Below are 288,358 nucleotides of genomic sequence, written 5' to 3' on the forward strand. Positions count from 1 at the left end.
ACAGATTATTTCTTGGGAAAAGATTTGTAACAAGTGATTGTTGAAGATCACTATCAACAAGATCCCAGAGAAATCAGCCAACAGTAAGAAATCAATCACCATTACATAGCAAAACGGCACAAAACAAATATGTAGTTTGGGTCAGTTCCTGGCAGAGAGAAAGCAGAAAAAGAGTTCCTGAATGAAAAACCAAACAGCAATATGGCCTGAACTTCAGCTAAAGAAGCCAAGAAAGGGCAGCTGAAAATGTAGCTTACTGAGAGGCAGGTAGCTGAGTTTTTTAGCATGAAACTCTCTGGTAACCTGGGAGGCATTATGTAAATGCAAACAGTGACTCAACCTTCAAGGACATTCCAGGCACAGGACAAGTTACACAATGTTACAGGCAAAGCTAGTAACTTTATGGTTGCGATATATAAAACACATCCTGATCAACACTACAGTCCAAAATTTAAGTAAATACCTATTTTTTTTTAATTAGGAACAAAACTCTATCATACATAAATATTTTCATTTGTTAAAATTATGCATAATCTCTGTGGATCTTTGAAGTGCCTGAAAGTGCCACAGAGATTTAGAAAGTGAAGCTAAGATTAAGTGACCCATCTAGGACTATATGCACAGGAAAAGGCACTGGAACCTAGGTTCCTTGGTACCATACTCAATCATTAGTGTTTTATTTTTAAAAATTCATTAAATATTAAACAATTATAAGGCACTAGTTACAAGATTCCTGCCAGAAAGGTTTGCAGTTTATAATGAAAACTTCTTATCAAAGTTTCTAATTTTATATGCTTTCAGAATAATTAAAATATTCAGGGCTGCCTGTCCTGCTCAGTCCACAGAGCATGCAACTCTTGATCTCCTGGTTGTAAATTCAAGCCCCAGGTTGGGGTAGAGATTACCTAAAAATAAAATCTAAAAAAAAATTATATATATATATATATTCAATATATATTGAATATATATATATATAGAAACATTTTTGAATCTGCAGAATAAATTCAACTCACTGACTAGGGTGGTCTATTCCAGTTTAAATAAAAAAAAACTACTATATATATATATATTCAAATGAAGGCATCTATAAGACCATAAGACACTTGCAATTAGAATCCATTAAGCTCACTTGATGGATAGCATTAAATAAAATGTAAAATTAGAAAAATGCCAATGGATAGGAGTTTGAATGCAGAATCTCTTTTAGAGTCCCAAAGGTCATTTATTTTGCCAAAAGACCTCTCTGCGTAATTGTATACTTATGGAAAGTTACACCATATAACAATGTCCGACATAATAGTTTTCTCTCTCTCTCTCTTTTTTTTTTAAGATTTTATTATTCATGAAAAAGAGATGGAGCAAGAGCAGAGAGAGAGAGAGAGAGAGAGAGAGAGGAGGGAGAAGCAGACTCCCTGCTGAGCAAGGAGCCCTACATGGGGTCCTCTAGGATCATGGCCTGAGCTGAAGGCAGATGCTTATCCCACTGAGCCACCTAAGAGTCTCTCTCTCTTTTTTCTATTTTTTTGTGAAAGGAGACTATATTTGCATTCTCCACAATTCTATGGGAAGCTTCCACAGAAGATATTCCCAAAGTAGACAACATGGGTATACTTAAGACATAAATTTACAGGCAGTGGAAATATTTCTTTCATATTTTGCACATTCTATGAAATCAGGTCAGAGCAATCATATTCTCGGCTGCTAGCCAGCCACAATCTCAGCCACTGTATGCTGCCACTGGATGGCAGGTAGGTACATGGTTCTTTTCACTCAGGGGAATATTTGGGTATTTGGCCTTTTGCTTTTACTTAAAATCAATCTATTGTGTGTAGTTTACACACACACACACACACACACACACACACACAGAGTCTACTTTGGTCTCACAGTCTTGCCATGAAAAGGCCATTAAATATCAATTTTGAGTTGTGAAGTATCTATTTTTAGCCTTGACATAAGAACACATTATACACATTATAGTATTCTCTTAAACTCACTGTTTCATTGGGTCTTTATTCCATTACGATTTATTTTATTTTTTTTAAGTTTTTTTTTTAATTTTTTATTTATTTATGATAGTCACACACAGAGAGAGAGAGAGAGAGAGGCAGAGACACAGGCAGAGGGAGAAGCAGGCTCCATGCACTGGGAGCCCGATGTGGGATTCGATCCCGGGTTCCAGGATCACGCCCTGGGCCAAAGGCAGGTGCCAAACCGTTGAGCCACCCAGGGATCCCTCCATTACGATTTATAGTCTTAGTAAGTAACTCACGTATTGGTCAGAATAAGTTAGGTTATGTTCTCATAACAAATAATGCCCAAAATATCAGTGGCTTAACACAATAATGGTTTCTTGCTCAACAAAGTTCAGTGCAAGTCAAGGAATCCTTCTTTATCTCTTAATGACTCTGTTTTATAGCTATTCCATCTAAAACATGAGACTGAGAAAGGCAAAAATGGAGGAACCACACGGGTTCTTAACTTTTTTGCCCAGAAATGATATATGTCACTTGCATCTATACTTGTTAGAACTAGTCACATGGCCCCAATATAACTATAAGAGAAGCTAGGAAATGTCTTGTCATGCAGATCATGGATAGTGTGAGCATCAGCAGCCTCCACCGTATATCTGTTCCTTAAAATCACACGATCGATCATTTCTTTCCTCTAGTTGGCAAACATTATTACCTTGTATCTGCAAGAATTTGTGCCAGATACTGGAAGACTGCAAAGATGAATAAAATGTCTTCTCTGCCCTCCAACAACCTAATAGATCAGGGTGACAGAAAAAAAATATTTTTGTAAAGCAGAAAGAAAATGTCCCAAATAGAAGCATACACCATGTTCTATGAAAAGGAACACGGAGGAAGATGGAATTAATTCTTATTGAAGGAATCCTTGAAGTGCTAGAGAGGTGATGACATATTTGCGGGACCTTGAAGGAAAAACAAGGCTCAGCCAAGTTTGATACGGAAAAGAGAAAATAGGGAATGCAAAAAGTCAGCAATATGTGAGAAGATATGGCATGGCTGAGGAATGAAGAACCTGAGGGTTCACAGCTGAGGGTAGAGAACCTAGAATTTGAGGCTGTGGGTAGACAGTGGAAGACATTTGAGCTTTATTAGTTTATACACTATTTATGTTTTTACTAGTTTACTTATTTGTGGAAAATGGGTTGCTAGTATATTGAGCATATTGCTATTCTTTGTTTCTCCACTGTTATTTCATCTTATGAATAGAAATTCAGGCCAACAAAATTAACCAAAAACATTTCAAGTTCTGATCCTGTAGTTTGCCTTTTCCCTAAATTGTTTTCTCTTCTCAGCTTCTGGATAATATTAAGACTATAAGTCATAGGATAAATTGACTGGATTTATTCCCACCTAATTCTCCTTTCAGCTTCCTTTCTAATACAATCAAATATTTATGTAGCATGACTAGCCATAGCAATAAGGCAATTTAAAGATGAATCCTCAAATACTAACACTGGGGTAGTAGGTAAATTGGATCCAGAGACTTAAAAGGAAACTACAGTTATGATTCATGCATGCTAGTTAGTGACGTTTAGGAATCTGACAATGAGTTAAATAGACCAAGAACATGGGTCTGTAAAAACAAGCAAACAAACAAATACAGAAAAAAAAAGAGAGAGAGAGAGAGAGAGAAAAAAAAAAAAAAAAACCAAAAAGAAAGTAGAGAATAGGGTCAAAATTCAGGAAAGTTTTGGTCTTCTTTCTCTTCTTTGAAAGGAAATGAGTCATGAATGAGCAGGAAAAATGTCAATAGCAAACAGTCAAGAACATGACCTGGAGATGTATCTTACTTAGTGTTTTCTTTTCAAACTTTAACATTATTTTTTCTTATGAAAATGAAGTGTCTACAGTCACTGTTAGACATTCTATTACTCTCGCATGCCTATTATATTTTAAATAAATGTCATTTTACACATTTTTAGTCCAAGAAAAGCTAGTCCTTTCTGGAATTTTCTGCCTTAGTTCCTTAGTTTCCAACATCACTCCCTCTGTAAAATGTCTCCCAAACTCCCAAACTTCCAAGCTCCCTCTGTAAACTGCCTAATAATAGGCAATATTTATTCACTCATATTGTCTACCATCTACTACACATATATCATCTCACCTAAATCTTACGACAGCAATAATGGGTTGATATTGCTTCTATTTTGTAGCTACAGAAACTGCGATTCCAGTTTTGTAATAAGCCCACAAACCAGCTGTGGCCGAAGCAAGGCAATGTGAATTTAGCTAACTGACTTAATTTGTGAAGGGGGGCAGATAATGCCACCCCCAAATATGCCACTTTGGCACAGTGATTATTTTGAATTAAAGTTACTTGGGAAACAGCCAGTGCCAGGAGGACACTCTGAGCACCCCCCCCACCCCTCCCCAGCCCCGCCTTTGTCCCCCTGAAAAGAGGAAGTAAATCTCCCATGTTAAGTTACCCTCCCAGTACCAGGAGGCAGAGAGACCCCTTATCCCCAGACACAGAGAATTCAGGGCTGAGAAGAAGGTATAAACAAACCTTGTCTGTTTCGGTCACTTTTTTGAGTCCCATATTTTTATGGGCTCCTAGATTTTTCTCCTGTTAATCTGCTTTATGTCAGTGTACTTGTTAGGCCAGCCAAAGAACATAGAAGGGAAGAAGAAAAAAGTTTTCCTCCACTATACTTGTCTATTTCCAAATTCGTAAAATGTGAGAAATCCTAGTATTCATCTAATAGGCTTATTGTATCAATTGAAGTAACCCATGAAAGTGCTTAGTTAGGGCAGGGCTTGACGATGAAACGCGCTTAACAAATCAGTGTAATTATTGCTGTTCCTTTTCTTGCCATTTGTTTCCTGTCCCTTTGGCTTCAAAGCTTCAGTTATTTCAACCAAGTTATCTTGGCCTCTCATAAATGATTTCAGTTCTAGAATAAATAAGAAAAGCTCCCAGGAAGTTATTTTAAGACCTAGGATTAACGTAACTTTTTCACTTTTCAGGAGCAGAAATGTGGGTGTAGGTGAGGGTCTGCTGAGTCGCCAGAAACAGGGCAATAGGAATTCTCAAGCCCGCTTGAAGCCCGCTTGCTTTAAAGGTTCCTCTCTGTGCGAGCAGGACTTCAGCTGTGAAGACACTTAAGGAACCTGATCTCTGGTGTCACCAAACGTTCAGTCCCAGCCCTTCCTCTTTCCGGCTGCCCCAAGGAACGTGTTCTGGACGGTGGAGGGAGGAAAAAGAGGGCAGAAGAGACCAGACCGACGGTTGTGGAATTGGCGCGAGCCCGGGCACCACTCGTGGACAGACACGGACTCGCCCTTGGCGGAGTGAAGGAATTTGGGAAACTACAAATGCGAGGGACAGTGTACGAGGGGCTTTCCTTCGCGTCCTTCCTGGCTCGGGGTCTTCGTGCACTGGCTTTTGTGCCCCGCGCCCCACGGGGTGAGGCTGAGGTTTCCCTTAGGTGTCTTGGTGGGGGGGCCTCATCCCCAGCACTGCCGCTCCGTCCCGCGCCCGGGAGCACCTCGGTCCCAACGGCGGCCCCAGGACACCTCCACGGCCCCGGGATGGGATCTCCGACCCCCGCCCCCCCGCGCATCCCTGCGCTTCCTCCCGCGCATCCCTCGCCCCCCCCCTCCGCCCCCCCCAGCGCATCCCTCGCCCCCCACCCCCCGCGCAGCCCCCTCCACTCCGCGACCCCCCCGCGCCCCTCCCCCTCCCCCCGCCGCGTCCCCTCCCCCCGCGCATCCCTCGCCCCCCCGCGCGCCCCGCGCATCCCTCGCCCCCACCCTCCGCCCCCCAGTGCGCCCCCCCGCGCCCCCCGCCCCGCTCCCGGGCTCCCCGCCTAGCTCGCTGCCGCCCCCAGCTCCGCCCCGGAGTCCCCGCGCCCCGGGGCCCGCGCTCGCGGGGGGACAGCCGCGGGGAGCATGCTCAGTCGGCCCCGAGTCACGGGGCGGGGCTCCCCCTCCCCCTCCCCCTCCCCCGCGCGCTCCCGGGCACCCACTGGGGCGCTCTCGGGCCGCGCCTCCCTCCGCCCTGCCCCCCCGCCCGGGCCGCGGGGGAGGACGAGTCTAGGGACATAAATAAATAAATAATTCCATTCACGCGGCGGCGGCGCGGCGAGCCGGGGTGCGGGACGGCGGGTGAAGTAAGTGCCCCGGGCGCAGGGAGGGGAGGGGAGGGGAGGGGAGAGGAGGAGGGGGGGAGGGGGGAGGGGGGAGCGGGGAGGGGGGGCGGGGGCGCGCCTCCGCGGGGCCGCACGCGTGGGTCAGGGCAGCGCCCCGGGGCCCCGCGGAGGCACAGCCCCCCCCTCCCCCGGCGGCCGCGGGAGGGCGCGCAGGGCAGGGGCGCGCAGGGGAGGGCGCCGAGGGCCCCGGGCGGGAAGGGGGGGACGCGGCCCCGCGGCTCCCGGGCGGGTCCCCGACGGGCGGGTCCCGTGCGGGCCGGGGCAGCCCCGGGCGGCGGGGCGGGGCGGGGGGAGCGGCCACGGGGCGGCGGCGGCGCGGTCCCCTCCGGCTGCAGAGCGGGGCGCGGGGGGCCTGCGTGGGGCGGAGGGAGCGCGGCCGCCGCCTGAGGCCGCCCCCGGCCCCCCCCCCCCCCCCCCCCCCGGCCAGAGGGGCTGCACACGGCCTCGGCGGGGGCGGCCGGGGCGGGCCGCTGTGCGGGGACTGCGGGGTTTGGGGTCCACTGCGGGGATGTGGAAGTCGCACACGCGCGCACGCGCACGCCGAGGAGGGGAGCCGCGGCTTCCCCGCAGGTGACTCCACCAGGAGCAGAAGCGCCCAGTGGGTTGGGTCCAGGGGGGCCGCTGGTGTTTGCAGGAGAGCTCGAGCCTACGTCCTCGCCCCCTTTCCCGGTCCAAAAAGAGGCGCGTGGAGCCGTAGGAGAGTGAGCCCCGGTGGGGGCAGAGCCTGGGGGAGCCCGGCGGGGACGCGGGACGCCCTTCCCCGGCGCCGCTGACTGGGCCGCACGCAGGTGAGCGCGGAAGCGCTGCAGACCTGGGGTGAACCCCGGGAGCCTCCTGCTCCAAGCGTGCGTTTCCAGGGAGAGGCGCTGAGACCCAGAGCCGGAGGGGGCTTGCAGACAGTGGAAGAGGGAGCCAAGAGGTCAACAAGGTGACCCCTCTTGGCTCCTCGTAAAGCGGTCGCAGCTCCTCTGTGTGCTTCTGCACACTGCCCTGGAAGCAATCTAAGCGGGCAGGCAACGTAGTGATTCGGTGAAAGGGAAAGATTATTACCTTAAGCAACTCGGTGTGTTGTGTAACAACTCATAAAGTCAGAGGCGGTTGGGGCTTTTTTTTTTCCCCCAAAACTCACATCAGCAGTTTGCAATTACATACTGCTTTTCCCCCCAGGGAGTGTTTTAATAATGGTAAGTGATCTGGAGTTTTAACGTTGGTTTCCCAACCTTCAAGTTCTTGAATCCAGCCTCTTGAATGCTCAGCCTCTTTCTGGAGACGCATGGACTCTTTTATGATATCTGGCTTACGCTTTCAGCCGGGCGCCCTCCTGAAGGGAAAAGGGCAGACTGACCTATAGAAATATCTTTTATCCAGAGTCATATTCCTGGATCATGAGTCTGGAATAAAAGGAGACTCTTGCATTTACTTTTACGTCTCTCTTCATTCACTATACTTTTTTTTTTTTTTTTTTTTGAGACGTTCAGAGTTAGACACAGACTTCAAGGTCAATTTCGTACTTTTGTAAGGTTAAGTAATTATTTAACAATCTCCTCCTCGGTTTTTCTTATCCCTACAATGTGGTTGGTGCTACCTACCCTAAAGTGCTATTATGAGGAATAACATATAGAGAAAACAGCTAAAATATAGACCAGCAATTTTTGAACCCCTTGCACCATTCCAGACACTGCGCTGTGGTTATCAAGATGGATGAGGCTGGCATTGCGCTCTCAAAAAATTCACATGTGGCCATCCCGGTTAATCTTCCTCCTATACTTTTGTTGTTGTCAGATAGATGTGTTTTTCATTTTTCAAAAAAATTAAAAGTTTTTATTTAAATTCCAGTTACTTAATGTACAGTGTAATATTAATTTCAGGTGTATAATATAGTGGTTCTACACTTTGATACAACACCCGGTGCTCATCACAATATCCTATTAGCTTTTTACCAATTTCCTTCTCAATGGAGGAAAGGAGACATATACCCTACTAACTTGAAAGGGATTTTGCTGTTGTAAGAAATAAGAACTACTAAAAGGCAATTTCAGAAGGGCACCCCACCTCAGAAACTGGTGTGTGCAGCCCATTATTTTGCCTATTGAGTACAGATAGGAAATGGAGGGTTTTCTTCTTGCCTTGGGGGAAAGACACTCTTTCTTTGGAAATTATCCTTACCAATGACTTGATTTCCATTTCTTTGGAAGAAGAGGCTGGCCTGCAATTTCTATACTTTGGACAGAGTACAATCCACCTACTCTGAGAAGCCCAAGAGTATACTATTGTAGTATCTCTGTAATGGTTACCAAGTTCTCTGCATTGTGCTCCTACTTTCTGTAAGTCTGTTGGTTTAGGCACAAAGAGTTAACTTGTTCAGGTTGCACAGCTGGAGGCCCAGGTCTCTGGGACAAAGGAGGGAAGAGGGTAAAAGCAGGACCTCTGTAGCCTGGTCAGTCTGGGTTTTCATCTTGGCTCTGCCATTTACTAGCTAGGACAAATTTCTAAACCTCTCTAGGTCTTGATTTCTTCATGTGTGAAGACTTCTCAAAAACTTTCTTCATGTACAAAAAGAGGATAATTCAATTTCACATAATGGGAGTAAAGATCAAATGAGATAATACCCGTGAAACGCTGCTTAGCACTGTGCCAACCACGTGCATTATGGCAGCTAGAGGCACATATTAAATATGTGGCCTTGAGGCTCTTAGGTTCTTATAAGGATGACTGGTTTATTCTTCTTAATAGATATTTGAGAACCCTTAGAAGTGCCGTGTTTCCCATTAGACGGCCTACTGGAGTTGGATTGTGTCATAAACTGTTACACAGACTCTCATTGTCTGAGGTCATTTTGGTTTGTCACAGGCTTTCTCAAAACTGGATCAAAGTGATTAGGAAACGTATTGAGAAACAACTGTACACCAAGTCTCAGTCAGAAACAGACCTTAAAAAAAAATTTAAAGAGAAAGCGTTGTTTTCTCAATTGGTCCCCAAAATGGTGATCCCTGGGATCTAGTCTGCCTATTTGGGGGAATCTAATCGTTTACAATCATAATGTGAGAGAATAGCCTAATATGGACGATTGTCTAGAGAAAAAACAAAACATTTACCCTATATACATGGCAGCTAGTAAACAAGAAGGGGTATGAGCATTTATGTATAAAATAATCAAGAAGACTGGGGAAAGAATTAACCACAAGTTACACAAGTTGAACTTGACTATAATAAAACTAGTCCAGCTTGCACTGGACTGAGTGGTAATTGGGTGCACCAGAGACGTTTTCAGCATATTCATAAATATCAGTGTTAACAGTGATGCCAGTATTTTTGAAAACATTTTCTTGTCCGAATACAAAAATCTCTTGCAAATGTTTTCATTAATATTCATTGAAATCCCAAATGAGTTCGTGAAAATCTTGCAGGGCGTTTGAGTGACAGCTAGGCAATGCTGGCATAAAGATACTTGTGTTAAAACTTTTGTGCAATTAGGATAGCCTTATAAAAATTGACATGCGCGATTCAATTATCTAAACTGATAATTTGTGGTAATATTTAGCTTTAAAACAGCAATTTTTCGATTAGAAATATTTGGTTCAAATGGTAAACACAAAAATATTTGTTTAGAAAAATGAAGATCTGCATAAAGTGTTGGTAGTTTTTAGAAAATTCTCTTGTGTCACTAAGACTGTTTCCTTACCTAATAACACGATAAATGTGTTCTTATTAATCATCTGTACCCCTAAACAGATTCTGATTAGAGCTAATATGCAGGTGAATTATAAATTATAAGAAGAAGCTGCCCTGCCAAGTAATTTACTTGCAGACCACTTTCTTTTGGAACTAGATTAGATAAGAATAAACAGCAAAACTAAAAGGCATGAATTTACTTGAGCAGTTTCTAAGGGATGAACTGTAAAAGTGGTACTTGCCTTATTTTAAATCTGATTCTCCGAAATTTCAGAATCCAAAGTTCTATTGGCTCTTCTCAACTATGCAAAAGGTGTATTCAGTGATAAACAGCGTCATGTGACGTGTGACAGTGTTTCCCAACAGGTGATACTGTTGGCATTTTGGCAGGACACCTCTTTGTGTGGGAATGCCTCTTTCACTGCAGGACATTTAGCGTCTATGACCTCTGTCCTCCATATGCTGATAGCTTCCCCTCAGTCATGGTGATTACCGAAAATGCCTCTGATGTTTAAATATACCTCCTGGAAGAATGGAATCAGATGTGGCTGAAAACTATTGGCCAGTAGGATCAAATTGAGAATTTCTGAGAAAATTATCCTTGAAATCAGAGTATCTCCAAAAGCATCTTCTGCTTTTTCTTCAAAAGACAAGCTCATGTGAAAATACCTGGATTTGAAGGAATAAGTTCTTTTTTGTAAGGTATAGTAAGTATAATCCTTTAGTAATCAGGTTATCCTAGGTTCCAAACTCTCATTTGTTTTAACCTGTCAGGCTTTGGCAATATTGGCACCTGTTGCTTCTTAAACTCCTGTTTTGGCTTCCAGGCACTCCTTGTTCTTCCTCTTACTTCTCTGACTGCTTATTTGCAGCTCCTTCTTTCCTTCTGCTTTTATCTCCTCCTCAGTTTTTCTTTTGTGTATATTCTGTTGATTGACAAAGCTCATCCTGTGTGACCTCTGCTTTCTCTTTGGTAGGAATAACTCCGATGTCATTATCTTCAGCCTTGACCTTCACTAAGCTTCGAGCTGACCTTCCCAAGTGCCTGCTGGACAGCTCCCCTTCCCTGTGCTGCTGACACCTTCAGCAACATCCTCTGGACTCTCTGTCTCCCTTCTTTCCTTTGCTCCTACTGCTGTTATTGATATTAGCATTCTAGTTTAGAAGGTTAGAGACTTCCCTCCTGGTCTTGCATCTCCAAGTCAGTTGCTGAGATCTGAAAATTGTACAACCAAAATACTTCTTTCATACTTTGCTCTTTTCTGATGTTGCCACAGAGATTGGGCACCTTTGACGTACTCCCTAGAATCATGTCAGTCTGTTAGTGGCTCTTCTCACCTCTAGCCTCTTGCTCTATTACTTAATTTTGTCGCTTGCCACGAGATAGTCTTATGGAAGTACACCTCCCTCTCTGATATGTTCCTAATACTTTAATGACTTCCATTTCCTGGTTCTAAGGACTAGCATTTCAGTCCTTATAATTCCCAAAAAACTTTTCTGGGCTCATCTCCCACCATCATCATACTGGAGTCCAATTGAACTGTGCTTTCTGGCTCATTTATCTGCATTCCTTTTCCTGCCACCATACCTTTGGGCATGTTGTTTTTTCATCTTAAAATGCTCTAACTTCCCACTATTTCCGTTTCTACTTTAATCTCCTCTTCATAACTGAACTTACACACTGTATTGAAATTTCCTTTGATGCCCCTAGATAAGTAGAAAAAAAACTTTTGTAAAATTTTAGTAATGTTACATTTGTAATCTGTCTTACTCGTTTTAAACATTTTGTTATAATTGCATTTGTATAAGTCTTTAGCTTCTCTATAGAGTACAGAGTTCCGGATGCCAGGTGTAATTATCTGTACTTACATATCTTTTAGCACTTTGGTGGAGTACAGAGTTGCAAAGAATTTAGAGGACATCTGTTTCCTCCTGTTCCCTTTCATTTTTATGTACTTTAGCATCTTTAATAAACAACTGTCTATTGTTTAAGTGTACATACCGAGGCAGTCTATTCTTTTAAGGCATTTCCAATTATGACAATGTTCTTGCTTCTACCTAGAATTCTTACTTGACGTTGAGGCCACACTATATTTGTTTCTTTGACACACACACACACACACACACACACACACACAGAGAGAGAGAGAGCAAAGCAGGGGGAGGGGCAGGCAGAGGGAGTGGGGGAGGGAGAAGCAGGCTTCCTGCTGAGCAGGGAGCTGACATGGGGCTACCATCCCAGGACTCTGGGATCATGACCTGAGTAGAAGGCAGACACTTGACTGACTGAGCCACCCAGGTGCCCCAGTGCCTTTTCATTTTTATTGACTGCCTATACATATGTGGTGATAGCTTATATGTCTTATATCTTCTCTATAAATTTAACATATTCAGTCTTTCTACCTGCTGTTTTTATAACCTGGTTAGGGCCACTGTATTTTTGGAGGCATTCAAGTTTAGAAAAGTCTGCATAAGAAATTGGTGAGTTGTTACCTCAAATCAACCTCGGGAACTAGCATAAGTTGTGCTTATGATTTTCAGAGGCAGAAGCAAGAACCGATTCAGGTCAAGTTAGTCTTGCTAAATAAGCTAAATTAAGCTTTGTTTGTATGACTAAACTGGTTTTGTCCACTCGGGAATTTTCAAGGCTGATCTCTGTTTGTTTTTTATTTTAATAATACTATTTAATTGCCTTCTTTGTGTCTGATTTTTATATATAATATCTCTAATTCTTAATATTACCATGTAAGATAGATTATATTCATTTACAGATAGAATAAAGACTCAGCAAAATAAGGCTGCCCATTAGGGAACCCCAAGAGTCAGAGCCTCAGTAGATGTTTTAATGCAGGTAAGATGCTAATGGCAACTAAATCTTGCTCCCATGTCTTAAATTATTTCAAATCAGTAAATAATTAGCATTGTTGTATGAAGTACTCTACATGGAGAGCTTACCTTATACAAGGTATCATTCCTGACACCCAGAGGAGACTGTAATTTCAGAGACATTCTCAATGGGTGTAGTAGGTAGGAGTATAATCCAGAGTGGAATTGTCAAAATAAACAGTAGAGAGCACTGATAGTCTGCAACAGAGGTTGACAAACTGTAGCCCTTGGGCCATATCCAGCCTGCTGCCTATTTTTGTTAATGAAGTTTTCCTGGAATAAAACTACACCCATTTGTTTTTGCATTCTCGGTGGCCAATTAATTTCCTACTGCTGGATAGAGTTGACTAAGCCCATAAAACCTAAAATATTTACTATCTAGCACTTTGAGGAAAATATATTTGTTGATCCCTGCATTAGGATTTCAGAAGAGTGAGACTTTACTATGTAATAGAGGAATCAAAAAGGACTTTAATGAATGAAGTGGAATTTGTTTTAGAGCTCAAAGTATAGTCTTTTAAGTGAAATGAGATGGTGAATGTAGGTGCCACAAAACTCAAAAGCAAAAGCAAACACATGGACAAATGTAAAAATCCACTGAACAAGGATCATAGCATTGTATATAATCCGTGTAATATTATAACAATTTGTGAGTGTACCTTTTGTAAGTATTCATCTAGAACAATGATTCTTAAACTTAATGAGACGTTTGAACCAATTGGTGAATTATTTATTTATTTATTAATATTTTATCCATTCATTTGAGAGAAAGAGAGAGGAGGAGCAGAGGAGGAGGAGTAGAGAGTGGAGGGGCAGAAGCAGAGGGGGAGGGGACTCCATGCTAAACAGGGAGCCCAATGAGAGACTCTATCCCAGGACCCCTAAATCATGACCTCCTCTAAAGCCAAGAATTAGGTGCTTAACTGACTCAGTCATCCAGAGACCCCCAATTGGTGATTTATTTAAAGATATATATATATTTTTTTTTTCTCAGTAATCTGTAATACTAAAGTATAGTCCATATGGAAAAATTACTGATCCAGAATATTATTCACTTGATCAAAGTGATTATTTCCTGTAGAGGACAGAAAAGTTTTTTTTTTCTCACAAGTTATCTCAATCTTCACAAAGTACGTGTGTGCTACACATGTGTTAATTTTTTTTGCTAATCACTATAGTAAAAAAATACTGCATATTGAGAACACAACTAAGTGCCACCACTGTGTCAAGAGCATTTTGTACCTTATGTAATTAAAAACTTAGAATAGCCTTAGATGTTGTTGTTCTCATTCTACAGAAGAGAATACTAAGGATCAGATAGTTTAAGACAGTAAGCTAGTAAATAGACTACCATGATTCAATATGATCAAGAAATTGACTTTTTTTAAAAGGGAACTTTTGGAGATGGGACATAGATAGGAATGGACTTCAATAATTTTTTTTAAATGAGCTTGCCAATTTGTTCTGTTGTGTGACTGAATTCTGTTAAAAGAATTGTGCTGTATTTTTGTAAAAGTTGAGTCTGCTTTCACTACAAATGCATCTGCAAATTTTTATCAAAAATACAGATGTTTTAAAAAAAATACTGATGTTTTATTGACCCAGAACTTTCTATATCCTCTGTTTTGTTACTTTCTGTCTATAATTCTGTCTCTCTTTTTCTTTCTTAATGTTTGATTGTTGATAATGTCTTTTTTCCCCCCTCTTTTTTCTGTAGTATCCCTTACTAATATACATCTAGGTCCCATTTGCTTATTCTGTGGTGTCTTCAGTGTAGCAATAAAGTGCTTCAATGCATTTTCCTAAAGCAATGGCCTCTTTGAAAGGAAAAATAAAGCATCAGTGCAACTTAATACCAGTGTTTTCTTGTTTTTGTTTTTGTTTTCCTGAACTTAGAAAGCAGCAGATACTGCAGAAATATTTCCATATCGCTATATGACAAAATAATAAGTAGATAGGCAAAGGTGAATGATTCAGAAGAAGCTGCAGGGAGTATATGAAAATGTAAATCTATCCCTCATGGGCCACATTAACATCTCTGTGGAGAGTAATCTGGCCACTTGTGCCATGGAAAGAACATTAATTACACCTAGTAATGGCCTGCTACAGGATTCTCAGATACCAGTTCTCAGCTCACTAAAAATTGTTGCCTTTTTTATCATTAATTTTCTAAGTAATAAATGCTATTAATTTAAGAAAAAAGCTGCTTCAGTGAAGAGACATGCAAATTTTTTCTATTTTATTTTTATCAATGACATAGGCTTGTTACTCTATCTCAGTAAGATACCTGGGCCTATTATTTACATTTGTTTTCAGATGTTCAGTAAAAAGGGGGGAAGAGACTTCTGTAGATATATCGCCAATCAAAAATAAAATCTTATTTTATTTATTTATTAAATATTTTTATTTGTTTATTTGAGAGAACAAGAGAGAGCACAAGCCCAGGAGTTGTGTGTGTGGCGGTGGGTGGGGGTGGGGGGGGGTAGGGAGAGGGAGAAGCAGACTCTCTGCTGAGTAGGTAGCTCGGCCCAGGACCCTGGGATCATGACCTGAGCAAAAGCAGACGCTTAACTGACTGAGCCGCCCAGGCATCCCAAAAATAAAATCGTATTTTAAATGCTTAGAAACTTAATTACTGTTCATTGGGATACTTAACTATTTTTGATAAAGATTATTATGCATATTTGGTCTATAACTTTCATTTGATAGTGAATGTTCCATACAGCTTTTTTAGTCTATAAGCTATTTAAATTATTTCACATTTTATTAGGCCTTTTATGTTACTAGCTTTTGTTTCGTAGCAGTAATACCTAATGTCTCTTCAGCTATACGTTCAGATATTGAATGGTGGTCTGTAAAATCTAAATTTAAAATTGTAATTTTTAAAGTATTCTCTTGTGTCCTAAGGGTTTTCAAAAGGTGTTCTTCACTCAGATTTTTGAAATTGGAAAAGGGGAGAAAGAAGGCAAATAGCACACTCAGTGCTGGTTGCGTGCCAGCGAGAAGGCATGGGGGTTTTACATGCATTACCTCATGTAGTCCTGAAAGTCATTACTTGACAACCTTAACAGCCCTGTGATGTGTACATCATTCTCACTAATTTAGGATGGAAATGAAGCATGCATGTTAGCTAACAAAAATCCATGTTTGTCCTTCTCTTCCATGTAGTCTTCCCAGGTAGAGTAGAATCTTCCATCCCTGGGTGGCTCAAGCGGTTGAGCATCTAATTTTTGCCTCAGGTCATGATCCCAGAGTCCTGGGATCGAGTCCCACATTGGACTCCCCTCGGGGAGCCTGCTCCTCCCTCTGCCTGCATCTCTGCCTCTGTCTCTGTGTCTCTCGTGAATAAATAAATAAAAGTCTTAAAAAAGAAAAGATTTTTCTGTCCCTGAACACATATTTTCTAGAAAGCAAAAATATAGGGAAGATAAAAGACAAATATTTATAAAAGATAAATATTTAGGATTCTGTCCTTTTAAATTGTGCTAATTAAAAAATATTTTTAAATATCAAAATCATACATGGAAGCCTTCCCCAAAAAAGCAAAAAAAGATAAAGTTAAGACGACAAGAAAAATGTTGACAAAATTTTATTTTGCCTCTCTTCCAAATTGTCGTAGCGTGTTCAGGCTGCTATAACAAACACCACAGACTGAATAGCTTAAAAGCAACAGAAATCTATTTCTCACAGTTCTGGAACTGGAAGCTGACTCCAGGCTGCAGACTTCTGGTTGTATCCTCACATGAAAGGGAGAGATGCAGGAGCTCTGACTGACTGAGCCACCCAGGCATCCCAAGAATATCTACTTTTGAAAACAAAGTTTGATTCTCTAATGAAATAAAGTTAAAGAATCATGGCACTTTGATCATCGTATATTATTCTGATGCCCTTTAGTAACATAGCACATCAAAACCACTTCTTTTGAAATCATTAATGACTTGGTTACAAAAGATGGTCCTTTTCAGAGGCCACAACAGTCCATGTAGAATTTTTTCTCACCCCAACAGACTATATGGGGATATCATATTTGTTTAATTCAGGATTAATAGGTTAACTCAAATCTCTAATTCTACTTTTGTGGAAGAAGCCCTATGCACACAGGAATACCTGATTTGCATAACTTCTCTTTGTTTGGATTATTGTCCTTAGACTCTTGGTTTTAGAAAACTACGTATTAAATACTACAGATTGTCTAAAAATAGATGGTCTGTGCTCTTAATCTGTCCATAAAAATATTCAGTTAACAATGGAGCATTTCCTAGTTTACCTATTAACACTCTCCTATAAAATAGTATTCAGTAAGTGTTAATAATACCTGATAATGTTCCAATACCTTCTTGGTTGGATATTTTTTTGGAGTCAGGAAGGGATACTGTGATTCCAATGCACAAATTATATTCTCTTGTCATCTATAAAGAAAAGTCCCACTAACACGAATGAGCATTAGACACAATAAAACTTTGATAAAAAAAGAAGGTAATAATACCAGCAAAGTTATCAGTTGTTCTTTTTTTTTTTAAGATTTTATTTATTCATGAGAGACACAGAAGAGTGAAAGGCAGAGACACAGGCAGAGGGAGAAGCAGGCTCCATGCAGGGAGCCCGACGTGGGACTTGATCCCAGGTCTCCAGGATCATGCCCTGGAACTAAAGGCAAGCGCTAAACCGCTGAGCCACCCAGGCTGCCCGTTATCAGTTGTTCTTACATTTGGTGACTCTTCTTGTTCTTGGAGTATCTTAGATGGTTTTGCCATTGCCCCAGAAATCTGTCTTTGGCTTGTTGCTGAAAGTCTCCCCAGCAACATAAAGATACTTAGATAGCTGACACTTGGGTTTTTTGGACTTTACCTTGCTCATTAGATGTCGATTTATCCTGTGAACTCTAACGTGCCAGAGTGTAAAAAGATGAACCTGTTGGAGCTTGCTTGTTGCCTCATCTTGGACCCTGGCCTGTTTCCTGCTCCATGACTTGAGTCTGTTGGATCTTGGCATTGACTTTGGCCAGGACCTGGTGACTGTTCCCTGAAATGCCCTTCAGTTTAACTGGAAGGGGAAACTACAAATGATAGTCATGGGAACCTAACAGTTGCCAAAAGCCAGACTGAGAAAGGAAAGTGTCATGGACAGGCAACAGCGTGATGCCTAAAGAGACTGGCTTTTAGCTTTACTACCCTGTGACTGTGACCTTTAAGTATAAATACATAGCATGGGGATTTCATTGTATAGTATCCTACCTGTCATATAACGGAAGAGTTAGAGTGCTTATTAAAGTATGTCTCAAGGTATGAAGCATCCTGATAGTACTTGAACAATATTATTTTATGGAAGTTCTCTCTTTTGCTTCAGACCAAAGTATTTTATTATTTAGTTTGAACAAAACTTAAAAATATTAGACACCACCAACAATCATTTGTCAGAATTGAGATATTCTGGGTAGACCACTAAAAGTGTCTAAATGTGTGCTTAAAATCTCTATAAGTAGGCTTGTAGTTTATCTTGAATTTATTTTAAATTTTGATGGCTGTTTTAGGTTTTAATAAAAAATTTTGAGTTACTTTCCACAAATATATAAAAGAAATATTCTGAATTTATTTTTAAGCTACCTGTTTTGGGTTTCATTGTGTAAAAAGAACTCCATCATTTTCTTAAGACTCTGCTTGATTCTGTTTCTTAATTATTCGATTGTCTCAACTATTTGTAAGGGTAAAAAAAAAAAAAAAACACTGTTCAGTAGAATGAGCGAGGGGAACTGAGTCACTTTTATTCTGGAAAAAAGTATCATCCATGAATATAAAGGAATTTCATCATTTCCAGAATAAGCTCATTGTATGAGGAGAGCTTAGGAGCATGTTATTTATTTACACAATTCCCCTGACATTCATTATTTAAAAGGTAACTTAACTTTGTCTCTACTATTTTACTTAATAGTCTGTTTTCTAGCATCATTACCCAGTTAAAAGTCATATTCTGTCTGAGAATTTGCTTTAACATGAGCGAGATTTTGTAGAATTTAATATGGTATGTGTTTTGGCACTAATGCATTCTTTGGAGAGGTGGCTGGCTAACTTTATAAATAATTAATCTAGATTTTTTCTAATGCATAATATTCTGCATTAATATGTAGTGTGAGGAGGAAATCACTTCTATTTTTTGAGCATTATTATTAGATCCATTTCACCATGAAGTATGGAATCCAAAAATGTAATCTGCATATATTGTTGCTCTATTCTGCAAGTTTCTACTCATGTGAATGTATTACTTAAATTAGTGTACCTTCCTAAGATTTATAAAGGCAGAATGGTTTCTTATTAAACATGTGCCCCCTTCCCGTCCATCATTGTTAATATACTCATAAAATTCTACTTGGCTTTGGACAGGCACTAGGCTCTAATCTATAGTCTATGCAGGCAATGCCTTAAATTCAAAATTTTCCAAACTTACTTGATTACAGATGCCACTTTTGAACAGAATTTCCTAGCATTGTAATTTAATGGAGCACCATTTAGGAAACATTGCCTTGAGGCAAGACCTTTGTGTTTAAGACAAAATAGATTTTTGAAAGAATTATTTATAAAGCCCTGCATGTGCCTGAAGAGTAACTAAATTCTGGATTTCATTGTCACAGTTCTAAACATGTGACATATTCCTAGGTGTCTTACAAAGCATAGCAAATTAGGTAGCCACCGTCCCTGTTTTCATAAGAAAATGACAAACATCAAGGTTATATGGGTTACTAAGATTTTAATATGCGTATGTTAAACAACAATAAAAGGCAAAATGGTAAATGGAATTATTAAGGTGGGGAATTAATTGTTGAGACCTGGGGTCTGTCCTAATACACTCATAACAATTTATTTTTATTTTTTTATTATTTTTTTTTATGATAGTCATACAGAGAGAGAGAGAGGCAGAGACACAGGCAGAGGGAGAAGCAGGCTCCATACACCGGGAGCCTGACGTGGGATTCGATCCCGGGTCTCCAGGATCGCGCCCTGGGCCAAAGGCAGGCGCCAAACCTCTGCGCCACCCAGGGATCCCCACTCATAACAATTTAAATCTAACTCATGAATTAAATGAACAATTCCCATGTGAGAATGGGAATTATCTTGTTTATTATTCATCCAGTCACTCTGCCTTTCCAAAACTTGGGGTTTTAGTCATTAGAAAAAGCATCTATTTTACTGACATCTTGTTCTCCTTGTTTCTGTGGATTGCCACATCATACATAGAGGCATTCTAAAATTTTGAACTCCTTTACAGGTAAAAGCTTTTAATTACTGAAATATAGCTTTATTGTACGATGATTGTCCAAATTTTGTGTAATCCTGAGGGTTTTTTTTTGTTTTGTTTTGTTTTGCCTTAGGGGGTAAAGACACCAAGTGTGTATTGCAGGAATACTAAGAAAAAAAATTGAAACCATTCCTAGTTATCTGTAACTCAAATTATTTTTTCTTTTATAGTGTTTTGTAGCTTGTAGCCACATCGCTGACTTACTTAATATCTGCTGAATAGACTCAGCATCCCTCAATTACTCTTCTCATCACATTCTAAAGCTTTATTCCTACCTCACACTCAAACTTTTATTAAACCACATAGCTAACCAACATAAGTTGTTATATGGTTATAGATTTTAAAATATGGATGCTTAGTATTTTTTGCTAATTATCTTTGCATATAATATCATTCCATTCTTTCTAGTGTGAAAGAGACCAATGTACCAAAAAATATTGTTGTACTAAATAATGGGGCTAAAAGATGAGTAAAAATCACCTGCATTCAAGAAACACAAGAGCACGTTTCCTGAATTTTGACTAATATTTGTCAGTCTACTAAAACAGCACACTGGACTTTTCTTTCCATACTTCCTACACTCTTTAAAGTAATGAAAATTAAGACTATGCAAAGCCAATCCTTTTAAAGTAGAATGTTGCCTCCCAAGTCCAAAATGCATAGCAATTATCAGTCTTCATTGCTCAACACACACACTAAATGGTGTTGATTTTCCCTTCTTGATAGTGGTTCTGGTCATAAGGTTCACAAAGATATTAAGGTCAAGAAATTCCGAAGAGAAATGGTGACTTTTGATCACTCGTACCGCTGTCCCCTTCCTTCCCACAACTCACTTTTTTCTTGATTTTGTGGAAATCACCCCTCTATATTGAATTTTTGGTGACATAAATGGTATCTTTGATAGTAGAAATTATATTTTACTTGGAAACTGGCTACACTTTCTATGTAGAATTTTATGTTGATATAATTTTGTGATTTTTCTATCCTTATATTTTCCAATTTACAATACCTGAACACTTCCATGTATCCATTTTATTTCTCAACCACACTAAAAGTTCTGTATGTCAGATGTATCTAAAGTGAACATTTAAGCTTTTTGGGTGAGCTTTCACTTTAACATAAAGGTTTTACCAAATATTTTCTATTGAGATGGACTTTTAGCCTTTGCCAAATAGGATTTACAAGGTTTGTACCCTGTCCCTTTTTAGATTTATAGGGTAAACAAAGGAAAATTTAAATTCTAGATTTGCATTGAATGTTTTGAATTTAGTATCATGCATTTCACACAACGTCTATATAAATTAAATCATGCACTCAAAGAAACTTAGTAGTTGTTTAGCTCAGTATTTCACCCGGTGTAGTATTATCTACTGAATCCACAAAAAGTGATTACCCAACTTCGCTTAAAAGGTTTGCAGGCATACAGTGACCTCACCAACTTACAAACAGCTTATAGGTTTCTTAGCCAACTTCGTTTGTTAGTAAGTTTAGCTTGAGTGAAAAACTTCCTATGAACTGTGTTCTTCACATTTTCCTTAATTCCTAGGAATTGGCAATATTCATACCAGAAAGCAGCCAGAGGGAAGAATGGCACATATGCCCCAAACAAGCAGCTATAATAATGTTGTCACAATGACTTACATTTACTTAGTGCTTAGCGTCTTGGGCAGTATCCTAAATACTTCATGTGCTATCTTGTTTAATCCATACACATAACATAGGTACCATTATTACTTTTTTTTTTCCAGAAAGGAACAAAGGCACTGAGACATTAAGTGACTCACAAAACTTCACAGAGCTAGTAAATAATACAGATAATGTTTAGGCGTAGAAACTCCAGATTCTACTTTTTTAATACTTAGATCATATTCTTAGCATCTGAACTAACTCCTCAGGGCCCTAGAAAGACAGAGGGCAGGCAACTCCCTAACAACAAGTTCTGCAGTTGAGTTTTGCGTCAATACCGTTTTTGGTTTTGTTTTTGTTTTTTCTCCTCTTCTCCTTAAGCTATACCAAGTGGGTTTTGGTTTCTTGCAGCCATGGATCCCTGCCCTTTTTTTTTTTTTTTAAAGATTTAATTTATTTATTCATGGGAGACACACCCAGAGAGAGAGAGAGAGAGAGAGAGAGAGAGAGACAGAGACACAGGCAGAGAGAGAAGCAGGCTCCATGCAGGGAGCCGGACATGGGACTCGATCTGGGGTCCCCAGGATCATAACCGGGGCTGAAGGCAGGTGCTAAACCGCTGAGCCACCTGGGCTGCCCAGGATCCCTGCCTTTGAAAAAGGTTTGATGAGTCATGCTCTTCTCAGTTTTGACCGCATAAAGGACCCTGAGTGTTACAGGTTCATAGTTGAGATTCCAGATGCAACACAAAATATACCCATTTGGAAAGTATCTATGCTTCATATAAAAACCTTTTCCTCTGAAAACATCCAAGTTATCACTGAATTTGTAATCAAGGATGTTTATGAAAAAATTGTATATGGAGATATCACAGTATGGTCTGCATTAGAATTAGTATTAAGGAGGCAGGCCTCAACCAAGTGGTCTTACCTATGAGAGGTTGAGAATGCAGTTTTTGGCATGTGGTGCTCAAGCAGGTATAACATTTCTCAGCATTTTCCTTAGCCTGGAAAATCAGTGACTAAGGCTCTTGTCATCAGTTCCTGGTCTTGGTTTTGCAAAAAGAATGATGTCTGTATTTACACCTCTGTGACAAAAGGATAGAATTAGGGTTCTGTGTCTCCTTTGGAAGGAACAGAACAAGGAAATTGGCAAGAGAAAATGAATAAGAATCTGTGTAGCAGAGGAGGAGTAGGAGGCACGCATTTGTGAGGAAGAGAAGTCAAGAGTACAATAAGAATACACCGCAAAAGAGAACCATATGGAACCATTAATCAGAAATATAAGATCATGCACAAAAATGTACCCCCTCCAAATCTTATGGCTTCTTGTCTACTTTCCTTAGCTGTGCAAAGTCGGCCCACTGATTGTACTTACAGGCCAGCTCAAACATCTGGTTTGACAGGCCAGTCGGAATAGAGGCAGAGTATGTAACTGAGCAGCCTCTGCCTAGGGTGGTAGGAGGTAGGAGGCTAAGCTAGAGTTGGGTGCCCCATTACTGAATTAGAGGGATTAGCCTCTAGCAGTGTTTCTCAACAGCAAGTCTGATTTAAGAATTGGTGTGGGGATCCCTGGGTGGCTCAGTGGTTTAGCGCCTGCCTTCAGCCCGGGGTGTGATCCTGGAGTCCCAGGATCGAGTCCCACGTCGGGCTCCCTGCATGGAGCCTGCTTCTCCCTCTGTCTCTGTCTCTGACTCTCTCTCTTTCATGAATGAATAAATAAAATATTAAAAAAAAAAAAGTTGGTGTACTGTGGTCGACCAGTGTTCTCTCAAGTCTCATTTCTCTCTCTCTCTCTCTCTCTCTCTTTATAATGCAGCTTACATGCCTGCATTCCAAGCCTGATATTCCCAGCCTCATTTTCCTTTGCCGTTAGGGCTATGCCTGTCTCCACGCACTGATTTTTGGTCCTAGAATTCTCTGGCTTCCCCCCAGACTTGCATGAGAACTGGGGCACGGCCCTGTTCCTTAGAGTCTCTTTCTCTGGGGAGAGGAGACCTTGAACCTCAGCTCTGGATCTAGCCCGCATAGACTTCAGGCTATCACCCATCATGCGCTCTCCGTCCATTGGGTCAGGATCCTGATTCATGCTATGGTCTCTTCCCAATTATTACTAGTGATTGTCATATGTCGTCTAATGATCACTCCACCTTGAATGTCCCATTCTTTCCGCAGCCGTCTAACACTGTTCAACTTGTACCAGAATTGCCAAACTACTCATTGATTTCCTCTCATTCTTAGATTACAAAGACCTTGAGAGGTGAGAGGTGAAATCATGTCATAGTCTCCTGAAATCCACACGAAGTATTTCCATTGTTTATTTCTTTCTGACAAATTAAAAAGTCTACTTGTAGAATCATTGGCTCATACTCACACTGACCTGAGTGGGATCAAATTACCATGTATAAGTATTTGGCACTTCATGACAGTAATAGTTAAAATTATTTTGAAGATTTTTATTTTTTTTAGTATGCCAGAATAGAAGGTCAAAAATCCTCTAATGCTTCTCTTAGAATTTGGTTAAAATTAAGATTTAGTGCAAACTATGCCATTTGGATGTGTGGTGTGAGTGTAGTTTTTTTTTTTTTTTAATTTTATTAATTTATTCACGAGAGACACACACACACACAGAGAGAGAGGGAATGAGAGAGAGAGAGGCTGAGGGAGAAGCAGGCTCCATGCAGGGAGCCCGACGTGGTACTCGACCCAGGGTCTCCAGGATCAGGCCCTGGGCTGAAGGTGGCGCTAAACTGCTGAGCCATCCCGGCTGCCTGTGAGTGTAGTTTTGTTTCAGATTTTAAGGTATGTAAACATCAACTTTTAAAATTCATGTTATTTTAAAAAAATAGTAATAAAAATAAATAAAATTCATGTTTTTGGGATGCCTGGGTGGCTCAGTGGTTGAGCGTCTGCCTTTGGCCCAGGCCTGATCCTGGAGACTGGGGATGGTGTCCCGCATCAGGCTCCCTGCAAGGAGCCTGCTTCTCCCTCTGTGTGTGTTTCTACTTCTCTCTCTCTCTGTGTCTCATGAATAAATAAATAAAATCTTAAAAAATAAAATAAAATTCACTTTATTAAAATCTGAAAATATTTTTCCATATAGTTGTGATTTTTTTTTTTTATCCCGTGTGTGTGTTTTGGCAGGGGTGGGGAGGTTGTGAGGGGGTGATAAGTAAGTGGCTGGTGTGTTGAATACTTATTCATGTTAATTCAGGATTGGAAATTTGCTTTGCTTTGAGGAAACTATGCATTTCAATCATATTTTCAGTATTTCCTCATATGTTTATAACAATCTACTTTCTCCATTCCACCCTCCAACCACACACACATTTGTATTCTCTATTTCTTCTGATTGGAGTAAATATGAAATTAATGCCATAGTCATATCACCAATTTTACACCCAGAGTGAGTAGGGGGTGTGAATATGCTTTCCGAATACTTTTGTGTGTTCAGAATAAAGTAAAATTGTTAAAGGAGCTAGAAAACTATCTTTTAATTAAGGATAAGCTAACATTGGAAGTATCTATTTAACTACACATCAAACATGATTATCGGCCCACTTCTATGTTGCTGGGCTGCTGTCTAAACCAGTATAACCTCCCTCCCAGGCCAAAAAATAGGTGTTGTTTCCCTCCTTACTCTTGTTGGTTTAAAATGGGGCATGCAAATTTGTCAAACATTTTAGTCCATTTATATTGATAAAATAAGACTGTAATTATCATTTTCTGTCATCAAATAAAGTATCTGATAAGTCTTTTGTCCCTTTTTCTATAGGTGTATTTTTCTTTTTATTGCTAGATAGGTTTTTATATATCCTGAAAATTTTGTATGGACATATTATAAATACCTTGCTTCAGACAGAGGCTTTCTTTTTCATCTTTTATATAGTGTCTTTTGGTACATTCTGAATTTTAATAGCTGAATGTACGATTATTTCCACTTTTTGTTTTAATTTTTTATTTCTTCCTTAATACATCTTTCTCAACCCTAAAGTCATAAAGACAATATCCTAAATGTCTCTCAGCACTGTCCAGCAGACTTTTCTACACTGAGGAAATATTTTTTTTAAGATTTTATTTATTTATTCATGAGAGGCACAGAGAGAGAGAGAGAGAGACAGAGAGACAGAGAGACAGAGAGACAGAGACACAGGCAGAGGGAGAAAAAGGCTCCATGCAGGGAGCCCGAAATGGGACTCGATCCTGGGTCTCCAGGATCACACCCTGGGTCTAAGGCAGGTGCTCAACCGCTGAGCCACCCAGGTGTCCCCGGAGGAAATATTTTTTATCTGGCACTGTCCACTATGTGGCTGTCACTAGCACCTGAGATGTGGCTAGTGTGACTAAGGAACTAAATTCTTAAATTTCATTGTAAGCAATTTAAGCTTACATTTAAATAGACTCATGTAGCTATTACATTGGGTAGCTCGGTTGCAGCTTTATCTTCTCCTAAATGATGATTCACATACAGTTCATTTTTTCCATGGTGTGAGGGGAAAATCTCGTGTCATATTTTCCCGTGTGGATGACCAGTGCTTTTCCCTACTCATTGATAATGCCAGGTTTGGAATAAAAAAATGAATTGTGTGTGTGTGTGTGTGAGAGAGAGAGAGTGAGAGAGAGAGAATATATTTATTTCCTGGCTTTCTATTCTATTTCTTGGTGAATTCATCTATCCTGGCACTAGCACCTCTCGTTCACGATACCTGTAAAATAATATTGATATTAGTAAATATTGATATTTAGTAATATTGATAATTAGTAATATTGATATTTAGTAAAGCACATCCCCCTCCATTTGTTCTGGTTTGGGACTGACTTTGCCAGACCAGGTCTTAGATCTTTCAATACATTTTAGACTGAGGTTTCAAGTAAAACAATGGGATTTTCATTGTATCTGAATCAGCACATCAGTTTAGCAGTTTTACGCCGTTAAGGCCTTCAATTCATGAGTATGGTTCAGCTATTCGTTTAGGTCTTCCTACCTGTCTTGCATTTTAAAAAATTGTCCCTGAGAAGAGTTTTCCTTATTTTGTTATATTTTTATTCTTGTATGATATTTTATCTGTCAAACTGACTAAATTATCTAATTAATTCTAGTGTTTTATTTGCAGATTTTGCATCCTGTGCAGATACATATTTCTGTAGTCTGTGTATAAAAAGAATTTTGATTCTGAGCCCCCCTTATACACAATTTCTTTTTCTTGTGTGTTACTATTTTGCCTACAACTCAATAAAACATTGTATAGATCTGATAGTAGCAAGCATTCTTGTCGTCTTGTCTTTTACAGTGATAATTAATTCTGATGTTACAGATTTTTATTTGTTTCGTTTTTTGTCATTTTTTATAGATTTTATTCATCAGATTAAGGAATCCTTCTGTTTTTAGTTTGGTAGTGTTTTCAGATGACTTTAGGATTTTTCCTGGATTCTATTAATTCTATAATTGTTTTTTAAATATTTATGTGTGTATGAATGTATGTTTTGGCCTGCAAGTTTGTGACCTGCTCTCATTACTCATGTGAATTTTAAATTATTTGTTAATAATACAGTGAAAGCCAGTGAACCCACTAAACAATTCAAGAATTAGAATATTATTAGAAATTGAAACTTAGCTGTGTTCACCTTCCTAACCTCCTTCTTTGCTCCTCATTCTGTACCCTCCTGACTCTTCTCAGGGTCAATCACTATTACAAATTTTATATTTATTATTCATTTACCTTCATTTGGTTTTGTTTGGCTTTAATAATAAGTTACCTATGGGCAGAAGTGTTTGATTGTTCAGTTCTTGTACAATTCATCATGGTTTCTTACACATTTACTCCTTTCCTTTTTAAAGCATATTTAATATATATTTTCTATTTGATAATTTTGTTATCTAGTGTCTTTGTGAACCTGATTCTCCATCTGTAGTTTCTCCTGGTTCTTGTGTAATGACACCTTATAAATAACCATTACTTGGATCTTTGTCATGTGGGAATTTGAAGTTTGGGCTAAGCTGGGTTCCCTGTTGAGAGAAGTTGCATATCCTTTTGCCAGGGCTTAGCACATTACCCAGCACTGTTAACTGTTTTTAGATGTTTGAACTACCTTGATAATATGAAATGGGTTGCAAAGCCATGTTGGGAGTGACTGCTGGTCATGAATCCTCAGGTGATTTTTTTGTCGTTGTTCCCCTGCACTAGTGCCAAGTTTAGAGGCAGACTGGTTGTTTAGCAGGGGCCAGCTGTGTGTGTGTGTGTGTGTGTGTGTGTGTGTGTGTGTGTGTGTGGACTGTTGCAAACTTGTTTTGGTACAATGACGGTATAGTTCTATTGGATTACAGGAGGGCATATCACCTTTTGGACTTTCCATCTCTGGCTGGCTTTGGGAGCTGTGATCTATTGCAAGCACCCTTTAGGCTGGGAAACCTAAAGTCCACGTCTGCCCAGTTTATCAAATGTCCCAAGAGGAAACCCGAATAAAGTATGTTTATACATACTGGTTTCCCCTTTCAGTTAGCTTTATTTTCTGGACATTTCTAGCCATCTATTTTACCTATTTTATGTGCAATTTTTAATTGCTTCCCATGGAGGGATTTTTTTTATGTTACAAAGTGCAGAGACTTGCGCAAATTAACTCAAGTAATAAACTCAGTAATTGGAAATACAGAGGGATTTCTCAGAGCCTAATTTCAGGAAGTATAGTCAGATCTTGCTGGAATGGTAATGCAGGGCTGATTTTCCCCCGTGGTCTACCCATTTTGCATTTTGTTGCAAGGCTAAATGACCTTATGCTTCTTGTGTCTAACACAGTTCAACTGACTCAGTCTTTGCATGTGGTTCTTCAAATTCTTTAGATAGAAAATAAAATGGTCTTAGCTTAACCTATAGGTAGTAGTAAGATAGCATACTATTACAAGACAGTATACCATAGTGGTTAGATTTCAGGTTCTGCAGCTGGAGTGGCTAGATTTGAATCTCAGCTCCAAACCCTGCTAACATTGTAATAATCTTAGGACACTTTCCTAATGATTCTGTGCCGTAGTTTTTTTTCATTCATAAAGGGGGATGATAATGCCAGTAACTGCCACATGATTGTGGTGAGGAATAAATGAGTTACTACCTGTGAAAAGTAATAAGAGAGATGCCTTGTGTATGGGAGCTACTGGCCAAATATTCATTATTTCTTTCCCGTCATTGGTGCAACCCCTGGTCCAATTAGCTGTGACCGAGGGTTGAAATCATGTGGTACAAGCCTGTCTACCCAGGTATGTTTCATCATCACCATCAAGAAGCCAATTGAAAAAAGGAGGGGGAATAGCAAACTTATCTTTTATAAACATATTTTATTTATTTATTCATGAGAGGCACAGAGAGGCAGAGACACAGGCAGAGGGAGAAGCAGGCTCCATGCAGGGAGGCCAGTATAGGACTCGATCCCGGGACCCCCGGATCACGACCTGAGCCAAAGGCAGATGCTCAACCGCTGAGCCACCCAGGTGCACCAATAGCAAATATATCTAATTTAGACTGGTGAATTAGAAACAAAACAACTTGTCAGTTTGGGGAAAATTTTTTTAATGTAATTTTCTTTACATAAAAATATGCTTGAGGGATCCCTGGGTGGCGCAGCGGTTTAGCGCCTGCCTTTGGCCCAGGGCGCGATCCTAGAGACACGGGATCAAATCCCACATCGGGCTCCCGGTGCATGGAGCCTGCTTCTCCCTCTGCCTGTGTCTCTGCCTCTCTCTCTCCCCCTCTCTCTGTGACTATCATAAGTAAATAAAAAAATAAAAAAAATTTAAAAATATTCTTGAATGATAATATTGTTACCTAAAAAGATATTTTTCTTACAATTTTATATTGACTGATGTATATTATGTATAACATTTCACAGCTGATATTTTTCTAATTTCAGTTTATCATACATTTAGTGACAGTGGTATTTCTTATTTTGCCTCTGGACTTTCAGGCTCACAGCTGATGAAAACTTGGCCAGTCTGAGTAACAGGGAAAACAAATATTGTTTGGTAAGAACTAAAAGGGTATATAGATCGTAACCCGGACAGTTTTAATTTCTTTGCCACTGAGTAAAATAGATTTAACTTTCCATCTGAATATATATCATGTGGAAGTTCAACGTGTACCAACAAGAGACTTTGTTCTTGTTTATAAATATTACTTAATATAGTTTTTTCCTACTCTCAAGAACATAGAAGTTGTTTAAAGTACTCGACCTTTAAATGCAGAGTGTATAAATTAATTCATGTTATTACTTCAGTTTCACAGCTGAGTTGCCTTGTAAATAAAACTTTTCCCTCATTAGAAATGAAGCCAATCTTGCAGTTCCCTGTAGGTCTCATATCACTTACACCATGCTATGCTTCATATGTTGACCTGGCACCCAAGAGAGTTTATGCACAATTGGTGAATTAAACCAGAAATAATTTCTTATGGCATTGTGTCATAACCTCAACGATGAAAAAAAATCCATTAATTTCTTTTGCATTTAATTAGAAAAATTTAAATGAATCCTTTCAGAAGTACATAAAATTTGATAGGTCCCCATTTAGATTTCTTGTGCAGTGAAAAGCACATATCCTTTTCTTATGTAAATTGTGTAATCATGCAATTATCTATGTGTGTGTGTGTATATACTAGTCTTTTTATTTTTATTTATTTTGTCATATTTGATGTTTGTCATTAATTTTGCTAGAGAGAAACTTTAGCCCCCGAGGAAGGATTTTTTTACCTTTTAAGTTATGACATATTTTTGCCCACAATGCTTCAGAGGAAGTAAGATTAAATATGAGGACTCTCTCTGGATAAATCCATTATCTTTACTTAGACCTTGCGTTTTTTGTTTTTGTTTTTGTTTTTTAATATATATATATATATATATATATATATATATATATATATATGCATCTGACAGTCTCCCTTCCTATCTTTGTCTCCCTCATAGACTCCACTGTTTTTTTTAAAGAATATTCTAAGATTTTTTTTTAATTTTTAAGTTTATTTATGATAGTCACACACAGAGGGAGAGAGAGGCAGAGACATAGGCAGAGGGAGAAGCAGGCTCCATGCACTGGGAGCCCGACGTGGGACTCGATCCCGGGTCTCCAGGATCATGCCCTGGGCCAAAGGCAGGCGCCAAACTGCTGTGCCACCCAGGGATCCCTCCACTATTTTTTTAATCACCCAACACTATTTATTTCTGAAATATCTGCTTTTTTCTTTCCTAATTCATTTTTTTTTTCAGTGACACACCTGTCTTCAGAATTTCAGCTCTGCCTTTCTGAGGGCTATTTTCCAGTCTACAAATCTTGCCCTAATTGACCTCTTTTGATTCAGTCCTGCATGGCCATTGCCTCTGTGCTGTTCTACTTATTGCTGTGCTTCCACCCATTAATATCCATCCTATCTTGTGCATTGGAAACACAAGGTCATTCTTGACAGTTTTTAAAAATATTTTATTTATTTATTCATGAGACACACAGAGAGAGAGGCAGAGACCCAGGCAGAGGGAGTAGCAGGCTCCTTGCAGGGAGCCCGATGTGGGACTCGATCCCGGGTCTCCAGGATCGCGCCCTGGGCTGAAGGTGGCACTAAACCTCTGGACCACCCTATTCTTGACAATTCTAACCATCTACATCCAAATTTCCATCAAACCCCTAAGACTCAATACCCTTCTTTTCTCTTTTGTAATTCTCCACATTACCCTCAAAGCAATTGTACCAAAAAACAAAACAAATTATATCTCTCCCATGCTTAAACATTGACCCTCCATTTACTGTTGTAACCCCAAACTTTCCTTGTCAAGCTCTGTCCTACATTTACAGTCTTCATTCATGCCCTTTCTGATCATAAATCCAAAGATTCAGGGCCTTTCAAGAACTATGACTTTGAGTATCTACTCTTTATATCTGAAATGACCTAGCAAACCTTTTCCTGCTTATCTTTCATGACTGCATTCAATTGTCACTTCCTCCACAAAGTTATGCCAGAACCCCATAGGAAGCCTTTATGGCTTTCATAGGAACTTAATCTATCCCTATTGTAGCTTTCAAATGCATTATAGTCTGGTGTGTGTGTGTGTGTGTGTGTGTGTGTGTGTGTTTTAATCTAACACTTAGCTGAGGGCCTTCCATATGGTAGGTCCTCAATTACTGACTAAATAAATGAATCAATTAAGTAATGTCTCACCAGCACTCAGATTAAAATTTTCCATTCTTAAAGACAGAAATAATTTGTTTTGGGGGGGTGCCTAGGTGACTCAGTTGATTAAGTGTCTGCCTCTTTATTTCAGCTTGAGTCATGATCCCAGGGTTGTGAAATTGGGCCTCATGTTGGGCTCTGTGCTGGGTGTGGAGCCTGCTTAAGATTCTCTCTTTCCCTTTCACTCTGCCCTTTCACCTCTCCCCCTCCCCCACCCATGAGCTCTGTCTCTCTCTTAAATAAGAAAGGATTTCTTTTTATTTATTTATTTTTTAAGATAGGAATAATTTCTTAAGACTACATTGATTCTCAAAAGACTGCTCTCTGTTTTCATTTCTATGACTTAGAGGTCAGTTTGTTTGTTAGTCAATCTATCTACCTATTCACCTACCTTAGTTAGTTGCATTATTGTAACAAAATCTTATAAACTGGTGGCTTCACAGACATTTATTTCTGCCAGTTCTGGAGATTGGGAAGTCCAAGGTCAAAATGCTGGTGCCTGGTAAGAGCCCTTTTCCTGGCTTCCAGAGAGCCATCTTCTTGCTGTGTCCTTACATGGTGGGACAGAGAGACAGAAACAAAGAGAGAGAGAGAAGTCTCTGGTCTCTTCTAAGGATACTAATCCCATCATGGACCCCCCACCATCCTACCCCCATGATCTCATCTAAACCAAATTACCTCCCAAAGGCTCCACCTTATAATATCGTCATAATGAGGATTATAGCTTTAACATATGAATTTGGGAAGGGGTCATATTTCGTCTATAACATTCTTCATCTGACTATCTGTTGGTTGCCCATTTTGCCATATGCAATGATAGAATAATACTTGGACAATCCAGTTTTCTCAAATGATAATAATCAAATTTTCTATCTAGAAGCTATGCACCTGAGTATTAAAATGATATGCCCTTCTCATATTTGTTTAAAATACAGTATTATGACCAATGTCCTTATTGTACATTAAATTATAAAAAATTAATTACTCATAAATAATAAAAATAGATTTCTGAGCAACTTTTTTTTCAAAGTTTATTTATTTATTTTAAATAATCTCTGCCTTTGATGTGGGGCTTGAACTCACAGAGTTCATATTCCACTGAGCCAGCCAGATGCCCTTGTTTTATGAGCAACTTTTAAATGGAAGTGGTTGATGATATTTATATCATTGCCATAAAAACCTCCCTCTACAAAGCATTTCAGAATGTGTGCCTATGTAGAGTTTCTTAAACTTCACATTTTATTGTCATTTCCCAAATATGTTATACAACTTTCTGCATGTAGACTTTTGATTTCTCAATTTAGTGTATTTTCTTTTACAGTGTCTACCTATCTATATTAAGCCTGCCCTTCAGGGGCAGCTTAACTTCTTCCCTTTTCAATCATGCATATCCCTGTGACCCCAGCGAAAATAATCTATTTCCCCTTTTGAGTTTTCCTAACATTTACTGATTGAATAATATTTAGAACTCATCGTATATTAATTGCTTTATAGAATGTTTACACATTTCATGTAAACTTTCTGAAGAAAAACATTTACATCTTTTTATGCCATATGGGAGGCATTAAAGTGCCTTCTACACAGTAGGTCCAAATCAACAGTTGTTGAAACAAGGAACAAAGGAGTGTGAACTGGATTGACCTTGTGGGAATAGTCATGCTTCTTGATTCTCCTTTGCTCTCTGTATGCTCCACTGAAAGCCCAGCAGAATGGTGGTTTCCTGTTGTCACTTTCCTGGATATGCATTTCCTCTTGGGAAGCTCTAGTCCTTCCTTGACCTTGAACATTATTCTAGCTTAATATCAAGCTGCATATATTGATTCACTAGTGGAACATGCTTAAAATATGAGCAGATTGTCTGCCTTTCATAGGTTAGAATGTGATCCAGAACATTTTGCAGATGGTGGTAGTTTGACATAGTTGGAAGATCATGCTTTAGAAGCACTGTTTACCAGTGGCACGAAACCTGGCAACTTGCTAAAACCTCTTTGAGGCTCTTTCCTCATTTGCAAAAGGTGGGTGGTAAAACTGCTCTTAGCAGGGTTGTTGCAAGTACTGAATGAGACACACATGGAAATTACTTGACTCATACTGGGTACTCAAAACAAGTCAGCTGTTTTTTTCCATGGATAAACAATTAAAATGATTCTTACTTAGTGCAGAATCAAATAGCACCATGAGAAAGTCTAACATAGTGGCCCTATGACCTCACAGTTTGGAAGTTATCATGTCAATGGAATACATCTGCATTTAATCCTTAGTATAATTATTATTTCACAGTGTCTATTTCATAATAAACTTGTAAGATCAGAGTTGAGTCTTTCCTGGTACTGGTTAAAAGTTATGCCAGTTCTCTGATAGGAAGATAAAATGATTAAAGTCATTGGTTTCATGGTATCCCCTGGAGGAAGGCCTTGAGTTTCCTTTCTGTCAAAATATATATTTAGACACATATAGTACATTTGTTTCAAGGACGGATAGCCAAAAATTTTGACTGTATGGCATTCTATATTGTATTTGTTTTCAGTGGGAGATATTTATAGTTACATATTAACTACTTAGCTAGTCATAGCTTATTTTTGGTTAAAAGTCAAAAATAATGTTTCAGAATAGGTCAAGGTGAGGTAGGGATTGATTCAATGTGCTTTCAAACTGCATCAATTTGGCTTCCTAAGGAGTTTGACCTACTACAAAAGCTATTCCTTTTACTAGGAATGGAGTTGATTTTCTTACTGAATTTGGGCTCAGAGCTCAAGCAAAAACAGAGTTCTTATGCTGCTAGAATAGGCCTGTGGGAAGGAATGAAGTTCCATTCTGGGCATTTGTTTGTAGCAAAATGTCGTATCAGTTACCTGCTAAAGACAAACCAGAGGCTGAAGGGAAAATAAATGTCAAGAAAACCTGGTCTGTGCCCATAAGGTGGTTAAATTACTGTGTGTGCATTTGCATGCATGTGGGGGGTGGGGGGTGGGAAGGGTTCAATAAGCAAATAAGTGACTGTAGTGCAATATAAGACGAGAGAGAGAGAGAGAGAGAGAGAGAGAGAGAGAGACCGACCCACGAGAGAGAAACAAATTGGAAAAGGCAGGGGTCACATCTTGTTGGAAAAGGTGTGTTGGCATCGGGGCGTTTCAACCAGATTGGGTGAGTTAGAGCAGCAGATGGAAGACTAGGGCCTGGGCGCAAAGGCTGAGAAGGGCACAAATGATTTAATTTAATTGTAGACATGAATGGGAGTAAAGTGAATTAAAGCTAAATACTAGAATTTGTTATTATTTCACTTTTAGGCACATTTAACAAAATGTGATTTTTAAATTTGTAACTTTAACTGGAAAAGGGAGAGAATCAATTTTCCAACTCTGATTTTCTTTAGGTTCTTTAAACCAAACTCAGCACTGTTGATATCCTAGACTAGATAATTTCTTTTATGGGGGATGTTTAGAAGCATCCCTGGCCTCTACTTAGGGCTGGGCCACAATATTTAAGGAAGCATTCATTCTTGGGGTCATGAAAGTTTAATCTTGTGCTTGCATGACCCTAAGAATGGGTGAGTGCTTCCTGAAATGTTGAGCCCTAAGCACCTTCCTGGACTCACCATAGCCTAGGACTGCCTCACCCCCTTGAAGCCAGTAGCACCTTCCCAGTTGTAGTAGCCAGATATGTCTCTGAACAATGCCAGATGTCCCCTGGGGAACCAGATTGCCGTCCAGTGAAGAACCACTGAAATCTAACTGGAATAACTCAGCATATTTCTTTTTCATTTGTAAGATATCCAAAAGAGCAGCCAGCCATGTGATCTCTTTTTGTACTCACGGGTGCCAACGGCAACTAAAGGCAGGTGTATTTTGGGTAGCATATGAGTGGCTGAAACACACTTGGTACTCAAGGTAGCAATGCAGGTGTATGTTGGGCTGTGCAAGCATTTGTAGGGAGAGCTATGGAAAGAAACTGCTAGAGGTGCCTGGGTGGCTCAGTTGGTTAAGTGTTTACCTTTGGTTCCTGTCCTGATCCCAGGGTCCTGGGATGGAGCCTGAAGGTGGGCTTCTTGCTCAGCAGGGAGTCTATTTCTCCCTCTCCCTCTCTTCCTACGCCCACCCCTGCTCATGCTCTCTCTTTCTCTCAAATAATATATAATTTTTAAAAAAGATTTTATTTATTTATTCATGAGAGACACAGAAAGAGAGGCAGAGACCCAGGCAGAGGGAGAAGGAGGCCTCATGCAGGGAGCCCGATGTGGGACTCGATCCCAGGTCTCCAGGATCATGCCCTGGGCTAAAGGCAGACGCTGAACCACTGAGCCACCCAGGCATCCCCTTTTCTTTCTTTTCTTTTCTTTTCTTTTCTTTTCTTTTCTTTTCTTTTCTTTTCTTTTCTTTTCTTTTTTCTTTTCTTTTCTTTTCTTTTCTTTTCTTTCTTTCTGCAGGGACAGGGCTTACCAGTAAGTTCCATTGAGGAAAGGATGGAATTCAGTTAAAAGGCTGTCCCTTGCCTATTGTGTTTTCCTGCATTCTAGTGCCACTATTGCACTGAGAAGGAAAGTACCCCTTAGAACTCTTCCTCTAGCTAGTGTTAGTGAAAATTGTGTTGTGCCACCAGAGTTTTTTTTCTGAAGCCTGAGGCTAGAATATTGTCTCACCAGTATTTATTATTGTCATGGAGCCATTAGCTTTTGCCATTAGAAACTATACTTATACTAAAGGTGTTACAGCTCGATGTATGTGCTCCAAATTCTCATTACATGCTGCTGACCTTTCCCTATAAATCTCAGCTTGGAGTTATCAGCTTTCTACTTGTTGGTCCTAATTGGAAAGTTCTCTGCTATATCCAGGTACAAAATGTACTATCAAGAGCTTGAATTTCTGCCCCTTATTAACATTGCCTTTGTGACTTATTTCCTCAATTCTCTTTCCATTGGCAATCCAGCTGAAACAAATTCCTTAGTTTTATATACAAATTGAGCGTATGGTGGAGCACATTACAAATCATGCAATGCAACAAATGATAGAGCACAGTCTAATACTTTTACCATTAGAGAATATTAAAATGTCCTTTACTAGTTAATTACTTGCATGCCATTCTTTTTACTTACTAATCTAGAAATAAATTCATGAATTTTTCAGCAGTCAGCTTACAGTTCGAAAATCCACCCCCCCCCCCAAAAAAAAAGAAAATCCAAGCATCAGGTATACACTAGCATATTTCATGAAGGGTTTCCAGGGAGTTGTTTTATAATTTCATGAAACCTACTTACATTTTAGATGGATTCTAATTTGGCAAGATTTGTGTAATCCAAAGGTGGTAGAGAGAGAATGTTTGTGACTTGATTTGTCTGGTCATGAGAAAAAATATTTCCCTGAGAGAATCCTTCATATTTTCCATTCAAGTCATTCGTTTAAGCTGGTGGGTTTCCCAGTGGTTTACTACCGCCTTCCTCTGATAAGGTAGGATCCTCTATATTGTTCTTAGAAAACTCTTAAACACTCAAACACCTCTGTTACAGGTTTTTTGTGTATATTGATAATGATATGCGAGAAATCAGTATTACAAAGATCCACCTTAAGTGTAAACTTAGAAGCCTTTATGTGTTCAGTATAGATTTAAATACGTAAACATATTACTTTGAAATAATTGTGTAGGATAATCTGGATGTGAGTTTTGTTCTTCTTAGGCTTTTATTTATTTATTTTCTGTTAAAAACAGATTCAGCAGTTTGAATAAATGAACTCAAACTTCATGAGCTCATGAGATAAAATGACCGAAACTATATGGGTTCTAAATTAAGACCTATGTTGAATTATAGGGATTGTGGGCAAATTCACCTGGAGACAGCATACAATAGGTATGTTGAAAGATAAACCAAGGCACACGAACAATTTTAAGAGTTTATTTGAGCAAAAATCTATTGAAATTGGGCAGCACCAAACTGCAAGTGGTTAGGATCACTCTACCCACTGGAATGTGGGGAGAGACTTTTATAGAGAAAAAGTGGAAGCAAAGTAAGGAAATTTTTGACTGGCTGGAGCTTAAAGCGTAATTGATTCTTTGTGACTGGTTGTCTACATAGTGTTTTGATTTTGCAACCCTGAGGCGTCTACAGGCTGAGATTTCAGTTGGCCTATGTAGGCCACCATGGCATCAGAGCCGCCTCAGTCCAGTCGTCTCCTTCCTTAATTAATTTAACAAATAGTAGTACATATTTAAGGATATATATTATGAAACTGATTGCATGAATTTAAGATCAGAGATTCAGCTTTTGTATAGCACCAGACACAATGTGTTAATTTAAATTTTATTCTCTATACTCAGAGAATTATTTTTCAAATAGTTTGTAGATTATGAGAAAATAATTCCTGATTTCAAATAATTTACAAAATTGTTTCTATTTCCAATATGGGTCCATACCAGTCAAGTACCACTGACCTCTTGATTCATTTTTTCATAGAGAAAATTGAGATTGTACGAATGGTTAAGAATAGTCAGCTTCAACCCTTTCAATATTAAGGAAGAACTATCAACCAAGTCACACTATTCAATTGTAAATCTAGTTTTTTCTGGTTTAGCAGAAATTCTCTTCCTTTGTTTTCTCCTTCCTCTTTCTGTTTTAACATTTGCCTATAAATAGAAATGTAAAACGGTTGTAGCCTTTTTAAAGTTGCCTTTATTTTCCAGTGTGCATTTCTTCTTTTATAGAATTCTAGATGGAGGAAGAATTTTTAAAATTAAGCTTTTAACAATACTCTTTTATCTATCCTGTTGTCCATTCCAATATGTTAACCCTTTTATTGAAAAAAAAAGTAATAATGTTGTATGTCATATAGGTACTCAGCTGTCTACAAGTAATATCAGTTTATTCTCTCAGTGACCTATGAGGTATTACCATTTTAAAGATGAAGACATTTTCAGGGGTTAACTAAATTTTCCAGGTTCACATGTTCATTAGTGGTTGATTGAAGAAAAAAAACAGATCCTGACTCTTAATTTTTAAATAGTCTACAATTCTTGATATCTTAGAATTAAGCATTTATTGAATCTTTACACCAGTCCATCAAGTATAAATACCAAAATCTTCCATGATAATGGTCTAGAAAAATTATTTTTTACAGTTTTCTAAAAGTGTGGACCAGAATATCTGATAGTTCTTTTTTTTAAAATATCTGATAGTTCTGTTTGCTTATAGTTAATACAGGAAAGAGAATACTTACCACTTATAATAATATCAACTTATAAGAACAGTGTAGGTGTTTTCATCTGTCCTGATGGGTTATTACTATTTTTTTTACCTTTTCTATTAATAACTGGTTTGCACTATACCGTGGTTATTGACATGTTTGAATTAGAAAAATTAACTATTTCAGCATCAAATACTGATTTAATAGCTTGCAATCCTGTCTGGATTTTAATCTATCATTGAGAAGTATCAATTTGGTAATACATACCTGAGCAAACTTGATAACCCTTCTGGTTCATGGGCTTTGACCTTAAAGCCTTAAATATATGTTGATTTTTTTCCCCCAGAGTTTCTTAGCAATTCCAAGACTTGATGCAGGAGTTGCAAGCTAATTTTTTCATAATGATCTTGTAGTTCTTACCATCATTCTTTGGCTCTATTATTCCCTATTCTGAAAATTAGTTTTTAGTTTGTTCTTTCAATTTTTGTATGATACAAAACAGTGTTATTGTGCCACTGTTTTGTCTCTTACATGGTTTCTACAGATGTTACTGTTTGTAAGCAATAAAGCAAACACTAAACAACCTAAAAGTAAAACACAAAGCTCTTTGTGGTAGTGAGGGAGTTGAAACCATGCTGTATGACCAAAGTGATGTAGCAAAAGGCAGTATTATCAATAAGGAAGAGCAGCCATTTTCACTGTATTGTTCTCTTCATAGGCTTATGATTCACATCTCTACTAAGAGCAACATCAACAGCCTACTGACTTATGTTTCAGCCTTGTGCCAAATTTAAGTGCTTGTAAGGAAACCCAGGAATATTGTTAGAAACATAGGAGACATTGGACTTATATTTTTTTGACATTGGACTTCTATATTAAATAAGCAGACCAAAATGACATTTGTGATTTATTCTTTGTCTTTAATATTTAACTTTTTGGGGTAATTTTATGATTTCCACTATACATTTGATTTAACTTTTGGTGCATGTCTCTTTTTGTCATTTGAAATGAAATCTTACATGAACTCTGCATTCTGACAGAAAAAGTACTTTAGAATTTTATTTTTCTAAACATTGTGATCATTATTTTTGTTTGCTACAAGAAATTAAATAACTGAGATTCTGAAAAAAGAATGTAGTGCTTTCTCTAAAATAATCTGGGATTCTATCTACCCAAATAACACCAAGGATCCAAGCCACCATTGGCTACTAAAGCTATTTATCATGCCAAGGGCTTGCAATTTTGTAGGATTTTTTTCAATGATATATATATATATATATATATATATATATATATATATTTTACCATTTTATTGACAGATATGATGAAAGTCACTGGTAGCCCCTATTAAAAACAAGTGCTCACAAAAAAAGAAACAAGAGAAACAAAACAAAACAAAATGTTGCCATGTATTAACAATTAAAAATACCCAGCTTTCATCTTGATAATCTAATAAAGAGCCTAATATTCTAAATGTCTTTTCCAAATTTTTTTTAAATTTAAAAAGGGATTATTTTGGTGCTCAAAGTTCACTCAGGAACTTTTAAACTAATGTAGTATCAATTTTTTGAGAGGAACTGCATGTATGAAAAGTGACCTGTATGGGCAAACTGAGAAGTCTAACATGGTTTCTGGTTGAATAAAACATGGAGGGCAACATCTGTACAGAAGTTCTTTGTTTAGTGTATGTATATATACACACACACAACATATATACATACAGCTTATTTGAAACAATTTTCTTTTTAAAGATTTTATTTATTTATTCATGAGAGACACAGATAGAGCGAGAGGCAGAGACACAGGCAGAGGGAGAAGCAGGCTCCATGCAGGGAGCCTGACATGGGACTCAATCCCATGACTCCAGGATCCCACCCTGAGCCAAAGGCAGATGCTCAACTGCTGAGCCCCCCCTGGCATCCCATGAAACAGTTTTCTATAAAATCTGTAAGCTTGACTTTCTCTGTCTATAAATTGGAGGTGTGATAGCTGCCATTGTAATGAGAACTACATGAAACATCCAAAATATTTACCTAAAAAAAAAAAATTACCTAGGTAAATCGGTATCCTACCCTCGTCTCCTCCATCACAGAGGCCTTCCCTAGTCAACGAGCTAAGGGAGTCATTTCCCTTATGCCTTATATCTGTGATTCTTTTTTACTTTACTTCATATAAAGTCTTTTTAATTTTTGTTTGTGTCCCCTACAAAGGCAGAGACATTGTGTATTCATTTGCCAAATTCTCTTGAGTTAGTCTAATACATAATATGCATTCACTCATTCAAAAATATTTCCTAGAACTTACTTTTATTGAGATAAGAAAGCGTGATGAAAATTGAAGGCCTTGCCCTGATGGGACATAAAACCATATGTTGTATCAATAAGTAAATTTATTTTATGATGGGTTCAAACTTATTTTATAATTGTGCAATAGTTTCTAAGGCTATTATTATGCGTGTATGAGAATGGGAATAAAATTAGTCCTTTTTTTTTGTCAAAATGTTTTTATAACATTTTTACTTTTACATTTTAGTGTGCCTGTTCCTGATTTGGAGACAATCACTGAACATTAAGTATCACAGTTCCTTACTTTCTCCATTTGTGAAAAGAGGGAGCCAATTCCCAAGCTTTTCAATAACCTTGGGCTTAATGAACCATTATCCATTGTGCCTGCCAGTGTGTGTCAGTTTCCCTTTATAGAAAACCTTTGTGGTCTCCCCTAGATATCATTAATAGGGAAGTTTAGAATTTGTGCTTGGTAGGGAAATGTATAGTGATGCTAATACTTCACCATTTTGAAATATATTGCTATATTCATATGACCTGAAACACCGAATAAAATATAAGAAAACAAATGTTTCCGAATATTGCCTTACATGGTGTTAGAGAAAATGTTTGAATTTACAGATTAAAAGAAAAATCATAATGTTAATTCCTCTTAAACACAATCTAAAACAAACCCTTGCCTACTCATTTTTATGCTGGAGATATCTTTGTAAACTGATGTAACTAAAGAATTTCCAAGTAAATTTGTTGTGTTAGCATTTACTATATGACTAGAAAATCATTTGTTTATGATCTTAAGCGAGTTTAGAGTTTAGAGTAGTGCTTCATACTGGCCCTCAGGCCTGGAATGCCACTACCCTTGTCCTGTTAGCCCATCATTTCCTCTTTTATCTTCTAAGAACCAGTGCTTTCTAGGATTCTGTCCCTGTACATCACTTACTTACTCCAGGCTGGTTAGATACTCCTTCTCTGTTTTCATAAAGCCATGCACGTAGTTAATTCACTTACCACATTTTTCAAAACTATTTCTAAGTTTGCATTCCATAATTAGATTGTGAGCTCTTTGATACTAGAGACCATACTGTGCTCCTCTTTATAACTCTGTAGTATCTGGCATATAGATTGTGCTAGTCCGTTTGTGCTGCTATATCAAAATTCCACAGACTGGGAAGCTTATAAACAACAGGCATTTATTTCTCACAGTTCTGGAGGCTGGAAGTCTGAGACCAGGGTGCCAGCATGGTCAGATGAAGGCCCTCTACTGGGTCATGGATTTTGTGTTGTATCTTCAAATGGTAGGAAAGACAATTTAGCTCTAGAGCCTCTTTTAAGGCACTAATCTCATTCCTAGTTACCTCTCAAAGGCCACACCTTCTAATACCATTAACTTAGGCATTGGGTTCTCAACATATGAACTTTGGGGAACACAAACATTCAGACCAGAGTATAGGTAGTACTCAGTATATGTCCACGAATGAACAAATAAATATTAAGGCTTTAGATTGGACATGATTCTTCATGCAGGGAAAGAGCCTGAAAGAAGGTACAGTCCAGAAGGGAGAACACAATTTAGGGAAGATTTGCTTTTTCCACTATGATAATGTTTGAAATTTTGGAATATAGGGCAATAATGAAATGAAAGTTGATTGAGAAAAAACATGTGAAAGAGGCCAGAGAATTGAACTAGCCATGAAGTAAGATTGTGGTTAGGGAGACTAATTGAGATAGATTCCAAATAGTTGTGAAGGATTTGGAATTAGTGTACAGAATAACAAATGATGAAATTTAATTGAAAGTAGCTTATTTAAACCGCTTATGATAATTTGGAAAATAGGCATGAAGGTGTTGGGAAATTCCTTTTAGTGCCATAAATTATTGATGAATTATCACTGCCAACATATGCTCAAAAGAGATTTATTTTGTCGATTTTAAAAGGCCTTGGGATAATTTATATTAATATAATTCAGTTAAAAGCTATATGAAATATTAATAAGTGATATTACCTACCTCATTAGGAACTTTCTCTGTGCCATGGACTGTGCTGCATACTTTTATATGCGTTATTTTTAACACTTATTCCAAGGGAATTGTTCACATTTTACAGTTGTTTAATACAATACCATGCAAAACAGAGGGTTAAAGAGTTCAATCTACTTGCATTTATCACACAACCACTAAATACTAGATCTGGTATTAAATCCATCCTATTAAATTGAAAGTCTGTTCTTTGTTACAGGATACTGCACTATGTCCCAACAAGCTCTAAAATAGGTATATACTTTCAGCATGAGTTCAGAGTGACAAACATAAATGTGTATAAATTTAGTTATCCCTTATATGGTCACCATTCATTCATTCATTCATTCATCAAACACTTATTGGTTGGTCCTCTGGGCACTGTACTAGGTAACTCATATGCAACTCTTCCACATGCCCTTGTGGAATTTATAGTGAAAGAGAATGGCATTAGAAATACAAATAACTGTATAACAACAATTTTGATAAAGGCTATGAAGAAAAATATAGAGCCCTTTATTAAGTAGATTACAGAGCAGGATTCTCCTGTACTTACTTTCCTGTGGGCAAATGTAATTAGATTTACAATATAGCTTACTGTAACCCAAGAAGGTGCTTAAAATAGCTTTAGATAAGTTGTACCGCACCAGTGTAATCAAGCTGAACAGTTTGAAAACATCAGCCTTCCAGCAGCCCTTCTGTAGCAAAAAGGGAATTTTGGTGAATTGAACAAAATTGTATTATACTAACGGGTTTTGAAAATTTACTAAATGTCAAATCTGTATTCCAGTGTTGGAAGGTGACTTTGAAACTGTCTTAACAATGACCTACATCTGTTCACAAAAGCATAAATATCCATGAAGATGATTAGTACATTGACCTTAGAAAGTAGTATCTATTCTGTTGCAACTCTGAGCATGTGGGTTTTGTACTAAAATATTGAGAGTATTCCATTAGCTTGAATATTTGGCCTCAAATATTGCTAACATTTGGCATAAAATCTAAATAGCAGCAAAGCCAGGAGAATTTATGTCAAATATAACTTAATAAAGCTGAATGGCTGAAATAAAACAGTTAGACAACCAAAAACAAAATGCAAACAAAGCAAAGCAAAACAATGTGAAAAGTTGCCAGATGTTAATAACAAGCCAGGCCTGTCTTTATTGCAGTTCAAGGTTATAAAAACCTTAAATTTCAGTTTCAGAAGTTACCTTAGGGCTGTATTGTAGTGTTATTATAACTAACTGGTATTTAAGGAATTTGTGAAAATTGCAGAAAAATAAAAATCGGTGACCTCTGTTTATTTGATTTTGATTTTCTCTCCAACAAACGTGTGTTGTAGCTTGACTTCTTTTCCTGCTTTCCCCTTTCAACTCGCTTCATAAACAGATGGAAAACTGGTAATTTCTTGACAGTTGGAGATATTTTTGTAATTATCTGTAAATTTGAAAGGCTTAAGACTCTATTTCATAGCTGTCAGGGAGCAGTTGAAATGCTTTTCATGAAACAAGTGTAAATGTATGTGAAAGATAGAAGTTAAGCAAGAAACCCAGTATCAAAATTGAAAGTCATTATCATCCCTCAACTCTAGATGTTGTGTGGCTTTCTTGTTATCACCTTTCCTGGGAGGTTTTTTTTTTTTTTTTTCTTTCCTGCCAATACTTCTGGTTATCTTCTCCCTCATGGCTTTCTGGTGTACCACTCTCACAGAGGAGGCACTCTTAAATTGGTTCTTGAGGGATAAATAGGAGTTTTCCTAACAAGAGTCAGAAGGTTCCTCAATAGGCATTGATACCAACTAAGGTAGTAAAGACACTAATGTGTGAAATAATATGGGAATGAGCTGGAAACTGAAATGAATTCAGTGTTAGAGTATCCAGTGCAAGGGAAGAAATGGCATTACAGGAGATTAGAGAGGGGTTAGATCAGATGGCAAAACCATCAAAGGTGAAGAAGAAATAAATGACCACCTGTCAGCTGAGGGCATGTGGGGATGAGTGAAGAACTGATAGACACACAGAAATGTGTAGAGGCAAGAACAAGACTTTGTGAGACTTTATGCCTGGTCTGATGGCCACCGTTTTCTCTAAGAATAAGAAGCCAGATGGACCACAGGTGATGACTGCAGGTGGCTGGGGAACTTGAGAAGAGGGGAGGGTGTATAGAGCTACAATGAAAAGGAAAGGGAAATGCCAGCTGCTGTGAGGAAAGGTTACTGGAGAGGCATTGAGGAGCTTGCTGAAATTGAAATGTGTAGTGGCTTCATTCTACACAGGTAATTTTTTTTCCCCAGTTCTACTCAGCACTATACTCGCAGGGCCCATTCTGAGTTTGGAATTTTCAAGCTCATTGTTGGAGGAAGACAATGGCGTGGTGATGTTAATATTTATTGAGTACTTATAATGTGCTAGGAATTATATTTAGCATGTTAAATATGATGCCATATTTATTCCTTTCTTTCCTATGAGGCATAAGTGTTTATTCTCATTTTTAAAAAACAAACTGAGGATCCAGTTAAGTAACTTTCCCAAGATATTTTATCAATAAATAGCAGAACTGGGATTTGAATGAAGATCAGCATGGCAGCTAGACAGAGATGAAATGGAGGTTAGAAAAGGACTAATAATTTGGGAGAAGATGTCAGAAAATATAAAGGATTGGTAGAAATAACATTTTTAAGGTTGCATGGAAGATAGGAAACTAATCGAGAAGTTAGAATTTCAATGTTTCAGACTCCAGTGGTAGAGGCATTCGGCTTGGCCATTAGGCTTAAGTTGAAAATGAGTTACTAAAAGGAGAGTGGGAGTGGAGGTCATGAATTCTGTGGAGAAGATATCGATCATAGTGCATGGGTATTGATTATGGATATTGATTATGGTGGAACTTGGGAGTGAAAAGAAATGGGTTTTGAGGAAATGACCTGAAAGCAGAGGAGTCCTAGTATTCATGTTGATAAAGCTTGGTGAAAGGAACTTAATTGAAGAAAGATTTCCTTATATGAGTTAAAAAAGAAATGAAAGCCACAAAAGAAAGCTACAAAGCAGAACAAGGATTATGCTGAGCCTGTGTTCTGGATTTGATGATATGGATATGTATTCCAGGGTACTACATGTGAGTCAGGGCTTTAAAAGGATGTATGGAGACAACACAATGTCTGTGTTAGGAATGAGAAAGTTTGTTTATTAAAAAATGGGAGAAAAAAAAAAGAGACTCAAGAAGATATGGTGGAAAATGTTAGGAAGGATATCAAGAGGGTGTGGTAGGATGGAGAGCATAAACATAATAGGAAAAAAATACCTAGCCCTGTGAATTGAGATTGAGAAAGAGGATTAGTGATTAGAGAAACAGTTCATTTAGAGCTTGAGAGTGATGGAGAGCAGAGGCACCAGTGGAATTTGTAAATGGAACTTTAATATAAAGGTGTTTTGCTATTTTGATTCCAAGTAGCGCCATGACTTGATGTCAACCATATTAACGTTTGAACGGAGTGGGGGGTGGTGCTGTCTAAAGTTCTCTAGGTACTGGCCTCATACCTTGTTGGTCAGTTCAATGAAGATTTAGATAAAATTGATTGGATTTATATTTTTGGTTTTATCATCTTGCTTAATAGCATTTTACCTGAAAAATCCTAAATATGATACTAGTACATATTTTGTAGACACATTTTTCTGATATCTCACTTGCTCAAAGCATTACACTGTTATTGATTTAATATTTAGTGTTTAGGGATGCCTGGGTGGATCAGTGGTTGAGTATCTGCCTTTGGCTCAGGGTGCAATTCTGGAGTTCCGGGATCGAGTCCCACATCGGGCTCCCTGCATGGAGCCTGCTTCTCCCTCTGCCTGTGTCTCTGCCTCTCTCTCTCTGTGCCTCTCATGAATAAATAAATAAAATCTTTAAAAAATAATATTTAGTGTTTAGAACTTATATGTCATCTTTTGATTATTAGAACAGATTCCTAATAAATGATATTCATTTTCATTGCCATATTTAAAAACGACATAGTTTTACCTTAGTACTTTGGTGACTATAATACAAATTAAGAATTTTATTTTATTTTTTAATTTAAATTCAACTTGCAAATTAAGAATTTTAAATTGGCTCAACCTATACATTTCCTTGTTCTATGATGCATGAAAAAGAAAGGTGGGGTATATGAAATAAAACAGCTATGATATTGTCATGTGAATTTTCTCATAAAATTCATCAAAGTTTAGCACTGGAAGTATTTTTACACACCATGTAGTTTGACCATGGCTCGGTAACTGATGCAAACATTCAGGATCATTCAACTTCTAACTTTATGGTAATTTTGGAAAGAGAGGGTGAACAAGTTTGAGGTTGGAATATCGGCTCCTGCTCCTAAAATTGTGTAACCCTGAAAGCATGGCTTCTCTAAGCCGAGTGTTTCCTGTTCTGTAAAATGGGGATGTATTATCACAGAGTAATTGAGAGGATTGGAGCAGTCCATTTAACTTTTAGATACCCCTATCAGAGGTTATATTTACAGGGAACAAAAATCTCTCTCTGTGTAGTTCTCTAGCCCATTTGCTGCAATCCAGCTTCCTGGAATACCATTGGGAAGCTGAAAATTATTTTTTTTTGAAAATTATTTTAAAACTAAGTTTCACACTTAGTCATTTCTGATGTTTGTGAAACAGCCTGAGTTTGACAGCTTAGGAATAATGGTTTATTTCCCCCAGAGATAACTACTGAATATTCAATTTAGGCCAGGCAAGACCGTGTGGGAATCCCCAGGCCAACATCGGTCACCAGAGAAGTCCCATGTGTCCCAGGTACAGTCTACTCAATGTCCCTGCTATGCTCATGTGCTGGCTGGGAGCAGCCAGTGGGAAGTGAGGACTCTACAAATCCAGCAATGGATTTCAGAGCTCAGCCGCTTGGGACCTTGGTCAACTACACTTCCTCTAGTTGGAGGCTCTCAGGTACATTCTTAAGGGGACCCTACCATATTTGTCCACCCTACTTGTATGTAAAAACAGTATTGCTAAAGGCCCTGGTGGAACTTTGCTTCATAGAATGAGAGATAAATGTAAATTTGTCTGTAGGGGAGACAGCAACAAAACAGCTAATAGAAGTTCCTATATATTTCTCTTCACATTTCCCATACAAGCCCCTCCCACAGCCACCCCCATCTGCATCGTAGAAATAAACGTGGTGACACAACAACAAAAACACTATCCTTAAGATCTGCTTCTGCAATGTGTCTTGGATTTGTCCCTCCTCATGGTTAACTTTCAGTACAATGCTAAAGAAATTATATTTGTTTTCAATACCAGTATATTTAGTATATTTTCTTTCATGTCTGACTTCCTCATTTAGAAGGGAAGAGGATTTATATCTCCCTAACAAAGATACGTGAATGAGATTAGTGCGTTCACATTTTTTGTTAAAGTTCTGCAATAAAAAACCTTTCGTTTTAATGTTTTCTCACTCCGTGTTCATCCTGAGATGGTGTAAGTCATTTCCTTAGATTCCACTCATATAATTTTATTATACTTGTTTAGAGATTTTAGATGATACTGCTGATTAAGGTGTGCAATAGAATGTCTTGAAGTTGGCCATGAAAATGGCTGCATGTAGTAGCTGTGAGTACTGTTTCTGCAGTTTCAAGTGACAAGGCTTGGGAGACTGTGTCTCCTATGACTTTCAAAGATCACCTGTGGTGGTTGTGTAAGCTTGAAACAGTGGATTTGTTTTGGGATATCTTAGAGTATGACGTGGTGCCACATGCCAGTCATTGAAGCAAAAGGAATGTTACTCGTTAGCTTTGCCATAATGTCCTCACTGTTCTCCAACCGTGGGTCTGTCAGCCACCTATCAGCTGATGTGGTTTTACATTTTTGCCTTGATCAAGAATAGCTTACTTTACATTCTCCTTTAAGTGTTTGCCATTTGCTTCCAAAACAAACATATTTTCTTGGCTTTTGAGGAAAAGAAGGGAGAAGGAGATTTAAAGGAAAATAATAGAAGAGTTTTCAGTTATTTTTGGTTTTATTACTAACGCTAACTACTATCATAAAGTATGGAGTTAGGATTAAAGGACAAATGAATAATTCATTCGAAGAACTTTTTCTTAAGCCCTAATGAATGCTGAATGTTTGTAAAACATAAATAGATGATGCTCATAAATTTGGGAGAAAACTCTTTCCTAGGAGAAGAGGATTACATGCTCTTTCTTCTAAAAGTTTGGGTATGTGTGTTAATAGTAATAGTGTTAAATATTACTTTTAGCTTTACTGTGTTTTCCAAAAACAGTTTCTTATTTTTGGAGGAATTCTTGTCTATTTTTTTGTGAAATATATCGATAAAATTACCTATTTCAGCTAATATACTTTTTCATTTTTATCACTCTAGATAATAACCAACCATGTGTAAACATGAGTAACATTTCCCTCCACGACATCATACAGTGAGCCCCTTTAATAAACACCTTTATAAAAATATATTTTATTTATGTCTTAATTAAAATTTTTCCACAAGTTAGAAAAGATCATGAACCTTGGGTAATTCATTTTAATTGCAATGAAAATTTCTGTCAATTAATTATGAGATGACCATATACCAGACCTAGAACTTTATGACACCATGGAGTATTAAAATACCAATATTGAAATAGCTACTGGTTCTTCCTAAAAGGTATGGCCATTTGAATCACCGAAGTAATGGCCTCTGAAATTACAGAATTAAAAATAACAAATTTTTTCCTGTTAATTGAATGAGAGATTGGACATTAACATAACCTTCTAAAGGCTTAGAGATTCCTGTGGGTTTTTTTTTTTCTGTTGTTTTCTTTGCTTCCTCTTATTTGTGTTGATTTTCAGCATAATGGATCAAGAAGTTTCTCTTCGCTTCTAGACATGAAGTACATCTAAGCTTTTGGTATTGGTTTTATATTTGGGGACTGTAAAATAAGTTTTTTTTTTTTCAATTAATAAAAGTCATTGTAAAACTTAATCTGTGACGTAGACTTGCATGTTTCAGAAGATCTCATATCATAACTTGTATACCAGGTGAAGATTACTCAGGTCAAAAGGCATGCCAAAACAAATAGAAAATGTTTTATTTCATTTTAACTCCCACTCTTAAAAAAAAAAAAAAAAAGATGGATAGAATCATGTAGCTTTCCAATTAGTCCTTTTGTGTCAGTTGCTTGTGTCAATTGGCCATTTAAGTTTAATAGTAAAAGACTGGTTAAGGATAACAGTGCATCGTAAAACCTTCAGAAGGAAAGGAAAATGTTTTGTGGACCATTTGTGTGTGTGTGTGTGTGTGTGTGGCAGTTTTAAATTATTAGTTTTTAAAATCAGTCCTTTGGGGCACCTAGCTGGCTCAGTCAGTAGAGCATGTGACTCTTAATCTCAGGGTCATGAGTTCAAGCCCCACGTTGGGCTTGAAGCCTACTTAAAATAATAATAAAATAAAATAAAACATTAAAAAAAATAAAATCTGTACTTTTTAATGGAAACAACTTGACCAAAAATCTGTCACAGAATTTTGTGGTTTTTTTTGCATATCAGCCACAAACACTTACCTTTTAAGGTTTGTTTCTTTAAAAAAAAAAAAAAAGATGCACATTAAAGCAAATGAGAAAACTTACTGCCCTATTTTTATATAACAAAATACTATAAATTAAAATTAACTCTATGTTCTAAAATTTAGGGTGAAATCAGAGAATTTCTAAGCTCACATTCTTTGGTGGACCATAACGCTGAGATTGTGACCTGAGCCAAAATCAAGAATCTGATGCTCAACCGACTGAGCCAGCCAGGCACTGCTAACGTATACATTGTTTTCTAGGTTTATAGTTGAGCTACACAGAGAAGAAAAAAAATTATGAGTGACATTATCTTATCCCATGTGGGAATCAAAATATGAGAGAAGTTTCTTTTTAGGCAAAGGATAAGGAATGTAATTATGTAGACAAAAGGAGATTGTAGCAAGCAAATAGTACCCGTATATCATTGCATCTCTAAATAAAATTAATTCAGAATTATATAGTTCAGTGGTAGTCACTGAAGCCAGAAAGAAAATTGTCATAGGATGTTATGTCCTTAGATATGTTAACTTTATCGTATAAACTTACTTATTGTGATATGATAATGCTAGTAATTTTTAAAAATGTATTCCGATATTGATTCTAAATGCAAATGAATTTAATTGTCACTGCAAGGACATTCTTTGCAAGTAGAATTGACAAATTTCCATGTGTTATTTACTAAAGGAGACAATTATATGTTCCTAGTCTGCCTAGTATAGTCTTGGAACTTAACACAATAAGCAGATTGACTGCCAGTCTCGAATTCCTTCCATTTGAGACTGTAATGTCATAGTTCTCTGGTCAAATTAGGTGACAGTATGACACTGGGCTATTCAAATGACACTGTATTTCCTCCATTCTTTCCTCTTAGTCTTTGCTCCTGTGAAACATATTTAAATAACCTTTAAAACTTTTGAAGGTGTTCTTGGTTTATTGTTAGAGCTTAGCAATCTTCCTCCTGCTTTAATTTTTTAAATGAGTAAATTTAATGTAAATAGAGTTTTTATGTATTTATGTAATAATTTCAAAGGAGAGCTTTTTAAGACTCCTAACTCTGGGAAACGAACTAGGGGTGGTGGAAGGGGATGAGGGCGGGGGGTGGGGTGAATGGGTGACGGGCACTGAGGGGGGCACTTGACAGGATGAGCACTGGGTGTTATTCTGTATGTTGGCAAATTGAACACCAATAAAAAATAAATTTATTATAAAAAAAAGGAGAGCTTTATAAACAGACTTGTACAGGTACTTACACATTACCCTACCAAAAGTGGAGGAACAAAGTCTCCTAAGAGTTAAAAACAGGTCATTGTTTTGAAGGCCCAACTACATTGGACTGAAGGGAATCTCTTTGATGTCCTTGCAGCAACTCCCCAGCACTTTGGGAAATAGGACTTAAGGCAGAAAATGTGAAGGCAGGCACCGGGGTACGATGGAGGATTTGTGGTGAAGTGATGTGATTGAATTAAACATGCCCATGTCTAATGAGGGTCTCTCAATACAACCCTGGAGATTTAGACAAGGCAAAGACCAGTTCCAGCCAGAGCAATAGACTGCTCCATGCCAAGTCTTTCAGACATGGACTTGGATACCTTTTTTGTTTTATTTTTAAACATGCATCTCAATATTTAGATGGTTATTCTCAGTTTCTTTTAGGGTTCACTCTTCAGAGGTGATGCTTCCCTGTGAAAACGTAGGGGAATCTTGGAAACCAAAGGACTCCGGGACTCTGTGCCAACAGAACTGTGTTATGAGCACCCTCAGTGTGTCTAGTGAGGCCAAGTCATGCTGCCTGTGGAAATGATTGATCTTAACGTGAATGGGAATATTGACTTGGCTGGTGTTTCAGTCTGTTTTTAAAAATTGAATGGATTTTAAAGTTGGCGCTAACAGCCTTCAGTCCTTCTATGATTCCATATCCTGTGTGATCTCAGTCAAGAGATTAGGCTTCAGTTTCTCCGTGTATAAAAAAGAACTGGATATAAACACTTCCTTCATCAGAAGTCTATTTTTTTAAAAGATTTTACTTATTTATTCATGAGACACAGAGAGAGAGAGAGAGAGAGAGAGAGAGAGAAGCAGAGACACAGGCAGAGGGAGAAGCAGGCTCCATGCAGGGAGCCCATGTGGGACTCGATCCCGGGTCTCCAGGATCATGCCCTGCGCTGAAGACAGTTGCTAAACCGCTGAGCCAGCCAGGCATCCCAGAAGTCTATTTTAAAGGTAATAAATGATAAATTTCAAAAATAAGAAATATGTTATTATTATGAATACGAATGCGAATGCTGGTTTTATTTTATTTTATTTTATTTTTTATTTAAATTTTTTTTTTTAATTTTTATTTATTTATGATAGTCACAGAGAGAGAGAGAGAGGCAGAGACACAGGCAGAGGGAGAAACAGGCTCCATGCACCAGGAGCCCGACGTGGGATTCGATCCCGGGTCTCCAGGATCGCGCCCTGGGTCAAAGGCAGGCGCCAAACCGCTGTGCCACCCAGGGATCCCTGAATGCTGGTTTTAAAAGAAATGTGGAGACTATAGGTGATGCAGTTTTTCTAATGTTTTTTGGTGAGGTTTGGTGGGGTCCGGAGCCAATGGCCAAGAAAGAATTCTTGTGATGTCTTTGGTGCAAAATAGTGCTTTAATTAAGGCACAGGGCAGGACCTGTGGGCAGAAAGAGCTGCTGCTGCCCTGGGATTATGAGGAGTAACTGATTATATATGTGGAGATTGGGGGAAGTAAAGATAAGGGAAGTTCCAAAAGGATTTTCACATGCTTAAGAAGACTCACAGGATCCTGGAGGCCTTGCTGTTGTCAGGCCAAGGTGGTTTTTCTCTCCAGCAAGGCATTCCCATGGAGACAGGTGGGAGCTTCCCGAAGGAAGGAACGTTATTCTCTACCTGCCTCAAGTATTTGTCAGTGGGCTGCCGGTTATAAGGACATTTAATTTTATCTACATTTCCTTCTGCTTTTGTTCCCCACGTCATAGGTACATACTTTTTAAATTTATTTTTGGCACCCTTTAAAAAGTAACTATAATTTGAACAAAAATATTAATTTTTTATATTTATATTTGTATAAGGCTTTCTTTCAAAGGGTTTCCCCTTGCATTTCCTTCTGAATTTTAGGATCAGCTTGTCAAATTCTGTCAAAAAAAAATGCAGTATGAGATTTCATATGAAATGTTGAATCTGTTGATCAACATTAGATTTTTAAATCCAGAAACATAGAGACTTCCATTTATTTAGTTGTCTTCAAGTTTTTTTTTTTTTTATTAATTTTTATTGGTGTTCAATTTACCAACATACAGAAAAATACCCAGTGCTCATCCCGTCAAGTGTCCCCCTCAGTGCCCGTCACCCATTCCCCTCCAACACCCGCCCTCCTCCCCTTCCACCACCCCTAGTTCGTTTCCCCGAGTTAGGAGTCTTTATGTTCTGTCTCCCTTCCGGATATTTCCCAACATTTCTTTTCCCTTCCTTTATATTCCCTTTCACTATTATTCATATTCCCCAAATGAATGAGAACATACACTGTTTGTCCTTCTCCGATTGACTTACTTCACTCAGCATAATACCCTCCAGTTCCATCCACGTTGAAGCAAATGGTGGGTATTTGTCATTTCTAATGGCTGAGGAATATTCCATTGTATACATAAACCACATCTTCTTTATCCATCATCTTTCGATGGACACCGAGGCTCCTTCCACAGTTTGGCTATTGTGGCCATTGCTGCTAGAAACATCGGGGTGCAGGTGTCTCGACGTTTCATTGCATCTGAATCTTTGGGGTAAATCCCCAACAGTGCAATTGCTGGGTCGTAGGGCAGGTCTATTTTTAACTCTTTGAGGAACCTCCACACAGTTTTCCAGAGTGGCTGCACCAGTTCACATTCCCACCAACAGTGTAAGAGTGTCTTCAAGTTTTTAATACTGTTTTATAGTTTTCAGTGTAGAAGTCTTGCATTTTTTTGTTAAATTTAATCTTAAGTACTTTATCATTTTGATGCTATTATATATGGAATCATTTTCTTAATTTCACTTTCAGATTGTTCATTGCTAATGTTCTGACATATAATCGAGTTTGTGCAATGATTTTGAATCTTATGACATTGATGAACTTGGTTGTTGGTTTAATTTTGTAGTCTCCAAGGATTTTCTTTATATAAGATTCTGTCATTTACAGTAGGTAAAATTTTACTTCTTTTCCATCTGAATGCCTTTCAATTCATTTTCTTGCTTAATTGTCTTGGCTAGAACCTCTAGTTTAATGTTGAATACATGTACTTAGACTAGACATGGTTTCTGATCTTAAGAAAACGTTCAGTCTTTCATTAAGTATAATGTCAGTGCTAGATTTTTTTGTATCTTTTATAGGATTGGATAAGTTCCATGTACCTTTAGTTTGTTGAGTATTTTTATTATGAAAGGATTTTTGGATCTTGTGCTAATTTTTTCTGTGACTACTAAAATGATGGATTTTTTTTTAAAGATTTATTTATTTATTTATTTATTTATTTACTTATTTATTTATTATTTATGATAGATACACATAGAGGGGAGGGGCAGAGACACAGGAGGAGGGAGAAACAGGCTCTATGCCGGGAGCCGACGTGGGACTTGATCCTGCCAGGATTGTCCCCTGAGCCCAAGGCAGGCGCCAAACCACTGAACCACCCACGGACCCCCTAAAGTGATGTTTTATCATCATTGATTCTATTTACTTGTTGTGCTGCAATGACTTATTTTTGTGTTGAAATAACCTTGCACTCTTAGAATAAATCCTACTACGCTATGGTTATACTACTTTGTGTATATGGCTGGATTCAGTTTGCTATTATTTCTGCTTAGGATTTTTCTGTCTATTTTCATTAAAAAATTGTTCTGCACATTTTTCCTTTATAATGGCTTTATATGGATTTAATATAAAGGCTAGTCTCATACAATGTATTGAGAAGAATTCCTTCTTCTTCTACTTTCTGGAAATGTTTGTAAAAATTTATATTATTTCTATTCTAAATATCTGGAAGAATTAGCCCAAATAGCCATTTGAGCCTTTTTTTTTTCACAGAATGTTCATTTATTTTTAAATTACTAGTTCAATATTTTTACTTCTTGCAAGTCTGTTAATATTCCCTATTTCTTCTTGAGTCACATCCTGTAATTTGTGTCTTGGTAGGAATTTGTCCATTTCATATAGGTTATCTATGTTCTTGCCATACCATTGTTCATAGTATAGGATATGCTATTTTTTTAATTTATTTAAGGTCAGTAGCACTGTATTGTCTTTCATTCTTGTTATTAGAAATTTAAAAGCCTCTCTTTTTCTTGCTAAAATCAATTTTTTTCAAAGAATCAACTTTTGTGTTTAACTTTATTATTTTTCTGGGTTTTTACAATTTATTTTCTCTCTAGTCATTATTATTTCCTCTATTCTGCAGATTTGCATTGAGTTTACTTTTTGTTTTATAGCTTTTTAAAATGAAAGGTTGGATCATTGATTTGAGGTTTTTTTTCTTTCTAAAACAGGTTTTTTTCAGTTATAAATTTCCCCCTAAGCACCATTCCAGCTGTACTCCTTAAGTTTTGTATGCTGTTTCTTTTTTTTATTACTTCAAAGAGAAATAAAGTTCCCGTTGAAATTTGTTCTTTGACTAACTGGTTATTTAGGAAAGTTTTAAATTCCATATTTTAACTAATTTACAAATTTCTTTATCATTTTATAATTCCATTCCATTGGAATCATAGAACATATTTGTATGATCACAATCCTTTTTAATTTAGTAAAGCTTGTTTTACGGCTTAATATACTGTCAATCCTTGAGAGTATCCATGCACAGTTGAGAAGAATGTATGTTCTGCTGGGGGGATTGGCTCCTTTGATTTGTTACTTTCTGTCCCATACTAAGTATCTTATCTTTGAGATAGCTTATAATACATCATATGGTTCCTTTGGGATGCATGATTTACTAAGAGAACTGGCTGTCTCTGACTGCCCCTTATGAAGTACACAGATTATGGATCCTGAGACTATGAGTTCAAATCCTGGCCCTGATTCCTAACTAATTATAAGCTAAGCATCACTTTTTTTTCATCTGTGAAATGAAAAGTGTAAAAAGCATATTTTTCATAGGGTCTCTGTAAAAATTAACTGTGCTCATTTATGTTAAGTACTTAGAAAGGTACTTGGCACACAGTACAGGCTGTCTAAGTATTAGCTGCTATCATTATTATTACTTTTATGTCTTCAATATTTTTTTAAGATTTTATTTATTTATTCATGAGAGACAGAGAGAGAGAGAGAGAGAGGCAGAGACACAGGCAGAGGGAGAAGCAGGCTTCCTGCAATGAGCCTGATGTGGGACTCGATCCTGGATCCCAGGATCATGCCCTGAGCCGAAGGCAGATACTCAAATGCTGAGCCACCCAGGCGTCCCTTATTCTTTCAATATTGTACTCACTAGAATCATACTTTATTTTCAGATACAGTCAGGAGAGTGTCCAAAACTTTTGGGTGAATGCCTGTGGTGTAGAGGCATTTTAATGCAACTAAATTCTGTCAACTTCATTATTTGCTATTTAATGTAATTTTAAAAATCTCTTGTACTTTTAAATAACTCTCTTCCTTGTCTGTTCTCATTATCACTAGCATGTGGATGGAGCAAATTTTGCATAGTCTATAATAATTCACTTGATTTAATTCATCTGTATTTCAATTTTACCTGTCATATTGTTAAGTCTTTGGGTTTGTTTGGATGTCACTGTTCAAGCATGCACATTTCTTGGTCCTAGGAAAAGTATGCAGCACCCTGTAAAAAGAGATCCTAGATCTAAAAAAAAAAAAGTACTTTGCAAGTGAGAAACAAGTCTGAATGTTGAATTTGCAAAGACATTCTGCTAAGAGAGGAGCTAGGAAGTAGATGGATAGAAATTGCTGTTTCTGTCAATGTGATATTCTCTATGCCTGGCTGTGGTGTGGTGGGGCTCCTTTAGGCCTGATAGCATATGTTAGGTCAGCCTTTTGACTTTGGCCATAGTAGCCAAATATTCCAAGGCACAATATATTCAGCCAAATGTGTCATGCACCTCTGAATGTCAGTAGATAAATGATGTCTGTTCAAGGCTTTCCTACTACTGTGAGGAAGAACCAGTGACCCCTGAAATAGTAGAGTCCTAGTGGTGGAGTTAGGCTGGATATAAGATCTCCTTACTCCTTCTGGCCACCTATACACAAAGGCCAGTAGGAAAATGCATTGTTCTTATGGAATAACTGGTCTTTGCTTGTTTTTTTTTTGTGTGTGTGTGTTTTTTTTTTATTGTGTGTGTGTTTTTGTTTTGTTTTGTTCTGTTATTAATACTCCCCAAGTTTTCTCTAGCAATTGGATACCTAAAAACTATAATCACAGGTGAATTTAGTATGTCATTTAGAAATATTCACTGGGAATCGCATTGTGTGCTTTTAGTTAAATAATATTTCTATTTTTCCTCAAATACATTTGACATCTTAGTGTTACCCTTTAGTTAGTTCCTTTAACTTCTATTTTACAGGCCTCATTCCTCTCAAATGTCACCAAATGGCATCTCATTTGCCTGGCTGCAGCCAAAAATCACAAAAAATTAGGAGGGCTTTCGCCAAGGCACATAACTGTGTTGAAGTAGGTAGATTATTGTGTTGGCCTCTTCAGAGAAACTTGAACACTGAACCTACGAAGGGTATTGCTCTTTCTTGCTTCTACTTTACTGTGATCCAGCAGTTGACAGAGGGTGGCAGAAAAAAAAAAAAAACAAATTATTTGAACAAAATAGTCACTGGAATGAATGAGTCCATGGAAGATTTCAAGTAAATTATGTACCAAATACTCTGTATGGAGGTAAACTGAGCATCCCGGACAATATTCTCCCCATGAGACATTCCACTAAGTCCCTCACTGTGTCCTCATTTCTTCTACACAAACTATGGATTCTGTGGGTTGATGTTAGTGGTGATGATCAATAATTAGGCTTTTCTGTCAGGCAAAATTGGCCAGATTTATATATTTTTGGCAGTGTCTTAAACCTAGGGAAAATTTTAAATTAAGTATTTAATCTTCTCCATTCATGTTATGGTCCAGAAATAATAAATTGAGAGTTCCTGTTATAAGCACATCAGCCACATTTTCTAATGTATCCATGGAAAATCTGGTTAATAATGAATCTGTTGGTTTCAGATACAGGATAACATTTCTTTCTTTTTTTTAAATTATTTATTTGAAAGAGAAACAGAGAGAGTGAGAGAGAGCATGAGTATGGGGAGAGGGAGAAGCAGGCTCCCTGTGGAGCAGGAAGCCTGACATGGGCCTCCATCCCAGGACCCTGGGATCATGACCTGGACCAAAGGCAGACACTTGACCAACTGAGCCACCCAGGCAACCCCAGGGAAACATTTTTGTGATATTGTTCTGATTATCAAATCCTACCATTTCTTAACAGCTTTCTGATGTTATGGCAGATGCCTTGAGTAGGCCATTTTACGATTTTGGTTCTTACCTTTAGTGTATGTGAATGTATGAGTTAAATTATACAAAATGAGTTAAATTATATAAAAACTACAGTCTAAGACAACTCTAATAATACTTTATATCTTTATTTTAGCTTTAATAATTCAGACTTGTTAACTGTATATTAATCTGTCTTCCATCATGGAAGAGTGACTATTTGAGAAGAGAGGACTGTTTTATTTATCTTGGCATCCCTACTATTCATAATATAATGGCTTTTGTATGGTAGCTACTCACCAAATGTTGGTTAAATTAATAGATACAAGGGAAAAATAGATTCAGCTAGTCCTTTCAACTCATCTATTTGATTCTTAAAAATGATGCCAAACTGGAAAATATGGTTTGGATATGTCATCAAATGGGGTTTCTAATTGAACTTATTTCCAAGACTTGGGCTTTTCCTGTAGGAAAGCTCTGTAGGAACAGAGCTTGCTCTAGTAAAATTATCACATGGTAGAGACTAAACCAGAATGTACCTCCACTGTAGGAAGGTGCATATGGAAAAGAGAGAGCCTAGAAATATCTGTACTAAGCTTGCTTAGTTTTTTTTTCCTTCGTCTAAATTCAGCAATCACATGGGACATGAAGTGTTATTTTACCAGAAGTGTCTCCATAAGGAAATATGAAACCAGTAGGTAGGTGAGAAGCCTGAGACTCAGAGAGGTTGGGTAATTTGTTCAAGGTAGGAAGTAGAGTGTATGTCTAAACCCAAACTTTCTAATACTAAATGAAACATTAAAAAAAAATAATCCTTTAAAATAGTGTGAAGAAGGACTGCAAGGAGCTATGCTGCACCATAGTAGGAAATAGAAATAGCTGGTTCCCAAGAGGGATCAAATCTAGTGAGTAGGCTAGGACCTGTCTCAGCCAAAGGCAAAGAAGGTCCCTGTACTCTGTCTGTCTGCTGCTCAGAGGGATACCAGAAAAGTCAAGTCCACACAGGGAAATCAGAGGAATAAAAAAATTGAAGTCATATGATTTTTATTAAGTCCTAGGGGATGGATATAACTCCTATAAACTGCCTTTACCATGTGACTTTACATTACGTTTTTTTTTTTTTCCAGTTCTCTTGTGGTGTAGAGTTGACATAGAACGTTGTATAAGGTGTACAAGTGCTGATTTGATACAGGTATATATTGTGAAGTTATTACCACAATGAGGTTGATTAACATGCCTTATATGTAATTATCATTCTCTTCTTGTTGTTATGGTGAGAACAATGAAAGCTCTATTCTTCTAGCAACTTTAAAGTATACAATATGGTATTGTTAACTATAGTCACCATGTTGTCTTCAGATCCCCAAAATGTATTCATCTTATAACTGAAAGTTTGTACCTTTTGACCAACATCTCCTCATTTACCCCACCTCTTAGCCCTCCACCATTCTACTGTCTCTATGAGTTCAGTGTTTTTAGATTGATTCTACATGTACATGAGATCATACCTATTTGTCTTTTTCTGTTTTACTCACTTCATTTAGGATAATGCCCTCAAGGTCTATCAATCTTTTTTTTTAAGACTAATATTCCAGTGTGTGTGTGTGTGTGTGTGTGTGTGCATGTGCACACACATGCATATCACATTTTCTTTTTCCATCCTTCCGTTGATGGACACTTATGTTGGTTCCATACTTTGGCTATCATGAATAATGCTGCAGTGAACTTAATATTAATAGCATAGATGTCTCTTCAGGATAATGATATTTTCAGGTATATGTATGCATGGAAATGGGACTGGTGGATCACATGGTAGTTCTATTTTTAATTTTTGAGGAACCCTTATAATGTTTTCCACAGTGGCTGCACCAATTTACATTCCCACCAGCAGTGCACTGGGGTTCCCTTTTCTCCATATCCTTTCCAGCTTTCATTTCTGGTCTTTTTGGTCATAGTCATTCTGCTTTTCTTGTTTATATCCCATTGCATCAACATTTGAAGGTTTTATATTTCCATTTACAATAATTAAAGAGGCACTTGGCTGACTCAGTCAGTGGAGCATGCGACTCTTGATCTCAGGATTCTGAGTTTGAACCCCACACCTGGTGTAGAGATAATGTAAAATTCTTTTAAAAATGAAATAAAATAAAAAATTTTAAAGCTTTTTTATAATTAAAGAATAAACTTACTTTGAAGTGTGGAAAAATCTCATACCTAGTGAGATATGACTGGGCCAGTAGATGAAATGTTGCCTTAAACTCCCCATTTTTTCATATCTTGTTAATGTCTAATATCTTTGTAGTGCCTTTAAAACCAGGAGGATTAATGGCTTCTAATTTACTAATGGCGGTGAAAAGCCAAAGCACATTAAAACACTACTGTTAGCATTTTTGGCTATAGCAATAGATGGAAAGTACACATTGATCATATGATTTTATAACTTGTCCCCTTGTATTCGTGTGTGTGTGTGTGTGTGTGTGTGTGTGCATATAGAGGACTCTGGTGTGTCAGTGTTGGGAAGGGGTGGCAGGTAGTTGCTGACCAGCTTTGACTAAGAATGTGCTACTGTCTGAACCTATATGAGCTGTATAATTTAAAGATACTGAGGCTTTGCTCAAATAGAGAGATAGGATGCTGAGATAACAATTGGAAAGCTACCAAATTTATTGGAATTAAATGATGTTTGTGGGAAAAAAGAAAAGGAGATAGATTTGAGTCCTTGTGGCAGAGAAAGGGAGAGAGTAGTGCTGACTCTGAGACTTTGAGCTGAGTCATGAGCAGGATGCCCATATACTTAATGGAAAACTGTGAGGCCCCAGTGCATTCTGAGGGTGATGGCAGAGAGCTGAGTGCAATCAAAGGTTCTGGGCTCAGAAGACATTTTTCCTTTCTTTCTTTCTTTTTTTTTCAGATTTTTAAAGTGCTCTCTCAGAACATGTTTCCTAAATTGGCTGAATATGGTAAAAAAAATTTTTTTAAAAGATTTTATTTATTTATTCATGAGAGACAGAGACACAGGCAGAGGGAGAAGCAGGCTCCCTGCAGGGAACCTGATGCAGGACTCAATCCCAGGACCTCGGGATCACACCCTGAGCTGAAGGCAGACGCTCAACCCCTGAGCCACCCAGGTGCCCCATATGGTAGGATATCCTATTGACTGGATAACAGACAAAGAAGGAAGGGTCTTAAGTATTTCCATATACATAAATCACTCTCCAATAATTCTGTTCAACCAGTGGGTCACTGTCATCAGCAAAAAGGGGGGAATCTGTTGAAATGGATGAATACTTGTATATTTTGTGTTTAGGACTGCATTGGCTCCCGTTGTATTTTCCTGTGGCAGGAAACCTTAAAGGAATCATTGAAACCTTAAAGGAATTATTCTGTGAAAGCAAATTTAACTGAAGACTTTTTCCCTTTTCTGCTTATCAAGGTTTAAAAAAAATTCCTTTTTACATTGTAACTCTGAGGGATCATTAACTGAGGATTGTTTCTTCTGTATTCTTTTTATTTCCATTATAGTTCTGGAATTCAGAAAAATGATAGGATCATAATCAGTTGTGCAGAATGAGTGTTCAGATTATGATACTCTTTCCCAGGAAAAGAATAAGATAAAAAGTTTTATTGGGATGAGAAAAGCAGTTCATTGGAAGATTCCTATCATGTTTGGGAGGCATTTGGGTTTTTTCTCTTTTTTTTTTTCTTTGCCTCTGACTAGTTCCCTGCTTTTCTCACCCTAAGTATATACCTGAACTTTCTGCTCTTTCTTGCACATTTTATTCAGATGACAAACTTTGGCTTTCCACATTAATTCAGTTTTCACTCCTTAGTCATAATACACAAAACATCAAAATCTCACAAGGGAAATGTACAAATGCTGCTTGGAACTTGGGAATAATGCTATAAACAAATTCATTGCCAAGAACTTATTGTCATGTTTCAAACGCAGAATTAATAACCTATTCCAAGAGCACACATGCTATTCATCAAGGTTTTCCCCTGAGACTATATTCCCTCTCTTTACTGTCCCCACATTATTGAAGAATTCTAGAAACTAGAATTTAAAGAAGTCTCACATTACCATATTTTTTAAATTGCTCTTGAGAATTTGTAACCTTGGCAAAGGTTAGTCACCTTCAGCCCTTTTTCTCCCCAGGGCTTGTGATGAACAAGTCTGTTTTGCACGTGGCTTTTCTATTCTCAAAGGTTTGTGTAGCAAACATGACTGTCAGTATTTATCTCACATCCCACAGAATTTAGTTGTTCAACTTTAATAACATGATTTCTCTGTGATTTCACTAAGATACATTTCTCGTTTGAAAAAAAAGCCAACTTGTTGAATGTTTTACTGTGATTACATAGGTGTCCAAAGTTGCACGTTAAAGACAGTTAGTTATATTTGCCATTTTTTCTACTTCAGCAAATGCTAATTTTAAATTAGGTAATTTTTTGACTTTTTTGGTAGATCTGCTAAAAGTGCATATTTAAGATGATAAAATAATTTGGTGGGAGAAATATCTTATATGAAGAAAAATAAATTCTACATTGAAAAAGCAAATATTTATAATTAAGAGCTCTCTAAATTTTTCTGATGGACTTTCTTAACAGACCATGGGTTCTATCCCTTGAATAGTAATTTTTCAAGGATTTAATATTGTGATAACAATAAGCCAAATCATGTAAAATAAGTACAAAATATATTGTACAGCCTCCTCCCAACTCTAATCTTTATGGGCCTTATGTTAAGTTACTTTCTTGATGACATAATTTTTACATATCAAACTTAGATATGTGTCTGTAATTCTCATTTTGTTTAGCTGTAGAACTTTTATAATAATACTAGTGGAAAATATAAATTATACATTTGAGAGCTTTTCAAACGTAGCATTCTCGATATAATTAATAGCATGCTTTACTTAATAAAGTTGATAATTATTTCTTTGTGTAAAATTGAGTCTTATTATCATATTTGTAATATATTAAAGCAGTTGATAAAGCACATGACTTTATTGAAATTTTACTCTTCCATTTTTTGAAAATGAATCTACTTTGAGGTATATCTGCAGAGTACAAAATGAAGTTATTAATTGATTAATTATCTATATCATGTCAGGTAATTTTTACCCCACGTAAATATAATTGAACATTTGTTAGCTACTAAACACTGTGCTGTTCTGGAACAGAGGTATTTGAAGATTGTCTGTAAAGATGTTCTCTGCTTTTGATTATCGTATATACTACATAAATATGAAATCCATAGTACAATATGTTCTGTGTATTTCAGCTTCAGTGTATGTCTAATTTTGCATTAGGCAAAATTTCTTAACTATTTTATTTTATTTTTTGAACTTAGTTTTAATAAAGGAGACAGAATAATTGCATGCCGTATTATGTATATAGGCATTTACTTTATTTCATTAAATAAATTAGTGGAAATGTCCAGAGATTATTTATGTTATTATTTGGTTATTGTAACCAGTATATGCATTTAGAAATGCAGCCCTTTAAAATGTTTGGGGGACACCTGGGTGGCTCGAGTAAACATCCCACTTCTGATCTTAGCTCAAGTCTTGATCTCAGCTCAGATCTTGATCTCAGGGTTTTGAGTTAGGGCTCTGTGTTGGGCTCCACACTAGGTGTGGATTCTACTTAAAATTAAATAAATAGGTAAACAAACAAACAAATAAATAAAATATTTGAGCAGCATATTTTACAGCTAGCTATCACTTAATGCTTGGGTATAAATAATAACATCTTTTATGTGAGGAATCAAATTCCCCTCACCCACTGACCATGGGTAGGATGGCCTGCTGTTCACTGGAGAGGAACAGGGATTTGAATCCAAACTAGAATTGGAATCCAGTACCCAATATTTATCAGACAAATGACCTTACATATGAGTAATCAAAACTATGAGCTTCAGTGTCCTCATTAGCATGTATCATAATGTCTATATTTTATGGCTTAGAGAAAGAGGTCATGGATATAAAATGTTTGGTAAAATAATACCTAGCATATGAGAAACACCCAGTAAATGATAGCTCTTCATTTCTCCAAAGGTTAGTGTAATTTCTTCAAATCAGAGATGGTGACACTGACTCACTATCAGAATAACTGTCACACTCATATGCTAGGACCCTTTCTGATAGAGGACATGCATTTACAGAATGGCTGGTCAATACGGAATATGATTTATGATTAAACAACAAAAGGAAGCTAACTGCTTGAGAAATTCAACACATGACCTTGGCCTCCTTTTTTTTTTTTTTCAGAGATTTCATTTATTTGAGAGAGAATGCACATGCGTGCGTGTGCACAAGTGAGAGCACATGAGAGGGAATTGGAGGGGAGGGGTAGAGGGACAAGCAGACTCCCCACCGAGCAGGGAGCCTCATGGAGGGCTTCCCCTGAGGCTCATCCGGCACTTGATCCTGGGACTCCATCTCAGGACCCCAGGATCATCACCTGATCTCAAGGCAGACACTTAGCCAGCTGAGCCACCCAGGTGCTCCTGACCTTGGCCTCTTTATTATTGTTCATACCTTACTGAATTATCTAGTCCTAGACTCAGTGAAGAGTCACTGGCACATTAATTTATATATTATAGGACTTTTGCATTGTTTTCTATACACAATTTGAAATCACGTGGTGGTAAATACACTTGAAAATGTGGTATATCAGCTCAGAGAAAAAGAATTAGAAGATTAAATTTAGCAGTTCAAATTGACAGAAATGGTTGCTTTCTGTGAGCTGGGATATGATCGAAGCCAAGTTAACTTTACTGTGAAAGTCTGAACTCATTGTGCCTGTCAAAGCAAGTTCTTCCAGAAAATAGAGGGCTACCTTTCCCCTATTTGAGAGAAGAGAGAGGAAAGGGAAAAGCAAAGAGTCTCTTGAGGTATGTTTGCAAGATTGCTTCTGGCTAAAAGTTAATGATCAGTTGCCTCTGTTCTCAGCTCTGAGCCCTGCGAGAAGTAGAAAACTTCTGTTCTCCATCCAGGTAACTTTTAAAAAATACAAATTGTACCCATGTTAGGCTATTCTTTAGATTATAGACGTGGGCTTTTTTTTTTTCATTAATATCAGCTGATTTCATGTTCTAAGCTTAAGGAAAACAATGAAAAGAACCTATAAATATTGACTAGCCTTTTCTAAAGATTTTGCTTTTGAGTTGTATAGAGTTAAGGCTAATGAGGTATTCTGTGCTTGCTTTCGATGGAAATAGGATTTAAATGTTTTTCTAAAACTGACTTGTCATTCTTAAGCCTCTTGGCTAGAAAGATATATTAATCATAATTACTTAAAATTATAAAGCATGCCAAGTCTTCATTAGTAAGGAAAATTTTAATGTTTGCTTAACACTGACGTTTTGAAAATAACACAATCTTTAATCACTAAAATTTAATTTTTATTTGATGTTATATAACAATGTCAAAAATAAGTGATTTTCTCATTTTAAATCATGTTTTATAAATTTCTGTGTGTACTTCACTGGAAAAATTGTAAAAATAAATTAATTTTTCATGAGGCTTAGGTAATTTCTTCCCAAAATGTTAGGGATTGTATTATGACAAGATAAGAAGTTATTGACAGTTACATTGCAGGTGATACTATCTGTATAGTTTAGACGTGATTAAAGACATCACTTACTAAATTTTACAGTTTTCAAAGCTGGTTTCTAAAAATAAAAATATCTATACATTTATAAGGTGATCATATTCTGCATTGTATTCCCAGGATAAAGAGAGGGATTGTTTAAGCCAGTAGAGCTGCAAATTAGAAGAATTTATGTAGAGAGTCCTGTTTTTTTCTAGAGCGTCTGGACATTGTTATCTTAATTTAGCAAGCATCCAAGGTCAAGAAAACTGGTTTTAGAGGTTGTATTGGGACTCAAGTGATAAAGACGAGTAAATATTAAAAGCTAAGTTTTATTGTGATGGTTTTTCATTTATATTTCTTTTGAATTACAATTAAATGTCAGTCAGTGATCGGTGATTTTGCAATTGGAATTTGGAGCTAGCAGGCATCTAGGAGAACATCACATTATGTGCAAGGACCAGAGTCCGGAGAGGGAAAGTAACAACAGCTATTGGGAGACCTGGGACTAACACCAAAGTCTTCATTTACTGGAGGACAATAGAGTTAATGGTTATTAGCGTTCCTACTGTTTTTTGAATGGGAAATCATATTTTATGTCTTAATACATTTTTATGTGGAAGTATAGCTAAATAAGCACTGGCATTTAAGGTGTAATTCTCTGGTGATATTTTCTAGATTGACCCTTGACATTGCTAAAATTTGTGTGTCCGTTTATTCTCATGTATATAGTCCTGTTCTTCTCTCCGTATATGGACTTGCTTAGGTACATTTAAATTCTCAAGGTTAAAGAAGAAGAGTGTTGCCAGTACTCAGTTTGATATGCATTAAAACCATGCTGACACGTTCATAATTTATAACTTAACGTTTAAGTGGCTGTAGTTTCACTAATTACAGAAATGTAAAAATGAGTAAAATAAAGATATGCATATAAATAGGAACTATATTCATTTAAGTTTTGAAATAATCTGCATGCTCTGCAGAGATAAAACAATTATTTGGCTTACGAGGATTTTAAAATTTAAGTTTGAGACCCTGACAATTAAGACAGTGGTTTTTTAAAGTGGAGTATGTATAGATTTCTTTTTTTTTTTTTAAGAATTTATTTTTTTTAATTTTTTTTATTATTTATTTATGTAGTCATACAGAGAGAGAGAGAGAGAGAGAGAGAGAGGCAGAGACATAGGCAGAGGGAGAAGCAAGCTCCATGCACCGGGAGCCTGATGTGGGATTCGATCCCGGGTCTCCAGGATCGCGCCCTGGGCCAAAGGCAGGAGCCAAACCGCTGCGCCACCCAGGGATCCCTATGTATAGATTTCTTATCACGTTTTTAGTAGACTCTTCTATTCAACTTTTATTATGAGATGTGCCGATATTCAGAATCAGGCTTGCACATATTAATATGTAGGCGCTATTCTAATTCACTGTGTCCATTGGATATTCACCTACTTCTCAGTTTTCCTTTGGGAATATGCAAATCAGGTTACCATCAAAAAGTCTCTGTTCCTTTAGCCCATTATCTGATGTGCTCCATGAATTGCTGAAAAGTCTATTAAATTCCTTCTGCAGTTGCCTACCTACCTACACACACACACACGCACACGCACACACACACAGATCTATCTAAAAGATAAACAGAGAATACCAAGCTCCCAATGCTGTAGAGGGTAGGTGTTGGAACTCTTAGCTCAAAGGCTCAGCATCACAGGTAACTTGCTTTGCAAATTGTGTATAAGTCACATAACCTATAAGAGGCTCTGTTAAGTGAGTTATAAATGGGCTTTATAACAATAATAATAATAACGCTTCCTTCGCTTGTTTAGTATGAGAATCAGGCGAACTTACATAAAACTTTACTTGGTAGACTATAAACCCTTATTGAGCTCTTCCTAGGGCTGTCATTACTACAAACTACGTGGCTAAAAACAACAGAAACTTAATCTCTATCAGCTCTAGAGATCTGAAGTCTGAAACGAGAGCTTTGTGTCCTCTGTACTTTCTTGGAAGCTTCAAAAGGAAAGGGTCCTTCCTTTCCTCTTCTATCTTCTGACAGCCCCACCCAGGCTGTGAGAACGTGACTCCAATCCATGCCTCAGTCTTCACATGGCTTTCGGTCTGTATTTCTGTATCTTATCTGTTCGTCTTCTTATAAGGACACCTGTCATGCTGGATTAGGAGCCATCCTACTCCAGCATAACCTTAACTACGTATTTATTGGCCCTATTTCCAAATATAAGGAAATAGGCTATTGGAGGTGAGGACTTAAATGTACTTTTTTTTTTTTTTTTTTTTTTTTAGGGACACAGTTCAACCTCTGACCCTCTCCAAAGTCATGTCCTTCCCATGTAAAAAATACGTTCTCCCAATCCATTCCCAGTGTCCTCCAAAGTGTAAACCATTGTAGCCTCACCTCTAAGTCCAAATTCTATCTAAATAAAAACAAAACAAAACAAAACAAAAAACAAGTTCTATTTAAATCGGTTAAAGGGTGTGACTTGGGGTATAGACCCTCAGGGGCAAGGTTCCTCTCCAGTTGTGGACCTGTGAAGCCCAGAAAGCAAGTCATCTGCTTCCAAGATAAAACAGTAGGACAGACATAGAATAGATATTCCCCCTCAAAAAGGAAGAAATTTGAAGGGAAAAAAAAAAGGGTCACTGGTCTAAAGCAAATTTGCAACTTAGCAGAACAAGTTCCCTTGGGTTTTAAGGCTTGAGAACAATTCTCTGTGACTCCGTGCTGTGTCCTCTGCATCAGTCAGAGCTCTACAATGAAGCAACACTGAGAGATTAGTTTTAAGGACTTGGTTTATGCAGTTACAGGGGCTGGCAGATCTGAAATCCGCAGAGAGGCTAGCAGGCTGGAGATTCACGTAAGAGCTGATGTTTTGGTCTTGAGTCCAGAATTCGTAGGGCCTGCCAGGAGGCTAGAGACTCAGGCAGAATTCTTTCTTCTTTGGGAAACTTCAGTTTTCACTCTTAAGGCCTTCTGGTGATTGGATGAGGCTCACCCTTGTGAAGGGCAATTTTCTTCACTTCAAGTCAATTGGTCATAAATGTGAATTACTTCTATAAAATACCTGTGCAGCGGTTATCGAGGCTATCGGCCGACCCAACAGCTGGCACCGTAGCCAGGCCAAGTGGATGCATGGTATTGGCCATCGCAGACAGGAGGTAGAGGAGAAAGCATATGGAGAAGCACCTGTTTTTTGTTTTTTTTTCTCAGTGTTTTCTTTTTTCTTTTTTATCCCCCAGATAAAAGTTGATTGGGGATTTGGAGATTTTCTAGGGAAACTAGTATTTCTACTTTTTATCTTTTGCCTCTCCATTCCTTCTTTAATGACTTATTTTCAGAGTGGTATAGGCTGCTTAGAAGTTCTTGGAGACACGAATCCATATATAGTGCATGTATCCCCTCTCCCACTTAACCCGAGAGTTCTGTTAAAATAACCTGGCATCATAACTCTTCTCTGTATATCTGGGTATGGGTTACAGTGTACCTCGACTCTGCTTCGTGCCGAACTTGTCAGGCAAGTTTCTTCTCTGATTCCTCCTCTTTTTCTACTGGAATATAAGTTGTGTAAGGGCAGGAGTTTTAGTCCGTTTTGTTGATTGCTTATCCGCAGTGCCTAGAATGGTGCCAAGCACACAGTATGTGCATAATATAGTTACTAGTACTTAAGGACTCATGATTCATGGATGCAGAGGGAGACCCATGCTTTTCTCCCTTCCCTTCTTCACTTACCTGTTCCCTGTAATAATGGACTTGCTGAATTTAGGGTTATTCTTTTTTTTTTAATTTTTATTTATTTATGATAGTCACAGAGAGAGAGAGAGAGAGGCAGAGACACAGGCGGAGGGAGAAGCAGGCTCCATGCACCGGGAGCCTGATGTGGGATTCGATCCCGGGTCTCCAGGATCGCGCCCTGGGCCAAAGGCAGGCGCCAAACCGCTGCGCCACCCAGGGATAAGGGTTATTCTTATTATTAGTTTTATACTTTATATATACACACACATATATATGTGCTTCTATATATAATATTTCATAAAGTTTTATGAGTTATCAGACTTCATATATTGGCATCATACTGATTAATCCTTTTGCCATATGCTTTATTTGAGCTGGCTCAAACATATAGTTTAGCTGTGTATATATTAATTCTGTATATTCCATTTTAACTCTGTATATTCCATTCCATGAATATACATATTTTTTCAGGTTTTTATTTAAATTCCAGTTAGTTAATATACAGTGTAATACTAGTCTCAGGTGTAGAAGTTCATGATTCATCACTTATATACAACACCCAATGCTCATCACAAGGGCCCTCCTAAATCCCTGCTACTCATTTAACCTTTTCCCCCACCCACCTCTCCTCTGGTAACCATCAATTTGTTCTCTGTAGTTAAGAGTCTTTTTTTTTTTTTTTTTTACCCCTATGTTCATCTGTTTTGTTTTGTTAATTCCACATATGGGTGAAATCCTATGGTATGTGTCTTTCTGTGACTTATTTCGCTGAGTGTAATATTCTTTAGCTCCAATCGCATTGTTGCAAATGGCAAGATTTGATTCTTTTCTTTTATGTCGGAGTAACATTCATTGTGTGTGTGTGTATGTGTGTGTATATATATATTATATATATACATATTATATATATTAAATGTATATGTGTATAATTATATGTGTATAATATATATATAATATTATATATATATACCATCTCTTTTTTATCCATTCATCAGTCATGGACACTTGGGCTGTTTCCATAATTTGGCTATTGTGGGTAATGCTGCTGTAAACATTGGGGTGCATGTGTCCCTTTGAATTAGTGTTTTTGTATCCTTTGGGTAAATACCTCGTAGTGCAATTGCTGGATCATAGAATGGTCCTATTTTTAACTTTTTGAGGAACCTCCATACTGTTCTCCAGAGTGGCTGCACCAGTTTGCATTCCCACCAACAGTGCAGAGAGTTCCCCTTTCTCCACATCCTCACCAAAATCTGTTATTTCCTGTGCTGTTAATTTTAGCCATTCTGACAGGTGTGAGGTGATCTCATTGTAGTTTTGATTTGTATTTCCCTGAGGATGAGTGATGTTGAGCATCTTTTCATGTGTTTGTTAGCCATCTGTGTCTTCTTTGGGAAAATATCTATTTATGTCTTCTGCCTATTTTTAAACGGATTTTTAATTTTTGAGGTGTTCAGCGTGATATGTTCTTTATAGATTTTGACTACTAACACTTTATCACAAATGCCATTTGCAAATCTCTTCTCCCATCCAGTAGGTTGCCTTTTAGTTTTGTTGATTGTTTCTTTTGCTGTGCAGAAGCTTTTTATCCTGATGAAGTCCCAATAGTTTATTTTTGCTTTTGTTTCCCTTGCCTCCAGAGACATGTCTAGTAGGAAGTTGCTATGGCTGAGGTCAAAGAGGTTTCTGCCTGTGTTCCCCTCTAGGATTTTGATGGTTTCCTGGTTCACATTTAAGTTTTCATCCATTTTGAATCGATTTTTGTATATGGTGTAAGAAAGTGGTCCAGTTTTATTCTGCATGTTGCTACCTAGTTTTCCCAATACCATTTGTGGAAGAAACTATCTTTATTCCATTGGATATTCTTTCTTGCTTTGTCGAAGATCAATTGACCATATAGTTGTGGGTCCCTTTCTGAGTTTTCTGTTCTGTTCCATTGATCTGTGCATCTGTTTTTGTGTCAGTACCACACTGTCTTGGTCAGTACAGCTTTGTAATATAACTTGCAAGTTTGGAATTGTGAGGCCTCCAGCTTTGCTTTTCTTTTTCAAGATTGTTATGGCTACGTGGAGTCTTTTGTGGTTCCATACAAATTGTAGAATTCTTCGTTTTAGTTCTGTGAAAAATGCTTTTGGCATTTTTATATGGATTGCATTAAATGTATAGATTGCTTTGGGTAATATAGACATTTTAACAAGAATGTACATACGTTAGTTATCTAATCTTTTATTGATGTACATTTGAATTGTTTCCAATTTTTTAAAACTCTTATTTCCATGTAGCTACAAACATTCTTTACTTGTCTTCTTGTGCACAAATGGGTACATAGGAGAGGAATTAATGATTATAAGATATGCATCGCTTCAAAAATCAGTTTTCAAACTGTAAGAGAGTTCTCACTCCTCCACATCCTGTGGTTGTGTGAAATCATAGAAATCTAGACATAAGCCGTGGACTAGCTTCATTTGATTTTTGTTGCAAAGTTCTGCCTGTGTCTCTTTGGCTTCAGTGTAAAAAAATATTGCCCCAGGTGGTGATGGGCAACGGTTTTATTTTTGTTTCTTCCATTCAGGAGGAATTGAGGGAGTGGAAGACAGGCCTAGACTGGCACCTGGCTTGCATCAGTTGGTGAGTCTCATCTCTGATCTTGCATGGAACACTTGTTCAAGTCCTCCCTCTACTACACAGAACATGAACTTTTGCTTCATTGACTGCTTCTGGCTCCAGATTCCAGCAGACTTATTATTATTTTTTGGCTTTTTACTGTCTGTTTTAGGTTTTAATTTTTTGTATATTTTTTATTGGAGTTCGATTTGCCAATATATAGCATAACACCCAGTGCTCATCCCACCAAGTGCCCCCCTCAGTGCCCATCACCACATCACCCCAGCCCCCCGCCCACCTCCCCTTCTACTACCCCTTGTTCATTTCCCAGAGTTAGGAGCCTCTCATATTCTGTTTCCCTCTCTGATACTTCCCACTCATTTTCTCTCCTTTCCCCTTTATTCCCTTTCACTAATTTTTATATTTCCCATATGAATGAGACCATATAATGTTTGTCCTTCTCGATTGACTGACTTCACTTAGCATAATACCCTCCTCCAGTTCCATCCACATTGAAACAAATGGTGAGTATTCATCGTTTCTAATGGCTGAGGAATATTCCATTGCATAGACCACATCTTCTCTATCTATTCATCTGTCAGTGGACACCGAGGCTCCTTCCACAGTTGGCTACTGTGGACATTGCTGCTATAAACACTGGGGTGTAGGTGTCTCAGTCTTTCACTGCATCTTTGGGGTAAATCCTCAACAGTGCAGTTGCTGGGTCATACAGTAGCTCTATTTTTAATTCTTTGAGAAACCTTCACACAGTTTTTAAGACTGGCCAGCAGACTCATGTTTCACCACACTGTGCTTGTAGTCAGTGGAGATGTTTATTATTGTTACTATTATTATTACCATTACCATTACCATTTAGTTTAGTTATTTATTTTGGTTTTCTCTTTTCAGATATATTTTTCATCATCATGTGCTTGCAGCAGAGAGCTTATATCCAAATGCAAATTTGCAGGAACACCTTTCTTTTTAAAGCTTCAATTTTAATTCCAGTTAATTAACATACAGTGTAATATTAGTTTCCATAGTAGAACTTGGTGATTCATCACTTACATACAACACCTAGTGCTCATCACCAGTGCCCTCCTCAATCTTCATCACCTATTTAACCTTTCCCCCCAGAAGACCTCTCCTCTATAGAAATATCTTGATCTATTAGCTGACTTTTGACTAAAGTTGGATAGCAAACAATCAAGGCTGAAGTGGCTGGCAGTTCTGTATCACCTATTGCAATAGGATAGATCTGCTTTATATTCTAATTGTGTGAGACAATGGAAAAATGACATTAGTATGTAAAATCATAGCTTTACTTGTATTCTTACCTGGAGGAAGGGATGTTCCATCTCTATACCAATATGGTTCTGCAAGAGTACTTTACAGTAGTCCAAGAACTTTAATTCAAATGCAATTTTGGATCTAGTCAGCTATTTGAACCAAAGCTTTAATAAAGCTGCAGAATTCTGGACTCTAAAGTATAAAAGAGTTGATCCTGACTTTTTGTAGTCAGGAAGTTTCTATCACCTCTATCATAAAATAACTTACAAGGCTCTTAAAAAATTTAGAATTTGGAGTGATGTAATAAGCATGTCAGGATGATTTTTCTACATCACAGTGTCACGTATAATGAAGCTAACCTGTTGGATAGAATATTTAGCATTTTATATCTGGATGTAGAAGAATATCTACCAAAAATGATGAGTTAGGTTTAGCAAAATTAATACTGAGCTATTCTTTTTGACAGTAGTTGGCAAATAGATTCAGTTGTTTCTTTAGGCTACTTCTGAAATATTCTAGTAAGACCATGTCATCAACATGGAATAAATATGGAAGATAAGAATTCCAGGATGTTGAACAAAATTAAAGCTAATTCAGTACAGTGATGCACTGTTTCTTATGGACTAGACAAGTTGCCAGTGAATATGGGGTTTTTATTGTCTACTGATAGTCCTTTGTAATTTTTAGCAGGAAGGCATTTTATATTAATATTTATTTAATACATTTTTCTCCTTAATGTAGGTTAAAATCATGGAAATAGTAAATAACTGTCTAATATAGCCTAGAAGGACGTAAGTCAGCAACAATGAAAAAATCATAGCATCCATTTCTTATAACACTGAATTTAATATTGGAAACACTTTATAAAGATGAAACTGTGTTTTTCATTATGTCTATTACTTCTTCCAAGTGACTTTAGTCTCTGTTGGACTTTGCTCTGACATTTTCTGGGGCATCCTTGGCTAACTATCAGAAAGAGGGAGCCAGATTTACCAGTTCTCCAGGTGTACTAGCATCTCTCTTACCAAAAACTTGTACAAAATATTCTTTATTTTTTTTTTCTTTTTACTTTTTTCTTTTGAAACAGGCTCTATGCCCAACATGGGGCTTGAATTTGCAACCCTGAGATCAAGACTTGTCTGCTCTACTGACTATGCCAGCCAGGCACCCCCAAAATATTCTTTTTGGATTATTTTTCTCTTTTCTTTTCACTTAAGTACTCATGTTCACCAATAAAGACTCAAGAAAAATACATTTATAATCTCCTCAGGCTGATTTGATTATACTTCCTAATACAATGGCTATTAGCCATTTATTACCATAGACTTTTTTCCCAACTAGAGTTTGATTACAACTTAATGCCGTGAGTCTTAGAATGGACTGAATTAACATACCTCTTTTGTATTGAGGTGTATAATGTTTATGTAACATATTTGGGACAATTGAGGAAATAGTCACTCAAGTCATTTCTGTATTTGCTGGTTCAGATCATTGCAGTTGAAAAAAGCTACCACAAGAGTATTGTAATTTGCCACCTTTTCTTGTTGATGTCTCCCAAAGAATTACATACTTTGTGAATGCATGAGCTGTGTCTTGCCCCATTGTTGTGCCTCTAATTTTAGTCTATTGAACTCTTTCCTTGTAGGAGTTGTTGATAAATATTTGTGAATCAAATGCTAGACTAAAGGAAGCTTCTTTTGGCAGAACTCTGGTAGTAGAACTGTTTAAGGTGATCATTAATGAATATCACAGTGTCCAAGGAGGAATATGTGGGCCTAAGTCACAATACTAAGTTAATATTTGAAAGGCCCAATGAGGTGTGGAGAGTGGTGGTAATCTGTGATTATAATTGCCTCAGAGAGTGGTGAGACTAATCCTCAGCTCTAAGGTCATTTTACTCATGACCGAGCTAGTCTGGATCAGCAAGAACAATGATGGAACAAAGCCACATGTTCCTTTGTAGCAACAGGCCAGCTTGGGTTGGGTAGTGATGGCAGGGCTCCCAAGAGAGGTTATCAAATGCACAAATGGCTTTTAAATACCCACTTGTTTCTTATTTGCTATTATTGCTTCGGCCAGTGTTACAGACTGAATGTTTGGGTCTCCACCCCAAATCCGTTGAAGTCCTACCCCTCAATGTAATGGTATTTGGAGATGGGGCCTTTGGGAGGTAACTAGGTTAGGAGAGTAGGGGCAAGGTCTGATGGAATTGTTGCCCTAGTGTGAAGACACACCACAAAGCTTGGTATCTCTCTGTCTGCACATGTGCATTAAGAAAAAGCCATGTGAGCCCGCAGAAGGTGGCTTTCTGCGCGTCAGGAAAAAGGTTTTCACCAGAATGCAACCATGCTGGCACTTTGATCTTGGACGTCCAGCCTCCAGAGTGTGAAAAAACTACTTTCTGCTGTGTAAGCCCCCCAGTCTATGGTATTTTGTTAGGATAGCCTGCACCGACTACTACACGCACAGTAAGTCACATGGCCAGGTCCAAAGTAAATATGAAAGAGAACTATTTTGAGAGGTAGATGCAGGGAGGGGAATAACTTCTAGGCAGTTTTGCATTATTACCATTTTTGCATCATGGTATTTAAATAAATATGATGCATGATATAATAAAATTTAGGTAGGTATCATGAACTAATGAATTATGCTTCTTTGGATATAAAACATTTTTTTTTAAACTCCAAAAGCTAACCTTTAAAAAAAATGATTTGGAATCAGATATACTGATATTATTTGGTGCTTATATGTCATGCACTTACTTATTAAGAGTACTTCAGGACTATTGTGTGTTTTACTAGTTTTGCAGGCTGCCTCATATTTGCCAATGGATATGTATATGAGACCAAATGACAGTGCAGGCTACATATTCATTAAATCCACCTTCACATAATCTGTTCAAAATTTAACATTTCTATTATTTCATTGCCAATTGACCTTGAGGCAAATTGTCAAGAAATTTATGAGGGTAACAGCATGAATATGTGTTCTCAAGTGTCTCTTGGGTAAAATATGACTCATGGCTTTCTTGCTTCTGAAATGAGTAAGCCTCAAACCTGAAGTTGACAGCAGAGTCATTGTACAGATTGATGTTCTCAATGACTAACGTTTGACGGAGTTTGCTTCTGATTTATTACGCTTCTAGTAAAAAACAATTTACCTCACTTTTTGGTATTTTGACTATGTGCTTTCACTAATTGGGTAAAAAAATTCGATTTCTTTTATATTGAGGACTTGTGCATTTTGAATAAACTAATCATTTTAAATTAAAACTTTATTTTTAAAATGTATAGTTGCAGTGTGTTTCTAAGTATGCTGACATGGTCCTGCTCTTTTCTTTTTTGATGTCAAGTAGCTCCTGATACATTTTTTTTTTAATTTGTGCCTAACAATAAGCTTAATGCTTATATCAAAATCCATTTACTAATTATTGGATTTTTGTTACAATTATCTATTTGAGCACAGCAAATGTACTTGAAAAACAATCATACACAATTAGGTACAGCCCTCACTAATGGAGCTTATAATTTCTGGAAAACAGAAAACTAAGAAATCACTTTTCTCTTTCTTCTCAGGAGTACTTTCAACTATTATAACATTATAAATTTATTTTTTTAAAGAATTAAAGTATGTCACCTTGAAAAGGAAACAAAATGCAGGAAATAGAGGGAAAGAAAATAATATACAATTCCTTCCTACAGTATTTTCACCTACCAAGAAGATAAAATAACATTACTATTATTATGTGTTTTATCTATCACAAAAACATATTTGATAAATACAAAATGTTTTAAGTAACACATACATAAATTAGAATGCATATTAATATAACAAATATCCAGAAACCTACCATTCAACTGAAGAATTTATTAGAAACATCCCTTGAAATGACTGTTCCTCTCCTCTTTCATCCCTAACCTGCTCCCAAAGGAAGGAACTGTTGTCCTAATTTTTTTTTTTAAGAGAGAGAGAGAGAAAGGGGGGGAGAGAATCTTAAGCAGACTCCACACCCAATGTGGAGCCTGAGGTGGGGGTCCATCTCGCGACCTTGAGATCACAACCTGAGCCAAAATGAGGAGTGGACCACTTAACTGCTTAGTCCTTTGAGCCATCCGGGCACCTCAGAGGTAGCTGTCATTCTAAACTCTGTATTGATCCACTGCTTTTGTGTGTGTGTTTCTCAGCTTTACTGAAGTATAATATTGTATAAATGTAAAATATATGATGTGATGGTTTGATACATTTACATATGGTAAAATGATTACCACCCTAGGGGTAGTTTACACTTCCATCACCTTATATAGTTACTGTTTTTATTTTGTATTTAAGAGAGTATTTAAGATCTATTCTCTTAGTAACTCTGAAGTATGTAATGAAGTTTTGCCAACTATAGTCACTGTGCTATATATTAGGTCCTCAGAACTTACTCACTTAGCACTAGATGTTAGTACTCTTAGGTAACGTCTCCCCAGTTCCGCCACTCCTCAACCTTTAGCAGCCACTATTCTATTCTCCGTGTCTATGAGTTCAATATTTTTAGATTCTACATATGTGATATCATACAGTGTCTCTTTTTCTGTCTGATTTATTCCATTTACCATAATGCCCTCAAAGTCCATCCATGTTGTCATAAATGGTAGACTTTCCTTCTTTTTTAATGACTAAATAGTATTCCATTGCATGTATGTGTATATTTTTTTGTGTGTGTGTACATATTGTATATGAAAATCTCACATTTTCTTTATCGATTCAAATACTTAGAACATTTCAACAGTTTGTTTCCATGTCCCGGCTACTGTGAATAATGCTGCAATGCACATGAGGATGCAGATACGTCCTTGAGATAGTGATTTTATTTCCTTTGGATATATACCCATAATTGGTACTACTGAATCTTAGAATAATTCTATTTTTAATTTTTTGAGGAATCTCCTTCCTCTTTCCCATAGTGACTTTATTAATTTAAATTCTTACCAAGAGTGCATAAGTGTCCTTTTCTCTGCATCTTTGCTAACATTTGTTATCATTTGTCTTGTTAATAATGGGCTTCTTATATCTTGGCTATTATAAATAATTCTTCAATAAACATAAAGGTGAATATATCCTCTGAATTACTGTTTTTTGTTTGTTTCCTTTGGGTAAATACCCACTAGTAGAATTACTGGATCCTATGGTGATTCTATCTTTAATTTTTTGAGGAACCTCTATACTCTTTCCATCATGGCTATACCAGTGTGCATTCCTGCCAACAGTGCAGGAAGGTTTTTTTTCTTTATATTCTCCCAAAACTTGTTTCTTTTGCTTTTCATTTTAGCCACCGTGACAGGTGTAAGGTGGTATTTCATTGTGGTTTTGGTTTGCATTTCCCTGTTGATTAATGATGGTGAACGTCTTTTCGTGTGTCTATTGGCAATCTATAAGCACCTTTATGTGTATTGCACCATTATTTACAATAGCCAAGATACGGAAGCAACCAAGTGTTCATCCATAGATGAATAGATAAAGATACACACACACACACACACACACACACACAAACACACACTGGAATATTACTTAGAAAAAAAAAAAAGAATGAGATCCTGCCATTTGCAACTACATGGATGGACCTAGAGAGTATAATGCTAAGTGAAATAAGTCAGTCAGAGAAAGGCAAGTACCTTATGATTTGACTCGTATGTGGAATTTAAGAAAAAACAAATGAACAAAGGAAAAAGAGACAAAAAACAGACTTAAAAACAGAGGAAAAGGGGATCCCTGGGTGGCTCAGTGGTTTAGCACCTGCCTTTGGCCTGGGGCGCGATTCTGGAGTCCCGGGATCAAGTCCTGCGTCGGGCTCCTGGCATGGAGCCTGCTTCTCTCTCTCTCTCTCTCTCTCTCTCTCTCTCTCTCTCTCTCTCTCTATCATGAATAAATAAATTTAAAAAATCTTAAAAAAAAAACAGAGGAAAAATTGGCAACTGCAAGAGGGGAGAATGGGGGGGATAGATGAAACATAAAGGGGATTAAGAGTACACTTATCTTAATGAGCTCTGAGTAGAGAATTGTTGAATCATTATCACCTAAAACTAATATAACACTGTATGTTGATTATACTTCAATTTTAAAAAACCTTCTAAAAAATAATAAAGATAATAGCCCTTCTAACAGGTGTGAGGTGGTATCTCATTGTGGTTTTGTTTTGTGTTACCATGATGATTAGTGATGGTGAGCATCTTTTCATATACCTTTGGACCATTTGTATGCCTTACTGGTAAAAATATCTGTTTAGGTTTTTTGCAAACTTTTTGATTGGATTTTTTTATTGCTTTTGAGCTTTATGAGTTCCTTATTTACAAGATATTAACCCCTTATCAGATAGATGGTTTGCAAGTATTTTCTCCAATTCCATAGGTTGTCTTTTTATTTTATTGATTTCATTGTTTGGTATAGTCCTACTTTGTAATTTTATTTTTGTTTCTTATGTTTTTCTGTCATATCCCAAAAAATCTCTGTGAGGACCAATGTCAAGGAGTGTTTCTCCCATGTTTTCTTCTAAGAGCTTTAGGATTTCATTCTTACACTTAAATTTTTAATCCATTTCAAGTTACTTTTTGTGCGTGGCATAAGATGAGGGTCAATTTCATTCTTTTGCATTTGATTATCCAAATTTCCCAACACTATTTATTGAAAAGACTATCTTTTTTCCATCATTAAACTTTTGGGTTTATTTCTGGGTTCCTGACTCTGTTAAATTGATCTAGGTATCTATTTTTATGATAATACCATAATATTCTTTTTTTTAAAGATTTTTAATTTATTTATTCATGACACACACACACACACACACACACACACACACACACACAGAGGTAGAGACACAGGCATAGGGAGAAGCAGGCTCCATGCAGGGAGCCCGATGCGGGACTCGATCCCAGGACTCCAGGATCACACCCTGGGCCAAAGGCAGGTGCTAAACCACTGAGCCACCCAGGGATCCCCCAATACCATAATATTCTGATTATGGTAGCTTTGTAATATAGTTTGAAATCAGGAGGTATGATGCCTTCAGCTTAGTTCTGTTTTCTCAAGATTGCTTTGGGTATTCAGGGTCTTTCGTGGTTCCATATGAATTTTAGGATTGTAATTTTCTATTTATGTAATAAATACCATTGGTATCTTGATAGGTATTGCAGTGATCTTTAGGTTATTTGGGGTAATATGGAAACTTTAAAATTATTAATTCTTGTAATCTATGTACCACAGATAATTTTTTCATTTATTTCTGTCTTCAATTATTTAATCGAAGTCTTATAGTTTTTAGTGTACTGATTTTTTCATCTCCTTGGTTGCATTTACTCCTAAGTATTTTATTGTTTTGATGCTATTGTAAATGGGATTTTGTTCTTTATTTTTCAGATAGCTTATTGGTAATATATACAAATGCAGCTTGAGTTGTGTGTATTAATTTGTTGATTAATTTAACAGGTTTTTGATGAATTATTTAGGATTTTGCATGAATAAATTCATATCATGTGCAAACAGAAATAGTTTTACTTCTTTTTTCTCATATGGATGCATTTTATTTATTTATTTATTTATTTATTTATTTATTTATTTATTTATGTAGCCTGATAGCTCTGGCCAGGACTTCCAGTACTGTTGAATAGAAGTTGTGAGAGTGAATACACTTGTACTGCTCCTGATCTTATAGGAAAAGCTCTTAGTTTCCCCTGTTGAGTATGATGTTAGCTCTGGGCTTGTCATATATGACCTTTATTATGCTGAAGTACATTCCTTCTATATCTAATTTCTTGAGAGTTTTTATCATGCAAAGATGTTGAATTTTGTTAAATGCTTTTTCTACATCTATTGAGATGATCATATGATTTTTATCTATCATTCTATTTATGTGGTGTATCACATTTATCGATCTATGCATATTGAACTGTCTTTGCATTCTAGGGATAAATCTCACTTGATCATGGTGTGTGATGATTTTAATGTGCTGTTGCATTTGTTTGCTAATGTTTTGTTGAGAATATTTGCATCTATGTTCATCAGGGAATTTGGCCTTTAATTTTATTTTCTTATAGTGTCCTTATTTTATTTCGGTATCAGGGTGATGCTGGTCTCAGAATAAGTTTGAGAGTATTCCCCCCTTTTTTTTCAATATTTTGGAAGCATTGGGAAGGATTGGCATTAATTATTTTTTAAATATTTGTTAGAATATTTAAATATTAAATAATCTGGTCCTGGCTTTTCTTTGTTGAGAGGTTTTTGATTACTGATTCAATAATCTTACTTGTTATTAGTCTGTTCAGATTTTCTCTTTCCTTGAGTTTCAGTCTAGTAGATGGTATGTTTCTAGGAATGTATCTATTTCTTCTAGGTTATCCAATTTGTTGGTATATAGTTTTTCATAGTGGTCTCTTATGATCCTTTGTATTTCCTTGGTATCAATGGTAACGTTTCCTCTTTCATTTCTGATCTAATTTATTTGACTGTTCTTTTTTAGTCTAGCTGAAGATTTGTCAATTTTGTTTATCTTTTCAGATAAACCAGCCCTTAGTTTCATTGACTTTTCAAATTTTTTTCTGGTCTTTATTTAACTTATTTCTGCTCTAATCTTTGTTATTTCTTACCTTATGCTAAGTTTGGGCTTATTTTGTTCTTTTTTATAGTTTCTTGAGGTTCAAAGTTAGTTTGTTTATTTCTTTTCTCTTAATATTTCTTTTCTCTTAATATAATGATTTATCACTGTAAACTTCCCTTGTAGAATTACTTTTGTTACTTCCCATAAGTTTTGCCATGTTGTGTTTCCATTTGCTTTGTTTCAAGATAATTTTGATTTCTTCTTTGACTGGTTATTCAGGAGTATATTGTTTAATTTGCACATGGGTGAATTTTCCAGGTTTTTTTTTCAGTTATTGATTTCTAGTTTAATTCCATTATGGTGGAAATGATACTTGGTATGATTTAAATCCTAAGTTTGCTTGTATTTCCTTTGTGACCTAATGTATGGTATACCCTAGTGAATGTTCTGTGTGCAGTTGAGAAGAATGTACATTCTGTTGCCATCGGATGGAATGCTCTGTATATACTGTTTGGTCTATTGGAATAAAGTATATTTCAAGTCCAGTGTTTCCTGATTGATTTTCTGTGAGGATATTCTATCCATTGTTGAAAGTTGTGTATTTAAATCCCCTAATATTATTGTACTGTTGTCTTTTTTTTCTTTTCAGATTTGTTAGCATTTGCTGACTACAGTTAGGTGCTCCATTTTTGTCTGCATAGATATTTACAATTGTTATATCCTATTGATGAATTGAGCCTTTTACCATTATATAATGACTTTTTCTTTGTCTCTGCTTAGAGTCTTTGACTTAAAGTCTATTTTAAGTGCTTTAAACATAGCACCCTAATTTATTTTATTTTTGTTTGTATGGAAATTTAATTTCAATTGCATGTAAGAACTCTACTTTTTACTTCCCTTCGCATATTTTATGTTTTTGATGTCATAATTTACTTTTTAAATATTGTATATCCATTAAATTACTATGGTTATTGCTATTTTTAATAAATTTGTCCTCCAGTTTCCATGGCTACTGCTTTCTCGTGTCTTTTCTAGATTACTGCAATAGAATTTAGCTACTTTGTTAAACCATTTATTCAAACATTTTCTTCTCTATACTATCTGTAGGATTATTTTCTAAAATGCAAACTAACTAAATCATTCCCTTGCTCTAAAAACAGAATGTAAATTCCAAAACTCTAAGATATAGACTATATGCCCTTTCACCTCATTTTTCTCTAACATCATCATGATGTCATGCTGTCTCTTATTTCTAGGACATACTAACTAATGTATTTTCTTGTCATCTGTTACCACTCCTAATCCCACCTTGTCCCAATCCAACCCAAGAGTGGATCTCATTCATATTTCAAGACTCAGTGCACTCAGGTCATTGTGACTTCAAATACCCTTGAGTAGTTGAGATATTTCCTTAACTCATCACCATGTTGTCTTGGTTTTTCTTGTCTTTCTCCATAGAAATCTGAATTTACCTATTTAATGATGTTTATCATACTATGTTGTAATCATCAACTTCATAATTTACCTCCTACACTGAGTTAGTTCATAGGTCAGAGACAATATTTTGTGTGTTAGTCATCTTTATATTTCTAATGTCTGGCATAAAATGAGATAGCAGTAAATGCTGAGTGGATGAATGAATGAACACTGGAAATAAGATATGAAAACACAATGTTCTATCTTGATTTTGTCATAAGGGCAGAATTAGATCAAAGGAAGAGGCTTTTAAGGCCTAAGAATAAGAACTCAAGATAGAAATTCATCTCCACTTTATCATTCAGAGAGAGGCAAGATCTGTAATTGAAGATCAGCACAGTTAATACTCTGTAAGCTGTAGAACTTACCCGCATTTATCATTTTTACTATCCCTATATGTTTCTCCACAGTGATGGTTCATAATAACCTGAAAAAGAAGGGAGTTTTCTGCCTAACTTTAAGACCATCAAGAAAAGAAAGCTTTAGGGAAACTATGCCACTTTGCAGCCAGGTTGCAAGAGCAGAACTTAGAAAGGACAGAGAGGCAACAGACAAAAGATTAGAAAACAGGTTGAGTCTCTCTGGGACCATAGCCAAGAAAGAATTAAGTAGGGGGTAAGTGGAAAGCTGCTCTAATCCTTAGAGTTTCCAAGAGCCCTGGAGCTCAGTGTTACAGAAAATGAGGGACATTTTCCAATAAAATGTTTTCCAGATAGTGATTAACCAGATTTGAAAGACAACTTGAACTTCATAGGGATTATATCTAGTCTTATTTCTCTTAGACTGAGGATGAATTATCTTGATTGCTATTATGTTTTGAATTGAGAGGAAGTCAGGGAGAGAAGGTTCTTCAGCTTCTACTCTTTAGAAGTAAGTGAAACAAAAATGCCTCCGCATTTTCCTTTCCCTGGATACTTTATTTGCAAAATCTTTTTTTTGTTTACCCCACCCCTGAATGATGAATTTCTATCATAATACCCTGTTTATTTTCTTTGTATAAGATATCAATATGTAATTACCTCGTTCATATTTATAACTTTCTTTTGACCCCTCTCCTCCACTGAATTATACGTCCATGGGTAGGAATTCATTTGGCTCAGCAGTATAGCCACTGCACTTCGTACATAGTAGGCTTTCAATTGATATTTGTTGAATATTAACTGAATAGGCAATTTGATATTAATAATCCTAGTTCTTCTGACTCTTCATGCTTGGCTTTTTTACCAGGACCTTGAATCCTCTGAAAAGTCTTCCACCAGATATATTTCTGGGAATCACATGAAGTCAGAAAGAGATCAAATGAACTGTCCACTACTGTTTCTTACTATTGTTAATGCTGTCAGTGTAAACAACAGCAGCAACAAAAACAAAATATTGCCTATGGAAAGACCTGATCTTCTGATGCTCCAAAAGTAATTGATTACCTAGGACCTGAGGCTGTGATGCAGGCAGTAATGGCAAAAATACTCCCTATACAAATCTATACCAAACTTTATCTTCTGAATCTTAAATCATCAGTGTCTACAAAGCTTCAAGGTCTTTGAGGAAAACAGTATCTTTAGCCTCTGTCCATAAACTCTCCATCCTTTAGAATTCACAGACTGGACAGCATGGGTACCATGCTATCCATCTTGTCTACTGTTTTATTTTACTCTCTCATGAACTCTCCTCAGGCCTCCCTGCACTCTTCTCTCAGCCTGTAGTTATATAGGATGACAAAAGAAGAACAACAACGATGAAACAACATTTTCAATGCATGCAAATAGATTCCTAGAGTCATCTTCAGTTCACTAGCCCTCTGGGCATAGTTTGGAACCTCCATTTTACTTGTAACAGAACAATTCTCTGTATAAACCACTGTTCTCCTTTAAATCTAGAAGCTCATTGCAAACATTTTCTTAAAAATAGAACTGCTTCAAAAATTGTAGAAAAAATGTTGATAACATTTTTTCCTAACCAAATTAGCTGCTGTAATAATCTCCCTGTTTATCAAGAGATGCATACTTATTAGAGAAAGGTGTAAGCATGGTGGGGAATGAAAGAGGGATGAAGAGTGGTCCTCATTTTGCAGCCCCTTTTAAGATCAAGTATTAATGAATGCAATATTTCAAATAGTGATTCAACCTATGGTATTCTCATATTTGGATGGGAATCTGTTACCAGTTCCTTTGAGAGAGTCAGCTCTAGGCACAGGTGGCATTAGTGGCATTCAGGTAATTTTTTTGAAGGTCTCTGAAAAACATGGCTTAGTCAATCAGAACTCCTCTCAAGATAGGGCTAGATTCAAAGGTATATTTATTTCCATCACTTAGAGGGACCAGCTTAAAGCCAGATAGTCCTGAGGCTCCACAAATCCCTTGTTGCAGCTTTATTCCCCAAGGTCCTTGGTAATGAATTTTACGTGTTTGATCCCAAAGGACACGGGGGAAAGTGGAAATTCTAAGTAGTTTGAGTGGAATTTGACTGGCTTTGAGAAAGTTTTCTGTGAGACCAAAATTTACCTATTATCATTTAGTGCTGTGTGAATAGTATACTTCATTTACTGAAATAAATTTAGCTATGTAAACTAAATCTATTGAGTAAATTTTGTCACTATCTGCAGACAATGAATCTAGCCCCAATGTCTATTTTAGGATTGTATGAGCAACAAACGCCACGTTAAGATTATTATGTTATTGCTAAGTACATAAATTTCTTCATTCTAAAGGCTAGAAGAAGCAAAGCACTATAAAAATAGTGTCAAGTTTTATATATCCTGGAATGAAGTTATTTACTGAATCTGAGGTTACAGTGGTAGATACTCTAGAGATTATAAATATGATTTATTCATGGTTCATGGTCTCAAGATACTTACAGTCCAGGATGGGAGATAGACATGAGATTTTCAAAAATAAAATATGGTATGCTATAATCAAATAGATTTGAGAATTTAGAGAAGGTAGATATTCCTTTCTCATAAATTATTAGAAGGACTTTCATGATTTTATTTAAAAGGCATCATTTATTTGTGCGGAAGGATGGGTGTTATTTCTTCATGTGACAATGTAGGAGGGTTGGCAAATGAAGGGATGGTAGATTTCCTGGGGGAAAAAAAACACTTTCTATACTAAAAATAGTCTGGGAGCTTTGTGTCCTGTAACTAAAGCAAATTGAAATACATATTAACATAGTGAAGACTTTGAGAAACTGTGAAATAAATCCACCATTCAGCAGAGAATTCTTCAAATCTACTTGATTATTTATATCCATGTAATGTCTGTAAACATCCTGTGGGACAGGTGTTTCCTGATAGAATATTATGCAATTTAAGACAGAGAATGGTAAAAATGAGCAAGACAAATTTTGCAATGCCTTGAATTTAAGACTCTGCAGTGCCATTGAAGTCTGAGTGATAGAGTAACCCAATCTGAAGATACTGTTCGGAGATTAGTCCTACTGGGTGCGGTGAGGCTGGCTGTGTGGAGAGGTATGGGAGGCAAGCATAGGATACTGAAGATGAGACAGTCCATTAGGGGATAATGTGAGATGAACAGGGATGTGAACCATGGTGGTCAAAAGAGAAATGGAAAGAAAGATGCATTCAAGAGCTATTTTTTTTTTAAATTTTTTTTATTTATTTATGATAGTCACAGAGAGAGAGAGAGAGGCAGAGACACAGGCAGAGGGAGAAGCAGGCTCCATGCACCGGGAGCCCGATGTGGGATTCGATCCCGGGTCTCCAGGATCGCGCCCTGGGCCAAAGGCAGGCGCCAAACCGCTGCGCCACCCAGGGATCCCGCATTCAAGAGCTATTAAAGAAAATTATGTATGCAGAAGAAAGGACTTGTTCAGGATAGGAACTGACTGTAATTACCATTAACAGACGTAGGGGAATTTTACATTTCAGTGAGCTATCCTTCTGAAAATGTGTAGGAAGCAGTAAGAAATAATTATAAATTAGGGGGCGCCTGGGTGGCTCAGTTAGTTAAGTGTCTGCCTTCAACTCAGGTCAAGATCCCAGGGTACTGGGGTGGAGCCCTGTGTTGGGCTCCCTGCTCACTGGGGAGTCTGCTTCTCCCTTTTCCTTTGCCCCATCCCTGCTCATGCACACTCTCTCCCCCCCCCCCCCTCTCTCTCTCTCTCTTTCTGTCAAATAGATAAAATCTTAAAAAAAAAAACAAACAAGAATTATAACTTAGAAAAAGCAATGCTATAAGGGATAGAGAATTGGGACACACTACCAATAAAAATGGTAACTGTATTATAGAGGTAGATAATAATGGAGAGTAAGTAAAGGGAAGAGAGAATCAGCAATATAGCCCTTTATGAGAACGCACATATGTTGGATATGAAGAGGAAAACTAGCCATAGAAGGAGATATAGTGAAGTAGTGAAGTCTCAAGTACAAAGTACAATGAAATATTGTTAAAAACCATAGAACATATGAAATGAGCCACAATGGTTTTGGAGATTAGGAAGTCATGGCTCATTTTCAAGAGAAAATTAACTCAGTGAAACTTGCTAGTGAAAAGTTCGAAGCAAGGAATTATGAGTAGGTGGTGAGAAAGTAGAGTTATAAAGAAAGATGGCCCTTTCATGAAGTTTTGAAGTGAAGATGAGAGAAATATAACCATGGCATGGGAAAAACAACAACAACAACAACAACAACAACAACACTGGAGAGGTCATGCTTTCCTATTCTTCTTAGGCTTTGGGAGATAAACACATTTTATGGGCCAGAGGAAAGAACCAGAAAAAAAACAATATATTAAAAATTGAAAATAAAGTGTGAAAATTATTGGAGCCAAATCTCTTAGAAAGGCGTAGACTTCATTAACAATGATGAGTTAAGGAATCAGCATGAGATGAAAGAAGGCTGTGTTTTTGTTCTGCACACAGAACAGGAAGAGAAGGTTTGTAATAGTGGTAAAAGGTAGGTAATCCCCCCCCCCTTTTTTTTTTGGTAATCCCCTTTTTGCCCTTCCCAGGTTTGTAAAGATCTCATGAAAAATGATTGCAGCTCGCAGCTCCCACCCCCGCTCCTTGTCCTACTGTCAGTCAGATTGGCATGTGTGGGGCTGGCAAACAAGAAGTGGAAAAAAGCTTAGGGCTCTCTGGTGAAGCAGGAAGAAATGTGAAGGAAGTGAGAGCTCTTCCCTGGCCCAGCAAAGTCAGAACAAATAGGAGCAAATCGCCTGGAACAGAATGGAACCCAGGCAGGCAGGACAATCTCTGGCCTGAGAGAATGGCTGGATGCCAGGATCTAGGAGAGGAGGGTGAGCTGGAAGCCAAACTAATACAATGATTACAATGTAGAGAAATTAAATTAGGAATAAATTATTTGGAATTATCTATATCTTCCCTGGCCAGGTATCTGCGAAACCTGAGAGAGGAAATCCTCCAGGCTTTTAGGAGAAAACTAAGGAAGGAGAAACAGATGCCAAGTGCAAAGACAAAAAGGGTTCTAATAATTTCATTATTTCTAACTTGGTGTGGGGGCAAGTGTGTCACCTATCCTCAGAGGACTGCATCTGCTTGTTTCTGTGCTTCTGTGGGATTCGCAGTCTTGACGAGCACTGTAAGGAGGAGAAAGGGAATGAGCCAGTTTTCCTTTCTCTGCATTGGGGGATGATGCTTCTTTCTGGTGACCTTCCAGAAGTGACAAGCAGGATCGAACCAATTGATTTATTTTCAGCGGCTCCTGTAGCTCTCATCGAGGTTATATTTAACTTTGGGTTCATTTTTGTTCCAGTCAGCTCCCACTTCATTATCAGGGTGCAGTGCAGATCACATAACAACGTCAGATGCTACATAGGAAGGCTTGAGATTGGGAATTCTGTGGAGCTTCCCAGTGGGGCTTCCTTAGAGAAGATCTTCATAGTGAATCTTGAGAATGTCATAAAACAGGATGAAAGTAATCACTTTCGGCCCTGCCTCCTCTTTCAGTGAGGTTTTATTGATATCCTGTAAGAAATGACTCCAGTTAATGGTCCCCACCGATGTCAGTGTCATATAATTTATATAGAAGTTGGACAAGAGGAATACCTTTTGGTGTTTGTAAACAGTCGATTCTTATGCATTATTTATGATATCTTTAGCGACTATTTAAAATTCTATTGAACATGTTATTTTTACTGAACAAAATATGATGACATGATTTCCATTTGGTAGTTGTATACTATAATTTTTTAGGATATATAAATTGGGCCAATATGGGAATTAAAAATATATAGTGTATGAGTTGAAATATCATAGTTCTTTAAAACACTTTGAAGATCTTTTAATGTGAAAGGTGCTGCTTTCATTCGTAGGAAAATATCTTCATGTGATTTATTTACAACATTGAGCCAAATTGTCCCGATTTTACGGGAACATGGAAATATGCTCCACTATTTTAATCTTGATAATGAGAAACCATTCAAACATATACCAGGCTCTCTGAGGATCTTATGTAATAATTTTTATAGAAACTGAATAAAATTCTCAGCTCATTTCAGGAACTAACACTTGGCCTTTAGGAGCCTCTTGCATTTAAGAATGTTGCCCAGTCCCCTTACATAATGGAATTCGTTCGGAGGATTCTTTCAAAAGAACTTTTCTCATTCAGCCCGTAGTTTTTAGAATCTTGGGAAACTTGCTCAAATAATGTCTATCTCTTCATTACTTATTTTTGAATGACAGTAGCATTTTTTCAGAGAAGGAAAGAAATCTGTATTTCGGAAGCTAAGAAAGTCCATAAAATGGTACTATTTTAGTGTCATAGAATCAAATAGAAGCTGAAAGAGACCTGAGAGAACGCCTAATCCTGCTGTCTTTTTACAAATAAGGAAATTAAGAGCCAGTGTGAATGTCACTTGCTCAAAGGGTGACGATACTTTAGTGACATTTATTGAGATATATGTATTTGAATTTTCCAGTGTTATATCTCTGTATGTCACATAAAGCAAGATACAGAGTATATGAGTCATTTTAATCACTTGGTCATTTTACATGTCCAACAGACACTATTCCTTTCCATACAGGCTCAGTACATTTTAGAAATATAACCCTTAAAATATTTTTTTTAATTATTTGATTCTAGTTAGTGTAAATAAGAACACTCTGAGTTCTTTGTGAGATCTGCCTCTCTAAATACACTTAATTATAGACAATTTAAGTTTACTAGACCTCCAGGGACTGCACTATTCATTTCTTCACCCCTGTTCCCAACTGCTTCTTAAACTGAAAGAATTTGCTGGTGTTCGACTTAACCCTGTAAGAGATTTTAAGAAAAAAGTACTAAGGCTACACCCTTGGTTAGGTCTTTCCTTGCTTTTGTGACTTTTTGATTCAGTTTTTGCACTGAGACAGTGTGTTCATTTGAGAATCTTTTTATCAGGCTGAAGGTGGGGAAAATGTGTCTTACAATCCTGCAAGTCCCTCTAATACATGGGCTGTCCCTTCTTCCACTTCATCCCTGCTTGCAAGCAGATCAGATCTTTTAAGACCTCATTGCCTCTTCTAGTGCTTTTAAATATTGCTAATTAAAACCTATTCTTTCTACCAGCATTCTTTATCCATATCTCTTGTCTCAAAACCCCAACTGCTTTGTGTGCATTTTCCACCTTCCAAGATATCACAGACAAATAGTTTTATCAAATATTTCCTCCCTGCCTAACATAAGTTGTCATTTTTCTAATTTCTTCTAAGAGTCCTCTTGACCATCTGTCCATCCCTGAAGCCAATGCCACACATTTTAGGATTTTGTTTTACATACACCACCTCAGATTTTGTTGTTCTATCAAACAGCTCTAATATCTTAAGGCTTACAATAGACATCATTTTTTATTCATACTACTTGGATATATGGGTCAATTATAGCTCTAGTTGGCTCTTGGGTGACCTTCAAAACATATTCTCATTTTCAGGGATCTAGGGATCTGTTTTCATATTAAAATGTAAGGATTATAGGTATAGAGTCAAAACATTCAAATATATTTTAAGGTGACTCAGATTTGGTCCAAACTTGATTGATTTATATCCCATTGACAAAGCATGTCCTAAGTTAGTGGGAAGGGAATATATTTTGTCTGCAGAGAAGCATAGCAAAGATGGGTAGACTAGGACAGAAAATTATGCATAAAAATAAAATTGTCAATTGAATTCATTCATAAATATATAGTAGAAGAAGCATCTGACCTTTATAGGTTCCTGAGAGTTCCACAGCCCTTCCTTTCTAAATTTTATAATCCTGACTACTGATACTATTTTTCTAAATCCACTGGATGGTAATTTTCTGTGGGATCTAGCTATTGTTTCCTCTTCCTATTTTGGCAATTATCAACCAATTGAATGTCTCCTGAAGTCTCTGCGGGGAAGTACATAGCTGAAATGGGCAAGCTCAACCTAGGCAAGTGACTATAAGCAACGTAAGGATTGAAACAGGTCAAATATAGCAGGGGGGAGAAAGAGCAGTGATATGAACACTGCCAGTAGTTCCTGATTGCAGAGTAACACCAAGACAGTAGGAAGTGTACAGTCCTTAAGTCTATGAGAGCCTGGTCCTAGGGTGAAACCAATGCTGCAGATAGACTCAAAACCAGACACTCAACAGTATTGAATTTCCAATTTCATTATCTGCAAAATGGAGACTATAGCTCCTAAACAGAATAGAAAAAATACATGTCAAAGTGTCAGGTGTCTTAATCAGTGACTTAAGAGGTAGCAGTAAATGTTATTTATATGGGTAATTGGTAATCAGCAAATGTAATTCATATCTAAATCAATGCATGGAGACCATCTCTGGGTATCTTCTTTACAAGTTATAGAAAAGCTTCCTAATTTCACTTAGGTATAACTAAAAACAAAACAATATAAAATAAGATAAAAGGACACAAAAATGGAGGTAAGATCTTTAAAAATATAGCTTGTAATTTCACTGTATTACTTACTATAATCATATTTGGATTGGTTGTAGACGAGTTAAAATTAGCCTGTTTTTTAAAGCAGACATAAACCTCAAAATTAGGGCAAATAATTAAATGTATAAGATTAAGCTAACATATTTTATATATTAAGATATTATAATAATAGTTACTTCAAATTAGTATAATTAAAATATATATATATATATATATATATATATATATATATTTTCCTACAAACTTCACCTTAAGACTATGACCTATGTATTTTTTTTCTTTGTATTTTTTTTTTTTAGTAGGCTCCATGGCCAGCATGGAGCCCAACGAGGGCTTGGACTCACAACCCTGAAACCAAAACCTGAACTGTGACGAAGAGTCAGATGCTTAACCTACTGAACCACTCAGGCACCTGTCTGTGTTTTTTTTTCTTTCTTTTAATGCATCTCTTTTGTCAGATATTTTGAATTTTACATCATACACATACATATCACCATATTTTCACTGAACGTTATATCATAAATATTTCTCATGTTATTACACAATTTTCATAATTATCATTTAATGTATGTGTAACAGTCTATCAACTGAATGACAGTAATACGTTCATCCACTTCCCAAGTTTGGGCATTAGGTTGTCTTTCGTTTCCCCATGCTCTAAACGTGATTACTCAAGGGAGACAGAGGGCAGGGCTTATAGCATCATCAGACTATGCTGATAAGACATTGGGTAACAAAGATGTATGTCATAGATGGACACAGATATGTTCAGGATACTAAAAAGAGCAATGTTTCTTAGGGACTTTCAGCCACCTGGTGGGCAGAGGAATCAGTAGACCAGGGGAGCTTATCTCGGTGAATTGGAAGACCCTGTTACTTCATGCCTCTGGCCTGAAGGTTGATTCACCTTGCTTTGGTACTATTTCTTTATCCTGCCCCCAGTGGTATTGTATTTTAAAGACACTTCTAGGGGATTTTAGCATATTTTTGAATCTCATAGTTGGTATCAGGAGATCTTAATGGATTTTTTTCTTTACTTGATTTTTTAAAAAATGGGCTTCTTAATAGAAAAGTAAGAAAGATATTCTCTGGCCCTGTAATCTTCCTTGAAAAATCCAGCAATTTTTTTAAACACCCCTTCCCTAATGCCAGTTAACTACCTTCTTTTCAAATTGAGCAAAGAAAGAAACACCAGAAAATCGTTGAAGACGAAATGGAAATGCAAAATGAAAGCTATAATTACATTTATTCCAGGTTGACCAGAGAATGTCACTGAATATGAAAGGTGAGAAAGATAATATGAATGCCTTTCCAGCTGTGCTCCAAGGAATTCTAAACATCTTAAGAGGAATCTTAGGGACCATTTCATGGAAGGAGTCAGGGAATTATAATAGCGATGGAGGATCTTTATGACTGACTACCCACTCTTCCCCCCCTAGTAAACCAGAGTAGCGGGTTTGGGTACTAGGATTCTGAATAAGACTTTGTTTCTAGAAAGGATTCTATGGCTTTAAAACCTGTTGAGGGAAAGGGTGTAGAGAGTAAAACCACACTGATCTATTGCCATCGTCCTTACCTACAGAGCCATACATATTTTATGGTTCTAGGATAGAAGAGTAGACTACACATGCTAATAGGTAAAATACTATTAAAATACTAAATAGGTAAGTTTTTCTCTAGACATGAAAATATATTTACAAGTTTGGACTGATTCCTCTTATCTAAACAAACTAGATTGCATACTGTTAATGCTATTAGATAAATAATTCTAATAATTACTAGAGCTTTATCGAATGTTTAATTGATCACCACATTTGTTCGATAGTCACTGTTAAAATTCTCATTTTACAGTAGCAGAAACTAAGAAATTAAATACATCTTGAATGTAGTGGGATAGAGGTTTGCATTCAGAGAGTTTTGACTTCAAACACAAGGGTGTTTAACTTCTTTTTTTTTCTGTATGGCACAGCTGTATGCTAATTCATAAGCAATAAAAATTCTTATTTCCAAGACACTCATTTCTCTTTCACCTTTGAGGATATTTATTGAACACCTACCAAGTTCTGAGAATAAAATCAAATAAGATAGAGTTTATCCTGGAGAATAGGGGATGGTGCCAAGGAACTGTGATATATATGTTATGTGACATACATATTTTGGAATATTATGCACAGGGAGTTAGGATTGGGATTATAGTCAGACACAGATAAGGGAGCTGATATCTATCTATACCTTAAATTATAGACAGGAGTTAGTCAGATAGAGGAAGAGAGTGGTGAAATAGTGGAATAAATAGCAAATGTGCTGTGCAGTGGTGGGACATAATGATGGCTCAAGAACTACAGATAGTTCACTACAATAATTACAACCAACTCTTGCAGGTGTGTTAGAGAAAGAGTCTGACCAGCAATTTTCAAACATTCAAAATCACCCGAGGGATTTACTGAATGTAGCTTGCTGGGTCTCACTCACAAAGTTTTCATCCAGCAGATCTGAGTTAGTGCTTTAGAATTTAGTTGTCTAACAAGTTACTATGTAATGCGTATGCTATTCAACCAGGAGCCACACCATGAGAATTACTAGGTAAGATCCATAAACAGAGGCCAATTTCTTTTTACTGTAGTATGGTTAAAATTTGGCTAACAGGAAAAAAGCATTAGAAACAAAAGGACATGAACAGTCTATATGTAACACAAACAGAACCATCTGCTACAACTCACAACCAAATTAATATATAAGGAAATATATATTTGCATACTAAAGTTTTGTGTTTGGCGGTTTTTGTAAAGATTAATAGAAAGCTAAGATACACTCATTATATAATATTTAAACATTTTCAAAAATATATGAATTACACATCACCCTTTTCCAAAGTCACCAGCTACTAACAGCTTCTCACATGTATGTAGAAGACTGGCTTGTGGACGCATGGCTTCCATTTTCATATCTGTGCCTCCTCTCTGTGTTTTTTTGTGCATCTGTCTTTATTTTCTTTCATGTTTTTAAATTTTTTTTATTGGAGTTCAGTTTGCCAACATATAGCATAACATCCAGTGCTCATCCTGCCAAGTGCTCCCCTCAGTGCCTGTCACCCAGTCACCCCAACCACCCCCCGCCCACTTCCCCTTCCACCACCCCTTGTTTGTTTCCCAGAGTTAGAAATCTCTCATGTTTTGTCACCCTCACTGATATTTTCACTCATTTTCTCTCCTTTCCCTTTTATTCCCTTTCACTAATTTTTATATTCCCCAAATGAATGAGACCATATGATGTTTGTCCTTCTCTGATTGACTTATTTCACTCAGCATAATCCCCTCCAGTTCCATCCACATTGAAGCAAATGGTGGGTATTCGTCTCTTCTGATGGCTGAGGAATATTCCATTGTATACATAGACCACAGCTGCTTTATCCACCATCTTTCGATGGACACCGAGGCTCCTTCCACAGTTTGGCTATTGTGGACATTGCTGCTATAGACATCGGGGGGCAGGTGTCCTGGCATTTCACTGCATCTGCATCTTTGGGGTAAATCCCCAGCAGTGCAATTGCTGGGTCATAGGGCAGGTCTATTTTTAACTCTTTGAGGAACCTCCACACAGTTTTCCAGAGTGGCTGCACCAGTTCACATTCCCAGCAACAGTGCAGGAGGGTTCCCCTTTCTCCACATCCTCTCCAACATGTGTTGTTTCCAGTCTTGTTAATTTTCCCCATTCTCATTGGTGTGAGGTGGGATCTCATTGTGGTTTTGATTTGTATTTCCCTGATGGCAAGTGATGCGGAGCATTTTCTCATGTGCTTGTTGGCCATGTCTGTGTCTTCCTCTGTGAGATTTCTGTTCATGTCTTTTGCCCATTTCATGATTGGATTGTTTGTTTCTTTGGTGTTGAGTTTAATAAGTTCTTTATAGATCTTGGATACTAACCTTTTATCTGATGTGCCATTTGCAAATATCTTCTCCCATTCTGTAGGTTGTGTGTGTCTGTCTTTAAACCGTCTTTTCCTCTCTCTTATAAACTATCTGTGATTGCCTTTAGGGACCACCTGGATAGTTTAGGATCAAGCTCCTCTTTCAAGATCCTTAACTCAGTCACATATTTTGCTAGAAGCCTTAGTCTGTTGGGGCTGCTGTAGCAAAATACCATAGGCTGTGTGGCTTTCTGGAGGCTGGGAAGCCCAAGATTAAGGTGCCAGCAGATTCTGTGTCTGGTGAGAACCAGCATCCCGATTCATAAATGGCCGTCTTTTTGTGCCCTCTCATGGCAGAAAGGGTGAAAGAAATCTCATGGGCCTCTTTCATAAGGACATTGATCTCACTCATGACCTAATTACCTCCAACAGGCCGCATCTCCAAATATCATATTGGGATTAGGTTAGGTGAATTTGGGGAGGATATAGCATAGACTCAAAAGTCTACTGTCTCATCTAAATATTAAAATCAAATATAGGTGTGACTCAAGGTATGAATCATCCGGAGGCAAATCTTCTCCAGCTATGAACCTGTGAAATCTTCCAAAATATAATGGCGAGACAGATGTAGGATAGATATTCCCATTCCAAAAGGGAAAAATTGGAAAAAAGAAAGAAGGGATTCCAAGTAAATCCAAAACCCAGTATTAAGTCTTCAGAGCAAACAACATTAAATCTTAAGGATCAAGAATAATCTTTTTTTCACTAGATTCTCTGCCTTCTGGACCCACTGAAGCTATGATCTCATTTTTGCCGCTCTCACAGGTCAGAGTGAACACTCTCTGTTCCCGCACACAGCCCGTTGCCCAGGGCTCCTTTGTACATCACCCTCACTAGGGCTCCCTGTCGTAGCCCTATCCCTGTAGTAGTATTTCGCCTGGGCTCTGCCCCAGTAGGATGGCGTTCTATATCCATGACTCTCCTTACTAGGATCCTGATGCTGCGACTCTTTCAGGCATCTTCTGGAATCTAGGTGGAGGCAGCCATGCTCCCATGGCTCTTGCATTCTGCACACTGACAAAGATGGTAGAGGAGTATGGAAACCACCAAAGTTTACCTCCTGTGTCCTCTAGAACTGCACCAGGGGCAGCCAATGAGCTCAGTTCTGGAGTGCAGAGAGCAGAGCCCATGATGTGAGGTAGCACTGGGCAGCATGTCCCAAGGTCTCACTTACGTGAAACCACCTTCGGGCAGCCCCACCTTTGAAACCACTCTGCACTGTGGACCTGCGATGGAAAGGGCTGCCCTGATGATTTCTGAATAGTTTTTGAGGAGACTCTTCCTTTGTCTTCAACAGTAGCACATGCTCCTATTGAGGTGGCTGTCTAATTTTATCAAAGTGTTTTGCCCACACTTTTAGTATTCTCTTCTGACCACAGTTTCTCATTCTCTTCAGTATGGATAGGCTGAGAGTTCTCCAAATCTTAAATTCTGCCTCCTTTCTGATTAACAGTTCTGCCTTTAAATCATTTCTTTCTTCTGGCATTTTACTATAAAAAGGAATTTTACTATAAAAAGGCCACTCCTTCAACACTTAGAAATAACTTCAGCTAAATATCCGATTTCATCACTCACAAGTCCTACAGTAGAGCTAGAAGATGAACACAGTTCTTAGCCACTTTATGGCAAGGGTCACCATTGCCTCATTGTCTAATAATAGCATGTGCCTGATTTCCATCAGACCTCATCAGAATCGCCTTTACCTCCCATATTTCCAGCTTCTCCCCACTACCCAGTTCCAAAGCCACTTTCACGTTTTTAGGTGTTTGTTATGACAGCATCCCACTCCCAGTATCAATTTTTTATCTTAGTCTGATAGGGTTGCTATAACAAAATAACATACACTAGGTGGCTTATAAATAACAGAAATTCATTTCTTACAGTTGTGGAGGCTGGGAAGTCTAAGTTCAAGGTGCCAGCAGATTCAGTGTCTGGTGAGGAACCTTTCCTGGTGCACAAACAGCCATTCTTCACTGTGTCTTCACTTGGCAGGGGGAGCAACCTTGCTCCCTGGGGCCTGATTTATAAGGGCACTAATCTTATTTATGAGGGCTTCATCCCACTGACCTAACTGCCTTCTAAAGGTCCTACCTTCAAATACCATCAGAGCTGGGGATTGGGTATCAACATATGAATTTTGAGGGAATGTGAACACTCAGTTTCTGCAACCATATAAGATATATTGCAGGTTCTAAGGATTAGGACATGGACATATCTTATTCAGGGCCACTACTCACCCACTGCAACTGTTTTTACACAATTCTTAAAGCATAGTATTAGAAATCAAGAATTGGTTGGTGTGGGATGTCCATTTCCAATTCCTTATAAATAATTATGTGCTGACTTGTATTATTTTTTTAAAATTTGCCCATTATCAAAACATCCTTAGTTAATTTGACTTTTATTATCAATTAGCATTCTCAGAGTCCTTTTAACTACAGCAGTGGTTTACATCTAAAAATAGGTTTTGTGTTACTGACATTTTGTGGGCCATGCACTATTGATATGTCTCTTGTCTAGTTGTCAAAGTAAATCAGTCTATAGGATTTAAAAGATGGTCCATCTGGAAGAGTAAAAGAACCTCTCTGGAATAGATTCCAATTTTAATTCAATTACCTGTTGGAAAAGAGAATTGGTTCAGTTTAATTCCTGTTGGAGGATTGGGCGAGTTGTCATGTAAACTTAAACATTGCACGTTAATTTGACACTATCTTTTTGTATAAGAAAAAGCACATAGAAATCTTAAAGACTAGTTCATTATTCTTTAAGGAACATAGTAATTCCTTTAGGTGAAAACACAGCCACTTTATAGGTAGGATGTGAAGAACAAGTCATGCTTTATCTATAGGCTATCTAGATTAATTTATAGTGAAGTCAATAGCCTCCTAACATCCATTGATTTAATTTGGGACTTAGACTGCTGAGTACATTATTTCTGGACTGTGTTTTGAAACGTAGACTTCTGGATGGCATAGACTATTGATAAGGGTTCATAAAATCGATTCATCCTGATTTAGATTTGGGTAGTTGAAGAAATATTCACAAAGTATATAAAGGAAATTCTGATATTCTGTACAACTAAATGAAAAAGGACTTTAAATGTAACACTAGAGTTTAACCATTGATCATCACTGATAGTTTTATTGTTTCTTTGTCCTACGTCTTCCTTTCAGATAACCCATATCTCTAGAAGGCAAGGCAGGGTTTGGGGCTTCAGCACATCCAACCACATATTTTTTTTTTTTTAAAACACTTGAAATAGACAAATGTTTTTAGTAGTTATTAAGCCACCTTTTTGTCAATGACAATGGTATATTGTAGTCTATATACTCAAAAACATTATAGACAGGGTAGATGTAAATAAGCTGAAATAATGATGAATTTCTAAAGACTTTTTGAAGGATAGTTGAGGTTTAGAATTACAAACATCAAATATTTGAATTCCAGTTGACAAGACAGGCAAGGATAATGTGCAAGAATATAAATTTGGAAATTCACCATTGAAAATAAAACTGAAGAAGTATATTTGTGAGCAGAAAGAGCAGCCTCTGAGGTGCTGTGTCAAAGTAGAATCAGTAACAATACGCCTAACAAAAATACTAGTCTTGATACAAATTTAGTCACTTATTGGACATTGCACTTTGGAAAAATCACTTTGTACCTTTGATTCTTTATGCCCCTATCTCTAAATGTGACTAAAAAAACTACTTCTTCATTCATGGGATTATGATAATTAATTGAATTTTTGGAAAAAAGTTAAGCATTTTTTTTTCATGCAACCTGTTATAAGTAAAAGTCATCATGAAACAAGTGGCGTATATGTTAACTGCTAAGAAACCAAATTAGCTGAGAGCCTAGTCCAACTTCTAGCTATAGTAATTAACACAGCTTTTGTAGGGGCGAATAAACTTTGTGCCTCCTTGGACTTTAGAACGCAATCTCCAAAATAGTTGTGTTCCCAAATTAAATGAAAGTCTTCCCATATTCTGAGGAATTGTTGATCTCGGGGTGCCTGGGTGGCTCAGTTTTCTAAACATCTGCCTTCAGCTCAGGTCATGATCTTGGGGCCTGGGATTGAGCACCATGTTGGGCTCCTTGCTCATTGGAGAGGCTGCTTCTCCCTCTCCCTCTTGCTCCCCCTCCCCCATTCATGTTCTCTCTCTCTCTCAAATAAAAATCTTAAAAAAAAAAAAAGATTGTTGATCTCCTGTTTTTTTAGTGTGACACATAATTCTAAAGGACTGCTTTTCATTTTTAAAGCTAAAGACTAATATATGGATCATATGAATATATTTGCATAAGCATGTATTAAAACAGGATACTTTAATAGATGTAGAGAAGAGGATGTAAAATAGATTAATATAACTACCAAACAGGAAGTTATAGCTTCCTGGATCTTTTGCCAATTTGTTGAAAAAAGCCATGGATATGGGTTGATCTTTCTGTAAGAAAATAGGCTAGCAGTTAGGTTAAAGCACTGAAAGGTTTGTAGAAATGTCGGAGAGCATTTAGAATGTGGACTTGTCAAGATCTCTTGTTGTGGCCTCCATGCTGACCTCCATAAAGCATGATGATAATTAAGCATAGACTGAAAGGTCAGAGCCCAATTTTCAGAAATGCCTCAGGCTTTCCTCTGAGGCTTTGCCCTGAACTCAGGGCAGCTGTCTCTGCCAGAGGAAACTGACAGAAATGTATTTCTTCAAAATATGAAAAGGGTTTTCTGCATTTGAGTGGGCTGGTAGTAAGATGAGGCTGCCAACTCTGAAGTTACCAAGGCTCCTGGTAAGACCAGAATAGATGTTTCTTCTCACGCTGTTACCCCAGACCTTTTAACGTAAACTCTTTATTCCGAGCAGAAGTTAAAACTTTAATTTCAGGGGCACCTGGGCAGCTCAGTTGGTTAAATGTCCGACAGTTGATCTCAGGGTCCTGGGATGGAGCCCTGAGGCAGGCTCTGCACTCAGCAGAGAGTCTGCTTGAGATTTTCTCCCTTTGCCCACCCCCCTGCTCATACTCTCTCTCTCTCTAAAATAAATGAATAAAATATTTTTAAAGAAACTTTAATTCAGCCTTCTCCATTTCTCAGATTTTATTCATGACTTTATAGTTCCCTGACTAATCTTCATTCTATTCCCCACCCTCAGTTTCTCACTGACTTGGCAGCTGGATCATAGGCTTTCCTCATCCTCTCATACAAATCTCATTTGGCCTGGTGGCTCTGTTGCTCTCCTTCCACACTTTAGGAAACATGGCCCTGCACGCGAAGCAGGCAACTGGTTATTTAATTCAAAGAGTTGACTTTTTGTCAACTTTAATTTAGGCAAAGGAATGTCCAACCTCAACAAATTAAACTCTGAGTACTAGCTTCTATATATTCAGCACAAGATTACGTTGAAATAAAAGTATTTGATGTATTATGGAATTTTAGCCTATTGGTCTGTCACCCAGATCTGATTAGGAAGTTTTGATTCTAAATCAGAGGATCCCTAAATACTTTTAGTCCTTTTCATGATCAATCTAATTGTGAGACATATATGTTACTGATAATATTTCCAATAATTCTCTTTTAAACTTTGTTTCCATTGTCAATGGATAATATCTTTAAATGAATTTTAGAGTAAATTATCTAAATGAGTATAGGAAATTGAATGCCAGCAAGTGAATGCCAATAAATTTCCTTCTCATAATGGTAGATATGCAATCTAATGTTATTTTTTTTAAAAAACCTATTTCTTCATTTTATACTTATAATTTTTTTCTCATGCATATATGTTTGATCATTTTGTTCATACATTAAGAGTTCTATCAATGGATTGACAAAGAAATTTTGCTAATTATTAAAATATGGTCACAATATCCTGGGATGAATAAAAACTAGCAGCTCTAATGAAGCTTATGGAACTCAATTATACATGTAACCTTTGGTGTTTTTCATTTCTTTAGGTAATTGAGAATCTGCTCTACCTCTCTCCCTTGGCATTTTCTTCACATACCACTTCAAGGAATAGTGACTAGGCTCGAAAGTTCCACAGATAATCCAAAAAAATCTGTTCAAGTTGGCATCTATCAACAGGTAAAATTACACTTTTAATTCCTGTTTGTCTTGATTATTTCCATAAACAAAAGGAAAAAGACATAACAGCTATGAGTTGTGAAGAATATTAGACTTGTGCACAGAAAGATAACATGAGACCAGTGAGTATGTATGAATTGGATCTTGATCAACCCAAGAGTTGTTTAATAATGAACAGATGGTAATCTTGGAAGTGTAATTTTTCCAAGGTTAATTGGTTAGGGTCCACTCCATAATGATTTAGGTAAGAGATCATAAGATACCAATTTATGTGGAAAAAAACTAAATAGCTAAGAGATAAGTAAGTAAATTGGTATGAATAGTGACTCTAAGCCTGGAGTATGCAATTATAATTAAAATCAAGCAAATATGCTGAAAACACATACAAAAATCACATACAGAGATAAACTGGTGAAAAACTAACAATACAAAAAAGAAGGAGGATTATGGAGAAAAAATAGCTCAATCATATAATCTTCTTTTTTAAGGCCCTTCAGTTTTCTATGAGCATAGATTCCTGTCTATACAATAGAAATCACAACATCAACCTAGCTCATTAGTAAATTTCACTACTCATATTTATAACATGATTGGGATATTAGTAAATTTCAATATTAATATTGATATAATAATATTTAAATAATGTATTTAAGATTATTTAGAAATGTGGTTTTGAAGTGACTGAAAAACAAATCATCCAGTTGTATTTCTAAGTGTTTACAATAGTAGATGTGATAAAAGTTACAGTAGTTTAAACTCATGAAATAATAATGAAAGACAAGTTCTTTTATGCAAACAGGAAAATTGCAGAGAACTGCTCTATTTTAAGTTTCATTTTTATTATTTACCTATATGAATTTTTGAAATCAAGTCCTTTCAATAACTATGGACCAATTAGAAAAGTTTAATGTACAGAATATTTCCATCTAAAAAGTACATATAGATCACTGAAAATATGCTTGATATAATTTGACAGTAAACAAAAATTAAACCCATCTCTGTTTTTTCAGAAATATCTGTTTAGTCTTTTGGAGGGTTTTCCAAAAACATGTGGCAAAAATAGTTTTTATTAACTTACCCCCAATATTTTTTAAGGATTTTATTTATTTATTTATTCATGACAGACACACACACACAGAGAGAGAGAGAGAGAGAGGCAGAGACATAGGCAGAGGGAGAAGCAGGCTCCATGCAGGGAGCCTGACGTGGGACTCGATCCTGGGACCCCAGGATCACACCCTGGGCTGAAGGCGGTGCTAAACCGCTGCGCCACCAGGGCTGCCCTACTTCCAATATTATTTTACCAATAGAAAATGGTTTCATTTTCCTCTACATTTCAAGTGGAACATGTTCACAAATAAAATGAGAGTAGTAAGATATTGAGAAATGTTGACAATACAGCTAAGAGCTAGGCAAATAGCATTATTCAACAAAGAAACAATGATGTTAGGGAACCAGATGTTTTTAATTTAACTTCAGTTATGTGAATCTATATGTGATCATTTCTTCCACAGGAGAGTATGTAGTGCTCTATACCGTAAAGCTAGCATAAGTGTTCCTAGGCACATCCAAAGAGAAAGTCCTGTCTTTTAACAAACAATAACATACCACCTATTCGTTTATCACTTTTAGTGATTTTATCACTATGAAAAGTGTATAAAATATATCATTCATTAAATAATAAGTAGCACCATTTTGAGAAGTGTAGCAAAATTAATTCATTAAAGCCATATAATTCCTAATGCTACAAGTCTAGAAAATAGGTCCACGCTGAAATATTTTTAAGTATTCTCAATTATTAAAAGTAGAAAAGTTCTAAAATGCTTCTAATAATCTAATATTTCTAAAAATTAAAAAAACCTACTATTTAATTTTTTTTTTTTTTAAATTTTTATTTATTTATGATAGTCACAGAGAGAGAGAGAGAGAGGCAGAGACACAGGCGGAGGGAGAAGCAGGCGGAGGGAGAAGCAGGCTCCATGCACCGGGAGCCTGATATGGGATTCGATCCCGGGTCTCCAGGATCGCGCCCTGGGCCAAAGGCAGGCGCCAAACCGCTGCGCCACCCAGGGATCCCTATTTAATTCTTTAAAATCAATCGGATTTAATACATGGTCCTCTTTAACCTTTGTAAAGAAAATCTTAAATTTTTTGAATTAAGAAAGTATTCTGTTTTTAAGTAATGACAGCTCCATTTTTATTACGCTTAGAATTCAGATTGAGATAGCTTTTATTTTTAGGTTGGTACTTTAGTACGGATTTGAATTCTTTGAGTAATTTTTGAGTAGTTTTTATTTCCATAAACAAATTAAATACTCTCAATGTTTAGCCCATAACAGAATTACATATCTCAATCCACTTTTTTTGTTAATTTTCGAATATAAGAGTATTAAAATTATTCATGAGAAACGGGATCCCTGGGTGGCGCAGCGGTTTGGCGCCTGCCTTTGGCCCGGGGCGCGATCCTGGAGACCCGGGATCGAGTCCCACGTCGGGCTCCCGGTGCATGGAGCCTGCTTCTCCCTCTGCCTGTGTCTCTGCCTCTCTCTCTATCTCTCTGTGACTATCATAAATAAATAAAAATTAAAAATATATTTATAAAATAAAATAAAATAAAATAAAATAAAATTATTCATGAGAAATTATATACTTATAACCAGAAAATGCTATTTTGGTGACTGACTATCAAGAGTAATATCTGAAAATGGAAATACAGTTTAAACTGTTGTTTCATTTTTTTTTAATAGGTTACTTGAATTTCAGAGAGAGGAGCAGAAATGCCACCACCAGTAGGTGCCCCACTACATCCACCTCCTGATGGAGGCTGGGGCTGGGTGGTAGTTGCAGCGTCTTTTATCTCCATTGGATTTTCATACGCATTCCCCAAAGCTGTCACAGTGTTCTTCAAAGAAATTCAGCAAATATTCAACACTTCCTACAGTGAAATAGCCTGGATATCATCCATTATGCTGGCTGTTATGTATGCAGGAGGTAAGGTTTCTGGGAATAAATGGAATTCTAGATTAAGAAAACAATCCTTCCATGCCAGTGTTTTACATGTAACGTCTCCGTATGTTAAAGCTCTGTTTTTGTATTATAGTCACTTAAAACCAACCAAAAATATAATTCCAAATGAATTTTTAATAATTTTATTGACTCAGCAGCATCTTGAGCTATTCACTTCATTCTTTAGTATTACTAAATGAATGAATGAATGAATGAATGAGGATTTCTCTGAACAAAATAACATTTATTTAACTTATGGTTACCTTAATGTTTAACGTTTACTTTACTTAAATTATGGAATTTCCAAGGGAGGCATGATTCGCTTTAATCTGGCATAAAGTCTATACCATAGTGTTAGCATCATTTCCTACCATTGTTACGGTTGGTAGAAATGCTTTCTTCTAATTGAGAAAGAAACTCCAGTTGCTGAATCTGTAAGCCTATGAAGTACTTTCACCTTCAGCTGCAAAAATGGATGTACATTTTAGATCCATTCAGTTCTTGTGATGAAAATAAATCCTTATCTCTGTAGTACTCATTAAATATGACATTTTCAAAAAACATTTACTTATTTTGAGAGTTAGGGGGAGGCAAGAGGTAAAGGAAGATGGAAAGGGAGAGAGAATGTCCATCCGACTCTTCGCTGAGGCAGAGCCTGACATGGGGCTCCATCCCACAACTGAGATCATGACCTGAGCCAAAGTCAGGAGTTGGACACTTAACTGACTGAGCCACCCAGGCACCCCTAAATATGATATTTTAAAATGTAAATGGTCGCCTGACAATTATCTTGTTACATTCGATGTTCAAATGAGGGTAAGATTCATGTGGGTTAACAAATCAAAGAACCATATCACTTCTGAATGTTTAAAGAAATGGGATTATAGTGCATTATTATGTCACTTATTTTCCTTAAATCCATCTCAACAGCAGACCCGTTGGTCTCTACATTTTTTAAGTCATTATCTAAAATATTTTGGTTTTAGAATTTTCATTTTTCAACTGGATATTTGACTTTAGGAGACAGATGTAGACTCAGAATATAAGCACTGAAAGAAATCCTACAAATCACTTAGCACAATTTCTTACCTTATAGTTGAGGGTAATATGGCTCGTAGTGACATGGATATACCATTAGCAATGATATCCAATATTTGTTAGTATTTACTTTCAGCTAAGGCCTCTCTAAATGCTATCTCTATGTGTCACATGATTTAATCCTCTTAGCAATGTGTGAGATAAGTATTATTTTCTCTCCATTCTATAACAGGAAATAGAGACATAAAATAGTTTCCCAAGACCAACATCTCATTAGCGGCAGATAGAAATTAAGACTCCAAACACTGAGTCACTGAGCTCTTCTGCCTTACTCATATCTTCCTCTTTACCTCTAGAAAGTGATAGAGCCAGATCTAGGCCAGGCCTTCTACTGACATGATTCAGGCGCTACCCCTACCAAGGTCATTTGTCAATGACATAATAATTTTTCTATAGGATATTGTCTCTTTATTGTACTACCAAGGTGAAAATTTGATCCTCTGATGATCCTCTTTGTGTGTGCATACGCATGTGAGTGCATATTGGTATGTGTTTTCCACTTTGTATGTGTCAGTGATTTTACATTAATCCAATATGTCTCGGGACGCCTGGGTGGCTCAGTGGTTGAGCACCTGCCTTCTGCTCAGGGCGTGATCCCGGGGTCCCAGGATCGAGTCCCACATCGGGCTCCCCATGGGAAGTCTGCCTCTCCCTCTGTCTGTGTCTCTGCCTCTCTCTCTCTCTCATGAATAAATAAATAAAATTTTAAAAATCCAGTATGTCTCCCTTACCTTTTTAGTTAGGTTAAATTGCTGCATTTTTTTCACTACCAAAAGTTATCTTTAAAATGCTATTTTAGTGTATCAGTGAAAAATTCTGTTTCTAAAACACTGAATATCTCCTTGGACAGTTGCTTTAAGGATTCTGTGTTATTTCTGATGACTATAGAAACAATAGACACTAAGTACCTAGTTTTGTTCCTTTATTGCAGGGATTATATGTTTTTTAATAGTGTCCTGAGCTCCAAAATATGCTAATGTTAAGATACATAGTTTTCCCCCATTCTTTTTTTTTTTTTTTTTTTTTTTTTTATGTATGATAGTCACAGAGAGAGAGAGAGAGAGGCAGAGACACAGGTAGAGGGAGAAGCAGGCTCCATGCACGGGAGCCCGATGTGGGATTCGATCCCGGGTCTCCAGGATCGCGCCCTGGGCCAAAGGCAGGCGCTAAACCGCTGCGCCACCCAGGGATCCCATTTTCCCCCATTCTTAAATACAATTGAAACAGATTACTCTAGTGAATTAATAAAAGTCTACTGAATTTGAACTATACAGTCATAGTTTTATATTGAATAGGTAGTTGACTAACTCATAAGCAAGACAGAAATTTGTATAACTTTTTTGTTAAGGCAAGTCTTGACTTTATTAGTTTTAAGCAAATAACCTCAAAGCCCCAGTACCTCAAAGGAATACAAGTTTACTTATTGCTCAAGCAATGTTTCATCTCGTTCCTAAGCCGCCACCTGAAACTTTGTGGTGTTTCCAAAATCTGCTCTGCTTGGCTACACAGAACATGAACACAAACAGCATGGAAGATCATGTGGGATTTCACAGAGAGGCAGAGATACAGGCAGAGGGAGAAGGAGGCTCCCTGCAGGGAGCCCAATGTGGGACTTGATCCCAGGACCCGAGGTCACACCCTGAGCCGAAGGGAGATGCCTAACCATCTGAGCCTACAAAAGAGGGGCACCTTGGTCCTCATTTAAGTGTCTGACTCTTGATTTCAGCTGAGGTCATGATCCCAGGGTCATAAAATGGAGCCCTGCATTGGGCTCCACACTCAGTTCAGAGTCTGCTTATCTTTTTCCCCCTGCTTCTTCCCTCTGTTTGTGTGTGTGTGCGTGCTCTCTCAATAAATAAATAAAAAGCACAAGAGAGAACTCTTTTGAAGCTCATTAAAAAAAACAATAGTTTGGGGTGCCTGTGTGGTTCAGTTGGTTAGACATCTAACTCTTGATTAGGTCTTGATATCAAGGTCATGAGTTCAAGGCCTGTGTTGGGCTCCATGCTAGGATGGAACCTACTTAAAAAAAAAGAAAAAAAAAAAGGTAGTTTGGTTAAGTAAGTAGTTATCAGTTCCGGGGGGAAAATACCTTAAAATGTTTAGGATAATAATAATAAAAAAAAAAAATGTTTAGGATAATAGATGAAAAAAATCTGTCTTTATTAACAATCGATGGGGATTTTCTGGTTGTTTCAAGAAAACAAATGCTAAATACATGAAAAATATTTAGTATGCAGTAATTGATGATGATAATATCTAGATGAGATCTACCAAGTAGTTGGAATATTGCTTAGCATCCTTAGTCATCAGAACTAAGACATTTTATCATTATTGCCCATGGAGAAAAATCAGTAATTGCAGAAATTCTGCTGCACTGTGGTCTTTCCCTTGAAAGTGGAAAAGTAATCCCAGGTGCATGGCCTGTAGGGTAAGAATGTTATTACTTGCCATTTCCACTGGCTAAGGGATAACTCATTACACCTTACATGGTTTATTGCAAATAATATCTGTCTTACCTTGATAATTGTTTTCAATCTTTTAACAAGAAATCACTGGTACATTTAAAACTATAATCTCAATATGAAAACAGTCCCCCTTATGTGGAGGCAGATAATTTTTTTTCAGAAACATAATAACTATTTAGAGCAAAAAAAATCTGATAGTTTCAATTAATCCAAGACTCAGATATCGGTCCTGTTACCAAAGTGGTAGTATGTTTTCAAGTAAGGTCCATAGAGTTTCTGCTTCTAAATCGTGTCTCTTATTAAAAATGCAGAGTTTTAGGTTTTCTCCCAAATCCCTTTTTAGCAGAATTTCTGTTGGTGTAGTCCAGAAACTTGCATTTCAACAAGCATGCCTGAAAAACACTTCATGTCCAACATACGGATTCACTGTTGTAGAAGAAGATCAATAATTGATTTAAAAATATTTAAATTATCCTTTAATATTTGAAAGATCTCTATTTATACAGACCTTTTAGGTTGATGATTATAAAATAAATTCATAGACCACAAGGTGAAAAGCCATATAGTTTAGTGTGAAGTTTAATGAGGCTCTCTACCAAGTAACTGAAATACTCTGTTCAACATAATGCTAATTACGTTAGCCTAGAGAACATCTAAGATCTGACACACTCATTAGGGCTTAGCACGCAACCTATTAATCACTGTGGTGGGGTCACTGGGTAAGGTGGAGTGTGTTCTGAGGCCTGGCCTGTGATGTCAGGACTGGAGTCTCTTGTAGTAATTAGTTGGCATCTGAGCCTCGGTAGCAAGGTATTATCTTCCCTTTTGATGTCTGAATTAAAAATGAAACTAATAAAGGTATGCAGGAAGGATGGAAAAGAATGCAAATTATGTTTATCCCTTACTTCATCTGCAGAATAATGACATTAAATTACAGCAACCCATCTGGTCATCCATATGGTCTCCTGGAGTTCTACCGAATTTCAGCAAATAGGTCAAGCACAGTGGTCACTCCATTAATAAAACACTAAGTAGAGGTAGAAAACATATTACAAATTAAACTTTCCAGGTTGTTTAGATGGATATAGGGATTTATTTTATAAACAGTGATTATTCAGGATTATCTTTCAGTACAATGTTTGTCTTTGTTACTCTATCAAAAAATAATGTGAACATTCTTAGCTACACAATTACTGAATACAGATTTGGGGCTGCCAATCTCTGTGAGGACCTCATGTTATTTTTCTGGTAATATCTGCTATGACTTGGAAGAAACAGCCATTCTGGAGGGTAGAGTTGGCTTTGTCTCCATGGTAACATACTCTTCTGTTTTATGTGAGTGGGGACTGCCAGTTGTATTAAGGGAAGGGTGATGGTTTTATGAAGGAATACTTTACACAGGGGGCCAAGCATCAGACCACTCAGCCTTTGTTACTGGAGGCCAAGAAGCAAAAGGTTTCAGGCACGAGACGTTGGTGGGCATAATATATAATGTGTATTTTTCTATTCTTTTTTTAAGTCTAAGCTCACTATATTATTTTGCTTTGTGCTCTAAATATTTTGCAGAATGAAGGAGCCTATTACAGTAATTCATATAGTGCTGTCTCTTAGCAGCAGCCAAAAAAATAATAATAAAAGAAGTTCGTTCCATTCCTGTGATTGAGATCTACATAGGGCTTTCACCTTAGCTTTATAAAGCCTCAAAAGTACACTTGGATAGTCCTATGCAAGCAAGCAGGCTGGGCACCTTTTATACCTACGCTATGATAGATTTTTTTAAAATCCATGAATGCAGATATTGCTAAAGTTTTCCTAGGAAATAAGGTATAGTGTGGCAGAAATCATTTTGCTCACTGTGTATTCACGTGCTCTTATATATTTTCCAACTTTCCTACACTCAGATTCAGACCAAGTGATTAGTTCTGACCAATGAAAAGAGAATAGAAGGATAGATAGTATCCCTGGACAGCTGAACAAAATAGTCCCAGCAGGTGTGCATCTTCCTTTTTCCTTTCCTGGCAAGCGTCTTGTTACATATGACATAGCTACAAGGGGATGATCCTTGGCCCACTGCATAGTTTGAAGAATTAAAGAACAAATCTTTTTTAAGTTTCTGTAGTTTGTGGTACAGGAAAACCTAGATTATACTGATTGATACAGACATGAAGGCTTAGATTGTTGTGTAATTACAATATAAATTATGTAAATGTAAGTGTGGACTAGAACAGACTATGGGATGTCTTCAGTCATTTAGCTTGTGCCATGAGAAGGATTATACATGGGCTACTTCAGAGCTCTGGCGGAGGAGAGGAAGCCTTCTAGGGTCTCAGATGAAAAGAGGATCTGAACGTGGCACTCAACACTGCCAGTGTTCCGGGGAATAAAAGTGAGAGACAGACACTTGCACATTAGGGCATAGAAATCAGGATCAAGGGCAGCTGGGGTGGCCCAGCAGTTTAGCACCACTTTCAGCCCAGGGCCTGATCCTGGAGACCCTGGATCGAGACCCACGTCGGGCTCCTTGCATGGAGCCTGCTTCTCCATCTGCCTGTGTCTCTGCCTCTCTCTCTCTCTCTCTGTCTCTAAAAAATAAAATCTTAAAAAAAAAAAAAAAGGAAAGAAAGAAATCGGGATCAAATCATGCCTGTGGAGCTCTCTATGATTAGATGTCTCTTTGTCCCTTCTGAGACAAGGAATGGAAAGAGGCCTGGATCAAGGGCAAATCTTGAGTATGTTCAGTCCTAACCATTCAAGAGATACTGTCCCTACAGAAAGCTGTTGATTCAAATAATATTGTATTATTGCTAAATTTTATTTTCGGCAGAAGAAACATATAAGAAACTTTCAGTCCTTTTCGTTATGTGTTCTTTAGACAGTGACTGTTTCGCTTACCGATGTATAAAAAGAACTTATGTATTCATTTATGTCCTGGTAAGAATATCTTTCCTGATTTTGGACTTCATTTCCTCTAAAATATGTTGTTGTATTATGACATATTTTATGCAGATGTATTTTGGTTGCAAATGACAGAAACCTGATTCAACCCCCTAAGGTCTAAAGGAAAATGTTCCCATGTACAAATGAGAAGCGACGCGTAAGTACCAGGGCCTTCCAGGTCAACCGGCTCTGGTGATTTCTGTCACATTGCTCTGTCTCCTCTCTCCTCTGCTTCTTACAATGAGGCACTGACAGAGGAAGGATGATTACTAGCATCTCCATCCCAAATTTGACACAAGACTCTTCCCTAAGTTAGAATCCGACAAATGCTAGGGAAGATTGCTAGGATCTGGCCTACTAGGCATCAGCTCCTGCAGGCAATGGATGAATGAGGGCGAACATTGGCAGCCTGGCTGGAACTTTATATTTGGGATAGGAAAGGAGTGGCTTCCTGATAGAAGGACGACATTGTTCCCAGAAGACGGAAGGTTTGTGAAGAGGTAAACAATCAGTGCTCATGACTATACTATTTTTAAGGTAGACTAATGATTTCTTAAGAATAAAACCATGAGTAGCTTTCCATTTGGATAATTTCTTTATAGCCCAGTAACTGGTTAGGTAATATGTCAAAATGCATATTCTGTATTTAGAAACTCGATCGCCTAACGGAATGTAATACTTAGTAGTTATCTAGAGCACTTGCTTGCATAGTGGGCCCCTTGAGTGGAGCTTAGATGTGGAAAGTCCTGGGATCTCACGGGGGTTTATTAATGGTTTAATAGTCCAGTTAGAGGCAGAGGAGCATTGTCATGAAAATCACGAGCTCCAAAATATATAAAATGTGAACTTTGTGACTTTGTGGTTTGGGCCACCAGTTTGACCTTGGATCTTTAGTTTCTCCTTCTGTAAAATCATAGAAAAAAATATGTGTATGTATATATGATATCTTACTGCTCAGAGCCATTGTTGTGAATAAATGATTACGATGTATGTAAAGTACCGAGATTCATGCTTAGGGATTTTTTTATGTTCCATTCATGGTCGTTTTGTCTTTTGTTGTTAGTAGTCTTGATATTAGCCATTATAGTGTTATATAATGAAACCACAGGTTAAGTACAAGGAAGATAGTTTAATTAGAACAACCTATACTAGTAAGATTTTTAAACCGAGGGTAAGGTAAAAAATAAACAGGTCAATAATCAGTTCTAAAAAAAAAATTCCATGGTGTTTACTCATATTTGCTGTGGCATTTTGCTATGCCTCCTACTATTCAGGTAGTGGAGTGGACATTTGTCATTCTTTTGGGCTATCATGTACCCTTGAAATCCTTCCTGTGTTAAGGGGATTCCCAACTTCATGATTTCCTGCCCCCCCCCCCCACTCCCAGTAAAAAGCAAGAAAGTCACTTTCTCAGAGTTCCTTGCATCCAGGGCACCCAACCTGCATCAACCTACTATAGTAAGGCTAAGTGATTCAGAAACTACTGATGTGAAGGAACAGATGCCTCAAGGAATACATTCAGGTGAGGTGGTTGATCCAGATCTGGATCCATGATCCAGAAGCAGCACAAAAGTTGTGTAACTGTTGGAAGTCACTGGGATTAGTAGTATAGGCTGTAGACCAAGTGGCCAAGTGGTCTACAGCAGTGATGTACCTACTCGAGCAATCAGTTTTACAATGTGATTTGGACAGTGCTGTGGAATGAATAGTGTCTCCCCACCAATTCTCAAATTCAAATGCTGTATTTGAATATAGGGCTTTTAGGAGAAATTAAGGTTGAATGAGGTCATGGGGTGAGGTCCTATTCCATTAGGATTGGTGGCTTTATAAGAAGAGGAAGGGAGGTAGAGCTCTCTGCATTTTCATACACCCAAAGCAAAGGCAATAGGAATACACAGCAAGAAGGGGGCCAGTCTCATCAGAAATCACATTGGCCAGCACTTTGGCCTTGGACTTCCAGCCTCCAGAACTCTGAGACATAATTTTTTTGTTGTGATGGCACAAGCTGACTAGTATAGGCAGCTTCAGACTTTTTTTTTCCCCTTAATGTTCTGTGAGTTACTGTAGTCCTTACTGAATGTGTTCTTTAGGAAGTATGGCTATGGGACTCCTGGGTGGCTCAGCGGTTGAGCACCTGCCTTTGGCTCAGGATGTGATCCTAGAGTTCAAAGATCGAGTCCCACATCGGGCTTCTGCATGGAGCCTGCTTCTCCTCCCTCTGCATAGGACCCTGCCTCTCTCTGTGTCTCTCATGAATAAATAAATAAAATCTAAAAAATAAGGAAGTATGGGTATGTGATAGATATATGTGAGGTTAAGATCCTAAAAGTTCCTAGTGAGTTCTAGCATGACATACTTTCTTGAGCTGCATTGATTAATTTGAAGACTATTTCTGTGAATATTTATTTCAATACAAGGAACCGTTCTATGCCCTCTCAAACAGCATTTATATTAGGATTGAGAATATGCAACAGGTTTTTTCCAATTAATTATTTTAAAAGGACCTTATAAAAACAGTAATTAAATTTCATTTTTTCACATGCTGTGACTTAAGTTTGATGGATTATGTCAGATGATTTGAAATGCAATTTGATTACTTCTTTCTCCTCCCTCATCCTTCCTCCCTCATCCTTCCTTCCTTCCTTCCTTCCTCTTTCCTTCTTCTTATGTCAGTAGTAACTTTGGCAGAGTAATTGCACTATTCCAGAGAGATCTTTAAATGATTAATCTAGATGGCTGTTCTTGTGTAAATATTTGCTCAGCTAGTTAGAAGACGATATGCACATATGGGGTTCATAGATCTAACCTTACCATGAGGCCCCTGGCTGTGACAAACTCTGGCTCAGCACAATTAGTGCGCAAGTATTTGTTTGTGATCATCAAAGGTGGGGGTATGTGGGTAATCCAGTGTCATAACTGGTGAGAAAATCATATAATTTCATCCATTTATTTATTCTGACCATGAACTTTATTTATTTACACTGAGCATGAACAATGCACATGAAAAATGTACAAAGTACTGGCTTGGCACAGGAGTGTCACACCGAGCCATCAGACACAGGCTATACTTACAGGGTAATGAATTTTATTTATTTAATTCAGCTTTCAAATATATGAGTAGGAAAGCACAGGAGTTGCCATTAAACTATAGAGAAAACTATATAGATCTCATAAGTGCATGGTCAGGAAATGTTTTTGAGCTGAACTTGAAGAATGAGGATGCAGCCTTAATGAAAGGAAGGGGAAGTACTGGAAGCAGAGCTAATAGTATAAGTGAAAGCCTTAAAGGGGGAAAGGTTATACAGAGCTCTAGGAGCCCAAAGGCAGTGAAGGTGATTGAGATATATGATGAAAAGATGGAGAGAAGTGTAGTTGATGGCCTAAAATCCACTGAAATTTTCCTGGGTGACTTATTTTGTGTCCATGCAGATGCAAAAGGAGAGAATCAGATGATGGCCATCTATGATACCAATATCACAACTCTGGGCACTCACCCTGTTTTTGTTCTATTTTAGGATCATAATTCTGAATGTATTAAAATGCAGTGGATTTTCTTTACTCACATTAGTTATGTTTTATGAAATTGCTGCAGACGGCAATTCAACCAGTAAATATTGAACCCTTGCTCCTAGGGAAAATACAAGGTTAGGTTCCTATGAGCCCCTAGTCATATTTTCATCAACTGATCAATATATAACCTTGTTTTGTGTGTGTTTCTCCTCAGAAACATCTTATTTAATAGTTGACCCATTAACACTGAACTCACACCAACAACGGTGACACTGCCTGAAAGCTTATATATAACATATATATTTTCTCCATAAGGCACAGCACAGTACTAGCCTATACTTAAACCACGAGGCTGTAAGACCATTTTTAAACAGTAAAATCATCAATAAAAAAGTACAAAAATGTGGAAAACGTGGCACTAAATAGGGAAAAGAACACTTGTTTACAGTATAAGAATGGAAATAAGGCAGTATCACCTTGCTTGACCTTGGGAACGTGCATGGCAGGAGGTTCCAGTTTTTCCCCACTTTGTACATCTCTGTGAATGACTGTGAAAGCACTAAATTTTAGTGAGTAGGCAAGTTCACCTCAATACGGAATCTGGAGATAAGGAGGGTCCATCCTACCTGTAGACTTTTTCTGATAGAATTGCTATTCCCCATGCTGTATAAAATGATTTGGAGTTACCCAATGTTTTCCTTACAGTTGTTTTATTTATATTAACATTTATATACATACACATTGATTATAACCCTGGATCTTACCAAAGCTCTCCTAACGGAATACAACTTTCTCAAGCAATTAAAACAAAAATAATTACACCTAGAATCACTATAATCAATAGACGGTGCTTAAATCTAAAGCTTTGGAGAACTGCTATGGAAGCTTTGATAGATTTTTGAAGACTGCTGCTAAGATGGTGCTCCATAGCCTTGAATGGTTCTGATTAGAACGTGTTCTGCAAACTTTGGGAATGTTTGAGGATTATAGCATTTTCTTGGTTCACATTGTTCTTTGGCTTCACCAATTCATGCAGTGATGGGATTAGAGATTCATTCAAGGGACCAAATGGAAGCAACCTATGTATTTTCTCAGCACCCCAGGAATGAGTGTGAACTCTGGGAAAGCTGAAAAGGAATAAGCTCAGAAAAATAGAACTCTGATTTATTTCAGATTTATCCATTTATTTCCGAGCATAACTAAAATATAATCTGTAAACAAGAAAATGAATGAAATCTAGATGATTAATAAAGGGGAATAAAGGGGGAAATGTATATTAGTGATTTGGAATTTCTTTTAAATTTTCCAAACTACCACCAGGTGATCTAATGTTCATAACCATGACTTCACATCTATATAGAAAGAATAAGAATCCTCTAGGTACTCAAAGCATTTGAAGTATCCTTTTAACATTAATTAATATCCTATTAATTAGGAGAAAATTCAGAGAGTAAATTTAAAAATACTGGAGATTTTAGCTCAGCTGGTATAAACTCTCAGGATACTAGTGGGAAGATGAAATGGTTTGCACTGTGGAAATGATAATTATGAAATCCATGTGGCAAGAACAGACAATTGGCTATTTGACTTTTGGGCAAGAACTGAGCTACAGAAACATTGAAACAGAGGTCTGTCTCAATGGTACAGATTTCTATCATCCTCCAAAGAGTAGGCATTAATCTAGAGATTGAGAAACTTTTCAAAGCGTCTCTGTATTCTATGCCCTTGTTGTCTGGGACAAACTTTTTTTCCTCTATCAGAAATATGCAAAGGGTTGAATTTTAATAACCTCACTTAGAGTGCTCTTGAACCCATAGAAGCTGTCATTACCCTTCCAGATGTTTCTTGGGTAAGAGAAGTGTTTCACAGTTAGTTTAAAATATATGTAAAATATCTATGCAGAATTAATTTTTCCTTTTCAGATAGAGAAAAATAAGTTTGAGGAATTGACTCCAATAAAATTAATGATCATCCTTTCTTGTGAAAACTTCTTCACACAAGAAATAATATTAAGCCCCTTTATGTTGTGCAAAAATATTACTTGGAGGTATTCCCGAAATCAAGCATGATGTGTTTTAGAAGCTGGATAAAACTTTCCAAGGGCAGCATAACCTCTGCTCCTTAAAGCTGTCTCCCATATTAGTTCAAACACAACTGAACTAGAAGCTGGAGGCAATTTTTGAGTGCTTGTGAAACTACATCCCTGACGCAACAGCCTGCGTCATTCTATTGACATTCCAAAATAAGTCTGTGGGAGAAAAAAGAAAGACAGTTTTATTCACTTCATATTTTAAATTCATATTTGTGACCTCTTATTTTGTCTTTTTTGACTAATTCTATTCTCTTAGATTTAATGAATGAAATGTCAGTTAATGTTGAGTAATTATTAGACATAGGTATTTTTTTCCCTCTCTACTTGTGAAGAATCAAAATAGAAAACAGAAAGTATTTCTGTTTATTTTATGTTTTCTGTTTTCTGTTAATACTTTCTGTTTTCTCTATGTTCAGCACTCATTCATTCTCCCTGGAGGTCAGTAGTAACAGCAGAAAAACATGTCTCACAAAGAATCTGAATTTCTGTTTGGTTTCACACAATACATTTTTGTTGCTTTACCTAGGTCATAAATATTTCTTTATCATCAAATGATATAATAGGCCTCAAGTAAGTTAGCTAAACATTTGGGTTTTAGCTTTGCCTGCAATCATAATTATTCATGAGCTTCCATCTGTAACTGTTAATGTTCTTTTCTTTAAGAGAAAGAGAGAGCATGGGGGCGAGAGGGAGAGCATGGTGCAAAGAGAATCTTGAGCAGACTCCACACCCAGTGAGGAGCCCCGTGCAGGGCTCAGTCTCAGGGCCCTGAGATCATGATCTGAGCTGAAATCAAGAGTTGGATGGATGTTCAATGGACTGAGTCACTCAGATACTCCTGTTCATGTTTTTTCCAAACAGGTGTTCCTTTTTCTACTGGTAGTCTGTTTCATTTATTCTTTTGTAGTGCATAATCATTGATTAAATGAAGAATCTAGATGCTTTGATGTTCTAAAACATACCAAAAACTTTTAGAGATGAATAATTGATTTTTTCTTTACTAAATTCTTAAACAAAAGAAATCTTTTTATACCTTTTTTTTTTTTTTTTTCTCCCCTAAGAGGTAGTATAACATAGTGGAATAGTGGTTTAGGGCATGGACTTGAATTTGGCTGTGTTCAGATTCCAGTGTTGCCACTCACTAGCTGAGTAGCTCTGGCAAGTTACTTACTTCTCAGCTTCAGTTCCTTATAAATAAAAAATCCATGCTGCTTTTCATGAATATATTTCCAAACTCTCTATTGATTAGTTTCATCTCACCTAATTATACACAATAAGGAAGAACAACTATGATATCTTCCCATCTAAACCTGTATGTGTGTTAAGGTAATATTCTAGCATTGAACTTATTTGAGCAATTTTGAAAATTCAAAATTATCCAAAGATCTGGACAGCATTTCTGATGTGGAAACCAGGAAAAATGGATTAAGGAGGAAAGAAAGTCTCATGTGATAATGCCACCTTTGCCTTAGATGTCAACCTACAAAAAATTACAAAAATCGGGGAAAAAAGATCCTTTTTTCTATTGCTTTGACCACATTTGCCTATCTTTTTTTCTAAATTAGAAAATTTAGACAATTTTTCATTGTCTAAATTAGATGATCTAACCCTTAGACCAGGTTTATGTTCTAAGTCTCTTTCCCCTCCCCTTTTGTCTATTTTAACGCAGTAGCCTGAGAAAAGCTATCTGATGTGAGAATACATGAGTTGCAGATTCCATCATAACAATGAAGCCATTGTGCTTTGTCACCTTTTGCTGTGAATGGCTGTGTATTGTGTTTGAACAGATTTTAACACAGCGTATACACACAATGAGCACCATACAAATAACATAATGCAGCCAGAGAGAAAATTTGAAACAGAGAAACAAAATGATCAGAAACGCGTATTTGTGAGTTTATATTTGTTTTTGAAATGGAAAATACTCTTCTATCAAGACAGACAAATCAGATTTTATCTTTACACGGTGGAAATACCAAGTCTAAGAAGAGATATAATAAAACAATATGAAGTTTTGAAGGGTATGGATTATGTGAATAGATGTGTTAACTAAATTCTACAATATTGGAATTGTAGTAAGAAAGAAGGAAACGTAGGGACCAAGAGAAGACTGAAAAAGATAATTTTTATTATATGAAGGAATGTTGATCCAATAGAATTTATGATCCCAATAAAAAATGAATTAGACCAAATTTTTAACAGAATCAAAGTTTAGATAAATTCAGAAATGATAAATCTACATATAAATGGAAATAAAGTTATTTAATATATATTCGTAACCCATACTTACTGAGGTTGTTGAATTGTGAATTTACTAAGAATAAGATAGCATGTGGATCTTTCAAGGAGATATTAGAAATGGAACTCATACCTTGGACTGTCTGGTTTTAAAGCTCATATTTCTTTTAACTTTTTTCCCCCTGTTTTAGTGTTTTAAGAATTCTTACCACTATACCTCATAATTTTCCTTCTTAATCTCACCTGTTTACATCTGGACCTATCTGCCTCCCTTTCTCTCCTGTACTGTCTACGTCCCAGCTGAAGCCACCCTCTTGCCTCTCATCTGCTGCAAGATAGTCCTACAGATGAAATTTGCTTCTCGCTCCTTCATTAGCCATAGTTCCTCTTAAACAGGATCATTCCTGTAGCATATAAACATGATATTTTATCTTCCAAATTGGAAAAAAAAAACAAAACAAGAAAAATAAAAAACATTCTCTGGACCCATATTCCCCACCAGCCACCATCCTACTTATTTCCTTCCCTTTAGGCAAAACTTCTTGAAAGCATTGCTATATTTAGTATCTCTGATTTCCCTCTTTTCAGTCTCTTTGCCCCATTCCGATTAGATATTTCTCCCACCACTCATCTGAAATTGCTGCTTTCAAGATCTCCCATGACTGCTGTGGGATGTTTAGTCATTTCTTGGTTCCCATAATACTGACCTCTCAGCAGCATTTGGCATGGTAGCTGCTCACTTTCTCTACCATCAAACACTTTCTTAATTTTACTTGTAAAAGACCACACTCATTTTTTCTTCTGATGCTATTAACCAAGCCTTCTCTGTGTTTGTTTCCAGTGTTTTTTTTTTTTTTCCATAAACTTTCAGCATTGACATGATAGGCTCTTGGATTTCTGTATGTATTTGCTCCATAGATGACTTGTACTTCTGTATGACTGTAGTGATTATAAGTTGATGCCTTTCAAATTTAGGACCAGATCTCCAGTCCTAATCCCCTGAACTCTAGACCTGCATATAAATATTCTTTCAGCATTTCCACTCAAATGCTTAATAGATATCTCTAACTTAACCTGTCTCAAATTGATCTCCTGAAATTCTCCCTCAAAGCTATTGATCAGACCACAAACATAGGAATGTTTCTTGATTACTCTCCATCTCTCTCTCTCTCTCATTCTCAGAATTCTGATTAGCGCATCTTTTGGTTCTGCCTTCTAAATAAATACAAAATTTGATCACTCTTCATTATGTCTGCTGCCATTACTTGGTTCAAGACACTATTATTTGTAGTCTAGATTACTACTGTAGCCTGTTAGTTGGTGTCCCTGTTTCTGTATATAGCTGCCAGTGAAATCCTCTTGTAACCTAAGTCCAATCTTTTCTTTCCTCTTTACAAACATATCTGAGGCTTCTCAGAATGTCAGCTGTCCCCCATTACTTCCCTGACCCTATTCTTGCTCGCTCTCGTGTCACTTTATCGCCCACCTACTATTTCTAAATATCCCAGTCATGCTTTCATCTCAGGGGCTTCTACTTATTCTTCCCTTTAATGGATGATATTTCCTTGAATTTATAAATGACTACACTCATGCCTCCACTTCTTTCAGGTCTCTACTCAAAATTCACATCCAAGAGAGGTCTTGTAGAGCTAGCTTGTCTAAAATTTCAGCATCATATCCACCCAGTTCTATCCTCTTTCCTTGCATTATTTTTCCCATCTGTTGTATTTTTATCATTATCCATTATTTAGTTTTTACCATAATGCTTCTGCCCTATAGAACTTTCTGTGATGGTAGAAATGTCTGTAAATCTGATTGTCCAGTAAATGTTATCCACTTTCATGTGTGGTTATTGAACCCTTCAAGTTAGTTTGAGAAAGGAACTACATTTTTACTTATTTTTGTTTAATTTAAATTTTAAAAGCCTCAGTTGGCTAATGGCTACCATATATACCATATAGGGCACTGCAGGTTCAGAAGGTAAATTTTCAACCCCACGCTGGAATATAAATCCCATGAGACCATGGACTTTTAGATCCTCAATGGGTAGATAAGCCTTGGCACATAAATAATAAGTGTTTGATGTATAAAAGGTAGGAACAAATAGATCATTATCAAAACTATTGTAACAATCATAAAATAAGCCATGAAAAACTGGGTCTTGTTCCTGGATATGCTATTCAATAATGGCTTGATATTTCAAGAGTCACTTTTTCAGAACCTAAATTCCTTCACTGAGATTTTTTTTCTTTAATTTGATAAACATGCGTTGAGCTCCGCCTATGGTAGATATTGATGTCCAAAGACAAAAAAGATATAGCCCCTACAAGTTTTGTCCAGTTGGGAAGAAAAAGAAGTGAAAAATTTTATTTTTTTTATTTTTTTAATTTTTATTTATTTATGATAGTCACAGAGAGAGAGAGAGAGAGAGAGAGAGAGGCAGAGACACAGGCAGAGGGAGAAGCAGGCTCCATGCACCGGGAGCCCGATGTGGGATTCGATCCCGGGTCTCCAGGATCGCGCCCTGGGCCAAAGGCAGGCGCCAAACCGCTGCGCCACCGAGGGATCCCAGAAGTGAAAAATTTTAAATCTATGTGATAATTTTAAAGACAGAGATATGAACTGCTATGGGAGAAAATAAATTTAAAAATAGCCTTAATGGTCAAAACAATAGTTGGTAGATATGGGAAACATAAGGCTTCCTGGAGGACAGAGAGGATTTAAACTATTGAGGAAAAGTCAACATTTTAGTATAAGGACTACATCTTTGATGTTAGTTTCTTCCTATAACATAAAATGTGGAAATGTGGGATATTTGAGTGCAAGGCATTGCATAATATGACTTTGTATGCTATTATGAGGTCACAGTGTCCATATGCAGAAAATACTGTCATAAATTTGGAAATCCTTCAACTACTTTCTGTTACAAAATTCTAAAAAATAATTATTTGTTTTCTACTCTTGTTCCCCTGTTCCATTGCTTTTTTATTTCCACTGCCTTTCTTTCTATGCGCATAAATATTTTCTTGCTTACAGATGGTGAATATTTTACAAATTCTTTTTTCATTCCTAAGCAGACATGCAGTTTATAAAGATAATGATTTTTTTAGATAAACTTATGTTTTATTATACTTTCAAAGATTATGGTCAAGTTCTGTCTACTATGCAGAATCTTTTTCAATCGTCCCATTTTTTAAATGAAATTTAAAATTTTAAATCCAAAATATTTAGCATACAGTGTTATATTAGTCTCCGGTGTACAATATAATGATTCAACAATTCTATACATTCCCCAGTGCTCATCGTGATAAGTGTACTCCTAATCCTCATCACACGTTTTACCCACCCCCTATCCCCCTGACTTCTGGTGACCTTCAGTTTGTTCTCCATAGTTAGGAGTCTGCTTTTTAGTTTGTGCCTTTTTTTTTTCCTTCTGTTCATTTGTTTTTGACAATGAAAAATTTAATTGTAGAGATTTAAAAAGTATGTATACATAATGTTATTCTGCGTGAGATATATGTGTGTGTGTACATATGATTTTAATATCAGAGATACCGCATCAGCTCTGTAAGTAGTCATATACACTCTAAGAAAACTTGAAAACAGAAGAGCCTGAAAGACTGTCAGGTTCAGGGCAGCATCTCATGGATCCTCGGTGGACTACGACTTTTGTGTCCGTCTCTTATTCTAGTGCAGAGGATTAGGTGACAGTGGAATAAAAAGTACTGTTAATTTGGTAAAGCAAGGTGCTGTTTCACCTTTCACACGAGCCAAGGAACATATCAGGTATCTCTCCTGAAAGCATAGCTTACTGTTGTAGTTCAATATCAGTTTTCAGGTGTGTCTATCTATAAGGAAAGAAAAATAAAATTATTAAATAAAAATAATATTAATATTAACAATATCCCTTGCAAACCACATCTCAAGTCTTTCTTGAGGTGAGTCTCTGGGTTTTTATATCAATTATAGACAATAAAAAAGAATCATAATTGAACTTGCTAATCTGATCTATTATTTCCCAAGTAAACACATGTTGTGTTTTATAAGAGAGAACTTCTGGTAGACTTGCTGGAACCAGTTGGATATTTATATCTGAGGTGTTTGCCAAGTTATAAAAGAGAATAGGGCTGGAATTTAAGACATAGATGTGATTCTGTTTACTCAGAGCATTGTTAATTAGTTAATGATGTCATAATATTTTTATTAAAAGTATAAAGAATGAAGGTGCCTTTGTATTTAGGGATATTTTTTTTTAAAAAAATTGAGATATATATGGCAAGTCCCATCTGAGTCTTTTACTTGTGAAATGAAAGTGGTAATAGAAAACTTCCAGCTTATGAAAATACCAATTAGGCAAATTACACAATGTGTAATTTGGGCACTGCAAAAATTACATACTTCCCACTACGTAATCAATTCCAAAAAAAAAAAATAGCTATTGATATTCCAGTGCCAAAGAATAATAGTACAGCTTCACAAATGTTGTTGTATGAGCCCTTTTCCTCAAGAACTCAAACACATCAAATCAGAGATACAGGAATTAATCATTTGCTCATATTCATAACTAAATAGAATGCTTTTAGTGGGTTCTTAGCATATGTTATTGATATGGTTTATCATTAAACAGCTAGAATCTACTTCCAACTCCATATAATTTAATATTATTTAAAGAAACATTCACACTTTGCTTCATAAGTATATGCTTTCGTAGACCTTTACAAAGTGAAAGTTTCCCCAAAAAACAAAACAAAACAAAACAAAACAAAAACAAAGTGAAAGTTTCCTTCATCTTACCGCTGCTTTACTTTGCAGATGAAAAACAGACCCAGAAAGTTTTGATTTTCGCAAAAGCTATATAGCAAGTAGCAGTGGTAGGATGAGGGCATTGGTGTCTGACTTCCAGAACTCATTTTTCAGGATTCTTTCTCCTTGTTAGGTCATTCTCTATCCTTCTATTAAAAATAGTACATAACATTCTTCCACTAGAAATAACTGTCTTCAAATTATTCTCACCACAAAAAAATGTTTTATGATTTAAAATTTATGTACTGCTTAATTACACTCTGAGATACATGAGACGTACTTTGAAAATTATACTAAACAAACATAAGCTATATAGTGATTATTATTATTATCCTGCTTGGTGAATAATAAATGCTTTTATTTTTCAACATGTTTAAGCCTTTCGAAAAACATGAGCATCGCCCTCGTCCGTATTATTTGACCAAGCTGCTTATTTTCTGTTCTCTTAATCATCCCTCATAAATCAGTCCCTAAGCCTTTTAGACATTTCACTTGTTTCTTCCTGAACTGCCTCCTACATGTTCTTATTATTGTAATTTATTTTTTGAGTGTTGACAGTTTACTTGGCACCATTCAAAACATAACATCTTTCTATTTGGAGAGGTGATTCAGATTACCACATTGCAGTTCATGTGGTCTCAGGAGACCACAGAAGCAGTGTGAACTGAACCATCGTAATCAAGTTGGGGATATGAGGAAGGGATCAAAACAATTAGTGGGTAGAGCTCAGAAGCATTTTTTAACCTCAAACTCATTTCCCCCCTGACTGTGTTTAAAGTTATCTCCTTTATAGTGAGGAGTGAGTACATGTGGCTAATTCAAGTTACATCAGACCTATGGATGACCAGAAAGCCCTGAATAGCAGTGACATTCATATTGAAAATTAAAGTGACTTGAAACTCTTTTGAGAAAGATCTTTGGACTATGAAGAATGGCTATTTTCAGTTAGCCAGTGTGTTTTTTTTCATCAATATTTTAAACTGTTTTGAAAACAAAATATGCAAAGTTTTTAGATATAGACTGGTAGATATTTAAGTATCTGGCTTTTAAGTAGACACTTCATTTTAAGAAAGAAAAGGAATTAAAAGGTAGCGTGGGAAAAAAGGAAGGGGGGGAGATACACGTTTCAGGGACTATGACAGGCAGATTGCTTGTTTAGTACAACCTTGTCACTGTTCTCACTGACCTTGGATATCAAATTAAAAGGTCTAAATCTTGTTAGCCAATTTCTGATCCACTAGATTTTAATGACTCTCTTAATACTGAGCAAGTTAGTAAATAGCATTGAAAATTAATTGGATATAGAACGAGGCACCAGGAAAGCTGACTACTGGTCCTGGATCCTCCATCTTTGGGCTATTAGAGTTGCTGGCTGTGATGATACAGGTTGTGCTCTGCTTCACCTACCTGTCCTAAGACCTACCACCCTCAATTCAAGTCCCCCAAACCCTCACCACTCAATAATCTTTACTTATATCTCTGGAAAAAGGTTAGGAATTTTGTGTGATACAATACTTGGAAATAAGATCATCCAGTGATATGCTTTATGGCCAATGCATAAGTGCATCAGAATGAAGATATGCAGTCACCTTAAATATTAAAAAAAAAAAAAAAAACCTCTAAGCTGTGGGAGTAATCATACTGAATCCATTTATTTGGCTAAATAAGAATGTTATTCAAAAGGAGGGTGCTGAACTTGTAAGTGTCAATCCAAACACTGTCCCGGATGAAGGAACCTTAGCTAACTGATAAAGAATGTTCCAATTTTATTAGCAAAATCATTGAAAATATGGGGTAAGTACAAATGTTGTATTGGGAGGGATAAGTGTGTACACTTAGGTAGAGTGGGGTTGTAGTCCTAGTAAGATGAGTTAGTCCCTGGTGATGACTTCTCTGGTCTCACCACCAGCCTGACTGTAGGGAGGTGGGTTTAGGGTGAGGGAGAATTGGTGCTTTGAGGACTGAGGAAGTTGTGTGTGACATCTCTGATGGTGGGGAAGCTAGATTATTAGAAATTATAGAAAAAAATGAAAAAAAGAAAGAAATCATAGAGCAAGTGAAATGAAAGGCCCAAGTTGTTGAAGGAGATGTTTGCATTTGAACGAGGGGAGAGTGGTGCCATATTGGTTGATGACAAATTCCAACTTATGGCCATTTCAGTGTATAGGGGTAGTGAAAAAACAGAACCAAAGGTAAAAAAAAAGATTGTGGGGGGAGGGACTTTAAAATATGAGTTTACACTTGAAAAGCTGAATATGTTGTCAGATTACAGACAAAACTCATGTTTCAGTTTATGACTAAAAACCTGGCATCAGAGAATGTTCTAGATAATGAATATCACACTGTGAAACCTATGGTATGATATTAAGCCATGCTTCCCCCCGAAAGGACACATACTTCTATATACTGTGGTATATTTTTCTTTATTATACAGGAAAAGAGAAACCTAGAAATTCTAAGGAAGCGTCCAATAGATAGGTGCCTTATGTAGATACCTGTCTGAGATTGTTTTTCCAATTTGTCTAAACTTTCATCTTATAATTCATTTTTATAGATTAAAATTTGCAAAAATATGTTTCCATTTCAGATTATTAGCAGTACCATTAAATTGGGTGAAAGTCATGCCCCATATATACTGTCACTGGATACCCAGCACATTCTCATTAATTGTGTCTGTGCATGGTTTGGATAATTAAATTCACAATTATTCACATTCCCTCTTAAAGTCATTTCCTCTTAATATCAAGCTTACTGTTAAAGTCTACACAATTTCATAGATCCATAGGAGGTAAGGGAATCTATTGTGTCATCATGTTGATTACCAGGCTGGTCAAGTGGGTATTTCTTTATCTTTTTTCATCATTTCCTTATGATTTCTACTTCATGTAAGTGTTTTATATATATATTTGCCTGGAAAATATATAGGTGTCCTCACTCTTTCTGTCTCTCGTTTATTTCTCTCTTTATTAAATGCCGCTTTCTAATTCCCCTATCATTATTCATTCAACTTTTTCATTCCTCTCATTTGATTTTAATGTTATAGTCTTAATTCTTTACTTGTGGAAACCCAAGCTTTTATGACTCACCTTTCTCCATAAGAAGTTCAATGTTAACAACAAAATTCTAGTATAGTTAAAACTTGTAAGGATAGGTTTTACTAGGTCTGTGCTTTTGTGGCTTTTAAAATAATCATGCAACAAATCCCTACCCTGTAAACAGATTAGTTTCATTTTTTTTATTTTTTAATTTTTATTTGTATTTTATTTATTTATTTTTTACCTAGACCAAGTTGTCACTTAAACGTGGCCTGTTAAAAGTAAGCATCTGAAGACAAAAATGACAGTTCAGGAAAAGCTAAACACAGCTTTCAAACAGCACAATGAAGCCTGCTGACAATGTACCTGACTTCGATACCCTAGTTGGTGCTATCCATTCGTCTGTGGAAGAGTTAAAAGTAGGTCTAGAAAGAGATTTCTTTAAAATTATTAATTATTGAGGACCTACTTTTGTCGTAGTAGGTGGCCCGCCAGCTTTCACATTTATGAAAAGATTCTTCAGTGCCTACACAGAGGTCAATTATGACACAACCCTTTGTGAGACTCTAGAATGAATTTCCAGGACAAAGATCCGCAATCATTAATTCAAGATCTACCAGGAATTGTCAGTGCCTTATCTTGCAGATGTCCATGCCACTTATTGCCACCACACTTTTTTTTTTTATTATTGATAATGTTCTTGGGGATCCCTCACACAAAAGGAAAATTCCTCTGACACTTACTTAGGCACATCTCTGTCAGCACTGTTGACCGAACAGAATTCTTAATATTCTAACTTCATCCACAGGAATAGTCTTAAGTCTGCTCTAGAAGATTGAGTTCTCTAAGATTAAAAATAACCAGAAAATGCAGCTCCTAAAATTATAAACTCCAGTGTTTCCAAAGTTTCCCTTGTTTCCTGTGCTAGTATGTAAATACATTTTTAGTATGAGAATTAGACACGTTAGCAGTAAGTATATATAAATTTACTGTTATGTAGTTGCATCTGAGTAAAATACTGGTAAAGAAAAAACAGTATTATTTAATAAGAGAAGTCACCAAAAAACACAAGGAATGACTTAACTAAGGAAAACTAGATTGGTGGCCATATCACAGAGAACATTTTGCCTGAGTATCTTGGCAAGGTCCATCTGTTTTACTTTTTCTTTTCCTAATTTATTTTGAGATATATTCAGATCCCAAGTGACTTTTTTTTTTTCTCAGAAACTCTCTTGAAATACATGCTTTTCAGAATGGAATGGTTTAGTACTATTCCACCAAAATATGACTCCCTTAATAGATCTCAGGAGCTTTCCAGTTCTCAGTCTCTTCACCACCTGTGCTTATCCATAATAGTGTTTATCCATCCAGACTCCCCACGCATTTCCCTAGACCTGTGGAGAGCTTTTTAATAGATTAGAAACAAACGGGGAGGAAAATATATCACTCCATAAAGTGAATAATCATGATAATGAAATCTAAAGCAAACATGTTTATTAAATATCTGCCAGGACAGGTTCTAAATACCTTTATGCCCAAGTGCCTTCTTTTTTGGCTTAGTCTAGTTCCTTTTATGTAATAAACAGTTAATAATGTATACCACAAATGAAATTAAATGCAAAACATTCATGCACAAACATGTTCAGTCTTTTACATTTTATTCTTATGTACAGTCAAAACTTATGAATCAAGTAAGAAACTACCCTAAGATGTTTTCAGAAAATCTTAAGTGAAAAAAAATAGTAACATTTTTATATTTGTGCCGCATTTTATTTTATTTTTTTTTAATTTTTTATTTATTTATGATAGTCACAGAGAGAGAGAGAGAGGCAGAGACACAGGCGGAGGGAGAAGCAGGCTCCATGCACCGGGAGCCTGATGTGGGATTCGATCCCGGGTCTCCAGGATCGCGCCCTGGGCCAAAGGCAGGCGCCAAACCGCTGCGCCACCCAGGGATCCCTGTGCCGCATTTTAAAGTTTATAACATTCCTTACCATGAATTACCTCATTTGAATTTTAAACAATTTACGAGTTTGGGGAATGATATGATCATTTTCTAGATTACAGAACTTCTGAACTGTAGGTTAGAAAGGTTAAATGACTTGTGAAAGATCACAGGACTAAGTCTATAGAAAAGCAAACCTTGCAGCCCCAGGCTCAATGCTTTGAAGTGTTTGATAGCACAGTAAGAGTCCCAGATATAAGTCCCATTAACTTTATCTCTGCTTTTTCAAATCCTTGAGTTTATTGGCTATCTAAATTCCTTGGATTAAATATAAAAAGCCCATATTCCAGCCTTTATTCCAGTGTTTGTTAGCCATGTGACCCTCATGTAAGTCACCTGAGCTCTCTGAACCTGACTTCTCCATCTGTAATGTGGTTTATAATGCTGCTCTTGGCTCATCCCAAAGAGGTCATGTGACCCACACTCGAAAGGGAAAGTGTTTTGAAAATGACTAAGTGCTGCTGTTCTAAAATGTAAAATATTTGTTTAAATATTATTTCATAACACCATTGCATTTGTAATGAGGATTTCACCCACGAGTAAAGAAATAGGGTCCAATGTCTACTCCACCGCTAGGAGCTATGAGATTCCCAGCAAGTCCTTGAACCAATGTGAGAATCTGCTTTGTCTACTATAAAGTAATGATTTTGAGTGATATTTATGTCACTAAAATAGTGATAGTCACTCATTACAATGTGGTGAGAAGTCAAATAGAATAAATAAAAGTGTGAAGGTCTTCATACACTGAAAAGGTGCTATGCAAATAAACATATATGCAGAGAAAAGTCTCAATGTGTACTCTATTTTAAAATGTTACGTGTTTTAGTCCTTATGTTGGAAAATGGAATGCTCCTGAGTCTTTATCAGTTGTATAGGAAATAAGCCAAAGCAATTATATGAAAGGGAACTGTGTACAGGAAGAAGGCCATCCATAACTGAAGCCTAGGGGATGACTTTTAACTGGCTATCTTTTGCTATTCTCTGGGGGTTTCAACTATTTTCTTCCTCTATTTCTTAATTTTCTCAAATACCCAAGGTTCTTATTTTTCTGCTGCTTTATAAGGAATTTCATAAAAGTTGAACCGGCATTCCATACTGACTCCTACCTTCATGTGTGATTCATACCCCATCCACTCCTTTCAAGTGTCTGCATGCTCCAGCGGATTCAGTTAGACTTCTAGCCTGGTCAGCTCTAGGACTTCCTCACCCCTCTCTGTCAACACCAACTTTGCAAAAGTGAGGGTGTTAAAGGGTTGATTTCTATAAAAGTTGACATATGAGATCACTTTTTAAAAATGTCTTTGTTGAAAAAGTATGCAGTACATTCTCACTAGTACATGAAAAATATCCCTGAATTTGCCAATGCAAGAGACACAAGTGCTCTGGGAGGTGAACAAACATAACTAAGTGGTGACTTTGTAACTTCGACGTACAGATGCTATGGATTGTCTCAATTCAAACCTGACTTTCTGGTTACAGAAGGAATCCACAGGATAGTCTGGGAGATTCAAGTCATAATTACAAATATTCCTAAAATTTCCTTACAGTTATCATAGGTGATAATGGGGAATTGGGGGCTTTGATGATGTAAATAATTGCAATTCTTTATTTTGGTAACTAGATATTGTTCAAATGTTATATTCCAAAGAAAAATTATGAAGATATTTAAAAAGTTGTTTCATTAGGTTTATAATCACATTTAAAAAAATCCTCCCATATTGCTATAAATTCCTGCATTCATGCATTACTCTCTAGTTTCTTAAAATTCAGCTTGGAGTTTCCTTTTCTGTGACATCAACAATAAAGCCCGGTGCATTTCCTATATAATTAAATCATCTTGAAAAGAGTTTAAAACATGATACAAGAATGAAAACCAAATTGCCTTTTATAGCTCATGAATATATTTTGAACACTCCCTCTGTGCTTTGTGATTTAGGTAGCAAACCGCTAAGATATAAATAGTATACCACTATGAGGTTCCTGAAAAAGTCATTTTGATTTGAGGCATATTTAATTTCTACCTCAAAAACATAGTTTTTATAATGGAAGAAATGCATTTTGTTAGTAGGAAATCTGAATAATATTCTCATCACAAGCATAACATGCTATATCCTTCCTGAAGTCAGTGTATTTCATTGGATCATTTTAATGTGCTCTGACTGAAGAATATCAATATCGCTCTTCAGATGAAAGGTGGTTCCAGTAATGCCTGATGTCTAAGCATCATTTGTAATACAAATGATGAGGAGCCTGTGGCTTAATGGCCACTAATTTATTTTGGATTTATGATGCATTGCAGCCATTAGAAGTAAGCGGCCCTACCTCAGTTCATGGGGAATAAGAATTCTGTTTGTGGTGGCTTTTATTTCTTGATGTTTGATAAGAATATATGCCCATTTCAAAAGGTAGAAAAAGGGAACAACCTTTTAGGTTGTTAGGATCAGGGCAGGATCTGCCAGTTGTGTGTAACGGTTCTCATACAGCATGAATTTCACTGTGCCTTATCATAGGTAACCATGAAATTGTTTTTAGGTGAAAGAATGTGGATTGATAGTTTTGAATTATATTTAAACATGAATTCAACAATAATTTTTAGTTCTAACAGTTCCTTAATATATATTTATCATTAAATATGCGAAGATTAAATAAAATATTAAAATTTGTGTATAGAGATTGCCGTATATTTAAAATACACACTAACATTAGAATAAAATTCAACTCTAACACTTATCAAGTATAAATATTCTGTGATTGATACTAAAGGAAGAAAGAGACATAGAGCATTCAATTGTCTGTTAAGATTACCATCTACTTGAAATAACAAGATTTTTGTAGGAAAATACATTTTAATGCATGGTTTGAGTAAGAATTCAAGGCAACAGGTAGTGAGATTCCATTAATCAGTAAGAGACTTATTCCCACATCTGACAATAGGTGGTGCCAGTGGTTGGAAACATGAGAGCAAAGCTCCAAAGACAGACCCTCTTAGACTTTGTGGAGTTTAAGCTGGATTTTAAAGGAAAGCAAAATATGAACAGGAACCACGTGTGCACAAGGTAATATGGTAGAGAGTCCAAAGAATAAGAAGAATTTCTAGAGTGTGGTTGTTAAGTCGAATAGTTTATCTGGGAGCAGAAATTTCATAAATATGGAATAACAGAAGGTAGAGTAGGCTTGGGTGAAATGCCTGCCCAAAACAAAACTTTTCAAAAATAATTTCAAAAACAATATGCAAATTTCTAACTATAGCAGCCACTAAGATCGATTGAAGGGTGAATTCCTGTAGAGAATTAATTTTCTCCTCAGCCTTCTGTTCAGGTATCGCTTCAAGGCTGGATTGGTCCAGGAGGCTACACATGGTCTCTCGTTGCGCTATAAACTGCTGCAGATGCCATAAGTTCTGCAGTTCAATAATCCCTTCCAAAGAGCAGTCTGGGAAGACATCAGTTTAGTGTCCTAACAAAAGAATTTTTGACCAGCCTCATTAGACTTCACTGCCTGGTTCTGTCCAGAAATTAGAACCATTTAGTTCCTTATTTCTATCTAGCCTTTAGTACAAGCATACATTTTCCTGGTCATCTGTTCTCCTCATGCATTCCATCCTCCACATTCTGACCAACGTTTCTGCGATGATTTCCAACCCCCCATTGACATCCCTCCTAAGCCTTCTCACTGAGCTCCCTGGAACTGCCTTTATATACTGTGTATTAGTAGACGTGTATTATGTTCGCTAGTCTCTACATTGTCAGCCTCTTTCAATGAATAAGCCCCTTGTCTCCTTATCCTAAGCCAGCCCTAGTTTCTTCTCTTACTTCACTACCTCTCAAGTAGTGACTGCCTGTTGTCCCACATCCCACAGTATTTTTTTGTTGTTATCTTAAGATTTTATTTATTTATTCATGAGAGACAGAGAAAGAGAGAGGCACAGACACAGGCAGAGGGAGAAGCAGGCTCCATGTGGGAGCCTGACTTGGGACTCGATCCCAGGTCTCCAGGATCATCACATCCTGGGCTGAAGGCGGCGCGAAACCGCTGAGCCATCTAGGCTGCCCTGTCCCACAGTATTTTAACATTTGTGTCACCACCACCTTTCCCCACCCTTCAAGACTCAGTGTTTGTGCTTATGCTCCAAGGCACAATCACAGATTTAGTAGCGGGGAACCAATGAAGCACAAAGGACATTGCAGGTCAGCTTCTAATAGGATGTACAACTTACTTAGCCTCCTCTACCTGATGACTATCCAGAAGGCTGTCTTCTTTGAAACAGTTCTGGTACATACCTAAAGCTTAGAGAAGAATAATAATAGACTGCTTATTATTCTATGAAATCATTGACAAATTAAAATTGAAGTTTTTTTTTAAAGATTTTATTTATTTGTTTATTCATGAGACACAGAGAGGCAGAGACACAGGCAGAGGGAGAAGCAGGCTCCACGCAGGGAGGCCAATGTGGGACTCGATCCCGAGACCCCAGGATCACACCCTGGGCTGAAGGCAGATGCTTAACTGCCGAGCCACCTAGGTGTCCCAAAATTGAAGTTTTATAATTAATTAAAATGCCAGTATTTGGGCTGATTGCATTTTGGAGAAAGGAATTTCAGACCAGTTTATTGGTGTTCTCAGAGTGATTATTGCTTAGTAATGGGCCTTTTAAAATAATCAGTGCCGTCTCTAAAACCCCATTCCTTTTGTAACATCATTAAATACTTTTATTACTAACAAACTGTTGATGTTCCTTAATTGCTCTGGCTGGGATAAAAGTGAGCTGACTTTTTGAGCAACTGGGTAAGTTACATGGGACTTTCCCTAGTTTTTCTAATGCCATTGCTGTGATATAAAGAAAGGAGACTTCTTTGGAGTGACTCGGCCTCTCATCTTGACTCTAGATTTGTCCCTATCACAGCTTCCCCATATCTCTGAACCACAGAATTTGTAGAACAGCAGAATTTTTAATTTTTTTTTATTTATTTGAGACAGAAAGAGAGAACATGAGTGGGGGGGGAGAGGGGCAGAGAGGATGAGTAAGAAGCAGACTCCCCGCTGAGCAGGGACCTGAACCCGGGGCTCCATCCCAGGATATTGGGATCATGACCTGAGCTGAAGGCAGGTGCTTAACCGAGTGAGCCACCCAGGTGCTCCAGAACAGCAGAATTGACTGATGCTTTGACTATGGTTTTGTGTCTGTCCTACCAACTCACAAACCAGTCCAACTAACAGAGTAGTTCCTTGTTTCTTTAATGGCTTATTGTCTCCAGCTGCGTCCCATAAGTCATTGCTCTAAACTAGACGCCACCGAAAGAGCTCTTGGATCGCAAAGACCAGTAATGCTCTGCCTCTGTGGTAGGAAATAATGATCACCATTCTTATATTTCAATTCACTATTTATGAGGTTTATATAAAATTAAATCCTGGGAGAACTCTAGGCTATGCATTATCCTGCTGCATTATCACAGAAATAGTGCAACTGAAAAAAATAAAATAAAATAAGTTCACAACGCTTCCAGGACAGATACCTGGCCTGAGTTCTCCTGCTCTGTGCTGAGCTCTACTGTTCAGCACACCTACCACATTTGATTTGGGAAGTTTCAGGTTTTGATTTAGAGAATCACTTTAGTAGTCTAGGTCATACCATCGCAAGAATAAAATCTTTCTTCTAAGGAATAAATTTACATTTTCCCACCAAGTGTGGAACTATACTATAAGATTTTCAAAGATTGTCCATCATTTGCTAACAAAAATACGACTATTAAAAGCATATGTGTGAATGATTATGAAATGCAACTATAAATTGGAACCGAGTTCAGAAGATATAGCCAAACTGAAAAATAAAATCAGGGTGTTAAATATTGCAAACTACTTGATATTCATTCTTATTCTTCTTTAGTATTTCCTGACTTGGTGGGTTGTAAGAAAATGTATATGTCTGGGCACTGGAAATAGAGAAGTAGTTCTTGCCCGATGCCTTCTGTATTCTCCACATAAGCCTAGGAAGGTGATCTGCTGAATGATGGCAGAGTAAGAAAGAGGGAGGCATGAAAATGTGAAGAGGTTTGGAAAAAAAATAAAATAGCCATTGCATATAATTTGAGCGACCTGACGAACTAGAATAAGATGGTTGAACAGCTTGGCGATAGAAGTACCTTTAAATAAAATAGGTGACCATGAATTTCAGTTAATTACAATGTCTTACTAGACCTTAAGGGAATAAATACTAGTCAGTGTCAGATGACTGCAGCAGGCCTAATGAGTAACTGGTGACATGGTCAGAAATCTGAGTAGGGCAGCTTGCTGTTGGAAACAGGACAAAGAATGCATTCATGCTGGATTATGATCACATTTATAAAGTGAGGCAAGATGCTGATACGATGATTTTTGCTTTGAAAACTTTCATAATTTCATCAAAATGGGGGATTAAATTATTTCTCAAACATTAGCACTACTTCGACTATTACATCTGATGTTAGATAGCTGGCTTGCGTAGCTATACCTTTCAAAGGCAGAAAGAAAGGTAATACCAGTCAACATGCTATCTTACCCTAATAAAAATGCAGTGGCTCAAACAAATCTCTGAAAGAGTTACTCTGGGCTGTGTCCTCATTAAAATCCTCTTTTTTCATCTTCTTATTTGCCCATGATTTTTGAAAATTTTTGGTTATTTTTAAGTTTTATTTTATTGTGGTAACAATACTGACCGAGATCTACCCTCCTAACAAAGTTTTAAGTGTATATGTGGTATTGTTAGCTACTGAGAGTGGTGTTTTGGTTTTTTTTTTTTTTTTTTTTTTTTTAATTTCTTTATGATAGTCACACAGAGAGAGAGAGGCAGAGACACAGGAGGAGGGAGAAGCAGGCTCCATGCACCGGGAGCCCAATGTGGGATTCGATCCCGGGTCTCCAGGATCGCGCCCTGGGCCAAAGGCAGGCGCCAAACCGCTGCGCCACCCAGGGATCCCACTACTGAGAGTGTTGTACAGCAGGTCTCTACACCTTCTCTTGCTTAACTGAAAGTTTATGTCTTTTGATTAGTAACTCTCCATTTACCCTGTCCCCTCAGCCCCTGGCAACCATCATTCTACTCTTGATTCTATGAACTGGACTATTCTAAATACTTCATATAAGTGGAGTCATGTAGTATCTGTCCTTCTGTGACCAGCTTATTTCACTTGGCATAATATCTTCAAGGTTCTCTGTCTCATATTATGGAATTTACTTTTTTAAAAAATATTTTTTAAAGATTTTTATTGATTTATTTGGTAGAGCACCAGAGAGCCCAAGCAGGGGGAATTGCACAGGGAAAGGGAGCAGACTCCCAGCTGAGCTGGAAGCCTGAGGCTGGGCTCCATCCCAGGACTGTGGGGTCCTGACTTGAGCTAAAGGCAGATGCTTAACCAGCTGAGCCATCCAGGTGCTCGTATTTACTTATTTTAGAAAGAGAGAGAAATAGCACACACATATGTATTAGTGGGGAGAAGAGCAAAGGGAGAGAATCCCAGGACCTAAACTGAAATTAATAGTTGGTCGCTCAACCAACTGAGACACCCAGGCACCCCTGGGATTTCCTTCTTTTTGTAAGGCTAAGCAATATCACACTTCATGTATGTGCCACATTTTTTTATTCATTCATCCATTGATGGACATTTAGATTGTTTCTCCATCTTTGCTGTTGTGAACAAGTATTTAAATGTACATGGAAAGTGCTAATACCTCTTCAAGGTTCTGATTTTCATTTTTTTAAATAAATACTCAGAAATGGATTTGGGGATCATATAGTGGTTCCCTTTTTAATATTTTGAGCAACTTCCATATTATTTTCCGAGGACTGCACTTTTTTACGTTGCCACCAACAGTGGAAGGGTTCTAATTTCTCCACATCTTGCCAACACTTGTTGCCTTTTGTTGGGCTTTTAAATAGCCACCCTGGCAGGTGTGGGGTGATATTTCATTGCTGTTTTGATTTGCAATTCCTTGAGGATTGCTGATATTGAACATCTTTTCATACACCATTTATACGTCTTCTTTGAAAGACATACAAATGGAGAAATGTATTTTTAAAAAATCAGCTCTTAGTTTCATTGGCCTTGTGGGTTTTTAAAGGTAGAGTGTCCTACATGTCTCTCACAGTTATTCTCTGGATTTTTAAAATCTTGTTTACTAGCTCCAAATTCTGACATAGGCCAACTCTTCATTTTGTTTCTAAAATATGGACTGTTTTGACATTCATTCTACCTTTTACTGGCATTTCAACCTTTTTCTAAACTACAGATAGTTGATGGAAACAGTTTTAAAATAAGCATCTACAGAGACTATCGAGATCTAAAAGATAAACTCAAAGGGGAGACACATAATAGGAATTGTTTATAGAAAAATTATTATTATTTAATAATATGCATTTCTGTAGAGATCTTTTAGGCCAAGTGAAAAATAAGAAAGGAGAATGAGTGATGTCCATGAGCTACATCTTCATCAATATCTTCATCAATGAATCAAAATATGTTTTGGAGATTCCCTTTTCTTCATATTATTTTTTCCTTTCTACATAAATTTTGCACAGTTAACTTCAGTTAATTTTTATCATAATTTTCATTTTAGCTTAATCACTAAAGTTATGTTTATTGAATGTTTAAGAAAGGATCTTTCCATCTACAAGAAATCATATGTGCCTGTAAATTGTTGAACAGATAGATGATTTAATGCACAGAAATTATTCTGACAAGGGAAGAGCCATACTTTGCCACTAGGCTGCAGGAGAAGCAATCCTTGATGTACCTGAGGAAAAATACATAGAAATAGCAGCTATTCAATGCATTCACTGTGCTGTTTTACTAATAAATAGCAATGTTGTGTTAAAAAGAGAATTTAGTAGGCTGACACTAGAGAAGGAGAGATTAAAATAATGACTACAGAATCAGGACAAGGCAAACTTTATAAATTACTTACCTTTAAACTGATAGAATTTTCCTGCATTGATTTTTTAAAACACCAGAGTTATATTGACAAAATATGTCATTTGTTGTTTAATTTCATTTGTTTTTAAAATTCAATCAAGCAATTTCTCTAACCTAGAAACACATACTAAGAGAAAAGGAGATATCATAATCTTGCATGACAAACTTTACATTTTTAAGTGCGTTTTGCTGTAGAAGTCCTAACCACATCTTTTCTCCCATTTCAGTGGCTCAAATTAGCTTGGTTCTAATCTTCCCCATGGATGAGATTTCTCTCACTGGCCTAGGGTCCTAAACTTTTCATCTGGGTTTGGAATGAATGTTCCCTGATGATGATGACAATGACAGAGGGGATGAAGGGTAATTGCCCTAGAAATTCTAAATTTCAAGTAAAGATTTAAAACAACAAATAAGAAACTCTGTGCATAAACAACAAAGTGGACATCAGTGGGGTTAGTCACCAAGACCTCAGCGAATGACACAAAAGAATTTACACTCTGGTGAGGAAGACAAATATATCAGAACAAAGTAATGCATGTCATAATGCAAACTTGAGCCAGTTGTGATACATGCAAAGTAAAGGAGAAAATATCTCTTCCTGAGAGATAAAGCCCACAGGGAATTACAGTTAAGACAAATTTTGGAGTTTATGTAGACATTTTCTATGTTGGCAAAAAAATTATTCCAAGCAGGAAGAATTAAAATGAATGCAGTGGGAAAATAGGAAGTTAAATTCTCTTTTGCTCACGTTGTATCCTTGATGCCTAAAACTGCCTAAAACATGGTAGACACTCAGCATTTATAAGATCTGTTAAAATAACATTCACGAAAATAATAGGTAATTAAGGAATACAAAAAGCAAAGTAGAAAAGTGTGAAGTTAAAGACAAGTAATATACGGATGAATGAGTCATATCTTATTTTTAAATATTTAGTCTTTATTCTGAAGCTCATAGTCAATTAAGGGTTTTGAGAAGAAAACCCATGATCAATGATATGCTTTTTGAAAGATCACTCTGGTCATCTATTTGCATATAGTAAAAGGTGGTACCAGCTTCAAGTAAGGAAACAGAACAAGAATAAAAAGAAGCAAGTGGTTTCAAAGTGTAATTAGGAACTAAAATCGACAGAACTTTGTAATTAAGTTGATGTAAGATATGAAAAACAGGGTTATCTAGAGTGGTGTCTAGCATTCTGGCTTGATTGAATGGATAGTGATGTCGCTAAATGAAATCAGGAATGCAGGAGCAGAACAAATTTTATTTCTGAGGCTTAAATGAAGCAATATTCATGATTTGACCAATTTTGAAATGTCAGTGATATACACTGCTAAAAATGCTGGAAATAATTTGTTTGTCCTGTGCTATAATCATTAAAGAGTTTTTGTCTGGAATTTTGAATTTGGGGATCCTCTAGAAATTAAAGCCTGAAGAAAACTTAAGAGAGTAGAATGAGAAGACGGTTTCGCATTGAATGGTGAGCTGAGCCAAAGCAGTCAGTTTGGTAATATGGCTTTATTGTTGTCTTCAACAAGAGCATCCTTAAGAGTATTCCAGCTTAGTTCCAGCCATATTGGGATTCCTCATATACTTGGCCCCTAGGCATCTGAACATAGCAGAAAAATTATTTGAGTTTTCCTTCAAAGAATATTGATACAGTAGGCAACAGAATACTTAGCGATTTTTATAGATGAAGATATCTGTGCAGTCTGATTTTTTTCTCTAAAGTCAGGCAGTCCAGATTTAGTATTCTTATTTTTTTTAGGATTTAGTATTCTTTATGTCTAACACAAATGAGAGTTAACTACAAAGAAATATACCTACATACATATAGTGACATAATAACATGGAATAAAGGCTCTGAACATTTTAACTTACTATTTAAGCAGAAATTACTCCAATTATTAGCTATAGACATATAATAATGAAATTATCATGCAACACAACAATCCAAAAATATATCTGTACAGAAAAATAATTCATTTATAATTTCTTCTGATTATAAAAATTATGAAAGATTTTTCTATTTGTCTTCTCTTTATTCTAATGAGTTAACACTGGATTATGTCTTCCTATTCTCTAATCACTACCACATTCCTAGAACTTGTGATCTTAATTTTTTTGGCTTGCTAAATGGAGGAGCAGAGTCGAGTAAGAAATGAAGAGCATTGAAGTAAGAGAGGGTGAAAGGTACCCAGTTCACATATTTTAAATCAGATGATAATCATCAAATAGATGCAATCCATTCTAAGACTCTAACCAATCAGATTAAAATTCTTTCTCCTTAGGCCTAGAATGGGTAATATTATCACAGTTGTATAATGAAAAGGGTGTAAGCAGAGGTGATCTTGGTGTAGGAAGGGGAACTGGACTTTTTTTCTGTAACTCTTCCAGAACTTTTTCATGTGCATTTGACCTCATTTGATCTTCCAAAGATCCTGTGAAGTAGTCTATAGATCATAGATTGAAAACTCTATTACAGAAGCAATGTGATTACACTAAGTCATTAATTGACAAGTTGATCTGAGATTTGACCATAAATTTTTCCTGATTTTTTAGAAAGGATTGTATCTGTGATTGTGTTGTGTGATATACTGCAAATAGACTTCACTTTCTGTCACACACAGCATATCTGTCTTTGGTGTTGAACCTGTATTTGACACATACAACCTACAGATAAATATTTAAAGCCTGTGTTTGGTGCAACACATGGTACATATGGTGTCTTTTCTGATCAGTGGGTGAATGGGCTGGGATGAAGACTAGAATTTTGTATGTGTGTGTGTATTAATTCTTTTTAAGAATACTTTAGCAGAGGAGCACCTGGGTGGTCCATTTGGTTAAGCTCCTGACTCTTGATTTCAGCTGGGATTGTGATCTCAGGGCAGTGAGAACCCTGCATGGGGCTGCTGCTCAGTGTGGAGTCTACTTGAAATTCTCCCTCCCTGATCCCCTGCCCCTCCTCTGACTCATGTCTGCACACATCTTTCTCTCTCTAAATAGATAAATATAATCTAAAAAAATACTTAAAAAAGTTGAATATGAACTGAGTCACCAAGGGTTAACCAGTTTATATGTATGTGATACATATTTGAAAATAATGTGTAAACCATCGTCCACTATTATGAGTTTTTAGTACCATTTCTAGGTCTTACAAATTTAACACATTTCTCAACTGTGGTCATTTCCCATCATGTTGCATTTTGTGTGCACTTTTCTGTTTCCCTCCATTTTATTTTATTTTTAAGATTATGTATTTATTTTAGAGAGAGGGAGAGAGAGCATGTGAGCAGGGGGAGGGGCAGAGGGAGAGAGGATTCAAGCAGAATCCCTGCTAAGGGTGGAGCTGGCCCTGGAGCTCAATCCCAGGACTGTGAATCATGATCTGAGCCAAAATCAAGAGTTGATCCCTTAACTGTCTGAGCCATCCAGACACCCCTATTTCCTTCCGTTTTAAAATAAGTCTGTATTTTACAGTTAACTTTATTTTTTCTTTTAAAGATTTTATTTATTTACTTAGGGAGAGAGCAAGCTAGAGAGAGAGCATGAGCAGGAGATAGGGGCAGGGAGAGAGGGAAAAGCAGACTCCCTGCTGAGCAGGGAGCTGAACACAGGGCTCAATCCTAGGACCCTGGGATCATGACCTGAGCCAAAGGCAGCTGTTTAACCAATTGAGCCACCCAACTTCCCCTACATCTAACTGATTTTTGAGCATCTATATCTGGAAAATAAACACATCTTCATTTGTGAGACTGCTTTAGGATTACATTATTTTAATGATTTTTTTTTTCATTTTTTGTGTCAGCTTGTTGACAATTTTAAGGCTGTGAGCTTTCTTATATAATTTGATATAAAAGATATTCTCGGATCAATCATAAATTTTTATCATGACTCTTCTGGATGGATTTTTTTTCTATGTAAGGAATGGCTTTGAATATATATTCTGAAACTAGACATTTTAATTCATTGTGTGATAATTATTAGCTGTGAGTATAATAACAAGCTTATAATTTAGAACTTTTATCTTTCAGAATCATGAAATTCAGCAAATGCTCTATCATAGTACTTATGATAAAATGTAAAGAAGTATTTGATAGAGTACCTAAATTAAAATCTGTCAGTCTAATAGCACCTGGGTGGCTCAGTCAGTTAAGTGTCCAACTCTTGATCTCAGTTCAGGTTTTGATCTCAGGATCATGAATTCAAGCCCTGCGTTGGGCTCCACACTGGCTATGGAGTCTACTTAAAAAAAAAAAAAAAATCTGTCAATTTATTTATCTACCTTCCTGTCCATCTATAAAGATCCACTTTTCATATGAGATTATATTCTTAGAAACATTAAAGAGTCATTAAAATCATATCCCATTTTCTTATTCACTTAGTAAAAATCACTTCATATTTATGAAAGTTTTTCTTAATACCTCAACATAATTAGTGAATTATGAAATTATAAATTCCACTTATGTTCCATTGTTTTTCTCTAAATTATTAGGCCAAGAAAAAAACCAAGACTCCAAAAAAGGGACACTTTTGTTTTTGTTTTTGTTTTTAATAAATGGAAATAGACTTCTCTCTAGAGACATATAGGTTTAAAACACAACAGGAAGTATTTTATTGGATAAATTTAGAATAAATTCAGAGGAAAACATTTTAATTCAGAACGCTTTTGTGTTCTGCCCCTGAATGATAGAACAATATAGTTATATATTTAGGGGTAAATTATGCAGATATTGAAAACAGTGTCTGTTCAGCAGAATTATTCTTAGGTCAGTTCTTATAACTCTGTTTCTTCAATTGTACTGGTTACTAATATTAGCATGATATTAAACCTAGCCATTGTGTGTTTCTAATGAGATTTATTTGTGGATCAGAAATAGCTGGCCTGTGTTCTCAGCCGTCATAAGGAAACTAAATGTTACATTTTTTAGCACGCTGGAGTTTTTCCAACTTTGTGGATCACATTAGTTTAAAAATCATAGGTTACAGTGGCTAAGAAGTACATAGATTACTGTTACAAGAAGGAAGTAATCCAGGCTTTGTGAGATTAAGTTTAAACTGGGAACTTTTATTTATATTGCAGCCAAAAATACTGACCTGTCTAGGAGTGGATCTAGATTTTGTTGTCCCTATAATATTATATCATTTGGAGGAAACTTTTCAAGGAAAAAAAAAAAAGTAAAAATATCTTACTTTTCAGATTTTACTAAATACATGACCTAATGAATATGTCTCTAGGCCCTTCCAGGGCCTTGCCAGAGACCCATGGAAATGCAGGATTCTGGAGCTTAAGCTGTTTAGTTTGACAATAAAACTACATTTGGATGTAATAAAAAGATATGAAGCAAGAAGCAGATTGGCTAATGGCTTCTTTATCATTAGTTAAATATTTGGTAACAGTGTACATGAATTCTCCTGTTAAATATTAAATCAAGTATTTTTTTTAACCAGCTAGTTCTCAGTACTCTCAATATTTAATTCCATTTGCAAAAAAAATTCACATGTGTCTTGACAATATGCTCTTACTGCAAAATGTACATGTGTTTGCACATGTGGAATATTTAAAACTTTTCTTATTCTCTACAGCATTCATTCAGTGCAGCCTAGAGGGAGTTTCAAGGACATGGAATTATTCCTTGCTTGATCACCAGTAGATAAGACTGAGGTTTTTTCCTCCCATTTTCCTGCATTAGAAACCTTTGTTTCCTCTCAGTGTCCCGCAATAGGTTTCTAAGTATTTAGGTTGATACATTTAGTGCTTTATTTCAATGTCGGGAATATATAAATGCTTTCTTTGTTATTTGTAATGGAGAACATCTAAAACCTCAAAGCATATGTGATTCTCTCACTAGCAGCTGTGCTATAAGGATATAGGAAATAGCGATTTCCCTTAACCTCTTTTGCACCCGTGTCTATTTGTTCAACCCTTTTTACATGTTTTAACTTTATTTGGCTATCCTAAGTTATTTTATTTTTATTTTTAGCTGATAATAGTGATAAAAAATCTTAGTATACAGTTTTATTTGAAGCATAGATTGTTCTCTAAACAATATACCATGAGTACTTGTATCTATCAATGAATATTTATCATTTGGCATTGCAGGTTAAACAGTAACTATTTCAGGTGAACAACACACAGTCTTAGCAAGAAACAGAAGAAAATGCCTGATTCCCTGGTGCCGAGGCACAGTTTCCAGAAAACAACAATGCCAAAATGCCCAAGGAAACTCTTGGCAGGGCTATATATTTTCACATATTTTTCTATTTATTCCCTTGGTGGCAAGCCTCTAAACACAAATTCAGAGCATTTGCATGTTGTCTGGGCATAGTTCCAATATTTACTCAAAGAGGAGTCCTGAAGGTAGACATTCTCTGGCAGGAATGAGTAAGAAGGGCCTTAGGCAGTGTTGTGTTTGATCTCAACCAGTTTTGCTCACCATGTCCTCTTAAGAGCCTTCTTTCTTTACTACTTTGGGCCCTCACCAAATTACCACCGTAGAGCGTGGAGGGATGATACACCTGAGCTCAGCTGAATTGTACCCTAATATTAACTGACTCCAGCAAAATAATTGAAAAGGGGCTAGCTATACCAATCTAGTGCTTTATTTATAATTGTCTCTCACTCTAGAGTCAGAGTTGCTCTGGCCTTAACCTATTGTTGGAGAAATTCCATAAATTGAGTTTCCTAAGCCAGAATGCCGTGGATGGGGAAAGAGTCATTCTCTTTATACTATCTCTTAGAACTCATCATGGAAAGCTTCCTTATCAAGTTGTTTCATTCTACCTTGTAACCAAATAGAATGTCTCAGATAAATTCATAATTACACTTCCTTTATTTTAGAATGTATTTAGTTATGACATTGATGGTGAAGTGGATGTAACGTTTTATAAAATTTTGAAAGTTGTGTCTTTGCTCATGTATTGTTTCTAGGTGGGCTTAAAATTAACCTGTAACCTTGTAAACTGTCCATCAGACACAAGCACTATCAAACTACCATTCCTAGAACTCAGACAAGTCTAAAGGTTTTTCTTTGAATTTTCTCCCTGCTAAAAATTTTTGTACAAGAAAAGGAGAGAAACAGTGACTTCTTTCTGAAGCAACAATGGAATCTAAATACCAAAATGATCTGTAGACCATTATCATTCATCTGAAAAAAGAAGTGAATGAGCATTTGAACAAAAAAATGACACATTTTGCATTCAATCCATATTTGAACTTATGTTTCCTTTATATTTCTGCAAATTACTTTCATGTTTCGAATTTTAATTCTTTTTTTCTTTCTTTGCAAAAATGTTGCATATAAATCCAAGTTAATTTATTTTTAATTATCTGGGATTATAAGGCATTGCATGTTAACAGAATTATTCTGATCAAGTTTCATTATAATATTATTACAGCAGATTTAATCAAAATAAGGTAAACAAAAAGTAAGCATTTAGTGGAAAGATATTTTTTAATGAAATTAACAGGCTGCCTATATTTTCACACGTGAATATTCTTTAATGCTCGCTGAATAGATACAGATTTTGTCTCAATTATATTCCTTTTTTTTTTTTTGTTCCAATAGACGTAAGCAGTGAGTAAACCTTTTACATAGTAAGGTAGACCACAACTCTGAGTATTTGATGTTTAACAATACCAGTCAGCTCTCTGAATTTTCCAAAAATCACATAATGATTTATAGTAAAAAAATTGTAATGATCTCTTAGCTAACAACTCAAATTAAGTCTTTCCTCAATTTTATGAGAAGAGCATTGATCTCTCAACTTCTGAGAAGTTTGCTTAAAATGTATACGAAGACTAACTAAATCATAAAAAATGACACTGCTCTTTTATCATTTAGAGGCAAATTTCTAATCTAGTAAACTCATAAAGGGTAGAGAAATTAAAATATACACCTTTTCCAATAGAGTATTTGTGATTAAAAGCGTTGTCATGTTTTACGTATATACTTATAAAAGCGTTGGAAATGCAGACCTAGCTTGTTCAGTATGTGTGGAAATGATATCCACTAATTTAATAGCAAAGCCAGTCCCTACTCAAACTAATCTGCTAAAATGATTTAATTTCAGTCAGAGAATGTCTGAATTGATTTTCAAGTTCAAATAAACATTTTAATATATATTTGAAGATTATTGTAAAAGCACCAAAAACCAGTTACAGGATGCATCTTATAAAAGTTAAAATTAAATGTTGGAACATATTTAGGTGTTTTTGCAAAAAGCTTAAAAACAAGAACACATCTATAAACTGTTACTGATACTTATACTTACTGTGCAATAATTTAGTATAATATGTAGTTGATTATTTATTTATGAAGTCAGATATGACAAAAGGCACAATATCATTTCAGTAAATATGTATCTGAAAGTGTTTTTAAGGGACTCCTGGGTGACTGAATCAGTTAAGTGTCCGTCTCTTGGTTTCAGCTCAGGTCAGGATCTCAGGGTCCTGGGATTGAGCCTCAAGTTGGGCTCTCTGCTCAGCATGGAGTTTGCTTCAAGTTCTCTCTCTCTCTCTCTCTCTCTCTCTCTCTCTCTCTCAAATAAATTAAATTAAATTTTGTAAATGTTTTAAGAAGCAGGTGTAAATATTCAGAAATATCTCACTTTATTTTTCAATTCATTATTATGAACTTTTCTTATGAATTTAACAAACAGAAAAGTATGCTGCTGAAATATAATTAGTCCAGCAGCTATCTTAGTATTTATTTATGAATTTAAAGTAAAAAATTTGGTACCCTGGTAAACATTTCAGGTGCAATTACTAGTATATGCTTCAGTGATTCAAACTGCTCCATCCATTCAAGGGTGCTTTTATTTCCAAAGATGTGCCCTAGGAGTGAGAAGAGAGAGTAGCTGAAAATAATTATTTTAAATTTTGAAACAGTCATCTTTAACAAATGTTCACTTTTTTTAAAATTTTATTTATGATAGTCACAGAGAGAGAGAGAGAGAGAGAGAGAGAGAGAGGCAGAGACATAGGCAGAGGGAGAAGCAGGCTCCATGCACTGGGAGCCCGATGTGGGACTCGATCCCGGTCTCCAGGATCGCGCCCTGGGCCAAAGGCAGGCGCCAAACCGCTGCGCCACCCAGGGATCCCCCAAATGTTCACTTTTATCAATGCTTTCTACATTGTTCTCATCAGACTCTCTCTCAAGAGCAATGCATTCTTTGTAGTTGTAAGAACCGAAATCACTGAACGTAAATTACCACCACTTCTGCTATCCACACGACAGTGCATGATTTCTGAACACTTAAAAATAAGACCTCAGATAATCCATGTACAAGCTTCTATTACCTCCAACATTAATATGCATAAGACCAAGAAAGTCAGGAGGCTTCACGGTGTTGTTGTTTTTAACCTTTGTTAATCATTTAGAAGCATCTAGGGAAACTTTCCAATTGTCTCTTTAGTGCCTTGAGGGTTTTAACACCTCTAAGTAGTGGACTCTTGGGAAAGCAGAGGTAGGATAGAAGAATCTACATGACATTTGGATTTAGTACCTATGGAAATTATGAATTGAAATAATTGACTCTAAACTACCCACACTTACTCTATCCTTTGGAAAGTTTCCATTACCTATAAGGGTAAGTACACCTCAGTTTGAAACCCACTTATCTAGAGAGGTTACAATTAACCAAATCTTTCCACTATCTAGAATGTTTTCCCTCTTACCAACTGTTGTTTCCCTGACTCTTGGAAGCAACCGGCCTTTTCTCATAACTGGCTTGAGACCTCCATAATAACAACATGGGATTGCAATTTTCTCTATTTCCTTATATGTCTGAACCACTCTCATTTACTAAACTCTGAGATCCTTTGGAGTAACATTCTTCCACCCCCAGCTTTCGCGTAGATAAGTCTTTTTTTATTTCCAGCAACTAAGGAAACACTTAAAATTCCTGGCATACAAATGATGTTGTTTATATTTGTTGATTGAATAAATGAATTCTAGAACGAGTTACTAAGAGATTGGATTGTCAAACTTTGTTATAAAGAAAGTTTAAACATGACTTAGCCTAGTGGTTTTCAACAATCATTCAATCAAGTGAACCAGGGTCTTCATTGACAGAAACTAAAACACTTCTTCTGAGAATCTTTTTCGATGTAAAAATCGGCCTCTTTGATAGTACGATCTCCATGACTGCTCAAGCACAGATGGCTGAATGGTAATTGGAGATACTCAGAGATGTGCTCAAGGTTGTAGAACCATGACTCTATTTTTCCAGCTTACTAAACAGCATTGCCATTTACTCTTCATTTCTTCATTTGAAATGAAAAACCAATTATCCATTACAAAATGTTTGGAAGAGCATTCTCCTCACTACCTTCCCAACAGTGTGCTCAACATCTAATTTTTGATGAGCAATTAATTAACGGAGACAATCCTTCTTATTAACTTAAATAAGAATGAACTCTGTGTGTTCCACAATTCTGAAATTCACTTGCATCTTTTTAAAGTGCTCTACTTTTCTAGCATTCTTTTGTAATCGTGTTTTTTATGCTATAAATAAAATTATAAAAAATGTCACGAATAATGACTGTTAATACTAAAATAGCAAAATCAACAGAAGGTAAGAAAGCTCATATAGCACTTTACCTTATAATAAATTTACAGATTCCATATTTATTGTAGGAAACTAGTTATGATAAGTAATTTACATTGTTTTTTAAGAAATGTAAGGGGAGGGGCACCTGTGTGGCTCAGTGGTTGAGCCTCTGCCTTTGGCTCAGGTCATGGTCCTGGGGTCCTGGGACCGAGTCCTGCATCGGGCTCCTGGATGGAGCCTGCTTTTCCCTCTGCCTATGTCTCTGCCTCTCTGTGTCTCTCATGAATAAATAAAATCTTAAAAAAAAAAAAAAGGAAATGTAAGTTGAGGAGCCTGGGTGGCTCAGTCTTCTTAAGTGTCCGACTCTTCATTTCAGCTCAGGTTATGATCTTAGGGTGGTGAGATTGAGCCCTGAGTCGGAGAGTGTGGAGCCTGCTTAATATTTTCTCTCTCCCTCTACCTCTGAACCCTATCTTTTTCCTTCTCTAAAAAATAAGAAATAAAAAAAAATAGAAATGTAAATCTCCCCATTGCAAATAAGACTCAAAAATCATTTCAAAACTAGGTTAGGAAAAAAAAACACACTAGATTAGAATTAGTTATGAAATGAATTTGTAATTTAACATATTTTAAATTGCAGCTTTTGTTTGTAGATATATGAAATATTTTATTTGGAAATTTTAGGATTAAAAGACCATAAGTGTCTGACCAACCTTCAGTCCTTAGATCTCTCTATAATATTCTTGGTATGTGGTCATATTACTTCTGCTTGAACAGTTTAAGGGAAAGTAACTACCTTTCAAAGAATTAAGAATATCTTTTCTATACAAAATCAAGCTTCTGTAACTTCTGTCCTATCTAATTACCCTCTCAACTGAATATTCTTCAAATCATGAAAGGAAGCCATTATGTTTTTCCTAAATTATCTTTATCCGAGCTAAATATATACTTTTTCCAGCCATTCCTCAAATAACATTGTATCAAATGTTCATGTGTGAAAGCACTCTCCTCTTCAGATAATCTACTTCTATTTATCTAGCCCAGAGTATTTCAATGGGAGCTTAATGGAATTTAGGATTGAACAAATCTTTATGTAATAGGTCTTGCGCATTGTAAGAGGTTTAACATCTCTGATCCCATCCACGAAATACTAACAGTGCCCCAAATACCCATGTAAACAGACATATTCTTTAAAATTGCCAAGTGTCCAAAGTGAAGAATAGATTTTATCTCAGCTAAGAAGTTCTGATGGGCAAAGGACTTGAATAGATATTTTTTCCAAAGAAGACATCAAAGTGCTAACAGGTATATGAAAAGGTGCTCAACATCGCTAATCATCAAGGAAATGCTAGTCAAAACCACAATGAGATGTCGCCTCATACCTGTTAGAATGTCTAACAAAAATTACAAGAGATAACAAACCCTGATAAGGATGTGAAGAAAAGGGAACTTTTGTACACTGTTGATGGGGATGAAAATTATTACAGTCACTGTGAAAAACAATATGAAGTTCTTTAAAAAATTAAAAATAGAACTACCACGTGATCTGGCAATCCCACTTCTGAGTATATATCCAAAAGAAATAAAATCACTATCTTGAAGAGTTGTCTGCATTCTCATGTTCATTGCAGCATTATTCACAGTAGCCAGGATATGGAAATAACCTAAATGTCCTTCAACAGTTGAGTAGTTAAATAATATGTGAGGTATATATCTATATCTTTATCTATATCTATATCTATATCGTCTATATCTATATCTATATCTATCTATATCTATATCTATATTGTCTAGCTCCCCCCCGCCAAGAAGCAAATCCTGCCATTTGTGACAATATAGATGAACCTTGAGAACTTTATACTAAGTGAATTAAATCAGAGAAAGACAAATACTGCATCTCACCTATATGTGGAATCTAAAAAAGTTGGACTCATAGAACCAGAGAGTAGATGTTGCCAGGGGTGGATAGAGTAGAGGAAATGAGATGTTGGTCCAGGGTACAAACTTTCCATTATAAGATGAAAAAGTCTGGAGACCTAGTATATCACATATTTTTTTAAAAAATTAATTTTTATTGGTATTCAATTTACCAACATACAAAATAACACCCAGTGGTCATCCCATCAAGTGTCCCCCTCAGTGCCCGTCACCCATTCCCCGCCACCCCCCGCCCTCTTCCCCTTCAACCACCCCTCGTTCGTTTCCCAGAGTTAGGAGTCTTTATGTTCTCTCTCCCTTTCTGATATTTCCCACACATTTCTTCTCCCTTCCCTTATATTCCCTTTCACTATTATTTATATTCCCCAAATGAATGAGAACATACACTGTTTGTCCTTCTCCGATTGACTTACTGCACTCAGCATAATACCCTCCAGTTCCATCCACGTTGAAGCACATGGTGGGTATTTGTCGTTTCTAATGGCTGAGGAATATTCCATTGTATACATAGACCACAGCTTCTTTATCCATTCATCTTTCGATGGACACCGAGGCTCCTTCCACAGTGTGGCTATTGTGGACATTGCTGCTATAAACATCGGGATGAAGGTGTCCCGGCATTTCATTGCATCTGAATCTTTGGGGTAAATCCCCAACAGTGCAATTGCTGGGTCGTAGGGCAGGTCTATTTTTAACTCTTTGAGGAACCTCCACACAGTTTTCCAGAGTGGCTGCACCAGTTCACATTCCCACCAACAGTGTAAGAGGGTTCCCTTTTCTCCACATCCTCTCCAACATTTGAGGTTTCCTGCCTTGTTAATTTTCCCCATTCTCACTGGTGTGAGGTGGGATCTCATTGTGGTTTTGATTTGTATTTTCTTGATGGCAAGTGATGCGGAGCATTTTCTCATGTGCGTGTTGGCCATGTCTATGTCTTCCTCTGTGAGATTTCTCTTCATGTCTTTTGCCCATTTCATGATTGGATTGTTTGTTTATTTTGTGTTGAGTTTAAGAAGTTCTTTATAGATCTTGGAAACTAGCCCTTTATCTGATACATTATTTGCAAATATCCTCTCCCATTCTGTAGGTTGTCTTTTAGTTTTGTTGACTGTCTCCTTTGCTGTGCAAAAGCTTCTTATCTTGATGAAGTCCCAATAGTTCATATTTGCTTTTGTTTCTTTTGCCTTTGTGGATGTATCTTGCAAGAAGTTACTGTGGCCGAGTTCAAAAAGGGTGTTGCCTGTGTTCTCCTCTAGGATTTTGATGGAATCTTGTCTCACATTGAGATCTCTCATCCATTTTGAGTTTATCTTTGTGTATGGTGAAAGAGAGTGGTCCAGTTTCATTCTTCTGCATGTGGATGTCCAGTTTTCCCAGCACCGTCTACTGAAGGGACTGTCTTTCATCCAATGGATAGTCTTTCCTCCTTTATCGAATATTAGTTGACCATACATTTCAGGGTCCACTTCTGGATTCTCTATTCTGTTCCATTGATCTATGTGTCTGTTTTTGTGCCAGTACCACACTGTCTTGATGACCATAGCTTTGTAGTACAACCTGAAACCTGGCATTGTGATGCCCCCAGCTATGGTTTTCTTTTTTAAAATTCCCCTGGCTATTCGGGGTCTTTTCTGATTCCACACAAATCTTAAAATAATTTGTTCTAACTCTCTGAAGAAAGTCCATGGTATTTTGATAGGGATTGCATTAAACGTGTACATTGCCCTGGGTAACATTGACATTTTCACAATATTAATTCTGCCAATCCATGAGCATGGAATATTTTTCCATCTCTTTGTGTCTTCCTCGATTTCTTTCAGAAGTGTTCTATAGTATTTAGGGTATAGATCCTTTATCTCTTTGGTTAGGTGTATTCCTAGGTATCTTATGCTTTTGGGTGCAATTGTAAATGGGATTGACTCCTTAATTTCTCTTTCTTCAGTCTCACTGTTAGTGTATAGAAATGCCATTGATTTCTGGGCATTGATTTTGTATCCTGCCACGCTACCAAATTGCTGTATGAGTTCTAGCAATCTTGGGGTGGAGGCTTTTGGGTTTTCTATGTAGAGTATCATGTCATCGGCGAAGAGGGAGAGTTTGACTTCTTCTTTGCCAATTTGAATGCCTTTAATGTCTTTTTGTTGTCTGATTGCTGAGGCTAGGACTTCCAGTACTATGTTGTATAGCAGTGGTGAGAGTGGACATCCCTGTCTTGTTCCTGATCTTAGGGGAAAGGCTCCCAGTGCTTCCCCATTGAGAATGATATTTGCTGTGGGCTTTTTGTAGATGGCTTTTAAGATGTCGAGGAAAGTTCCCTCTATCCCTACACCCTGAAGGGTTTTGATCAGGAATGGATGCTGTATTTTGTCAAATGCTTTCTCTGCATCTAATGAGAGTATCATATGGTTCTTGGTTTTTCTCTTGCTGATATGATGAATCACATTGATTGTTTTACGAGTGTTGAACCAGCCTTGTGTCCCGGGGATAAATCCTACTTGGTCATGGTGAATAATTTTCTTAATGTGTTGTTGGATCCTATTGGCTGGTATCTTGTTGAGAATTTTTGCATCCATGTTCATCAGGGATATTGGTCTGTAATTCTCCTTTTTGGTGGGGTCTTTGTCTGGTTTCGGAATTAAGGTAATGCTGGCCTCATAGAACGAATTTGGAAGTACTCCATCTCTTTCTATCTTTCCAAACAGCTTTAGTAGAATAGGTATGATTTCTTCTTTAAACGTTTGATAGAATTCCCCTGGGAAGCCATCTGGCCCTGGACTCTTGTGTCTTGGGAGGTTTTTGATGACTGCTTCAATATCCTCCCTGGTTATTGGCCTGTTCAGGTTTTCTATTTCTTCCTGCTCCAGTTTTGGTAGTTTGTGACTTTCCAGGAATGCATCCATTTCTTCTAGATTGCCTAATTTATTGGCGTATAGCTGTTCATAATATGTTTTTAAAATCGTTTGTATTTCCTTGGTGTTGGTAGTGATCTCTCCTTTCTCATTCATGATTTTTTTAATTTGAGTCTTCTCTCTCTTCTTTTTAATAAGGTTGGTTAATGGTTTATCTATCTTATTAATTCTTTCAGAGAACCAACTCCTGGTTCTGTTGATCTGTTCCACAGTTCTTTTGGTCTCGATTTCATTGAGTTCTGCTCGAATTTTAATTAACTCTCTTCTTCTGCTGGGCGTGGGGTCCATTTGCTGCTTTTTCTCTAGCTCCTTTATGTGTAAGGTGAGCTTTTGTATTTGAGTTCTTTCCAGTTTTTGAATGGATGCTTGTATGGCGATGTATTTCCCCCTCGGGACTGCTTTTGCTGCATCCCAAAGATTTTGAACGGTTGTATCTTCATTCTCATTAGTTTCCATGAATCTTTTTAATTCTTCCTTAATTTCCTGGTTGACCTTTTCATCTTTTAGCAGGATGGTCCTTAACCTCCACGTGTTTGTGGTCCTTCCAAACTTCTTCTTGTGGTTTAGTTCTAATTTCAAGGCATTATGGTCTGAGAATATACAGGGGAGTATCCCGATCTTTTGGTATCGGTTCAGACCTGATTTGTGACCCAGTATATGGTCTATTCTGGAGAAAGTTCCATGTGCACTTGAGAAGAATGTGTATTCATTTGAGTTTGGATGTAAAGTTCTGTAGATATCTGTGAATTCCATCTGGTCCAGTGTATCATTTAAAGCTCTCGTTTCTTTGGAGATGTTGTGCTTAGAAGACCTATCCAGGGTAGAAAGAGCTAGATTGAAGTCACCAAGTATAAGTGTATTATTATCAAGGTATTTCTTGAGTTTGGTTATTAATTAGTTTAAATATTTGGCAGCTCCCACATTCGGGGCATATATATTGAGGATTCTTAATTCCTCTTGTTGGATAGATCCTTTGAGTATGATATAGTGTCCCTCTTCATCTCTCACTATAGTCTTCGGGGTAAATTTTAGTTTATCTGATATAAGGATGGCTACCCCTGCTTTCTTTTGAGGACCATTTGAATGGTAAATGGTTCTCCAACCTTTTATTTTCAGGTTTTAGGTGTCCTTCTGTCTAAAATGAGTCTCTTGTAGACAGCAAATAGATGGGTCCTGCTTTTTTATCCAGTCTGAAACCCTGCGCCTTTTGATGGGGTCATTAAGCCCGTTCACGTTCAGAGGTACTATTGACAGATATGAGTTCAGTGTCGTCATGATATCTATTCAGTCCTTGTTTTTGTGGATTGTTCCCCTGAACAACTTCTTAAAGGGGAATTTTAAAATTTCTTGCAGAGCTGGTTTGGAGGTCACATATTCTTTCAGTTCCTGCCTGTCTTGGAAGCTCTTTATCTCTCCTTCCATTTTGAATGAAAGCCTTGCTGGATAAAGTATTCTTGGTTGCATGTTCTTCTCATTTAGGACCCTCAATATATATTGCCAGCCCTTTCTGGCCTGCCAAGTGTCTGTGGAGAGGTCTGCTGTTACCCTAATATTCCTCCCCATGAAAGTCAGGGATTTTTTTTCTCTTGCTGCTTTAAGGATCTTCTCTTTATCTTTGGAATTTGCAAGCTTCACTATTAAATGTCGAGGTGTTGAATGGTTTTTATTGATTTTAGGGGGAGATCTCTCTATTTCCTGGATCTGAATGCCTGTTTCCTTTCCCAGATTAGGAAAGTTTTCAGCTAGGATTTGTTCAAATACATATTCTGGCCCTCTGGCCCTTTCGGTGCCCTCGGGAACCCCAATTAAACGTAGGTTTTTCTTCCTCAAGCTGTCATTTATTTCCCTTAATCTGTCTTCATGGTCTCTTAATTGTCTGTCTCTTTTTTCCTCAGTTTCCCTCTTTGCCATCAACTTGTCTTCTATGTCACTCACTCGTTCTTCCACCTCATTAACCCTTGTCGTTAGGACTTCTAGTTTGGATTGCATCTCATTTAATTGATTTTTAATTTCTGCCTGATTGGATCTAAATTCTGCAGTCATGAAGTCTCTTGAGTCCTTTATGCTTTTTTCTAGAGCCACCAGTAGCTGTATAATAGTGCTTCTGAATTGGCTTTCTGACATTGAATTGTAATCCAGATTTTGTAACTCTGTGGGAGAGAGGGCTGTTTCTGATTCTTTCTTTTGAGGTGAGGTTTTCCTTCTAGTCATTTTGCTCAGTGCAGAGTGGCCAAAAACGAGTTGTATTGGGAAAAGGAGAAAAAGAGAGAGAGAAAGAAGGAAAGAAAAGAGAAAAAGAAAAAAAGGAAGAAAAAAAGGAAAAAAGAGAAGAAAAAGAGAAAGAAAAAGAACGGGAAAAAAAGGGTGGGGGAAGCAATCAGAAATCAAAAAGAAAAAAAAACCACGGGGGAGTATCTTCCGATTCTGTGTACTTTAAGTCCCTTGACTTCCCTTGGAACTGGTCCGTCCAGCTGGTCTTCTGGGGGAGGGGCCTGCTGTGCTGATTCTCAGGTGTTAGCACTTGGGGGAGCTGCTCTGCCCCTGCCTGGTGCAGGGCTCAGTGGGGGGTGTTCACCCCGTGAGGCCCCGGGAGGAAGCCGCAGTGGCGGGGGCAGCTCTGTGACCCTGGGGTCAGCCCCCGCAGTAGCTCCGGGGCTCTCCGTCTGCAGGGCCCGGGGACTCCCGGGCGGGGCCGCTGATCTGCTCAGTTCCAGGCAGGAGCGTCCTTGCTGTCCTGGGCCCTCCCGGCCTCTGCCTGTCCCGGGGGAGGCCGGATCCTGGGCTGTGTCCCGGCGCCCTGTGCTCCGGGGCCTGCGCTGTTGGATTCGTGCTCCCGCCCCGCAGCCCCCTCCGCGGAGCCGCCGCCCGAGCCCCTCCGAGCTGTTCCCGGAGCCCCGCAGCCCCCTCCGCGGAGCCGCCCCCGAGCCCCTCCGAGCTGCTCCGGGTCCCGCCGTGCGCGCTGCAGCCCTTAGGGAGCTCGGCGCACTCTCCCGGGGCGCAGGTGTCTGTTAGTGTCCCCGGGAGCCCAAGGGCATCCCCGCCCTCCTGGGTCCTGCTCTAACTCCCTGCGGGCCCCTTTCCGCGGGGAAGGTTGGTGCAGCTCCTGCTCCTCCCGGACGGGGCTCTCCTGTCCTGGGGACACTCGCCCCGGCCTCAGCCCGGCTCCTCGGGGCCCCTCCCCCTTGGAGGCCTTTTGTGTCTTTATTTCTTTTTCCCCGTCTTCCTACCTTGATAGAAGCGCGAACTCTTCTCACTGTAGCGTTCCAGCTGGTCTCTCTTTAAATCTCAGGCCGAATTCGTAGATTTTCAGGATGATTTGAAGGTGATCTAGGTAATTTGGTGGGGACAGGTGACTTGGGGACCCTACTCTGCCGCCATCTGGCCCCTCCTCCTCAATATATCACATATTAATAACAATGTACTGTATACCTGAAATTTGCTAAGAAAATAGATTTCATAAGTTCTTACCACGCACAAACACACAAAAACTAACTATGAGAGGTGATGGATATGTTAATTAGCTTGACTGTGGTTATTATTTCACAATATATACACATCAGATCATCATGTTGTGTACCTTAAATATTTATAATTTGAAAATATAAGCTCTGGTAATGTAGGTGAATTGGGGAGGGATTGGTTTTTTGTTTGGTTTTTTTTGGTAGTCATAAGTTCTCTAAGTTCTCTATTACTTGAAGTCAGTTTAAAAATGTTGACCTGGGTAGGACTTGCCAGTCTTCACTGGCAGACAATTATAACACTTCTTATAATTTTTATTAATATTAATCATTACCATTCTCCTAATACTCTCATTAATCCCTAGAGCCAACTAACATATTCCATGTTGTATACTAGAATTTCATTACAGATATGGTAAAATGTCTTCAAAAAGATTGGTGTGCTATTTTCTGTATTTCTTTGGCCTAAATGTACAGAAAGAAAAAGTTTAGTTTTAATTGATAATCATGTTGATAGGTATGTTGGGTTCTATTGAACATAGAATAGAACATATGTGGGCCTTAAAAAAAACTTTCAATAATCTAATTTGTTCCTAGAAATCTTCATAATTTATTACTCATTAATCAATGGAAAACACATTTTTGCTCGTTTCTGAGAAGTGGGTTTATGTTTCCGACTCTACTTTTCTCTAACATCATCCTTATTCTTTGTGTTTTATTTTAACACAATAATTTAGTTACCTCATCGGCATCTGTCAATGCTGAGAAATACTCCTTACTTTTCTGTATTCTTTCTCCATAAAAATCTGATTTGAATCTCATACCTATCAAGTGTTTCAAGTGTCACACCTGTTCCCTTCCTCTCTCAGTTTGTCTTCATGACTCCAGTTTTAATTACCTGAGATGCAGTGTCACTCTTCCCTTGAGTTTCCCATGCCCTTCCAAAACCCCACACAAGTCTTCAGTTTTAGTAATCTTAGGCTTATTTTGTATTTGTCTCATTTCCTACTCTTCTGCACCACGTGATTAACCTGTTTGTGTCTATAGGTAAAATAGTTGTTATGAAGGGGTTAAAATATAAATCAACCACAAAGACATACCTAAACAATGTCATATATTTTATCTAAACCCCCATGAAGTTCATTCAAAACATCAGTAAACCCTTGTCAACTTAATTTATGAGAGCATGTAGTACCATAAATTCATGAGTGCCACTTACTTTGGGAAACTTTGGGAAATAGCTATTAAACAAAATAGCCAGATCTTAAAGTAAAATTACAGCTTTTCAGTTAGACATGTAATTGAACCAAACTTTTTTTTGTTGTAATTATTCTTGGTATATCCAACTCTATCCTTCAATATATCACACTATTTAAGGAATTTTACTGCAAGTTTATCTGCTAGCATACTTTGAGCTTACGCACTCAATAGGTTTAAGCCATTAGTAAACACATTCCCCTATTCAACAAGAATTTAAAATCTAGAGTGATGATCTAATGGTATCATTAGGGTTCCAAACTCATTTCACTGCGATGCTCTTGGAACTTTTAGCTTCTGTGTGCTTCAGCTTTTTCTTCAGGCCAGCTCTCTTCACGTTCACAAAATGATTGCTATACTTCAAGGCAGAAATCGCTTAATGATTTCTTTGTATCTCTCTTTAGGAAAAGGAGAGCTTTTGCCAGAAATTGCTAGATTTCCACTCGTGTCTCAGTGGCCAGAATTGTGTCATAGGTCCAGCCCTACATCATTCAGTGGAGAAAGGAATTAGACTATCACAACTGGTTCTCTATGTAAATCAGGATTTACTCCCACCTCCATAATTCCCTTAGCTAGTAGCTGTGCAGTGGAAAGCAGACTCTTGAAAGGAATATTCCATGCTCATGGATTGGCAGAATTAATATTGTGAAAATGTCAATGTTACCCAGGGCAATTTATACGTTTAATGCAATCCCTATCAAAATACCATGGACTTTCTTCAGAGAGTTAGAACAAATTATTTTAAGATTTGTGTGGAATCAGAAAAGACCCCGAATAGCCAGGGGAATTTTAAAAAAGAAAACCATAGCTGGGGGCATCACAATGCCAGATTTCAGGTTGTACTACAAAGCTGTGGTCATCAAGACAGTGTGGTACTGGCACAAAAAGAGACACATAGATCAATGGAACAGAATAGAGAACCCAGAAGTGGACCGTGAAATGTATGGTCAACTAATATTCGATAAAGAAGGAAAGACTATCCATTGGAAGAAAGACAGTCTCTTCAATAAATGGTGCTGGGAAAATTGGACATCCACATGCAGAAGAATGAAACTGGACCACTCTCTTTCACCATACACAAAGATAAACTCAAAATGGATGAGAGATCTCAATGTGAGACAAGATTCCATCAAAATCCTAGAGGAGAACACAGGCAACACCCTTTTTGAACTTGGCCACAGTAACTTTGTGCAAGATACATCCACAAAGGCAAAAGAAACAAAAGCAAAAATGAACTATTGGGACTTCATCAAGATAAGAAGCTTTTGCACAGCAAAGGATACAGTCAACAAAACTAAAAGACAACCTACAGAATGGGAGAAGATATTTGCAAATGACATATCAGAGAAAGGGCTAGTTTCCAAAATCTATAAAGAACTTATTAAACTCAACACCAAAGAAACAAACAATCCAATCATGAAATGGGCAAAAGACATGAAGAGAAATCTCACAGAGGAAGACATGGACATGGCCAACATGCACTTGAGAAAATGCTCTGCATCACTTGCCATCAGGGAAATACAAATCAAAAGCACAATGAGATACCACCTCACACCAGTGAGATTGGGGAAAATTAACAAGGCAGGAAACCACAAATGTTGGAGAGGATGCGGAGAAAAGGGAACCCTCTTACACTGTTGGTGGGAATGTGAACTGGTGCAGCCACTCTGGAAAACTGTGTGGAGGTTCCTCAAAGAGTTAAAAATAGACCTGCCCTACGACCCAGCAATTGCACTGTTGGGGATTTACCCCAAAGATTCAGATGCAATGAAACGTCGGGACACCTGCACCCCGATGTTTCTATCAGCAATGGCCACAATAGCCAAACTGTGGAAGGAGCCTCGGTGTCCATCGAAAGATGAATGGATAAAGAAGATGTGGTTTATGTATACAATGGAATATTACTCAGCAATTAGAAACGACAAATACCCACCATTTGCTTCAACGTGGATGGAACTGGAGGGTATTATGCTGAGTGAAATAAGTCAATCGGAGAAGGACATTCATTTGGGGAATATGAATAATAGTGAAAGGGAATATAAAGGAAGGGAAAAGAAATGTTGGGAAATATCAGGAAGGGAGACAGAACATAAAGACTCCTAACTCGGGGAAACGAACTAGGGGTGGTGGAAGGGGAGGAGGGCGGGTGTTGGAGGGGAATGGGTGACGGGCACTGAGGTGGACACTTGACGGGATGAGCACTGGGTGTTTTTCTGTATGTTGGTAAATTGAACACCAATAAAAGTTAATTAAAAAAAAAAAGAATCTATGTTTTCTCAAAAGAGAAAGCAGGAGGAAACAGATGCAAAGTTGATAATCAAGAGTGTTAGGCAAGGTAGGACTCATTTAAAGATTAGTTGTTATTTCTATGATGATGACTACTCCCTGGAATAAGTAGAGAATACTAATTGTTATCACTCTGTAGTTTTATACCCCAACTTATGTAAAAAGTGCACAAAGGATAGTGAGAGAACATTCTCTTGGTACTGTGTCCCTTAGGTTCGAAATACATATGTCCACACAAATACATCTATAGCTACACTATGTACCATCATATATGGTAATAGGTAGTGATAGGGATGTTGGGGTATGTGGACCTCATACCTTTAGTGAGGAATTTTGTTTGCTTAAAATTAGTCTTATAAACCAAGGCACTTTTAAAGAAAAGAGTTAAAATGAATGGAGATCATGTACATGTCTCTAAAATGATCTTTAATTTGGCATGTGTGTTGTATTTTTTGTTTTATATATGGTTTAGAGAAGGAGAAAAAAGAACCCAGTTGATTAAATACCCTCTTTAAAACCTTGTCCGCTATGATAAATACTGATATTATGCCAATGAAGTGATGGTGGCATCATATGACAATTCTAAATCAACTTAGAAAATAATTTAATCTAATTTCATAAAAATAATTACCGTCTACTATATAAAATAATTTGTCTTAAGCCTAAGTGAATTATAAATGAGTCACAATATGCCCTTACCCTCCAAGAGCTGAAATATGCAAATACAAATATGCAAATAAATATATCACAAAGTAGAATATTAATACTAACTTAGAGAGAGGAACAAAGTAGTATAATAGCTAGAAGGTTAGGGGATTTTATTAGACAGATGGATTCATGGAATGCATTATGAGGATGTTATTTAAAACTAATTTTGAAGAATAAATAGAAGGAAAGAATATAAAATTTCATAGGACTTCATGCAATATTCTATGTAGAGTAAGAGTTATGAACAGAAATGTATTTTAGCGTGCTTTAAAAATAGTCGTATTGCTTATTAGTTGCCTAAGACATGTATGAATATTCAATTTATGAATTGAACTTTCCTGCCTGGTTAATGAAAATATATATATTTTAAGATACATTATGAATTAAATATTCACATTTCAAAAATCCCATTGAGGTTAAATTATTATAACATTTAATTGAGTATAACAAATTAGAAAAATATCAGAATCACTTTAAATGTTCTGCAGTTAGATCACACTGAGATAATTTTGTGAAAGTAAGTAATCTTTAAAGCTTAAGAGGAAAAGAAGGTATTTAGCAGATGTTAACTACTTTTTAGTGTGAGATAATATTAACGGCATGAAATTTTTAATAGGAATTAAATTTTTTCTATTATTATATTAGGATGTTTTAGACTGTAAGCAGACAAAAATGTAGTGTCCATCGGTAAACTAGGCAGTACTTAAGTTTTATCATGTCATACCACCAGAAGTCTATAGGTAGTGCCTCTGGTTTGGTTGATTTACTGGCTCTTTGATCTAATCAATGGCTTAAACATTCACCGTATCTTTAAGCACCCTTCATAGTAGAAAAGATGACTATGGCACCTAAGACATCACATTGTTATGAAAACATACAGAAGCTTTATTGCTGTATAAGACTAAGGACATCCTTGCCCTGAAGCCCTCAGAAAACTTTACCCTGTATAAATTGTCCCAAAACGTTCATGTTCAAGTGCATATTTGGTAATGAGAATGGTCTTAACATGATTGGCTTATGGTATTTATGATTCACTCCCCAAGAGTTAGGCCTAGGGTGTCACAGAAGAAATTAAGTATAAAACAAAATCAGGATTCATTTAGGAAGAAGGAAGGGGGCATGGCTCTTGGGTAGGCACCCAACAGTTTCTGCAATATAGTCATTTTTCCTGCCTTCTTAAAAAGTATTCCAGAGAGCAGGAAATATAAAGTATAAATATTCCATAATGTAAATTAAGTATAAATTTTTATTTTGAAGAAATGAACATCATACATGCGAAAGAGATGTAATCACTTCTCTCAGGAAAAAATGGCACTTCCCAGGAGTGCAAGGTATGCTCTAGCCCAGGCAGTCCTAGCACAGTGCCTGAGCAATCCTTAAAAGCTGTTGCTTTGTACCTCAGTTTCCTTACATAGGAAAGGGCAATGAAGAAATACTGCTAACTTTTAGAGAGATTATAAGCATTAAATGTGAAGAGTTTAGAAATGTGCTGAGTCCTCAGGAAATGTTTGGGGTTTTTGTTTGTTTCATGTTTGTTTCATGTTTGTTTCATGTTTGTTTCATGTTTGTTTCATGTTTCAAAAAACAAATGTTTTTTGTTTTTGTTTGTTTGTTTCATGTAGCCATTGTTCCTGGTAGAAATGTCTTTCCTTGTTGGGAATAATGTAACCTACAGGCACCAATGCAGTGTTTGTCATTTCTGTCCAGGGGCACCGAATACTCACTTTTAAACCCTTTGATTTGTAGTAGTAAAAAATTTTGATAAGATGTCAATTTGTCTACTCTCCCATCCCATCCCCATACAAATAGTATGACCATCCCTTTCAACAGCTATAAATGCCAGTTTGGAACAATCTATGGTCAAATGAATATAGAAATGCAGAAGTTTATGTAGACAGAGGAAAAGATGAGGGAACATAAAAGTAACCATCTTCTTTTTTTTATAATAAATTTATTTTTTATTGGTGTTCAATTTGCCAACATACAGAATAACACCCAGTGCTCATCCCGTCAAGTGTCCCCCTCAGGGCCCATCACCCATTCACCCCCACCCCCTGCCTTCCTCCCCTTCCACCACCCTTAGTTCGTTTCCCAGAGTTAGGAGTCTTTATGTTCTCTCTCCCTTTCTGATATTTCCCACACATTTCTTCTCCCTTCCCTTATATTCCCTTTCACTATTATTTATATTCCCCAAATGAATGAGACCATATAATGTTTGTCCTTCTCCGATTGACTTATTTCACTCAGCATAATACCCTCCAGTTCCATCCACGTTGAAGCAAATGGTGGGTATTTGTCGTTTCTAATGGCTGAGGAATATTCCATTGTATACATAGACCACAGCTTCTTTATCCATCATCTTTCGATGGACACCAAGGCTCCTTCCACAGTTTGGCTATTGTGGACATTGCTGCTAGAAACATCGGGATGCAAGTGTCCCGGCGTTTCACTGCATCTGTATCTTTGGGGTAAATCCCCAGCAGTGCAATTGCTGGGTCGCAGGGCAGGTCTATTTTTAACTCTTTGAGGAACCTCCACACAGTTTTCCAGAGTGGCTGCACCATTTCATATTCCCACCAACAGTGTAAGAGGGTTCCCTTTTCTCCGCATCCTCTCCAACATTTGTTGTTTCCTGCCTTGTTAATTTTCCCCAATCTCACTGGTGTGAGGTGGTATCTCATTGTGCTTTTGATTTGTATTTCCCTGATGGCAAGTGATGCAGAGCATTTTCTCATGTGCATGTTGGCCATGTCCATGTCTTCCTCTGTGAGATTTCTCTTCATGTCTTTTGCCCATTTCATGATTGGATTGTTTGTTTCTTTGGTGTTGAGTTTAATAAGTTCTTTATAGATTTTGGAAACTAGCCCTTTATCTGATATGTCATTTGCAAATATCTTCTCCCATTCTGTAGGTTGTCTTTTAGTTTTGTTGACTGTCTCCTTTGCTGTGCAAAAGCTTCTTATCTTGATGAAGTCCCAATAGTTCATTTTTGCTTTTGTTTCTTTTGCCTTTGTGGATGTATCTTGCAAGAAGTTACTGTGGCCGAGTTCAAAAAGGGTGTTGCCTGTGTTCTCCTCTAGGATTTTGATGGAATCTTGTCTCACATTGAGATCTCTCATCCATTTTGAGTTTATCTTTGTGTATGGTGAAAGAGAGTGGTCTAGTTTCATTCTTCTGCATGTGGATGTCCAATTTTCCCAGCACGATATATTGAAGAGACTGTCTTTCTTCCAATGGATAGTCTTTCCTCCTTTATCAAATATTAATTGACCATAAAGTTCAGGGTCCACTTCTGGGTTCACTCCAAGATTGCTAGAACTCATACAGCAATTTGGTAGCGTGGCAGGATACAAAATCAATGCCCAGAAATCAGTGGCATTTCTATACACTAACAATGAGACTGAAGAAAGAGAATTTAAGGAGTCAATCCCATTTTTTAATTTTTTTATTTATTTATGATAGTCACACAGAGAGAGAGAGAGAGGCAGGGACACAGGCAGAGGGAGAAGCAGGCTCCATGCACCGGGAGCCCGACGTGGGATTCGATCCCGGGTCTCCAGGACCACGCCCTGGGCCAAAGGCAGGCACCAAACCGCTGTGCCACCCAGGGATCCCCAGGAGTCAATCCCATTTACAATTGCACCCAAAAGCATAAGATACCTAGGAATACACCTAACCAAAGAGATAAAGGATCTATACCCTAAAAACTACAGAACACTTCTGAAAGAAATTGAGGAAGACACAAAGAGATGGAAAAATATTCCATGCTCATGGATTGGCAGAATTAATATTGTGAAAATGTCAATGTTACCCAGGGCAATGTACACGTTTAATGCAATCCCTATCAAAATACCATGGACTTTCTTCAGGGAGTTGGAACAAATTATTTTAAGATTTGTGTGGAATCAGAAAAGACCCCGAATAGCCAGGGGAATTTTAAAGAAAACCATAGCTGGGGGCATCACAATGCCAGGTTTCAGGTTGTACTACAAAGCTGTGGTCATCAAGACAGTGTGGTACTGGCACAAAAACAGACACATAGATCAATGGAACAGAATAGAGGACCCATCTTCTCAGTAAGGTAAAATCTAAGAACTTTTCTTATAACCATGCCAATGACGGACAGGTTTTAAGATATATGAAGAAAGAAAAATAGTTATTATTGAACATGTGGAAAATGAGCTATTGATGTTTAGGTGTATTTTAAAATAGCATTTAGTACCTTATTAAAGTTTGGTAAGTTTATGTATTGGAATCATGAAAAGTCTCTCTGAGGAGTTAATATATCCGCAGAGACCTGAGTATGAGAAAAATAAACCATTTATGTATAAAGGGGAGAACTGAAAAGTCAGAGGGAACAGCAAATGCAAAGAATAGTTTATGGACCATGTCATCCTCTAATCCCCTCTGTCCCTAGTATGCTCAAGTATACCTAGCATATTAATCAACCCTTTCCTTCATTTTTACTACTCAAACCATTAATTCACGACCTTTATATTCTTAAAATTTGAAATACTAGTTGAATGCTGAGTGAATATACTGTGAGTGTCTACCATAAAGATTAATCTTTGTAAGTGCTGGATGCACTCTAAATCAAACTGGCTGTTATCATTGAGCAATATGCTAACTGAGGATGATTTACCTGAATAACATGTTTGTCTCCATCCTTTGTAAAGGCAAATGTAATCGCTGCTTCCTAATTATTAGGGATTTTCCCCTCATGTTTTTCACTGACCTTAAATGAAAAGAGATCACATGGAGAGAGAAACTAGATGAATTTTCAACCCCAACTTCAGTGTAGGGATAAACCTCAGGCAAACAAGTAGTTAATGAAGAGGATCCCATCCTCTGTCCAAATTAAAATAGCAACAGTTTTCTAATTCAAAAAACCTCTTTGAAAAAATCTTTCAAATTTAGGAAGCCCCTGTCAGTGAGAAAAATACTACAGTAGTAAAAACAGATAAATTTCTGTAATTGCAAACAACTTTTTCCCAGTCCTGCACTAGTGCTTTTTATCATTTGATTTGACAGGATATCATATATACAAATTTGAAATAAAGCAAATGAAAAATAAATTATAGCAGTTTATCATTTCTTCTGTTAGTGTTTACACTATGCATAAAATTTTTATATAGCTCAAATTGATAGTCAATTCCAATTCATGGTTTTAGATTGATCAAATATATTTTATGAAATGTTCATTACATAACATATTCTCTGAATTTTCTCACAGTATTTGTCATGTGCTCATGCCATATACAAAAGAAATAAAAACAATCATTATGAGTTCATGTTTACAGAACACGGTAACAATATACAAAAGAATAGACCAGTTCACAAAGACGTAGGTCTAGGTCATATATTTTTAAGATACTTCACAAAAAAAAATCATTTGCTTATAACTATATGCAAAACTCTAAATTAGAAGAGATATACTACAGTAATTGTATTCAGAATCCCCAAGACCACTTTCAGGTTTCGTGATTCACTGGAAAGATTCATAGGATTTAACAATGTCCTTTTTCATGCTGATTTATTACAATGAAAGGATGCAAAACAGTCAAGCCTAGGAAATGCACATGGATCAAAGTACAGGAGAAACCAGATGCAAACTTGCCAAGTGTCCTCTCCCAACAATCACTAGGATTGGTGATGGGCTTAATTCAGCAACTAGTTGTGAAAACATAGGTGAAGTGTTGCCTACTGGGAAGCTCAGTAGAGACTGTTTGCTTAAGGTTTCTGTTGGGTTGCTGGTCATACAGGCATTCTCTGTCTTGCATGTCCTAAAATTCCATGCTCTGGGAAGCAAGGCAGGTGTTCAGCATAAACCTCATTGTGAAACAGTTTGGGCACAGTGAGCCACTCTTACCAGTTAGGGAATGGTGGAAACACACTTCTGAAATCACAAGTTCTCAGGTGCCAGCCGAGACCCAGCCTTACAAGCAATCCTTTCTAAGAATGGCAGCCCCATACCTGATATCTTAATTCTTTTCTACACAGTAGTGAAAAGTACAAGTTTTATAATTGATGACCCTGGGTTCATATCCACATTTTACCACTTATATTGATGTGACCTTGAACGAGTCATCAACACTTTCCATGTCTCAGTTTTATCAACTGTTACATTGCCGTAATACTCAGATTGCCATGAAAATCATATGCCATAATGCATGCACAGTTCTTAGCACACTGCCTGCAAAGAGTAATAACTCAATAAGCTAATGAATAATAGAATAATAATAGGATATATGGCAACTACTTTCACAGAGCTTAGAATAGGATATATGAACAACACTCAAACAAATGAAATAGAGGGTAAGTAAGTGTTGTGAAGTGTGTGTGTGTGTGCAACTATAAGTGCAACAGGAGTTCTAAGAATGGGAAAAAGCTCTCTGTAATTTATAAGAATGCACATAAGCTTCCTTACCAGAGTAAGTGTTATGGAGCCACAGCCATAAAAGACAGAAGTAGCTTTCAGAAAACAAGTATCTGAAATACCAGTGACAACATCGTGATCCTTACGCTGCTCTCTAACGAAGTCCTCCTTTACAACTTCACAGCTAGCATGAAAATGGCTATTATACTTGACACTAAAAATTCTGAGACTGGAAAGCTGGAGCAGAAGAAATTAGTGGGTACATGAGTGTGGTTTAGATATAGTCTGAAACTTGTGTGAATGTTTTTGGAAATAAGACAATATTATTCTTGTACATCATTTTTTTTTAACCACTCGACAAACATAACAAAGCATTCAGAAAAACAATACCTTTGCCCTGCTGAGATAGGCTCAGATGTAACTCTCAGCAGGTAGAGGATTTTCTTTTTTGACATAACTAATGATTAAACATCATGGTTACTTGAAAAACATATGTTGAGTAAAAAACCTTCATCCTGATTAAATTAATAGATAAATAAATAAATGACCTCATAATTAGGCCTAAGGTTCATCAACAAGGCACACCTGTGAAGCTAGCTCATGTTTAAGAAAAATCATATGTGATGAGAAATTTTTTATTTTCTTGAAACTTCATCTTTCTTGTTAATACAATAAACTACGCTGCTTATAGATTGGAGAGAGAGAGTATTGGATAGTGTTGTGTTTTACATCTACTGTTAGATGCCTCCTCAAGCATTTAAAGATTCTTTACAAAATAAGTATATTTTGTTCTGTATCATAATTTTAATTAGATCGACAACTATTACAAAGTAGAAATATTTTATGACATTTTATAAGCATTTAATATTAAGGGTAAGGAGCTTTGATTTCTAAAAAATCAACTTAAAAATCTATCTTCTTTTGCTAGAAAAAGATATATGGATTATGTAAACACATCCCTTATAGATTATCTTATAAATTATCACCTAACTAAAGTATATTTTATTTAGAGTAAAATCAGTTGTTAAAATTACAACTCTTAATGCATCTTGATTGATACCACAGTAGAAATTACCAGTCTTTTCAAAAAGAAAAATATCAACACCTCTAAATGTTTTCTTTACTGGCTACTCTTAATCAGAGTTGTGAAAAAAGGCCTTGATGTGATTTTCCTAAACTATAGATATACTTATTTGCCACACATTGCAAGTTAAGTTGTGATTCATAGCCTATGTTCAAATTTAAATTTACACCATTTAGGCAAACACATTTATAAAATTTAGTAATTAGTAAATTTTAAGTTATCCAGGCATCTCACAGAAAATGATATACTTATAATATCAATGATACTAAGAAAATTATTAGTCCAAGTAATTGATAAATGCCTTTGGATTCATTATGATAGTCTAGTATTTATCAAAGCATCCATCACAGTTCTTAAAATAACTTGATAATTTCTCCCTCTGGACTATAATGGGTTGATGATTATAGTTATGCTTTTATTATTTTATTCTTGGCATGTGCTGACTGGTTTTATGCTAGAAGCTTAAGAAATTTCATTGAACTGATTTGAGTTAAAATGAATTGAAGTAAAGTGAACTGGTTAAGTAATTTTAAGAAAAGGAATCAACACTTAAGTTCAATAATTAATCAAAGCTAATCAATTCATTTCTCAGAAAGGCCATTTGAATTTAGCTATGTGCTTTTTAGTGAAAATGCTCATTTCCAAAATCATATTAGTTTTTACCATAGTAGGGACTGAAATCTATTCTTTTCACATAATCTTGTACAATTTTCATTGATTTTTTTCCCCCTCCAACCCTGTTGTTTTTATAGAGCTTTTATATGGCCGTTTTTAGTTTTGTTTTTTTGAGGGGGTGGGGGTAAAATGCAAAATGTGGTATTCTATTTTTGAGTTCTTTTTGTAAAATTCTGTCTTTTTACCAATATGTTTTCAAAAGATATTGTGGAATAATATTAGGCCATGAAGGTTTTCTTTTTCAAACTTTAAGGAATAAAAATAATAACTATAGTTGTGTGAAAGAATAAAGCTCTATTGACAAATGAAGCTTAATATATTTTAAAATCTATCCATGTAGAAATTCTCAAATGCAGTACAATAGCACTTAGCATATTTTTAAGTTAAAGTATTAACTAAAACTCATTTAATTTTTTGCTAGGCTAAATATTCGACTGGGAATTCTGACCTAATGTAATATTTTTTCCTCAAATCAACGGTCCTTGTTTTAGATGAAATATAATTTCAAATTAAGAAGTGTCAAGTCAAACCATTTCCACATTGAAAGGTCTCATAAAGTAATAAGGACTTTCACTGAATCTAAGATGATCTCAGTTCTTATGTTGCACCATTATTTTATGATGCACCACTAAAAAAATGCTATGATTAAAATAAAACAACACACACTATTAATATTTAGAATTTTTATTTTATAACTACCAAAAGGGCTTTCTTAGACATAGTTAAACATAGATGATTTTAATCATTTTAACCCCTCCTGCATATTTTATATGTATACACACACATACATTGGGAAATGTACATTAAATCAATTGAGTAAAGCACTCCTAAAACCTCTTCCCATTCTGTATCTGGCTGTCACAAATTACTTTTCAAGTCAGAGTTCTCAGTGTTCATGTTTCACACGTAAGACTTTCTTTGCCCATGAGCATATCTTATTAGAGAGATCCATCTTTTTCTCTGGTAATTTTAATCTCAGCTGCTCTACTCATTCAGTAAGTTTTGATGCTGGTACTTTCTTGACATTATCAGAATGTGTCAACATAAGATTTTTCAGACAATAATCAAGATTCATATTCATGTTCCTTCTTCAAATGGTCCTTAAACGGTTTGATTAAAGTATGAAGAATTGCCATTGTCCAGCCAACCACAGAAATAACAACCAAATTCAAGCATGCGTAGGCAGTGATAGCTACATTGCTACCTGTGACCTCCATCTGATGAACAGGGATTGTTAAGAGACCTCAAGTGTGATACATCTTTATTTATAACATAATAATATATGAAAATAATCGGTACCTTAGAATCAAAAAAATATGATATTAAAGAAAAATCCTACTGTGGTATAATGGAAAAATAATTTGAGCTCTAATTAGGAGGATATATGTGTGTGCACATATATTGTTCTAGAAAATAAAATTATAACACAGACAAGTCTTTTTATGATTTCTAGATTATTGTTACATAAATTTGCCTGTATTTATTAAATACTTGGATAGTATAGCTATGTCCTGCTGAAAAACTTTTCCATCAAAAGCTAAATGATTATGGCCATAAACTGTATGTTAAACACTTCTAGTTTATTATTTTATGCGCTGTCATATATATGGTTAAGGATAACCAGTCAAAGTGATTAGAAGTCTTGAAAAGTTTTCATTATATTCTATGTGAACTAGTATTTTTCTTTTATCATTAAATATGCTTTCAAAATTAACAACTGTTAAAAATAAATAAATAAATGACCCAGCAACTGAACATTTCTTAATTCCCTCCCTACCGTAGGTCCCATAAGCAGTGTTCTGGTGAATAAGTATGGTAGCCGACCAGTGGTGATAGTAGGAGGTTTATTATGCTGTTTGGGAATGGTCACAGCCTCTTTTAGTACCAGCGTAATAGAGCTTTACCTCACTATGGGACTCATTTGTGGTAAGTCAAGTTTTGTTTTCCGCTTATTTTCTTCTTAACATTTCTATTGTTTGCAAAGCTCTGTAAGAAGCATAAACAACAGAACATTTGTATTGCATTTACTTTTTACATCAGATGCTATCTTATTTTCATCCAATACACTGAAATACTACCTTGGAATGGCCAATCAAGCTTCTTTCAAGAAATAGAAAAAACAAGTTATCAGACACATTAGGTGCTAGGATATAAATGTCAAAAAGAAAACAGTTTTGATTTAATTTTGCCATTTCATCCTCTTTTCATCAGCCAGTTAAGATAGTATTATGGACACAGAATTTCTTGCAAATAGCTTAATTTTTTTAAAGCTAGTTTTCATTACTAATTACTATTTAGAGTATCTGACTTATCAGTCATTATAGGTTAATTTTTTTAAAGCTAGTTTTCATTACTTATTACTATTTAAAGTATCTGACTTATCAGTCATTATAGGTTAAAAAACGATGCCAAAATATATTTTCTGCATGTATTGATTTGGTTCTAACAATAGAATTTTTATCTGTGTTCTGGTTAGTGGTAGAGCTCTGTATTGCCGTCCCTTCTTTTCCTTACAAAAGATTCTAGTTGTTTAAAGGCCCTGTAAGGCATATATGCCACTAAGCACACATTTTAAAATGTCTACTGTCATTTTATTAGAGTTGTTCCTCGTGCATAATGTCTTTTGTCTCAAACTGACCTAAATAGGTACATTTGGAAAACACCATTTTTATTAGTCTCAACAGTAAACTACATTAAACAAATCTACACTCAAAGTTTTAAGAAAAATTAGATTTTAATATATAAAGGAACTGAATATTTTACTTATGCTTGCAGAAAAATGGTAAATATATACTATTTTTAAAGTAATTTTAGATCCATCTAACCTTTCACTTTTGTATCATTTGATGAAAAAGAAAATATATATTTATTAAGAATATAGTAATTTTGGTGTTAAAATCTTTCTCTTTGCAGCCTTTCCACAACTATCTTCCTTTCTGTTGTGGTAAAACACCTTTCGACATTATAAATAAGACTCATATCTAAGAATTGTCATAGTGCCGAGGATGTCCTTTCTTTTGTGCAGAAATACTATATATTACATTTGACTGTAGAAGTCAGGCTGGGCCCACAAGTAGATGTATTATGGAAAAGATGATTTTGTTATTATTTTGTTACAAATTTCATAATATCCTATTCTAATTTCAATTCCATTTATTATGAGTCTCGAAGGCTTTGGTGCTTCTAGAGTCAACCATTAAATATACCATGAGAGATTTATCGTAAGGCATTATCAGCCAATACTTTTTGGTAGACCGTCTAGTTTTTAAAACTAATTTAGCACATATTAGGATCATGAGTAAATTAGTCTCCTTATGTTTCAGCTTCTTCATCTTTAAAATGGGGGAAATGATAAGCTCTTAAAAATGAATTCATAGTTCTTTACAGAGTACCCAGAATTTTGTTACTTTTAAATAAATATTAGCATATAATTATCATCATATGTCATCATGTAACATCTTACAGTTCTAGAACTTAACTTTGGCAAAAGCTGTGGTTGAAGGTATTGGAACTCAAGAAGTCTAAGTGTTATTCCAATAATGTATATAGTAGTTCAGGCAGATTCAGATCTTTGGATTTCAAATCTCATGTTCATTTTACAAGGCCAGAATAGGAAATAGATGGCCACCGTCTCCTAAGGAGAAGTTGGATTAACAACGTGAAGGCAAAATTTTAGGGAACAGGATAGGGCCGGGGGTTGGGGGCAGGTGGCATTAGGTAAAGAAATTTGAACTTCTAAACAAAATTCCCGAGTTTTAATTTGGATTTTTCCATTTACAAGCCATTGACCATAAGCTGCTGGTTTTCTAATTTATAAATTACATTTACTCTGCATGTCTCACGGGTCGGGGCTGTGGTACAGTCAGAGAGCATACTGCCCTGTTACTCTCTAAGCATGTTCTTGGTTCCTTTGGGTCAGCTTTTCTACTCACAGAAAATATTTGTGTCAAAGGTTTGCAATAAGTATCTGTACTGAGAACAGAGTTGTCCCAGAGTCTAAACACTTAACCACTTTGCAATACTGTCTCAATTTACATTAACTGGTAAATTCAGAATTCTTACTTCTATAGCCTTTAAACAAATATAGCATAATGCACAGGCTAAGGGGGAAAGAGAGGTACCTTATCTAGATCAATTTTATGTGCTTTTAAACAAATTTAATCTTAACTATTGCTAAATAATACCTTGGCAAACTATAAGAAGTAATTCATCTCCCAAAGCTGATACTCAGCACTGCCAATGGATTTCCTAGACAGTAGGAACTTTTGACTCATATAAGGAATGAGGTTTAATCCCTGAAATAAAACGTTTAAAGCAAAAATTGTATTTTTCAGCCAACACACACACATGCATCTAATTGCATGAAATGTGGAATGTGAAAGATATACAGCATAACATTAATGTTGTTATTCATTACTCTTGTTTATTTTTTGCACCGTTCTAAAAGAAGTATTTCTGGAGACCCAAGATTTCCTTAAACAACAACCTTTATAATCTGTTCACTCTGTTGCACTCTTAAAAAAAAAAGTGTTCGCATTTTAAATGCACTCTTGCCCACAAGAAAGAAATCTATTCTATATATATGTATATAGTTATAACACATATAAACATATATGTTTATGCAAATAGAGGATTAACTTATCTGTGGTATTAAGTGATTGTAATTATGAACTAATAATTGCATCCTAATTTCAACCTATTCTATGATTTTGGAAACATCAGAAGTTCTTGGTTTTATTCTTGTGCTTTCACATGAAAGGTATATGAAGCTGTCATATTTGCCAAGCGTCCAGTTGTGGACGTTTATGCACAATTCCATGGTATTTATAATTATCTAAAATTACTACTTGCTTTTGCACTTTCAGTCCTGCCTTCCCCACTTGAATGTACATTTTAAGGAGTAATTTTCTTTTGTGAGTGACATATTGTGTTTGTGTTTTTCTTCCTTTTGTTCTGTTCTTTTTAGGTTTAGGTCTAGCCTTCAACCTGCAACCTGCCCTGACAATCATTGGCAAATATTTCTATAAGAAACGACCCATGGCTAATGGCCTCGCCATGGCAGGAAGTCCTGTTTTCTTAAGCACACTGGCTCCCTTCAATCAGTACCTTTTTAATACTTTTGGCTGGAAAGGAAGCTTCTTGATTTTGGGAGGTATATTGTTGAATGCCTGTGTGGCTGGGTCCCTCATGAGACCCGTTGAACCCAAACAAGTTACCAGGAAGTCTAAAAATAAAATTGGCATAAGAGTGGATGATTCAGATGTGACGAAAAGCCTTAGGAAGAAACCAACATGGGAAAGAATTAATAAGTATTTAGATTTCTCCCTTTTTAAGCATAGGGGATTTCTGATATACTTATCTGGAAATGTCATTATGTTTCTGGGGTTTTTTGCCCCCATTATATTCTTGGCTCCCTATGCTAAAGACAAAGGAATCGATGAATATTCTGCAGCTTTCTTGCTGTCCATTATGGCTTTTGTTGATATGTTTGCTAGACCGGCTGGAGGAGTCATTGCAAATTCCAAACTTATCCGACCCCGAATCCAGTACTTCTTCAGTTTTGCAATCATGTTCAATGGAGTGTGTCATCTCCTGTGCCCATTGGCAGAGGACTACACAAGCCTGGTGTTATATGCTATATTTTTTGGTCTTGGATTTGGAAGTGTTAGCAGTGTCCTCTTTGAGTCTCTCATGGACCTGGTTGGACCCCAAAGGTTTTCCAGTGCTGTGGGACTCGTCACCGTGGTGGAGTGTTGCCCGGTTCTTCTTGGTCCTCCTCTCGCTGGTAAGAATACTTCTCCTCCAGAAAAGCAAGAATCATAAGATGAATATATCTACTAGCCAGAGCATTCTTTGTAGTGTATGATGCGGCTTCTCATAACACATACTAATAGCCTGAAGGACTGTGAGTGTGTTAATTTTAGGCTTTCTTATGTATGTATTTTTAAATTTCATAAATAGTAGATTTTAGACCTAAATTTGCTTCAGAGCTAGGAGCTATGGACTTAAGAATTTAAGTTAGACTGATAATTAGTAACACAACTTTCAGGTTTTTACCCATATCCGTTGTTTTGTGCTTATAAAAATGTGTCATGATAAAAGTCCACTTTTGATTTTTTTATCATTGATGAAAATTTTATTTTCTGCTTATATTAAAATAGAGTCAATAATTTTAAGTACTGCGACAAAAGGTCAAGATTTGTTTTTTACTAGAGTACATTAGTTATATTAATACGTTACATGCCTAAGGGTAGCATACTTTTATAATATTGCTGACAGAAATATATGTATACATTTATACGTATGTATACTATGTATACATATATACCCATATATGTACATATATACTCATATATATTTTTATATGTATATGAAATACAATAAGGAAAATGAATTAATTTTGAACAGATACATTACACATTTATAAAGTATAGTGATTTTAAGATCTGAAATATTTTCAGCAATGTCTATGAAACTATCTGTGCTAAATTACACAGTAAGGAGACTAAGACACTTGTATAAGTACCTTTTTGAAGGTAAGACTTTGTTCAGTCTTAGACTTTAATGTTAAAAATATTAAAAACATTATGCCGGCTAGCCTTTCACAGTACATGGTTTTGGTTAATACTAAACTAAGTATTCACTTAGGCTCTTGGCCTGACCCCTAGTGGTCACAGTAACTGCCAAGTTAAATGTAAATTTTTCCAGTGGTTAAACTGTTACCTACATATCAAGGTGTCATTTTTTTAAAATTGCATTATAGTTAACAGTGTTGCATTAATTTCAGGTGTACAGTATAGTAATTCAATAGTCCCAAATACCAACAAATCATTTTGAATTGGGAAAATTTGCATTTAATTTTCGATCTTAGAGTATCATTGACTTCTTGCCATGCTTTTCTCACTTGGTCAGGAATGAGTGGTATAGTTGTTGAATTTTTCTATCTACCAGGGCTGGCCTCTTGTATCCAGAACAGAAGTTTTGGGTGGTATATCTGTTCATATTTAATATACTAAGGCATCAAAACAATTTTTAAAAAGAATGAAAGCCAGTCAGTCTGTTATCAGCCAATTGATTTTGTTACATAAGACAGGCACAGTTGAGCTATCTTTTCCTACAGAATTAATTTTATCAAATGGGTTTTAGAAGCCTATTCATTAGCAGCAAAGGTTTTAGTATCAGCAGAGAAAATTGTATCTCACCAGCCATGGTGGGATTAAAAAAAATTAAGTCAGGTTAACAGATAGTGGGTGGACTCTAAGGATGTAAATGAAGGAATCTGATTTGACTATTCCTACCTGCACTGAGAACCTATATTAATAACATTTATATCCGTTTCAGTGATCTTGAGTGCTTCTTGTCTTAGTATTACCAAACCGTTGCACCAGTAATGACAATGGCAAGAATTGATTTGGGGCTCCTTGTTGAAGTTCTCAGCCCATAGCTGTAATAAATCCATTTTTTTTTTCATCCTATTTCTGCAACCCTTGATCCTCCTTGACTTTTGGACTGGCTTCCTCTCTGTTGCCTTTGATCACTGTTAGAATGGTGCCTGTCACACGTTAGGCATTCATCAAATACTTCTGAATGAATATCATTGTAGTTACTATTCACACAGTTGCTGCTGCTGCCACCACTCTTGTTAGTAGAGCAGTAGGAGATAGAGTATGATTTTTATTTTTGTTTTTTTTTTCAGCTCAGACTTTCTGTGCTGTACTCACAAGAGCTGAAGCTTTAGTTCTTGAAATCATATCTGGTTTCTTGATGATGCTAAAATATTCCCCACATATTTAGAAAGTATGTTGATATGGCAGCCCAAAGTGATATTAACTCTGATAGGGCCGTAGAACTAATGTTTATGTATTTAGAAGTATAAGAATCATTGTATGAATAGAAATATTTGGCTAGCACTAGAATGGAAATTTAAATTATACATTTTTGTTATGTTTATCTATATGGCACACTTAAATAAGCCGACTCCACCATTTAACTAATTAAACAGAGGACTTTGCTCAAATAGGCAATTTCATAAGTAGCTAAATTTAATACTGAGCCACCAGCTAGATTCTATCCAGAATGAATGAGATTCTGATTAAAGAATCAGGCCTATATCAGAATCACCTAGAATATACATATAATAAATAATATAGATTTGTATATACTATCATTGTTAAGATTTAGGTACCTGCATAACCAAGAGGCAAAATTAAGTAAAACTGAATTATTTTTACAAGTCAATAAACCAGGGTGCCTGAATGGCTCAGTTGGTTGAGTGCCCGACTCTTGGTTTCAGCTCAGGTCATGATCTCAGGGTTATGAGATAGAGCACCATGTCAGGTGTAGCTACATTGGGCACAGAGCCTGCCTAAGAGTCTCTGTCTCCCTCTCCCTCTGTGCGTCCTCCTATCACCCCTACTCTCACTCTAAAAAAAAAAGAAAAAAGTCACTAAACGTTCAGGTTATATGATATTAGGCTAGTTTTTAAATGTTCCCAATAATCAAATGTAATAAATATTTTCTTCCTGATTAGTCTGGCTTTAATAATTCAGAGTCAGATAAACTAAATTGCTTTTAGCCCAAAAAGTTATGGTCTGACTCTTAACCAAAAGGTGTGGTGAAGCTCTTTTGCAGAGTAGTTAAGAACCTGAGATTCAGGGACCTTGGTTAGACTCATTCTGCCACTCACTGGCTATGTGGCCACATTCAGATTACGTCATCGGGCTCTTGTAAGGATTAAATTAGATATTACCTCATTTAAAAGTGTTTAGCCTAGGGGCCCCTGGGTGGCTCCATCAGCTAAGCCTCTGTGTCTTTGGCTCAGGTCATGATCCCAGGGGCCTAGGATGAAGCCCTGCGTTGGGCTTCCTGCTCAGTGGGGATCCTGCTTCTCCCTCTCTCCCCTCGCACTCCCTGTTCATGTTCATCCACTGTCTCTCTCTCTCAAATAAATAAATTAAAAATCTTTAAAAAAAAATGTTTCTATGGCTAGTGCTGGACATAGAAAAAGCATGTCAAGAACCTTAAAAAAGCCTTTGGGTCTTTCATAAATAAAAAATATAATTTTTTCATTTTTATTGAAAAGCTTGGAAAGGATGAAGCAGTCTCAATGGTAAATATTAATAGATAAATATATCTAGATAAACATAGATACAAAAAAACATGTCTCACACATACATGTATTTAAGAATATATACCTACTTGTCTTGGTTGTACATTTTTATTGAGGGGAATAGTCTTTAGTAAATTTAATATGCTGGTAATATAATGCTGTGTGTGTCCATAATTGCCTTTTCTATGCATATATAGAATTCATAATCTGTAATGTTTTTTGTTAAAATCTCATTCAATATTACCTTAAATAAGAAATAAGTACATACTTTGTAGAATAATTTATTGGAACATGCTATCATTTTCTGGTTGTTTTATTATGTTCTCTGTCTCTTAGGTAAATTGGTGGATGAAACTGGACAGTATAAATACATGTATATAGCCTGCGGAACTATTGTGTTCCTATCAAGTGTGTGGCTGCTCATTGGCAACGCTATAAACTACAGATTGCTTGCAAAGGAAAAGAAGCAGGAAGAAGGAAGGATGAAATCATTGAATATACCTGAATCCAAAGAGTCTGAACCCCTGAACAAATCTAAACCTCATGACATTGACATCAAAAGTACAGAAACAGGGAATAATCCCTCAGAAAGAGAAACTAATATTTAACAAGAATCACATCTCTGATTTCAGTGTTTATGACTTTCTTAGGAGTATTTTTTTTTTCAAAATTTCGGGAAAGTTTTTACTTGAAATGAGGAGTCATAATTAAGGATGGAGATCAGACTTTCCTCAATGGCAAATTTTTATAAGTTTGTTTTCTAAACCTTGTTTGGATGGTTAAATTCTGAGATTATGCCTATAATGCATAATGCATAATGCATGCAATGGGTTTATTTCCATTCATGACTCGGGCTGTCATGGTTAAAATAATTTTAAAGTCTTCCAGTGACTTCCAGTCTTGGTTATAGAGATCTGAATCCCAAACCCCTGGTTCAAGTAGTTAGAAGGAGTCTGTTTAATCCAATAAGAATACCCTGTCCAAATTTTACTTTTAGTGTTAAATGAAATTGAAAGAAAATGAATTTTCTTCTAGTTGCACACACACACACATCCACACTCACTTATATGTACACATGTGCACAAAGTATCCAGCAAACAAAAGACAAATAAGTTCAAAAAGAATATTATCACTTTTTTAACTTAAAAAATAAATACATGGAGAATGAAGACATGTTATATCAGCATAATACTTTATAATATAAATTTTGAAGATAAGAACATGGGTGAAAATGAGGATGATCTTAATTTGAAAATGCAACTAACTGAGTAAAAAAAAGCATTTGCATATATAAAATAAATTTGAAAAAAACCTCTCCATTTTAAACCATTATTTCTTCACACTGTTAGATTTGATTAATCCACACGCATGACTTCTTTGAGGACGAACATTAGTACCTGGTGCTAGAGAATAGAACCCTCCAATAATTCTTACTTAATATGTAAATCAAATTAAAAGCCTAAGTGACTCCTCACAATGAGCTGCCTTCATTGATTTTAAAAGGATTTTAGTTACTAATCCAGAAAGTAATAACCAGGGATTTCTTTTAATCAGAACTCAATCCAGACTCAACTGTCATACTGAGACTTCAAAATGGAATCTACCAGAATCCTGGTTGACAGGCTGACAAATAGGCCAAATTCTAATTTTTCCCAACATGTAGCAGCAATCAGAGTGTTACTGTTATGAATGATCCATCTGAGTAAAGCTGATTAAGAGTGAGAGGTGCTTATACTGAGCCCTCTAAATTCTCTCATTTCTCTTCCCTCCCTAAAATGCAAAAGCAAAACACAGAAATCCAAGCAGGCCTTTTGCTCAGCCACTGAAATTCCTCATGTTGCAGGAATGGCAACACTTCAAAATCCCACCCCCTCCTAATGAGACTTCCTGCTACCTGGAAACATAACCAGGAGACCGTTAGAAAAGGTTTCTAGAACTGGAAGCTGCATATAACTTGGAACATACACTCGTGAGGGGTAGGCATAGTTCACCACACTATAGCAAGAAGCCTGCAACATTGCCGGCCACTTTCTTTTAGCAGTTTCTCATTTTCATAATGATGCTAAAACATCTGAGAACCTGAATCACCCTTGGATATAGAGGCATAAGATTTACTGTGTACTGAGGACTATAAATACCATTTAGAGTAATACAGTTCTTTTATACAAGAAAGGATTTGTGCCTTATGGCTAAAGTTATAAGTATTTACATCAGTAAATATGAGTTTAAATTAAGAGTATGATCAATGAAAAACCTTTAATGCTTGATTATTGAAGTGATGTTACTCTTAAGATGTCAAAAGGAATCTGCTGTTTATTTATTTATTTTTTTATTGCAGTGGAGGCAGGTGCTATCTTATTTTCTATGAGGTTGTACCTGGACTCCAAGCTTTTGAGATAGTTGACATTAAGGATCTGATTTGTAAAATCTATGCACTGGTTAAGCATGTGGCTTCTATATAGGAAGCTACATAAAATCCCATATTTCATTTAGCATTCACTTCTTTCGCAGATGAAGACGAATTTGTGTTTTTTTTTTTAATATTAAATAAAACCACTTGTGCCAATACCATAGGTAAATAAATCAGGCTAAATGTGGCAGTGTATGGCTGTTTTTAATTTAGTTTTGCCCAATCTTGAGTTTTGAATGAGCTACTCTCATATTATTAGTGATTTTGTATTCAACTCTGACTCATCATAAGAAACGCAACATCATAAATTGTGTAGTAGCTCTCCAATCTTAAACATTTCCAAAATATGTATTCAGTTCTCTGAGGACACATATTTAAATTAATATACATATCAGATCCCAAGGGGAAATAAACAGCAAAGTAATGATAGTGGGGTATTGGGCCCAAGGCTTCAGTCCTTTTTGTCACCTGCTGGTAGAGACAACCTGGCAGGTGCATTCCAGTAACTTCCTCCACGGAAGGAGATTTATTTACTCATTGATGAGGTTTTTGTGAGCTCAAAACCAGTTCATATACGTTTTGTTGGTCTTTGGTCATCTTCATTAACTTTTCGTTTCTAACACTGTATATTAAATTGTTAAAAAAGAAAGGGAAGTAAAATTGCACATTTCAAAGCACATCATACGTGTACAGCCATGCCTAGCAGCAGCACCACACAGAGTGTCAAATTTGCGCACATATTAATTCCCATAGGAAATTTTGGAAACGAGAACATTCATATAGTCTAGAGGAAGTAGTATAGTTGGCCTCTGTGTCTGCAGTGATCGGTGTAGAACTAATTTCTACCCCTAGGGAATGACAGGTTTTAGATGTTCAAGAGGTCATGAAGCAAAATCATAGTACACCATTAAAATTTCTTTTATTCCCATTCCCCCACTGGGGAATTGCAAAGAAGGGAGGTTATCAACCTGGGTACTAAAAGAATTCATGATCCCTGGAGACTTTAAGTATTTTTCTACTTATGGTAACTAGTAGTCCATGTTTTTCACAATTTAACCTTAAATATGCCTTCACTCATTTATGAATAGAATATTGGGTATAGACTTGTCCTGACCTGTCCCTACCCTCTTTCCTGATCCTTTTTTTGATTCCAATCAACACGTGTATAAGAGGCACTGGGTCAGGCTCTAGTGTGCTTCACATGGGAAGACATTGGAAGACATGTTTTCTCAATGTAAATTCACATGAGTTTCACTTCTTTAGTATCAGGTTCCAACTATCTTATCTCATGCCCCACCCATGGACACTAGAAAATAAGTAAAATAAGTTTGAGATATTTGAATGTGCACTATAAAAAAAATTTTTTTTTACTCCTTTTTCTTCTGGCTGTACAAGACAATTGAGGATAACTGAAAAAAAAAAAACCCGCAAGATGTATGTAAATGTAAGTTTTTATGTTGATAATGTAAAATGTAGAGATATCTTTAATCAGTATTGAAAATTATTTTCCATCCCAAAGTACCTTTTTAAAAACCCTCTTGTATGTGTAGCATTGCACTTTTAATAAAATTAAAAAGCATGATCATTAGGCTCCATTTAACGGGGGAGAAAGGGTATGAAGTGAGAGGGGACTAATATTTATATTGTGCATTTCGGCCACCTTTTAATATTCAAATTGTAAGTAGAGGCTGTTGGCCTGATATAACAGATGAAAGGAAACAAAACAAAAATCAGACATGCAAAGTTCAGCTAATTACCCAAGGTTGTAAAGTAGTATGTGACAGAACCAGAACTAAAATTCAGATTTATCTAAAAGCAGGAAGAGCCCCTGGGGTGTTCACTAGCATGCTGCTTTCAATAGAATCTATAGAAGCAAAGGTAGATAAAATATAGATAACAAAAAATTTAAACCCTATATAGTAAACCAATTAGGTTTAACTGCAATTTGTATTCTGATTTATTTAGAGCTCGTTAGAGACTGTTTGCTATAAACTGAATATATAATTTCAAGTTGCCTGCTTTTCTGGCCAATGTAAATTATCCCAAATAGTGGTAATGATTGTATAATAGCCATAATTGTTTTAATATGACTTTTTGCACAAAAATAATGACATATATATATGACTCAGGAATAATATATTTTCCCTGAGGTTGGATTTAGAGGAAAAATGTTATTTTCTTTATGGATAAGTAATTCCCATATTGCTTGCTACTTATTGTGACTCAAAAAGTACTTCATAGAAAACATATTCAGAGTTATAGAGGTTCCCATTTATAGGATCATACAGCTACCAAAGAAAAAAAAAATTAACGATTTTTATTTGCTACCAAAGACATTTAAAAAGATTATAAGATATAAATGACTGGGTTCATTTATATAGTCTATGCAGTATATATTCGTTTTCATAATTTAATACAACTGCCCCTACATCCTAATTCATTTTTTAAGTTTCCTTAAACACCTAGAACTGCCATTGTCTTGTCTGTGCTATAGACAGAACAAGTGTCATTACTTTTGTCCTTTTACTCTAAGACTTTGGACATCCATGGAATAGTGTTCTCTTTAGCATTATTTTAGATGACGTAATTCTAGAGTCTTGTATCTTTCCCAAAACTCACACGTGCTGCATCTGGGCTTGAAGAGTTGTGATTTGTAGGAATGGGCCTATTGCTGGAGAAAACAGAGTATACTTTTGGCCATGACCTCTCATCTTCACAAGTAAGGGAACTCCTTGGCCTTAGCTTGAGGTATCCTGGAGAAGGAAGGTGCCTGTAATCTAGAAGACGTTTTGTTGATATGAGTCTTCCTTATGCATGATAAATACATTAATGAATATGATTTTTAGGAATCTAGAAAAAATCAATCTTCCTGTTTTTGGCACTATCTTGGGTGTTTCTGATTTCCTTACAGTGCCTCACAACTTTGAGAAACAAAGCTCACCCCACAGCACAGCACCATTCCATAGCCCATATACTCTCTCAATGCAGTGACATCCCCGGTACATCATACCAAGTAGATTCCCTACCGCAATGCTTCACAATACCAAGAAGCATTAAAATTATTCAAATATAAATTGAAATTATAACTTTTATTCAACTCACTTTGTTTTTTAGCTTTTGATTTTTACACATCCATGCGCATGGTCTCCATGCACTGAAAAGCTGAGAGGCTCAATTATCAGTAATTATAATGCTTGTATAATCAAAATCATAAATTATCTTTGTTGATAATTAAAACATGAATAATTTGCTGAGCTCACATCATTTTTTGTAGTTCTCATTTTCTCTTTACTATCAATTGTTTGTAAACTATTTAATTTCTAACTCCTACAAGATCCTACGATCTGGTTTATATTATTCTCCCACACTGCCTTTCCTTCACTTTATCGCTTACATGCAGTTCGTGAAACCATTGTGCTAGCATTGAGAATCATAATTTTAGGTCCCTGCATTAAAAGGAAAAGTGATATTGTGAACAGAATTTTTGGTGTTTCTAGTAGAGCATTCTAGTAGAGCAAATTTTTTTAGACTGAATTATTTCTCCCACCCCAATCCTGAGCTACCTTACCTTCTCAGTCCCTTTTTTTCTCATGATTATTTTTAAAAATTATTTTCCTCCCATTGTTTTTCACAATGTCTAGGTCAGCTTCTTTAGCATTTTCCATCTAATTCTGGGCATTTTTAATACGGAATTCTTGTTTCTTTGGCGGGTTCAGTTATGCTTCCCTTGTGTCCATGAACACCATGTTTTTGAGTCTCCATATGTGCTTGTTAATTGTGTAACATTCAGGAGTATTTCACTAGGTGATTAATTCATTGCCATTTCAGCAAACATTTTTTCTTTGCATACCAAAACAAGTTCTTTTGTTTGCTTGTTTAAAATTCAAATATGGCAAAAATAATCTAAAGAAACTCTGTATGAAAACACTGATATTCAATATTCTATCAAGGTATGAGTTGGTAAAAAGTTCTGCTCAGATGAGCAAAAAGAACAGAATTCCTATATGAACTCCAGGGTGAATTTTGAAACATATTCTTCTAAGCTTTTTATTCTGGGTTTGTTGTTATTTTATTTTCATATGCATCTAAAAATAATTTTGAAGTTGGACCTAGTTTATATAGCTTGTTCATTAGAGTAAACTACAAATTTTGGATATGCTATTTAAAGGACTTTATTTTTCTACCACATGCTTTCTATTTGTAACTGAAGTATGAAGATTTCTGGATTTAGCAAGAAGGGACAATGAACACTTGTTCATTTTGGGGATGGCTGGGTGGCTCAGTTGGTTCAACTGACTCTTGGTTTTGACTTAGGTCATGATCTCAGGGTTGTGAGATCGAGCCCCGAGTTGGGCTCCATGCTCAGCACGGAGTCAATACTTGAGATTCTCTCTCCCTCTCCCTCTGCTCCTCCTCCTGCTCTCTCTCTCTCTCTCTCTCTCTCTCTCTCTCTCGAATAAATCTTTAAATAAATGTTTATTTTCTAAGCATTAGATGTAATTATATTTTGATTTGTATTCTATTTTTTGATATATTTATCAAAATATATTTAATTCATATCATCTTCTCAATCCTCGAAATTAGGTTTGTTAGATATGCACCTTTTTACAGAATAAGACTATAACAGGTATATATTTATATCTATCTTTTGAGTAAATGCAGGATAGAAAGTAGAACCGTGTCTTTTGGACTCCTGACCTGCTTCTTTTTCCCATTGTGCTGCTTAAGCCATCCTATTTGAATGGTAAACTTTGTAGATTGAATGCATATTTACCTGGAAACACTTATTCTATCCTTGCTTGATAAATCCTTTATTTCCAGAATGAAATTTATTTCTCCTGTGTCTTACTTTGCAAAATCATGTTCATAAATTTAGTTTGAAGAGTTTTAATGATTCCCACAGTAGATAATTCTTAGTAAACTGGACATAATAACTGGTGGGATGAATCATTTTGCACAATATATGTTGTTATAGCAATATCTAAGTCATTAAAAATACCAATAATGTGTTTATAGAATCTGTGTGTCAATATTCCATTAATTCTTCCTTTCTTTATGTTCATATTTTATTTTGGAAGCATCATTTGCTTGTTCCCTAAAAATTTAATTCCAGAGCACAGAACACACAATGCAAGTTTGTTAAATTATGAAGTTGTATGCAAGAAATTATAACTTTGAGGGGAACACTCCAACAATATTTCATGATCCAAGAATCTGAGGATTAGTTAATGAAATTATTAGGATAAGATCTATCGAGAAATTTCTTGCTGTATTAAATGGTCACTTCATGTAGTTAACTCAAAACCTACAACAGGTGTCTGGCAACTGTAAAACTATAGTTTCTATTTATTTTAGAGATACCATCTTCCTCTGTCCCCATTTTATCTAGATGGACTTTTTTTTTCAGATTTTTTCTTTTGATTCTATTTCAGAAAAAAAAAAAATCACTTCTAAGGAAAGATCCCTAACAAAGGGGAGAATGGTTGCTATTAGGAATTTGCTCTATAAAAGTATAAAAACAACCTGTACTTGGTATCTCTTTGCTTAATTCATCAAGGATATTTACCCCAAGAACATACTTTAATAAAAGTCTTGATAAACTCATGTGTCACAGTAAAATCTTTCATGAACAGGGAACTTTGTGCATTTGTAGTCAGTGACATGTTAGATTCAGCCAAACTGACATCCATATATACTTTGCTTTGTCTTTGTGATAGGGCAAGCTTCAGTAGATGCAGTGATTGCATCAATAAATATAAGGCCCCTTCTTTGTAATAATGATAAAAATGAGATCTCAAACTACTTAGATATGATTCAGGTATAGAAATTCCTATGTAGAAGATGGACAGTAGGATATTTCCATGTATTTGCTAAAATTTAGATTTGATTTGAAGCCTCTTATTTAAAAGCACTTCCCTCCAAATATTTTAAACTACTGATTAATATTTCCCAGAATGAATAACTCCCTGTTGCAGAGAAATTTTTGAAAATATTTACTACTTATATTCTCCAACAAATATCTCTTTCTCATCTCATTGGTATGTTTGGGCAAATATTAAAAGTAAGATTATTGGGATAAAAGTTATACATAATGACATGTTGCTAAGAAGACAGATAAAAGACATTGCTCGGCAATGGCCACACCTAGCTAACTTTTGCAAGAATACTTTAGGAGTTGGATTTAGGGGTTAATCCATAGAATTATTTTTTAAATACAAATTGTATCTTGAGCTGTATTTTTATGATTTTTAGGTGAAAAAATGTAGCTGATTTGTTTGTTCTGTAGGCACTTTAAAGACCATTGAACAAATGATCTTACTGTCACATAGTCTATCAACTATAATTACTATGACAGGGAAATGAAGAGAAAGGGTAGATTTGCTTGACACCTACGATGATCCAGTCAGCTGTTTTTTGGTGACCTAAATCATGGCTGTATATTTCATTTTTCAAAAAATCATTATGATATGAAATAAATGACAGTCAACGTTTTAAAATGTAAGATAGAATACACTTCTTCTTTGCCTTCTTACAGAAGAATGTACTTAAAGTGATTGTGATTTGATCTTGAAATATTTATTTCTATGATTTAGGCATATACAGTAGTTCTGAACATGGAAAATAAAATATGGAAAAAATTAACAAACTGAAAGGACTAGCATTTTCATGCAAATACATATTTTTATTTTTAACTAAACATAATATAGATTTATTTAATTCAGGAATATGTTATGTTGATTATTTGAAAAGTATATTCAGTTCAATATGTTCCTACTTCATTTTTTTTCCTACTACTACACTTTTAAGCAAACTTGTTTGACTACTGAATCATTTACCACTCAATTTTCATTTATACTGTCTCTATTAATTGTAGTTTCTGTTTCTCTGCACAACTAATTTGAAACTAAATGTTGAATTTCTTCAAGGAGTATATATTTTGCCTGCGGTTTTGAAAACATTTTCAAATTCATCTCTTTGTTACTAGAATGTGAGCTCCTTGTGGACAAGGATGTTATCTTAGTTATAATACCAGCTTTACTGCCTAGCAAAGTGCCATGCACAGAATGATTCCTTTATCGAAATAAATGGATGGATCTAGATTATTAAATTAATACTGTAGTATCCTATGATGCAGGCTGATTGGATATTAGAGGAATTCTGACTAATTTTCAAAGTAAGATACAGAAAACAAATAACCATAGCATTTCTGTTATCTAAAAATTGGTACATTATTTTGAGGATTTCACTTTTATTCCTTCAGTAAACACTCTATGCAAGTTCTGAAATATGCAGCAGCTAAATTTCATGGTACATGTTAACTAGCTTATTTACAAAATCAAAAATGCTCTCTTAGGCTTCCTAGAAATAAATGTTGACAATCATGTTATTCACCAAAGGTGCTACTTATTTTCTAGTATTTATATTCATCATAAGTGCTCTTGTCTACTAAGCTTTAGTTATTTTTGGGGTGGGGGTAAGGAGAGGAGCACACAAAACTAAAATATCTTTCTGTCTGAATTATGCAATTTAGCATTGTATATGTTCCTTTGTAGTCTATTCTTATTGTATTTTAATTATTATTTCTTCTTGCTCACTAACTTTTTTTGCAGGCCTATGCTATTTCTTGGAAAGTATGTGCATATATATTTATACAATATGCAAGAAAAAACCTGTATTGTGCATTAAATTAAAATTAAAATGACAAATAAATGTTCATGTTAAATTTTGAAATGAAATCTACTGCAGCTTTTTCTTAAGGACCATTAAATGCTATGCTACACTATGCTAATCAAAAACAATTTCCAACATCAGCTCAAATATTAGGGTACTACTTTTTTTTTGGAGTGCACATAATTGATTAATGCCATTGGAAATCAAACACAGCCAAAATAAAAATCATTCTTAAGGGCTGAAATGAATGCCTACTGTTTGTTAGTTTTTCATGAGTGTACAGAAGGAACACAGTTTCAAAAGAGACCATTACCTGTACCACAGAAGTGCCCTTCAAACCATTTTAAGCCTATTTTCCTTCCTGTAACTTTTTAAAAATATACTTTATTTTTAAGCAGTTTCAAGTTTCAGTAAAATTGAATAGAAAGTACAGAGATTTCTCATATACACCCCATCCCACACATGCATAGTCTTCCCCCTTGTCAACATCCTCTACCAGAGTGGTACCTTTGCTTCAACTGATTTTTGTAAAAATACAAAGCAATTTTAAATTTATCTTGACATTTCTTCTTTGACCCATGTATTACTTATAAGTATGATGTTTAATCCCCATGTATTTGGGGATTTTCAAGTTCTCTTTCCATTAATTGATTTCTAGTTTAACACCACTGTGGTCTGACGATACACATCGCCTACTTTCTGTGATGTTAAATTTATTCAGGTCTGTTTTATGGTCCAGAATGTGGTCTATGTTGGGGAATATTTCATGTAAACTTGATAAGAAAGTATATTCTGCTGCTGTTGGATGAAGTAGCCTATAGATGTCAATTATAGTCCATTGTTTGATAGTGTTGTTGAGTTCAACTGTGTCCTGACTGATTTCCTGCCCACTAGATCCAGCATCTGTCCATTTTCGGTAGAGGATTGAAGGTCAGCTGTCATAGCAGTGGATTCATTAATTTCTCCTTGTGGTTCTATCAGTTTTGACCTCATATACTTTGATGCTTTGTTAGAGGCACATACATTAAGGATCGGTGTGGAGAACTGACCCCTTTATCCTTATAGAACATCCCTCTTTATCCACAATGACTTTCCTTGCTGTTAATAAAGTGTGTGCTGTCTCAAGCTATACAGCTCCTCCCACCTTCTTTTGATTACTGTTAGCATAGTATATTTTTCTCTATCCATGTACTTTTTAATCTATATGTGTCTTCATATTTCAATTTCTCATAGGCAACATATAGGTGGGTCTTACTTTTTTTTTTTTTTTTAATTTTTATTTATTTATGATAGAGAGAGAGAGAGAGAGAGAAAGAGGCGCAGAGACACAGGCAGAGGGAGAAGCAGGCTCCATGCACCGGGAGCCCGACGTGGGATTCGATCCCGGGTCTCCAGGATCGCGCCCTGGGTCAAAGGCAGGCGCCAAACCGCTGCGCCACCCAGGGATCCCGGGTCTTACTTTTTGTTCAACTTTGATAATATCCTTTTTAATTGGTGCATTTAGGAGACTGACATTTAGCACAATAACTGAATAGTTGGAGTAGTATCTATCGTATTTGTTACTATTTTCTATGGGTTGCCCTTGTACTTTGTTCCTAGTTTTGTCTTCCACTCTTTTTCTGCCTTTTGTGGCTTTAGTTGAGCATTTTATATGATTCCACTTTCTCTCCTTTCTCAGCATATTGGTCATATTTCCAGGTTTTCTCCTTTGTTAGTGGTAGACTAGTGTTTGCAATATATATTTACAACTAACCCAGTCTACTTTCAAATAACTATCACTTCACAGGTAGCACAAGTCCCATGTAATGACAAAAACAATCCTAATTCTGCCCTCCTATCTCTTGTATATTGCTGTTATTCATTTCACTACACACACACAAATTGAATATATTGTTGCTGTTATTGTTTTGGACAAAATATGTGTTAGATTAAGAGTAAGATAAGTAAAAGTTTGTATTTTACCTTCACTTATTCTTTCTCTAATGCTTTCCTTTCTTCCTATAGACCTGAGTTTCTGACTCATATTATTTTCTTCTCTAAAGAACTTTTCACATTTTTTTAAAGGTTAGTCTAGCAGCAAAATGTTCTCTTAATATTTCTTTGTCTTAAAAAAGTATTTCTCCTTCAGTTTTGCAGGATAATTTTGCAGTGTACAGAGTTATGGGCTGATGGGTTTTTTTTTCTCAACATTTTAAATATTTCATTCCACCCTTCCTGCTTGAATGGTTTCTGAAGAGAAGTTGGACATAATTCTTAGCTTTCCTCTTCTATAGGTGAGGTTTTCTTCCCCCACTCCGGATTCTTTCAGGAGATTTTTTCCTTATTTTTACTTTTCTGTAATTTGAAAATCATATGCCCAGGTATAGTTTTCTTAACATTTAACCAAGCAGGCTTGGTTCTCTCTGAGCTTTCTGGATCTGTTGTTTAGTATCTGATATTATTATTAGTCATCATTTCAAATATTTCTTCCTCTCCTTCCTCTTCTGATATTCCCATTATACATATGTTACAACTTTGGTAGTAGGCCCAGTTTGGGGATGTTCTGTTGTGTTTTCAGTCTTTGTTTGTTTTTGTGTGTGTGTGTGTGTGTGTGTGTGTGTGTGTTTTTGGTTTTTAATTATGAAGGTTTCCATTGAGATAGCTTCAGGTTCACAGATGTTTTCTCTTTGCGGTGGCCAGTTGACTAATGAGCTCATCAAAGGCATTCTCCATCTCTGTGAGAGTGTTTTTGATCTCTAGCATTTCTTTCTGGTTCCTCCTTAGAATTCCATCTCTCTGCTTCTATTGTGCATCTGCTCTTGGATGCTGTCTACTTTCTCCATTAGAGTTCTTAGCATAGTTGTTTTATGTTCTTGGTCTGATAATTTCAACATCTCTGCCATAACTGAGTTTGGTTTGAAGGCTAGCTCTCCCTCTTCAGGCTGTGCTTTTTGCCTTTTAGAACATCTTGTAAATGTTTTCCTGGATTGTCAGACATGATGTTGGGAGAAGAAACTGGAAGAACGAAGTGTTTACTTAAGCTTTTAGTAATATGGTGGTTTGGGAGAAAGGGAAGCTTTTTATAGTACTATGAGTAGGTCTTTTAGTGAGTCTATGCCCTGCACTGTGTAGTTCACACATGCTTCTTATCTTCCCTCCCTTCCCCACCCCCCAACCCCGAGTGGGACAGGATGGCTAGAACAAACTGAAGTTGAATATTTTCCTTCTCTCTGTTGGAAATTGGATATTTCCCTGCCTCTTTGTTGAAGACTACAGCCAGCTGGAGCTGAGTATTTCCTGTCCCTCAAGTCAATTAGGCTCTGATAAGCCCCAGCAGGTTAGGCTCTAGTTAAATAGTTTCTTCTGAGGGCAGACCTTGTTAAGTAAAAAAGAGAATGCTCTGGAATATTCAAAATGATTCCTTTTCCTTTTCCCCTGCCAGAAGCATGAGGGAGTTTTTCTCAGATACTCACCGTGAGCACCTAGTTAGGCTCCTGGAGGAAAAAACACAAAGTATGGGGCTCTCTTCTGTGTTCCCCTGGAGTTTTTAATTCTCAGACTTTTCCATACTGAGATGTTAGCAATTCTGACAATTACTGCTCAGGTTTTCCTATCCTGGCATGGTTCCTGTGGAATATCTGCTCATAGGTTTCTGCTTGGTAAGTAGTGATCGTTTATATGTGTGTCTCTCTCTCTCCAATTTGCGAGGGTAGGGGGATGGGTAGCAGTCTGCTCTGGTACCTCACCTCTCTTATGAGCCTAAGAAGAAATGTCGACTTTTTAGTTTGTTCAGCTTTTTCACTGTTGTTAGGACAGACTGGCAACTTCTAAGCTTTACATAATAGAGGAAATCAGAAGGTTTTGTTTTGAAAATTGCCTTTGAGAAGGATTTCACCATTTAGTTGTAATTCAAGGACATAATTCACCATTTTAAATTTTGTCATGAACTTTTATCCTCATGTTATTTCATATTAGTGATTAAAACTACATTTTCAGAATAATAAAGAGAAATGGCTCTGAAAGGTTTTTTTTTTTTTAAGTTTTTATTTATTTGAGACAGACAGAGACAGCATGAGAGAGAGTGAGCACAAGCAGGGGGAGGGGTAGAGAGAGAAGCAGATTCCCCGCTGGGAGCCTGCTTCTCCCTCCCCCTGCTTGTGCTCTCTCTCTCTCTCCCTCTCTCTCAAATAAATAAATCTTTGAAAAACATAAATGCTGAGTTTATAGTAAACAAAATAGTAAGACATTCAGACCTCATGGAACTTAGGTTCTAACGGAAAAAACAAATCAATTTACCATGTTCATGTTAGGTACTAGGTTCTTGGGAAAATATTAAAGCAGGGAATGGGATTTAAAGGTTGCAATTTTAGACAGGGTCGAAAATGTAGATTAAATGACATTTGTGTAAAAACATGAAGGAAGTGAAGGAACAAGATATGCAGATTTCTGAAGGAAGAACATCTGTATGAGAGCTCTGAGTGAGGAACGTGCCTGACAAGCTCAAGAAAGGGCAAGATGCTTAGCCAACCTGAAGACAGAGTGAAGGAGAGAAGCTGTAGAAGATTGGGGGAGGGATTAGGGATCATTTTTGGAGACTTATTGGTCAAACAAAGGACTCTGGCTTGTACACTGAGGGGAAAATAGCATTTTTTTTTTTTACTTTCATTCAGATAGAATACAAAAAATGAAAAATAATGCAATTGTAGAAGAAACCTGAAACCAAATCAACAGTGCTGTACCATGTCCACCTATACTACCCACCCCATCTGCAGTCTCTGTCCCAATTCACAGAGGTCTTTAACACTCGATTTTTAGCATCTAATCCCCTAGGCTAATAAATTTCCCCATGAAATTTATTCACATTCTATCTATCTTTCTATCAAATAACCACCAGTCTCCGAAATATTCAGTGAACCTGTTTTGTGAAGAAAAAAAAGATCAGAGTCCTGAGCATGGTATTAAAAATTCTCATTAGCTATTACCACTTACCTTTCCAGACTTATTTCTCAATAAATCCTTCTGTAATTGCTAAAATAGAGTCACCTGGTTCTCTCCTCGTTCTTATAAATCTGCCATTTCTTTTTGCCTCATGCTACTCCATAAACCTTTAATATTTTTTCTCATTCCTTGACCTGATGGATTCCTACTTATAGAGGTTCAGCAAATGTTTTTCAGCTATGGACTTTTATACTAAAGACTTAATTATTAGACTTCAGTTAAGATGCTTCAATATATAAATATAATACCACCCATTCCATATTCTGAATAAAATTATCGACAGGCTAAGAAAAATAATCTACACTTGTATTTGAAATAGGGAAAAATTATGTAAGTGTCCCAGAAGCTAAATTTTTTCCCTAAATAAAGTATAGAATGGCCATGTACAAAATGTCAGAAGAACATTCCTTTTTGGGGGGGGGGGGAGGCAAACCAAGAAATAGACCCTTACCTATAGAGAACAGACTGATGGGTAGTTGGGGGGAATGGGTGAAATAAGTGATGGGGATTGAGACACTTGTGATGAGCACCAGGTGATACACGGAAGTGTTGAAATCACTATAATGTGCACCTGAAACTAATATTACACTCTGTTATGTAACTGGCATTTAAATAAAAATTAAAAAAAAAGAAAAAAGAAAAGCAATCAGACAGGAACTTCTACAAGCTCCTGCCTTCACCACACTCTCCTGTGAGCGCACCCACGTTCTCTGACTACTTTGAAGTAGAACTCCAGACACCTTCTCCTCTGACCACCCAGGGATTCCAGACCCTGCTGCACCACTAAGCCCATATTCTGCTCTCTTTGAATCAAATTCTCTAGCTCCTCTGAGTTGGATGATACCACAAAGACCAAAAATAAACCATGGTGGAGATGTGGATCTCTTTTCTTCTGTTAAATTAGACATTTAAATCATTATTTTGTGCTTTGTCCCGGGGATATGCTATCATTTCAACAATCCAAAGGCTGGGCTCCCTTTATTTTCCTCCAATAGATGCCAATTTATCTGGCTTCTGCTTATTTCAAGTACAGTGACCCAGACAGGACAAAATAAGATTGGAATCCTAAAAAAAAAAAAAAAAAAAAAAAAAAACACTCCTAATATTTGCTCCCTATAAAATATCCCCTACTTCTCTTACAAACTCTTATCTTATTCATCACTCAACTAAGATATAAAACTCAAAGTTCTATAAACTTTTATCTACTGCTTAATAAATTCTCTTGGTTTAGCCCTTTGTTAAGTCATTATTTCCAGAGCCTGACTTTTCCTCCAACTTTACTGAAGTATACTTAACCAAAAATAATTGTATATATTTAAGGTGTGCAATGTGATATTTTGATATTTGTTGCAAAATGACCACAATCAGCTAATTAACATATGCATCACCTCACATAGTTAGGATTTTATGAGTGTGTGATGACAATCAAGATCGATATTAACTTCTTACTGGGAATATGGTTTATAAATATTTTCTTTCATTCTGTAGGTTGCTTTTTCATTCTTTTGATTATTCCCTCTGCTGTGCAGAAGTCTTTTAGTTTAAAGCAATCCCACTTGCTGATTTTTGCTTTTGTTGCTTGTTCATTTGATGTCATATCAAAAAAAAATCATTGCTTAGGCCAATGTCAAGATTTATACCTCTATTTTCTTCTAGGAGTTTTATGATTTCAGATATTACATTTCAGTCTTTAATATATTTTGAGTAGACTGTTGTATTTAGTGTTAGATAAGAGATCAACTTCATTCTTCTAGATGCAGTATCTAGTGTTTTCCCCACCATTTATTGAAGAGATTATTCTTTCCCTACTGTAGGCTTTTTGTACCCTATCGAAGATCACTTAACAGTAGATGCGTAGATTTATTGCTGGGCTCTCTATGCTAGTTGAAAACATAGAGCATCTCCTCTTAGAAGCTCCCTCAAAAGTTCTGGTATTCTCTCTCATGGATGACTTTGGGTCATATGCATATCTTTTAACTATTCCTTGTTTCTAAAGCAATTCAAGGCTTTATTTGACTAGTTTGAGTCTCAAATGTAGTCCTGGCTAGAGCCCCTTCTGAACTTCTGAACTTTGTTGCCTGAGTGTGGATGGAGGATATTCCCCCAAAAGCAATTTGAAATGCTGCACGAGAGAGCAGAGGATGCTGGATAGACAAAAATGAAAATGACTATGTTGGAAAAAAAAATGATGAACTTCAAGTTGCTATGTTTCTATTGATTATGTTTTTTTTTATTTTTAATTTGCTTTAATTGCAATAACTGATGCCTCATGAGGTTCAAATTAAAAACATCATCATCATTATCATTATCGTATCAACCTTCTTGACTTCTATATGAAAGGCACTCTGCTAAAATGAAGTTTGCTCATTACCCAAAGTGGAAACTCATTTAACCATTTCGTATTTTAAGAACTAATTGACTATAACACATAACTATATTCACTATCACAAAGTTAAACTTTCATTTTTCACTCTTCAAGCTTAATTATCAACAGGAAAATCTATTTAGAGCCATTTTCCACATTTTCTTCTTCATAGAATTTTCTTTGTAAAAATTGTTTATACAACTTTTATTTTAAAATTAAGTCAAAAAATTAACTCAACTTAAATCTTGGGTCTGTATTAAGACTCCATGGCCTAGCAAATGAAAATTATGCTGAAAACATAATGATAAAATGTAAATAACTTGAATATAATTTTCAGAAAAATATATTACCAAAGTTTTATATTTACATTAGGAAATTGGTGGAATCATATATTTCTCTAGAGCTTATTATTCTTTCTGAGTTTTTCATATAACATATTAGGTAAAGGATACTTATAACAAAAGTAGTATGAGGAGGTAGAAATTGTTTAATGATATCACAGAGGAAACTGTGATAGAAATATGCAGCTATTCTCATACTAATGTGTCTATACATAAATATATATATATATATATATATATATATATATATATATATATATATATGCTCCGGGATCTAAACAAAAGTCAAAATTACAAAAAGTAGAAAAGTAGTTACCAAGGGGATGGGGTAGGAGGGAGGATATGGGAGAGACTGGTAAAAGGGTACAAACTCATAAGATGAATAAGGCATGAAGATCTAATGTAAAATATGGTGAGTAGGGGAGTTAAGATGGTAGAGCAGTAAGGAACCCTAATTTCATCTGGTCCTTGGAAGTCAGCTAGATAGTTATCAAATCATTCTGACACCTGCAAAATTAACCAGATATCTGAGAAAAGAATTGCTGCAATTCTACAAATAGAAAAGCAACCTTTTTTTTTTTCAAGGTAGGAGGTGCAGAAAAGTAAGCCTGAGGCGATGTATCAGAAGATAAACCATGGGGTATAGGGGGGCCTCAGGAAGCCAGCTACTAGAAAGAGTTATAAGCAGCAGAGAACAAAATCAGGACTTTTAGAAGTCTACATGAAAGGTACTCAGTGGTGAAGCAGGAGGGAATCCCAGGTGGGACAGTGTAGTCTCAGGATCCCCAGGGTCACAGAAAGAATGAGGGTGCCTGAGTGCGGCAGAGTTCCCAAGCATCAGAGCAGGAAGCTGGCTACAAAGAGTGAGCCCAGGTTCCAGCTTTCTGATCAGTGTTGCCATAATCCTCAAACCAGGCTCAGTCTGGTGACCACTCTTCAAGCAGAGGCCCAGCAAGAAGCAAATGTGCAGTGAGCTGCCCCTCACTACCCCAGGAGGAATGGTATGGGTCCACACTGCAGGAGTCCATGAAGTGTGGAGACTCAAAATAAGGGTGTGTGCCTGTGACGCTCAATCACAGGCAAAGTGGGCAGAGTGCAGACAGAAACCAGGGAGACAAGAGTGACTGACAGCTTCTCTGTGAGAGCTCACTGAAGACTCTATTCTCATTTGTTTAGTGTATATTTTTCTGGTGGTGTTGCTATTTTTGTATTTTTTTCTTTCATTCTTTTCTGAACATAAAGACAGAAAACCTCATCCAAAAAGAAAGAATAGGAGGCATTACTCACTGCCCAGGGGTATAATCAATATGGGTATATTAATATAATAAATATGGAAATAAATTAGGTGTCAGAACTAGAATTCAAACCAATGATTATAAAGATACTAGCTGGGCTTAAGAAAAGCATAGAGAAACTAGAGAATCTGTAACTGGAGAAATAAAAACTAAAATCTAATCAGGTTGAAATAAAAAATGCTATTATTGAGATGCAATTATAAATGGAGGCTTTGGTAGGATAAGCCAGGCAGAAAAGAGAGTCACTGATATAGAAGACAAAATGATGAATAATAGGGATGCTGAGAAAAAGAGAGATAAACAACTATTGGATCACCAGAAGAGGATTTGAGAGATCAGTGATAAGATAAAGCAAAACATTATTAGAATAATTGGGGTCCCAGAGGGAGAGGAAGGAGAGAGTTACAGAAGGTTTATTTGAACAAATTATAGCTGAGAACTTCCCTAATCTGGGGAAGGAAGCAGGCATTCTAGGCTCAAAGGCACAGAGAACCCCTCCTCAAAAATAGTAAAAATAGGTCAACACCTTGACATATAATAGTGAAGTTTGTAAATTTCAGAGATAAAGAGAAAATCCTGAAAGCAGCTCAGGACAAGAAGTCCTTAACCTACAGAGGTAGAAACCTAAGGTTGACAGCAGACCTCTCCACAAAGACCTGGCAGGACAGAAAGGACTGGTATGATATATTCAAGATGTTAAATGAGAAAGTATGCAGCCAAGAATACTTTATCCAGCAAAGCTTCATTCAGAATGGAAGGAAAGATAAGGAGCTTCCAGAACATACCGAAACTAAAAGAATTTGTGATCACTAAACCAGCCCTGTAAGAAATATTAAAGAGGATACTTTAAGCAAAGAGAGAGCCCAAAAGTAAAAAAGAACAGAAAGGAACAGAGACAATCTACAGAAACAGTGACTTTACAAGTAATACAATGGCACAGGATTCATATATTTCGATACTTATTCTGAATGTAAATGGACTAAATATTCCAAAACACACAGGGTATCAGATTGGATTTAAAAAAAAAAAAAGACCCATTGATATACTGTCTACAAAAGACTCAATTTAGCCCCAAAGACCTCCAGATTTAAAGTGATGGATTAGAAAACCATTTATCATGCTAATGGACATCAAAAGAGAGCTGAAGTAGCAATCCTTATATCAGACAAACTAGATTTTAAACCAAAGACTGTAATAAGAGATGGAGAAAGCTATAATATAATAAAAATGCCTATACAACAAGATCTAAAAATTGTAAGTATTGGGATGCCTGGGTGGCTCAGCAGTTGAGTGTCTGCCTTTGGCTCAGCATGTGATCCTGGATCTGGAGATCCAGCCCCATGTTGGGCTCCCTGTGAGGAGCCTGCTTCTCCCTCTGCCTATGTTTCTGCCTTTCTCTGTGTGTGTCTCATGAATAAATAAAATCTTTAATAAAATTAAAATAAAAATCATAAATATTTATGCCCCTAACTTGGGAGCAGCCAATTTTATAAACCAATTTATAACAAAATTAAACACATTGATAATAATAGTAGAGGACTTAAACACCCCACTAACAGGAATGGACAGATTATCTAAGCAGATCAACAAGGAAACAAGGGCTTTGAATGACACACTAGACCAGATGGACTTTATAAATACATTCAGAGAATTTCATCCTAAAGCAGAATACACATTCTTCTCGAGTGAAGATGGAGCATTCTTCAGAATAGATCAAACACTAGGCCACAAATCAGGTCTCGACTGATACCAAAAGATTGGAATTATTCAATGAATGTTTTCAGACCACAACACTTTAAAACCTAAACTCAATCATAAGAGAAAACTTGGAAGAAACACAGATACACAGAGGCTAAAGGGCATCCTACTAAAGAATAAATGAGTCAACTAGGAAATTAAAGAAGAATTTTAAAAATTCATGGAAACAATATGAAAACACAACAGTTCAGAACCTGTGAGATGCAGCAAAAGCCATCCTAAGAAGGAAGTATATAGCAATACAAGCCTCACAAGAAACAAAAAAGACCTCAAATATACAACCTACCCCTTCACTTAAAGGAGCTGGAGGGGAAAAAAAAGCAAAGCTTAAGTCTAGAAGGAAAAGAGATATAATAAAGATTAGAGCAGAAATCAATGAAATAGAAACCAAAAGAATAGTAGAACAGATCAACAAACCTAGGAGCTGGCTCTTTGAAAGAATTAATAAGATTGATAAACTTCTAGCCAGACTTATCAAAAAGCAAAGAGAAAAGGCCCAAATAAATGAAATCATCAATGAAGGAGGAGAGATCACAACCAACGTTGGAGAAATACAAACAATTATAAGAACCTATTTATGAGCAACTATATGCCAACAAATTAGTCAATCTGGAGGAAATGGATGCATTCCTAGAAACTTATAAACTACCAAAACTGAAACAGGAAGAAATAGAAAACTTGAACAGACCCATAACCAGCAAGGAAATTGAAGCAGTAATCAAAAATCTCTCATAAAACAAGAGGCCAGGACCAGATGGCCTCCAAGTGGAATTCTACCAAACATTTAAAGAAGAATTAATACCTATTCTTCTGAAGCTGTTTCAAAAAAATAGAAATGGAAGGAATACTTCCAAACTCATCCACAGAACTAGTTCCATGAATCCAGCATTACATTAATCTCCAAACCAGACAAAGACCCCACCAAAAAGGAGAATTAAGACTCATATTCCTAATGAACATGGATTCAAAAATTCTCACCAAGATACTAGCCAATAAGATCTAACAGTACATTAAAAGGATTATTCACAAAAGCCAAGTAGTATTTATTCATGGGCTGTAAGGATGGTTCAACATCCACAAATCAATCAATGTGACCACATTAATAAAAGAAAGGACAAGAACCGTATGATTCCTTCAATAGATACAGAAAAAACATTTGACAAAGTACAGCATCCTTTGATTAAAATTCTCCACAGTGTAAGGATATAGGGAGCATACTTCAATATAATAAAAGCAATATATGAAAAACCCATAGGATATATCATTTTCAATGGGAAAAACAGCTTTTCCTCTAAGGCCAGGAACACCATAGGGATGTCCACTCTCTCCACTGTTTTTCAACATAGTGTTAGAATTCCTAGCCTCAGCAATAAGACAACATAAAGAAATAAAAGGCATCAGAAAAGGCCAAGAAGAAGTAAAACTGTCATTCTGTGCAGGTGACATGATACTCTATGTTGAAAACCCAAAAGACTCTACCCCAAAAGTGCTAGAACACATACAAGCATTAAACAAAGTGGCAGGATATAAAATCAATGCACAGAAGTCAGTTGCATGTCTGTACACTAACAATGAGACGAAATAAAGAGAAATGAAGGAATTGGTTCCATTTATAATTTCACCAAAAACAGTAAGATAGCCAGGAATAAACCTCACCGAAGAGGAAAAGGATCTGCACTCTAAAAACTATAGGACACTTATGAAAGAAATTGAAAAAGACACAAAGCAATGGAAAAATTTTCCATGCTCATGGGTTGGAAGAAGAAATATTATTAGGATGTCTATGCTACTCAGAGCAATCTACCCATTCAGTGCAATCCCTATCAAAATACCATCAATATTTTTTACAGAGCTGGAACAAATAATCCTAAAATATATATGGAACCAGAAAATACGGAAAAGAGCCAAAGGAATGTTGAAAAAGAAAACCAAAGCTGGCGGCATCATAATTCTGGACTTTAAGCTTTATTACAAAGCTGTAATCATCAAGACACTATGATATGGGCACAAAAACAGACACATAGATCAATGGAACAGAATGGAGAACCCAGAAATGGACCCTCAATTCTATGGTCAACTAATCTTTGACAAAGCAGGAAAGAACAGCCAATGGATAAAAGACAATCTCTTCAACAAATTGGGCAGCCACATGCAGAAGAATGAAACCGGACCATTTTCTTACATCATAGACAAAAAAAACTCAAAATGGTTGAAAGACTTAAATGTGAGATAGGAATCCATTATAATCCTAGAGGAGAACACAGGCAGCAACTTCTCTGACTCTGGCCACAACTTCCTGCTAGACTTGTCTCCAAAGACAAAGGAAACAAAAGCAAAAATGACCTACTGGGACTCATCAAGATAAAAAGCTTCTGGACAGCAAAGGAAACAGCCAATAAAACTAAAAGACAATCTGCAGAATGGGAGAAGATATTTGCAAATGTCTTATTAGATAAAGGGCTAGTATCCAAAATCTATGAAGCATTTATCAAACTTCACACGCCCAAAACAAATAATCCAGTCAAGAAATGGGCAGAAGATGTGAAAAGATGTTTCTCCAAAGAAGACATATAAATGGCTAACAGACACATGTAAAGGTTCTCAACAACACTCAGCATCAGGGAAATACAAATCAAAACCACAATAAGATCCCACCTCATACCAGTCAGAATGGCTAAAGTTAGCAAGTCAAAACAAGTGTTGGCGAGGATGTGGAGAAAGGGGAACCCTGTTACACTGTTGGTGGGAATGCAAGCTGGTACAGCCACTCTGGAAAACAGTATGGAGGTTCCTCAAAAAGTATAACCCAGCAATTACACTATTAGATATTTACCCAAAAGATACAAACATAGTGATCTGAAGAGGCACCTGCACCCCAATGTTTATAGCAGCAATGTCCACAATAGCCAAACTACAGAAAAAGCCCAGATGTGCATCCACAGATGAATGGATAAAGCAGATGTGGTGTGTATATACAATGGAATACTACTCAGCCATCAAAAATGAAGTCTTGCCATTTGCAATGACATGGATGGAACTAGAGGGTATTATCCTAAGTAAAATAGGTCAATCAGAGAAATATAATGATATGATTTCACTAATATTTGAAACTTAAGAAACAAAACAGAGGATCAGAGGGGAAGGGAGGGAAAAATAAAAGATGATGAAATCAGAGAGGGAGACAAACCATAAGAGACTCTTAACTATAGAAAACAAACAGGGTCACTGTAGGGGAGAGGGTAGGAGGGTGGGGTAACTGGGTGATGGGCATTAAGGAGGCATGTGGTGTAATGAGCATTGGGTGTTATATGCAACTGGTGAATTGCTAGACTCTAGCTCTGAAACTAATACACATATGTTAATTGAATTTAAATAAAAACCAAGAGTATAGTTGATAACACTGAATTGCATACTTAACATTTGTAGAGAGAGTAGAGATTAAATGTTCTCACCAAAAAAAAAAAAAAAAGATAAATATGTGAAGTGATGGATGTGTTGATAAACTAGATAGGGGTAACGCTTTCACCATTTATACACAGCAGAAATTATCACAATGTACTTATATATCTTATAATTGTTTACTATAGTTATACCTCAATAGAGCTGAAATCAGGTGTTTTTTTTTTTTTTTTAAAGGAATGAAAGAAACAGATGAAGGATGATGTATGTTTTATCCCCAGGAGGACTTTCCCAGTTAATTTTCAGACAGCGTTTTGCAGAGATAAAGGCCTTTTGCAGAAAGTAAAGGAGCCACCACTGGGACAAGGGGAACTCCACAAAGACACTACAGGACTAGGAACTTTGTTACCTGCTTCAAGCCAAACAACTTTTTCTGTGGGGTGAAGGTCCATATACTATTTCACTTGAAAAAGATTCCATTGCTTTAAATAGATGTCTGAAGATCAAAACAAATAACCTGAAATGTTTAGTAATTGTATTAACCATTTCACTAGTGTGTAATTGGAACCCAACTGGATTCAGCTTAAGTAAAAGGGGAATGTATTGACAAGACAGAACGTACTTCACATATTGAAGGAGGACTTGTTGGACATCTCTGACATATTGAAACTTGACTCAGGGTAGTTTCTGTTGTTTCTCATCTCTGCTTTTCTGTGTGCATCTTCATTTTCTGCATGACAAGGCTGTGTGCTCAGGTATTACATTCATAGAACTCTATGACCACAGGGGAAAAAAATTATCCCCTACCCTCTCTACACATGCCTGTGTACACAATATCCCCAACTCCAAACACAGACACATTAGTTCCAGTTAAAAATCCAGAAGAGGATTCCAGTTGTCCTTTCTTGTATTATTACTTCCACCTTGGACCAGTCTATTTGTCTGTTTTATGGATTATAAGTCTCCCAACTTGGATCGCATGGCCCTGGGGTTAGGGGCCAGGTTCTGTTAGCAGAAGAAGGGAAGAGGACTCCTTGCAGACAAAGATATCAGGGGCCACAATAATTAAAGAAAAGATGTTGGTTAAAATAATTTCAATAACAATTTTAATTTTGTTTTTGTTTCCCTCTGGGTCAAAAGTATTAAAGATTAAATACATAATAAATTTTGGGTTTAATGAAAGCAAGGCATGTGGGGAGCAAGCATGGAGAGAGTCATGTTGGAATTTTTGAGGGACAACTTAATTTCAAAAAAAGTGTTTTCAGCATTGTCAGTACCTTTATTAAAATATTTAGCTATTTTGTAATTTTAAATTGCATTTAGTGGGAGATTAATATTTTAATGTTTATCAAAAGAGACCATGGATCTCTTTAGAAAGCTAGTATAACAGGACTTGTCTGTTGACAAAACATAAACTCTGAAATTGATCCCAATGTAATGCTTGCAAACAAATTTGCTGAAAGTCAGCAAATGAACAAGGATTAACTTTCCACTCATTTGCCACTCTATATCTAGGGAACATTTAGCAAATCCTTTGGATATTGCTCAATGAGCTCTAATTTCTAATTGGGCTTGAGATAACATCTCCAATCTCTTGTTCTTTGTCCTTCTCCATCATTATTAAGAAAGCGAGAAAGCACAGCATTCCCAACAGGATTATCAAATACTTTCCTCAGTGGCAGAGCATTCCTTGTCCTTCTCTGTGAAATTTCTAGTTTTACCAATTTAATTTAATTTCTATTTCCTGAAGACATATACTAAGGGAAGGGATTTAGTGAACCAATCCATCTCATGAATATTTACCAAAATTTTATCCATGTGTTTGTGCTTGTCTGTGCACATACACATATATGGAAAGAGAGCTCACAGCTTTTATGAGAATTTCCAAAGCATTTGTGAACAACAACAAAGCCTGAGGAGGGCCAATAAGAATGTGGGAGACAAAAAAGTATTGTTTATTTAAATAGGAACGTATCAGCAATTTTAACACTTTGGTCTTGCTTCATTCCACTGGGAACCTACAAAATATATTGAATATTAGTAGTGGCAATACTCACAAAAATAAGTAAAATGCTTGTTGTGGGACAATGTCTGTTACATTCCACACGTTATCTAATTTAACACTTGGCTCCCTTCTCTGAAATAGGTCTGATCAACCCCACATGATAGTTGAGAATATTGCAACTCGGAAAAGTAAAATACTTGCCCAGGGTCACAAAACACTGAATTAAAGAGCCAGAATTGGAATCTATTCCTGGTTATCAACTCCAATAACTTGCCAGGAATAGGATAAACACACGATAAATCTCCATTGACATGAGGAGCATGTAATAGGATGAGAATGAAATATTCACCCACCTGCCTCTCATTAAATTACCTTCAAAAAAACTATAATAGTCCTTCTACTCTATCCTCATCTCATAAATGTCTTCTTTCTAAGGATTTTTGAAATATGTAATAATTTTATTTAGTCATCTGATCATCTTGATCGTTTAGTCACAGTGTGTCTCCAGAGGCAATATTCCTTAGAAGTACAGAGAACTGCTGAACTATCACATCCTTTCTTCTGGGCACTCGACTTCTATTAATGTAACATGTGGTCACATTAGCCTCTTAGTCATACAAATCATGTTATAAATTATGGTCAAGAAAATCTGAATCATTTTTACATGTGATTCTATAAAACTACATCTTCATCTGAATACTTGCTATAGGTTTTTGGATACAATTATAGTATTTTATGTTCATTTTTTGGTTACATATTTGAAGTGCTAGATTCAATTCAATTCTAAGCTAATAAGAATTTTGAGACACTAATTGCTACATCCATATTAATATTCCTCTTTTAAGGCAAAATGATTGGATTTATAAATAATCCAAATCAGATAGAAATGCAACTTTGGAAAGAGAAAAGTTATATTGTTCATCTTATTACTATTAATGATGAAATTAATACATAGTTATTTAGATGACACCTTCTCATTTTCCTTCAGAGGAGAGAGAATGATCAAACCTAGCTACCTAGCAGAATTAGCCATAAAACAACAGATTGGAAGAAGGGGATGTACTGCTGGAGAAAATCTTTGTTACTCTGACCCAGCAGAATACATGCCTGGGGTGGCTGAGGTGGGAGAGAGGGTTGTAGATAAGGACATCATCACTGACTTATTCCTTTCAATCCCTGCTGTAACATTGGAGACAACCCAGACAATTGGCGCTGATTAGACTTTGACATATTTTAAAGCTATGTGAGAAATTCATTAAACTGTTAGAGCTATTGCAAGAAAGCAACTAAAAAGCCAGGAGATTATTTTCTACGAGTCCTAAAAAGAAATGAAGTCACACCACTTAAAAACCTAAAGGAGGTTTTCTGAAATTCTTCCTATGCCTTACAATAATACAGTTGGGCACTGAAGCATGTCTTATGAAAATCATCACACTCTGGTTTGTTATAAATAAAAGTTTATAAAAGTCTAACTGGAAATATCCAATCCCAACTTACATCACCAAAATATCTTGCAGGCAATTATGGGAGTGGAAATGAGCTCTGCATCTGTCATGGGCTCAGGGGCTGCTCCAGTCCAAAACACAAGAAATACAAGTGTGTTTTTGGGGGGAAGTCTATTGAACTAGTTTGAGAATTACCTTTGACCTGAGAAATAGTTGTCAGTCCTCAGGGGACAAGAGCCAGAGATGAATAAAGTGAGGAGGAAGGTGCTGTATCAACTTTTAAGCTTGATTAGGGAAAATGATTTCTTGAATTGCACCCAGCAAGGATAAGATAGGATGTTGGAGAAACATTTGGAGCATAGGTAGTAAAGTCCTGTAGCTAGTAAGATGAAAGATTTAAAGTCCACAAAGTTAAGGATATATTTTATTAAACATCCCCTTAATCTCATTAATTTCATGTCTTAATTCTTATATGGATTTTAATTTGAGGATGAGAACAGATCTGCTTTACAATTAAAATGGAGAAAACATGAACCATAGAGATATCACTGTAACATGATTTTTCCACTTAACATTGATATTTTAAATAATTATTTACCTTTCACTGTAACCAGATTTGCAAGTCCACATTGATGAACTGTTTGGATCAATTAGAAATGGTCAATAATCTAATAAAACCAAGACCTTTAACTTGGTGCCTTTGGTAAAGGCTAAAAAGATTTAACCTCAGATACCTCCTTTATCTTATTTTTAGGTGAAATATATAAAAATATTTCAATTATAGATAAAATAAATGAAACAGAAGTTACTTGTCATGCCCAAATTTGCAAATAATGGAAGATAAAGAGGTTACATATGCAACTTCCTTCAGTAGACAAAATTGCCTCAATTTTTCCATCTAATTGCATACTAAAAAAAGGATAACCTATAATATAATAACTGACCCTAATTAATAACCCATACTTGATAGAAATGTACTATTTGCTGTATGAACTTAAATGTTAATGTTCTTTAGTGTTGAAAGAAAATAATAGAAACTAAGACGATCAAGAAGAGAGAATATTGAAAAACTGTGAGAAGGAATACATTAAAGGCAAATTTCTATGTCACTTAATGTTGTTTTTTTTTTTTTTTATTTCTGTGTATAGCTCCAATGAGAGCTACATGGATAGCCAGACCGGAAGAAATTTATCTATAAGCCCTACTTCTAACCTCTTCCTGTGGAGCCAAGTCCTGACAAATTAATACTAAATATTAATTCTCTATGGTGCTAATAATCTTCAGAATTATCATCTGTTTCATTAGCTAATAAGACATCACTGAAAATTAGTTTATCTTTCAACTTTTAAAGCTTCCTTCTACAGTACAAAACTTGGGATGAAGACTTTGTTTCATCCTTAAGATTTCTCCCCATTTTATGTGAATCAGATATAAGTGAAGAGCTAAAGGATACAAGAGATCTATCTCTATGTGGTGAATACATGAGAGCTGTGTCTCATAGGAGATATCACCTATTAATAAACATGTCCTTTTATTACATTTTAATGTTTAGGAAGATAACCTTTTCCTCTACTCTCTTGGGTTTTATTACTGGGGTTTTGAATTAGACTGACAAAAGACAGATTAGCAGGAGAAAAAAAAAACTATTTACATATGCAACACACACATGCAGGGGAACTCAATGATGAGTAACTCTAAGGGGTGATTAGCACTGGGGTCTTATATACCATCTTAACAAAAAGTGATAAATCTGTGCAGAAGTGACAAAACAAAGGAGATTTGCATTTGAACGTGAAGGGGCAATAAATAGTGGGAAGGTAAATATATGGAGGAAACTATTGAAAGAAAAGAGTTATTTTAGTAAGATTTGTTTGTCCAGAGCCATCTTGGTGTTACCTTTCTGTCTCCAGTGACGAGGGTCATTTTCCTCCTCCTGGTATGGAAGACAAGAGGGAGAACACATTCACGAAGGAAGTTTATATTCTGCTTTTAGAATGACAAAGGGCTTTTTCTACATTTACTGCTTCTTAATTGCCTTCAGTTCAAAATAACCCTTATGCCAAAATGGTGTATTTTGAGGTAGCATTTCCTGATCCCCATCAATCTCAATCCTTCCTATCTTCTGAGAGGAGTGAATGAAGAGAGGTAATGGCCATGGTTGTTAAATTTTGTGATATTGAAAGTAATATGACAACAGTAATTCTTCTAAGTGGTGTTGCCAGAAGAATTCGGTTTATTTTTCTTCTGGTCTAAATGTTTCTCTTTGGCCATACATTGCCCAATAAAGAAAGAACCAAAGGAATTATGATAATGAGATATCTGGATACTGATAAATTAGATACTAGGAAAATTTTATTTTTATTTTTTTATTTTTTAAAAAGATTTTATTTATTTATTCATGAGAAACACAGAAAGAGAGAGGCAAAGACATAGGCAGAGGGAGAAGCAGGCCCCATGCAGGGAGCCTGATGTGGGACTTGATCCCAAGACTCCAGGATCACACCCTGAGCCGAAGGCAGATGTTCATCCGTTGAGCCACCCAGGTGTCCCATTATTAGGAAAATTTTAGAAGAGGATAGACCTATTGATCTTTCAAACTTTTCTTCGAGATGTGCAATAACTAATAGGAATGGGAAAATATCAAGTTATGGACATAATTGAGTGTGACAAAATACTTAAAATGTGAGTTTTAAATAGCTATATATTGTATCAGTTACTAATTATGCTAGAGTAACAAACATGCCTCAAGTCTCTGCCTTATTTCCCACTCACATGACATGTGTGTTATGGGTCAGCTACAGCTCAGTTCATGATTTTTCTTTTTTTTTTTTCAGTTGAGGGTCCAGACAACAGGAGAGCCCTTGTTGGGATACACTGTGCTTCTGGCAGTGGGAAAGAGCAGTAATGGAGCCATAAGATAGCTCTTTAGGTTTCTGCTCAGAAGCAGCAACCATCACTTTCCCATTTGAATGCTCAGAGCAAGTGATATGATTAATATTAATATTAATGTTAATGCGTTAGGGAAGTAAAATCTTCTTAAGGGCATAATTTTGAACAACAAAAATCCATGACATAAAGACACACTTATTCCTTGTTAACAAGTGCATATTTATCTCCTAATTTTTTCTACAATTAGTAAAGTCTATTATTTCTCATTACAGCTTTGTTCTAGGATCCTCTTACTTCTGTTTGCACTGTCCTCGACCTCGTTTAGCATACTTTCATTTCTTTTTCTAACCATGATTGCTGTTGCTTCCTAACTGGTTTTCCTTCTTCACTCCTTGTCTCTATCCCCAATATACTCTCTACACAACACAGGTCACCTCCTTTAAATACAAGTATAATCATGGTAGTGTTTAAAACTCTATCATCATTTTCTTTCACTCAAAACTATAATTATTCTCCATGGTAAGAATGCTCTGCATCATCTCTTTCCTACTTTCCTCTCTATATTTTCTTCCTATACTTTCTCTCTTCCTCTAGACACTCAGTATAGATCAAAATCATTCCCCTAATTCTTCAAACGACTCATTCCATTGCTTTATTTTGTACTCAGTTTAAATGTCACCTTATCAGTGAAGTCTTCCTCAATTAATCTGTGAAAAGTAAAATTCCTACTCTGTTATTTTCTACTTTAGCCACATTATTTATTTCATATCATCAGTCTCTAGAATGTTTGGTAAAGCACTGACACAATATTGTTGTTTCCCAAAGTTAGAATGTATGGGTCTGGAATCAAGGGTGTATGCATAGAATTAGGCCTCTTCCCATTATTCCTGGGGACCCACTTGGAAATGTTCCCATTTCTGTAACTTGAGCCTCTGCTGAATTAGTCCATATTTCCCAGGAAAGGAACACTTCCACAACTGGACACAATGATATTTTCACTAAAACTGAAGCTATGATAGCTGCATTGTCATTTGGAACATCATATGCTGGTAGACTTGCTAAGAAAGAAAGTACTTCTCATTCTACTAAGGGAAAACCGAGCTCTGATTATCATGAGGAGCTAGATCCACTGCTACATAATCAGAATGGGGAAGAAAATGTCTAGAACTTGGAGAGTTATTGAAACATCTTTCCAAGTTTTCTTGCTTGCTAAGAGTTGAAGAAAATTGCATCTTCCACAGCTTGAGACAAAAGCAACACATCCAAATGCTCAGACCCCTGGGGAATAAAGCTCTGAATCAGCTTACTTCGAATATGGAGACTTACTAGGGCATTTCTCAGCATCCAGTCATTGATAAAGAAAAGGCAACCAAAATCTCAGACTCCTCAGGAAAGATCCCCTTCATCTGACTGGAAAAATACCTACAGGAGCTTCAGTGCTAGACAAAGGACAATCTAGAATGAGTGCTACAGGGTGGAGATAATGAATATCATGACCTCAGGGAAAACTGCAGCAGCGGGTACTATAGCTTGTCTCTAATCTAACTATTGAGTCTTTTTAAGAGAATGTAATTGGTTATCCCCTTGAAGAGTAGTTGACAGTAAAATTCACATGGGTTACAAATTGAGCTGCATGCTGTTGGAGCAGATGCTTTTGTAAAATCCTCTTACCCCACCCCTACTTTCAGTTGCAGTGGTGGTAGACACTTTATGTGCTGACAGTCTCCTCTTCAATCCTGCGCCATTCATCTTGCTGCATTTCTTTCTCATAATTTTCCCTGACGATCCAGAAGCCCACTCAGCTCACATGCAGGCAGTGCAGGGGTGCTAATGCTGCAGAGCTGCCCTAGCCATCCTCTGTAGGGACACTGTTTTGAGGCACTCTATGTATTTATCAGAGGACCTAGTTGAGTCAAGCCCCTGTTGTGTACAGCCGAGACCCTAAGAATGTGCCACTTATTGGATTTTCCTAGTCCATAGCACATTTTCCGTGTTCCCTCACTCCAACTTTCTGTAATGAACTCTCAACTAAAATACCTGTACCAAAGTGTGTGTCTTAGGCTCAGTTTATGGGAGAACTTAAGTTAAGACAGTTATGGTGTCATTTTGGAAAATGAGGATATGGATTATATATAATAGAGTGCCTGTAACAACTAGCTTGGGTGTCTAGAAAGCCAAATAGGACAAAGAATTGCCAAGTACAGTTTATTTAGCAGCAACAAACAGAGGCTTACATTACATAGCTGGGCATCCATTAAGAATGTTATTGTTGGGGAAAAAGTCCATCTGTCATTTGTATTAAGATGCTTAATATTAGCCCTCCTACATTGCTGGGCTTCTTGTACCAAATTAAAATAGATTGAGCAGAACAAGTGTGTAAGCTGCTTATCTTCTCAGTGTTTTTTAATATAGCATTTATTGTGTATATTCCTATTTATAAAGTATATATATTCATCATAGAAAATGTGAATATTACAAAAACATATGGAAATAGTACTTGCGAGCCTATCATCCAAGAATTTCCATCAGGTAGCGTGAAACAAGTTTAAAGTTCAATTCCACAATTCCATAAATATAAATCTGTCAATGTATTTATGCCATGTGGATATAAGATGAAAAGTCCATATTTCAGACTCTTTGTGAATATGAAGCTCAGGTATCTGATTTTCTGCCCCTTTACTCTTTGTCTCTTCAAGACCCCCCCCACCTGTCATAAACTAGATAATATTTCAGCCTACAAATATTCTGTTGTTTGTTGACCTACTTTTAGACTATCAGGATTATTTGAATTTTCATTAATTATTATATGGGAAAACCTACAATGAGACTAATAGACAAAAAGTTAGAAACATTTTTTTTTAACGATATTATTGGATTGCTTTTCTCAAAGCCTAAGTCATCCCCTTTCTACCAGCTAACGGTGAATAAACGCTTCTACCTTTACCAATATTAGGTTTTGTTTTGTTTTTCTTAAATGGTGGTAGGCCCGAATTTTGTATTTTAAAAGTGCACTACTGGGCCTTAACAGGTGCCTCATGAGAACAATGAATCTGAACACTTAATGAGACCTTTGCATGCTACTACCTAGACCTGAACTAATCATGGGATCTATATCTAATTCATAATCACTTGCCCACTTTTGCATGCATATTGTTGGTTTTTTGACATAGAAATATGTTTAAAAAAGTGATCCTAAGAGGTGTGATATTTTAATAAGAACTGAAACTTTAACTTAAAACAAAAACCAGATCATCCTCAATGCTGTTTGGCCCTCTGAGTCAAACCCAAGCCCTCCCTCATGAGTAATGCTGTCCTCATTATTTTTTTTTTTTTCCTGCCAGATGGCTTGCTAATTTAAAATCCCTGAAGTGATAGGTGTTTTATTATAGACAACCCACTTGACTGGGAAAAGTAAGACTACAGCCTTTCACACCTTCACTGATGAAGTTAATGAGTTCATATCAAGTTCATGAAACTCATTTCACTTATTCAGACTTGCAGAATTGGATATGGGGAGGACAAACACGGGTTTCAAATTCCAGGAATATTTTGATAAAGTCCATCCAGAAGTAGTTTGGGAATCAAGAGAAAAAAGAATAGAATGTTCTTTTCCATTAACATTACTGATACTCCTAGTCAAGGCCTTTATTAATTCACAACCAGTCCGTGGCCAAAGGTTCTCAGTTGTTTTCCTGCTTTTAAACTCTTGCTTCTCCAAACCACTCTTCATATGGACATTGCAATAACATCCCCCTGATGTCTCTAACATCATGTAGCTGATTATAATTTAAGGTCCAACGTACTTGGCCTGTTGTTCAAGTCATGCACTAACCTTTTCACAGTCATGAACAATCCACTTTGACCAAGGTAAGTCCACTCATAGTCCAGTCATGCTAATTTTGATCAGTTCAACTTTTGATTATATCTCTGGTCTTGGTTTATCTGTTTCTATTTTATTTATCCAGATTCCAGCCTAGGAACCACCTCTCTTACTAAGCCCCCTTTATCTCCTCATGTATGCCTCTTCTGAGCTCCTATAGGACTTGTTTCCTGCACCACCCATGGACAACAATTTATATATTGTCTTTTATTGCAATTAGTTAAATTTATAAGTGATCACTATAGATAACAAGTTACTGAAATGCAGGGAACATGGTTTATGGATTGCTTACATTCCTTACTGTACTTACTGAACAGATAACTTTGCAAACAGTGGGTATCAAATAAATATTTATTTATTAATTTCAAGTCCATATGTATTTTCTAGGTAATCTTGATGAGTATTAAATGACTCATAATAATAATAAAAAAATAAATGACTCATAATAGTATGGCACAGTGATTTGCTCACCAAGAAACATTTCAGTACAAATTAAATAATGTGCTTTCTTGTTGGCACTGCTAGCTAAAATACATAAACTAGAGTTTTCTAGTAACAGATCTAATGGGATAATGTGGATAACTTTAAAATAAGAATTGCAGTATATGCTTAAAATAGCTCAGACTAAGATATGACATTTAAATGAATAAGATACTATGAAATTAAAGCATATGAGATTGCAGGTACAGAAGGTCATATTTAAGAAAATTATATAATTTTAGTTTGATAAAATAGGCTTTTTCCTTCCTTAGTTAACTACTATGGAGAGGTTTCAATTTTTTTCAAGAAGAATTTAGAGGGTCTATATCTCTCTCAGTATCTTTTGGGATAAAATTAGCAAAATTAATATACTAATAAGCTTAGCTATGAAGAGTTCTGTCTCTCTTCTACATCATTTAAATCTTGTTCCGAAAATTGTGTAACGTGTTAACAACTATGTGTTGGAGAAGGTCATGGGGAAGATGCCTCCACTGGTTGACCTGTGATGTAGGCAATCAGAGGTTCCTCATGTACTTCCTGTCCATGCAATGTGGGTTCCACTTGCCTTTCTTGGTCCCAGGGGCTGCTCTGAGGACATTCCCTTGAGATAGTGATGTGGTGTTGAGAACACCTGCACGGTATATGTGACTGAATCCAGTTAAGTCCTTTACAAATGTTTACAATTTGATAGGGAGTGGTGGAGGTTCACTTGCATTGCTGTTGCCCCAAGACAAGTCTTGTATGTAAGCTCCCTTTGCTTATTAAAACTGCCACCTACCAACCTGGAGAGGCCTGCCTATTTCTTCCATTTTCAGATTTCACCCAGGAAGCTCCCAAGAGGTTACAACCAATATATGTGTTTTTTGCTCAAATATCAGTGTAATTATAGGAAACCATTTCTCTCATGTTCTTTGAAATCTCTTCGTTGCTTTTCAAGAGCTAAGAAGATGAATATTGTTAAATATTCATTTTTCAACAAATATTTATTTGGCATCTTTTATGTACCAGGCAGTATTTCAAATGGCAAAATATTACAGATGTAAACTTGACCATATGGCATATATATTATGATTGGGTAAGGTAAACCAAAAAAAGCGAAACATAAATAATTAAACTTATATTACGTATTACAAGTTCTTAAGGTAAAAGAAGTAGAAAAAAGGTTATTAGGAGTTTAGAAGAGTACAGCTTACAGAATTTCTAATTTAACTTTCAGTTTTTAGTTCATTTTTTTATAAATTTATTTTTTATTGGTGTTCAATTTGCCAACATATAGAATAACACCCAGTGCTCATCCCATCAAGTGCCCACCTCAGTGCCCGTCACCCAGTCACCCCCAACCCCTGCCCACCTCTCCCTCCACCACCTTTAGTTCGTTTCCCAGAGTTAGGAGTCTCTCATGTTCTGTCTCCCTTTCTGATATTTCCCACTCATTTTTTTTTCTTTCCCCTTTATTCCCTTTCACTATTTTCTTATATTCCCCAAATGAATGAGACCATATAATGTTTGTCCATCTCCGATTGACTTATTTCACTCAGCATAATACCCTCCAGTTCCATCCATGCTGAAGCAAATGTACTGACCTAGTAAAAAGTAAAAAATAATATCATTGTGTTATGTTATGTAGTCCTGAGAACAGTAATGAGTCAAGGTAAAACAAATTACCAATATGTTTTATTTATTTATACATTAATATTTATACATTATATATTATATATTATATATTATTATATATTATATACATTATATATTATATTTATATGTATAATTTATACATATTATACATTTCATTAATCATGAAATATTTATTAAACACTTGTTTAATTTGTTGCTCTTGTGTTGAAGATAGAGTGATGATGAAGAGACAAGTTGTCTGCTCTTATGAATCTTATGATATAGGAAAAAACTAAGTAAATAAACAACAAAACAACAGGGTAATAATAATATTGTGCCATAAAACTGTTGTCACATTTATATAATAGAGAATAATGGGAGAGTTACCTAAAGGTAAGATGGTTAGAGATGGGCCCTCCTATTGAGTGAGGTAGGGGAGTCTTGCATGGGATCAGGTCAGAGTTAAACAGGGTCAGATGCTGGAAGCTAGTACATATGGGTATACCATAACTATATTTCTATTTTAAAATACTGCTTTGACTGCTATGCACAAAAAAAGAAAACAACAACAACAAAAAAAAAACAGACTGAGAACATGAAAGGCTATTACAATTATGAGGCAAGAAATGATGGTGGCTTGACTAGATTAGTAACATGTTTTGGAGACAGAACCCATAGGACTTGCTCACATGATAAGTAATACAATAATGAGATATTAATTAAGACTCTTTGGTGACTGACACAAAAGAATGATGCCATTTACCACTAATGGGAAAGACTGAAAAAAGTAGAGGATTGGAGAAAGTTGATATAAAGATCAAGAGCTCTGTTTTACAGGAAGTTCAATATTGGTTACCAGGGGCTGGGGGAGAGGGATAAGACTGACATTGTTTAAGGGTACAAACTTGCAACAGGTAGGAAATAAGCCAGAGAGATCTAATGTACCATATAATGAATATAGACAATATTGTACTATAATTATATAGTGTGATAAATATCACTACAATGGCAATCCTATTACAATATAAAAGTGTATCGAAGTAACACATTGTATACCTTAAATTATGTCAATTTTTTCAATCAACAACAAAAAATTCTGTTTTAGCTGAGTTTAGTTTGTTAAACTTGTAGATACCCTTGTCATCAGATCAGGGAGTGCATTACCCATGAACCTAAGGTTCTGGGAAGAAGTCAAGGCTGGAACTCCATACCAAAATCAGTTTTCTGAACTAAATAAACTAATGGCCTTGAAAATAAGTTAGAGGTTTCTTTTAGAAATTATATCTGTATCACTCTGGTAATATACTCCCATAATGGCACAACTTGTGGAAAACTTAGGCCAGAGGCACTTCCTGGGAAGCAGTAATCCAAGACTCTCTTTTATGTTGAAACCATATGGTTGGGGCACCTGGGCAACTCAGTGGGTTAAGTGTCTGACTCTTGATTTCTGTTGAGGTCATGATCTCAGGGTCATGAGATTGAGCCCACAGTGGCTCTCACACTGCATAAGATTCTCTCTCTCCCTCTGCCACTTGCCCTCTACTCCTCCAACCCCCCATCCTCAGCACACGTGTGAGATCTCTCTGTCTTAAAAAAAAAAAAAAAAAAAAAGTAAAAAGGAAGAAAAGAAACCACAGGGTAGAAATGGAGACCATGGCTTTAAAGTCTGCAATTATTCTTATCACACTTACTGTTTCAGAATATAAATGAGTTGTTTATACAAAATCAAACATTTCATAGATAGATGAAAATCTTTAAATATCCAGTAAGGTGTTTTTGCAGGAAAAGTTAGATCTTAACTGAGGAAATGTAACCAGTATTATCAAGACCAATGGAGAAGAACTGAAGTACTTTGCAGAGTTAAAGCCTCATTGAAGCCAGTTTTCAATGGTTAAATCTACTTGCTTATTTTTTCTCTTTGAAAAACTATTAAATTCTAAGCTCATCATGGGGATATTGTGTTCACCTTATGTGTTCATCATTCAGGGCATAAGAATTACTCATCCTGCTGGGATTATTTTTCCTAATTAATCACATTAAGTTTTATATTCTTCAGATCTCTCACATTTTTGCAAATACCTCTCCAACCACACACCAAGCTGATTTGGGATCATTTCGTCATTATATGATGTCTTTTTATTTCACTTCTGTTTGACTCTACACCAAAATATCATTGCTGCCAATTTTTAAAGAATTAACGGCTGTACACTCTATCAATGTCATAAGGAAAAAACCACATGAACTGTGAAAATATTTAGAAGTACACTACGGTCACATTAGTTATGCTAATTGATATCACTAGCTTGCAAAAGTGAAAAGCACATGTTTTCAATGTGTTATAATTTACAAAATCTCTTAAGGCTCTAGGAACTGCAAACTAACGCTTTTTTTTTTTTTGAATGTGCAAATAATTCTTTTTTTATTATTTAAAGCATTTCTTTTTTGTATATATATTTTTTATTAGAGTTCGATTTGCCAACATATAGCATAACACCCAGTGCTCATCCCATCAAGTGCCCACTTTCAGTGCACGTCACCCTGTCACCCCCACCCCCCGCCCTCCTCCCCTTCCACCACCCCTAGTTCGTTTCCCAGAGTTAGGAGTCTTTATGTTCTGTCTCCCTTTCTGATATTTCCCACACATTTCTTCTCCCTTCCCTTATATTCCCTTTCACTATTATTTATATTCCCCAAATGAATGAGAACATACAATGTTTGTCCTTCTCCGATTGACTTATTTCACTCAGCATAATCCCCTCCAGTTCCATCCACGTCGAAGCAAATGGTGGGTATTTGTCGTTTCTAATGGCTGAGGAATATTCCATTGTATACATAGACCACATCTTCTTTATCCATTCATCTTTGATGGACACTGAGGCTCCTTCCACAGTTTGGCTACTGTGGACATTGCTGCTAGAAACATCGGGGTGCAGGTGTCCCGGCGTTTCATTGCATCTGTACCTTTGGGGTAAATCCCCAACAGTGCAATTGCTGGGTCGTAGGGCAGGTCTATTTTTGACTCTTTGAGGAACCTCCACACAGTTTTCCAGAGTGGCTGCACCAGTTCACATTCCCACCAACAGTGCAGGAGGGTTCCCTTTTCTCCACATCCTCTCCAACATTTGTGGCTTCCTGCCTTGTTAATTTTCCCCATTCTCACTGGTGTGAGGTGGGATCTCATTGTGGTTTTGATTTGTATTTCCCTGATGACAAGTGATGCGGAGCATTTTCTCATGTGCATGTTGGCCATGTCTATGTCTTCCTCTGTGAGATTTCTGTTCATGACTTTGGCCCATTTCATGATTGGATTGTTTGCTTCTTTGGTGTTGAGTTTAACAAGTTCTTTATAGATCTTGGATACTAGCCCTTTATCTGATACGTCATTTGCAAATATCTTCTCCCCTCCTGTAGGTTGTCTTTTAGTTTTGTGGACTGTATCTTTTGCTGTGCAGAAGCTTTTTATCTTGATGAAGTCTCAATAATTCATTTTTACTTTTGTGTCCCTTGCCTTCATAGATGTATCTTGTAAGAAGTTGCTGTGGCCGCAAACTGTAAAACTTGAGGAGAAAAGATATAAAATGAGGAATAAACAGTGTATTTAATATAGCTAATTCCTTTAATCTTACTGTCATCAAAGATACACTTATTAGTTAATGACTAAGAAAAAAAATCTAATTGATGGTAAAATGCTAACACTTTTGCACTCACTTTGAGTATAGACATAGGGAGCATCATAGATTCCTTTTAATTTCTGCAGACGATACTGATTGCTCCAGCATCCTCTGTCCTAATTTAGCTGGACCTTTCATTTCCATCCCTTTCTTTTTCTGTTCTGTGATGTTTTTTTATTTTTCAACATTATGCATTGTATATTCCACTACTTTGAACCCATTGTGATGGTCTTTGAAGAATCAGGACAATGCAAATTTAATATGTGTATGAATCAGTGGTATTTTGAATAGAGTAGTCACTTCTGTGAATCTTCTTCTGTTGGCTAACTTAATAGCTCGTTCCTTTTATGTGCTTTACCCTCCCCACAGAAGATAGCATCACTAAGGCAAGTCACTAGGGTACATAAAGGAAATTTCAATTTTTATTCTCTGGTTTTAGATTTCCTACTTGATTAAAAAAAAAAAAAACCTTATCCAAGTAGGCCTAAAAGTCTTATCACACATTTCTATTTTTGAGATGCTAATGAGATATGGTGTGTGGCATGTGAAGGAGTTTATTTTCCCCCTGTTTAAAACTAAAAATGACTTTTATAGTTTTGTTTTCCTGAGAAATCCTTACAAGTTCCTTGCTATTTATGATAGTCTTTTTTTTTTCTTTTCACAAAGAAAATAACACAATAAATTTCTTTTAAATAACTGGCTTAAGTCAAAATGGGATTTCATATTTCTAAAGGTAGTTTTAAATGAAATAAAGCTTGTAAATTGATTATATTATTTATATTATTTATATTATTTATTTTTTAAAAGATCTTATTCATGAGAGACATACACACACAGAGGCAATGACACAGGCATAGGGAGAAGCAGGCTCCCTATAGGGAGCCTGATGTGGGACTCGGTACCTGAACTCCAGGATCAGGCCCTGAGCCGAAAGCAGAGCTTAACCACTGAGCCATCCAGGCATCCCTGACTATATTATTTAAAACGGGAGAAATTATTGTCTGTTTATTTATCACTTAATTGATTTTATTGTCAATATTTTATAGTAAATCTAAGAATTTCTCACAAAGCAATATGAATAAAAATACAGTGCTAAGCCAAACCTCCTTACAAGACTATGACGTAATGAGGCTCCAAACAGATCTAGCAGTTATACAATTATTATACATATGTGTTTTTTGTATCTTCTCTAGAAATGCACATAAACATATAGTATTACTTTATTTTCTATGAAACTTGTGCTTGCTTTTTGCTGCGAAGAATCAAATTTGAGATAAGCACAGATAACTCCTTTTCAAATGAAGTCGGATGATTTCCAACACACGTATTGTGAAGAATAAACTTGCTCACACATGTAAGGATTGTAAATCGCAGCATGTTGTTCAGTGCTTTCCTATGAACTGCAAGTTATTCTCCTTTCACAGAAATTTAGAACTTGTCTGGGGCAATTTGGTAAATTTTGTCTTCAATGTGTCATGAAACTGCAGTTCACAAAGTTTTTCCTCTTTTCTCCAAGTCATTTCTCAGTTTGAGAAGATTTGAAGAAAGGGTCACCACCCTGTTATACGCTTACAGTGAGAGGGGGTAACGGGGGAGATACTTTCTGTCCTGTATTGTGACTCCTCCAGATGGTTTTCAGGAAGACTTGAGATCTACCGATATCTTTTCTCACTCTCAAGACCAAGAGGCAGTGGGGCCATTTCAACATTTCCTTTTGCAATGTAAATTTTCAAAAGATTCCATTTTCTCTCAAATTTAAGGCTCGCATCTTTTGAAGTCAAAACATTTTCTCAAGGGCCTTAAGGGGACTTGTTCAGCTGGTTCATGTGATTGAAAAAAAAATTGTGCTAACCGGCAGGTTTTGGTAACCATTCTTCATTTTCAAAACACTCAGCAACATCTGCATTTTACCTCTCAACTCCACTACTGTTAAGAATTCTTCCTTTGCTAAACCACCAGATTTCTGTAGGCAGCAGGAAAGTTCAACTCTTTTCCAGGTTTCTACTGGGTTTTGTAAAAAGCATCTGCAAGTGAGATATCATTGTTTAAAAAGTTAACCATTTTTGTACTATCATACATTTTCTTTTTTAAAGATTTTATTTATTCATGAGAGACACACAGAGGCAGAAACACAGGCAGAGGGAGAAGCAGGCTCCCTGTGGGGAGCCTGATATGGGACTTGGTTCCAGACTCTTGGGATCATGCCCTGAGTCGAAGGCAGATGCTCTACCCCTGAGCCACCCAGGTGCCCCTCATCCACCCATTTTTTTTGAAAATTTCATTTATAAGGGTTTTTTGATTCCAGCACTTCTCTGAAAAGAAAGCAGTGTGTAGTGACATTATTTTATAAGAGATGAAACATTTCCTGAAGCCAATCATTGAAAGGGCACTATCAATACAGATGTCAACCCAGCTCCTCCAAGATAAATCTTTTGCTTACAAAATTTGAAGTATATCTTGACTTTGCTCCCTTTTCATGCAGTTTGTTGCAACAGAAAAAGTTTTCTTGAATTTCAGTATCATTTACAAATCTTACAAATGCTATAGCATGACATTTATTGGTGGAATCTGTTGACTCATCAACCTGGAGAGAGGAGCTGTTGTTTTTCAGTTTATTATATCCAACCTTTTCAGCATGATGTGACACACCATCAATACATCAGCTTATTTACTATTTGAAAGTGGAAACTTTTCGTTTTATCATACTGCATCTTGTAGCATTTTACTCTAATTTTATATGCTGGCATTATTAGTTTTCTTTCTCCAGGCAGTAAGTTTTGCTGCTACTAAGTAAATTGCTTCCCAGGCCTTCCAAAACTAGGTTTTCATTGTCTGTCTTGGGATTCCAGTAGCTGTTTAAACTGATCAGCAACTTTATTCAACAAATGGCTGTGAATTCGGTGGAGCCACCGGTGTCTTTGGAAGTTGTTTTCCATAGACAATGCAGAATGGGAGAGGAAGACCTCAATTACCAATGCACATGAAATGTACTCATAAGTAACTTCCATTGTAAGAATGTGATTTCATATCTCCTGTTCCCCTACTTCAGTGAAATGACACATGGGATTTTAATTCTTTATCATTGACCTCATCAAAATTTCCAAGAGACCTAGATCCAGAATCTTCCTTTTGTGTTTCACATTTCATCTCCAAAAATTCTACCTTAGACCTCGGATATGTTTGCAATATCTGTGTAATTAGTGACATGTAGCTAATCAAATGTAAAACAGAAGGGCTAATATATATATCTAAACAAAATACCGCAAAAAATTACAAAGTCCTCAAAATATAATTTATTTCTAACTTATACCATCCACATTTGATAACATTTGACTCCAGAGTAAGGAAGTAAAGAATGTCTGTGCTACCCAGAGCAATCTACATAGTCACTGCAATCCATCTCAAAATATCATCAATATTTTTACAGAGCTGGAACAAATAATTCTGACATATGTATGAAACCAGAAAAAAAAAACCCACAAAGAACTAAAGGAATGTTGAAAAAGAAAACCAAGGCTTGTGGCATCATAATTCTAGACTTTAAGCTGTATTGCAAAGCTGTAGTCATCAAGACAGTAGGATTTTGGCAAAAATAAAACCCAGATCAATGGAACACAATAGAGAACTGGGAAATGGACAATTAGAGAAGGAGAGTGTCTTGAATCATGGTACCTAAGATTTCTTTCTATAAAATAACAATTTCTGTCAGGTCTCCACCCTCACAGCCTCTCTCTCTCTCTGTTGCATGCATTTTGGTGAAAATCAAAAATATGGGTGTCTTATAGGTCTTGCCATGTCAATAAACATGAAGAAGGAAGGAAGACAGGAATCTCATGAAGGAAACCTCACACCTTGTTTATGGAGAGACTCTTCTAGAACTGGAGGGAAATGTCACTATTATGTTAGCAAAGATTTCTTAGTTTCCACTGCTTTCCAATGAGATGGAATTGAAATGTCAAAAAAAAAAAAAAAAAAAAAAAAAAGAAAGAAAGAAAGAAAAGAAAAGAAAGCCCTATTGGAATTACTCAGGAAAAGCTCACTAGAAGCCACGAGAGTCAATTCTACCATTGGCTCTTTCACCCTGTGGACTTCAGTTGTCTCATCCATAGTAGGTTAAATAATAAGAGAGCTTCAGGTTCTGAGATCCTATAATTTTGCTCCTTTGTCTTGACAGGATGATTATATTAAACAAAGGTTATTTCTCCCTTTATCATAAATTCAGATTTTTAAGGATACTCCACCAATGCTCCACTCCATCTGCTTTGTTCTTTTAAATAAGGAGGCAGAGTCTTCAAACTGTGGTAAGTCACCTGAAGAAATGAATGCTTTGAAGTAATGCAGAAGGAAAGAATAATAGGCAAAGTGTCATGGAATGTTAAACAGAATAACTATGGTGAAAAAATAGGGACATCACTTCTTCCCCCCTACTATCCTGCCTTAGGTTTCAGAGTCTGTGTGTTCACATCCTGCAAAGGATGTGGGAAAAATATCATCTGAAATGTGCCTTGCACGTACGTACTCAGCCTGCTTATCTAGGACAGTCATGTCATGGCTCAGTCCTCAAACTGCACGACTAAATATTCAGCATCTGTTACACTCCTCCACACTTTATTGTTGATTAGAAGCCAAAAAATCATGCCTTCCTCTCTTCACACAACAGAAGGTAAACTATTGGCACTCAGATGTTAAATAATGCCATTACAAAAATGTTATGTATGAAAGGTAATTAAAAAATAAACTCATGCCACTTGAAGAGTTTTTTTAAGGATATGCTCTGGAAAAACAAATAACTACTGATCATTTTCAAATCTGTCCTAGGTATATCAACCAAAAAAGCAGGAGCTTCAAAGTTAAACTTCGTGTTATAAACTTACTTTCTGAACACCAATTCACTCAGACTTGCCCTTTTGAAAACACTGGATTATTTATGTTCATTGACATGAATAAAAGTTGGAATGTCACCTCATATATTCCTCTCCGGCTCTAAAATGGTATCTAACTTTTAAAATTAAGATTTTAATAGATGAACTTGGATGACTCTGACATGTTCATTAATGGTGGCTCTCTAGAGGTCAAGCAATGATAAATGTAATATCCTGGGTGCTTTTATATTAATTTGTTAATTGGTGGATGGAGCCTCCATTCAGGGCCATTATCTATAATAAAATTAGCACCAATAATTGTCATAATATAAACCCAAGTATTACAAGGTTAATAAAAGAAGTCTCAACCTTATAAGATGGTAATAAAGAATGAATAACTTCATTGTCAGTCATACTGGGTCTGAGTCCCAAGGCTATCTCTTGCATGCAGGACCAGTTATGAGCTCTCTCATCCTTGGTGTCCTACTTGTGAAGGGGATGATTCGATACCTCTCTCATTGGGTGGTTTGTGCATCACATCCTAGATGTAGCTACAGCAGTGAGCACATTGTCTTGTACTTAGAGTTTGTAGTCCTTGGAAGCCTCCTTTATCTACTGCTCCAGATCCCTAAGCTCCGTAGAGAAGGATCAGTACCTCCTTAACTGTTGTATTTTCATTGCATAATGCGGTGTCTGGCACATAGTGGACTTGCTCCTGTTACATTTTTCTTTTTTCTTTTTTTCCTGTTACATTTTTCAACTCACTTTTCTTTTTCTATCCTCAGGTCCCGCCAGCATACTATGTTCTAAAAATTAAAGTTGTAGTTGCTTCTACACTTTCGTCAATTCTTTCCTACAATTGAGACCAATTTCTGTTCCTAAGACTATGAAGAAAGAGAGAAATATATATTTAGAAAAATATCATTTTTCTAATCAGGGACATTCTATCGTTGGTCTCTAGCAGCTTCACTTCCCTGGAGAACTAAATATAAGAACTAATACTCTCCGAAGTATCTCCATGCTGAATATGGCTAAGAAATCACTTTTCTCCCACTTAGGCAACTTTAATAATTGGTGCTAGTTAATATCTTCTTAATTATGAACCATGTATCTCAAATGTAACACTTGGTTATAACCCTGAAAGGCTATACTTGGCAGCTGCAGTTGGTGCCATCTCTGACAACCAGGGAGCTTGAATGTCTATCTAAATGGTAACTAATTTTAAAAAGTTAGTGGATAGCCAAGATCTCCCCTCCTCTCCTTCCTGTGTATCCTAGTTTGCTTCCACTCCTCATGAATAAGAGACTCTTTTTTTTTTTTTTTGAGTTTCTGGAGGTTTTTTTTTTTTTTTTTTTTTTAAACTTTCATGGCCAGTGCTCAAGACTGATGCTACTGTGGTAGCTGTTTGGACTTTCAGCTGATCACTACTGTTAGCAAAGATGGAGGGGCATTTCTCTCCCCACTCCTGTTTTGGTTCCCTAACACTCAGGTCCTGGTACTTGGGGGTGCGTGGCAGAGAAGCATGCATGCCAAAATGCACCCCACTCCTCTAACCAAGCTATGTGCCCTCTCCAAAGCTGCATCCACCTGGAGAGGCTCCTTGCCACAATTTCACAAGGAGCCTCTTGGGCTAGTGGTCCACCTTGTTTCTCTTTCCCCGACACCAGCATGAGAATAAGAATAGCTGTCAACTTTTAATGAGTTGGCATTTGGGTCACAAACAAGGATTTTTGTCTTATCTTTCTTTTTTTTCCTTAAGTTTTTGTTTCAATTCCAGTTAGTTAACATACAGTATAACTCTAGTTCCAGTAGTAGAATTTAGTGACTCATCACTTACACAAAACAAGCAGTGCTCATCGCAACGAGTATTGTCTAATCTTTAATTGTTGCTCATAATGAAAGCTTTTTCCTACCCCATCTCCTGATGTGCATCAGTGCCCTAATCTTAGGGAGGCGGAATCTTTCCAATTTGGGGGAAGTTATCTGGTTATATCCTCCCTGCCACAAACTCCCAGTGCAAACCTCCTTCCAAAAAACACAATGTTATGATTTTATGGGTGTTGACATGAGAGATCTTAAATATTTCTTCTTAGCTGCCTCCCTAGCTTGGAGGAAGGCTTCTTCTCTTCTCTGTAGTAGGTCACGTGCAAAAATAGAAAAGGAAAGATTTCTGATATAAATCTCAGATACTAATTAAGAATTCTTGATTCCATAAATGTTTTATAAAGTTCCTACTTATATACATTTTTTTCTTATTTCAAATATTAACAGAAGACCTATCTATCCATCTCTCTATCTCTCCATCCATCCATCCATCCTTCCGTCCGTCCATTCAGTCTGACTTTCCCCACTCTAGTTCTTTAACCACTGCAATTCTGGGCTCCCTGAGAAAAGTATTTTCCATTATAAAAGAATTGTACAGAATAAGCTATTGTTACATCCATGGATTGTATCTCAACTAAATTCCTGGTTGAAACTCAGCAGGATTGAAAGACAACAATTCAGATTGGGAACCTACTATTGTATATACCAATTTTACTGTTCTTTACTCCTTACCCACCAACATAGATAATGAGGATTTTTTTTTTTTTAATGGAAAGACCCAATATGAATAGGAAGCTTACACTGACATAGATTTCATGTGCGTTCAAACACTGCACCACGGTGACCGTTACATTACAGAATGGTCAACACATCTAAAATAATTCTTCTTTCAGCTTGGTATGCTTGGGGCATTCTTCGATCTTTTATATTATACAACCTGTGTCATTAGTTTGGGATAAAAAATAATAATGCACTTATTTAACTTTGAAGAAAATTCACCAAATGTTCCTCTATGCTCTAACAATAATGTTGTTCATCTCTCCTAGGGATCCCTTTCCTTAGTATACCAAACGTACCTCCTTAGGGCATCCTACTCCACCAGTTCAGTACTGGTCACTAGACTTTCTGCTAGAGAGGGAAGTTTTATCTGTGGCCCTGCCTGGCCTGCCTGCTACTAGAAGTGGGAAGCCTGTGGGATGCTCTTGTGGTTGCTGAGGCCGAGGCTGGAATCACTGCTGATTCCCTAAGCTTCTCTATAGGCCCCTCTGCTCATCAGAGACTGGAAGGCCTCATTGCCATCAGTAGAGTTTAAAAGGACTACATTCAAATAAACCAATAAACCAACCAACCAACCAACCAACCAACCAACCAACCACATTCTTCCCCCACGGAGCCTGGAACGCAGAGAGCCCTGAAGCCAGATGACTCACAGTCACTACCTGAAATTAATTGTTCTGTGTCACAAATGGACTAAATACCCAAATGCCATAGCTCTGCAGGGACACACCTCTTTCAGTATGGCCTCTCCCTCTCGACCCCATCCTCACTTTCCCCCCATGATTTTATGCAACAAATTTCCCTAAATTTGTCCCTGTTTAAAAAATGAATGGAATCCTATCACTTCTATGATTCAACACTACAAGGCATCTGTTTCTTTATAGTAAAAGTAAAAAGCCTGACAAGATCTGCCCACCCACAATTATAATGTTTTAGACTTGTGACCTCAAGTCCTGCCACTTTTACCCGTGAGAGCCACATTAGCTTCTCACTTCTCTGTGGACAAGTCATGCATTCTTTTATTTCCAGGTGTCTCCTCCTAATGTTTTCTCTCCTGGAAACATGCTTTCTATTAGATATCCCTCCATATCCATTTCCACCAAAAATGATCTTTCCTGATCTTCTTTAAGCTTCTATTCAAATGTGAGCATTTCAAATAAGTCTACACAGACCACTCCACTTACTTCAAAAGGCTTCTTGCTTCTTTGCATTTTTATTTTTAAAATGTTTATATTTTAAAGATTTTATTTATTTATTCATGAGAGACAGAGAGAGAGAGAGGAGAGAGAGGCAGAGACACAGGCAGAGGGAGAAGCTGGCTCCAACACAGGGAGTCCAACATGGGATTCGATTCCGGGTCTCCAGGATTATGCCCTGAGCTGAAGGCAGATGCTAAACCACTGAACCACCACCCAGAGATCCCACTTCCTTGCATTTTTAAAATGTATGCACATTATTTGATTCCATAAGTAATATTGTATATCCTTACAGAAGTAAGATTTTTTACTATGTTTTAAAAAGTTCAAATGGGCTTTATTTTTTAGAACAATTTTAGGTTTACAGAAAAATTGAGACACACAGAGTTCTCACACACTCTGCAGTTTCCCCATTAACATCTTCCATTGCTTTGGTGCATTTGTTACAATAAATTAGCAATACTGATAAATTATGACCAACTAAAGTCCCTATTTTATTCAGATTTCCTTAGTTCTTACCTGATATCACTTTTTCCTGATTTTTTTTTTCTTCCAGTCCTTGGCCTTCTCCTTTTGGCCACATGCCTTATTTTTGGAACTTATTGTCTTTGTATGTAGCATGGTCTCATACCTCTTTTCTTTTCATTGTCTGACTTGGAAATCTCAGCATCCATGCATATCTGGGTTTGATAGATTGCTGCAATAGATCCTCTCCTTCTCTCCCTAGTGATAATGTCCACACAGTTTATCGGCCTTTCCTGGTTCCTGCTGCTAAGCCCACACAAAAATGCAGACTCTACCAAACTGACAAATGCCATACCTCACTGAGAAATCCTAAAATCAGAGAAGGCACCTTCACTTGCATAATAGCTTGTAGCACTGGAATTCTCTCTCTCTAATGAGAATTGCTTAAGCACGATTCACGATGAACATCACGCACAACTTTCTCTTTTGGGTCAACATTCTATAACCCTTCACCCCTTTCCAACTTCCAATTTAATAATCTGTCAGTTCTCACTCTGGCAAAAAAAAAAAAAATCCATTTTAAGACCTTGTCAGCCAAGTATCTGGAAATATATACACTATTTGTTTTATCTCATCCTTGCTTGGGTTTGCAAATAATAAGTATAGCATTTCAATATTTTACATTTAAATGCATACATTGTTTTGACATGTCCCTCTTCCCTTGCTTGGATAAAAAGCAGAGAATTGACATTCTTCCAATTTAAATTTATTCTTATAGGCTGTTTATCTCACAAATATCCTTAGTCAAGAGTTGTGGATGCTTTATTTGGTCTTGTAACTCTCTTCTATATACTTTCGAACTAGGAAGAAAATCTCCACCATGTTCAATTGGACTGCCCTCTATAACAAATTGCTTTACTAGATCACTGAGTTTTCTCTTTAAGCATTTCCCACTAAGCCCTAGATTTTTATATTAAAGATCCTAATCTGATTTTCCAGTTCACTGTCTTGCCGACTAAATATATTTATGCAGCAAGCTGCTTTTAGCATAGCCTCTTGCTGAAGTCTGAAGCTCTTTTCCTCCTTTCATAGCCACCTGATTTTCTGACTTCATTCCCCATGATTTGTTTTCATAAACAGGCTACCATACAAAGATCAACAGTAAGAGTCCAACATCCTGAAATTGAGCACATGGTCATTATTTAATGTGTCTCCTCTGCTCTGATTCAGGTATGAAATAAACTTTGCTTGGAGATAGAACACAAGGATATTTTGTTTTGCTGCATGGAACAAATATATTTGGTAAGAGCTCGGGCCTGAGTGCATTTATTCCCCGTCAGAATCGATATTAGATGGCCAGAGCATTTCCATTCCACAACTCTCTGGACAAAAAAAAAAAAAAAAAATAGAGCACAAAAAATATACTTTCTATAATAATCTGTATTTTAAAATAAAAAATTAAAGGCTGGGAAGAGATGCCAAATGGACCATCATTTGGCCTATCTATAGTATAGGCACATGACACCTGAGTCAGTAAAGCCGGATGTCGTGCCCTACTCTGTCATTATGCCTGAATCCTGATCCAGAGGGACCACTGCTCAGAATTAAAGGGTTTTTTTTTTTTTTTACTTTGCTGCTCTGTTGAAAACTTCGATTACATTGTCAGCTGGAAGGCACACTCCAGTTCACTGGGCCCTGCCTTACGGCCTGTTTGGTTCTCTCCAAAGCCATTAAACAGATATCAGCTAGTATGGCTTTAGGTCTGATGGGGTTCAGGGCTGGCTGCCCCAGAATATGCCACTTTGGCATGTGGATTATTATGAGGTAAAGATGATTAAGTTCCGACAAACTCAAGAAGAGATTTTTACCTCCCTGTTAACTGGCAAAAAAAAAAAAAAAAAAAAGGAAGCCTGTCCCAGGAAGAGAGGGTTTTTCTTGTTTCTTAAGATTTCTCTTTGTATGGAAAACATTTGTTTTTTAAACGTTTGCTCTTCGCATCTTCCTTATGAACTGTCTTCTTCCCCTTTGAAGCCCCACACCCGACTCTGTTCTTAGCTCAAGATGGTGTATAAGCCTCAATGCCTGCCTGTCCTAAAGTTTCATGCCTTTGTGGATCTCCCATACCTATGTAATTACATTTGGTTTTCTCCTGTTGATCTGTTTTATGTCAATTCAGTTATTGCAGAATCTGTGCCATTACCAAGGAAAATTTATATTACTCAGTCTTGATAAAAACAGATGTTCTTACAATCAGTGGAAATGCATAGGCCCTTTAACAGATAAGAAACTAGACTTACATATGTAAAGGTATCACATTTCAAACTTGCTTGTTTGTTTTCTTTGTTGGTTTTTCTTGAGATCAATATATTGGAATTATATTAAAATGATTAACTACTAAAAAAAAAAAAAAGTTTAACTACGGGGTTGAATTTCTCTCAAGTAAACCTATTACCCATTGCTTCCCAAAATAATCTCTGCCCTTTGACATCCATGATTTTTTTTTCTCCCGTACTCTTTCATCTGCCTGAGTTTTCCCCACATTCACCTTCTCTTTCCTTCCCCTTCTTGATTTCCCTGAATACTCCTCTTTTGTTTCTGTATTTCTTTAACATTTATTAATGGGCATAAACATCTAAACTGGAGCAGATGTAGATCTTCTTCCAGCCACTAAAATTGGGTACTGAGTGCAGTAATGATTAAATTTTACTAACAACAAATACAGCTAACCCTGCAGAAACACTCTTCTAATGACCATTTTGCCTAATTCATTCATTTCATCCTCATACTAACCCAATGAGTAGTCATTACTATCCCCATTTTACAAATGAGGCCAGTGAATCATGGAAAAAGTGAATGTCCCGAAGTTCTTCCAACTAGAAGGTGGCAGAGCCAGGACTGAAGCCAGCTAGTCTAGTGCCAGAATTCTTGCTTGCAGCCACCACACCACAGTAGTCCAGTAGTAATGACGCCTATCCCACAGAACAGTCAATAAATATTAGTTGTCTTCCCATTTTCTTTCCATTCTGAACCTTTAAAAATCATGTCTTTGCTTGGGTAATTCAAACAGCAAATATTTAGTTAGATTCTCCTCTATCCCAAACATTGTCCTCCATGTCTATGATAATATGGTGGGTGACTAAGGCAAACATGTGACTCTCACTCATCAGATCATGCTTGTAATATTTTTGTTCTCATGAATGCCCCTTGTGGCATGATGTCTGTCTCCCCTAGAATTTTACCCACAGCATAGACACTGCAATTCACAAAAGCTGTGTGAAAAGTGGGTGAGTCATTTGAGTTCTGTGTGTCTCAGTTTCCATATAAGTAATTTGGGAATAATAGTGCCTGCCTCTTAGGGTCGTGGGGATCATTAATGAGTTAATTCAAGTAAAGCACTTAGAACCATGACTAGCACCTATTAAGTGCTCCATTGCTCTATTTTTGTGCATCCTCCCCATTCCCATCCCACCCCAAGTCCTCATCACATATACTTTCCTCAGTAATTATTTGTTGCATAGATAGACATATACAAAAAGGAGCTACTCCCAACACAGCTGAAGATAATGCTATTCTTTGAAAGCTCTTTCCACTTGACTAATTTGCTGTCATTTTTAATTTCCTTTAGTATACAGTGCTGAACACAAATCTTACCTATGCAAAGGTCTGCCTTTAGCCTCTATATACTATTAGTAAAACATAAGCTTTCATCATTAGTCAACTAATGAATAAAGGTTCAACCATTGCTGGAGAGATTTGAACTCAGAAGAGAAAAGGGTTATCCTTTTTTCATTGTAATGAACCTTTTTATATGAGAATAACCATTATGTCTTTGGTATGAAGTCTGTGCTTTTTGGAGAGTTTCTTGAATTTTATTCCCTTTCTTCTCTTTTAATAAACCTGTATTAGTCTCTTATTCATTACTGATTCTTTTGAGAAAGGATACCTTTTTTCCCTAATCTCCTAGACAACACAGTTGTAGACTCTTGTTTTTGCTGTTAGCAAGATCACATTGCCCTTGCCAGAGAATTTGGCAGGGATGTATTTAAACTTGACTTAAATTAGTTAATTGTACGCATTCCCCAAAGTTGAAAGAACTCACTGTAAAAATTCTATCCAAATCACCTCAAGGAATTTTCAGTGCAAGGCAAACTCTCGAGGGTTCCATCTGCATTTCTGTATAGTGCTATTAAGTCTTCTGTGACTGGTGGTTTCACAGTGGACTTGAAGCAAAATACGAGTCAGCTAATACATGTAAAAATATCAGGAAGGCATTTATAATCAACCAGAAAACAAATTTTCTGGCAGATTATGCCATGAGTATATTCATGTAATCAAACATTTATTGAACATCTCCTAGGCATCATGCCAGGCATTGTGCTAGGTGCTGAGATCAATGATGATGAACAAACATTCTCTGCTCCAAAGGACATTGCAGAATAGTTTGAAGAAGCAGACTTGCTAATCAATTGTTTTTCTTTTGAATGGAGAAATGGTAGTGGCAGAGATAACATGGAAACACCTAGTCAGCCTGGTGGTGAGGGATAGGTAGGAAAACTTCTTAGAGGAGATAAGGCCAAGCTAAATCTCACCATGATGAGGATTTGCTAGACCAAAGATCTAGCTGGGTAGGATAAGGCATGAACGAAGACATGGGAATGAGAGCTAGTGTAGTATGTCTGCAGAACTGTTAGTGGTTCTGTGTTGCTTGAGTATAAAATATAAGACAGAATGGCAGGAACTGAGGTCTAATATTCAGGAATGGGTTAAATTAGGGTGGCCTGTTTGTTCGTTTTCTGTCCTGTTAAGGAGATTTAGCTTTAGCCTCAGGACTATATGGAATTTAGTTGTAAGTTTTAAACCTAGGATGACATCGTCAGACTTGCATTTAGATAGATTATTCCATAAATTGTATGGAGACTTGCTTTGATAGACCCAAATTTGGACATCATGGGTACTACAGAAAGCTGTGGTTGCAAGAGATGGTAAGAGCCTGAAATCAGGTTGTGTCGTAAAGCTGGAGGGGGTAAATTTGAAATGTATGCTTGTTTCGATTTTGCAGATGATAATTCAAGGATGAACCCAAGATTATCATGTAAGTGATTAAATGGATAAGGAAATTAATTCCTTTTATATTACTTACGCAGAGCATATTTCTATACCTTGTCTAAAGAAAATAACAAAACACGTATGTCATAATAAGCAGACCAAATTGCAGAATGGTCCTTTGTTTTGGCTCTAAAATAAGTAAAAATAGACAAACTGAGTACTTTATGAAAAAAAAAACCTGAAATTACAGAAAAATTAGTCATTTTGTACAAATACATGTAAATGTATCCTTGGAAAATTAAACAAAGACACAGCATTAGGTAGATTTATCCTACTAACTGTTGTCTTAATGCCACTTTGGCAAAGAAGCTAGACTGTCTAGTCTTGGTTTTACATTTCTACTGCATTGACAAACCACAGAAAACTAAACATACAGAGTCTTGATCCAATTTCATGATAGCTGCAGAAATCTAGCCTGAGGGCTTGTTTACTATTGTTGGTGTTCACAGTTTTGCTCATACCCCAAGTCTGGCTAAATTAGGTACTATTTTAGTTGGACTGAGGGTTCTGACTGTGTATTCTTTTTCTCTGATGAAAGGAAATTAATACCCATTTATTTTTATTTTTATTTTAGAGAGAGAGAACGGGAACACGTGTGTGCACCAGTCATGAGGGGGAGGGGTGTCACAGGGGGAGAGGGAAAGGGGAGAGAGAGAGAGAGAGAGAGAGAGAGAGAGAGAGAGAGGATCTTAAGCAGGCTCCATGCAGGGCTCCATCTAACAACCCTGAGATCATGACCTGAGCCAAAATCAAGAGTCAGATGCTGAACCCACTGAGCCCCAATAGCTTTTATTTTTAATCTAGGTTCATCAGATATGCATTTCCTTCATTCATTATAAAAATTCCAGTAGTAGCCCTGTCATACAGATAAGTAAATGGAGGCTAGAGACATCATAGAGAAAGAAATGAAGGAAAGGGGATTTGAACTAGCTCTCCCAGAATGTTCATAAACGTCCTTCTGGCAGCGCCTGAAATAACCCTTAGTGTTCTAAACACTGGACAGAAAGAACATGACACCAATTATCTTCAGTCACTCTTTGTCTATTATAATTTATTCTTAAGCTTCCTCCCCCTGTTTTTTTTTTTTTTCATAGATAATACAGTTGCTTAAGTTAAGGGGAATGTGGTTAGCAACTAAAACATATTTACTGCTTACCATGGGCTGCCTCACACATGGACTAGGATGTGGAAGTGGCAAAGGTTTTAAGCCATGTTGACTGGTTTGACTCCAAGTACTCCTGTGTGGCTCCAGGCAGTCATTTATTCTTTATAGGCCTCCTTTTCATAAAATTGAGTTTTATAAAGGCTAAATGCAATGTTTCAAAAATATTGCATAAAATTGGTAGCTTCTCTTATTTCTCTTCTAACCATTGGTCTGGGTTATTTCATACACATAAGTCTACAAAACAACTTGATGAGGTCATTTAAAAATGTAAACATTGAGATACCTGAGACAGAAATTAAATAAAAACATCAACATTATATTATTAAAATGAAGTGGAAGAAAATTTAAATTTCATATTAATTCCCAAAAGCATTATTTTCTACTATATATGCATTTATTAAAAGTAGTAGCTTATATTTACTGTTTACTTGAACCAAACACTTTGCTTAATATTTTTTGTGTATGTTTTTAATTCTAAAGACAAGCTTTTAGGGAGGTAGGATTTTTGTCCCTTTTGTATAAATGAGAGAACTGAGTTTTAGAGAAGTTAATGAACCTACCCAAGGTCACACATTAAGAAAATAGTGAGCTATTCAGCACTCTAAACACACCATTAAATAGATACATGCTTTAAAATAGATATCTTCCAGGGCACCAGGCTGGCTCAGTTGGTAGAGCATGCGACTCTTTGCCTCGGGGCTGGGAGTTTGAGCCGGATGTTGGGTGTAGAGATCACTTAAACAAACAAACAAACAAACAAACAAAACAAACAAAAAAAAACCTTTTAAAGTAGATATCTTCCTCATCAACCTATTTTGTCATCTCATATTAGGATCTGTGAATAAAGAATTATAAAATCAAGCTTGAATATTGTTGCATAAGTGATTATGACCATATATAGTTGGGCCAGTCCAAAGTATTAGCTGCATACATCATGAACTGGTTCCAACCCATTGGAGCAGCAAAAGAAATGTATAGAAAGAATACTGAGTAATGGGCAGTTTCAATGGGAAAGCTGAAGTTGTGGAAAATCATCAACAACATAGCAGACAGACCACCATCCTCAGTAAGACATCACAAAAGCAGTTCAGTGAGGCCTCCAGAGCTGCGAGGGCCTCAGCTCCCTCCTGCTCTGCACACAGGCTTCTGGGGCAGCACCATTCCCCTGAACCCCAGGGAAAGGGTATCTCACCTCTGGAGTGGCCACTCCTGGCCTTCACATTGATCCTCAATGAGCTCTGGCCAGCTTTAGGGGAGATGGGCAAAGTAAGTATCAGGCAATTTCAAATTTTATTGTTTGAAGTGTCTTTGATTCCCTCTATCCTCAAACACAGAAAGAGAGTTAAGATTCTGAGAAGCAGCCCTTCCCCACAAAGAAAGACTAGTATCTTCTCCATGGCACATGTAGAAATGATCATTTATTTTACATTTGTGCTTTTTGTAAAATATCTGTCCTGAGTTTCTTTTTTTAAGGCTGAGTTAATGAATATTTAAAATCATTTTGTAATGTGCACTTTTAATTGACCTCATGTACATTCATTACATGCCTTTATATCTATCTATCCATCTATCTATCTATCTATCTATCTATCTATCTATCTATCTATCTACCTATCTATCTATCATCTATATATAAAGCCTGCGAATTTTGGGAAACTTTGTGACTCAGTAACAACTGATCCAAAAATTTTGATTAGTAATAAGCAGAAGGCAATTATGTTATAGATTAGTCAGCCAAGTGCCTCATGAGATTCTAAAAGTTTAAGACCAAAAGAGTCATTGAAAGTTGAACATCTCATCCCAACACCATCATTTTTTAAATAAGCAGAGAAAAGCCCAGAGATATAACAAGACTTTTTCTGTATCCTATAGCTAAATAGGGATAAAACAGGAAGTTTGTCTTTCTATATAATATTATGTCTATCAGAGTAAGCACTTCTTGAATTGAATTGGCTTGAGCCAAGTTTCCATGACTCGCCAACCTTTCCATTAAGGATGGTATAGTCCTTTCAGTTCTTCTCTCATCTGTTTATATTCTTGACATCTAGCAGCATAGACTGAAGTGGCATAATTAAGACAATGTGTGGAGAACATAAGATCAGTTAAACCAGTGCCACATGCTATCCAGCTCTAGAATTTACATGTGGATAGAGAATACCTAGTTATTGTTTCCATAAATTCTATTTTTGGACTATTTAGCTGAATACTATCACCCACAAAAACAGAAACTTAAATTAAGAGGGAGCAACTACCTAGCACATTTCCAGGAACTGTGTTTTTCTTTGGTAAGAATAGCCTGCAAAATCATAAAGCTGCTGCAGAGAATTACCAGGAGCAGCTACCATCATCTCCTGCAGGCAAGGATCTTGAGGGGAAAAACCAAGACCTGTAGTTTCTACAGAGGAGAATGTACCTTGGGGCACTTAGGCTTTCTCTGGGTTATTGACTATAGGCGCTGATCCTTTATCTAAAATGCGGTAATGCACCTACCAGCTATTAGAAAGCAAACATAGGTTGTTTTGTAACTCACTGCAGGCTTTTCCAGCCAGATCATTCTCGATCCTTCCATTTTCATGGTACTAGCATACCCTGTACAGAAACAGGATTTCCTAGGTCTCAGATGGCACTAACTGGGTCAGTTTTTGGAAATGCTCAACACTCATTCTTTAAGGTTAAAATCTAACAAAACATTCGAAAGCAGTAAACATTGTGTCTCTGTTGTGGTCTCTCATATGCATGACACATGTTTTTAATATCTATTCAATGTAAAGGAATTGGTTCCTGTTAATGAAAGTGAATGTCACAATACACATCTGAATGAGCTGAGTGACACAAAGGAGGTGAAGGTGAAGCAAAGGTGTGGGTTTGCAACCTTGGGATTTCCCTGGATGAAATTTGAAACTGACTCTACACTGAGGCCAGGAGAGATGGGAGAAAGAGGCAGGCTGCTCCAGATCAGGAGGTGGCAGTTTGAACAAATAAGGAATTTACATACAAGGCTGGTCTTTAGCGGGGCAAGATGGCTAGATCTCCATACCCATCCTCCAGGTCTTAGACATTTATAAAGCTGTCTTAAATGGGTTTAATCACATATCCATCCAGTCCAGATGGTCCAGTAATAGTTTAGTCTCAAATGATGTCCTTGAAACAGCTCCTAGTGTGGCAATGGCAGACAGAACATGCATTCTGGGGTCAGGAGAGAGGGTGAAAAGCCCCTGAGGGCCTGGTGCCAGCCAGGAGGTCAACCAACAGTCATGTCTTGTGGGTGAACTCGTCTGGAAGGTGCATGGGGAAGTAGGAAAGTATTAGCGCCACCTCAGAGGAACAAAATGTGTACCCTTTCTTAGCAGTACACGGAAATGATCCTCCAAATGATCTTTTGAGAGGCAATGCTCTGTATCAAACAAGGCACTGGACTTGGGTAAACAAAGAGAAGTTGATTCTCCCTTCAGAGTGCAATACCATGTAGCATCCTGACAATTGAGTGACTAAGAAGCTGCTTCTAATCAAGATATTAATGAATAGCCTCAGGCTAAGTCTGGCTTTTGGGAGATACTGAAACTCTGGTTTACTCTATGCTATTAGCAGGCTGTGTTAAATAAGACTCCTTCTATGAATGTATTTGTAGACAGTACAAAAGATAAAGTGAGAAAGGAGAATTATGCTTTATTCTGGACATCTGGGAAAGTCTGACTAGGCAAAGGGGCTCAGATACTAAAACCCTTGACAGGTAGGTTTATTTCCTTAATCAAAGATAAGTGCCAGAAGCTTGCTTAGATTACCAAAATTCTTTGTTCTAAATCTGTATCTATCAAGCAGACTTTTGATTACAATTTAACTTCCCATGTACTTTCCCAGAGGGCAGAGAACATAACCGATCTGTGAGCATTTGAGGAAATATAACTGTTTTATTTGTCATGACCTAATGCTTGAGTTGTTTTGAAACAGCTTCAATGAAACATGATTCATATGCCATTTAACCATTCACATACCACTTAACCATTCAATTCAACCATTTAAAATGTATAATGCAACACTGTTATTATTGTCATTTTGTATATTCATAGAGCTGTTCAACGATTACCAAAATAAAAGTTAGGTTTTCTGCTTCTTACCTCATCCCCAAAAAGAAACGCTACTTCTTGGTTTTGTTACGTCTTGTTTTGCTTTAGGATATTCTATTCTAGTTTTATAGAGATATAATTGACATATTATGTACATTTAAGGTATGCAATGCAATGATTTAGTACTCATGTATATCACAAAATGTTTACTATAATAGTTAACACATCCTTCACCTCATATAAATATCACTTTGACCAACATCTAATTTGCCGCATTTATCAGTTGATATACATCTGAGCTGTTTCCACTTTGTAGCTATAATGACTAAGTGTTCTGTGAATATTCATATATAAGCTTTGGTCTAAATATGTTTTCAATTCCTTTAGGTAAATACCTAGGAGTGGAGCTCCTGGGACATTTGGCAACTCTATGTTTAAAATTTTGAGGAAAAAATAAATAAATAAAAATAAAAAAATAAAAAAAAACATTTTGAGGAAATGCTAAACTGATTTCCAAACTGACCTTAGCGTGTGTGCTTGTCAGAAGTGTTATTTCCATTATAGCCATCCTAGTGGTTATGAGGTGATATCTTATTGTGGTTTGTGCTTATTGGCCATTTGTATCTTTTTGGGGGGAAATGTCCATTTAGATCCTTTGTTCATTTTAAATTCGGTTATTTATCTTTTTTACTATTGAGTTGCCAAAGTTCTTCATATATTCTGGATATGTCTCTTATCAGTTATGCGATTTGAAAAACTTTCTCATATGTGGGAACTTTTTCACTTTCTTGGTAGTATTGATTGAACCCCAGGTTTTTAAGGCATAGTACAGAGTATCAGAATGTTCATTTTCAATAAATTGAAATGGGGGAAAATACAGGTATAGACTTATAAATAATGTAGAAAATGTAGTCATGGAGATTTGGTCCATTGTTATTGAAACACTAAAGATGAGATGTACAACTCAGTTTGGAAAGGTCAAGTGAAGCTTCTTGGAGCAATTGACTGCAAAACTGAGACTTAAGGCAAACCAGGTAATTCAGAGATTTTAGTCATGAGCAAAAGCAAGATAGAGGGAACCATAAATAGCTTGATGCTGTTGGCTTATGGTATGCAAGGTAGAGAATGGTTGCAAAATATGATTATAATGGGATTGGTAAAAGTCAGATACCATTGTATTATATGGCCAGATACAGAGTTTAAACCGTGTCCTGTTGTTTGAACAGGACAGAAGCCCGGTAGACTGAAACCCCTCCCAAATTAAAGAACCACACAGCTTTACTCTAAATCCAAATGCATATCTGTACACTAATACAAAAATAAAACTGAAAAACTGCAATAAAGAACTGGCATAAGTTCAACAAAAACATTAAGCTTTTTCTAAATGTAATATCTTCCTCTATAAAAGTCAATTTGAAAATGACTTTAGCTAATCTACCCTGATGTATGTAACTACAATGAATTTATTCACCTTTACTCTCTTTACAATTTTTATGTTTCTCACATTTCTCTTCACCTTTGCCTAAGTCCCAAGAAAATGAAGACCAGCCTCTTCCTGATATTGTACATTGTTAATCTCCTGCTTGTTTTAATATCTTTAAGAGAGCATATAGTACTGTCCTGATTCTGGCATTTAATAAAAACGTGGTACTAAAAACATAGGGCGGGTAGAAAAAACCTTTACAGCAAGATGAGTAGAGGGCAAAGAAGGATTAAATAGATGTAACCTAATTCATGGTATTTCCCTGACAGATGTCAGCAATGTGGTTGAGTGGGAAGCTCTGGACCATCCTTCCCCCAAGAAACACAACTGATTCAGAACAATTCCTGGACAAATTTCTGTATTAAATTTCCTTGTTGAAGATACTATGCTGAAGACCATATATGCATGGGCTTATTTCTGGGCCCTGTATAATGTTCTGTTGATCTACGTGTCTTTGTGTGTGTGTGTGTGTGTGTGTGTGTGTGTGTGTGTGTGTGCGTGCTTTATTATAGCTTTGTAACATAGTTTAAAATTGGAACTGTGATACCTCCAGCTTGGTTCTTTCTCAAGACTTCCTTGGCTATTTGGAGGCTTTTGTGTTTCTATATGAATTTTAGTATTCAGAGAAGTGTTTCTTAAAAGCAATTTGTGTTATTTCTTGTAATACCTCTCCATCATGTTCAAGATAACATTCATTCTCCTAACGTATTACCCGATCCCTTGTAATCTGACTTCTGCTTCTCTCTAGTTTCAATTCTGCTGCTCCTAGGCATCAGTACTTCTTTTCCGGAAAAATCCGCCACATTGAATTCCTCCTACAGTTACTGGCTTGGCTTTACACCTCCATATCTCAGCCTACATATGTAGCCCTTTGGTTGCCTCTTCACCAGGCTTCTCGTTATTCAGCAAAATATCACTTCCCCTAAGAAGTCTAGGCTTAAAATTTAATTTAAATGCACTGGATACATACTTAGCATCACTATTCATGACTATGTTCTGTTGAAATCCTTATTTTACTTACTGTTTCTCCCATTAGATTCCCTGAGGAGAATTTTCAACTTGTTAACCTGTGTTTTTCCAAGGCCTGGTATGAGCTTAATACATTGTAGGTACTCAGGGAATGTGTACAAACTATGAATAAATATGAGTGAGTGAGTGAATGAATAAGTGAATGAATGAGTTATGGACCAAAAGGTAATGAAATAGAATATTTATATTAATCCTTAAAATCTTTTACCTTCCGAAGGTGTCAATCAAGATGTCTATTTCACCTTAATGCTACCGACACATAGCAGGCATACCAAGTTTATTAAATTGATAACATTTTGAAGTTGGTAAGAGCTGTCTGAAATATAAAAGCTTTATGTTTTCATTTTTGTTTTCTTTTGGTGGCTGGCAATATAAAAAAATTTACTGACCGAAAACTAGCTACTCAGTCTTTCAACTGCAAGTCAAGGAATGAATGATATTGGATTTTTTTCTCTGAAAAGTATTTCATAAATACAGCAAATTATTTTTTTATTAAAGGTAGTTGAGATATGAATTCAATTCAGTAGAAAGTTGCATAATTGCTTTGACTTTTATAGATTACAATGATTATTTATATGGCATAACCATTCTGATAGTTGAATTTCTCTGTGTGCATGCTGAAATGGGTGACAAAAAGGTAAAAGTTACTATTTGCCTATCTATCTTCCTATCTGGTGATTCTGATTTAATTTTATGTTCATGAATACTCTATCATTTTATATGAGATTGTCTGGCTTCTTCTGTAATTTACTATTAGCATATGGCATGAGAATAATATATTTTCATAGAGAGAACACTTGTGAATAACAGATAATACAATTTATATATTGATTAAGTAGAAAGCTTTAAAAGTTTCTACCTCTTAATTAGAATAAATCATAGTTATGAGTTTTGGCCTCACGTAATTTAAGTATTTATGATAAAAAATAAAGTGTGGTAAGACCCCTGTCAAATTCTAATATTCATAGTAAAAAAAAAAAGGTATTGTAAGACAGATTGTTCTTTTTGAGATTATTTGATAGACTTTCCTGACACTGGAAGATAATCCACTATGATCAATATTAATTAGCATTTTAAATATTTTATATTATTATACTCTCTTAAGTCATCAGGATATATGGTTATTAACCTCTTTTTAAAAAGTGGAAGTTTGGAAATAATCCTTTGACCAGAAATGTGACTTTTTTTTCACAACTCAACCTGAGGAACTCATGTGAGTGTTGTGCTATCTCTGTAGTCACTGAGAGTGATGAACTGGTATCCAGTTAATGGATCACAAAGGTGAATGAGAAAGACTCTGTAAAACTGTAAGACTCCGTTATACTGGTCACCTTATTCTTCATTGAAAAATAGGTGTTGGGAGATAAACTCATTCAATACTAGCTACTTTAGAGAATAAAATCAGATCTCAGTTATAGATACATTTTTTTCCTATAATATAGGACTTAAAAAATAGCTACCAAATTGGGTAATACTGCTAAAATATCCCTAATCACAGGCTTGGTGTGTTATACTTTTGTTATAAAAAATATAAAAGACTGAAAGAAACCAATAAAAAGTGATAATTTGTATTGAATTGGGTGAGGAAACTCTCCATAAAAGTGGAGCTATTGTATGGATATAGAGTATCCACTTTCCATTTTGTTGTGGTGGTTTGTTTGCCAGAGATATACTTTGTTTGATATTTATTTTAAAAAATTTTTAAGGTTTTATATATTTATTTATGACAGAGAGAGAGAGGAGAGAGAGAGAGGCAGAGACACAGGCAGAGGGAGAAGCAGGCTCCATGCAGGGAGCCCAATGAGGGACTCGATCCCAGGACCCGGGGATCATGCCCTGAGCTGAAGGCAGATGCTCAACCACTGAGCTACCCAGGTGTCCCTCTTTTTTTTTGTTTTTAAAGATTTTATTTATTTATTCATGAGAGGCAGAGTGATAGGCAGAGGCAGTTTGCAAATATTTAAATCCCATGTAGTCTTTCTAAGTTTGAGTGATAATAGTTTGTTTTCCCGTTTGCCCCTCTGCTTTGCTCCCTAATTATTCTTCCTTACTGTCCTTTTCTCCTTCCATCTTTATCCCCTTTTCTCTACCATGTTCCATTCTGGCTTCTTGTTCTATTTTTCCTGGTAATCTTGCTCTGCACATACTACTTTTCCAGAGCCAATTTGTTTCCCAGAATGGAAGGGCCTGTTATTTCAGAGGGAGGAACTTTGCCCTATGGAGCTGTTCTGGTCAGATTAGCAGCCAGCTGCTGATTGGACAGGACAAGGTTGGCTGTGTTCTCTTCTGGATAAAACTGAGAGGCAGGAGCAGTGCCACCTGATGATGGAGCAGGGAGCCACAGCCAAAGCTGATAGAAGGGAATGTTTGGGGGGAGGATAAACATTCCATAGACTCTAAGCCTAAATATGTTCTGCTTGACTTGGTCATATTGTCACAGGTTTCTCTCTTTGGCTGCTCTTCAACATATCCCATGGATTTACAATGGCAGCTAAACAAGAGCTATCGCACATGCCTAAATTTTGAAAACATAAATCATCCTCAGCAGGTCATCATGAAATACCCCCTCTATTATCAGCAAGTCTCCCACAGTGTCCTATTCCTTTGTGGACAAATGGCTCAGAATTTGATTGAATATATTCTTCACATTTCATAATCAATAGGACTTTTCATAATGATAAGTTAAATACTAGTGGTTCATTTTGTTTAGGTACACAACGGGCATTTTAATTAAGGAATTATTTGTGTAGCTCCTTGCCAACAAAGATGATACTTCTGACCTTGCAGCTGTGTGCAGTTGTGGCCAAATCTGCTAATCAGTGACCCTTGCTCATCACATCACTGTTAGCATACATAACTTAGTTTGACGACTGAGGCCAGTGCCTCTTCTCTGACTGCCTTTTATAATTGCTCTTTCATGTTCCCTATAGGATTAGCCTATTGCCATATGCAGACATATGGCCAATGAAAAGGTACAGAATTTTTTAATAGGGAGATTTTCTGAGAAGAGACTACATTCCCAGGCAAATTGTTGCAATGATTTGGATAGATTAATAGTTTCTAAATTTGACAGTGGATGAAAATCGCCTAGAGAGTTTGCTAAAATACAGGTTCCTGGGCTCCACCCACAGTTTTTGAATCAATTGGTCTGAGTAAGGGGCCAAAAATTTGCCTTTCTAACATATTCCCAGGTGATGCTCAAGGTGCTGATTCAGGACCACAATTCGAGGATGCCTGGAATAGTTAAGTGAATTATCCTACAGATGCTTCCACATTATGCTCTGGTCCAGTGCATGTTTGGTAGCGACGATTATTAACATTCAGGATCTTGCCTTTGTGTGTCAGCCGTTCTCGGTATCATTTAATAAGTAGAGGACGTGCTTCAGGCTGATTCATACATTGATAATTCACTCTCATCCTCCCATTTCCCTGCCATTTCTGAGATGCTTCACAGTGATTCATTTTCTTCGGACAATATGCTGTGTATGACTTTTCTTCTCAGAGGAAAACAGTCCTTTGAACATGGACCGAACTGTAAGAACTTGTTAGGGGCTCTGTTTCTTTTAAATGCTGAGCTGGGCTCAGAGACAGGACTAGTCAAAGTGTTTGAGTATATAGGAGTCATTTGTCTATTATCTCAGTTCTGCTCATTGAGGTTGGGTGACATTAGAGATTCTGATTTTAAGTTTGGCTTGTAGCTGGAAGTCTCCGCTGTCTGACTGTCGGCCAATGCGTAAAAAGATATATTGATTTTCTTAATCTTTTTTTTATCTCCCTGTCTAGTCTTGAAAAGGTCTAATAAAGTCACTTATTTTACTTTGAAGTTGTTGATGAGGATGTTTGCAGCAGATGTGATCTGTCTCAGAATGTTGCTATTTGACAATTTTGAGTTACGTCCTAGGGTCTTGCCATTTTGTTAAAATAATTAATTACTGACTACATGTTTTTTTGAGAGTGCTATGCCAGTACAATGGGATGGATGAAAAATATCCATTTAAGGATTTGGGGCGGGATAATTTTGAAGTGCCAAAAATACTTAGATTTCAAGTTCCTTAAGGATTAGAGACACAACGTTTTCCTTCTCAATGATCACATCCACAGATCTTAACTACACTCTACCTTCAACATTCATACTTAATTCATTTATTTTAAACAGCGATACTACCATAACCTTGAAGAAAGGAAATCCTAAGAGATAATATATGTCAGCATTTCCTAATACGTGACCCTTGGAAAACTAGTGTTTTACAAATAGTTTCATCATCAAAGAACTTTGGAAAATTCACAACAGATAAAACCAACCTCCTCCTCACTCAGAGTCATAATGCACATAAGCAAAGTCTAGTCTTCAGGAGGTGCTGCGGGAAAAAAAATCAAAACCATGTTCTGTCTAACCTCAGATTCTTTAGATTTATTTAAATAAACCTCTCTTTTCTATCATAGAGCTAGATATCCCTTGAAACCAATGTTGTAACAAATACTACTTTAGCAAACATTGATACAGTTTATATTTGAAAACAAGACTGGAGACTGAACAGAAGAAAAAATTATTGAGCACCTTCAATACAAACCACACACCAAACACACACACACACACACACACACACACACACACACACACACTTGCATTTAATTTGTCAAGCACCCCCTCCAATTAGGTATTATTATCAGCACTGTGCAGAGGATAGCACTACAGAATAGAGAGATTAATAGTTGAATTGATGATTTCCACAAGTATCATCCCACCTAATCATTCACGGGAAGCGAAGCCCAGAACTCAAGTACTTGAAAGGCAGGCTGATCCTTGTATAGGGCACTAGCACACATAACCACTAACATGGCACAAGGTCATTTTCAGAAGAATTCTGTAATGCTATTATATAAGCAGTATTGAAATAATTGTCATGAAAAAATAATTTTTAAATCTCCTTCCACTTATTTCACAGATTGGAACTTTATTTTGTATTTCATAAGAGACTCCGCCAAGCCTTCGCAGCATCTGGGATCTCTGAAGTTCTTATTCTGTCTCTGCTCTTCCTCTTTCAAAATTTCAAGTACACATTCTTAAACTACTAATTCCTATCCATCTGTGTCACATCAAAATATTTCTTTTTTAAAAAGATTTTATTTATTCATGAGAGACACACAGAGAACAGCAGAGACACAGGTAGAGGGAGAGGCAGGCTCCATGCAGGGAGCCCAATATGGGACTTGATCCCAGGACCCCAGGATCATGACCTGAGCCGAAGGCAGATGCTCAACCTCTGAGCCACCCAGGCATTCCAATACCTGTTCTTTCAAGTATATTCCAAAATATCTTATCCTTGAGACCTTCCGTTTGCTCACCCCATAACTTCTTCACCGTTTATCACTCCCTCATATCCATGGTTTCTATCATCATCACCATTCCCTTGCAAATGTTCTCACTACCACCATCCCTCTTCTTCCCCATTTAACTGCCTGACAAGACCCTTTCTTGTTGAGTCCAACTACTATCCTAAATTCCAAGTTATGTGCCTTGAATAGGCACCGAAGTAAACTTGAAATCCTATTCTACTCCCTGGTTAATCTCCACTCCTCATGGAACTATACTTTCTCTTCTAGCTTCCCACATTCTCTCCTGGGCCCTCATGTTAAACTGATGTTCTTGACTCATAATACAATAGGGAAAATCAAATGACTTAAACCCAAATTTCATCTATATTGATGTTTTCTATCTTCTCTTTCTTGACAATAGAGAAAATGGTCTACTCTAAACAGAGACAAACACAACCCTTCTGCTCCACATCGGTTATTATTAATTTTATGTGTCAACCTGATAGGACCATGGGGTGTCCAGATTAAACATTATTTTTGGATATGCCTATGAGGGGGTTCCTGTATGAGATCAGCATTTGATTCCATGGACTCAGTAAAGCAGGTCATCCTCTCCAATATGAGTTGGGATCGTCCAGTTTATTGAGGGCCAGAATAGAACAAAAATGGAGGAAGGGAGGATTTGTTCCCTTCCTGCCTGCCTGCTTGAGCGGGAACATTGGTATTCTCCTACTCCTGGGTTGGGATTTACACTATTGTTTTCTCTGGTCTCTGGGCCTTCTGATTCAGGCTGGAGTTATACCACCTACTTATCTCCAGGTGTGGAGATAATGGCAGAAAATGGAACTTTTCTGCCTCCATAGTTGCTTCAGCCAGAGGAGAGGAGGAGAGGGAGAGCTAGGGAGAGGGAGAGAGGGAGGAAGAGATTGAGATTTAGATTAAGACTTAAATATGGATATCTTATTTGTTCTGTTTCTCTGGAGAACCCTGATCAATACAGCATCCCGTTGTCACTCTCGAGAATTTTAATGAGGCTGTTTTCCCTCCTTTTTATTACAACATCTATTTCTACCACTCAAACAGCTTGTTTTCTTCAGTATACAAAATGCATGATCAAATCCTGTGAAAACAAGGGGATGATCATTTTGACCTCTTCTCCCCTTTCTATGATCCAGTGCTCTGCTCATTTTTACATCAGAATTTCCCCAAACAATGATGTATAATTCCTATTTTATTTTGTAAAATCACTGGTTCATTTCAAATCATGTTATTTTTACATATGTGCCTTTTTCCAATGAACTGCCCCTTGTCAAAATCACAGATGACTTCCACATGCCAGAGCCACTCGTTGCTTCTGTATCTCTCATCACACTCTGCTCTCAAGTTCCTCTCCTAGCTTTGTTGATACTACAGTTTCCCAATTTTCTCTCACTGACAACTCCTGCTTAGGTCCCATGCTCTTTCTTCTTTTAACTGACTGCTGTTAGTGTGGTCCAGGTTTGGGGTGGGGTCACCTGCTGTTTTCTGCTCATATTCTTTTTCTAGGCTTTCTTATCTACTCAGTATTTCTGCTAATGGATTCCAACTTTGTTTCTTGAGCTGTGACCTGTCCCCCTGAGTTCCAGGATTCCAAAGCCATATATCTAACAGACTATTGAGAGCTTCAGTTATAAGTCTAATAGAAATTTCAAAGTTACCGGGATCAAACCAGGAATCTACAAAACTGCTTCTCTCCGTCATGATTAATGATGTAAGCATCCATCATTTGCTTATACAGAGAGTATTACACTCATTCTTTTCTTTTCCCCAGCACTGGTCCCATCCAACTTCTCAGAAATGCCTATTTTACTTCCAAAATATTCCTTGAACCTGTCCTTGTATCTTCTTTATCTACTGCCAACACCTACCTTAGGCCACAATCTCTTCCCTGAAATACTGCAATCATCTTCTCCTTTGGCTATTCTAATTCTACTCTCACCCTCCAGCTCTCCTAGATCCTTTCTGAGCATATCACCATTCTAAGTTAGTCTTCTAACCACCTGAAAAAAAGATCAGGTGACCACTATACTCAAAACTTACAATTACTTTTCATCATGGTTCAAATAAATTTCAAATTCCTTGTCACGGCTTCCACTGAAAGACCTTATGTGATGTGGCCCTTACCTATTTACAAGATTTATTTCAAATAATTCTGCTCCTCACTTAGAAAGCTGCAACCACATGAATCTTTTCTCAGGTTTTCAAAGAGGCCAAACTCAATCCTTCATGAAGCTCTTTGCAATCACTCTTTCTCAGCCTGAGATGCTTTTCCAGTGCTCTTTGTATAACCAACTCCTTCTCAATTCAGGTCTCAGCTTAGTTGTGTTCCCTTCATATCTATTTATCCCCCAGTTAACTTTCATCATATCAACATATTTTTTGTAGATTATTCTATAAACTTACTTTCACTTGAATTTTTTGCGTCCCTCAATTAAAGTGTTTGCTACCCTCTGGTTTGCTTATCTGCATGCATACTCAGCCTGGGATGAAAGCAAAATTATGAAAGAAAAGCTAGCTATTTGAAAGGCAAAATATAAAGTGCTTTCAAAACACAAACTGCATTATAGATACATAAAAATAATGTACAGCAAAGAATGCTGCTCTCTAATGGGAAGAGTCGATTGTGTAAGGTCATTAAAAAGTAACTCAAACTCCATTACATTAGCAAAAGAATAAAATTCCATTAGGCTAGGGCTGGGAGGTTGGCTATTAATTAAACACTGCAGTGCTTGCATGCATACATAGTCCTTAGAAACCCACGTAAAAATTCCCTTGAAGTAAGTCAATGTAGACTGATCTTTGGCATATAATAAATAAGACTTTTACCTAATGAAATAATGGAGCTGATTTATGATTATCAGTGAATGGTAAAACATTAGGAGAAAGATTGATATGAAACTTTAATGGAAGATTTAGGCTATTGTATTTAGCTATTATTAATCTAAATATTCACATCTATGTTAACATTACCAAAAGAAGAAAAGAACCTCATATTATGTGCCTCCTGATATGATGGGGGGGAAAAGTAAATGGAAAAAATAACCTCCACAAACCAAAAACAACAAGAACAGACCAAATCAAGCCTCTAGATATAACTACCAGCTCACAGAAATATGTGGGGATAGAAGAAGATGTGAAATTATACCACAAGGATACAAGTAGATATATCTAGGATGCTTGGAATTCTATAGCTTCTTCTGTAGAAGAAGATACATCATCTAATTGAAAAATATTCTTTCCTTTTGATTCTGAAACTTTTGGAGAAGGGCAGAAGTTAAGGAAATTGAATAAGATACCAGAATTCTCACTCTTCATCCTCTCTTTTCTTCTTAGAGGTTGACTAGTAGTAGGAGGGCAAGTAAGAGGAACACTTTTCAGCAATATGCAGATAGGTATGAAACTGTCCATGAACACTGAGTGGCTCAGTTTCCTTAGCTTGTGAAAAGCTTTAAACCTCTTGAGAGAAGCCTCAAAAATATCCATTTCTAACACAGCGTAGGGTGATGGTACAGGAGCATTCATGGAAGCTGACTATAGATATGTAAGCATTGAGGTGTGATTCTAGCTGCAGGGACTCAAGGGCTGATTTGATAAGGTGACACAGAGATCTGGATTTGAGAATTAAGGGCAACCACAGGAAGAGACCTAATCTGGAAGTGAGCACCGGAATGAATAGCTAAAGGAGACCAGATAGTGATCATGGCGATCATCAATTCAGGGAACATAGTACTCTAGGCATTGACAGCATTAATTCAATCAATTCCAATGAGATCAGTTCTTTAGTTAGCTAAGTAATTTAATTAACAAATATATACTTACAGTCTATTATTTTGGAAACTCTTGTGTCTTTTCTCAAGTAGCTTAAATTACAGTAGGATGAGAAGAAAGAGAAAATAAATTAATGAGGTGATTGAATGAGCAAATGAATGAATGAAAAACAAACAAGCAAATAAATAAAACTTCAAATGTGAGTTAATGGAATGTGTCTGGATAAATTTTTCAGATTTTGAGCAAAGACTTCTGTGAGGAGGTAACATTTAAACTAAATCACTGGGCATTTGCATAAGGAAAAGACACAAATCTGACCAATAAGGATTTGTGATTTCCAGGTAAAAGTATTAGCAAATTCAGAAGTCTAGGATGCAAATCACCTTAATATTCTCAAGGAATCAAGAGAAGGTCAGTGAATTTGGACGACAGAAGAGTGATACTAGCTGAGTTTAGAAATTAGGGGCAAATAAAATTCTATTTTAAAATCTTTTAACTAATGCGAGTATTATGTAAATGTGATGGGAAATCACTGAAGGGTTTTAAGCATGGTAGTTACACGGTATAAGTTTTAAAAGATCACTCAGACTTCTTTGTAGAAAATAGATGTGAATTGCTAAGAGTGGAGGCATGAATAATGGTGATAAAACAGTTATAGTAGATGAGGTTGAAAGATCATGGTGGTTTAGAATACAGCAGCAGCAGCAGCAGTAGTAGTAGTAGTAGTAGTAGTAGTAGTGGAAATAAAGATAAAAGGATGGATGATGGGTATATCAGACAAGAGCCAACTGAACTTGCCAATGTGGAGTACGGAAAGGGAACATAAACAAAACTTAGATGGGGAGTAGAAACAATGAAGTAGATGTGGGGATAAAGTGAAGGGGGAAGATTGGGTGATGAGTGGGTTTGGATATAAGAAAAAATCAATAGTTCTCTCTGGTCTGTTTTACCTGGAGATATTCATGAAACATCCCAGTGTACACATCAAGCATAGAGTTTGAGATACAAGTTCATATCTTCTTTTAGAAGAGAAGTTGGTATTCAACCTTGGCAACAGAGTCCGAATGAGCCAGAAGATTCTCTACAGGCCTAGATCCAGTCTTCCATGGCTGAAACTCTTTTCAGGAATGTCCTCTCCCTCAGTGAACTCAGCCTCAATCTTGGAGATCAACAGAGGGAAGGATAGGAAATCTGGGAGAAAGCGTATTTTAAAAAAATGAAACTGACAAATTACCTAAATGTGTAGCTTATGTTTTTCATTTGACAAAAATTAATAAATTGGTCTAAAATTTCATTTTAATTTTAGTTTTTTTTCATTTGTACCTTCTTTATTGCAAATCATGTCCCATCTGGCTCCAGAAGTTAATGTTTATAGAGCACATACAATGTCACAGGCACCATGCAAACTTCTTTATATGATTATCTCATTTAATCCTCCCAACAACCCTATAGAGGGCAAGATTATTTTCAGCATTTCACAGATGAAAAGACTGAAACTCAGGAAAATTACATAATATTTGGTAGGTGGTAGAGCTGCAGTTCAGAACAATGCAGTCTGACTCCAGAGCTATTTTTTTTTAATTAAACAATTTTATTTCCTAAAATGAACAAAATAACAAAAAATGTCTGCTGGAATTATCAAAGCAAATACATATAATCTGGACAAGCAATCACTAATAAATGACATACTTCAACATGATGGTTATTCGGTAAATGCTACTTTTACATAAATGTGCAAAGTCAACATCCTGTGTTTAATTTTAACTTTATTTCTTATTGGTAAGCTGGTCGAAATTCATGAATAAGATCAAATGAGTTAGTGATAAGAGATAAAAATAATTTCCCTTTCAAACTGTTTCAGGACAATTTAATTCATTTTGGCTCATTAGGTTATTTTGATAAATAGTAATAGCCCCTACAAATATAGAGAAAGGATACAAATTAAGAGCTGCCAAAAGAATAGGAACATAGGGCAGGTTAGGAGGGTTCTAAATAAAGCTTCCACTGTCTCTGGAATGTGTTGCCCTCTCAGCATCAGGGTGTAACAATACATGTGGAGGACTGACAACGAAGGACGTTCACCTGAGCTTACGTGTCCAGAGATTTTTTTGGACTTCATTATGTAGGCATGAGTGGTTGATTTCCTGCATGATTGAACTCAGTTTCTAGTGCCTCCTTCCCAGGGTTCAGATTGATATTATATGCCCATAGGGCCCGCCGTGAGTCACCTACCTACTGTGAAGTCTCAGGAGTGGTCGGAAGGGTCCACAATAAATATGAAAGACACACCACTCAGGAGATTCCAAGGGTTTGAAGACTACCTTCCAGGAATCTGGAGCAAGGCCAGACCTCTATTTGGGCAAGCCACATTATGTGGACATAGTCTGGCACATAGTGGGCATTCAACAAATGCTCCTTCTTTCTGGAATGCTCTTTCCACAGTTCACTCTTTCTACCTACCTGGGATTACAATAATTGTCTTGTCACAGAAATCATTCCTGATCACACTCTTAAAAAATAATTGCTCTCTTTCTTATAGAGAATATAATCCAGAGGACGAGAATCACATTTATCTTTTTCACTATTTTGCCTCCTTAGGGTCTGACACATAGTAGAAGCACAAAAATATTTTTGAATGAGTCAATTAATTAGTAGACTCTGAACTCTGAGACAGCATAAAGTGCCTAACCCCTTTGAAATAAATTAATTTCCATAATCCTGCTGGATGTCTGACACACACAAGGCTCACAATTAGTGTGTGTTTAATGACCAAAAATGAGTTGAAGGGCTCTCTATTTTAAGATTCAGGTTTAGAGATATTTAGGGATTAAGATGTTATACTCTTTAGAAAAGATTCTATGAACTATTAATTGTACTGAATTTATTTTTTTAGTAAATATATTCTTCTGTTTACAATTTTTAAATTTCCCTATTTATTCACACTTAAATTTAATCAATCTAAGTGATTTTAGAATATGAGGACTTACATCTTCATGCCTTCTGTACACTTACTAGATGTATGATCTTGGAAGTCACCTACATTCTCTGAACATCAATTTGCTTTTCATTTAAGAAATAACAGCACTTAGTATGCATGCAAAAAATGTTTGTGAAAACAATTAGCCCAATGATTACTATAAAGTAAATATTAAGAAAAATTTTGAAAGAATAACTTCCTCACACCAACTAAACTACTTTCTGTCTGTTCCTTATGCCTTAATGGGAACTATTGCTCTTTTTGCCTAAAGAGAGTGCAAAGATAAGGGCACAATGTAGTTTTAAAAGACGAGCACAGGTGCAACCATATTTGATGTGAGTACTAACACTTTCCTTCCCATGCTGACAGGTTTTGCTAATTGATCACAACATTCTTCCTAGCTTGGCCAGAGGCAACTTCAAGATTGACGCTGCTATAAGCATTGGGATGCATGTATCCCTTTGAATTAGTTTATTTGTGTTCTTTGAGTAAATGCACCATGATGTTTATAGCAGCATTATCTACAATAGCCAAATTATGGAAGCAGCTCAAATGTTCATCTACTGATGAATGGATAAAGAAGATATGGTATACACGCACACATACACACAATGGAATATTACTCAGCCATGAAAAGAATGAAATATTCCATTTACAATGACATGGTTGGAGCTGGAGTGTTATGCTAAGTGAAATTAGTCAATCAGAGGAAGACAAATACCATATGATTTCATTCATATGTGTAACTTAAGAAACAAAGCAAATGAGCAAAGGGACTCTTAACTATAGTGAACAAACTAGTGGCTACCAAAGGGGAGGTGGGTGAGAGGATGGCTCCAATAGATCCTGGGGATTAAGGATCCTGAGGATTAGTGCACCTGCTGTACAGTATGTTAACTACTGGATTTTAAATAAAAAAAAAAACTTTTTTTAAAAAAAGAAAAGATTGGTGCTAAAGCACATGGATTCTGGTATTAGAATGCCTAGTTGCAAATTACTGATGTGCCAACATTAAAGAGCCTGAAAGCCCATAGTAGTAGAGATAATGCTAATAATGCTAATTCTATTTGGATAAATTTTTCCTTGACTAAAATAATTTGTGAACTTGAGCAAAAAACCTTTTAATTAGGTTTCCTTATACAATAATAGTTCCTAGTTGATGGGATTGTATAAATTGACTTATACATACACACATACACACACACATGGTATGGACTGAATGTCTGTGTCCCCCTCAAATTCATATGGTAAAGTCTTAATCCCTGAAGTGATGGTATTTGGAAGTGGGCCTTTGGGGAGGTGATTAGTTCATGACAGTAGAGCTCTCATGAATGGGATTAGCGCCATTATAAGAAGAGACATAGGCAGATGATCTCCTTCCCTTTACCATGTGAAGATATGGTGAGAAGGGAGACATCTGTGAACCAGGAGCAGACCTTCACCAAGAACCTGACCATGCTGGCAACCTGATCTCAGACTTCCAGCCCTCAGAACTATGAGAAGGAAGTATTCATTGTTTAACTCAGCTAGTCTATGGCGTTCTATTTTAGCAGTCCCAACTCATCTACATTATCTTTCTACCTCAGAGAGCTTCTCCTTGGGCTGCAAGTATTAAAACATGTTGACATTTAGTTAAGCCCTTTCCTTTCTTTAATAACACAAATGGAAAGATGGGAAAAATGATGATGGTTAGGGCCATCTAAGAAAGCCAGCCCCTGAAGAATTAATACATTGTCAGGATTTATTCCCCACAGATGGGTTAGTGTTCCTGGGCTATTGATGGCAGTGAGTTTAGCCAAGTATATTTTAGTCACACCCATTAGACTCCTTGGAAACATGATTTCATTTTAACCTACTATGGAAATTATGCAAAGTGGATTACAGAATTGATAAGAATTAGGTTGAGCTACAATAAATCAAACTAAAAAAATCAGTAAAAGAATAAAATAGAAAGAGAAAATTTGGTCGACAGCCCCATGGTGTGTCTAAATAATGGATGATTTTTTTTTTGATCCACTAGTACACAGTGCTAAAACATTTGGGAAGGGAAAGCCAAAATTGTTTTTAAGTGAAGATAATATTGTGGAACAAACTCACTGCTGAGCTCCAAGAGTTTGAAATCCTCAAATAATTACTCTTGTTTCTTGCCTGGAATTACTTAGGAAGAAATTTCAGAGTTGAAATGTATAATTCATGACAAAGCATTCTGCACACCAGCCTTTCACATATTACTCGACTATAGGGATATATCCATTTTGATATAAACTTGCAAAACATTGAGTTCCTGGCAGGTCTGTCAACACCTATTTATTAAAGGCTTCTTATGTGACATGCCAGTGCTCAGAAACTGGAAGTAACTAATGCACAAAGAGATATGGATTCATTCTTGTAGAGGAAGAAGTAGACAGCAGTTAATTGTGGGATTAAATTTAATGAGACTATAGGAATCAAGGGAGAAGAAAACAAGGACAAGCCTTACTCTCAGATTTCCCTGAGAAGATTACATTTAAGCCAAGACCTTAAGTATGAGTGCGTCTAGCTAGGGTAAGTAGAAGGAGGGAGGAATACTTCAGATAGCAGCACAAAGGCCCTGAGGCAGGTAAGAGAATGCTTTGTTCAAAAAAACTGAGCATTTCCCAGCAATGGCCAGGATAGTGAGAACCAAGAGGAAAATGTTCTGAAACTAGAATCCTAAATTATCTAGGTAACAAAGTACACGTAATTTGTAGGCTGTGTTTTATTTTTGGGCTTTCACTGCATAGAAGTGATGTGATAATAATTTATTACCTAAAAGGTAATATCAGAAATTTTAGTGGGCATAAAAATGTCCTTGTTTGAACTAAAAATGCAAAACAGAACTTTGAAAAGTTCTTATAGTAGAAGGCAAGTCTTCACACTACCCCCAGGAACCTATATATTGGTTAAGCCAAAGCTTAAAAGAAGTAGAGCACAGCCCAGAGCTTACTATATTTGCAGGTTCTACACCAAGTGTTCAAATGGACACTTACATACCATGTATCTAAACTTAAAATATGTAACTCAAGCTAACCAACTGGTAAAGAATATGCTCTATTGTACTACCTTGACCAATATATCTTCATAGTAACTTAAAGAAGAGTTTGAATTTAAAATTCTTAGATTTCTGGATGGGGTTCCTGGCTGGCTCAGTCAGCTAAGCATCAGACTCTTGATTTCATCAGATCATGGTCTTAGTGTCCTGGGATCAAGCCCCACTTCAGGATCTGTGCTCAGTGGGGAGTCTGCTTGAGGATTTTCCTTCCCTCTCCTTCTGCCCTTCCCCCTGCTTGTGCTCTCTGTCTCTCTCAAATAAATAAGTAAATAAATCTTCTAAAAAATTCCTAGACCTCTAGGAATTCTGTACTAGAATATGATGACACAAAGAGCCAATATTTGGGCCCTAGCTTTCATTCTCATATCATGCCCATCTTTTCCTACCCATATCCTGAAGAATCTTATATGAAAGCATGCAAGCATTCCAGGTTAGATATTTATGGCACTTATCCTGAGGAAAAAAGCCTACCCAACCCCTGAAAATGGGCTAAGGACTATTTGGGGAGCAAATTCCTGAGCTCTGAGTACCTGAAGCATCACCTAAAGGTGGGCACATCCCAGTAGTCCTGCAGATTCCTTATGACTTGAAGAAGGATGACCAGTGGGGAAGGATCCTCTGAAGTGAATGGCTAACAGCATTACTGGTGGGATGTTTTCTTGTGTAAGAGAAGAATAATTGGGACTTTCTAGGCTAATCTAAGAAGAAAAGGAGTAGTGGAGATTTGGGAAGGGGAGAAAAAGAGAGGAACCAGCAAAAGTCTGGGATTAGGTAAGAGATTTTTGAAACTCTATAGCTTCTTCCACTAAAAATTGTTTGTATTGTTGTGATATAAACCCTTCTTCAGCCTTTTGCATAATCTCTTGAATAAAATTAATTATACCAAGATTAATAAATAGAAACTAAGACTGGGGAAACAGTGTATATGAATAAGATTGGCTGAGACAGAAACAAAACAATTAGTTGCTTTGGGAACTATGGATACCTGAGAGCAAAGACTATCTAAATATATATAATATATATTTATATATTATTTTTAATACACTACATACTAAACAGACATGTGTCTGGTTATAAACTATGGTAATAAGCAAAATAGTTAACATTTATTGCATATTTACTATGAATCAAGATCAATTCTAAATGCTTTGCATGTACTAATTAATTTATTCATCACAGCAAAGTTATTGTTATCTTCCTTTACAGATGAGGAAACTGGCATAGAAAGGTTAATTAATTTATCCATGTTCATACATATGGAAAATAGACAGGCAAATTTAAATTCAAGAAGACTACTTCTAAAATTCCGTTCTTAATTACTGTCATGAGGAATGTTTGATTATTTGAAGGAGAGGCTGAGTGTCATACTATGGTCAATGTCACACAGCAGACAGATCAAGGTCACCAAATGAACAGACTGGAATAAAAACATCAAGAAAGATGATGAAGTGTTGAATATCTCAATTTTATCTAGATTTCAAGGAGTTCTGCTGGTGCAATCTGACCAAGAGTTAACTTCCTGTAGGCACTGAATGCCATAACTAAGGGAGTGACTTATCTAAAATTATATTTTGTTTAAATATCTCTGGAGTTGCAAAATAGATTCAGGATAAAAGCAGTGGACCGATTGGGATGTTTTTGCAACAGACATGTAAGAAATGTTGGTGGCTTGAATGGAGATATAGAGACATGGTTGTAATTGACAGAATTGGTGTTTTATTGGTGGTGAATTGAGGAAGAAGGTGGTGTCAATGTAATATCAAGCTGACTGGCCTGAGCACCTGGGTGGACTCTGATGCCATTTATTAAAGTAAAGGATGCTGAATAAGGAGCAGATTTTTGAAAGTAGTCTATGACTTTAGGAAGTGGGTTCGTTGAACTTGAGTTACCTAGAGGATGACTCTGAAATCAGGTAAATAAGGACAGAAAGGTGTCCATTGGCTTAGTTCTAGCAAGAACAATGCTGATAAAATGGAAAGAGTGGATTTGAGATTGTCATTTGAGTGGTTAGCCATTTCAAAGATAAAAAAATTATAGTCAAGAAGCACATATTAGAATGCCTCTATATACTTAAACTTTCTAAGCAAATGTTCCTAGCACCTAAGATAAAGAATGAACCTCGGAAGTTAAGAGTGGTTTAGAAAAGCTAGAAATCTCTAGAGAGATTTAGAGTTATCTCCTTGTGAGTTTACATTTCAAAGGGAAATGAAACCAAGAGTTAGGAAGCAAGTTTTTTTTTTATATATTCTAATGAAATGCAAATAGTTAGAGAACAAAGATTTTACTCCTTCTTTCAGGAGTAACCTATATAAGCTTCCAGATTTAATTTCAGGACTTTTCTCCTCTCAGGGCTTTACCTATTGAGCACTGGATGTGGGAAACTAGTGTGGTTTGTTTGTTTATCTGGGGGGGAGCTGGTGTGGGAGGGAGGAATAGAGAAAGAGAGAGAGAGAGAGAGAGAATTTCAAGCAGACTCCCCACTGAGTGCAGAACATGGACATGGAGCCCAACTCAGGGCTCAGTCTCACAACCCTGAGATCATGACCTGAGCTGAAATCAAGAGTCAGATGTTTAACTGACCAAACCTGGGTGCCCCAAAACTGGTATAGTTATTACTTCGAGTTATAAGAATTTCAATCTCTGGCCTCCTATTTACTTTTATGATAAAATAATAAAATCAAATGAATACAAATATTAGAAACTTCCATAGTGGTACAGCCACTGTATGGAGTATGAACCTCCAAAGTATGGAGGTTCTCCCCAAAATTAAAAACAAAACTAGCATATGATCTAGCAATTCCACTAATGGGTATTCATTGAAAGAAAACTTAAACAGTAATTCAAAAAGATATCTGCATTCCTGTGTTCAGGACAGCATTATTTACAATAGCTAAGACATGGAAACAACCTAAGTGTCCACTGATGAATGAATGGATTAAAAAATATGGTGCATAGGGGCACCTGCTTGGGACAGTTGGTTGAGCATTGGACTCTTGGTTTTGGCTCAAGTCATGATCTCAGGGTTGTGCGACTGAGCTCTGTGATATGCTCAGCATGGAGTCTGCTGAAGAATCTCTCTCCCTCTTCCCTTCCCCTGCACGTGCACACTCTCTTTCTGTAAAATAGGTAAATAAAGAAACATTTTAAAAAATATAGTACATATGTAAAATGGAATATTATTCAGCCATAAAAAATAATAAAATCTTGTCATTTCCTACAGCATGAATGGACCTTGAGGGTATTATGTTAGGTGAGATAAGTGGGACAGAGATAGAGAAATACAATATGATTGCATTGATATGCAGAATCTAAAAACAAAACAAAGAGCAAGTTCATAGATACAGAGAACACATTGGTGGTTGCCAGAGAGAAGGGGGATTTCAGATGTGCAAAATGGGTAAAGGAGGTCAAGAGATATGCATAAATTATAAAGTTATAAACTAAATAATTCCTGGGGATGTACTGTACAGTATGGTGACTATAACTAATTATCCTGTATTGCATGCTTGAAAACCATTAAGAGAAAATCATTAAAAGTTCTCATCACAAGGAAAACAATTCTACAACCGCATGGTGATGGATGTTAAGAGGATTTATTGTGGTGTTTATTTTATAATATATACAAATACCTCATCATGTTGTACACCTGAAACTAATACAATATGTCAACTATACCTCAATTAAAAAAAATAGCCTCTACTCCCTTTAGTTTGCCTCCTGCACTGATCTCTGAACTGTTCACTGTTTATCATCAACACTGGTGACCCCTCAACCTCCTGCCACTTCTAGGACAATCTGATTCTCCCATCTAAGGGACAAACATCTTTGATTATATTTGTAGCCTTTGAGTAAAGTTCATTTAGATTTTCTTCTCCTTTTCCCAGAAGGCTGAATCATTCCCCATATCATGAGAGGCATCCTTCCTCTGTTATTGTTGATAAACTAATCCCCTAGGGAAGATGAATGCACTGTGGGTATTTGAATTCTATAGCCATGATGGAAATTTCTCTGATGTTGATTGAGATCCCTGATACTCAGTAGGGGGAGAAAAAGGGAAGGCCAACAAAAGGTTGATCCTTTCCTTTTCTTTCCTTCTCTTCTTCACCACCAATTCCAGAGGTAGGGACTGGTGATAAATGGGCCAAATAGAATGATGACTGCCTAGAGCTGCTTGTTCTGAGCTGAGGGTCCTGGGATGCTTCAAGAAGCCCAACCGAAATGCATTCAATATGTAATCAGGCACAATAGCCAATAAAATGTCCCAGCCAATAGGATCTCTATGATTCCTCAACAATGATGGAGAAAGTAGGAAAATACATGAGGAGGAGAATGCCTCCTTTCCTTAAATTTAATGATACATTTTAATCTTTACTCATTGTATAGTGTTGGGCTGTGATAAATGCACACATATATGCAAAAAATAAATCTATTAGAAATATGTTAAGATTAGTGCTTCTTTAAGTAAGACATGGGGTTCTTAATTAGAATTGCCTGGAATGTTTGTTATAAATATTGATTTCTAAGCCCCTTCCAAGACTTACTGAATCAGAATTCTATTTACAGGCACCTGCAACACCACAATTTTAAAAAATAGGTATTCTGATGATTCTCACAAGTTCTGCAACTCAAGGACTACTGCTTTTTTTTTTCTTAAGGATTTTATTTATTTATTCCTGAGAGACACACAGAGAAAGAGAGGCAGAGACACAGGCAGAGGGAGAAGCAGGTTCCATACAGGGAGCCTGATGTGGGACTCGATCCCGGGACTCCGGGGTCATGCCCTGAGCCAAAGGCAGATGCTTAACCGCTGAGCCACCCAGGTGTCCCAAGAACTACTTTCATATAGATATAGATATTCACTTTGCTATTAAGGGAATTGTGTTTGTGGGTGTGCATGTGTGTAAAATAATATGTGGTTCCAAAAATCATATTCTGTACCAGCATTTTTCTCCAAGCTGTGAAGTCAGAAAAATACTTATCTTGTGTTAACAAATGTCCAACACACATACATACAAGCACAGATGCACAAGGATTTTGTGGTCAAATACGTTTAGCAAACCCTCGGTACTGCATTCTTCTCCTAGAGATTCCCCCTTTACATTAGTATTTAAAGGCTTCGGGAGCCTACAAAAATCTAGTATTTCTCAATCTTTCAAGCAACTACTCCTTTGATTGTTTATTTTTCCCCCAATAAAACTGACTACCTAAGGGCAGTTTGAAAAACACCATTCTACTCAAATATTACGAAGTATCGTAGCTGTAAAATATAAAAATCCCTCTCATATCTTGACTTCAGGTACTTTTACAAACAAACAATGCTAGTCTGGAGAAAGGTTTTTTTTTTCTTTTTTTTCTTCTTCTTCTCTCTAAGTATAGAAACATCCTCTCTGTGTTGAATAAATATACATTTATACTAGCAGACATATGAACATAGCTTTTACAGTTTTGGTAGTTATTAAAATCTGTTTTAATCATACAATCTAGTAATATGCTTACTACATTAATATTCAGAAAGCAACTGACAGGGACACTTTTGTTCTATATTCTAAAATTATTATCCTTGGTGTTTGAGAACAGACTCATTTAACAGCCTTTAAAGAGTGAAAAAATATACAGCTTTAACCTACATGGAGAGGTTAAAAATAGAAATGGTAGCAAGTAACGTTAAATATATGTATCACCAGGCATATATTTCAGACAAACCCTTCCCTCCTACCTTCCAAAAAAAAAAAAAAAAATCATGGCAGAAACTGTTGCATGCAATTTTATGTTCTAGTTTTGATGATTAAGGACCATTTACTTCATTCCCCCCCCACACACATGTCAAAAATCAATTAAATATTTCTGTAAATTTGGTAATAAATCCATTCTTCCACATATGTTTCTCCTTTCAATTATAATTTAGCTGTCTAACCTCCATTCTGTAACTTGTTTTTAAAGGTGTGATGGCGCTGAGTCATTCCCCTCTAGGATGGGACAACATGGGGAGAAGTGGCTTTCTTCCATTATGCTGAACATAATGAGCATATTGGAAGTGGGAGGGGATGGATCCTACCTGGAAGGATCCTTAAGTTCTTGTGTTCTGAGGATTGAAGGAAAGTTATCTAGCTAGAAACGTTTTAGGTGATTTAATTTTGGGCGGTGACTGGTGACAAGGACCACTCTTGTTCAGGTTGAACACACACGCATACACATTGCCTCGGCACCGAGGGGGGCAAGAATGGCAGTACTACTGTCTTCACTAGCACCAGCTGCACGTGCTAGTGGAGAAGAAAGGGGTAGGACTGATGTCTGAGTTGGTAGAAATGTGCTACTAGAGCCTGACTTGAGAGAACATTGTTTTTAGCAGTGGTCAGCAGCAGGCAGCGTACTTGGAGGTCCTGTGCTTCTCAAGTGAGACACTCAACAGGAACCCCACCTTTCTTCTGCGGGGCCAGCAGCTCATACATCAGCTCATACTCATACTTCATAAGCCACCACAGATGCAATCAGCTGGCCTACTTCACCATCACTTCATCCCATCCAATCAGTAATGCTACTCAAAATTCAAATGTACACTTGCATTGTCATAACAAAATAGTGTACATTTTGGGGGCCTACTTGCTGTCATCTCCCCAAGAAATTGATGACCAAGGTGAGTCTTAAAAATCTACGTGGCTGGCCCAGAGGGAAACTCCAAGTGTTTTCTTTAGCTTCCACAGTCTGCGCTGTCCATCTTAGTACTATTTTCGCATATTTGTTTGCAAATATTGTAATTCTCCATTCTCTTTAAACCTCAAATTGACTATCCTTCACAGATTTCAGAGTTTTTGTCTATTTCCCAAAGGGTATGGGGTTACAGGACTTAGAAAAGTTCATCTTAATTAAATGTGCACAATACAGTAACTGGAAAACATGCTATTTTTTTTATCACCATTACTGAGATAAGGATTTTTAATATTACACATAGAATCAGATACAACTTCTTATTTATGTAATTAAATATGACATTAACATTTGAGATAAACATAAGGTCATTTTTTTTTTTACCATTTTTTAAAATGAAGAGATGGCTGATATAAATACGAGCCTTATGAGTATCAAGTAGATCATTAACAGTTCTGGGATGAAGCAGAGAACTTAAAATTTTCTGTTATGGAAAACTGTCCTTTATCGTGGAGTCTACAGTTTTTCAGTATCTAGTTTTGTTGTTCTTTCTTGGCATTATTAAGTACTGCAATAAATTCTGTTGTAATTATAGGACCTCTACAGTGAGATTCAGAAACCGTATGCAATGACTTGCTTCACGTCACAAGAAAGTCAACTAATGTGTAAAATGAGGATTTGAAGCCAGGTTTTCTGAAATGTTTGTAAGGAGACTTATTATACAATAGGCCACCTTTTTATGTGTCTTTCAAAATGTGAGGCATATCATTAATAGAAAAAAAAGGAAAAAATAATAATATATGAGAGGAAAAATATATCAATGTGATAGATGAAGACTTTAATAAAGAATATAGATTAAAAATGTACATGGTGTCTATCTATTGCTATGTAACAAACCACCCCCAAAAGTTAGTTGTTTGCAACAATTTATTATCTCTCACAGTGGATTGACTGGGTTCATATCTCATAGAGTTGTGGGAAGATTCCAGTTGCAGCAAGAGTAATCTTGAAGGCCCAATTAGGGTGAATATCCATGACTGGCTTTTCCCTTACAAGACTGGTCCTTAGTTGATGTGGGAATTGACAGGATATTTTTTCCTTTCTGTTTGGCCTCTGAACATGACCAGCCTGGGGCCTCTTACAGCATGGTAACCTTACTGCAGTTCAATTATTTCCATGGCTACTGGCTTCCCCAAAGCAAAAGTTCTAGTATACCCAGCATGAAGCCCTGGTTTCTTGTGATTTAGCATTGGGTGTTAACACATCATCCCTCCAGCCAGTGATTAAAAGAAGGTAACAGGAGAGTGTACTTTATGGAGTGGGAGGGTAGGTGTGGGGGATGGGGGGCATCTTTGGAGGCTAGCTATCACAGTAAAGTTGATGCTCAGAGGTAAACATAATGATCTCACAGAAAAAATATCATAGCTTTCCTTGTAATGTGAATTAGTCACTGATTCTTAGAAAGGGAAAGAACTTAAGTATCCTTATTTTAAATATTCCATATAGGGGGACCTGGGTGGTACAGTCGGTTAGGTGACAGACTCTTGGTGTCAGCTCAGGCTCTGATCTCAGGGTTGGGCTCCTGGCTCAGTGCAGGGTCTGTTTAAGACTCTCTGCCCCTCCATGCTGTGTGCTCTCTCTCTCTCTCTCTCTCAAATAAATAAATAAGTCTTTAAAGAAAATAAAATATTCCATGTATCCTTGAAGAAACTGTAGGTTGGGTAAGAGAAAAGTCTTTGTGTTTACAAAAATAAAAATCAGTAATTAAGTCTTAATATCTTTAGACTATCTGGATATCACAATATTTTTTCAATGTTACAATATTTTAGCAATTAGTCTGAACAGAAATCTAAGAAATAAAAAAGTATGGGAATAATAATATATGTCTCATGTGAAACAAATGTATACCAATTAACTCAATACAATTGAGAGAATTCTTCCAAAATAAGTATTAAAGTAGGCAATGATTTTTAAATTTCATGCTGAAAAGTTAAAAAAAAAGAGGTAATATCTGTACCTAGATTTTAAAAGTTTTGGTTTCTTCCTTTTTTCTGTTATCTTATTCAAAAAACCGTAACATGGGTTTGCAATGACATATTTTACCATATACTTAGTAAGAATGTTTTCATTTGAAATATTTTTCATTTTGGTCAGGCACAAATGATATGAGCAGTGTTATTTTTATTAAGCTAAGGTTTTATATGTACAAAGGAAACTAGTGATAACCCATCTGGAATTTGCTATAGATTATTCTGGGAAATGTACATAATACCAGAAAATATTCATAACTATTTATTAGCTCTTAGTTATTTGTGCTCTGTGACTTCTTTAACAAGGGCCTTGTTACCCCTGTGAAAGGACTGCATGTTTCACTGTTGTTAAATGTGTAGTGAATAAATGGAGATGGGGTCTCTGGGCTTAGTAGCGAGATTTGACCGATAGGTTTGCGATGTGAGAACTCCCACCTGAAAACTCAGTGCACATGGAAAGAAAGAATGTATTATTTTGCAGTATAACATTGAAGTATGTCAAGCACATGAACTGAGACTCACTAGGCTGATATGTGTTCTGAGAATAAAAGAAACATAAATTGCTAAGGCTCAGGAACATGCCCATTCTATGAATAGAGATTGACTTTGCCGCCAAGGGAAGCAAGTTGCTTGGGTTTTAGGTGACACATTCCCACTCTTTACTTTACCAAGAAAAAGGTTTAGAAAGCAAACTACTTGAAACATTTCCCCGGTGGTTCCCAGTGAATATCAAACCCATCAAGCATCACATTTATTTTCGACACAGACTCTCTATATGCCTCAAGAAACTCTTTCAGCTCTCAAGTCATTGGAAGCCCCTGTCATCTTCCTTCACCTTTTACTGTCAGGCTCTTTGTGTCTTTAAGGTAGGTCACCTTCCTTTGGCATCCTGCTTTATTGTCGGTTTGGAAGCTAAAGTTCTTCTTCCACATGGGCTGCATTTGGAATTTGAGAGGATCTTTTGCTTGCCCTCCTTTTCTCCACCCAACATATCCCATTGCATGGTTGTACGGCTACCCTCATGTTTATTCAATGGAATATTTCTGTATTATATTCTATAAACTTTCAAACATTATAAGTTCATATTTTATTAAACTATTATTTCTTGAACTCCCACTACAAGGAAGGAATGATGTTAGAGGTGAAGGAGTCAGAGAGACAGACTCTCCCTTGCTGCCACTGAGACTGGGCAAACAATGCCAGGATGAAGTTAAAGAAGTTTTTGCCTAAGCAGAACAGAAGCAAGGTCTGGTAATACTTAAAAAAAAAAAAAAAAAAAAGAACTGGTGGGGGTTTCCCCTGACTATACAGAGACCTTGATTTCCACCATCCCTGGATTTGAGTCTAAGTCTTCCATGAGGAAAGTAATATATTTAGCTTTCCTAATTTTTTCCATAGATATTTCCTATCTGGCTTAGGAGAAAATGAGCTCCTTGGATTCAGTATGCGAAGTTGAGACTGGCCAATATGTTTTTGTTTTATGATTCCAGAAACATTTCCTAGACCCTCTCAAGGTTAATCAAGCACACTAGAGGCCTCTGTGGGGGTTGCAGAGCCTAATTATTATTCCATGTGATCACCATGCCAACTTCCTCAACCCTACTTCTAGGAATCCTTCTGAGACAGTGAGCAGCTTCCACAGCCATGTACATATGGGCAGTTACTCTGCCTCTTACTGGATTCTGAAGGGCAAGATGAGGGGAGGGATAAGATTCTTTGGTTTCAGTGACCTGATCAGAATCGAGTTTTCCTTTATTCTGTTTTCCCAATAACACAAAAAGACAATGGCTTTCTAAGTACATCATGTATAATAAAATGCCCTTAAAGATTAAATGGGAATGATATTATTTTGAAGGGTGAGAGATAGAAGGAGAATCATTGACACCTGCTTTGCCTTGAAAGCAGAGATAAAATTTACCTTGATTCAGATATATCTTCAGAGAAGAATGAGTAGAGAGTCACCTTAAAAGTGACTTTTTAAGTTTATATTTCTAAAGGAATAAGAGATATTTTTATAATGTAAATTTTTGCTCTCTGGCTACTTTAGCAAGTGTACATCAGTGAGGCCATAAAAATAAAATAACTCCAAAGAAAGTCAGAGACCAAAGTCTTAAAAGGACGACCAACAATTTTGTCGGTAGGAATTAGTTACTTAACAGGGTAAGGGTGATGCTTTGACCTCCATAGCATGGCGTTTGCTTTTTTAGGGGACAATGAGTAAGACTGGGTACACATCTAGAAACCACAAACCACTTTCACGACCCAGATGAGACTTGGAGAGGGTCCTGAGCCACTAAGGTCACCTTGCTGAAGTTGTTTAAACAAAAATTGGAATCATGTAAAAATATGAATAAGCAGCAACTGTTGGATGTGTTCTCAAAAGATGGGGCAGCCTGGGGGGCTCAACGGTTTAGCGCCACCTTCAGATCTGGGATCGAGTCCCACATGGACCCTGCTTCTCCCTCTGCCTTTGTCTCTGCCTCTGTCTCTCTCTCTGTCTCTCACGAATAAATAAATAAAATCTTAAAAAAAAAAAAAGATGACTTTCTGTGGTTAAGGTTATATCAGACACTATTTGTGTCCTGCCCCAAACCCATTCCTCAGTCCTGTCTTCCCATCTTCGGTACTCTTAGGTCTCTTTCACTGCAGAAGTGACACACAATCTAGTTCTGGACATTGGCGTGTGAGGAGAAATCTAATAGAAGGAATTTCTAAAAAAAGAGAATTTCCTTTTTAACTGAAAAATAATGGACATATAGCTGTATTAGTTTCAAGTATACAGCATAATGATTCAATATTCGTACATTGAGAAATGATCAGCACACAAAGCCTAGTTACCATCTCCCACTATACAAATCACAGATTTTTTTTTCTTATAATGAGAATGTCCAAGATTTGTTCCCTTACCAACTTTCAGGTATGCCTACAATATTATTGACTATATTCCCCAGGCTGTATATTATATCCCCATGCCTTATTTATTTTATAACTGAAAGTTTGGACCTCTTGACCTCCTTTACTCATTCACCCACCCCCAACCTCTGCCCTCTGACAAGCACTCATCTCTTCTCTGTACCTATGAATATGATTTTGTTTTCTATTTTTATTCATTGGTTTTATTATTTTTTGAATGCCACATGTAGTTGAAGTCATATGGCATTTGCCTTTCTGTCTGACTTAGTTCTCCTAATGTAAAGCCCTCAAGGTCCACTCATATTCTTTTTTTTTAAATTTTTATTTATTTATTTATGATAGTCACAGAGAGAGAGAGAGAGAGGCAGAGACACAGGCAGAGGGAGAATCAGGCTCTATGCACCGGGAGCCCAACGTCGGACTCGATCCCGGGTCTCCAGGATCGCGCCCTGAGCCAAAGGCAGGCGCCAAACCGCTGCGCCACCCAGGGATCCCCCTCCACCCATATTCTTGCAAATGGGGAGAGTTCATTCCTTTTTTATGGCCGAGCAGTATTCTATGGATGGATGGATGTGTATATGTATGTGTGATGTGATATGTATGAGTGTGTGGGTGTGTATTCAAGTTAGAGTTTTCATTTTCCTTGAATAAATACCCCAAAGTGGAATTGCTGGATCATATATATGGTAGTTCTAGTTTTGATTTTTTTGGGCAACCTCCACACTGTTATCCATAGTGGCTGCCCTAATTTACATCCCTACCATGTACAAGGTTTCCATTTTTTTCCATACCATCACCAGCACTTGTTATTTATTGTCTTTTTGATAATGAGCTATTCTGATAGGTGTGAAATGATATCTCACGTGGTTTTTACTTGCATTTCCCCAACGATTAGTGATGTTGAGCATCTTTTCATGTGCCTATGGGCCATCTGTATGTGTTCTTTGGAAAAATATCTATTCAATTCTTCAGTCCATTTTTTAAATCAGATTTTTTGTTGTTGTTGTTCTCTCATTCAGTAGTAGCCCTCTCATCTTGTTCATGCTATCCAGAAGCATTTTAGTTTGATGTAGACCCATTTGTTGATTTTAAATTTTGTTGCCCTTGCCCTTTGGGAAAGTCTTAAAACTCATCACCCAGGAACAAGGTCAAAAAGCTTACCATCTATGTTTTCTTTAGGGTTTTTATGGTTTCAGATTTTACTTTCAAATCCTTAATCCATTTTGAGCTAACTTTTGGATATGGTGTGGTGGTCCAGTTTCATTCTTTTGCAAGTGGCTGTCTGGTTTTCCCAACACCAGTTAGAGAAGAGAGTGTTTTTCCCCATTGTATAGTCTTGCTTCCTTTTTCATAAATTATTTGGCCACATATACGTAGGATTATTTTAAAGCTGTTATGTTCCATTGATCTCTCTGTTTTTTTATACCAATACTACACTTTTGATTGCTATAGCTTTGTAATATAGTTTAAAATCAGAGAGTGTGATACTTCTGGCTTTGATCTTTTTCAAGGTTGCTTTGGCTATTTGAGAACTTTTGTGGTTCTATAGAGATTTTAGGATTCTCTGTTCTATTTCTGGGAAAAAATGCCATTGGGATTTTGATAAGGGTTGCATTGAATCTGTAAGTTGCTTTAGGTAGTCTGTACACTTTAACAATATTAATTATTCTAATATGTGATTATGAAATATTTGTCCATTACTCAATGTCTTACAGATTTCAGAATAAAGGTCTTTCAGTTCTTGGTTAAATTTATTCCTAGATGTTTTATTCTTGTTTACATAATTGTAAATGGGACTATTTTCTTAATTCCTTTTTGTGATAGTTCTTTGCTGGTGTATAAATATGCAACAAATTTTTATATATTGAATTTGTACACTGCAGCTTTCATGAATTCATTTGTTAGCTCTAACAGGTTTTTTTGTGTGGAATTTTTAGGGTTTTCTAAATTCATGTTGACCACTAATAGAGTTTTATTTCTTCCTTTCCAATTTGGATGCTTTTTTAAAAAAAGATTTATTTATTTATTTTAGAGAGAAAGAGAACATAAGTGGTAGGGTAGAAGGAGAGGTAGAGAGAATCTCTTGACCCTGAGATCTGACCTGAGCTGAATGAAACCAAGAGTTGGATGCTTAACCATTTGCACCAACAAGGCGCCCCTCAGTTTGGATGCTTTTATTTTATTTTTCCTGCTTTACTACTCTGACTAGGACTTCCAATATTCTGTTGAATAAAACTGGTAAGAGTGGAAATCCTTGTCTTGTTCCTGATCTTATGGGAAAAGCCTTGAGCTTTTCACTACAGAGTATGATGTTGGCAGTGGGTTTGTCATACACAGTCTTTATTATGTTGAGATATGTTCACTCTATACTGATTTTTTAGTCTTTATTATAAATGGATATTGAATTTTGTCAAATACTTTTTCTGCATCTACTGAGATAATCATAAAAAAGATAATTTTAAAAATCATATGATTTTTAAATCAGTGGTGGAAGAACGGTCTCAGAACTGTTTGTGTCAATTGGCCATTTAAGTTTAATAGTAAAAGACTGGTTAATGATAACAATGCATCGTAAAACCTTCAGAAGGAAAGGAGAATGTTTTGTGGACCATTTGTTTTTTTTTTGATTTCATATGATATGATTTTCTTTGGTTGGGATCCCTGGGTGGCGCAGCGGTTTAGCACCTGCCTTTGGCCCAGGGCGCGATCCTGGAGACCCGGGATCGAATCCCACGTCGGGCTCCCGGTGCATGGAGCCTGCCTCTCCCTCTGCCTATGTCTCTGCCTCTCTCTCTCTCTGTGACTATCATAAATAAATAAAAAAAAATTAAAAAAAATAAATAAAATGATTTTCTTTGGTTAATGTTGTGCATCATGTTGATTGATTTGCAGATGTTGAACCATCCTTACATCTCTGGAATAAATACTACTTGATTATGGTATATGATCATTTTGATGTAGTGTTGAATTTGGTTTGCTAATATTTTGTTGAGAATTTTTGCATCTATGTTCATCAGGGATGTTGGCTTGTAATTTTTTTGTGTGATGTCCCTGTCTGGTTTTGCCATTAGGGTACTGTTTGTCTCATAAAATGAACTTGGAAGCTTTTCTTCCTTTTCATTTTTGTGGAAGAGTTTGAAGTAGGTGTTAAATCTTCAAATGTTTGGTAGAACTCACCATTGAAATTGTCTGGTCCTGGAACTTTGTTGGGAGGTTTTTGATTACTGATCAAATTTTACTAATAGTCTTTTCAAATTTTCTATCCATGACTTACTCTTGGAAGATTGCATGTCAGTAGGAATTTATCCATTTCTTCTAGGTTGTCCAATTTGTTGGTGTGTAATTGTTCACAATAGTCTCTTACGACCCTTTTTATTTCTTTGGTTCAGTTATAACTTGTCTTTCATTTCTGATTTTACTTATTTGAAACTTCTCTTTTTTTTTTCTATTGAGTCTAGCTAAAGATTTGTCATTTTTATGTATCTTTTTGAAGAACCAGCTCTTAATTTCATTTATCTCTTCAATTGTCTTTTAAATTTGTGTTTCATTTATTTCCACTCTAATCTCTGTTCTTTCCTTTCTTCTACTAACTCTGAGCTTCATTTGTTCTTCGTTTTCTAGTTCTTTTAGGTGTAAAGTTAGATTGAGATTTTTCTTCTGGTGAACTCCCCCGGCCCCCCCGGAACTGTTTTTGCTGTATTTCATGGATTTTGATGTTGTATTTCCATTTCCATTTGTCTTAAGGAGTGTGTTGTTTAATCTCTACGTATTTGTGATTTTTCCAGTCTTGTAATTGATTTCTAGTGTCATATTATTGTGCTTGGAAAATATACTTGATATGATTTAAATCTTCTTAAACTTATTAAGACGTGTTTTGTGGCCTTACCTCTCATCTAATCTGGAGACTGTCCCACATGCACATGAGAAGAATATGTATTCAGCTGTTTTTGGAATGGGATGTTGTTCTGCATCTATTATGTCCATTTGGTCTAATGTGTGTTTTAAGACAATGTTTTCTTATTGATCCTCTGTCTGGATGATTTATCCATTGATATAAATTGGGTATTAAAATCCCCCACTATTATTGTATTACTGTCAATTTCTCTCTTTAGGTTTGTAATATTTGCTTTGTATATAGGTGCTTCTATGTTGGATGCATAAAAATTTTACAAATGCTCTTTCTTCTTAAATTGACACCTTTATCATTGTGTAATGTATATCTTTGTTTTTAATTACAGTCATTGTTTTAAAGTCTATTTTGTCTGATATAGATACAGGTACCCCAGCTTTCTTTTGGTTTCTGTTTGCATGAAACATCTTTTTCCATCCCTTCACTTTCAGTCTGTGCATGTCCTTATATCTCAAGTGAGTTTCTTGTAGGTATGTACTTATTGTGCTTTTGTTAATTGTTTTCTCTTTTATAATTTCTCTCTCTTCCTTTGTCTTTTGCTTTCTTCCTTTGTGGTTTGATGACTTTCCTTGGTGTTATGCTTGGATTACCTTCTTATTATCTTTTTTGTCTCACTGTAGGTTTTGGCTTTATGGTTTACTGTAAGTGTCACATATAACTATAATATGAAATAGTCTATTTTAAGATGATAGCAAGTTAAGTTTGAATGCCTTCTAAAACTATACATGTCATCCCCCACCTCATGTTTTATGTTTTGGTGTCATATTTTACATCTTTTTATTTTGTTTATCCATTAACTAATTATTATAGTTATTTTTACTACTTTTGTCTTTTAACCTTCACAATAGCTTTATAAATAGTTAATCTACTAACTTTACTATATATTTATCTTTACTAGTGAGTTTTTTGCTTTCATATATATTCTTATTACCAATCAGCGCCTTTTCTTTTAAGTTTAAGGAAGTCCTTCTAAACATGTCTTGTAAGGATGATTTAGGTGAATCCCTTTAGCTTTCACTTGTCTAGAAAACTCTATTTCCTTCAATTATGAATGATAATTTTGCCAGATAAAGTATTCTCAGTTGGAAGTTTTTTCCTTTCAGCACTTTGAATATATCATCCCACTCTCTTCTGACCTGCAAGGTTTGTTTATTTGTTTGTTTGTTTTAAAGATTTTATTTATTTATTTGTGAGAGAGAGACAGAAAGAGGTAGAGACATAGGCAGAGAGAGAAGAAAGCACCCTGCAGGGAGCCTGATGCAGGACTCAATCCCAGGATCCCAGGATCAAGACTTGAACTGAAGGCAGATGCCCAACCACTGAGCCACCCAGATGCCCCTCACCTGCAAGGTTTCTGCTGAGACACCTGCTTATAAAGGTTCTCTTGTATGTAACAAGTTATTTTTCTCTTGTGGCTTTTTCGATTCTTTCTTATCTTTAACTGTTGACATTTTAATTATATTGTGTCTTGGTATGGCTCTCTTTGGTTCATCTTTATTGGAACTCTCTGGGCCCTCTGGATCTAGATGTCTGTTTGCTTACTCACATTAGGGAGTTTTCAACCATGAATTCTTCAAATACATTTTCTGCTCTTTTCTCTCTTTCTTCTGGGACCCCTATAATGCAAATGTTATGCCACTTGATATTGTCCTGAAGGTCCCTTAAGCTATCTTCATTTTTAAAAATTCTCTCTTTTTCTCTCCACCCCCCCCCCATCTTTCTGCTTTGTTTGAGTGAGTTCCATTGCTGTGTTCCAGACCCCAGTTCCCTCCTGCTTCATGTAGTCTCCTATTGAAAACCTCTAGTGTATTCTCAGTTCAGCTGTTGTATTTTTTCAGCTCTGAGACTTCTGTTCGGTACTTCCTTATATTTCTATCTCTGTTGAAATTCTTTCTGCATTCATTAATCATTTTCTCAGGTTTAGTGAACATCCTTATGACCATTACTTTGAACTCTTTTCAGGTAGATTACTTATTTGTATTTCATTGAGATTTTTTTTTTCTGGGGTTTCATCTTGTTCTTTCTTTTGGAATATATTCCTCTGTTTCCTTATTTTGCTTGGCTCTCTCTATTTGTTTCTATATAATATGTGAAACAGCTGTCTCTCTCAGTCTTGAAAGACTGGCCTTATGTAGCAGCTCAACCTTATAATTTAACCTTACGTAACTCTTGCTTATCTCTTGAACCTTTGTAATTGTCTAATCAGCCTGAATAATTCCTGATAGGTCTCGGTGATGGAGGGTGACCCAAGACCTGTCAGTGTTCTAGAGGGAGGGCTGTCATTCAGCATATAGTTTCTGGCTGATTGGAAGGCAAACCCTGAGCCAGCAACTTTTAAAGAATGCAATATATACCATATTATGGGACCATAATCACAAATCCTATTGGCCTCCAGTCAAGGTACAATATGGAGATGTACCCTTGGTGACAGTTGGAAAAAAAAATCAGGGCTCCAGATAAGCGTAATGAGCTCCTTTCTTGGTGATACTGATGAGTTGTAGTGAGGTAGAGGGAGAATGCAGATATAGCATGCTCCCTAGTCCATATTCCCTGAGAGCACTTTTATAGCCTCTAGTTATGTGGTAAACCTGAAGCCAGCCCTTCAGGGGTTGAAGCTTTGAAGCGATTGAAGCTCCAGGACAAGTAAATAGGCCTTTTTTACAGAAGGGCTGAGGGTGTTTTTCAGTTTGCTTTGTAGTACCTTGGGGGTGGTAGCCTGCCAAAAACTGTCTCTCCAATTGTTTCTGACCTGTGAGGCCACCAGAACCAGATGTTCAAGGGGTGTCTTCTATGTGTACTACACATGTCTTGGCTTTAGTGGGGCCATGGTGAGCGCAGAGGTGAGATATGCCCACTGGTGCCAGCAAGATAGAAGGCGATTGTGAAAACGGCACCTGTCAGCACCTCCTTCTTCAGAGAGAGTCCCAGTAGGTCTGCCCCTCTGGCAGATTTTTTAAGATGAGCAAACAAATATATTTCATATATGATCTCGGTGCTTTTCAAACTGCTGCTGCTGTGCTAGATCTCAAGGTGAGTGAGTCTGCATCTGAGCCCTTTAGGAGTAGAATCTGCATTTCCTATAGCCCCATGGGTCCTGGATATAAGCCCCATTGGGTTTTAAAGCCACACATTTCAAGGTATTCATTGTCTATTTCAGGTCCCACGCATTGGCGTGCCCTATCGAGGGCACAAATTCTTTGCTCCTTAGGGAGAAGGGGCATGTTTGTAAGATCCTTCCTGATTGTGGGTCACCATGCCAGGGTGGGGTTTTGGGCAAGACTGTGTCTTTACCCCTCCCATCCAACTCTAATGCAGCCCTTTTATCCATTGCTGTGGAGATGAATTGTTCAGCTAGTTTTCAGGTCCTTTTCAGAGAGAAATGTTCTGTATGTAGTCATAGATTCGATGTGTTTGTGGGAGAAGGTGAATTCAGAATCTTTACACACTACCTTCTCGAACTGCCTAGAAAAGATAATTTCTAGATAAACTTGTCAGGAAGAGAGAGATTGCTGTCTTTCCTAGCCAGTGCTTACCTTCCCAGGTTTATATGTGTACATTATGATGTCTGGTGCTTACATGTCCATTTGGTTACTGGGAAAGGGGAAATGGTAGCATGCATTTGGGTGAAAAAAATCTATACTCTAAATAATTCAGAATGGAAAGAAATGTGTTGACCTCCACTGAATCCACTAAATAGTTTCCTACCTCCAGACATCATTTTAACTAAACAATAAATGCCCCACCCAGATTTAAATAGCTGCTATTTGGACATTTATACTTGTAGTCAAAAGTGTTGCTTACTGATAAAGTATGTGGGTGCTCAAGGCATTTGTTGAAAGAAAAGATATATGTGAACATAAAGTTATTCCAAGTTTAGAATGTGGGCTATTTCAGTTTCCTGTACTTTCTCAAAGCCGTTTCACACAAATATTTATTTGATTAACATATTAATTGTCAGAAGTAAAGAGGGTTAGTGTTCTGATTATAGCCTTATAAATAAGGAAACTGGAACACAGAGGTAAAGGGACTTTATCTAAAGGAACAAAACCTATGTAGAGCAGAGCTGAGGACTGAGCTAAGAGCTTTGATTCATTGTCTGACAGGACTCTCTGTTGGGTCATGCAGCAAGTTAAGAAAGAATGGCTTTGCATCAAGAAACTGGATGGCAAATGCTGCTGATTTTCTCTTTTGCTTCAAATTAGGGACCAGAAACACACTACAGAAAGCATTTTCACCTAGGCTTTCTCCTTGTTCTTTATAGAAGGGAATTTATGCAATTACCCTGAGAACTACCTTGCTACAACCACAACCTGGATTCTGGCTGTGGCAAATGTGTTTACTGTGGTTAGAAATCGAAAACTGAACAGTTTATAAAAGGAGCTAGAGAGTGTTGTAGCAGAACCATTATAGCTCTAGTTTTCCTGTTTCTTTCAATTCAAATCCCGCCACAGAATCACTCTCCCTTCTGGGAATTCATGGTTTGCAAAGAGAAGGGACATCCAGCTTTATAGCTACTCTGATGAAATGCAGCAAAATGAATAATTTGCACCTCAAACCAATGATATAAAACCTTAGATGGGCTAATCAGCCTCTGTTCATCTCTACACAGAGGAATCAGATATAGTGTTTCTTCAAATGCCCTTTAAAAATAACTAAAATTCAATTGTTTTTCTCTTATCCTGGTAATTCAATTTATTTTGGGATTGTCCTTTTTAGAATGGAGAAAAAGGTATTAAATGCCTTTGAAATGAAAACAACCCACAACTATAAATGTTCCAAACTTTACCTCATAAATGCATTAATAACTTGAGGGCAGAAATCAAGCCAGCAAAAATCCCAAAATAAGTAAGCTCTACAGTGGTTCATTCTTGGTAATTCTGTAGTTATTGAGAAGTTTATTATTTCAGAAAATCTTCTGAAAAAAGTATACTTAGATCTATTTTGTTGTCCTACAGATTAGATCCTTTGGGGTGATGGGGTAGGGAGTATATTTAACATGTCCAAAAATATTTGCTAGAAATGATTTTTGCAACACAGTTTATTAAATGCAAGCCATGAGGCTCATGATACAATAGACACTGGAAGGTAACAGGAACATTTTCAAAAGTCTTCTCCATAGCTGCTGCTGCTACTTTTTTTTTTTTTTAAGAGGTAAACATAGTGAGGAGGAAATATATATATATATATTTTTATATATGTTTTCCTCATAGTTATAAAACCACTGTGTGGTTCTAGGACACACACAACTTATTAGAAGACTTCACACACATTAGTCTAAGCAATGACCACGAGCAACTTCCATTACTCCATTAATCCCCAAACTGATGACAAAAAGGAGAAAAGGTTGGAATATAGGCATAAGAAAGACAGATATTTACCATGAAATAAAGTGAAGAATTAAGAGAGAAAAGAGAGAGACTCAGAAACATAGATAAAAAAAATCACAAAAATGAAGAGAGGCAATAGCAACAAGCAAAAATCACATTTTTGCATTGTTGTGAGCTAATTAGCCACATTATGATTAATTTATTTCTGTTGCCAATAGATCATTTCATTTTTGTCTTATATCACAGTTATTTAAGTACATATTTTGTTTTAATCTTTTGAAAAAATGTTTACTCTGAATCATTCATTTCTTGATTAGCTGATTCATTCTTTAATCCATCCAGATATTTATTAAGCATTTATTGGGTTAGTTTAATGTGCCAGGAATTAAGTAAAGTCTTAGCAATACAGATAGGCATAAATTACTTTCTTGATGGCTAGATATGGGGGCATGAGTATTCATGTAAAGAATTAAAAATACTTCAAAATGCATTTTGATGAAAATATATGCGAGAAAAGCAAAAGTAGAATGTTGAAGTCCAGAATCTGGACATTTCTCAATGCCTCCATTGCTGCCTCTTTGTCAGATCCCATCATGCCTGGATTATTGCAGGAGCCTTGTCACTAACATCACGTCTATCTTTTGCTCTGCTGCAACCCATTCTTAGGAGGGCAGTCAGAAAGTCTTCTAAAACATAAGCCAAAAAAAAAAAAAAAGCCAAAAAATAAAAAATAAAACATAAGCCAGGTCATATCGCTCCTGTGCTTACTGATGGCTCCCACTTTCACTCAAGGCAAAAGCCACAATCTTTGTAATGATTAATGAGGCCCCACAGAATCTGACCTCAACCATTCTCTTCACATTCGTCTCTTGCTCTCCCTCTTGGTTACCACATCCATTCACACTGGACAGTCTTGTCTTGTGGCCTTTGCTCTAACAGTTTCTTCTGTTAAGAAAGGCTATCTGCTTAACTTTGTCTTTTTTCAGATATTTTCTCAAATCCCACTTTCTCAATGAGGTTTACGATGAGAACCCAATTTAATAAGGCCAACGGCCCCTGTTCTACATATAGTTCCTATTTCCCTTATATTGCTCTGTTTTTTTATCTTCCTATAATAATTTTCAGCATCTAATATACTACATGATCTATTTACTTATTTTGATTAATGAAAATGCTTTATTGTTTGTATTCACCACACCCCACCAAGCCCCTACTCCCACCCTGAATGGAAATTGCAAAGAGCAAAGATTTCTATTTTGTTTACTGGAGTTTCCCAAGCATGGATAAATTATATTAGGCACTTAATAATTCTGAAGAAAAGAAGGAGCTTTATTTTACTAGGGGAGGGGAGGGAAGTGGAGATAAAGAAATGCTACTCCAAATTAATTATACATGTATTTAGACTGGCAATATTAGTAGCTACTTGACAGTCATTCACAACGAAAAAAAGTCCCAGACAGAGAAAATTGTGTGAGCAAAGGAGAGGAGGCAGGAAATAAATACGTGGAAATGTGCAAATCTCCCCAGGTCAGGGGGTCAGAAAACTATGGCTCATGAGCCACATGCAGGCCATCTCTATTGTTTTTTGTAAATAATGTATTCTTGGAACACAGTTATGCCCATTTGTTTAGGTATTATCTATGGCTACATTCTTACTATTGCAGAAGAATTGAGTACTTTCAACAGAGAACAAATGGCCCTTAAAGGCATTTACTGTCTGGACCTTTTAAGAAAGCTTGCTGACCCCTGTCCTAGGAAATAAAGAGTGCGTGAAAGCTTTAACCGAAAGCACCATGATTAGAATCATGAAGTGAAAACATCATTCTCTAGTCAGTTTTCCTGGTTAGTCTTTCCCTCAGAATATCTCATGAGTTTTATTTTTTTTGAATGCGTGTGTATACATGGGTATATTTTTGTTTTGTTATAAAAGGGAAAGTTTCACTCTACACGGTATATATTATTTCTGTTTTATCTTCAAACACAGTCCCCTGGTCTTTGTGGATCTTTCATATAAATAAAACAGTTGCTACTCATCACTAAATGAGTAATGCCATGGAATGCACTTAAAATTCATCAAGAATTAGGGTATGATGTGAGATGTTTCAATTAAAACTATTTGGCTTCCAATGTGGTTTAGTTTTCAATGTCATAATTTGGGTTTAGTTGGCTTTCCAATCTTCTTTTTTATCTTCTTTTGGAGACAATGGATAAAAACAGTATATTTGGAGAGTAAGCTAATTGCTGAGGTGGGCCAGACACAACTTAATAATGCAAAATGTCTGCTTGAGAGTGAGCTGGAATCACCACACTAATTTCATTTATGAAATTCAAACTGGCAAGAGATTGTACAACACTAATGATAGCCACTTGCTTAATTAGCTCTGCAACACAGTCTTTCCAATATATTAAAGCAAAATGAGTCATAGTTGTGAGCCTGTTAAAAATCTGTTTTAAAGAATGGCTAGGGTTTAATGCTAGAGGTAGCCTAGTATGTGCAGGCTACTTTCACAAATGACAGCATGCAAGTGATATCTGGAACTGTAAACTATATAAGCAAATGAAAATCCATGTCTTTTATCTAAAACAATGAGCAAATCCAATAATAATCTGAACATTTTTCTCAATAAACACTAATATACTGTTAAAAAGATTCTTTTTTTTTTGCTTTTTGAAAAAAAGGTTTTTATTATTTATTATTTAATTTTTTACTCAACTGTTCACTTTGGGTTTATTTATGTATTTATTTATTTTTTCTTTGAGAAATAAAATTTGAATCTCTTTCAACCAAGTAATTTCTAAGATTTTTATGATCATTTGTCAGCTTTTATATCTCTGTGATACTCGTTTTCACTTCAGCATATGATCCAAACCCTGAAAGACATGATTGTGTTACTCCTTTTAAACTTTACAACCTAGACATCTGATTCACATAATACCCACAGAGATATATAGGATGGGAGGCATTTCTTCTGCTTTCAGAGGCATCCAGGCATCCTGCTGTGCCATGAAAATCTGAAACTATCCAGAAGAAAAAGGGGAATGAGGCTGAAAGAAGAAACCAAACAGTATGGATGGGGAGGAATCTCCCAGATTAGTACTTCTTGGGAATAAGTGACACAACAGTATGGCATATTAGAGATATGCTCATGACTTTCAGCCAAAAGCCAAGTCAGCCAGACATATGGACATTAAGCAGCATTGATTATATGATTGGAAAAAGAGTCTGAGGGCCTGTTTTCAACATAAAAGGACTATAAATTTCAGGCATATGTAGTCAACAGTAGATGGAACCAAATAGTTAAACACCTTGCGGATATCTGTCTGTTCTTTGTGACTGAAGGGAGGAACATATGCATCTTTAACCCAGTTGCTAATCTAGAAGGATGAAGTGAGGTATACTTTGATACTGCATTTGCAAACCTTTCAAATGAATGCTCTTGAAAATTGACACTAGGATTGTGTGTTATCATTCTACTGAGTTCATTCATAGACTCTGCCTATGAATCTAATTTTACAGAGAAAAAAATGTAAACCATTAACTGTATCTTATAAGTAAGTTAGCATCCCCATATCTGATGATCAATAAAGGAACTCTAAGAAGGCAAAGAATTCTCAAGGAATCAGCAGGTTCTTCTCTGTCACCTAGGGGTACGAGAAATTCTTAACAGAGGTCGAGTATCCAGTGGTTCTCCAATCAAAGGCAACAAGCTACCTTGATTTTTCTTCCATTACAGCAGGTTTCCTTTTTAGAAAAACAGATAAATTACTTATATGTTTCTTACTAGGTTGACCCCATAGAGATCAATTTACTTCATTGTTATTAAAGAATTCTCAGAAACTACTTGTACTTTCATGTATTTTCAAACTCAATGGAAGAGTAGAATTGTACCAGAATTTCAGTACTCAGTTTGGAATAATTCTAATAATACTTCTGCTGCCTCAGAAATTCACTTTCCAGATGAAACTTTAAAATGAATGAGAACAATTCTCACTCCTAAATGGGGATTTGAATTAACTATTGAAAATTGCAAATAGTATTTACTTTGATGCAATCATACTTGCTAAGATGGTGATTGGATTATGCATGTTTAGAGAGAAAACACACAAGAGAAACATCACTCTTTTTTTTAAAATTTATTTATTCATGAATGACACACACACAGAGAGGCAGAGATGTAGGCAGAAGGAGAAGCAGGCTTCCGGCAGGGAGACCGATGTAGGACTCGATCCCAGGACCCTGGGATCATGACCTGAGTCAAAGGTAGATGCTCAACCACTGAGCCGCTCAGGTGCCCCATCACTCTTTCTTTTATTATATAATTTTTTGATTTCTAGAAACATCTTACATGATATTTTTGAATTTTTGAAATTATGTTTGTGGCAGGCATGTATAGTGAGAAATTGCAAGCTTTGAAGTTTTACAGTTCTCTGATGGTTACAAATTTTGTAGCTTGGGAATAATTACTAAATCACCATAGGCCTTACTTTCCACATCTATGAGATGAGGATTGAGCACTTAAATTATCGGGCTGTTGTAAAGAATAATTGAGATAATGAATGCTAAGCTCCTATGGCACAGTAATTATGTAAAATAATGTTACTACTCTAATATTATCATTATCCAATGAAGATATATACAATAATCTACTCAATAATTTATTAAACAGTATTTATTTCCATTCATTTATTATTGTTGAATCTTTCTGTCATTGTTAACCCAGTAGAAACTTTTGTATGCTGAGCTTAGTTCTGCAAAACACAAACACACACACACACATGTATTTTTTTTCTTTAATGTTGGGTGTATTTCACAAAGCACAACACAATATTTGATTTCTGTCCATAGCAGAATATATGTCATTATGCCCTTTACCATCAGCTTTTAAGCAAACCTTTGTTTCTTATTCTCTATACTTTCAAAGTTCCTTCCTTCCTTTTTCAGCAATCTAGTCCTTCCTCCTCCCTTTTCAGGGAAAACATTACACAAAACTTTGGTGTATAAAACTGATGCAGATTAAGCTTTTATTAAAGCAAAAAAGATGGATTGGAGTTTCATATTCACTTTCCTCTCTTTCCTGCCAGCTTACCTGCCCTCAGCAATTCCACAACATTCTGAAAAAACTAGGCACAACAAAAGACAGATTGGAAACTGCCATTTTCACCAACCCAAGTGGGTGCCCTTCCCCTACATAGTGCTAGCATAGTGACACAAACTGTACCTAATATGGTAATGCAAAGTGGAGGAAATAAAAATGCTGAATATCACTTTACCAGTGCATTCAATGCCTCAACATATTTTATCTATTCAAGTTCACCAGAAGATCCAGCATGACTCTAAGTTTCTTTCTGCTCAGTTACTTGCCTGCTCTCTTCAATCTGAATGGTAACCTTGGCCTCCAAATATACAACTTGAATTCCTTGGTTAATCTCCATCACGTTTCTATAAAGCTATTTTTCTGGTTTTTCAAGGTCACTTTGCATATCAATTCTACATTTTATACTGACTGCCTGTTTGTGATTATTAGGATTAATTTGATGTGATACCAGCTAATCACTACAACTAATGACATCCCCAAGTTTATCATATTTTTTCCATCATTTATTGTGTGTTTTCTGCACACGTTAAATTTCATTATTACAATCATATGCAAATAACTCTTGTTCCTCTTGGGCTAGGAATAGAACTCTCACATGAGACAAAAGATGCTCCTTTTCTTCTCCTGCCCATTCACCTTAAAATTATATGCACACTAGGGATTTGTTCTCTACCAGGAAAGAGAGAAAGCATTAAGATTCATACGGTGTTTAAAATGAAAACAAACACACATTGCCATCAATTTACTCTATCAGTTTTGATCACTATAACATCCTCTTTGGGAAACTTTAATTACAAATTTTGCATTTTGGAAAGTCATAAGGCGTTGCTGGTACTTCCAGTCATGGCAAATATAAAGTTGTTTCAAATGAGCAAAATTTAGGTTTCTGTCTCTATACCTCATTAGCATTAGCGAGTTCCAGTCTCATAGCAACCCAGATCTGATGATGAACACCTGCCAGCCCAGATGGTTTAGAAAGAAAATTTTTAGCTAAATGGAATAAAGTTCTGTTGTTGAGCTGTCCAAGCCATTATTTAATGGTAATGCTATGAGAACTCAGAAACACTGTTATTGTAGAATCTTAACAAACCAGCATCTCCAAAGTTGTCGTGTTCGATTGCCATCAATTCTGATGTTTGATACCCCTACTTTTTAAATTTGTGAAAATAATATATAGTTATTATGTGTGTATGCCTCTTACAAATAACATTGGATATCAATTGGTATGGACACAGCAGTGCAGCAAATCAATAGCATCTGCACAATTATGAAACAAGTGCCTGTATTTTCATATTTGCTTTTAGATAAATCCAATCCTGTTTCTTCTAATGAACTGGCTGACATCCAAAAAACTATCTTCTGAATAGGATCTTAAATAGAAATTGAGTCAACTATTCCAGCCCCACAGTACTTTCTCCTTTATCTGAACTACAACTTTACTGTCTGTGCCGTTCAGTTGGCTGAGAAAAACACATGGCAGAGGGGGAATGATGGAATGGAAAAGCAAAAGTTCTGGGCTGCTGGTCATCGTTGTTCTGTTGCTGTTGTTTTCATGATTTTATTAAACTATTTAATCCGAATTTTCCTGTCTAAAGTATTTTTTAACTTAATGAGTGGTCAGGGTTTTTTTTTTTCTAGTGTGGAAATAACATTAGTATCATTATTTTTATATGTGCATGGTTTCTTCACACAAAAGCAAATTTCTCAAGACAAAGGCTGTATTTTATATCCCAACCAGTGGTAAGAGTTCGTACACAAATGATATTCAAAAAATACGATTTCCCTCATTAATTTCCCCTTCAGTTAGTGGAAATTACAAAGATTATGGATGTGGGCAGAGGATTTCATACTTTTTAGCTCCATGATCTTGGGCAACTTACCTAAGTTTATTCAACTTCTATTTCATCATTTGTGTTTCCTTCATGAGTTGGTAAGGGTGCTTAGCAAATTGACAGGCACATAGAACGTGTACTAAGTAAACGTGATTTCCTGTGCTTCTCTGTTCATGGTTATGAGCACTTAAGCTTGCATAGAGTTGAGAGCTGGCATGGTATTATTATTATGTGCTAGGTAAGAGAGTCAGGGGGCACCTGGGTGGCTCAGTGATTGAGCATCTGCCTTTGGCTCAGGTCGTGATTCTGAGATCAAGTCCTGCATCAGGCTGCTGGCAGGGTGCCTGCTTCTCCCTCTGCCTATGTCTCTGCCTCTCTCTCTCTCTCTGTCTCTCATGAATAAATAAATAAAATCTTTAAAAAAAAAGGAAAGGAAAGGAAACCAGGAAGTTTGGATTCAAGGAAGACAGTGGTGGAGTAGGAGGACCCTAGGCTCACTTGTCCCATGAACCTCAACTAGATAACTATTAAAGAATCCTAAATACCCCAGAAGACTTATAGAACAAACTCTACAGCTGAAGGGACAGAGGAAGCCACATCGAAGAAGGTGGGAGTTGTGTAGATGTAGTTTAGGGGAGAAACAGGTCATGGGTGCTATGGAGTATAGGGAGCCATGATTGCAGAGAAGGAAAGAGAGAGAGGAGCACACAGGGAAATGTACATGGAGAATGTTTCCCCAAAGCCTTTGGCTTGGAAAATAAGAACAGCTGAATTTTATGAGTTCTTGCAACCGGCAGGGCTTAAAGTCTGGAGTTTTAAAGGTCAGTGGGCTTGGCTGGGATAGAATCCTGAGGGCACTGCCCTGCTCCTGGAGAGAAGGCAGGCAAACAACCCAGAGGCAGATAAGATGGAAATCTGGAGGATAGCAATCTGAAGACTGCCTGGGCCACAATGGGGGGCGGGGGGGGATTATTCACTCTTTAGAGCATTGGCAGAGACAATTCTCTGGGAACAAATGAGCTGGACAGCACCATTTCCTTTCCCCACCCTTCAGCATAAGCATCAAGCCACCTGCATGCAGGAAGCAGAGCAGCACTGGCATTGGCTACCTAACTAGCTTACACTTAGCCCCACCTCCCCTTGGGTTCTGGTAGATCTTCTTTCCTCAGCCAGCTTGTCTCAGTCTCAGAATGGCAGGCCACTCCCCTCGGAGACCAGCACAAAGGCCTGCCCATATCATATCTCCCAATGAAAGTTTGGTAGGGCCTCAGTTCTGGGGGCAGTGGTGACAAGTCTCATTTCCAAGCAGACCAGAGCACATGTAGTTCAAAATCACCACATTCAGGCCAGAGACCAAACACTGCCTATGGCAGGAAAGGAGAGCCTCTACAGATGACTGATCTGAAGGATAGAAGTGCAGAGCACAACAACAGCATATGCAGCACACATCAGAGACATTCCCTGAAGTGCCAGGCCCTGCATACCACACGACTTCTTTTTCATAAGGCCATTTACTTTCAGGAGCAGGAGACACACGGGCTTTTCTAACACACTGAAGAAAGCAGAGAGTTAGATAAAATGTGAAGAGGGAGGAATTTGTTCCAAATGAAAGAACAAGGTAAGGCCATAGCCAGAGATCTAGTGAAACAGATATAAGTAACATGCCTGATGGAGAACTTAAAGCAGTGATCATACATACTTGAGAAAAGAATAGAAGACATCAGTGAGACCCATAACACAGAGATAAAAGAGTTAAAAAAGAATCAATGAAGATGAAGACTTCAATAAATGAGATTAGAAACACAGTTTATACACACCTGATATCCTGAATAGCAGGGTGGAAAAAAACAGAGGAATGAATTAATGACCTAGAAAACAAGCTAAAATAAAGCAATAAAGCTGAACAAAAGAGGGAAAGAATTCTACAAAATGAGAATAGACTTAGGGAACTCATTGACTCTATCAAATGTAACGACATAGAAGAAGAGAGAGAAAAGGGGGAAGAAATTTCTTTGAAGAAATAATAGCTAAAAACCTGTCTAATCTGGGGAAGGAAACAGACATTCAGATCCAGGAGGCACAAAGAACTTCCATCAAAATCAACAAAAGCAGGCCAACACCAAGACATCTCATAATTAAATTTGTAAAATATAGTGACAAAAATATCTTAAAAGTAGCAAGACAAAAGAAGTTACTAACTCACAAAAAAAAAAAAAAAAAAAGAAGTTACTAACTTACAAGAGAAAACCCATATGGCTAACAGGAGATTTTTCAAAAGAAGCTTGGCAAGCCAGAAGAGAGTGACTGAATGGGAAAAATCTGTAACCAAGAATACTCTAACCAGCAAGGCTATCGTTCAGAATAGAAGGAGAGATAAAGAATTTCCCAAACAGAAACTAAAGGAGTTTGTGACCACTAAACCAGTCCTGCAAGAAATATTAAAAGGGATCCTTTTAGTGCAAAGGTGAGTCCAAAGTTGAAGACAAGAAAGGATAGGAAAAAAATCTCCTGAAACAATAACAAAACAAATAATAAAATGGCAATAAATACATATCTATCAATAATTACTTTTAGGGCCACATGGGTCACTCCAGTGGTTGACTGACTCTTGGTTTTGACTCAGATCATGATCTCAGGGTCATGAGATTGAGCTCTACATTGAGCTCTGCACTTAGCAGAGGATCTGTTTGAGATCCTCTCTCTCTCTCTCCTTTCCCTCTGCCACTCCTTCTCTCTTTCTCAAAAATAAATAAATAAATCTTTAAAAAATGATAATATCTTTTAATATAAATGGATTAAACACTCCAATCAAAAGACATACGGTGCTAGAATGGATGAAAAAACAAGACCCATATATATGCTGCCTACCAGAGACTCATCTTTTTTTTTTTTTTTTTTTTTTTTTTTTAGAGAGAGACTAATCTTAGACCTAAAGACACATGCAGATTGAAAGTGAGGCAGTGGAGAAACATTTATCAAGCAAATGAACGTCAAAAGAAAGCCAGAGTAGGAATACTTATATCAGACAAACTAGATTTTATTTTTTTTTAATGTTTTTTTTTAAAGATTTTATTTATTTACTTGAGTGGAAGAGGGAGAAGGAGACCGACATGGAGATTCCCCGCTGAGCATGGAGCCCCAGGTGGGCTCAATCGTAAACCTGAGATCATCACCTGAGCCAAAACCAAGTCAGATGCTTAACCAAGTGAGCC

At 36.7% G+C, this 288,358-nt stretch overlaps 1 protein-coding gene across 11 annotated transcripts; it reads left to right on the plus strand.

Annotated features, from left to right (window-relative positions):
• The first annotated feature begins 5,146 nt into the window (after nt 1–5,146).
• On the plus strand, nt 5,147–184,044 carry SLC16A7 (solute carrier family 16 member 7). 11 transcript variants are annotated; one of them, XM_072742335.1, is made up of 8 exons: nt 5,941–6,145; nt 73,275–73,330; nt 93,826–93,940; nt 103,437–103,566; nt 106,314–106,557; nt 172,726–172,869; nt 175,910–176,728; nt 180,389–184,044. In XM_072742335.1, the coding sequence occupies exons 5-8, from the start codon at nt 106,344–106,346 to the stop codon at nt 180,658–180,660; spliced, it is 1,449 nt and encodes a 482-aa protein (XP_072598436.1). In that variant the 5' UTR covers nt 5,941–6,145; nt 73,275–73,330; nt 93,826–93,940; nt 103,437–103,566; nt 106,314–106,343; the 3' UTR covers nt 180,661–184,044. The 11 variants fall into 11 exon arrangements, with proteins under 11 accessions (XP_072598437.1, XP_072598441.1, XP_072598436.1 ...); XM_072742334.1 differs by lacking the exon at nt 5,941–6,145 and adding an exon at nt 10,258–10,558; XM_072742337.1 differs by lacking the exon at nt 5,941–6,145 and adding an exon at nt 10,258–10,558 and having other exon boundaries at nt 93,829–93,940.
• Nucleotides 184,045–288,358: the final 104,314 nt, after the last annotated feature.

This window comes from Vulpes vulpes, chromosome 16 (assembly GCF_048418805.1).
Source record: "Vulpes vulpes isolate BD-2025 chromosome 16, VulVul3, whole genome shotgun sequence".
NCBI lineage: Eukaryota > Metazoa > Chordata > Mammalia > Carnivora > Canidae > Vulpes > Vulpes vulpes.

Excerpts from the sequence above, each read along its gene's own strand:
- SLC16A7 (XM_072742336.1), top strand. The coding sequence starts at position 106,344 with ATGCCACCACCAGTAGGTGCCCCACTACATCCACCTCCTGATGGAGGC. Across the intron at positions 172,870-175,909 it reads CACTATGGGACTCATTTGTG|GTTTAGGTCTAGCCTTCAAC; the intron begins GTAAGTCAAGTT and ends TGTTCTTTTTAG. Across the intron at positions 176,729-180,388 it reads TCTTGGTCCTCCTCTCGCTG|GTAAATTGGTGGATGAAACT; the intron begins GTAAGAATACTT and ends TCTGTCTCTTAG.